This window comes from Triturus cristatus, chromosome 11 (genome assembly GCF_964204655.1).
Source record: "Triturus cristatus chromosome 11, aTriCri1.1, whole genome shotgun sequence".
Classification (NCBI taxonomy): Eukaryota; Metazoa; Chordata; class Amphibia; order Caudata; family Salamandridae; genus Triturus; species Triturus cristatus.
The window spans coordinates 99,383,078-99,671,435 of NC_140594.1; the positions used below are offsets into that span (position 1 = coordinate 99,383,078).

The 288,358-nt window shown below is 46.7% G+C and overlaps 2 protein-coding genes across 2 annotated transcripts; one reads left to right on the top strand and one right to left on the bottom strand.

The window, feature by feature from the left end:
- Positions 1-72,362: 72,362 nt before the first annotated feature.
- Positions 72,363-194,842, top strand: C11H22orf15 (chromosome 11 C22orf15 homolog). The gene is made up of 5 exons (XM_085634001.1): positions 72,363-72,793; positions 123,778-123,864; positions 124,298-124,420; positions 155,464-155,538; positions 193,113-194,842. Exons 1-5 carry the CDS (start codon positions 72,769-72,771, stop codon positions 193,268-193,270), a joined length of 468 nt encoding a protein of 155 aa, XP_085490127.1. The 5' UTR covers positions 72,363-72,768; the 3' UTR covers positions 193,271-194,842.
- An 873-nt stretch (positions 194,843-195,715) lies between these two features.
- Positions 195,716-211,603, bottom strand: CHCHD10 (coiled-coil-helix-coiled-coil-helix domain containing 10). Its single transcript, XM_085633483.1, has 4 exons — positions 211,439-211,603; positions 206,953-207,175; positions 197,189-197,342; positions 195,716-196,159 (listed from the first exon to the last, which is right to left on the bottom strand). The coding sequence occupies exons 1-4, from the start codon at positions 211,480-211,482 to the stop codon at positions 196,140-196,142; spliced, it is 441 nt and encodes a 146-aa protein (XP_085489609.1). The 5' UTR covers positions 211,483-211,603; the 3' UTR covers positions 195,716-196,139.
- Between the last annotated feature and the right edge of the window lie 76,755 nt (positions 211,604-288,358).

Genomic DNA, 288,358 nt, shown 5'->3' on the forward strand with positions numbered 1-288,358 from the left:
ACCATGTTGTATCCTTCCCAGTTTGGTTTGTCCCAGTTCCCCCCATCCTCCCTCCACGAGTGGTACCTTGTTAGAATGTTGGGAAGAAGGCTCTGATGGAATGTTGGCAGAGAGAGCCTGAGGAGGTTAACACCAGCGGCAAGCTGGAGATGCAGCTGTAATGACATAGAAATAAAGAAGAAGAAGTACTTACATTGGTGTTGGATATTACTTCATTTACTGGCGACGAGGACGGGATGCTGTGAAGGGACAGCGCTGCATCTTCCCCTGTGATCTTCGTCTTGCAAGCTGGCTGTTGAGTAATCGCAGAAGTCGGGAAGTACTCACTGGTGAAGAAGAAATAGCAGTGAGGAAAAGTCCCGGCGAGTCTGCTGCAAATTGATGAGGTTAAGAAAAGATGAAGAAGCAGTGAAGTTAATTAAGGGGCAGAAATTGATTGTCAAAGCATCTCCGACGTTGTACCAGCTCTGGAAGGCTCCACGCCCTGGTGTACGGTGTAGAGGACAAAGGAGTGTGGACAGCTGAGTAAACGAGCGCCCCGTAGGGTCTTTAATGGTGTGGAATAGTAAGGCAAAGCAGAGGAGTTCTTCTCAGGTTATGCGGCGTAAGATGAAGGTTACACTCAACTCTTGTCCTGCTGGCAGACACCGTGAGGGGCCAAGAGGATTACGTGGTTGAGTGACTGGGACGTGTCTCCACAGCTGACAGATTGGGAGCGGAAAAAAAAAAATAGAAGAAATTGGCAAAGTATCGCATGAGGAGAAGCGCTGAGGCAAAAGCATTGCGGTGAGAGAAGTTTGTGAGGAGATTCATCCACACGAACAGCGGAAGAAACTGGGTATGTACGGTCATTTGAGGTGGAGCGCTGAAGCTCAGTCATCGCGATGAGAGAACTACGTGAGGAGAGCTTTCCACACGAAAAGAAGACTTCCGGAGTAAGTTGCCGAGCAGGTAAAAGTGACGGTGATTCCTCGTAGCAGATTCCACAAACAGTACTTGCACATGAAGACGGGGACTTTGAAGCGGTGCAAAGGGAAACAGCGGTTGAGAATATTATCGACATTTGCTTCCCAAGTAAAGAATCTTTGGCTCGGAGTGGCAGAGTCTACGGAGGGAACAAAGTAAACAGTGATTTAGGTCACCAAAGGTGTTTTGGGGGACAACTACAGTGATATTTGCAGTAGGAGGCGGAAGCGAGGTGCATAAGGGTAAAGGGGGATGCAATTAACCTTTTCCTTTTCAGAGGGACAGTGTGAAGTAATTAGTGGTATGTAGTTGCATATTTAAGGCAGTGTACGTTTTTAATAGCATATTCCTGAACATAGAAGTTAAAGCTTAACCTACACAAGGAGTTGGTATATATAGGCCTTTCTTAAAAGTGTGTTTTTCGTAATAATTATCCCTTCGCTACCAGGAAATGGCAGGAGCAGGCATGAGTCAGCCACCCGCGTTCTTGAATGAAGTAGGAGAACCGGACATACCATGGCACAGATGGGAGGGTATTTTTAAGTCATACCTTATTGCCATTGGGGGTGGAAATTTTTCGAATGTGAGAAAGCAGCACATTTTATTGCACAATCTTGGAGTTCAGGGAAGGAAGGTGTTTGAGGACATCACAGGGAGATTAGTCGAGGATGAAACAGATGATGAGGAGGTAGGTGGAGATGTGTATGAATACACCTTGAGGAAGTTGGAAGAACATTTCAGACATAGAATAAATGTTGTACTAGAAAGGCATACATTTTTTAAAAGAAGCCAGAAGAGGGAGGAGAAAGTTTCATCGTATGTAGCAGTCCTAAGGGGGCTATCAGCAACTTGTGAATTTGGAGTTTTAACGGATTCCCTTATCAGGGACCAGTTGGTGCGGTGTACCAATGATACGAAGGTTCAGGAAGAATTGTTGACAAGGAATCCAGACTTAGAGGAGGCGATAAACATCGCAAAGGGTTTAGAACACACTGCGATATGCATGAAGGAGATAAGAGCATCCTCAAGTGAGAGTAGAGACAAAGGAGAAGCTAAAACAGGAACAACAGAAGAGGCAGTATGTAAGGTTGGTGATAAAGTAAAAGAAGCTCCCAGGAAACAGATGGAGAGCTGGTTGTGTTTCAGGTGTGGTAGTCCAAATCACTTGGCAAATAACTGGAGGTGCCCAGCAAGGAACACGGTATGCAGGAAATGCGATAGGAAGGGACATTTGGCGAAGGTGTGTAAAGCATTTATACCCAGAGTACATGAAGTGGGGTGTGCAGAGGCAGAGTTGAGGGATGGAAAAACGTATATTTTCCAGGTTGGTCATGGGAGCATAGAAGAGAAGGTACAATATCCCTCTTGTGAGGTTATCTTGGATGGTGAAAAATGTCAAATGTATGCAGATTCATGCTCACCATTTACGCTCATTGAGGAGAAGGGATTTAAAGAAAAAATCACAGAGAGGAAAATAGAAATAGAGAATGCAGACATCAATCCTTTAGGGTACAACAAGGAACCCATTCCATTAGTGGGGATGGCGAGAATGAGAATAACTTTTAAGGATAGGCACACTGTAGGTAAAGTATACATCACCAAGCAAGGGTCGAATCTTCTAGGGTGGAAGCACCAGAAGGATTTGGGCATAACATTGGACCCAAACAATGTGGAACAGGTCATGTTGGTTGAACCTCAGGGAGTGAGCAATGATCTCATTAAGGAATATCCTGAAGTGTTTTCGGATAAACTGGGCAAATTGAAGAATTACATGCACAAAATTGTATTGAAGGAGGGAGCAAAACTAGTGGTGCACAAGACCAGGTCTATTCCATTGCTCATGAGGGAACCGTTACAGGAGGAACTTAGGAAGTTGGTAGAGCAAGGGGTGATAGAGGAAATAGAGAGTTCGGAGTGGTTGGCACCCATTGTTATTACAACCAAGGACAAAGGGGGCAGCATCAGATTATGTGTGGACTTGAGAGGTTTGAATGTGAACATTCTGGTGGATAGACATCCTCTACCAAGGATAAATGAAATGATGAGCACAATTCAGGGGGCAACATTTTTCAGTGTGCTGGACTTATCATCGGCATACCACCAGGTGGACCTACACCCTGAGTCACAACTTTTGACGGCCTTCACCACCCCATTTGGCAATTTTAAATTCGTGAGGATGCCATTTGGATTGGCGTCGGCCGCCGCTGCATTTCAAAGAATAATGCAACATATCCTGAAAGATTGTAGGAAAACATTGTGTTTTCAAGACGACATTTTGGTGTACGGTTCAAGTGAACAAGAACATGAAAAAAATGTAAAAATGACACTCTACAAATTGAAGGAGGCAGGATTTACTACAAAGGAAAGTAAGTGCAAATTGGCTGTGACATCAGTGGACTATTTGGGGCACACCATATCGGAGGAAGGAATAAAACCCAAAATCGATTTGGTGGACGCAGTCAGGAAGGCTGGCACTCCCGCATGTAGGGAAGAGGTCTTGTCATTCCTGGGCTTGGCAGAATTTATGGCAAAGTATATAAGGAACTTCTCAATGCTATCTCAGCCCTTAAGGGATCTAATAAAGAAAGACTCAACATTCAATTGGGGAAAAGAGCAAGAAGAATCCTTCAAGCTGATAAAGGATGCCATAATTTCAGCCCCATTCATAGGAAACTTTGAGGTAACAAGGGATACCTTGATAACAACGGATGCCAGTTGCAAGGGAATAGGGGCTACCTTGGCTCAGAGAGTGGAAAATAAAGTGCGTGTGGTAGCATTTGCATCAAGAACTTTAACAAGTGCAGAAGCAAATTACTCGACGGTAGAGAAAGAGGCATTAGCAGTGTACTGGGCAATAAGACATTTCAAGTTTTTTGTGTGGGGTACACCATTTGAACTGTGCACGGATCACAAACCCCTACTGGCCATTTTCACAAGAAAGGAAATGGAGAATATGACGCCTCGCATAGCAAAATGGGTGCTGGGGCTACAAGGGTACAACTACAAGATGGTGTATGTACCAGGACCACAGAACAAGGTGGCAGATTTCCTATCAAGGTCTCCCATGGATTCTGAAGAAGTGAGTCAAGGGGAGAAGGAGGAAGTTCTGGAGATGTCAGTAAAAGCAGTGGACAAAGACCAATGGAACTTCCATATGGGACAAGATGATATCATTAAGTCTGTGAAGAACTATGTAATCAAAGGATGGCCAACCAAGTGCAAGGCACTTCCTGAAGAAGTACATCCCTTTTGGAACGTGAGAGATGAGTTGTCAGTGGAAGGGGATTTTCTTCTAAAGTCTAGAAAGTTAGTTTCCCCGGGGGGCCTCAGAAACCGCATTATTGACCTTTCGCATGAGGGACACCTGGGAAAGAGTCTGTGCAAAGCTAGATTAAGAGCTGACTTTTGGTTTCCATGCATGGATCAATTGATGGAGGAGAAAGTGAATGAATGTGAGGCTTGCAGCTTAAGTGACAAAAGCAAGGTGACCAGGCGGATTCCTCTGAGACCAGTAGAGGTACCTGAGGATCCATGGAGCAAGCTGGGTCTGGACATAGCGGGCCCCCTGCATGGGTTAGGTACACAGGAAATGTATATGTTGGTCCTGATTGATTACTATTCAAACTGGATCACACATAAATTTGTGAGTAAAATCAATACAAGGTCGCTTATTGAGTTTATGACAGAAGTGTTTTCTACAGAGGGCATCCCAAACAGTATCATCACAGATAATGGGGTACAATTTGCATCAGAAGAAATGAAGGAATTTCTAGCAGATATGTCTATTACACACATACGTACACCTTTGTATTGTCCAAAGGCCAACGGGAAGGTGGAGAGAGCAAACAGACTGTTAAAGGGTTGCATTCAATTGGCAGTAACATCACACAAGCCAATAGAATCGGCCGTAAGAGACATGTTGTGGTCATACCATACCTCTCCCAATCTAGCCACGGGGTATTCACCGTTTGAGCTTTTGAGGGGGAGGAAGGCGGGCACAAAGTTGTCGCCATATTGGATGCCTCGAGGAAAAACAGGGGTAGTCGACCCGGGTGATTTCAAAGAGAAAGTTTCGGACAAACAGCGAAAATACAAACAGTGGTACGACAGGAAATGGGGGGCTAGACACAAGTCACTGGTCCCGGGACAAAGAGTGTGGATAAGAAAACCGTTTGGCTTGGGTAGCAAAGGGGACAAATTCTTTCCTCCAGAAAAGATAAGGGAGGTAAGGAGCAATGTGGTCATACTAGAGAATGGGAAAATGTGGAGTATGGATAGGGTGGCCACGGATCAGGGCGAAACTAGGTCCAGAGGAGTAGACAAGATCCTGGGGCAGGGTAGCAGACAGGAAGAGGAGCAGGAGAGCAGGGGGCAGAGATACAGAAATGCTCCCACATGGCACAAGGATTACATGATGTGTTGAAGGGCTATCATGCACCTGCCTTAACAGGTTCACTGCAGGCACCACGTGTTGGGTTTCCTTTGGGAAGGGAGATGTGTTGTATCCTTCCCAGTTTGGTTTGTCCCAGTTCCCCCCATCCTCCCTCCACGAGTGGTACCTTCTTAGAATGTTGGGAAGAAGGCTCTGATGGAATGTTGGCAGAGAGAGCCTGAGGAGGTTAACACCAGCGGCAAGCTGGAGATGCAGCTGGAATGACATAGAAATAAAGAAGAAGAAGTACTTACATTGGTGTCGGTCATTACTTCACACCAGAAAGCTGTGTGTCATACAGGACAATATCTCTGCTGAATGCAGAAGTTAAGATCTTAGCAAAAATCCTAGCAATGCGCCTGGCTCCATTGCTGCACTGGTTAGTCCACCCTGATCAATCAGGATTTATGCCAGGAAGAAATACCGCACTCAACCTCCGAGGCCTTCATGGAGTGTTGGGAATATAACACTATTGGGGAAGAAGCAAACATAATGTCTCTAGACACTAAAATGGTATTTGATGTGATAGAATGACCTTTTCTATTTGCTGTTTTAGAGGAATTTGGTTTTGGGAAAAATGTTCTGGCATGGGTTAGACGTGCTTATTAGGGGACTTAAATGGACGGAGGATTGGGAGGATAGAATCTCCCTCCTACTGATGACATTCTCCTTTATCTGGCAAGTCCCTATTCCTCTCTAAATAGGGTGCTGCATATTTTTACTGTATTTGAGAAATACTCAGGGTATACTATAAACTGGGACAAGTCTGTGCTGTACGTTCTCTGGGGATCACACCCTCTGCTTCCCAGATCCTGTACAGTGCAAATTACTATGAAGGGATTTCGATACTTGGGGGTCTATGTTACCAAAGACCTAGCGGTCTATGACCACAATCTGGACCCTCTTTTGTGGCGGTTGTGGGAGGATGTGCAGCACTGGAGTGCCCTGCCCTTGTCGCTGTTGGGTAAAGCTTCCGTTTTGTATATTCTACAAAATATGCCCTATTTGGTGCCCACCGAGATCCTTTCGCGCTGTTGAGGCTGAGATATGGATGCTTCTCTGGGACAGAGGAACTCCGCGAATAGGACAAAATAGGCTGATCAAGGGCTAGTATGACGGCGGGATCGCCCTCCAAACGTACTATTAGGCAGCACAATTAACAGTTGTCAACCAATGGGTGCATCTAGAGCAGGCTGAACCAGCGTGTAGACTGGATAGGCACAACATGAGACTGGGAGGTTACCTCAGGGCCCTCTATGGCGGGAGTTAAAATTCACCGGCATGCACCTCAAAATAGACAACGATTAAAATCTGGCATATGGCGTAAGCGTCTTTGGGATGGAAAGATGGGATTGCTCTCGGCACACCGTTGTGGGACTCAACACATTTGGGACTTCTGGTGCATCAACCAGGCATTGATAAATGAGATTGCATATGACTCTCCAGGGTGGGAGACCTATGGGCAGGAGGGAAGCTTAGGCCCTTTGCAGACCTCCATGGGGTATTTGAGTTATCCTCAACGGAAACCTTCCGTTACCTTCAGATACGACATGCACTATCACAAGCCATCCCAATTGGAACAGTTCTCCAGGACTCCTCCCCGTTGGAAGATCGGCTCTTTGATGACTACCTTCAGGATAAGGCAATATCATTGACGTACCGTAAATTACTTTACAATTCACCTGATACCTTGAAAAAGTTCTGTGCAAAGTGGCTAGAGAACTTGGGAACCCTCACTGATGAAGAGTGGCATAGACACTTGCACTCCTCCGAGAGGTAGCTGTACGCTCCCGAATCAAATTAGTCCAAATAAAAATCTTGCACCAAACATACTACACTAGCACTACACTGGTTAAAATGGGTAAAATTGAATCATCACAATGTCCCAGGAATTGTGGACAGACAGGTACGTTCCTACACTTATGGTGGGACTGCCCGAAGATACTAGAATATTGGAAAAAGATTACTACATGCATGCTTACATTGTGTGGAGGACAGATGAAGATGTCGCCCCAGTAGTGTTTATTAAACACTTGGGAGAAAACAGACCTAACAGCGGGAGTAAAAACCTGAGTCACATTAGGCTTTATAGTGGCTAACCGCAAGATTGCTAGGAAATGGACGGCAGATTCTGGGCCTGCATTTGGGGATTGGAAAACCGACATGGATTGGTGTATGCAGGCTGAAAGGGTGGTATATGAAGGTAGAGGCTGCCTGCAAAAATGGAGAAAAATATGGGGGAAATGGAATACAACCAGAAGGTCTCTCGCTCTGCCTGTTAATACCAACTCCCCGCTTGAAGAGGACTAAGAGCACAACACAATGATAATACATTGTGTAATCTCTAGTAGTTAGTGGGAAGGGAAGTGAAGAATATGATGTACTGCCAATTATGACGATAGTCCTGTTGTATAAATGACAAGCTACCTATGAACATGAATGTGAGAAATTGGCCTGGTATATGATGCTCACTAGTTAAAGTGATCACCTTGTACCATGCCAGGCAACCCTTATGGTGTGGTTGTAAGTCAACCTTTTCGGACTAGCTGCCCTAGTGGTAGCGTAGGCTAAGCAGTCTTTGAGGCTAAACTCGTGAAGCGTGTTAAGCCAGCTGTTTTACCAAATGCAACCCCCTTTTATACCAATGAAAGGACACCACACAGATATATATTCAAAATATATATGTATTTATTTCTCAAAGTAACCCCTAGTCTCTTTATGAGCACAGGAGCACAAATCGTCAAACAAGATTACAGTAGAATACACAGAAGTTGCACTTTATATGGATAGGCCCTGGTGGCCGCTCAAACCATATACTAAAATAGTGGTATAAGTACCACAAACAGAAAAGGGAAAAGGCCTAGGGCCTCTAGAATCGCTGGGCCTACAAGGAGCTAACATCAGTTAGTGACCAGGAGGTCCACGGGTGGCGTGTGCAGAGCAAATAGTCACACGCGTGCTCCCATAGGTTTCAATGGGTGCGTAAAAAGTACAAAGTTACTGCAAAGAGGATCTTCCGGATGGACTAGGAACTCAAGATTTGGAACACAGGCACTAGAGATGTAATACTACACTTGGGCACAGGTGTGCCAGCTTTACCTCACCCACAGGAAGCGGGTGCATAGGCCTCGAAGTGCGTCGGGTTTCTTCTATCTGTTCCGTGGAGCCTGAAGACAAAGATGCTGCAGGCGGTCGGTCCGGGAGAGATGCAGTGGATCCAAGAGTGGATCGGAGATGTTGAAGACCTGTAAGCAGAGGGGACAGTGTTCACAGTCACTGGCCAGTGACCAGCGTGGCACCAGGTGGGTACCAGGCAATGTCGGGTGCAAACAGGAAGAAAGGTGTAGCTTGTCTCTGCAGCCACGTGGTCCCTGGAGGTCGACGACGTCCAGGAGTCGGTTCACGAGCTGTCCCACGCAGGCTCTCGCTGTCGGCGGTGTCGGCAACTTGATCGAAGCAAACAAGCCTTGGCAAAAGCAATTGTTGTAGGAGATGAAATAAGCTGATGGTTCTGACCAGCAAGGTCAGAAGGACTGCTCCTTTGGAGGGGAGCAAGGGCCAGTCTGGGGCAACCAGACCAGCGGTGTATTTTGTAGAGTTCGTCGCCAAGATGGCTACTAGCCAGCGGGCCAGCAACCGGTTAGGCGCGTCGAGTGGCAAAATGCAGAAGGGCCCCACGCAGATCGTGGAGATGCTGGAGGGCTCACCTTTGGTGCAGATGCTGCTCGGGTGTTGGGCTTCTCAGATCCCAAAGCACAACTTGGAGGGAGCCTCGGTTGTTGCACTTGTCAGCTTGTCGTGGTCGTTTCAAGATGGCTGGCTCCACGTGTCTCAGTGCCTCCACGGGTCTCCTCTTTTCAGGGACTGTGGATCGGGCGGTGAGAGGTCTGGAGGTCCAGGTCTTGTCAGTCTCTGGGCTCGGGCTCTGGCGGGAGGCGGCGGCAAAGCAGACGTTGATTCGCTGGATGGTGCCTGCGTTAGCAAGGTGGTCACTCCCTGACCACAGGGGAGATTGGCTTCAGTCCTCTGTGCAGCAGAGCGTCGAAGTTCCCGTCTTCTTCTTAGTGTTAAGTTGATTCCAGGATGTCTGAAGTCTTAGGACACAGCTCCTACCTTTAAGCGGATTCTAGGGGCCGGACTACCTGCTAGGTCCCTCCCTAAGGGTGGGACCAGGAAGGGGGGTGGTTACACCCCCAATCCTTTGTCCAGCTCGCCCCAGGCCCGGGACTGGTGTGCCCCAGGACCGGTTTGAACTGGCATATGCACCGAGGCTCCTTGTGAGCCACAGGCATGTCTGGTTTCTTTCAAGCCCTACCTGACCAATACACAAAATCCTGTCTGGGGTGGTGCACGCACCTCCCCTGGCAGGAACCCTTTGTCCACACCTCCCAAGCTGGAAGGACTCCCAGCAGCAGGAGGGCAGACTTGTGTCTGTGGTGGCAGCATCCATTTTGTGGAGCTGAGGCTATGTCTGATTTTACCCGGGTTTCAGGTACTGTACATGTCGTGTCCCTCTAGAAGGGTGGAATGCTAACCCCGTCGCCAGAATTGGCGAGGGGTTAGTATTCCAATTCGTATGACACCTTACTCGACATGTTTTGATAAAGCTAAACCAAAGATAGCATTTAACCGCGAGGTTCATAATGCACTTAAGAGTATATGGTATGACGATATCTGGAAACAGTAGAAGGAAGTTGTTCCGACCACTGCAGACAGGCTCAGCTCATGCCAGAGCACCATCTCACATGGAACCAAGCACTCTGCCTTCAGGATTGTTAAGGCCTGCCATAGGAGTGACTTATAGGTTACCAGGTGTCCCATTTAAGGTTAGGTATAGGTATACTACACCTAAGTAAGAGGTGATTACACCAACTTACCCCAGCTGAGTGATCAGCCAGTTGTGTCAAATTGTTAGGCCAAGCCTGGGGTGGCATAATACATGCTTCAGCCCCTGGCAGGCCTTGGGTACACCCATGCCCTGGGTACCTAGTGTACACTGGTACAGGGGCTGACAGGGTGATCCACTTCCAATTGGTTATGCACCTAGGGTGCATAGTTTTAATTTAGTAGAGAGAACAGCAGGCTGGGGGTCTGATTGGCAGGCCCACAGCCTCAATATGTCAAAAACCAGTGAAGCAAAAAGCAAAAATTTGGGGTGACCATAGGATAGCAGACCCTACTCTCCTACACAACCCCCCCCCCAAACGCTGGGACATTAAACTAGCCTTGACCAGTCTCGTCTTCATGTCCTAAGTGGAAGTACCTGGAGAGACCATCTGCATTCCCATGGTCAGTACCTGGCCGGTGCTCCACTGTAAAGTCCATCCCCTGTAGGGAAATGGACCACCTAAGCAGTTTGGGGTTTTCACCCTTCATCTGATTTAGCCACAAGAGGGGCTTATGGTCGGTCTGAATCTTGAAGTGAGTGCCAAACAAGTATGGCCTCAGCTTCTTCAGGGCCCGCACCACAGCAAAGGCCTCCCTCTCAATAGCTGACCAATTCTTCTCTCTGGGGGTCAACCTTCTGCTAATAAAAGCAATGGGTTGGTCTTGACCATCTACATTAAGTTGTGACAGCACAGCTCCCACACCCATCTCAGAAGCATCTGTTTGGACAATAAACTCTTTGGAGTAGTCAGGACTTTTCAGGATAGGTGCAGAGCACATGGCCTCCTTCAGGTCATCAAATGCCTTTTGACAGCTTACTGTCCACTGAACCTTTTTGGGCATCTTCTTGGATGTCAGATCATTAAGAGGAGTCACAATGGACCCATAGTTCTTAACAAACTTCCTGTAGTACCCAGTCAAGCCCAAGAAAGCTCGAACTTGGGTCTGGGTGGTTGGAGGGGACCAGTCCTTGATGGATTGTATCTTACTCTCCAGTGGTTGAACTTGGCCTCCACCTACAAGGTGGCCCAAATATACAACCTTACTCTGCCCTATCTGGCACTTAGTAGCCTTGATAGTGAGGCCTGCCCTTTGCAGGGCCTCAAGAGCCTTCTTCAGGTGGATCAGGTGATCCTCCCAGGTGGAGCTAAAGACAGCAATGTCATCCAGATATGCTGCGCAAAAGTCATCCAACCCAGTAAGGACTTGGTTCACCAGCCTTTGGAAGGTGGCAGGTGCATTCTTCAGACCAAAGGGCATCACCACAAACTGGTAGTGCCCACCTGGGGTTGAGAATGCTGTTTTGGCCTTAGACTCCTCAGCTAATCTGATTTGCCAGTAGCCAGCTGTTAAGTCAAATGTGCTCAAAAACTTTGCAGAAGCTAGTTTGTCTATGAGCTCATCTGCCCTTGGAATAGGGTGTGCATCTGTCCTGGTGACAGCATTGAGACCCCTGTAGTCCACACAGAACCTCATCTCTCTCTTGCCATCTTTGGTGTGAGGTTTGGGGACCAGAACCACTGGGCTAGCCCAGGGGCTCTCTGAGGGTTCAATGACACCTAATTCCAGCATTTTATGTACCTCAGCCTTTATACAGTCCCTGACGTGGTCAGGTTGTCTGTAAAGCTTGTTCTTTACAGGCAGACTGTCACCAGTGTCCACCACATGGGTACACCAGTCAGTTTGACTAGGTATCAAGGAAAACATATGTGAAAATGATTGTAGAACCTGTCTACATTCAGTCTGCTGATGGGCAGTGAGGTTGCCTCCAAGGGTCACTCCTTCAACTGAGCCATCTTCAGGGTTCTGAGACAACAGGTCTGGGAGAGGATCACTCTCTTCCTCCTGTCCCTCATCTGTAGCCATGAGCAAGCCCATGTCTGCCCTGTCAACATATGCTTTAAGCCTGTTAACATGGAGTACCCTGTGGGGAATCCGGGGAGTTCCTAGGTCGACCAAGTAGGTGACCTCTCCCTTCTTTTCCAGGATTGTATGGGGTCCAGACCATTTGTCTTGGAGTGCTGCTGGGGCCACTGGCTCCAACACCCATACCTTCTGTCCTGGCTGAAACTCAACCAAGACAGCCTTTTGGTCATGCCAAGCTTTCTGTAAGGCCTGGCTTGCCTCAAGGTTTTTGGATGCCTTCTCCATATACTCAGCCATCCTGGAGCGGAGACCAAGTACATAGTCCACTATGTCTAGCTTAGGCTTTTTGAGAGGTAACTCCCATCCTTCCTTCACCAAACACAGTGGGCCTCTTACAGGGTGCCCAAACAACAATTCAAAGGGGCTGTAGCCAACTCCTTTTTGTGGGACCTCTCTGTAAGCAAACAGAAGGCAGGGTAGAAGGATGTCCCATCTTCGCCTGAGCTTTTCAGGTAATCCTTTGATCATACCCTTTAGGGTCTTGTTGAATCTCTCAACAAGCCCATTGCATTGTGGGTGATAAGGGGTGGTGAACTTGTAGTTGACACCACATTCCTTCCACATAGCTGTCAAGTATCCTGACATAAAGTTGGTACCTCTGTCAGATACTACCTCCTTAGGAAACCCCACTCTGGAGAATACTCCCAGCAGGGCCCTGGCCACAACAGGAGCTGTAGTGGTCCTAAGGGGAATTGCCTCTGGATACCTGGTGTCATGATCCACTACCACCAGTATAAATCTGTGCCCAGATGCAGTGGGAGGATCCATGGGACCCACTATATCTATTCCCACTCTTTCAAAGGGGACCCCCACCACAGGTAGTGGTATTAGGGGGGCCTTTGTTGTGCCACCTGATTTGCCACTGGCTTGGCAGGTCACACAGGAGCGACAAAACTCCTTTGTATCTTCATTCATATGAGGCCAGTGAAAGTGAGGGACAAGCCTGTCCCAAGTCTTGTTCTGGCCTAAGTGTCCTGCTAAAGGAATATCATGGGCCAAGGTAAGAAGGAAGCCCCTAAATTGCAGAGGTATAACCAACCTCCTGGTAGCACCAGGCTTGGGGTCTCTAGCCTCTGAATAAAGGAGCCCTTCATCCCAATACACTTTATGGGTACCTTGAGCATTCCCAGCAGCCTCAGCAGCAGCCAGCTGTCTGAGGGGTTCAAGAGAGGGACAGGATAACTGAGCCTGCCTCAAGTCAGCCCTTGAAGGTCCCCCTGTCCCCAGAAACTCAACCTGATCAGGTTCAAGCTCTTCAGGGACAGTTCCTTCCGGGTCCTCTAGATCAGCTTCCTGGGAAGGCTGATCATCACTCTGAGGCAGGGGGGAAGGCACAGCCTTGACCCTCCTGTTCTTCTTCTTGGTAGGTGCTTGGTCCATTGTTCCAGGATCCAAGACCTGAGGCTCAGTGAGGCACTTTTTGGCCTGTGACCTGGTCACAGCAAGGACATGTGATGATATACCTAACATCTCTGCATGAGTCCTGTACTCCACTTCTGACCATAGAGAACTCTCTAGGTCATTGCCCAACAAACATTCTACTGGGAGGTCTGCACTAACCACAACCCTTTTGAGGCCAGTTACCCCTCCCCATGAGAAGTTAACAACTGCCACACTATGTGAAGTAGTGGCATTGCTGGCATTGGTCACCAGGTAGTTCTCACCTGGTATGTACTGTCCAGGGTCCACAAAGCCTGGTGTCACCATAGTGACACTGGCACATGTGTCCCTGTAGGCCTGAGCCACTTTGTCATTAATTAAAGGAGTCCGTCTGTACTTGCCCAGGTTACTGGGGCTCACAGTCAGGGACAAATCAATGTCCCCATCACAGATCAAGACTGCCTTGTCAGGGTTCTGTCTAAGTCAGAATCTCCTTCAGTTCCCATAGTGATTCCCACTACACCCTTTGTCTGGGGACCAACACTGCTAACAGTAGTACTGGGAGCAGGTGCCTTAGGGGCAACAGTGTTGGAGGCTCCACCCTTTTTGCAATCACTAGTCCAGTGAGTTGTATTTTTGCAATGATTGCACCAGGGTTTCTTTTGACCTTCTTTCTTCTTTTTGGACTGTTGTTGGGACCCACCCTCCTTAGCAGTAGTTTGGGGCCCTGTTGAAGACTTCTGGTCTTTAGGTTTCTGATCTCCACCCTTTTGGTCTGTTTTCTTCTGATCACCCCCTTGGCCCTGGTTCTGGTTCTTTTGCTTAACCCTGGTTCTGACCCATTTGTCTGCCTTCTTTCCCAATTCTTGGGGAGAGGTCAGATCAGAGTCAACCAAGTGTTGATGCAGTTGCTGGTTTTGACAGTTATTTAAAATCTGTTCTCTCATCATCAAATTATACAATCCTGTAAAATCAGATACCTTACTTCCCAGCAACCAACCCTCCAAAGCCTTAGTGGCACATTCAACATATTCAGACCAGTCCTGAGTCTGTGTCTTTTGGGTGTCTCTGAACATTAACCTGTACTGTTCAGTGGTTAAGCCTAACCCATCTACCAGAACACTCTTCAGGACTCTGTAATTTCTGACATCCTCTTCTCTAACAGTGAGGAGTCTGTCTCTGCCTCTTCCTTCAAAGGAGAGCCAGAGGATTGCTGCCCACTGGTCTTCAGGAACCTGCTGTACTTTGCAGGCTCTCTCAAGAGCAGTTATCCATTTGTGGATGTCATCCCCACTCTTGTAGGGGGGCACAACCTTAGACAGGTTCCTATTATCAAAGACCCTATCTTTGTCCTTAGGGACAATGCTGCCACCAGTGGGTATAGACCCACTCTCTCTAGGTTGCCTAGCCTTGTTCAGTTTCTCTTCCATCAGGGCTACTTCTAGCTCCTGCTTCCTGATCCTCAGCTGGGCTTCCTGCATTCTGGCCTCATGTTCCCTCCTCTGAGGGGTGGTCATCCTTTTCCTGGAGTGACCTTGAGAGCCTCTAGAGCCATGGGAAGCATTGGAGTCACCTGAGCGATTCCTCTGCCTCCCAAGCCCTGTGTTAAGTCCACTGGGGAGATCCAATGGGGTAAACCCACTGTCAATCCCCAATAGCCTTAGTTTAGCTGGGCCAAGTATAACACTTGGCACTGGGCTAGTTCTCCCTTCATCATCACTACTTTCTGTATCCTCACCACTTTCCTCCCCTGTAGTATGATTCTCATCTAAGGGATGGCTATTGGAACTGGGTACCTCTGTAGCATCTTCAGAAGGGGGGCCTCCTGTTCCTGACCCTAAGGGGGCTAACTGGGAAGCTTTCCTGAGTTCTCTCTGATTCTCATCATTTTGTAAGAGTTCTCTGAGCTCAGCAGAGGTAGGGTTCTTGGGCTGTTTAAGGCCTCTAAGAGTTGCCAAATGCCTGAGCTCATTCTGGTTAAGGGTAGCAAAGCTGGATAGTGCCCTCTGGGGGTCACTCTCAACAGAGATGGGTACAGTGGACCCCTCTGCCCCGGCCATTGCTCTTAAGTGTGGGTGGATGTGTTGCAATCTACCTACACTTGGGTTTACCTACTAAACCTATCTAGTAGTTGTAGTCAGGGTGTGCTGCTCCCTTTGCTCTACAACAACTAAGTTCAGTAGAACTTATGTATATCTAATCTTGTTTTATATGTACCTACAGGTACCTATGTGATCTTTCAATTGGTAACCAAGAGATTACAATGGTAAAACACAGCAAGCTCAAATCCAACCGCTGCTCACCAATGTGAGAAGTTGGCCTGGTATATGATGCTCACTAGTTAAAGTGATCACCTTGTACCATGCCAGGCAACCCTTATGGTGTGGTTGTAAGTCAACCTTTTCGGACTAGCTGCCCTAGTGGTAGCGTAGGCTAAGCAGTCTTTGAGGCTAAACTCGTGAAGCGTGTTAAGCCAGCTGTTTTACCAAATGCAACCCCCTTTTATACCAATGAAAGGACACCACACAGATATATATTCAAAATATATATGTATTTATTTCTCAAAGTAACCCCTAGTCTCTTTATGAGCACAGGAGCACAAATCGTCAAACAAGATTACAGTAGAATACACAGAAGTTGCACTTTATATGGATAGGCCCTGGTGGCCGCTCAAACCATATACTAAAATAGTGGTATAAGTACCACGAACAGAAAAGGGAAAAGGCCTAGGGCCTCTAGAATCGCTGGGCCTACAAGGAGCTAACGTCAGTTAGTGACCAGGAGGTCCACGGGTGGCGTGTGCAGAGCAAATAGTCACACGCGTGCTCCCATAGGTTTCAATGGGTGCGTAAAAAGTACAAAGTTACTGCAAAGAGGATCTTCCGGATGGACTAGGAACTCAAGATTTGGAACACAGGCACTAGAGATGTAATACTACACTTGGGCACAGGTGTGCCAGCTTTACCTCACCCACAGGAAGCGGGTGCATAGGCCTCGAAGTGCGTCGGGTTTCTTCTATCTGTTCCGTGGAGCCTGAAGACAAAGATGCTGCAGGCGGTCGGTCCGGGAGAGATGCAGTGGATCCAAGAGTGGATCGGAGATGTTGAAGACCTGTAAGCAGAGGGGACAGTGTTCACAGTCACTAGCCAGTGACCAGCGTGGCACCAGGTGGGTACCAGGCAATGTCGGGTGCAAACAGGAAGAAAGGTGTAGCTTGTCTCTGCAGCCACGTGGTCTCTGGAGGTCGACGACGTCCAGGAGTCGGTTCACGAGCTGTCCCACGCAGGCTCTCGCTGTCGGCGGTGTCGGCGACTTGATCGAAGCAAACAAGCCTTGGCAAAAGCAATTGTTGTAGGAGATGAAATAAGCTGATGGTTCTGACCAGCAAGGTCAGAAGGACTGCTCCTTTGGAGGGGAGCAAGGGCCAGTCTGGGGCAACCAGACCAGCGGTGTATTTTGTAGAGTTCATCGCCAAGATGGCTACTAGCCAGCGGGCCAGCAACCGGTTAGGCGCGTCGAGTGGCAAAATGCAGAAGGGCCCCACGCAGATCGTGGAGATGCTGGAGGGCTCACCTTTGGTGCAGATGCTGCTCCGGTGTTGGGCTTCTCAGATCCCAAAGCACAACTTGGAGGGAGCCTCGGTTGTTGCACTTGTCAGCTTGTCGTGGTCGTTTCAAGATGGCTGGCTCCACGTGTCTCGGTGCCTCCACGGGTCTCCTCTTTTCAGGGACTGTGGATCGGGCGGTGAGAGGTCTGGAGGTCCAGGTCTTGTCAGTCTCTGGGCTCGGGCTCCGGCGGGAGGCGGCGGCAAAGCAGACGTTGATTCGCTGGATGGTGCCTGCGTTAGCAAGGTGGTCACTCCCTGACCACAGGGGAGATTGGCTTCAGTCCTCTGTGCAGCAGAGCGTCGAAGTTCCCGTCTTCTTCTTAGTGTTAAGTTGATTCCAGGATGTCTGAAGTCTTAGGACACAGCTCCTACCTTTAAGCGGATTCTAGGGGCCGGACTACCTGCTAGGTCCCTCCCTAAGGGTGGGACCAGGAAGGGGGGTGGTTACACCCCCAATCCTTTGTCCAGCTCGCCCCAGGCCCGGGACTGGTGTGCCCCAGGACCGGTTTGAACTGGCATATGCACCGAGGCTCCTTGTGAGCCACAGGCATGTCTGGTTTCTTTCAAGCCCTACCTGACCAATACACAAAATCCTGTCTGGGGTGGTGCACGCACCTCCCCTGGCAGGAACCCTTTGTCCACACCTCCCAAGCTGGAAGGACTCCCAGCAGCAGGAGGGCAGACTTGTGTCTGTGGTGGCAGCATCCATTTTGTGGAGCTGAGGCTATGTCTGATTTTACCCGGGTTTCAGGTACTGTACATGTCGTGTCCCTCTAGAAGGGTGGAATGCTAACCCCGTCGCCAGAATTGGCGAGGGGTTAGTATTCCAATTCGTATGACACCTTACTCGACATGTTTTGATAAAGCCAAACCAAAGATAGCAGTTAACCGCAAGGTTCATAATGCACTTAAGAGTATATGGTATGACGATATCTGGAAACAGTAGAAGGAAGTTGTTCCGACCACTGCAGACAGGCTCAGCTCATGCCAGAGCACCATCTCACATGGAACCAAGCACTCTGCCTTCAGGATTGTTAAGGCCTGCCATAGGAGTGACTTATAGGTTACCAGGTGTCCCATTTAAGGTTAGGTATAGGTATACTACACCTAAGTAAGAGGTGATTACACCAACTTACTCCAGCTGAGTGATCAGCCAGTTGTGTCAAATTGTTAGGCCAAGCCTGGGGTGGCATAATACATGCTTCAGCCCCTGGCAGGCCTTGGGTACACCCATGCCCTGGGTACCTAGTGTACACTGGTACAGGGGCTGACAGGGTGATCCACTTCCAATTGGTTATGCACCTAGGGTGCATAGTTTTAATTTAGTAGAGAGAACAGCAGGCTGGGGGTCTGATTGGCAGGCCCACAGCCTCAATATGTCAAAAACCAGTGAAGCAAAAAGCAAAAATTTGGGGTGACCATAGGATAGCAGACCCTACTCTCCTACAATGAACATTTACCAACTGATTACTTGATGTTGTATTCTGTATATGGCCTGATTTGTATCAAAATAAAATAAACATTTAAAACAACCTAAAAAAAAGTGGAAGTCTTTTTTTATTACATTTTTCCAGCAGTTCATTTTTGTGTGCAGTGATTTGCCAACTGTCAGCCAGTTAGGTGAAGTGGTGAATACATCGCACGTTTTCTGCTTCACTAAACAAAGATGTGGCTAGTGACCAGGTTGTGGGCAGGAGAAACAGAAGACCTAGACTCTAATGTCATCTTCCTTATGTGATCAAGCCGTTTGATCCTAAGCAAATCACAGAGTGCCTAGAAACTGTTTTTTTTGTCAGTCTGAAAGTGCCCAGAGTGATTCAGCTTGCAGTGTACGAGTCACCTCACACAACGGCTTAGCCAGAAGCGCACATCTGGTGCAATCCCAGCCCTCAGTGCCCATCATGAAATCACATAGAGAGAGCCTGACTCTCAGTGCCTGGTGCGATTATCCAAATCTGAGAGTCGGCGACCTGCAGCAGCACTCTGCTTTGTGCCACTGCCCCCAGCATTGGGCAAGCCCTCGCTCCTAGATGCCTTCTTGAGCCACAGTGCCGGAAATGACCTGCCTGAGGCAAGCAGCCAGCAGCAATCACGTTATCACAGCAGCAGCAGGAGAGAGAAGATGCAATGCTCCAATTACACTGCATTAGGCATGCAGAAAACACAAACAGTACCAGGGCAGCACATTTGGACGTGACACGCAGTCAAGCCTCCACCCAGCAGGCTCCATACCCCTCACCTTCTTAGAGGCTCCCTTTCAGCTTCTGTGTGCCGACAGCCCAGGGGTAGGGGGCTGGGTGCCACTTCGAAGCAGGGAGCATGAGGAAGTGCTAGGTTCCCTTACCATACATCATCTCCTTGGCTCCGGCCGCCTGCTGTTCCTACCTGGTGCTCTCTGCACCACCTGCAGATGCCTCTGCCTTTATGTTGGCTGCTACTGACAAATGTTGGGTTGCAGGATGTCTTGGGTTGCTCCCTGCCTGTCAAATAACTAGATCTGTTTAGCGGGGCTTAGAGCATTTCAGTGCTATTACACCAGCACCTAGTAGTCAAAATGGAGGGAAAAAGTGGGGGTAAACCTGCAAAAAGCCTGTTTCCATACATTTAATACAAACCTGACTTTACTATTAGGTTGCAATTTCATAAGGTATTAAAAACAATCAGGCTTCAAATTGGGTCTGTAGATGGTCCAAGTCAAAAGTTATAGATTAAAGTGTATAATCTAGACTTTTCCTATGTACCAGTAGCAGCATGACCAGTGGCAATGACGTTTCAGGCCTCGTCACTGCGGAAACATGCCATTTGTTATGCCACACATGTTCCATTCTTTAATATTATGCACCCTGCCATCTGTGAGAGAAAGGCGTGCTAAGTGGTAACCTATTTAATATTTAAAATCAGTCTGTGCAACAGATTTCAGGCTAGTGCTGTCAGTCTACACAGGTTAGGCCTGAAGCCATGTTTCCATGGTCAGTGTAGTGGATGGCACAATGGGTGTTGCAGTCCACAAGTCCCATTTAACTTTCCATGCCATGGATATATTCTTGCACCATGTACTGTCACCTTATATGACAGCTAAATATGGCACCAATAGGTTTTAAGCTAAATGTGTCTTAGGGGTCTGAGCACATATGCTGCTATCCACTGCCCAGTGTCGAGCTCAAGACTAACCGCAGACTAGTCCCAAAATAACACTGGCGGTGACCACCCCAACAAGCATTGGCATAGCCAATAGGTCTTGCCTTTGGGACCTTATGAGTATTTAGACATGCTACAGTTAATGTTGTTGCAGTAAGGATATTGTGCTGCATAACTAAATACTTATAAGGTCCCAAAGGCAAGACCTATTGTTATCCGGTAGGAGTAAAGTATTTTCTTTTTATTAAAGTAGTGTGCTAAAAAAATATAAGGACCAATCCCTCCTTCTCATGCTTCAAGAGTAAGTTTAAGGTTCTCCTCTGATATCTCAACTAGTGGATCATCCTTCACCCAACAGGACAGCATCTTCACCCTCTGCTCTCCTTGGACCCCCTCTGCTATTTCTCCTCCACTATGCGCGACCACTGTTTGGACTATCTGACTTTCTTCATTTGATTGCACTCATTATCTTGATGTAGACATACACAAATGTAAAGGGATATGAGGCCCTCGGGTCTTGCCAGCGCTATATAAAACTCACATAAATAAAAAAGAAGTGTGAGGCAAGTGACCATATCATAGTGTGACTAGTGCTTTAGGGATCTTCCAGGCATGATGTTAGTTCAGAGCGCTAGTTCTTAAACCCTCCGAGACCTCCATCGAAGCTTGAAGCTAGTGTGGGCTGTACAGCAGGATATTGACTGGTACTGGATCTCTTTGTAGGAAACCGGTCTTAAGGAAAGGTGGTAGGGGGTCTAAGCCTCTATGGGAAGGCTCTTAATTTTATACATTTCTCCCGTCCAACACACGGTTTGGATTTAGGCACCAAAGTCAATCTATATTCATTTAAATATTCTTGGAGCTGGTTTTGGAAGGTTTCTGTGAAGCCACCGTGATGTGCACACTTCAAGGTATGGAAACCACGCCAGCGTGATCACAGTTGAGGGACTGCATGGCTCCTGCTGCAGTGTTTTACTTCTATGCTTTCCTGTTTCTTTAGCTTCTAAAGTCACTTTGAGGTACATTATATGAACTCGTTTGTAGTGAAACTGAGGCACTTTGATCACAGAATGTGTCACAGGTGGCTCAGTATGTTCAGGAGAAACATGTTTTAAATCCCCATGCTTCATCCCATGACTGTGTCCCAAAGCAGGGGGGGGGGCCTTTGGTTATCCTCACAGGATAAAATGGTTCAGTCTGTCACTGACAGTGTAGAAAGACTGCTTCCGGGCCTCATGACTAAACTGTGAGATTACATGTTTTATATTCAAATTTGGATGCCTTTAAGAAAACAAGCTCTGAATGCTAATAAGTCTATTTTGCATTTTGAGTACTGACAACATTTTTACAAAAGACTGGTGCACTAAAAGAAAAACCCGTTTTAATTACAACGCTTCTATGAGATAAAGCATTTAAAGGGTACTGAGTCAATGTACTGTTGAAGTCACTCCATAGGAGGTGGGGTGATACAACAATAAAACAAGCACGTGATGAGAGAAAAATACCCTGGGCGGAGCCAACGCTTACTGTATATATGTTGTAACAAATTAATAACAGTAGATCAGGCAGACTCCTGCGCTGCCCAAACCAGACCTAAAACAACACCATAGTAATGCTCAATGCAATCCGTCAGACGGTCAGGAGTGACTATGACCAGAGCATTTTCTTAAAGATAGCTTAGTATCGTAGAGTCCAAAACTAAATACATTAATATGTCAAAGCTGCAGGCGCAGAGGCGTCTGAAAAGGTGGAGTAATTAATAAAGCCCTGTCCGTGTGTGATTGAGATTACAGATAACGTGAAAACTGTGCCAAGTAGCACAGATCACCCTTCCAGAGTGTCTGCGTCCTTCACAGTTGTAGCCAGTGCTTTAAATGGGTCGGTACCGGCACTTTCTCATTTTGAGAGTGAGAGGGCCAGCCCTTCTCAAGAGAGACATAATCAGTGCTTAATTTGTAGAATATTAAGTGCCAGGGCTCTGACCAGGAGGCCACTGCAGCTTGCACCACCCATCGCCCCTGTCATCGCTGCCAAAACAACTACTAACCTGCTCTCTTGCATGTAAATACGACAGTAAAGATTATTCCAGGTCCCCAAAGCTACAGGAATGCCTGGGAAGGCAGGTATTAGTAATTTTTTTTATGTATATTGTTCCCCTAAACAGCTGTAATACTGCTCCTCTCTAAATTACATGAGCAGCGCCACCTTGTGGCAGATTGCCCTAAGTTTAGTGTTGACAATTAGGTGCCGGTGCCGAGCACCGGAAACCAATTAAGTGCCGGTGCTCAACACCGGAAAGCTCCGGCTCAAATTAAGCACTGGACGTAATACTTTAATCGGCATACCGGCTCTCCTCAGAAACAAGCAGGTACTCTGATACAGAGTACCTTCAATTCTAGGTTTCCATTTCAAGCACTGGTTGTAGCAGCATAGATGGAACTGGCATACAGGGGTTGTGTGGGGGGTGGGACAGGAACTGGGCCTCTGATCTGCGGGCTGCACGTGTTCCTGCTAAAGATGGACGCAGTAACCCACTGGCTAGCTTACCGGCTACATGCATGAATGCGCGTCTTGCCAGCCCAGCACGGAAGCGGCAGAGGGGTAAAACAGAAAAGTCGTGAATCCTTACGTTACTGAAATAATCCCTTTCCTTGTCGCTCAGCCCCGCGGCTTTACTGTGCTGTTGGTCACAGGGGTGCTTCCCACATCACTCGGTGGTTCCGGTTCTGGCAGCCTTTGACCTCGAGACTTGCTGCAGAAGCTTTTTGATTGGATGTGCTCCAGCTCATAAGAAACACCTTAGTGCTTTAGAGGGGCATATTGCGACCTGTGCTCTCTGCTTCAGTAGAATCTCTCTTGAGGCTGGGGTGGGGGTGGGGGTGTGGCATCTTCTGTTCTTCGGTGACGGGGATTCATTTTAAAGCCAGCCTGCCCAGACTTATAGGAATGTCAGAGTGAGATGCAGGACAGAGGGGCAGGGGACGGACCTGCCGGTCCTCCGTGTGATTAGGAAGCTGCTATTATATTTCAGTTTGGGACCTGGACCTTGAAGCTGAACATGTTTGAGGTCGCAGGAGAGAGAGGGACAGGCAGGGGACGCCAACAACTGCCAGCACTACAGGAGACTTCCCACTTATAGTGCCAATATCGGCAACAGTTGTCACAAAACACATAAGTACATAAATAAACCACACGACACTGTATTGTAAGTGGAGAAATATTGCTGCAGGTTTATTAGCATAACCAATATGCAAACCATGGTGGGTTATCTTACGGGCGATCCCAGCCCCTATGCCGCCTGCCCGTCTGATAAGCCTAAAGTCACCATGGCAACGCCAAATGGTGTATACCAAATATTGGGAGGGGCCACCCCTCTCATCCGTGGACCCCCAGTCCACTTGCTTAGTCACGCTCCCCCCCCGTGAGGGGTGGCCGGAGCACACATGGCAGCCCCCGGTTGCTCAGACCCACAACCACCTGTCGGCTAACGGGGCGCCGTCGTTCTTCCAGGGGACAACGCTAAAACATCCCTGGGCATCCTGGCTTAGCACCCCGCGGTGCTGCTGCATGATGTACCCCTTGGTATGTGCAGACTCTGGATCGCCCTGTAACTCCTCCACAGCCTTGGGAGTGGCCACCGTCACTACCAGGGCCCCCCACCAAGGTAGGCCTTTTTACTTACAACATGCTGATTACCGGGCTTCCCCCAGGTCCAGCCAAAACAAGTCTTAGCCCATACAGGACCGGAGGCCAGCATGCCCCTTCAGGACAGGTGCCCCCATCCTTTCTAAACTCCCCGTGGATTTTTGACTGATATGACCTGAAACCTATAAATAGGTGACCTATAAATAGGCGTTGGTTCAATGTTACCTTTGCATGGCTGAAGAACAATACCTTTGACAAGCCACTCCTGCCAGGAAGTGCCAATGCGGGAGGAGGTAAGAGTTGACAAGCCCACCTTACTTCCTCTTTCACTCAGTTGTCTGAGTCTAGCACTAGTCGGAGTATGTCCATCGCATTCCGTCAGTCACCACCCAATGTGAAGACTTGCCCTCCCAAACTTCTGCTAGTATACCAGGGAGCAGACAGGACAGAGTGACCCCGAGGGGAACCAACGTGTCAAATATCTCTCTATTTTGAATACTGGGAATGCCAATTGTTCTCCTGCTACTTTGTAGCCTAAATGTATTTCCCAGGGGTTTCCCCCAATCATATGGACCAACTCGCCCCCGTTGGAAGGCAACTTCCACAACCTGCATAGCTGCCAGCCAGAGCTGGAGGGTGGGAGAAATTACCCGTTGCCGTTACTCAAATCAATGGCACCTGATTCATCGAACTCAAGGACGGGATACTAAGTGAACCTACCAGGATCTGCATCTTGCGTTTCCCCCCAAACCTATGTACCATGTCGCCCAGGTTGGAAGGCAACTTCCACCACCTGCCAGCTGCCAGCCAAGGCTGGAGGGCGGGAGAATATACACATTATCGTCACTCAAATCAAAGGTGCCTGTGTCATCGAACTCAAGGACGGGGTACTAAGTGAACCTACCAGGATCTGCACCTGTACCAGAGGTCGGACCCAATGCCCTCTAAGTTCTGCCGCTCCACCTGCCTGTGAACATGAATCCCAGGGCAGACCTCAGACATCTAACCCATGCGTGGCCATGCCTGCGCCTAAACACCTCTGAAAAGGCATGACAACCGGCAAACCACCAACGTTGCAGTCCGACTGTTTGCTGACGACTCCCACGGTAACTTGGCATAACTGAAGCAACTGGTAACATGCCAACAATAAATTAATATAACCTTCCCTATGGCTGCCAAATGTGCTCTGGAATTGTCCGTATGGTGCTCCATCCCCTCCAACTCAGCACTAACAAGGCAACCCGCACTCTCTTGGGAATGGCACCCACCCGCACCCGCTGACAGAAAGTGCCTATTCGTGTGTCGCCCACGGCCTCACGTTAATCACTGACGGTACACCTGGAATATGTTGAGACTAGCTGGTTCTACAGTTTTGTGCCCGTTGCCCCGTCCCAGGTACGACTTGTCCTTGTCAGTTTCTGGCTGCAAAGCTTTGTGAAATTGCCAGCTCCCATCCCGGCGAAATAAAAGAAGCTTTGCTGCTACCCTTGTGAGCCGCTGCTGTTGCTAATGAGGTACAAGTAGCACCGCTAAACTAGACCGGGAGTGATCCTGAGAATAAAAAGGTATGACCACCACCATACCCCACATGTGAATTACCTGCCATCTGCAGTAGTGCAGCCATAAACCGCCGGCATCTAATCTGGGCAGTATCCAGTTCTGTGCAGTCCCCCACATGCTCCCACTGGGCATCTCTGCCTGATGTAAGTGACCTAGGTACAATGTCTCCCTGCCTGGCGGCCTGCCAGTGCAAAATACATCACATACCCCATAAGTACCCTACCTGCCTTTGCGATTTTGCTAAATTCTTGCCTGGCCTTCCTACCTTGCCAGATGTACCCAGCAAAATTGGCTGTACTCGGTCGATTGACCTGACCAAACATCAAACCCACCAGTTAGGGCCACATAACCTGCCCCCAACTCTGCTGAAACAACCAATAAGCAGGATATGACACAAGGGAAGGGGCTCCCTGGTTGTACTTTAAAATTTCCTACTGCCCAACCAGATGTGCCCCTCGGAAAGCTACCACAATCACTTTGGATTTGAGCTTCCTCAGCACAAGCCTTTCAAGCTGGACCTACCTCCAACATGACGTGTAATTGAGCGCGCTGAAACCTTATGGGTCTGCTGGCTCTGACAGAGCAGTGGCAAGGTGATGCATGCTACCCTGCCCCCAAACTCGCAGAACCCCCATGGGTGCGAGCTAACCCCCAATGTTCTGCAAAAGTTTGCCTACCCATATGTTTACTTCCCCTAGAACGAGATGAGGCAGTCCTGTCCCAAGGAGCGTATATTGAACCATATGCGTCCTGTAATTACCTATGACTTGGGTACAACTGAATAATTCATAGTACCTGGGTTTTATAACTAATAGCCAGTATGACAGCAACAACAGGCATCCTCAGCTCACATTAGGAATGTTAGATTAGGGGGATCCAATGACAAGGAAAATATGACAGCATCCCATCTAACCAACAGTGGTGGGAACCACTCCTGTCTATTCTAGTACTCATCGTCCCTGTTAACCAGGCACTGCCTGATGTGTGACCTAGGTACATGGTCCCCTTGCATGGTGGCCTGCCAGTGAGACAAACATCCCATACACTATGCGTACCACTACCTGCCTTCGCTAGAATCCTGCCTGGCATTTCTACCTGCCCAGATATACCACGCGATAATAGTTCTCCTCAGTCAATTGACCCGACCATAGAGCTTGTTGACAACCCCCCGCATAAACCAAGTGTGACAAACAGGGAGATTACCGTCTACCGTCAGGCTAACCCCAATCTGCAGAAGAAAAGACCCACCACAAAGCTGTGCCGAATAACAACCATCCCGCATCAAACCGTCACGATGGAAAGACAACAGGAGTCTCACACTCTACACCCGCGGAACACACCGCAAGTAACTAATCGTTTACGATCGAATGAATAACAGACATCTTTTCAGCATCTGACGCCAAAGCCGTTTCAGAAGTGAACTGGGACCCCAAGGCCTTTAGCGTCGTGCAGACCTTGGCACCTATGTGTGTGTGATCTTTGCCCACTTTAGTGTGAGCCTGGCCCCGCGATGCATACTTTCTTTATCGTCAATAAAGCACACGTAAACCACCCTAGCTGCGCCTTGCCGCTGGGTCATCCTACCCTATGGAGCCCCTGTAAATGACCCGGGAACATTCACTCACCCTAAACACCCAAGCTTAAATCTTTGCTTACCATGGTGCTGAATGCGATGAGTACACCTTCCTCCTGATCCCGGACACAGCGGTGGAGAAACTCCCCAGAGAACCCAGCTAGTATAAAAACACCAACAGAGCCATGCGCAGGCTTCAAGTATTGTTTAAGAGTTAAAACTAATCTGCAGGGCTCCCCAGCTAGCTCAGGCAATGACTATGGCATGCAGGCCGGCCACTAGCCACCGCACATTTATTAGGAGTCCCGCTCGAGTCCCGCTCATCGAAAACCTGACAGATCACCACTCATAGCGTTAATCTATGCGCATTGAGAAATACATTTCATTATACAAATGTAAGATTATGTGAACGCAAAGGTGTTGAAACGTTAAACAAGAGCTCCAGATACATGACATACTGAGCACATGTCATCGCATCCCTAAATTTACTACCCAGGGGGCACTACCTACAGCAAGCCCATCTAATGGCTAATCAGTGCTGCTAATTGCATATAGTAACTTGGCCCTGAATGACATGGCTGTTATTACCATTCACTGATACTTGATATGAGACTTCTAAAGGGTGAGGTGAGAAACACTGCCCCCAAGTGGCCATCCCCTTTTTTGGTACCCTGGCCGTGCAAATTGGTGTAACACACCAAAATCAACCCCAAACTGATGTACTGTATTGCCCCACCCAGGGCACCCTGTCCGTTACGCCAGGCAGACTCACCCCAACACCAGCTGAAGGCAGGGAAGATCCCAGGATAACCTAAAGCTGTTCACTGCTGCACATACATCGAGACGCCCAATGTTTGCGCAAACTTAGAATCGGCATACGCCCGCGCTCAGACTGCAAAGAGTTCCACGGAAAAACCTGACACTTGTGCTACTATATGCCAAGGCACCCGTCAGGCGGCCACTTACTTGCGCCCCACACTTTGCTCCTGCCATGCTGCCCCCTTAGTAACACCACAACTACTAACCCTGACACATGGGCAAGCATGACCCTTGCGCCTAATCCAAGCCACTGTTTAGTAGTCCACGCAAGAAGGAAACGCTCAGAGGCCTGCTCAGGGTTTGACTCCTGTACTGACACCTCTCATTCCTGCATGTAGGCAGCACCTGCCTCCCTAGCAGTAGGTATGATTCTTAAAACAATCAATTCCATGCAGTGCCCTTGGCTCAAGGCAGGTTCCCCCAGCGCATTCAAGTAGGACCAGCTCCATACGTGCTATGCTACCAGCCCCACCCCTCGACCAGCACCTACACCTCCATGCAGGGATGCCCTAGCGCTCCGTCACGATGTATCCAAAGATGCAGCACACACGTGTGTCGGACAGTACAGACTTTAATTGCAGCATCAGGAGACAACAAAGCCCTCGCCATAGCGCCCCCGGTGTCAGCGCCGCCCCAGGCTACCCGCGCTGTGTGGAACAACGGGACCCAGGGTGCCCTGTGATTTTAAACCCTTGTAACCCGCCCTGGGCCACAATGCAGTTTCGCGGCACGTCCAACCACAGGGAGGACCTGTGCTCTCTGCTTCAGTAGAATCTCTCTTGAGGCTGGGGTGGGGGTGGGGGTGTGGCATCTTCTGTTCTTCGGTGACGGGGATTCATTTTAAAGCCAGCCTGCCCAGACTTATAGGAATTTCAGATTGAGATGCAGGACAGAGGGGCAGGGGACGGACCTGCCGGTCCTCCGTGTAATTAGGAAGCTGCTATTATATTTCAGTTTGGGACCTGGCCCTTGAAGCTGAACATGTTTGGGGTTGCAGGAGAGAGAGGGACAGGCAGGGGACGCCAACAACTGCCAGCACCACAGGAGACTTCCCACTTAGTGCATTCTCTAGACTGAGGTGCGTGTTGTCCTCCTATTTTGTAACCACAACATCGAGCTGTGTGTTGGGTGTGTGTGGGTGTTCAACTAGACGAACGACTGCACTGACAGACTGCACTGCTGCTGTGAGGTTTTAGGTTGATGTAAATGATATAATTACCTTTGAACTTCATTACACTACCACGCTGTATTAAGTTATTACATGCAGCACTGCCAGGACGTGCATTCAGATGGTGTGTGTTACGAACTTCAAGGAATGCAGCGTTCCGCGAAGCACGCAAGTGGTGCGCGCGCACCACAGCGAGACATCTGTTTTGCAATATCGCACACGCATCTGTGCACGATAATTCAAAACAGATGTGGCCCGTGCGGGTAACCGCTTGCAATAGGTCGTGGGCAGAGCTAAGGCGGTACATGCACCAGCCTTTGCCCAATTGCGTGCTGTCTTTCTCAGAAAGACGCACGCAAAGGCGAATACCCTCTGAACGAAAACAAACCACATGCATGAGCACGTGGTGAGTTTTCCAAGCCCTTTAACTGTTTACATAAAGTCTCGCCAGAGCAGCGCATGAGCGCTGCTACAGGTTCGACCTAAAAGGGGTCACTCTACAACATAATTCAAAATTACATTGCTGTAAAGCAAAAACAACTTGAAGCTAAGCTCACGGTCCCTTTTTAGGTCTCGCTGGCTATCGCGTAAGCGATCTCTCAGCGAGACTCTTGTAAAGGGGCTCCCAAAAGTGCTCCCAAAAGTGGATTGCATGGTGAGCACGCGCACAATCACGTGCATCGTGCCGCCATGCAATCCGCTTTTGTGAAGCACTTCAGCCCACTGGCGACGGGCGTGCGGTTACGCGCACAATGACGAGCAGAGGCGCCATATGGCTTTCCTCTCTCGTCATGGTGCGCGCACATCGCACACCACTCGCCAGCCAGCCTGCTTTGACTTTTGCGCCTCAATGCTCCTCCCTCTCCCCCACCACAGAGCGCGTCTCGCGGCCCCTTCCTGTATGCGAGGCTCGCCGAGGCCGCACTTGTTTTAACTTGTTTTGTTTGTTTTGTCAAAGTTCTAAACCTGCAATGGACTTGGGTTATGGTTTCTGGAGACTTTATTACTTCCCTTATAGCAGCCCGTGATAAGAGAATCAAACTCATTCCCTTTGCTGTTTATGTTTCTACATTAAGGCCGTAGGATATGTTGGCAGCTGTTATGACCCCTTATCGCAGTGCGTTTGTGCGTGCTCTGCTAGGTTTTTCTTTCACAGTTGTCCCATTGTACGTAGTCTGTTTTTAATCTGCTTCATGGCTAAGGACACCTCGAGGGAGTTGTGCGAGTCTCATTTGTCTGGTCTGGAATCCAAACAGCATTTACTTTAGGTTTCTCTGACTGCAGTGTGTCACCGTGTTGGTAAGTTGTGTAATCTATACTGTGTTTCTTTGCTGAAGAGTGAGAGTACACAAGCCAGGGATCTTTGGAAACTCTGGTTTTCATGCGGAAAATGTGCTCTTAAGCAAAATATTGTTTGTCTTGTAGCAAAACATGAACAGGAGGACTGTGTGGGGCCATTCAAAAAATTTCAAGGATTCCAACTTTTTGATCTTGAAACTGCAGGCCTGCCACTGTAAACCAAAAGGTGCCCCAAAACGTATGTGCATCCACAGGTGAGCTTCTTCACTGAGATGGGCTTGGCAGTAGATTTCAATTGGTTTTAGGAATCAACATATGCTAGAACTTCCTTCAATATTAACGACTCCTCGGTGGGAGAAACTTTTGCAATAAATGCAGGCGATGTTTTGAGAATTTTAGGCAGGAAGCTTTAGGACCACTATCTGCCAGAAGGGTGTGCCCCTAGGTGATCCATGTAGTTGACCCCCATATATATATTTACTTAATTTTCTTAATTATTTTTTTAACTTTATATTTTTGCCTTTCGAACTAGATTATGCAACTAACTTGGTTCTCTAGGTGACCACCGAGTTCACCTACATGGACACCCACCTCCAGCAATATATTGGTTTATAATTTTCATCACAACCTTATTTATAGTAGTTAGAAAAATCTCGTCATTTGTGATTGAGCCAAATGTGTTGCTTGCATATTTTGATTTGAGATATTTATATACATAATGCAAAGCATCTCCTATTTCTTTTTCCTATAAACAGGAAGCAGGTGTATGGACACGTGGCTCCGGTAAATGACAGCTACTCTGCTTTGTCTGCTGTTGGGCAGTTTTCTGTTTATTTTTATTATCTTGCTGATGAGTTCCACGGTTCAGTACAGTAACAAAGACTCTACCAATATGCATACTTGGGCCTGTAAAACAATACCAAGCACTGCTTCAGCATAGTGTCTATCCTAACGAGCATTTGCAATGCAATAGGTCTCGCATTTATACGAGTTTGAGCTATTGGCATTGTAAAATTACAATGCCTTTTTATTTATGTTATGGTTTTAAAACAAATAAAAGGAATTGTCATTTACAATGTCAGTAGCATAAACTCGCATAAAAGCAGTGTGTGGAGTGCAGCAGTGTGCGGTGTGCAGCAGTGTGCGGTGTGCAGCAGTGTGCGGCGTGCAGCAGTGTACGGCGGGCAGCAGTGTGTGGCGTGCAGCAGTGTGCGGCGTGCAGCAGTGTGTGGCGTGCAGCAGTGTTTCGTGTAGCAGTGTGAGGCGTGCAGCAGTGTGCGGCGTGCAGCAGTGTGCGGCGTGCAGCAGTGTGTGGTGTGCAGCAGTGTGCGGCGTGCAGCAGTGTCGTGCAGCATGCAGCAGGGAGTAATGCAGCAGTGTGCAGCAGTGTGTGGCGTGCAGCAGTATGTGGCGTGCAGCAGTGTGTGGCATGCAGCAGTGTTTCGTGTAGCAGTGTGCGGCATGCAGCAGTGTGTGGCGGGCAGCAGTGTGTGGCGTGCCGCAGTGTGTGGCGTGCAGCAGTGTTTCGTGTAGCAGTGTGCGGCATGCAGCAGTGTGCGGCGTGCAGCAGTGTGCTGCCTGCAGCAGTGTGTGGCATGCAGCAGTGTGTGGCGTGCAGAAGCATGCAGCAGTGTGTGGCGTGCAGCAGTGTGTGGCGTGCAGCAGTGTGTGGCGTGCAGCAGTGTGTGGCGTGCAGCAGTGTGTGGCGTGTAGCAGTGTGCGGCGTGCAGCAGTGTGCGGCGTGCAGCAGTGTGAGGCGTGCAGCAGTGTGCAGCGTGCAGCAGTGTGCGGCGTGCAGCAGTGTGAGGCGTGCAGCAGTGTGAGGCGTGCAGCAGTGTGTTGCGTGCAGCAGTGTGTGGCGTGCAGCAGTGTGAGGCATGCAGCAGTGTTTCGTGTAGCAGTGTGAGGCGTGCAGCAGTGTGCGCAGCAGTGTGTGGCATGCGGTAGTGTGCGGCGTGCAGCAGTGTGCGGCGTGCAGCTGTGTGTGGCGTGCATCAGTGTGTGGCGTGGTTTGTAAACAACAAGAAAAGCGGACATCAAAGGAAGGGTGGGAGGGAACGAGCATATGGGGTGTGAGTTATAACGAAAGTTAATTGTTGTAAGAGGGGATGCAGGAAGTGAGGCCGAGCGCGCGCTGGCGAAAGCTGTCTGCTGCTTTCAAGTCCGATGCCAGATGCCAGCTTTGCGCTTAAATGCCTCACTTTCACTGGCCATTAACCGCATTCCTAAGGTCTTGTGCCCCTTACTAAATCTCTCTGAATGCGTGAGGCGGCGCACGCGCAGGAAGTAGCTGGTGGCAAATGGAATGCGCATGGTTGTGCGCATAACTGCCACCCGATCCGCCTGGGAAGCTTTTGGGAGCATTTTCTGAAGCCCCTACATAAGTCTCGCTGAGCGAACGCTTACGCGATAGCCAGGTGAGACCTAAAAACAATTGTTTCAGTAATCTGAATAATCTAATACAGCTAATATATATTAAAGCATGAAATCTACTGACATGCTTATGTTAATCATTTACTCCCATTTACAGGTCTAGTAACTTCGTGTGTCGCATTGTGGGAGATATCGTTAATTCTCTTTCCCATGTGTGTTAAAGTATCTGGGAATGTGCTGTCAGGGGCTGGAGTGCGTGGGATACAGAGTCGGAGTGTGTATGACATTTGACTTTATTAATTTTGATAAAATGTAGGAAAACCTTTAAATACTGGGGTCATATACAGGACATGCTATACATTACGTATGCCTAAACCTAGGCTAAGCATATGAATACCATATCTGGCATGTTAGTATGTTTTCTGCCCATGATATTACGGGCAAGATTTAAAAACGTAACATAGCCGTGATTGGGCTGTGCAAATATCTACTTGGGGTACATGGTTGTAACATACGATTGTGGAGTTTGTGGCATGTGGGTAAAGTGGGATCAAAGATAGACTGAGAATGGTTGTATGATTTATTTTAGAACACTCAATTTAGAGATGTTACTGGTATACATACAATTTTTTTAACTATAAACAATTTAGTAACTGTTTAGTAATAAAGTGTAACCACTGTATGTTTGTGTGAGTATGTACATTTTAATACATTTGCATTCATGTACTCATACGAAGCGTGGGGGGTTGTTAAATTGTGTTACGACAGAATGTTATATGGGTAAGTAAAATTAGGTATGTGGTCGGACAGGAAGACAGGGTACATTAATGTTAGATTTGATTTGGTACATGTAAGGTTAATGCTATTGATAGCCAACATAATGCATTGTGCTACTATTTATTTGCCACTGCTGGATAGTGTCTCATGGCTTGTAGTAGCAGGGACAGGTTGACTATTTTTTTGGGTGGTTGTGGGAAGGGTTTGGCTACTTGTCCCCATTCTCATTCAACCGCCATGTTTCCATCAATGGAAATTATACCATAAACATGGCAGATAAAGTATTGACATTCTGTTTTCCCTCTGTCGTATTTAGGGTATACTGTATCGACAGAGTATGAAAAAATGCAGCGGAGGTGACGGATGAATAAAGGACTTTCCATCCGTCACATCGCTAGATCTCTGTCTAAACAGGACAGACAGACCTCCATAGCGAAAGATGGGCAAACAGACAGTTTTAAAAGGCCCGTCCACCTCTGTCAGACTCTAAATCAGGCCCTTAAAGATTTCAGTGGTAATATTAGGAGCAATTTAGGATGTATTGATACTAAAGTCTCATGGCTGCCCCCCCCCACCCCCGCGCCCCCAACAATTGCATCTCCTAAATCCATAAAGCTGACCTGATATTCCACACACCAACCAGCAAGAGAGCACGTTAAACAGAAGACCATGCACTGACCCAACATAGCCCATACAGACCATAGGTTTCTCAACATTTCTATTAACCCCATTTAACACACTCATATAGAAACATGCAGGGCAATAGAGAAGCCAAATAATCCAGGCAGCACCAAACGCTTTGGCAAAGCATCCAACCAAACTCCTAAACCCAAGACATAGCAATTATTAAAACACGCCTACTGAAAACACGGCAAATATACTACTGATTTTACAGTTTATGAAGCCATTCAGACTCTGCCCTACCTCGGAATCCTTGAATTTATGGAAACAATAGTGGATGAAAAGGGACTATGCCACCTGCTTGTTCTGTAATCGATAGGTTTTGTTTTCCCTGTTGATGCTTGTCCCTACTATTGGTGCAGCAGGTGTTGTTGAACAGGTCAGTGAGGCACCCATGGAATTAGGGTATTCAGGCGCGCAACACCCATTGGACTCACAGGGCTTCAGCCCCCCCCCCCGTCGTGTGTGGCAGCCCGGGATGAGACACCTTCCCGGGCAAAAAAGCAGCCGCGCCCGAGCACTTCACAGGTCTTTAAAAGACCATTTGCATGTTAATGAGGCCTCGCTGTTGTTTCACCCCTTCTAAGAGCCCCTGCAGCTCCACTCTGCCTATTGCTTAAAGTTCAGCCCCCCCCGAAATTTTTGCTCAGCCCCCCCCCCCCGAAATTTGGCTCTAGTTGCGCCTCTGAGGGTATTCGTGTATTTTACTTCCCCAACAGCAGTGAAAGTGGCCTTTTTCCTTGCGTGCACTGGTGCCCATTACGTTCTTGCTACGCTACCGTGCCCCACGTGTGAAATGAACCATGGAACCCCGCAGACCTCAATGATGGGGAAGGGCACATCCAGGAACCTACCTCGGCCATTTTGTTATAGAAGCTCTCCCCCGCAGAAGCCCCATCATCAGTATATCAAAAGGTGCTGGCGGGGCAGAAGCCGTCCCATCTCAATGGGGAAAAAAACACCTGTGTACAGAAAACTTCCGGTCTCTCTTTGTGTTTTTGCTTACATTATCCTTTGAAAAGAACAAAGCTTATCCTGCAGTAAAAACAGCAACATTCCCATACATGCCAACCCTCCCGATTCAGGCGGGAGACTACCGATGTCAAGGCTAGTCTCCCGCCTCCCGATTCCTGCAAGCAAAACCCGATCCCTCGGGGTTTCAGCTGACAGGGCTTGATATTGTGTAACGTGCTAATTCTTCCAGCAATAGTCAGAGTGGAGATGCAGGGGCTCTAGAAGGGGTGAAAAACCAACAAAGCCCCATTAAGAAGTGAATGGTCTTTTAAAGACCTGTGAAGTACTCGGGGGCGGCTGTGTGTGTGCCTGGGCTGCCACACAGGTGGGGGGTGGGTGGTTTGGTGTACTGTATGCACTGCCAGCAACCTGCCAGGCCAGTGAGTGCAGAACACTTGCATAACCCTCTCTCTGCCTGCCATTGCGCTCTATGCTTCAGAAAGGTAAGAAAAAAACGTGCATTTGCGTTTCAAATGTCCGATCCTGCAGCAGCACACTTCCAAGGCCCATACATGACAGAAACCCGCTTGAAGGCCCCATTCTCCCGATTTAAAAAAAAAAAATCTCCCACTTTGTTCTTCTGAAATGTTGGCATGTATGCATTCCCTGTGTGTGGTGGTGGTGGGGGAGTCGCCCGCCTGCTCCCTGAAAACTTTAGTTTCTACTTTTTCACGCCTCACTTTTCAAGACCACCTCCTGGGTCGCTTCTGTTTTAAAACGTCCATATATGCAGGTTCAGTGCTGAGGACGGTTCTTTGTCACGTTCTTTGTCTATGTGTCGCCCGAGGTGTTTGGCCGTTTATTTGATTTAATCTGGAAGATGGTTGCAAGTATACCCTTATAATAAGAGTACTCCTGCGGGAGTCCATGAGAGGCAGAAGAGAGTCCTAGTAGCCCTGCTAGGAGAGACGTGTGGTACCGTCTTGAGCTGTCTTTTCAGCCCCTGGCTGCCTGCTGGGTATGCAGATTACTGAATTACCAAAACATCCCGTGCCGATCACGTGTGACCCAAGCCTCCCCGTCTGTGTTTTTAGGTCTCGGCTGCGAAAGGCTGCGCTTGCGCAGTCTCGCTCCGAGATTTAATGAGTTGGAGTGACTTTGAGAAGAGGGGCTTGCACCCGCCCCTCTTCTCTCCTGTTCTCCATTGGCTGGCCTCTTAAATGCTGGCCAGCCACTGGAGAAGAGGTCCAGTCACTCCGTTGAAGCCCCGTCCTTTTCGGATCGGGGGGCGTGTTTTTTGCGAGAAGTCTCAGGGAGGAGACAACAGCAAAACACGCCCCCCAATCCGAAAAGGACACTCCCTTTCTCCGAGGCATTTTCTGCTGTGCCTCGGAGAAAGGCGGTGGTGCCCCGGCGTTGCTCCCGCGCACACACGTATAACGTCGTTTTTCTCAGGTGAATGCCTCGCTATGTATTAACTAAATAACATAGCGGAACACTACCTTATTAGTCATGCCAACGAAGAAGTATCATATTGTAACGCACATCATGCATGAGAGAACCAGATGTGCGCTAGTGACAGCTGCAGCTAGCTTCCCCTATACAAGGACATAAACTCTCACTAACGAATCATCTAAAAATGTTAATTAACGGCGCTTGGCAGGCCTCCTGGGTGCGCGCGGTCGGGGCCGCCGCGTGGTGGCGCCGGTGTCTGTGGCGCGCATGCGCATCTTCCTGCAGGACAGGGTCGCTGGTGACGGGCGCCTGCCCTACATGTAACCCGGCGGTGCGAGGCTCCGATTGAAGCGGCCGCTACGTCCCAGCCCCCAGGCCCGCGCCTCGGTTCCCCGTTCCGGCCTCAACATGAGCGGCACGTCCTATCAGCTCTGTGGGCTCTTGGAGAAGATGGGCTCCAGCGACAAGGACTTCAGGTACGGGGCAGGGGTCTGGGGGAGGCCGTGCCGCTGAGAGTGAGGGCAGTACCGAGGGTGGGGGCCCCCTGAACGTCACCAGCAGAGCGGCCAAGTCTGCTGTTGGCATGTGTGTGACAGGTCTCAGTGTGCAGTCTGCCTGCATGTGACGCCTGATACTCACGTGTGACTCTTAGTGACAGTTTGTCCAAGCAAAACCGTGGTGCAGAGGCTGAGTCTTGTTTATCATTTAAATTCGGGGACATGTAGGTTTGAATTTAAAATGGAATTATAGGAGCAAGCGCTAAATAAACACAATTTACAACTACAAGCACCAGAATGCTTTCAAACTGATAATATTAAGCTGACAATGGTAACTCCTGCCTCTACCATGTACTGCTGGGATCTCCCATATGTTAGGATTTATGTCATATCAAATAACATAATCGATGACATTTCGAGTAACATTATGACATCACAGATGAGATCAGATACATCGCAGTACCGAAACTTTGAATGCATGGAGGCAGGGTGCCGCGTGGCTAAAGAGCCCTGCCCTCCATACCCATTCACTAACCCTGTCCCTATTCCACACTTTGCATTGATTAGAAACATATGCAGTTGGTTGCGTGGACTCACATTTTAGGATGTTAATGAAAAATAAGCATCATCCATGCTAGTAGGTGTGGCTTTTAAATGAAAGTGCCTCTTTGGTAACTGGTGAGAATAGGCATTCAAAAATCTTAACCCTGGTTAGCAGGGGTAAAGTGCACAGAGTCCTTTGGGCAACATAACATGGTTTCAGTAGCAGAAGGCAACAAGCATTTACAATGCAACGGTCTCGGCATTGTTAAAGTTAGAGCTATTGCCATTGCTCATGACAATGCCGTTTCTTTAAATGTTTTAAAAACAAAAAACATAAACAAAAATAATGTCATGAGCAATGCCAATAGCTCTAACTTTACCAATGCCGAGACCATTGCATTGTAAATGCTTGTTAAATGCAGATGGCGGCTTCGGCCCGAGTCCCTTTGAACTCTGGGGAGTCGATTGCCTTAAAGCTGGCTTTTACACGAAGTAATTGGAGCAAATAGTCAGAGAAAAGAGCAGCAATTTAACAAAAATACAGACATTCCCGCCTTTGGAAGGTGAAGATCTGCGGTTGAGAAGGGGAGGGGGGTATGGCATTAGAGGCGAAGGGAGAAATTAAAGTGATTCATATTCAAATAGCTTGGACAAAGGGAGACGGCACCAGTAAATATGAATCGTTGGCATATATGCCTGGTTAGGCAGTTAAAAACACCAGTGCATTCATTCTGCAACTACATCACGCAAAAAAGGAATTAACATTCACGTGCCCCGTGAATGACGCTTCCAAACATTTCCGCCACCCCATTTTTTTCGCCAACTAATTGCCATTGGTTTCTACTAGATGTAAGTAACTTTCTGCATATAACATTGGGGGCATCTAGTAATTTACTGTAGCGAAAATTAAAATTGATTCAGGTAACATTTTTGATTTTTCATTAGTGACTAACAGCGTAATTTCTTAAATTTTATTTACCAGTAGTTTTCACCGTAAAAACTCCGCTACACGTAGGTTCCACATGCACCATAAAAAAAACACGTGAAATGGGTGCAGTGAAAACAATCTAGCGAGCTGGAACTGTAGCCAAGACCAACTCGGTTTCATACAATGTCGCACATAAGCGCACAAGCAGTCTAGGGAATTTTGAACCCGTACGATGCAGGAGGTGGAAGGCGATTTACAGAGCCGTTGTCGCAATCTGCCCCTGCGATCTACGACCCTGGAATGCCATATTTACAGACTGTAGCGCAGGCGCATCACGACAAAGCACTGTTGTGTGTATGAGAGCAATGTCAGCCAGTTAGGTGAAGTGGTGAATACATCGCACGTTTTCTGCTTCACTAAACAAAGATGTGGCTAGTGACCAGGTTGTGGGCAGGAGAAACAGAAGACCTAGACTCTAATGTCATCTTCCTTATGTGATCAAGCCGTTTGATCCTAAGCAAATCACAGAGTGCCTAGAAACTGTTTTTTTTGTCAGTCTGAAAGTGCCCAGAGTGATTCAGCTTGCAGTGTACGAGTCACCTCACACAACGGCTTAGCCAGAAGTGCACATCTGGTGCAATCCCAGCCCTCAGTGCCCATCATGAAATCACATAGAGAGAGCCTGACTCTCAGTGCCTGGTGCGATTATCCAAATCTGAGAGTCGGCGACCTGCAGCAGCACTCTGCTTTGTGCCACTGCCCCCAGCATTGGGCAAGCCCTCGCTCCTAGATGCCTTCTTGAGCCACAGTGCCGGAAATGACCTGCCTGAGGCAAGCAGCCAGCAGCAATCACGTTATCACAGCAGCAGCAGGAGAGAGAAGATGCAATTCTCCAATTACACTGCATTAGGCATGCAGAAAACACAAACAGTACCAGGGCAGCACATCTGGACGTGACACACAGTCACGCCTCCACCCAGCAGGCTCCATACCCCTCACCTTCTTAGAGGCTCCCTTTCAGCTTCTGTGTGCCGACAGCCCAGGGGTAGGGGGCTGGGTGCCACTTCGAAGCAGGGAGCATGAGGAAGTGCTAGGTTCCCTTACCATACATCATCTCCTTGGCTCCGGCCGCCTGCTGTTCCTACCTGGTGCTCTCTGCACCACCTGCAGATGCCTCTGCCTTTATGTTGGCTGCTACTGACAAATGTTGGGTTGCAGGATGTCTTGGGTTGCTCCCTGCCTGTCAAATAACTAGATCTGTTTAGCGGGGCTTAGAGCATTTCAGTGCTATTACACCAGCACCTAGTAGTCAAAATGGAGGGAAAAAGTGGGGGTAAACCTGCAAAAAGCCTGTTTCCATACATTTAATACAAACCTGACTTTACTATTAGGTTGCAATTTCATAAGGTATTAAAAACAATCAGGCTTCAAATTGGGTCTGTACATGGTACAAGTCAAAAGTTATAGATTAAAGTGTATAATCTAGACTTTTCCTATGTACCAGTAGCAGCATGACCAGTGGCAATGACGTTTCAGGCCTCGTCACTGCGGAAACATGCCATTTGTTATGCCACACATGTTCCATTCTTAAATATTATGCACCCTGCCATCTGTGAGAGAAAGGCGTGCTAAGTGGTAACCTATTTAATATTTAAAATCAGTCTGTGCAACAGAGTTCAGGCTAGTGCTGTCAGTCTACACAGGTTAGGCCTGAAGCCATGTTTCCATGGTCAGTGTAGTGGATGGCACAATGGGTGTTGCAGTCCACAAGTCCCATTTAACTTTCCATGCCATGGATATATTCTTGCACCATGTACTGTCACCTTATATGACAGCTAAATATGGCACCAATAGGTTTTAAGCTAAATGTGTCTTAGGGGTCTGAGCACATATGCTGCTATCCACTGCCCAGTGTCGAGCTCAAGACTAACCGCAGACTAGTCCCAAAATAACACTGGCGGTGACCACCCCAACAAGCATTGGCATAGCCAATAGGTCTTGCCTTTGGGACCTTATGAGTATTTAGACATGCTACAGTTAATGTTGTTGCAGTAAGGATATTGTGCTGCATAACTAAATACTTATAAGGTCCCAAAGGCAAGACCTATTGTTATCCGGTAGGAGTAAAGTATTTTCTTTTTATAAAAGTAGTGTGCTAAAAAAATATAAGGACCAATCCCTCCTTCTCATGCTTCAAGAGTAAGTTTAAGGTTCTCCTCTGATATCTCAACTAGTGGATCATCCTTCACCCAACAGGACAGCATCTTCACCCTCTGCTCTCCTTGGCCCCCCTCTGCTATTTCTCCTCCACTATGCGCGACCACTGTTTGGACTATCTGACTTTCTTCATTTGATTGCACTCATTATCTTGATGTAGACATACACAAATGTAAAGGGATATGAGGCCCTCGGGTCTTGCCAGCGCTATATAAAACTCACATAAATAAAAAAGAAGTGTGAGGCAAGTGACCATATCATAGTGTGACTAGTGCTTTAGGGATCTTCCAGGCATGATGTTAGTTCAGAGCGCTAGTTCTTAAACCCTCCGAGACCTCCATCGAAGCTGGAAGCTAGTGTGGGCTGTACAGCAGGATATTGACTGGTACTGGATCTCTTTGTAGGAAACCGGTCTTAAGGAAAGGTGGTAGGGGGTCTAAGCCTCTATGGGAAGGCTCTTAATTTTATACATTTCTCCCGTCCAACACACGGTTTGGATTTAGGCACCAAAGTCAATCTATATTCATTTAAATATTCTTGGAGCTGGTTTTGGAAGGTTTCTGTGAAGCCACCGTGATGTGCACACTTCAAGGTATGGAAACCACGCCAGCGTGATCACAGTTGAGGGACTGCATGGCTCCTGCTGCAGTGTTTTACTTCTATGCTTTCCTGTTTCTTTAGCTTCTAAAGTCACTTTGAGGTACATTATATGAACTCGTTTGTAGTGAAACTGAGGCACTTCGATCACAGAATGTGTCACGGGTGGCTCAGTATGTTCAGGAGAAACATGTTTTAAATCCCCATGCTTCATCCCATGACTGTGTCCCAAAGCAGGGGGGGGGGCCTTTGGTTATCCTCACAGGATAAAATGGTTCAGTCTGTCACTGACAGTGTAGAAAGACTGCTTCCGGGCCTCATGACTAAACTGTGAGATTACATGTTTTATATTCAAATTTGGATGCCTTTAAGAAAACAAGCTCTGAATGCTAATAAGTCTGTTTTGCATTTTGAGTACTGACAACATTTTTACAAAAGACTGGTGCACTAAAAGAAAAACCCGTTTTAATTACAACGCTTCTATGAGATAAAGCATTTAAAGGGTACTGAGTCAATGTACTGTTGAAGTCACTCCATAGGAGGTGGGGTGATACAACAATAAAACAAGCACGTGATGAGAGAAAAATACCCTGGGCGGAGCCAACGCTTACTGTATATATGTTGTAACAAATTAATAACAGTAGATCAGACAGACTCCTGCGCTGCCCAAACCAGACCTAAAACAACACCATAGTGATGCTCAATGCAATCCGTCAGACGGTCAGGAGTGACTATGACCAGAGCATTTTCTTAAAGATAGCTACTTAGTATCGTAGAGTCCAAAACTAAATACATTAATATGTCAAAGCTGCAGGCGCAGAGTCGTCTGAAAAGGTGGAGTAATTAATAAAGCCCTGTCCGTGTGTGATTGAGATTACAGATAGAGTAAAAATTGTGCCAAGTAGCACAGATCACCCTTCCAGAGTGTCTGCGTCCTTCACAGTTGTAGCCAGTGCTTTAAATGGGTCGGTACCGGTACCCTCTCATTTTGAGAGTGAGAGTGCTAGCCCTTCTCAAGAGAGACATAATACTTTAATCGGCATACCGGCTCTCCTCAGAAACAAGCAGGTACTCTGATACGGAGTACCTTCAATTCTATGTTTCCATTTCAAGCACTGGTTGTAGCAGCATAGATGGAACTGGCATACAGGGGATGTGTGGGGGGTGGGACAGGAACTGGACCTCTGATCTGCGGGCTGCACGTGTTCCTGCTAAAGATGGACGCAGTAACCCGCTGGCTATCTTACCTGCATGCATGCATGCGCGTCTTGCCAGCCCTGCACGGAAGCGGCAGAGGGGTAAAACAGAAAAGTCGTGAATCCTTACGTTACTGAAATAATGCCTTTCCTTGTCGCTCAGCCCCGCGGCTCTACTGTGCTGTGGGTCACAGGGGTGCTTCCCACATCACTCGGTGGTTCCGGTTCTGGCAGCCTTTGACCTCGAGACTTGCTGCAGAAGCTTTTTGATTGGATGTGCTCCAGCTCATAAGAAACACCTCAGTGCTTTAGAGGGGCATATTGTGACCTGTGCTCTCTGCTTCACTAGAATCTCTCTTGAGGCTGGGGTGGGGGTGGGGGTGGGGCATCTTCTGTTCTTCGGTGACGGGGATTCATTTTAAAGCCAGCCTGCCCACACTTATAGGAATGTCAGAGTGAGATGCAGGACGGAGGGGCAGGGGACGGACCTGCCGGTCCTCCGCCTGATTAGGAAGCTGCTATTATATTTCAGTTTGGGACCTGGCTCTTGAAGCTGAACATGTTTGGGGTCGCAGGAGAGAGAGGGACAGGCAGGGGACGCCAACAACTGCCAGCACCACAGGAAACTTCCCACTTAGTGCATTCTCTAGACTAAGGCGCGTGTTGTCCTCCTATTTTGTAACTACAACATCGAGCTGTGCGTTGGGTGTGTGTGGGTGTTCAACTAGACGAACGACTGCACTGACAGACTGCACTGCTGCTGTGAGGTTTTATGTTGATGTAAATGATATAATTACCTTTGAACTTCATTACACTACCACGCTGTATTAAGTTATTACATGCAGCACTGCCAGGACGTGCATTCAGATGGTGTGTGTTACGAACTTCAAGGAATGCAGCATCCCACGAAGCACGCGAGTGGTGCGCGCGCACCACAGCGAGACATCTGTTTTGCAATATCGCACACGCATCTGTGCACGATAATTCAAAACAGATGTGGCCCGTGCGGGTAACCGCAAGCAATAGGTCGTGCGCGGAGCTAAGGCGGTGTACTGCTCGATTTTTCCGGCCTTATTGTGTTGTAGGGCGATTAATGTGACTTCAGTCTCTTTCCATTCAAGTCTAAGGGTTAGAGTAGTGTATAGAGCCTATTTATTAGGCACTTCGACATGATCCTGTGTTATGTATAATAGACTGAAGTCAAGGGTGAAATGTACTGCTATTAATGTGACTTCAGTCTCTTTCCATTCAAGTCTAAGGGTTAGAGTAGTGTATAGAGCCTATTTATTAGGCACTTCGACATGATCCTGTGTTCTTCCCCATAGATCAGGGTTTGCATACATATCCTAGGGGATAGATTCGTTAGCATTAGGGGTAATCTGTTCTGTAGTGAGGGTATTTCATGGAGCCGTGCTGAATTCAGGCCTGGTAGGCCTTAAACGGGAGAGACTCCATCTTTCCTCCTGCTCTGGCAGCTTGGGATGCTTCTAGGTCAAAGGCAGTGTTTTAGTTAGGAGGTGTTATTCGCTTGGAGAGAACCGGTTCAGGCCGGCCCTTATCGAAGGACTGTATTTTTCTTCATGCCGAAGACACTACATCAGGCCGGCCGGCTGGGAACGTGTCCTTGGCACGGGGAGGTACAAGAATTTGGTGGGCGGCAGGTTACGGGCTGGAATTTTCCATGAGGAAATGCACATCTATATTAGTGAAAGTCTGAGGCAGATACTGGCACTTGCTTCTAGTCCATGGGCGGCACCTGGCCGTTAGTAGTAAAGCTGCTACTTATTCCAGGGAAGACAGATGACAAACTTGGAGGTGGAGAAAAACCGAGAAATAGATATTCCAAAGAGAAGAGAGTAGCCGATGAGGAAGAGGTCCCAGTGACTCGGAGAGGGAGACGGGAGTAAACCCGTGATTGCGGAGGTGTGACTTCCAGGCGAAGCCGAGGCGCAGACGAGAAGGGAACCTAGATGACCATTGAGTGCAGGCTACATACGACCAAGGTGATGTCAACCCCTTACTATTAGAGTGTACAACTCAATCTTTCACTTTTCTTTGCAGGATATGTGATATGCATTATGTTCCGTGAGTGTGTATGTAATAACTAAATAAAGTAGTAAAGCAATATGTGCTACGTGTTCTTGTGTAAGAGGATAACCTATTCTTCTAGTCAGCTGTGACTTGACATGGACAGATGTTAATCCTGATCAGGTAGGTGGTAACTGAATAAGGGAGAAAGGAGCCCTTCGAACTGGGGAACAAGTTGTGCTCAACTAGCTGTCTTTGTGTGGTCTGATATATAGTAGCACTGATTAAAGATGTGGTAATTATAGGATGAACTCGTGTTAAGGCTGCCGTCTGGGCAGGAAGTCCTGGGTCCGTTTGGGACCGCGAGGCTGTGACTGCCGTCTGGGCAGGAAGTCTGTGGCTGCCGTCTGGGCAGGAAGTCCTGGGTCCGTTTGGGACCGCGAGGCTGTGACTTGTCTAAGGCTGCCGTCTGGGCAGGAAGTCCTGGGTCCGTTTGGGACCGCGAGGCTGTGGCTGCCGTCTGGGCAGGAAGTCCTGGGTCCATTTGGGACCGCGAGGCTGTGGCTGCCGTCTGGGCAGGAAGTCCTGGGTCCGTTTGGGACCGCGAGGCTGTGGCTGCCGTCTGGGCAGGAAGTCCTGGGTCCATTCGGGACCGCGAGGCTGTGACTGCCGTCTGGGCAGGAAGTCTGTGGCTGCCGTCTGGGCAGGAAGTCCTGGGTCCGTTTGGGACCGCGAGGCTGTGACTTGTAGGTCTTGGTATATATAGTAGGAATTCCCTGTCCTTAGGTGGTACATATATGTGGTTATTTAGGTGTGAATAGGCCCTAGGGAGGGGGTAACGTTCTGGTTTGGGTTAGAGAGGCTCTGCTGAGCGGGTTCTATCTGATCCGAAAACCCAAGCAGAACATTTGGCGTCACGAACCGTTTACGAAACCTGTGTGCGTTGTGGTTGTCTTGTGTTTGCTTTCGGCGCGTGCATGGTTTTGTTTGCATTTTATTTTTGTATATTTGTGTGTATAGTTTTTATTTTTCTTCCTTCTTTTCTTTCTCTTCTTTTCTTCTTTTTCCTTTTTCACGATGTTTTCTAGAAGGTCTAAATCTACTTTTAAGTTGCCCGTTGATATTCCCGGATGGGATTCAACGCCTTATGAAGCCTTGGCCCGTGAGTGGGCTGATTCTACTGGTTTGAGTGAGAATTGGAATTCTTCTTTGGAGCTGGCAGAGCCGGCTGATGTGATTGCTTGTTTGCAGAAGGCACCCGTATCGAAGGGTGAGGAGATTCCCATTTTGGGGCGCAGAGGTTGGATTCTTTTGTCTGCATACAGGATTCTGCATGAGAGACTGTTGAAGCTATAGATATCTCTTAAAGATGTGGAAGCGCACTTTGTTGAGATTCAGAATTCTCATACTTTGTTGCGGTGTCAAAATAAGTTGCTTGCTGATAAACTTGAGACTTACCAAACTATTGCCGAACGGGCGGCTGTGCGAATTGCTCGTTATAAATACAAGAACAGGCGCGGTCGGGTTTCGACGCGAAAGGTGCGTCTGGTCGTGGCGACAGCCGGGCTGGATTGGAATCCTGATGAATGGGATGGTAATATCTGGAACTCTACTGATTCTTGTTCCTCGGGTGAGGAGTCTGCCAAGCGCGAGTCTTCTCGCTCCCGCCATGATTGTAAGTCTGCTTCTCGCACCTTTGATGGTGCACCCCGTGATTACGCTCGTTCTTCGAGTGGGATCAATGCTTCTTACACTGATTGTCCCTCTACGAGTACTGATCAGGCTCCTTGTGATGCTCGTCCCGCGGTTTCTGCGCATCCAGTTTTCCGTCGGAAGTTGCAGCAGTCTCCCAATGCTCCGCAGGGTATTTCTTTGGACTGTTTAGAAGACTTTACTCAGCAGGAAATTAGTGATATTTTGCAGCGATTTCGGCAGCGAGCTGGTGAGTCCTTGCTCACATGGATGGTGCGCCTTTATGAACTGGGCGCTGCTGGTATTATGTTGGATACTGGCGATTGTTTAAAGTTCTGTTCCTTGAGTTTGGATTCTACTGTGCAGGATCATTTTCGTAACTATAATGGTGTTGGTCAGATTTCTTTACTCCAATTGGCGACTGAGGGTTGTAATCTAAAATATCCTACTGAATCTGACTGGCCTGTGAATGACAAGCCGTGGTATACTTTGCGTGATGCTGCTCAACGTCTCAAAGAGGAGGTGATGAAAACGGCAATTTTTCTGGGTACTGCTGACAGGTTGCTTGATGGTTCATTGACATCTTCTGTGCGGAACCGTATCATTCGATCTTCCCCTGTTGCCTATAAGCAGGTCATGATGACTTTATTGATTAATCAGACTGGTAACGTATTATCTACGGTTTTGGAATCGGTGCGCCAACTCGGTGAGTTGGGTGAGTGGTTTAAACCTGAACGTCAGTCCCGGCCTGACACTCGTACTCCTGGTGAAAATAAACTTACTAGACGTGATATTTTTTTCTGGTCTTCTGGCTGATGGTGTGCGGAGGGAGGACATTGATGGTGAGACTACCGCTCGTTTGTGGGAGTTGTTTCGCAAACGTGGCTTGGATCGAAAGGAGGGTGCCCGGCGTGTTCGGACCACTGAGTGTGATCGTGGTGGTTCTGACGGTAGCGGTGATGACGACCGCCGTGGGCGCTCTGTTCGTCGTGATGATCGACGTTCTGCACGTGATGTGTCCCCCCGTCGAGAGAGAGACAGGGAGAGAGAGGGGGAAAGAGAAAGGGGGAGAACCGACTATGTTTACAGCAGACGTAGAGATGATAGGGATCAATCCCCTGAGTTGAGGAGGAGAGAGGATCGTCACAGTTTGGTCGATCGTAACCCGCAGTACAATGCAGAAGATACGAATCCGTTCCGTACTGGGAATGGATATGAACAGGAGGTACCGATACCTAAGAAGCGTGGTTTGCTGTCGGCGTGTGCGTGGTTTTGTTTGTATATTCTTTGTGATCCTTTCTTCTTCTTTCTTTTTCACGATGTTTTCTAGAAAATCTACATCTACTTTTAAGTTGCCCGTTGATATTCCCGAATGGGATTCAACGCCTTATGAAGCCTTAGCCCGTGAGTGGGCTGAGAAATTGAAAGCAGACTCTTAGATATCAATTGATTTATTTGCATGGGGGTAGACCATATGATGTGCTGGCTCGTGAAGTGAGCTAATTGTGCTGAGTTAGAATTGGTGTGTGTGTGTGTTTAAGCGTGTTTTGTAAAACATGCTTATAAATAGCTTGCTACGTGAGGCAGAAAGGGCTGGATCCCTTTCAAGTGTTGGTTAAGGAATGCATATCTAATGTTTTCAGTTGCAAAGTGAATGTAAGATATCAGAGCACGACTCTGAAACGTGGGACTCCCTTGAGATTCCAGTCTCCGAAGTTGCAATGAAGGGTGTTATTCAGCAGGAGATTGATGACATTTTAGAGAGAGACAGCGGTGTTATTTTAAATGTGTTGGTTAATATGCATCACACATATGGGCATTTGCAATAAGAACGTAGTGAGTTGAAAACAGAGCTAGTTGATGCCCGGTTTGAAAATATATCTTTGAAGACAGAATTGAACGTGTACCAGGCTGTGAAGTTGTTTACTTTGCCATGCCAGAATGATTCAGATGTGATAAATGTAACAGAGAATGCAGTCTGGCTACGAGCTACACAGACGGTTTTAATTAATTCTTCTGAGGAGCTTTCTCAGCCAGACAGGAATGTGCATGTAAGTAAACAGACTAATGTTTTAGGCTTCACGATCACCGGTTGCGGACATAAATTAGACATGACAGTGAATGATACATTTTGCTTTGAAAGAGAATTGCAACAATGTGATTTTGAATGTGAACAGCGGATTGCGTACGATAAGTCTGATATGTGGCCACTTCATTAACATGAACATTTATTTGGTGAGTTACTTCTAGAGCAATGTGCCCTTTTTAGTTACAGGAAAGTGCAGGGAAATAATAGGTCACTTTTACATTCAGATGCTGGACACATGTTGTGCTTTTGCGCACCAACAAATACTGGACAGAACAGAGTTAGAGTCAGTGTGGTTTCCCTCTGGGAGATTGCACTGGTTATTAAGTGGCATGTACAGACAGAAATATAGTTTGCATAGGATTTGATCGACAGTCCTGAAGTGGAGTTTGAAACACAAGATTTCCCAATGAAGGTGCCCTATGTTACAAAGGAAATTAATTTGAAACAGTACAGAATGCCTGATGGGCGTGAAGGGATCAGTGAGATCATGAAGGGCTTGACAGACTGAAGTGGTGACCCTAATTGTGTAGCCTGTGTGCAAATATACCTTCTTTGACTGATGCTGTCCCAGATATTGTTACAGAAGTAGCATGGGACTTGATATGTGACTTTTGATATTGCCAATGTTTTTTTCTTTTTGATATGTCAAGAGCAGTTTAGTTTTTTTTCTCATGAGGTGATAGACTAATGTCAGTTAAGAATTTGCTAGAATTAGTTGGACAGAATGGGAGAGCATTTTCAGATTACAGAATGTGATGTCTTGCTGGAGGTAAGGAGTGGTTACAGCTGTTTTTCCTCTCAGACATGTAAAGAGTTGTTCTGGAAGTGGGTCATTTGAAAGCGTCTTTCAGATTGATGTTTGGGAGGCTTGCAGTGAGATCATCCAGCAACGCTGAGCAGAGCTCGGGCTTTCTGTGAAGTCCAAGAAGGAATTCCTACGGGAGGGGTCATCCCATCTCAGCTCCTCTCCTCCGTAGGCAGGGACAGCTTCATGGAGATAGATGTCTGGGAGGCTTGCACAGGCGCAGGCCCCCCCCCCCATGAGGAGAGTCGCAGATAGTCCAAGAAAGTTGGCAGGAGTGCAGTTCACTCCGACCTTGAAGGAGATAAGGTGTGAGCTACAGACAGCCGGAGAAGTCTCTGCTTGTTATGTTTGGCAAGGGGCCATTTAGTGTCCGCGGAGATTTGTGAAGGGGGGCAGCACCTGTGAGGGGTGCAGTGAGAGAAGTGAGAGAAGGAGACTGCCCCAGCCCTTCTTGCTGTGTATAGAAACAGAGGGATTTTATCAAGACTTCAGAGGCTAAAGCGTTAGTAGTATTCTTACACGATTCCCCAGAGCTGGAGGAGACCTATGTAGACAGAAATTAAAATATTGTATTTTTAGAAATGCAAGACGAAAGAAGTGTACTTTTGAAAAATGTTCTTTGCAAGAAGAGTGATGCTTGTTTCTTTTTCAGATTCGCCCAGTTCTCCGCGTGTGAGTGGGACTCCCTTCTCCCGTGTGAGTGGGGCCCTCCCTCTCCCCCCCCTCCCCCCCTTCCCTTCCATCCCCCCCCCAAGCCTGGAGTGATCACCAGACGAGACGGTGGCGGCTGATGCCTGTGGCTATCCAGACTGGATGGGGTCCTCCCTTATCAAGGAGATACAGCTGCTGATATATACCGGAGAGCATGATGGACTGCTTCTTTCCAAGCAAAATGGGATCAGCAAAGTGTGGAACTGTTTCCTTCACGTGAGGCCAACTTTATATGCATGAAGGCTGTGTGCCTTTCACACAAGTGACTGCTTGTGTGACGGTGAAAACAAACGACAAAAGAGGGAATTACAGGATGTGCTTTGCCAGAACTGTTTTCTCAACGTGGAGTTCGGATGCGATGGAAGGCGGCTGTGTGTTTTTTCACACTGAAGGACTGTTTTTTTTTTTTTAGGGATGGAGACCAATAGAGACGCTTTGCAGCGATCAGAGTAGATATTTTCTAAGTTAGTGAACAGTAATAACTTGTAGCTGTTGCTACAATATATGACTTTGACAGTGGAGTTAACAGTTTAACCATTAGAAGCATTAGGAGCATTCAAAAGCTTGATTGATTTATTTTCTGTATCCATTCAACATGTATCCGGATATCTATGAGCTATTTCTAGATGCACCTGAGTTGTGGCTACTACATGTGTTTAGAGAATGCAGACTTTATTTGCTCTAAAGTGATTATCATATACCTTTGATGAGTTTTTGCTTTTTAGTCATGATTTGTTTTGAATTATGTATTTTTGTGTAGCCACTTCAACACATGAGTTGCTGTTTCAACATGTGCTTTTTAGTAGTTGTGACTTTTAATTTAGACATGTGGTTTTAAATGGTTTTGCTTTCAATTGAGATATGCAGTACTTTAATGATAGTTTTGCTTTTCAGTTATGTAATACAGTTGCTATTTGCTAGATTTTGTTTTTGACATATGTGAATGGTGATGATCAAGGGTCATGGGGTGCAATGTAGTGAATCAGCCACTTGTGGTCTGACACCCTATGGTGGCCCTCAACCACCACCATTCTGTACTGACTTAAGTGTGTTCTGCCTTTTAGTGGAATAGTCTTTCCAAGAATAGAAGGTATGGTATGTTGAGGTGCAGTCTTGTGGGTGGTGGTGCACACATGTGCTCAATGTTGTATACTGAGGGATTTAGCGTATAATGTTATTTGGGTTAGGTGAATTATGATTTTGACCTATTGGCTTTGACGTGGTCTAATGTGATTCTGCCTTTTGACTCTACCTTGCTTCAAACTTTCCTGTGTGCACAGTGGTGCTTGTAAGTTGTGTGGATGAGAATTATTGGTGTTCCTGCTTTGGCAGTCTATAATGCCAAATCTATTGGGAAAATGGCCTGCTGGATGGTGAAATCCATTAATAATACTTCTACAGTCCTGTCTAACATGCTATTGGACGCCCAGGGTGAACGTAGGACCATTTTGCAAAATCGAGCGGCCATTGATTATCTTTTGCTTAAACATGGACACGATTGTTAGGTATTCTGATTATTATCGGCATTTTGATTTCTATCTGTTGCTTTATTCAGTGTATTCCTTCACTACTTCAATTCTGCACACTTGGTACTAGACATAGATTAGTTAGTTTTGTTTCATATTATTCTTCCACCGATGTTAGTTCTGTTTAATGAATGTATAATAGACTGAAGTCAAGGGTGAAATGTACTGCTCGATTTTTCCGGCCTTATTGTGTTGTAGGGCGATTAATGTGACTTCAGTCTCTTTCCATTCAAGTCTAAGGGTTAGAGTAGTGTATAGAGCCTATTTATTAGGCACTTCGACATGATCCTGTGTTATGTATAATAGACTGAAGTCAAGGGTGAAATGTACTGCTATTAATGTGACTTCAGTCTCTTTCCATTCAAGTCTAAGGGTTAGAGTAGTGTATAGAGCCTATTTATTAGGCACTTCGACATGATCCTGTGTTCTTCCCCATAGATCAGGGTTTGCATACATATCCTAGGGGATAGATTCGTTAGCATTAGGGGTAATCTGTTCTGTAGTGAGGGTATTTCATGGAGCCGTGCTGAATTCAGGCCTGGTAGGCCTTAAACGGGAGAGACTCCATCTTTCCTCCTGCTCTGGCAGCTTGGGATGCTTCTAGGTCAAAGGCAGTGTTTTAGTTAGGAGGTGTTATTCGCTTGGAGAGAACCGGTTCAGGCCGGCCCTTATCGAAGGACTGTATTTTTCTTCATGCCGAAGACACTACATCAGGCCGGCCGGCTGGGAACGTGTCCTTGGCACGGGGAGGTACAAGAATTTGGTGGGCGGCAGGTTACGGGCTGGAATTTTCCATGAGGAAATGCACATCTATATTAGTGAAAGTCTGAGGCAGATACTGGCACTTGCTTCTAGTCCATGGGCGGCACCTGGCCGTTAGTAGTAAAGCTGCTACTTATTCCAGGGAAGACAGATGACAAACTTGGAGGTGGAGAAAAACCGAGAAATAGATATTCCAAAGAGAAGAGAGTAGCCGATGAGGAAGAGGTCCCAGTGACTCGGAGAGGGAGACGGGAGTAAACCCGTGATTGCGGAGGTGTGACTTCCAGGCGAAGCCGAGGCGCAGACGAGAAGGGAACCTAGATGACCATTGAGTGCAGGCTACATACGACCAAGGTGATGTCAACCCCTTACTATTAGAGTGTACAACTCAATCTTTCACTTTTCTTTGCAGGATATGTGATATGCATTATGTTCCGTGAGTGTGTATGTAATAACTAAATAAAGTAGTAAAGCAATATGTGCTACGTGTTCTTGTGTAAGAGGATAACCTATTCTTCTAGTCAGCTGTGACTTGACATGGACAGATGTTAATCCTGATCAGGTAGGTGGTAACTGAATAAGGGAGAAAGGAGCCCTTCGAACTGGGGAACAAGTTGTGCTCAACTAGCTGTCTTTGTGTGGTCTGATATATAGTAGCACTGATTAAAGATGTGGTAATTATAGGATGAACTCGTGTTAAGGCTGCCGTCTGGGCAGGAAGTCCTGGGTCCGTTTGGGACCGCGAGGCTGTGACTGCCGTCTGGACAGGAAGTCTGTGGCTGCCGTCTGGGCAGGAAGTCCTGGGTCCGTTTGGGACCGCGAGGCTGTGACTGCCGTCTGGGCAGGAAGTCTGTGGCTGCCGTCTGGGCAGGAAGTCCTGGGTCCGTTTGGGACCGCGAGGCTGTGACTTGTCTAAGGCTGCCATCTGGGCAGGAAGTCCTGGGTCCGTTTGGGACCGCGAGGCTGTGGCTGCCGTCTGGGCAGGAAGTCCTGGGTCCATTTGGGACCGCGAGGCTGTGGCTGCCGTCTGGGCAGGAAGTCCTGGGTCCGTTTGGGACCGCGAGGCTGTGGCTGCCGTCTGGGCAGGAAGTCCTGGGTCCATTCGGGACCGCGAGGCTGTGACTGCCGTCTGGGCAGGAAGTCTGTGGCTGCCGTCTGGGCAGGAAGTCCTGGGTCCGTTTGGGACCGCGAGGCTGTGACTTGTAGGTCTTGGTATATATAGTAGGAATTCCCTGTCCTTAGGTGGTACATATATGTGGTTATTTAGGTGTGAATAGGCCCTAGGGAGGGGGTAACGTTCTGGTTTGGGTTAGAGAGGCTCTGCTGAGCGGGTTCTATCTGATCCGAAAACCCAAGCAGAACAGGCGGTACATGCACCAGCCTTTGCCCAATTGCGTGCTGTCTTTCTCAGAAAGACGCACGCAAAGGCGAATAGCCTCTGAACGAAAACAAACCACATGCATGAGCACGTGGTGAGTTTTCCAAGCCCTTTTAATGTTTACATAAAGTCTCGCCAGAGCAGCGCATGAGCGCTGCTACAGGTTCGGCCTAAAAAGGGTCACTCTACAACATAATTCAAAATTACATAGCTGTAAAGCAAAAACAACTTGAAGCTAAGCTTACAGTCCCTTTTTAAGAATGGAAATGAAGCCCGACAGGCAGCATTTTCACAGACCTGAACTGTAACACTGCACCTTTATGGCAGATGCTGCCTGCTCCAAAACACCATCATGGTTCGTGTTGTCAGTTGTTTCAGTTCTTGCTGGCTCCTTTGTGAAGGATCCTAGACCACTGGTTTTGACCTTTTTACCCCTTTGACAATAAATCGTGTTGTCAGTCTGACTTTTTTCACATTCACTATGCATTCTTTGTCAACTACCCCTCCCGTGCCAAGAGACAGGAAGGAGTACATGCCAAGGTGGTCTCTTGTTCAGATTCCCACAGTGTGGAAGATTGAAGTTGTCAACGAATGCTCAGGATGATGTTCACAGGTAGGGAAGGATTAGGTAATGGACAGGGGAGCAGCTTCGTGGGGGGGGGGTTGTGTTTGAGGTGTTACACCCCCATAATTAATTGGGTACAAGAGCTTTCAGTCGGGTATGGTAAGGTGTCTGTTCGATTTCACAAGGGATTTTTAAATACTCAGACAAACACACACCCACTGTTTTGAAGGTCTTAAAACATGGTTATTTACATAAAATACATGTGCATAAAATGAAATATTACATCAGTTTTATTTTACAAAATACTGTGGGCCTTATTTATGATGGACTGCATCACATTTACGCCGCCGTTGCGTCACTTTTTGTGACCATGCAGCGGGATAAATAATGCAGATGCATCACATCATAAACTCCTGCGCTTCATTATACCTGCGTCAGGTATAATGGATGCGGGGTGGGCATTCCCACCGCAAAAAAGGGTGGTAGGAGTGGGGCAGAGGAATCTGTAAGATTTTACTGCGCCACCTCTAGGACGCCAATACATCAAAACCTTACGCCAGCCTTCTGACAGGCATAAGGGTGACGCAGGCCATTTCACATGGGGCTTGCCCCACGTGAAAGGATGCATTGCTGGAGTTGTCTGTTTTCTGACACATCCAAGCAAAGCGCCACTTTTGCGTTGACAGTTACGTCCGTAATACAGACGTATCTGTCAGTCCTTCCGACATGATGCATCATACTGTAAATATGACGGATCCATCATGTCGCAAGGAGGGCATTGCTGCTTTCACTCAATGATGCAACACTTCTCAAAACTTAGGCCCTGTGTTTTAAGTACCCCCTCACAATCCAAACTCCTGTTCCTTTCCACTGGCCCTTAAACTCCCCCATGCCCTGCTTCACATACAATGATTAACATGATAAGCCTGGGTTATTGTCCGAAAATCTGAAGGTCACCCCCCTCCTCCCCCCACAAGCCCCCCAGTCTTACTCACCAAGCTAGGCCCCTGACAATAAAATGCAATACAAATCAAGCAGTCATGAGCGCGCAGGAAAGGCCCGATTTGGGTCTCTCGCCTACTGTTTATGACTATCCATTTGCTAAGGTCTCCCACAAAGATGAACCCAAGGCAAGGCGGTGAAAGGGGGTTTACCTGCTGTTTCCGGTTGATGTGGGATACACATTCTGGAAAGTCACCAGGAACATGCTCAAAACCCTCAAGAACCTACCAGGCATCAAGAAGACTTCTTTGGGAGTTTTTTAAAACACAGGAGTCACCAAGGTCACCCACATACACCTAGACATGAAAACATGGAAAATTGAAACAATATACATCACACATGAAGAGGTCGAGGTTATTAACATTAACACAACCTCCAAGCCCAAACATAGTTCATACAGCTGTGTGTCTGCACTGTTCTACAAAAGCTTTTGGAATTTTGGTGACAAGAATGGGAGTTTGAAATCATATTGTTTTGCCTTATTTTACATCATTTTATGAATATCACTTGAACTCGGGTGGAATACACTTAAAGGTATCTCACATGAACACTGAACACGAGATCTTACTTCACATCCAAACATCAGGCATCATACCAAGAGGACGCCGAATTGAACATAAGTTGTCTCTGCTAGCGTCATGTAGGATAAAGTTCTGCTAATTATTGCAAGGGTCGTGGTATTTCGCTTGATTCATGTAATGTGAAACAAACTATTTTGGGGAGATTTCATGGTCATAACACTGTTAGGGATTCTCGTCAAAAAAATCAAACTTTCCTCTTGTTGATGACGGTTCTTTGAATTTTATTCGAGAACAGGAGCGCCACCTATCGCATTGTCCCAGGATTGCATCCGTCCAGCTGGCGGATTCAGAGCCTTCAGAAACATGCCAAAAGCCCAGTCATGAAAAGGGCAGCAGGGTACCGTCTGGTGATGACAGCCAGTCACACCGGAAGTTGTGTAGAAAGAACTATGTACAAAAGGAGTGATGTCTTGAAAGTCCTTTCTGACAAATGACAGAGTGAAAGTGTCTGAGAAGCCCTCAACATTATTTCATTTGAGGGCTTCTGACGTGCTATATATACACTGCGGTTTCCAAGTGTGGTGAAAGGGTAGGTGTGGGGAAATTACATTTTCCAAAAACTCTCCATTGTATTGGCTTGCTCACCCACACCTCTCTCGCCAGGAACAATCAGTCTTATAGGAAGTGGTCTCACTCAGTCGCCTCGAGAGTCGCTGGTCCTGACCAAGTCAAAAGAATTCATCACATCAGTTCTGCTTTAAACCTATTGTTTTTATTGACATTCATTAGGGTAGATTAATATATTATGTAAGCTATTTTTATGAACATGTTTCTTAGCATTTTATTGAACCATTCACCAATAAAAGGTTGTTGATTATTAATTAATTTCCATTAAGTGCGAACAGTTGCCCAGCGGGTGTCCGGGCGCTAAATTAGTGCCCTTGTCCCCAGAAGGGCGCACCACTGACAGCTATCACTAAGAAAAAAGCTGTTTTTAGATCTTGCCTAGGCAGCGCGCATGGAGGGCCTTTAGCAATCGGTCTGCTCCTTTTCAAGCACACTCGTGCTTGTGCTTGCATCCACCTTGCGGGAGCGAACAGCGGCGCGCATTGTAATTGAAAACATATGGCTTTGGCGCCACCGCTGCTCGCTCCCGCAAGGCGGAGGCCAGCACAAGCATGAGTGCACTTTAAAACAGCTGCTGCTTGTTTGCGTTCCAGCATTAGTCATTCACAGTGATTAAACACAGCGCAGGCCGCGCTTTTGGTTTTTTCATTCCCCGCCTCACTCTCTTTCTCTTTCGCTCGCACTATCTCTTTCCCTCTCTCTCTTTATTGTCACAGGTCGCATGTCGCACAGAGACAGCAATTTGTCTTACAATGTTCTTTGTAATAACAATTAACAATAGCCTCAATATAAGGCAGACACTACTGAGCCCTAAAATATCACATTATAAATTTTCCCTCATGCACAGCTCTCTCTCCAAAGTGTCCCATCATATTCCATTTTACTGCATTGCAATATGTTTGCATGTCACTTGTAGGGGAGTAGGATCTGCTTCTTATGGTAACCCCCACTTTTTGCTGATGTTTCACTGTTTTTTTACTTTAGTCTGGCTGGGCCATGCTATCCAGGACCCCAGTCTAGCTGCTTCCGCTCTAAATTGATTCCATGTACCTTAGGTACACTCCAGATTGGATTCTGGGGTACCCTTATAAGTACCTAGTATATGGTATACTATGTACCCAGGGCATAGGTACGCCAGAGGCCTACCAGGGGTTGCAGCATGTATTATGCCACCCCTGGGAAGCCTTCCAAAACGGCACCACAGGACTGCTACTGCAGCCTGAGTGAGGTGGTGCATGCACCCCTGACTGAGATATAGGTTCACTATATCTCACCCTATCACTGCACATATAAACCTATCAGTCACCCCTATGGCAGGCCTTATCAATCCTGAAGGCAGGGTGCATGGTTTTATGTGAGAGTGTGCCTGCCATGTGCAGAGCCCCTCTGCAACCTTCAGAATCTATTCTCCGGGGTTGTCTGTGATGCAGCCTGACCATATACTCTTAAGTGTATTATAACCTTGCGGTAAATGATAACTTTAGGATGGCTGCACAGAAACATGTTGTGTTTGGTGTCAAACACCTTGGAATCATACCCCCAGTATGATCCCACCCTTCTAGACGGAGAGACATGACAGCACCGGTATACCCGGTACCAGCTAACAGAGCCCTGGCATCACAAAACGGATGCTGCCAGCCACAGACACAAGTCTGGACTCCTGCTGCTGACCGAAACTCCAGCAGGGGAGGCCTGGACAATAGGTTTCCTGTCACAGGGAGGTGTTACCACCTCCCAGAAAGGCTTTAGTGGATTAGGGCTGGGTGGGTGCACTCCAGGAGTGCTTTGAAGTCTGCACTGGGGACACATTTGGTGTCCCTGTGCATAGTCCAGCTCAAACCGGTTGCAGGGGCTACAAGCCCCTGCTCTGACACAAAACTGGACAAAGGAAATGGGTGTAGCCACCCCTCTTTCCTGACCCTCAAATAGGTGGGTCACCAGAGTAGGTCCAACCCCTTCCTTGGCTATAAGAAAGGAACCCCTGGCTACAGGACTTTGGATTACACCTGGACGAAACTGATACAAAAATCCCGGAACTTCGATGATCTACATGACTAGATGACTGAAGAATCTCCCTTGGAGTAAAGGCGTTACTCCCCTGCAAGGCAGGCACCAAAGACGCATCCGACCGGTTTGCACCTCCGAAGCTCCCGCCGAACTCCGAAGTATTTGCAACACAGGAGGTGGGTTTCCAGACTTCCCAGAGGCTGACCCGAATCCCCAGCAAAGCTGAGACCCGTAGCGTTCGTGGGTACCGTGGAACTGGAACCCCTGGAGACCGTGCACATTTGCAAGTGCTTTAGCTTCTCGACGTCTCTTGAGGCTGTGCATTGGGTTAAATGTAGCCCAGACCCGAGCACCTTTTCCACCGAAGATTGCTGGCCTACACTCCACAAGTGTTCCGTGAGCCAGCCCTTTGTGTTTCTGCTCGAGATACCTTCACGATCCCTGGTCCATCAACTGGTGGGTCCCTGTGAAGGAAACTTTAACATTAGTTGGGCTTTACTGGTTGCTCCAGATGTGCCCTAACTCTCCATCGCTTGGGGAGTCCCCAGGACCTTGCTGGTCCGCACCGAAGCATCTTTCCTCTTCCTGCGTGGGTTGCTGTTGCCAAGGCTTGTTGTGTCCAATCCGTGCACCGACACTGCAGCACTCGACATCCTTTGTGGGACAGGTCGAATCCAGCTCCTGGTTGTCGTTGACATCTCCTTGGCCTCGTGGTTGAAGAGTCAATCTTCCCCTCTTCGCACCTGAAGCACCCGACATCGGTGGGCATTCGTCTATTGTGCCCCTGGTCACTGGCTAGTGACCCAGACTCTGTCCCCTCTGCTTTCAGGTTCTTCACATCTTCTATCCAGGCTTGGATCTCTTCGGACACTTCTCTTCCCGGCAGCAGCACTTTTCTGCATCTTGCCATTGAAATCGACGAAGACGCCCGACACCGTTTAATGCCTATGCACCCGGCTTCCCTGGGTCAGATAACACGAGTACTCCGGTGCTCCCGTGGGTGTTGGCCCTAGAACCATCTAAGTCCAAAAGAGTTTGTTCCTAGTCCACCTCTAAGTGTCCTTTAACTTTAAAATTCCAATTGCGACTTTTCCCAGAAGAGCTAACGGAGCTCGCGGCTGTGTTCTCACACTGCACACGTCCCCCGTGGGTCCCTTGTGTCACTACCTTGGGTGGTTCCTTGGGGTCCCAGCGATTCTACATGCTCTAGGCCTTGTGTCTAGTCAAGTTTTGGTTCTTAAATCACTTTCTTAATATATGGTTTGATTTGCCCCTAGGGCCTATCGTATATTGTGCTAATTTACTGTGATATATTAAGTGGAACATATGTGCTTTGACCTCTAGCCTCATAAAGAGACTAGCAGGGTGTGTTTAGTAATAAATACATATATTTTACATATATACCTGGTGTGGTTCTCCTTTCATTTGGTCATTCAAGAGATTATAGACTGGTAAAACAAGTTGCTTTACATTCCTCCAAGACTTAGTCTGAAGGCTGCTCTCCATAGCTACCACTAGGATAGCTTTCAAATAAGGTTGTCTTTAACCTATCATCTCTAAGAAGTTGTTTGGACTGGTGCAAGGTGCCCACTATAAGTAGTGGACAGCATATACCAGGCCAACTTCTCACATCACTTTCGTACTACCGGCTGCGGGCCTAAAATGCTTGAATACCTCAAGTAGTGGCAGTACTTTATCTGCTATGACTTCAAAATAACAATCAACAATTGCTTCCATTTATGGAGGAAAGATACCATGGAGCTAACCACAGAGAAATTACCAGGGCTCGTCCACCACCACCACCACATCCACCATGTCCACCACCACGGCCACCACCACATCCACCACCACCACTATGTCCACCACCACCACCACCATGTCCACCGCCATGTCCACCACCATGTCCACCACCACTACGTCCACCACGTCCACCACCATGCCCACCACCACCATGTCCACCACCACCATGTCCACCACCACCACATCCACCACCACATCCACCACCACATCCACCACCACCACGTCCACCACCACCACATCCACCACCAGCACCACCACCACATCCACCACGTCCACCACCACCACATCCACCACCACCATATCCACCACCACCCCGTCCACCCTACATCCACCACCACCACATCCATCACCACTTCCACCACCACCACGTCCACCACCACATCCACCACCACATCCACCACTACTATGTCCTCCACCACCACCATGTCCTCCACCACCACCACGTGCACCACCACCACGTCCACCACCACCATGTCCACCACATCCACCACCACCACGTCCACCACCACCACGTCCACCACCACCACCACGTCCACCACCACCACATCCACCACCACCACCACGTCCACCACCACCACGTCCACCACCACCACATCCACCACCACCACCATGTCCACCACCACATCCACCACCATGTCCACCACCACATCCATCACCACGTCCACCACTACCACATCCACCACCACCACCACCACATCCACCACCACCACATCCACCACCACCACATCCACCACCACCACGTCCACCACCACCACATCCACCACCACCACATCCACCACCACGTCCACCATGTCCACCACCACCACCGGGTCCATGACCACCAAGTCTACCAACACCATGTCCACCACCACATCCACCACATCCACCACCACCACCACGTCCACCACCACCATCACATCCACCACCACCATGTCCACCACCAACACGTCCACCACCACGTCCACCACATCCACCACCACCACGTCTACCACCACGTCTACCACCACATCCACCACCACCACATCCACCAGCACCACCATGTCCACCACCACCACCAAGTCCACCACCACCATATCCACCACCACATCTACCACCACCACGTCCACCACCACATCCACCACCACATCCACCACCACATCCACCACCACCACATCCACCACCACCATGTCCACCACCACGTCCACCACCATGTCCACCACCACATCCACCACCACATCCACCACCACATCCACATCCACATCCACCACCACCACGTCCACCAGCACCACATCCACCACCACCACGTCCACCACCACCACATCCACCACCACCATGTCCACCATGTCCACCACCATGTCCACCACCACCACCTCCACCACCAGGTCCATGACCACCAAGTCCACCAACACCACGTCCACCACCACATCCAACACCACCACCACATCCACCACCACCACCATGTCCACCACCACCATCACATCCACCACCACCACCATGTCTACCACCAACACGTCCACCACCACGTCCACCACCACCACCACATCCACCACCACCACATCCACCACCAGCACCATGTCCACCACGTCCACCACCACATCCACACCACATCCACCACCACATCCACCACCATGTCCACCACCATGTCCACCACCACCACGTCCACCACCAGCATGTCCACCACCACCACCACGTCCACCACCGTGCCCACCACCACCACCACATCCACCACCACGTCCACCACCACCACCACCCGTGACAGGTAAAGTGTCACTGGAGGGCAGGGGTAATAGGAGTGACAATCCCGGCTGTACATGGGACATTTAAGGATGCATTGGGTGCGAGAAGACGGGAATAGGGGCTAGAAGATTTACACCAGACCCAAGATACATTTTGAAGAGGCGCAATGTCACAGGGGCTCCTGTAAAAGCACTCGCAGCATCTCTACCTCACAGTGGCATACCTGCACAAGCTTTGGCATAGCCAATAGGTCTCACCTTTGGGAACTTATAAGTGTTTAGCCATGCAACACTTGATGTTGTTGCACCAAGGATATTGTGCTGGATAACTAAACACTTATAAAGTTCCAAAGACGAGGCCTATTGGCTATGCCAATGCTTGTTTTAGGTACTTACCAGGCTCTATAAAATTGTCTTTAAACCCAATGGGAGGTCCCTCCAGAGCCTGTGTCCTAGGCATGGAACAGACCTGCTGCCCCACGTGCCATCTCCCGGCCTGGCTGACCTTGCTTATCGAGCATCTTTAGACCGGAATAGGTGGCTCGAGTTGTAATGAACAAACTTATTCTAAATGTGCATTTGTTGTACACCCAATGACACATATATGTTAAAATGGATCTTTTGCTGAACTGGGGTTCTCAAGTACCCTGAGGTCAGGCTGCGCTGCGGGGCTCCAGGAGGACCCTATCTGCGGCATTCAGAAGTTGCTGTAACCCTTGGATAGTTCCCTTTGGGAGTCCTGGGTAAAGACAGTGCATGGCAATAACCAATCTGGGAACATATTACTCTTTTCTGTGACTCACTGGTAGCAGCAGTAGAATGTTCTGAAGCATCGACAAATAACAAAAACTTAAGGATTTCATGGCATTAACCTTGATTGGTCATCAATGCCTCATCCACACTGGCCCCGAGGTGTTCGCAAACGCAATGCCAATAAACTGAGATTTTGGTAATAGTAGAAAACACTGAGCGATGGCAAAATAACCTATGGCCCAGGACCACGGGAGAAGCTGAGTCCCTAGCAGCGACACTTAAATCCTTAGGAGTCTTATGCATGCACATTTTTATCCTAAATTCCAGGTTAATGCAGCCTCTTCTGCATGCTTTCAGTCACGAAGACTTCTGGGAAAAGTCCTTCTATATTTCTCAATATTCATGCTCAGTGATTTTAGAATGCGTTCCCTTGAGAACTGATTATTGTAACATTCTCTATGTTCCATAGCGCCAAGACTCCTTTGCTGGTGAACGAAAACTCCATAAAGATAAATAAAATCAAGCCTCTGCTCCTATTACCAAAAATAACGGATACAAACTGATACTTTTTAGGTCGAGCCTGGGCAGCGCATGTGCTGCTCTGCAAGGCATGCTGTATTGAGTTAGGGATTTTAAGGTTCGCCCACTCTCCGCCCATATTTTTCATTGGCTTGTGTCATTGTCCTTTGTAATGCTGGCTCTGATTCCTTAATCGCCTTGTTAGTCCCTCCTTAGTTGCGCCTTGTCTCCATTTGAAACCTCCCCTGAGGACAGGCCCTTTTACTTCTGTTGCTGCACAGTGTGTTTTAATTCCTCTGTAAGCACTATTTTCTTTAATGGGTTTTGTCCTACTGCAGGCATGTCATGCATTCCTTACATTCAGCGTGCACAGCGCGCGTTCACCTTCCAAGCAGCAGCCGCTGCAGAAAAGAGCGGTGGGGCGGTGGGGGGATTTTGAGAGATGACCACAAGGGAAAATTAAATAAATAATTAATTTTCTCTTGTGGTCGTCTTTTGAAATCCCCCCCAGCCCGCCCCACCGCCTTTACCTGCAGCGGCTGCCAAGGGGACAATGGCGGCCTCTTCTTTGCAATGCCATAGCTCTCCAATTTAGGAGAGTTTGAGCTAAATGCCAATAGCTTAAACTCTCGCAATTGGGAGACCTATTGCATGGCAATTCTTTTTTTTTGTCAAAGCCCCCATGCCGCACTTTCACGTGCATGAAGGCAGCGCCCCTCTCTTTATAAGAGCCATGTCTAAGGAAAAGTGCGCGGCTGCTATTAAAGTGAAACCACGGCATGGGGGCTTTTACAGAAATAAGCATTTGTTTAGGAAACAAATGCTTTTTATTTGTTTGTAAATGTGAGACCGATTGCTTTGCCAATGCTTGTCATCTACATATGTGTCCCTCGGATTTTATAATTGTACTCTGATTGTCGGCAGTCCATGTTATATCCCTCTACGCATGTATTTATCCCGTTTCACCTACATTCTGTGCCCTAGTATTAATCCTCCTGAATAGCATTCCTGAGCTGACCTTTGATCTTTGCAAGGCTGCCCGGGGGGGTTGCGCAGCAGCCACCCTAAAAGGGCGGCCACCTTAGTGCCACAGGAAGGCACTGGGGTCGCCGGTCTAGTCCCTGGGCCACGGCCAGGGAAGATGTCCGGTCAACCCATTTCCGGGGAGGGGGGAGGGGACAGGGGTATTTAGCTGTCCCCTCCCATCCTTCCTCCTCTTTGTCCCTCCCCGTCTCGCCTTGGGTCCCTCGCCGTCTCGCCGTGACTGTCGTCGGGAGGGTCGTTGGTCGGGATATGCCGTCGTTTGTTTGATCGAGCTGAAAGTGAGGGTGAGTCGGCTGCCCCCCCGCCTCTTCGGGTAGGCGCTGCCCACCCATAGCTGGACTTTTGAGGCCTGGGGGCCGGGCGGGGCGAGGGGGGGGGGATGAGGAGCTCCTCCGGGAATGTCTCTCTCCCTCCGTTTTGCGGAGCTGAGGTTTGACCTAGGGGTTGGGTCTATGGGAGCCTCTGCTCAGGTCCTGCTACGGTAATTAATTTTGTTGTTAGGGGGCTATAGATTGTTACGATGTCCTCAGGTTCCGTGCCACACTCTGGAGGTTCACTCACGCTTCATCACAGGCCGTTACATATTAGTGGATCATACTCGCGTAGGCTCATTTATTTACTCAGAGTATTTCTCGATCCCAGTGTGTCACCCTGGGCAGGCTCGCGTCTGGAGCCACGAGGCTTAATTCATTGACTGCCAGCCCCCTCCTGTGGATATCACGAGAAATGAATTTCTGTTTTACATTTTCGGGAATGTTAAGCTCCCGGAATTCAGTGTTTGTCGCTAAATCGATTGATTCCCTTTGTTCCCTCGGGGCATGCGGTGGGGCGCCTGAGCTGGCACCGGTTCAGTTGTGTGCACTGTTGACCCCTGCATTTCTTTGCGTTGGTTTTTGGTGTGTGGCGATCGCGTGGGCTTTGAGCGTTGTGGGAGTTGTTTCATTTCCCCTTGCGGGGTGGATGCTCGGTGTGGCGGTGCTGTGCGGGGGTGGCGTGCGGAACAGCGGCTGCAGGTTACCTCTCCGAGTTTCGGAGGTAGGAATCCAGGGTTCGAGCCGGGGGGTCGCGACCACATCCTGTAATCTCGGCCTGAGTGCCAGTCCCATCGCCGATGATTCAGGCCCCAGTTGCGCCGTCCGCAACACCCTGTTATCCTGGCAGGTCACGTGGTCCCCCAGCCTGGCATGGAGTTGGTGCCACTGAAGGGGCGGACAGGTTGGCGCATGCATGCCCGTCCTGGCTATGGTTCTTTTGCAGTGCGAACCGTTTGGGGCCCGCCAAGCGGACCTCCATACCAGACTGTGCAGCGGGGTTGCTGCTGTCTGAGTCCGTCAAGGAGGTGCGCCCAAAGTTTGGGTACTCATGTTGTTACCTTTGAGAGTGAGCTGTGCTGCGGGGGTTGGTTTTGGGTCCTCTTGTGGAGCGGGGATGCTCAATTCGGACCTCGGCCTGTCCCGTTCTTACACCTGGGAGTGGCATCGTTGGCAGCGAGTTGTGCTGAGCAGTGGGATGGCGTACAGAGGGCGCCGAGTGTTGGTGCGAGGCCGGGAGGGGCCATTGGCAGGGCAGCCATACCTGCGTAGTTGGGCGATGAGAGGCAGAGTGTGCGGGGTCCCTGGTGTTTCATGTGGTCTGGCGGGACACGCGTGTCCACGTCACTTCCGAGCTCGAGTGGCAGTTATCATTCAGGTTGAGTAGTATGGCGGGCTGGTTGCGGGTCCGCGCCTCTGAGTCCGAGACCATCAATGCTTTGGACATGCCGGGGCCTGGCGCCCGGACTGCATGCGATGCCTGTCAGACCAATCGGGCTGGGCTTTGAGTGGCACTAGTGGGTCTGGAAGAGTTGGTGGACCTGTCCCACAGCGGAAATAATTTGTTTACGTCGCCTTATTTGTTGCCAACACATTTCGATAATTGGCCTTGAGATTTATTGCGTAAGAATAATTCTTCATTAACTCCTGTTGGGACCTGCTGTGCCGGGGGGCGCGGGTGCTCCTGTAGCTGGCACACTTGGATGAGGCAACACTGGATTGGGCCCCATTCCTCGCGGGAAGTAACTTACGCTAATGGGGCTTTATATGGTGGATGTTGTGCGCTATAAGTGTTGTGCGGCGGGAATGCAGACTTTAAATTGCCGAATGGCGGCATATGACGATGTGGTTATTAGTGAGATACGACTTATGTTGTGAGAGTAACCGAGGACAGTGGGTTTCGTGGTGTCCACCTCACTTGTGCATTGGTTGGGTCTTCATGGCCACGTGGGGACAGCCGGCATTCAAGGTGCGTCGTTGACCAGCTCACATCGACTTTCAGCGATGATGGGGATTCGGCCCCCTGCTGGCATTAGGTGAGGTCTTTTGAGGTGCTGGGGGGGCGCATGTTGGCCCATCGTGTGTGCCGCGCATCTGTCTCTAGTGGGGTGCCGGTGGTTATTTGAGACTCATGGGGGCAGGTTCCGCCCTCTTGCACCTACAATGCAGCCATATAGAGGCGAATGTACAGGAGTGTCTATGAATGTGTTCACCCTCAGCGGACAGCGCCACCGACTGGCGGGCAGTGAATATCTGCATTCCAGGCGCTATCGCAGCAGAGGGCTTAGTGGAGCATCGTGACTTCCAGAAGCGGGAAAGCATTGTTGCTGCACCGGAGTGGTGGTCAGCAAGGGCAGATCACAGGCGAGTGGCGGCGCAATTTCCCACTGCTGCCTGCACTGCTTAGCTGGACTGGGCTGGCAGAGTGCATAAGTCCCGTTAATTACATTTATACCTTGTATCCCATTACCAGTTCGATGTTAAGGCCTGTAGGAGGGTGCTTTTCAGATAGTTGTATTAGGGCTAATAATCTTGCGCTTCATTTAAGGGAAAAGCAACAGTTGTAATATAATAACCGTTATACCTTGTAACCACCACAGTGGTGACAAAGGATGTGTTCAGCAGAGATTATTATATTTGTCTACAGAAACGTACTCCTACGATGCAATGTTGTGCTTGTTTTACTTCCTCCCCTTGCATGAATTGAAGCAATGAGCCTCGCCGTTGTTGTGTTCACCGACCTCATTGGATGAGCTTATTGGCGGGGCACTATGTTCGGTAGCCGAGCATGTAGGCGCGAATCATGTGGCCGGGGCGACGCAGGTTCAGGGCCAGCGGACTAGTTGATATCGGGTTAGGTTTATCGCTTCCATGGGCGCCCAACCCAGGCAATATGGATACCTCCAACTTCTGCGCATCCTGGTGTTGCTGAGGTTCTCGTCAGAGGGGGCGAGTTAGGCCTGCCTGCGCTCTTGTTATTTGGGTTTAATTAGCAGTTACTTAGCACAAACTTTCTGCATTGAACTGTCATTAATTTCTGCATCTTTTCACTTAAATCCACAAATGTGCGAAAGTCAACCTTGAACTTTTAGAAGTGCGGCTCCGTCACTTAATTTTCATCAGTTGCAAAGTCTGATAGTAAAGAGAGGAGTGAGTTGATCGTACTATGGAGTACTTTCAGAGATCGATTGTACAGATGTAGCAGTGGTTGATGCATTTTACAAATGGCACATTCACCCCATCACAGGACACTACCAGGCCAGTTGTAGCCATCCACCTGGTAAGGGTATGGCAGCAGTTGCAGGATACTCGGGTAGAGGCTCTCTTGCCCTGCTCGGTCCCCTCCAGGAAACAAGATGCCACTGTTCCTCGGACCTTTCGGTCCACTTTGCGTCTGAAGAGGTTTGCATTAGTAGTGTTCTTGGTCTACTCTCCTTCGTTGGGAATGTTGTCGGGAGCCGGTTTGTAGTTGCAATGAGCCGTTTGGCTTTGGCGCCTCGATGCCCTTTTGGGCGAATGTGCCCGTTGTGGGGAAATCAGCTAGTCGCTCTGGCCGTCACACGAGCCTTCGGAGCATGGGGAGTTTTTGGCATTTGAATATTGAGAACCCTGGTCTGCAGATACAGTGGATGTCTTGCGAGGACACAATATACACAGAGTTTCTTAGGACACAAGCCGTTGTCATCGCAGGTTGCTTATCGCGGTGAATGGAAATGGATAGCCAGACGCCTAGAGGGCATCTCTGGCTTGGAATGTCATACGGCCTTGCGGAGACTGTCCCTGCACGTTTTCGTTCTGCATCTAGGCCGGGACCCCTAACCTTGAGTCAGAGGGGCTTTGTTACACAGTGTGCTCTGTTTCCAGTGGGGACACACCCTGCCTGCTTTGGGACCATACACAATTTTAAGAGAAATGATTGCGAGGCGCTTGGTGACGGGAACAGAGGGGGTGTGCATCCAGTGCCTGTTTTGGGTGCTTGACAACAGTGCTTAAAAGATGGTCACTGTGACGGCCTGCCGCGCTGTGGCCCTGTCTGCCAGGTTTGGGACGTGAGCGCGACAACAGCTGTTGATTGGTTTGATATACCTGGAGCACCACTAGCGCAGGCCACCCAGGCCAATTTTAGGCTTTGATGTCTGGTATGGTATGAATTGTCACGCTTGTAGGAGTGCGATGGTTAGTAGTTATGTTGTTGCTGTCATTGGCGGCGCTCGCGGGGGGCATTGTATGGAGCATGTTCAGTCACTAAGTATGATCAGGGGTAGTGCACTACTCAACCTCGCTCGCAGGTCGGGTATGGTTTCTCATACCCCTACTTGGCTGTGCGACGGAGCATATCTTGCTGAAGCGGTGGAATACCCAGTCAATTCTTGATAGCATTATTACCTGGGGCTCAATTCTATCAGTCAGTAATGTGCACAAGGCATACAGCTCAGGGGGACCAGGGTACCATCTTGATTGCAGGGACCTGCTTTTCTGCAGTGTGCTTTCTAACGCTGATTGTGCAAATAGGGAAGTCTGCTTGTCACCCTTCGATTGGTTTGCGTGCATTCCACAGTTTATGTACGACTTAGGCCACATCCCACGAGTGAAGGCTATTTACACAGATTAGTCGGGCATACTGACCCTGTACGGGGTCCTGGTAGCAGGCCCAGAACCTGGTAGGTTCACTCAGCAACTCATCCTTCAGAAGTCGCCTATTAAAGTGCCATTCAGTTGGGTGGCCTCGTTACCCTGCGCCAAGTTATCCAGCTAGGTAACATATTTACATTCAGTCTGGGAGGAAAGTTAAAGGAACTTTGCAAAGAGCTGCGGGGCTGGTGGCATGCCCTTATTTCTATGAAGCAATAATTGGGGGTGGAGGGTATGCGAGCCAGTAGGCCAGTGCGAGCCACCCCCTGCTGTTCTCGGTGTAGGCTGAACCCAGTTTCGCGCTTCACTGGCCATCTCTATGTATGAGTCGCCGCGAACAGTTACAGGTCTGAGCTGTTTTCTCTTCCTTCAGTTGGTCTTGCGGTGCGTCTGCCGGGGCGGTACCCGGACAGGGTACCCAGGGTGGGGGTAAAACAGTATATCAGTCTGGGGTTGACGACTGGGCGTTATTTCAATTTGTACTGCCTGGGTGCCTTAAAGTGGGAAGGCCACTTGGGGGGGGGGGCAGAATTTCTGTCCTTGGGAGCATGAATGATTGTCTTCATGTACTCACACCGACTATGGGCATGGCTCCACCTTCTCAGCGAAGAAGTCATACGTCGGAGGGAGGCTGCTGAATTTCCCTAGCATGGTTTTTCTCGCTTCAGGGCCAGTTGGGGTTACGGTTCAGGGTAAGGTTAGACTTCTTGGTTGCGGCTGGATACTTTGATAGGTTGTCCTTGCGCATGCAACCCGGCGATAGGTGGTAGTTTTGTGGGGTGAACTTGGTGTCCTTCAAAAAACTCATTAGATCTGGCAGTTCCGCCATTGTTGATCATAAGATTGGTGTACATTCTTCAAGGAAACCATTATTAGCAGGAAGGTATCGAACCAGGGAGAGCCATGGGTTGTGGGTCATGCACAACAGTAGTAAGGGATTTTCACTCAGTTAACAGGCTATGTGCACCTTCAACAGCACCAGCAGCTGTATAGCTTCTTTTTTGCCAAGGTTTGTGGCTGGAAATGCCATCTAACTTGCAGCCAGACACGGAATAGGCAAAGACATACCTGTCATGGTGCAACGTGCACTCAGCAGTAGAGTTAGCTGGGTGTCAGCATACCCTGGTATACCGTCAGTGATTGTAAGGTTAGGGGCTACACTCATACAGGCACCTGCTGTCTGCGGGGGCGGGAGTGTGCCACTGCCAAGAGGGTGTGGGTTGCCTGGTTAGGGCTGACATGGTGGGAGGGAGCACTAACACGGACAACCACAAGAGCACTTTTTGCAGTCATAGAAGGTTAAATTAATAACTGGATGGCATAGAAGCAATTTTCTCAGTTATGCGCAATTTCCTTGGCATTTGTCAGCGAACATTCAGAATACAATGTTGGTGGTTAGCCTGCTGTCATGCATTTCAGATGTGTTTTAAGTCAGGCATGGGTTAGATTCCCGAGGTATGCCCCGGGATACATGTTCACAGGCAGGTGGAGCGGCAGAACTTAGAGGGGCCTGGATCCGACCTCTGGTTCAAATGCAGATCTTGGCAGGTCCACTTAGTATCCCGTCCTCGAGTTCGTTGATACAGGATCCTTTGATTTGAGTGACGATATTGTGTGCTGGCAGGTGGTTGAAGTTGCCTTCCAACCAGGGCGACATGGTACATAGGTTTATGGGGGGAAACGCAAGATGCAGACCCTGGTAGGTTCTCTTGGTTTCTCGTCCTGGAGTTCGATGATAACAGGTACCATTGATTTGAGTAACGGTAACGGTTTTTTTCTCCCTCCCTCCAGCACTGGCTGGCAGCTATGCAGGTTGTGGAAGTGGCCTTCCAACGGGGGCGATTTGGTCCATTGATTAGGGGCAACCCCTGGGAAACTCATCTGGGCTACAAAGTATCAGGAGAACAATTGGCATTCCCAGTATTCAAAATTTAGAGGTAATTTATACGTTGGTTCCCCTCTGGGTCTCACTGTCCTGCCTGCTCCCTGGGATACTAGCAGAAGTTTGGGAGGGCAAGGTTTCACATTGGGGTGGTGACTGACGGAATGCGATGGACATACGCCGACTAGTGCTAGACTCAGACGCCTGAGTGAAAGAGGAAGTAAGGCGGGCTTGTCAACTCTTACCTCCTCCCGCACTGGCACTTCCTGGCAAGAGTCGCTTGTCTAGGTATTGTTCTTCAGCCATGCAAAGGTACCATTGGACCTACGCCTATTTATAGGTCAGGTCATCTCAGTCATAAATCCACGGGGACTTTTGTAAGGATGGGGGGCACTTGTCCTAAAGGGGCATGCTGGCCTCCGGTCCAGTATGAGCTAAGTCTTATTTTGGCTGGACCTGGGAGAAGCCCGGTATGCAGCATGTTGTGAGTAAAAAGGCCTACCTTGGTGGGGGGCCCTGGTAGTGACGGTGGCCACTCCCAGGGCTGTGGAGGAGTTACAGGGCGATCCAGAGTCTGCAGATACCAAGGGGTACTTCATGCAGCAGCACAGCGCGGTGCTAAGCCAGGATACCCAGGGATGTCTTAGCGTTGTCCCCTGGAAGTACTACGGCGCCCCGTTAGTCCTACGGGCGGTTGTGGGTCTGAGCAACCGGGGGCTGCCAGAAGAAGCTCCGCCCACCTCTTTCGGGGGGGCGTGAGTAAGCAAGTGGACTGGTGGTCCACGGATGGGAGGGGTGGCCCCTCCCAAGATTTGGTATGCACCAATTGGCGACTGCCGCGGTGTAATTTAGGCTTATCAGACGGGCAGGCGGCATAGGGGTTGGCCTGCCCTGGAATCACCCGTAAGATAACCCACCATGTTTGCATATTGGTTATGCTAATAAACCTGCAGCAATATTTCTCCACTTACAAAAGTGTTGTGTGGTTTATTAATGTATTATGTGTGTTATGTGACTACAGTTGCCAATATTGGCACTATGCTCTATGCCCACCAGTCCAGTGCACAGTTGACTCCCTTGCAAGCTTTTTGTACTGCATTCCTCCGTAAATCTCTTTAACAAACGCCCAGTACACTAAATCTTGTTTGCTTTCCTTTGCTATTCACAGAACTCAACCCATGGTTCCCTCCCACCCGATGTTTACACACCCTTCTTCCATACAGCGAAATGAGGCCCTGCAGGATTTAGTCTAAACTCTATAAAATAAATAAATAAATGTATAACCCTGTCCATCCGTTGAAACCGAGGTCCCTCCCACCCCCTGCCGAGCTGTCGTGGGTAGAAGAAGCACAAGCCAACACCAGACACGCAGACACTTTCCAACCCGATCCCTAGGCTGCCTGCGCCCCCATCACCCTCCATGGCTGCCGCAGTGAGGGTCTAGCCCCTTCCATGGTGTCCCCGCGCATTCTTCACAATCCGTTCCCCGTTGCTGGGAAATGAGCGTGTTAAACACGGGCCGACTCGGACAGCGCCCTCCCCTGCCTCCCGGGGCCTAATTACAGCCCTTTCTGAGCTCCGGCTCTCTGCGGAGGTAAAACTTGTCTGGTGAGAACGAGAGCAGGCGGCAGGCTGTTGGTGTGGAAACGGGTGCCGGGGAACGGCGTCCGCCCTGCGGCCTGCTGCTGATGGGAGACAGGGGAGGTCTGGGCCGTGCATCGCCGAGGAGCGCAGTGCACCTCCAAGGCTGAAACTCATCCAGGCCCCGCTCGAGAACAAGGCTGGACCCGGGAGGAGGCAGGATGTTTCTAACGGTGAAGTTTGGAGGTAAGTTGGGGAGGGAGGGTGGGTGAAACTGGGACAGGGCAATGAATCTCCCTCGACATCACTTCTAAAACCGTGGCAAGCCTGGTACCACCATCCTCCATGCTGCAAGCGGCGCAGTGCAGCATATCCTCGCAGTTTCTATTCAGCATGCGCACTTAAGATAGACCTGGAGGCAATGCACCGGTTGCCGGGACCTGTGTGGAATCGGGGGTTACAAATTTGAATGCATCCGCTGTCGAGTCAACTTTTTATCCGTCAGCAGTGGATTAAAAAAGCAGCCCCTTTTAATTGAGTGATAACATCTACATCCAGCGTTGTGTAGGGACTCGCAGCGCTGTATGTGTGTCTGAACATGCCAGCCTCGGTGTGCTGAACGCCTGTGAGTGTACCTGCATCAGTTGTCTATGCTCCGATGCGCCTGCCCGGTGCTCTAACGAGACGCCCGCAGGCCCAGGCACATCCACGTACCTACTTTATGACTGTAAGTAACAAGGAGAGGGGCCCCACGTGGCATCATCTCGGTCCCACGAGTGCCTGCAGGCGCTCTGCTGAGCACGGAGCAGAGACACTCTTACTCAGTACACAGACGTCAGGCACTCTCACAGACTCGCTCACAGCACAGGAATTCACAACATACCTCAAAACGGGGAACGGGTTCGAGTCCCGGCAGGGACGCTCAACGTCCTGTGATTTTCGGCAAATCAGTTAATCTCCCTCTGCCTAGAGAAATGAATGTATGTGCCCGTCTGTAATTCAACTGGTGCTCATGTAACGCGCTTTGATACCTTCGGGACGAGTTCGCGCTCTATAAAACTAAAAAGGGGAAAAAAAGAACACAAAGTGTGTGGGGGTGCGGGGGGGAGGGGGGTAGTGGGTGGAAGCATTTAGTTGGACGGAAAGCAGCGCATTTGGTAACGAATTATAAATTACTTTCCCATGCATGCGGCTGTAAACAGCAGGGGTGAACAAAATATGTCAGCATAAAATAACCTTAAGCTAGTTTCCCGTATACGTCTAGGTATGTTTTAAAAAGTAGATGCCCCGCTAAAATAACCAAGACATCTTGTATGTAGTAGGTCTTACATTGCGTCATAGATTGTTACTTTCATAAGGCTTGAACAAATCAAAGGTTTTAGCCTTGTTATGTTAGGCTTGATAGCACAGTTCTCGGCAAAACCTATTTTTAGTAATTCTTTAAAATGTGCAAACTGTTCTTTGACGCCACCTTGAGGACTATTTCTCGCTCACCTCAGAGATCCTCTCCCACTCCTCCCCCTCCCCCACACAATTGGCAGAGACAATAGGTCTAGCTTTGACATGCCTAAACAGTATTTCTGCATGCAAACATCGTTTGTCTGTGTTTATATGCGGGAGCACATTAAAGCAAGACCAGGTGGCTTTGCCAATGTTTGTTATAATTCCTGTGCTGCCTGAATGTTAGGTAGTTGCCAGGCTCGGAGCACGTGGACATGCTTGTTTCCTGAGAGGTGAAAGCAGAAAGAGGCAGACGTCACTGCCTGTTGCTCTACCGCAGTGCTCCAAGTCAGAACCAGAGCTGCTCTACACAGCAGCAATCTCTGCTTCTCCTAGGCACTGAAAGGAAGCACACCCTTCATCTAACAGGCTGAGCTCTGCTTCCAAAGGGGCGGTACTGGCACCTCACCTCAGGGTTACTATAGCTGTGTTAGCCAGTGCTAGCGCTTCTCTGTATCTCTACAATCATTTCAAATGGAGGGCTGCCTGCCACCCCCACCGGATAGGGAAGTCTCTGCGCTTTCCGACAAGGAAGCTATAACTTTTACTGAGGGGGTGAGTGATGTCATTGGGTGCGAACCAACCACATTCTGGTTCTAGCAGATGGTTCTTGAGCCGGAAGCGGGTTCCATGCCGGTCCCAGTGCAGTGCTTTAAGTGGGCTGGGTCCCCCCGGATCTCAGACTCAGTAGTAATTAAAAAGGGACAGTGAAACGATTCCCCAATCGGGCCCTATATTCATGCCCCTAACTTTACTAGCAAAAGCACTGATCAATTTCCTAACAGTTAATGCAACAATCAATAATGAAATCCATGGCAGGGATTTAGTTCTCACTACATTTCACATGTTTAACACTCTTAGGGAATGCAAGATTAAATATTATTATTATAGTGTATACTTTGAACTGAGTCGCCTCCAGGGGCCCTATTATACATAGGGCGCACTTACCCCGTTTGTGCCACAGAGCTCCCTAAAACATGCGCCAGGAGAAAACAGGGAAAGTGCACCCTATTACATTGAATGCGCTACCCCCAGGTCAGCCGCTAACTCGTGCTGGCTCCAGGGCAATGCATGCAAGTGAAATACAGAGTCGTTTTGAAAGTGTCACTGGGCAGATGGCAACCCGCTTGCACTTTTAAGAGGGGTGAGAGTCCCTTTGCAGGCGGGTGCAGTGAGTGACTGCATCTGCCTGTAAGGGGATGTCTGGGTGGTCCATAGGGCACCTTCTCCCCCCTCAGACGGCTGCCATCAGGGGGCGCACTGATAGTGCAATGCGCCTCCTGACAGCTTCTTTGCCTCTGCAGAGGCAAAGGGATTGCCTCATTTGCATGGTGACACGCCCCTATGCAAATGAGGGAACACCCTCTGGTGATAGCGCTAGCGCTATATGTTAACCAACGCTATCTGTATTACAGAAAGGCCTGCAGCCCTTTCTGTAATATTAAAGTGCACTGGGGGCATGCACAGTGGGCGCACATGCCCGTTGCACCCTGGGGCACTTTCCATAATATGTCCTTGGCCTCTCTGCAGAGCGCAAAGAGCAACTGTCACAAATTCCTATTGCAATTCTGATTGTGTACAAATGTGTGTGAAGGAGGCACACAGTTGTTAAAATATTGACAAGGCAAAAGTAAAAGAAGAGGCAGTGCTTACAGGTGAATTGGTGCCCTTATTCTTTTATCCCAAGAACAAGTGAAGGACCTCTTATTAAGTACCAAATCGGGTTCCCAAAGTACTACATCCTGTAACAGAGGTCATTTCCAACACTGTACACTTATTTTTAATGAAGTCATTAACACTGGCATTTTTCTGAAATTATGTAAGAGAGCAGCAATTCTTACACTTGTGAAAAAGCCCATCCTTCCAGTATCCGACCGTACAAATGATCAACCCATATCACGTCTGCCAGCCAAAATCCTAGATAAAGCACGCAATCTGCAACTCTCTGACTTCATAAATGAAACCAGCTTGATAAATGATTCACAGTTCGGGTTTCGGAGCCAGCACAGCACCGAGTCAGCCCTCATAATAGCCGTACAGAGCATATGATCCATCGTACACAAAGGAGACAGTGCGGCTGTGATACTTCTCGATCTCTCTGCGGCGTTCGATACTATCAATCACGTCATTCCGATTGATCGCTCGCATGAGCTAGGAATTAGAGGCAAAACTCTCGCCTTATTAACATCCTTTTTGGCAGACAGGTAACAATTTACCACCCTAAAAAAATGTGTTTCTAAAACATGGAATCTCCCCTGTGGCGTCCCCCAGGGGGCCTCATTAAGTCCCACTCTATTCAATTTGTACATTAGTCCCCTGGTTAAACATATCAGCACATTTGGCTTCTCAGTGGCCTCCTATGCAGACAACACACACATTGTGGTGTCTGCCTCAGGAAATCCAGTCCACACAGCCTCCAAATTCTGTCTTTGGATGGAACTCATCAGTATTTGGATGGCAGAAATTTGCCTAAGCCTGAACTCGGGTAAGACTGAAGTTTGCTCTTCAGAAATAATACCAATTCTTGGACACCAGACTGGTGGCCACCAGATAAGGGACCTTCCCCGCCACCAGCAGAGAAGGTTAGAAACCTGGGGGTCATGTTTGACAGAACGCTCTCCCTTTAGAACCAGATCAACCAAATAGCCTCCTCAGTTTTCCTTCGCTTGAAGCCTTTGAGAAAAATTCCACCTTTCATCCCCTCCCACCTCCAAAACTTGATCATGTCAGCATTGATTCTGTCCAAACTGGACCATTGCAATGGATTGTATATCGGCCTAAAGCAAAAAAATATTTTAAAACTTCAGACACTACAAAATGCAGCAGCCCTTTTAGTTCCTAATCTCCCCAAATTTCATTCAGCTTCTATGGCATTGAATCAATTGCATTGGATACCTGTGCAAAAAGAGATTTGCTTTCAAGGCCTTGAGCACCACCTTTAAGGCACTACAGAATATTGGCCCAGTTACTCTTAAGCAATGCTTTAACTGGAATGCACCTCCTAGACTCCTCCCTTCCTCGGACTCGAAAGATATGGTGGTGACTCGCCCGCTGGGGTGGTAAATGCTTTGTGGCCATAACCACTACATTAAAACATTCTCAAACACTTACTCAGTTCAGAAAAGCATTAAAGACGTGGCTCTTCCCAAACCCAAGTCCTTAGGGACTCATCCTGCCTCAGCTCACTGATCGCCCACATGCAGCACAGCGCCACGCCACCTTCAGGTATACAAGCGCTATACAAAACCTTATAACATAGTATAACATAACAGCAGAGATTTCACACAGATCTCTCCAGCAACTGCGATAACCACCTGAGTTATCTTACCAATATTATACGCAGAAACATGGCCCTCTGCAGCAGGTGACTTAAACCCATAAATAATTTCAAAGCGAAGTCTGTCTGTGAACAGTGAGGTAGCCAGACAGACTTACTACTCGATTGTCCCATTATGTCATTTTTTTAATTTTAGAGGTTATACAGGTGCCTGTCACTGACGCCACTTCTCATGGTTCTGCCCCTCATGACTCCACCTTGCATGACCCCACCCGTCCTTCTTAGTACCAACACAAGAAGGATGCCAAGGGCCCTGGGGTAAGAAAGGAACATTGCCCTGTTGACTGCTGTTAGTAAAAAACAGCAATTTGACATGGGTCATTTGGCTCCTCAGGGCTCTGGGCCCCTGTGCAACTGCACCTGCTGCACCAATGGTAGCGACGCCCGTCGTTCAGCTCCAAGTTGTGGCTTCTCCGAGTTCCTCTTTGCTGTTTCCAGCACTCAGGACAAAACTGTCGCAGCACTTCTCTGGAGATGGGCAATCGCGCGCGACGGGTGCACACATTTAAATGGACAAGATCAGCTCTACCCGCAGCACTTTGACACTTTCAGGGGGACGACATATCTCGGCACTTCTTTGCAGAACTGTTACACTATGAAACACCAGCATATCACTGTATATTTATAGTACTACGAGGTCGAAGTAGTATTTTGTATTGTTATTACTATAAAAGCTTGTATTTCCTAACTTAGTACAGTGGGTTTCATGTCGTAAGTAGTGTTGGCTGATATTACACCCAGGGATGAGACAGAATCAGCTCATTGAAATCTTGGTTAATTTGCTATCATGCTCTGCAATTGCAGCTGCATTAAGGATATCCAGAGTCCAGGCGGGGATCAAATGCATGTGCACTGCCCCAGCTTGGGGGAAGGTACACGTAATACGATGCAGTGAACTTTGCACTCCTGGATGTGCATGAATCTTTGTTTGTGCTTCTGTTTGTTTTGTTGTGTTTTTGCAGTCCCCCTTGGACACTGTGCACTGTTTTTGCGTGTGGACTTTGAGCGTTAGGCAATCGGTTTCAACATCAAGTGACAGCGTTCCACTGAAAAACAAGCATTTGCAATGCAATAGGTCTCGCATTTACGCGAGTTTGAGCTATTGACATTGCAAATGACAATGCCTTTTATTTTTGTTTTTGTTTTTTAAACATAAATAAAAGGCATTGTCATTTACAATGCCAATAGCTTAAAATCCCCTGAATACAGAAGGGGCACTTGATGGAGTAGTTAGGAGTGAAGACCCGAAATGTTCTTGTAGATGTAGGTTAAGGTTGAGAATATCTAAACTCAGTAGTTTAAATGGGATGAAAAATCTGGGAGGTTCCTCAAAGGGGCGTGGTCGATGTAATTAAGGGCGTAGCTTAAAACATTTAAGCAAAAATTATGTGCTTAGCATAGTGTGCTGGCCCACTAGTATTTTGCCTCTTCTGCCATTGAGTCCAGATATATAATACAACATGTAACATTACACCTACAAGAAGCCAGGACTATTGGCTCTGTCAAGGGTTGTTAGTTGCATAAGATAAATAAGCAAGAACTATGGCTTTGTTGTACAGCATATTGAATATGCTTCCGTTCTGAAATGATGAGACTGAAACAACTATAACGAGTCTCTTTGAAGTTACATCAAAGGCAGTGAAGGGGGGCACTGCTGTAGATTTGAGATACTTTAAATGAAGACCCTAATTTAGACCAATCTCAGCACCTGCTTTTTAGTGCTGCCGGTGCTGAGCACTGGCAGGACCCGTCCCACTTGCAGCCCTGCCTAATCTAAAACTACTTCCTGGTGGACTCGTTGGATGTTGTATTCATGTCCCAAAGGTATAGAATAAAACTGAAAAAGGCGAGTGATATTTCAACCCAATTAAGGTAGCGGGGTCAACATGTTTCAACCTATCTAAAGCCCCTCCAATGCAGTGTCGGGCATTAATCAGGACCATTTTGTAGTTACTCTGCAATATAAGGGAATGAAATGTCCAAAAAGCGTATATAAAAACGGAGTACAACCAATGTTCCTCAATCAATGTGGCTGAATCCATTGTTGACGCGTGTTGTTTAAATAGAAATTCAAGAGACAGACATGGAAACAGAACTCATTCTTGGCATCCAAGTACTCCAAACGGAAGTCAGTGGTGTGTGCCATTCACGGGCATTGTGGTCACAGCAAAACCACGCATACGGTAACGGTGCAAAGCATGTACCATCATGTATGTACTCAGTTCATGCTAAGGCTTGCCCATAGTTAAGTGCCTATGCCTCAACTCGAAATCTCTCCGACCGGCCAGTGGGGGGCTGAGTTTAGGACGAGATCCACTGGGTAACGCACACATTGACAGAGAACAAGACTAGGGACTGTATGGTGAACTGTGATCTCCTTCTGTGATGTGTGTTATCATGAGCAGATGACCTACACCCGCCAACCTGCCTGTCCTTATGATAGCTCCCAAAATGAGAGATGGTGCGGGGCAGACGCGCCCTGTGATAATGGCGCGGTGTAGTGCGTGGCAGTGTCACTGCTCATGCCACTATGTTCATCGGGGGATCAAGGAAAAACATGAGGGGGGGGAAACACCATTGTGCCTGTCCGTGTGTCGCTATGCCAGGCCCAGTGTCTGCAGCAACGCACCTGTGTTGTGGGACCATCTTGCCACAGGCTTCGGCTAGGTGCATGGAAATGACACCAGCAGTTGAATGGGGTTTAGTCGATGTGTGCATGCTTTGTGTGGTGTATGATTGCGTCAGCTCCCACTCTCCCCCCATAACCCCCATTCCCCCCGAAAAGCTTTTATTTCTACTGCGCCCAAGGACTTAAACTAACTTAGCTTAGCGCCTACCCTGGGCCATTGAGGGTCTCAGTACCGCCTGGGTTAGCTCAGTGTCTCCTCAGTGCTCATGGCATGCTGCTGAGCAGTTGCTAGATATGACCAGAGCTGTTGTGACATGCCGACAGTGGCCGCAGTTCAGCGCCGTCTTCCAACAGCATGACATGCCCAGTAATGTCTTAAATGTGCCTCCCCTGTGCCCGTGATATGGCCGGGGAGCCAGGCTATGACCTGAGCCCACAGTCCACAAAAAAATGATTCTGACCTTGTGTAACGTAATCTGATGCTCAAGTATAGCGCTCCGGTGCCCTCGGGCCGAGTTTGCGCTATAAAAAAACTGAAAAAGTAAAAAAATAAATCTCCTGACAGAAGACCCAAAGCTGAGATGGAGTCAGGCCCCCACCTCCCCCAAGCCCTGGGACTGGGTCCCCTTCGAAGCAAGGCGTCTGACACAGAGGATTCCGCATCGTGTACGAATAGTGCATTAAAACACTTTAGCACTGGGCCCCTAGACAGACATGGAAACAGAACTCATTCTTGGCACCCAAGAATAAAGGAGGGCAAAAAGCCTGCGCCTTTCAGCAAACAAGCATTGCCCGCTGTAAGCAGACCCCGGCTTCTCACCTCCCATGTGGCGCTTCCCAACACACTCAAAAGTCACACTTGCAAACGGTCGACTGCAAACGGGGAGATCTTACTGCCATAATGGGAATTAAAAAAAAGCGCGATAGCACAGCGTACTCGCCCTGAACACGATGCATTTGGAAACACTTTCAATGGAATAGTATTTGCTAATTCCAGAATTGTTTCAGATATTTGGAGTGGGTTTCCGGGTGGAAGAGTGATGACGAAGCTGTGCAGTGCGAGCGGTCCCTGGGAAGCGGCCCGGGCTACTGGTGACCCTACTTTCCTCGCTTGTGGGCTGTTAGAATCCAGATTCCCTGGTTGGCACAGGTAGGTACTTATACCAAGCAGGGGACCTTTCCTCCAGTCAGGGTGAGGGGTTACACTCTATCAATAACCCCTGCTCACCCTCTAGGTAGCTTGGCGCGAGCAGACAAGGCGTTATCTCAGGCGTAATGGTTAAGCATTTGTGACTACATACAACACTTCAATGATACCCTCCACAAATGGACTCCACACTGGTTTTTCAAAAATATACTTCTTTATGTAAGCAGACTTATCACAAGACCCAATAACGTGTAAAATGGGCCCACAATACTATTTAGTTCAAGCGTTCTTGGTTAAAGCTTAGTTCAGGAGGTCTGTGAGCTTCGTGCGCGTCGGCCGGTTCGTGCGGTGATAAGAGGCTGCGAGCGGGGCTCTCAAGCGTCGGCAGACACTCCGGGTGACGCGTGCACCTTACGGTGTGTAGGGGGCACAGTACCTTGGTCTTTGTAGAAGTTCGTCAGGGACGGCGCAGTAAATCCTCAGCACGCGTGTACAGCGCGATGTCCTTTCAATCGCGGTGCAAGCTGCGGCTCGAAGGGGGCCTCAGTCGCGGTGCTCAGGGGGACGGTGCAGATGTACGGTGCGCTGGCTCTTAGATGCGGCGTTCGAGCCGTACCTCTGAGGACCGTGCCTTTGTTCTCGGCGTGATGCAAAGCCGGTAACACACTCCGGTGGGGAGCCCCGAACCAACTACTCTAGGAGCCACAGCCTGCCCTCAGCAAGGGTAGGGGGGCACGCAAAGTGGCACGATGCAGAGAGGCAAATCAGGTGTCACACAGTCCTTCCTTTGCGTTGCGAGCTACGGCTTGGGGGCCTTAGTCACGGTGCTTGAGCCGGGCAGTTCGGCACAGGCTTGCGAAAGTACGCGCCGGATTGGGAAGCGCACACTTCTCTCGGCGTCAGCTTCACGGGGAGAACGGCGGTTCTCAAAGGCGGTGAAGTCCACTGGTCCTGGGACTTTGTTCAGAGGGCAAGCTCAGCACAAGCCCTTGGAGACCTTAAACAGCACAAGTTGAAGCAAAGTTTATCAGCAATCTTTCTCCTCTCCTTCAGCAGCAAGGCAACCACTGCAGGCCAATCCCCCAGGTCAGGGACAGTACTCCTCCTACAGCTTTCCCGGTTCCTTCTCCTCAGGCAGAGGTTCGTCTTGTATCAGGATCTGATTTCTTAGGAGCAGGGCTCCTACATTTATACTACATTTCTTTTGTTCTCTCAGGCCAGGGGGGCCCTTGCCTAGTTCAGTCCAGTTCTGGAGCACTTTGTTTACGCGATGCAGGCTTCTTCATTCAGGGTGCGGGCAGAGTCATCAGATGCTCCACAGGGGGTGGAGCCAGCATTGTTGTGGCAGAGCACAGTCCTATTCAGAGCCCAGGTGCGCACCTCCCACCCATCTACCTGCCAATCGTCCTATTCTCCACCAGGCTACCTAGCCCTGCCCATCGGGGTTTCCCCAGCCCTGTCACTCACGCAAGCCAGACAGCAGATACACATCGCGCAGAGGCGGGCTGAAATGGTTAGGCAAGCAAAGGCCAGCTTTCTAAAAGCGGCATTTTCAAACGCGGAATATTAAAATAAACCTTACTAAAAGGTGTACCTTATTATTCTGAGTTCAGGCATACTAAACTCGATCTTCTACCATGTTCCCTGGGCTTGTTAGGATCATAGGATGTAACAATCTTAACAGCCCATTCTGGCCTATGAGAATAGGGTAGCCTTACAATAGTGAAAAACGAAAATGGCTGTAATTCACTATTAGGACATGCCACACACATCAGGGCTTGTCCTACCTTATGCTTACAATGCACCCTGCCCTGGGGCCTACCATAGGGGTGACTAATATGAAGTTAAGGGAAGGTTTTAGGGACTGGCAAGTGTGGGCACTTGTCCAGTCAGCATGTCAGTACCAGACTGCACGCAGGTTCTGCAATGGCAGACCTTAGATACATTTTACCAGGCCGCTTCTGTGGGTGGCACAACCAGTGCTGCGAGCCCACCAGCGGTATTTGTATTTACACACCCTTGCACTCCTGGTGCACTTGACTGGGTTCTGATAGTAAACCAAATAAGCCAATCATGGAATCCAACCAACATATACATTTTACATAGGGAGTACTTGCACTGTGGCACTGGTTGGCAGTGGCACAGTGCTCTGAGCGGCCAACACCATAAAAACACATGAGGCACAGCGACAAAAAGTGGAAGGGAGACTCACGCCAAGGTGCCAGGTCTAACACTTGTCCCCTCCTGCTGAAGAGTGGGGAGAACTACCCTACCCCAGGGAGTTCCTCATCACTAAGGCGGAAAAATCTGGACAGACCGTCAGCATTGGCATGATCTGTACCAGGGCGATGTTCCACTGTGAAATCCATACCCTGAAGGGAAATGGACCACCTCAACAGCTTTGGATTCTCACCCCTCATATGCATCAACCATCTGAGGGGCCTGTGGTCTGTCTGAACCCGGAAGTGAGACGAAAACAGGTATGGTCTTAGCTTCTTCAGTGCCCAGACCACAGCAAATGCCTCATGCTCAATAGAACTCCATTTCTGTTCCCGTGGAAGTAACCTCCTGCTAAGAAAGGCTACAGGTTGATCTAGGCCCTCTTCATTATTCTGTGAAAGAACAGCCCCTACACCATGCTCTGAGGCATCTGTCTGAACGATAAACTCTTTGGAGAAGTTGGGAGCCAAGAGCACGGGCGCCATGCACATAGCAGCTTTCAGGGCCTCAAAAGCTTTCTGACAGGTGTCAGTCCAAATCACTTTCATTGGCTGCTTCCTAGAAATCAGCGCTGTCAAGGGCAGCCGCGGCCCGTGGAGGGAGTTCCGTGGGGCGGTAAGGCGGGGCGGGGGAGGGGCAGGGTGGGGGGTTCTAAAAACCGGAATATGGATAATTGCAGGTAAGTAAACAATTAAATAAATAAAACGAATTTCGTAGCGCGCGTTGCATCGCATTTTGCGATGACTGACGTATGTAAGCAGGCTTTCTTCTGAGCATGTTCGTTGTTGTAATTACATTTATGTAGTGTTTCCTACCCCTAACAAAGTGCTGAGAAGTTTTAGGAAAGAAACAATTCTAAGTGTCAGGAATTTACTCTACTGTAATTCTAACAAGGGAGGTCGGCCGGGCTGGTGCGCAGTGCACGCGCGCGTGCGCATGGCGGCGTGCTTTCACTTTAAACTGCTTTTAAAGTGAAAGCACACCGTGAAAGCACACGTGTTTATCAAGATGGCGGAAGGCTGTCCACTGTCTTTACATGCACGCGCATGCTGTTAGGTTTGGACAAATGGCGAGAGCAGCCATCTTTGTCCATCCCTGCGCGTGCATGTATGGCTTTGGGAGAATCGATTCCAAAAGGTCCTCTCTGGCGAGGGTAGCGCATGCGCTGCTTTCACCAGGCAAGACCTAAAAAGGCAACGGGCACAGTTCTTCAGTATAAATGAGAAGAACAGAGCCTGCTGTCTCGAGGTGTCAGCCTGTATGTATGTTTATGTATGTATGCATGTATATGGTACTTCTATAGTGCAAGTCTAGCCAAAAGTCAGAGAAGCTGTACAGGGTCAAAAAACAAGTATACCGTCAATGAGTGGTAAAAGTGGGAGCTGGGTTGTGGAAAGTTAATGCATTGTCACAGGGGTCTCTAACCTTTTCTGTAGTGGGAGGAACTTCTGATCAGTGAAAAACATTGTGAGCTACTGAAGGCTATGTAACTCGCGCATTGTTACAAAACACCCCATGCCCAGCTTAATTGACTTTAACCCTTATGTCCATAGAGCCAGATACTACGGTTAGAACAAAAAACATTGACTAGGAACACTATGACAGGGCTGACATGTGTGTTACTGAGAGCGCGAACCAAAAAGAAAAAAAAAGGGGAGTGAAGAGGTTCTGCTCACAGGAGCAACGGAGGTGCTTTTAATAATACCAGCTCAAAGGAATATTAAAGTTTTTTTAGTCCAAAGAGCCAGGTTTTTTTTAATTCACTCTTGCATTCACTCCTGACCCTTCCACTCACACTCCTACACGACACATAGTCTTGTTTTTCCAAACAGTGCTCCCACGTAGTCGTAGGTCGCAGCACGCCCTGTCCCGCAGCGGGGCGGGAAGACCCCTATGATGAAGCATGATACCAAGGACCCTTTTAGTGTGTGACGGGTATTTTAACAAAACTGTGTGTTTTCCACCACTGTAGGAAACACGCATAGTTTGGGAGGACACGGCTCTACATCTATCTGAGGGTGGATCTCTATGTTTTGTATTTACTGAGAGCACGGTCTTTGCGGATGTTTAAAACAAGTGTGCATCTGAAAGGGATATATGTGTATGTGTGACTGAGACTGTGTCATATATACTTGTGGCACAAGACACACCTTTCACACTATGTGGCACTGTTATATGTATAACACAAATGGGAGCACTTTAAAGTACAGAAAAATGTTCTTAAAAAAAAATTCTGAATATGGACCATTTTTCTGCACTTTAAATTCCTCCCACTTAAAATAATGGCTGTATTTTACACTATGTTGAGTTAACTTTGTTTATACGGATTCCATAAACCAAATTATTTCAATTATCTTCCATTTCCAGGTGTCACATTTATAAACACCAGGCATCTTGCTCCTAGTAGCCTGTAGACATGGTGTCATATTAATAACAGAAATATACATTTGTTTAAACAGGGAGGAAATTTAAGTAAAGAAACATGCTTCACAAAACATTAAGCCATAATCGACTTAATTGAAAGTGGGGAAAGACATTAATACTTAATTTTTCAAAGAAAAAGTTTTCTTCTCTTTAAATTTCCCCCATTTAAAAAAATGACTATTTTTCAGTTATACATATGGCACAGTGTCAGCTAGCAAGTAGGAGCAAAATGTCAGTTGCTTGAAATGGGAGGAAATTAAAATGAAGAGTTAATCATTAAGGTAACTTTTCATTTTAATTTCCTCCCATTTAAAGTTATTATTAAACATAATTTTGTTCTCCAGCTCCACTACTGAGTCAACAAGTACTTTTATTTAAGAGTTAAATACTCCAGTGCTTCAGTTTTTCACCTCTGTGCCCCAACCTGGCTCTTTAATCTGACTGAGCACTGATCATTGTCAGGCTCTGCTATCTGCAACTTGCTGAAAATGTAAAGTAAACACAGCCTTCCATTAACCTTAAAATAAAAATGTGGGGGGTCCTAGTGCCCTGCCACTTTCCACCACTGTGACATCTTCCCTCTTTTTAGACAAAGAAACATGTTCTTCCAGATGAAGGAGCAAGGACAGGTAGAGAGATAGAGAAAGAGACGTGGACAGATGGAGACAGAGAGATTGAGATGGAGAGAGAACAAGTAAAACAAACAGAAGATAAATAGCAATGGAGATGGTGAGACTATGCTTGTAGTCTTTTGTCACATCTCTGCAGTCAGTCGCGTGGGCTTCCGAATCACTCGCAATGGTTGCTGCCTCTCTCAAACTGGGTGTGAGCTGCTGCCTGACTCCAGCTCTGCTTCCTTGCCCTGGAGGTCAGCAGCGTTGAGGGGAGCTGACGCATCGGACCTTGCTTGCATTGACCTATTTTTGCTTCCATCTTCATCATTGTCTTCGGACATTGGGAACTCTTTAAAGTGCAAGCTATTCCTGGCAATAGAGTATGGCCCTGCCGCTGCCATGATTGTTGTGCCTTTGATGTTCGTTACTGTTAGCTGCTTGCGTGAGAACAAACTATCCGACTTCCATGTCTGTCACTGGCACACTAAAACTAGGTCCCCGAGTTTTAGTCAGAATGTGGTCACGTGATGCCGTGTGTCCGCTTGCCTGGTCCCATGTGAATATGGCACTGTGCCCTGGCGAGGCCTTGTCTTTCAACAGAGGAAATAGGGTCTGGCACTTTTTCCCCAGTACAAGCTCTGACAGACATCGCCCTGTGGAACTGTGTGGGGTGTTGTGATAATCCTGAAGAACTTGGCATAGGGCTTGACCAAATGATATTTGTGTCACCTTGGCTCTCTGGACTGCCTTCTTGATGTTGCCCATGAATCGCTCAGCTCGTATGGCTTGTGACCATAGTAGCGTTATCTTCGGATGATGTATTCCTAGGTAGGCCATGAATTTGAAAAAATTCTTCCCCTGCAAAGGGGGGACCATTGTCTTTTGAGCATCAGTGAGGCAACTCACACTAAGAAGATCTCATCTAGGGTGGGTAATGTGGCTGCTACTGAGGTGGACGCCACTTGGCATACCAAGGAAGAAATGAGAGTATTCACCATTGATGACCAGCAAGTATCCACCTGTGTCCAATGGCCCATAAAAGTCAGAGGCCAGTGTTTACCACACGCCATCTGAGAGTTTCAACATCCGTAGGTGCTCTGCCTGGGAGGCCTCCCAGTGGTCTGACAGAGGTGGCATGTAAGGATCATCTCTTCCACCAGGTGGTCTGGCCCCAGGAACCATACCCTTTCTCTCAACCTATTTTTGTTACTACCATCCCCCTTTGACTCTCATTGGCAAGACTGACTGCGCACTGGCGGATGGCCTGTGGTATTACTATTCTGGTGACTCGAAGGAGTATCCCCTGCTATGTTTCGGACAGTTCTTCCTGCACGTTTGAACGCAAGTATTTTTTTTATCTCCAGTGATCCCTTAGTTGAATCGGCTACTGTTATTCGTATCCCTCCACCTTTGCTGCCTCATAATGCTTTTCACTGTTTCCAACGTGGGGTCATTAGTTGATTCCAGTATAAGTTCTTCCACCATGATCTGTGTTCGAGTGTTTTGTCGCAGCACAAAGTTGACATATTCCTCTGCTGTAGAGGGTGCCGGTGTTGCACTTGGTAGAGGGTGTCTCAACATGTAATCAACAGGGTTCTATTCCTTCCCTGGTGTGTGAATTATTTTGAAGTCAGTCCATTAAACGGATACCCTACCTCTCAATGCGAGGCAGAATTTGGAGTTTGGATTGCCATAGCTGGTTACTAGTGCTTGGTGGTCTGTTGCAATTGTAAACAGCTTCCCATATAGAAACATTTGATAGTTCTCACACACCCGTCCAACCACTAGGTTCTCTTTCTCTTTCTCTGGTTGTAAATAAGCATTATTCACTTCTGTTAAGTTTCTGCTGGCATATGCAACAATTCGCCTCTGAGAGTCACACCCAGGCTTGTGTTGAGCTAGGGTGGCCCCTAGTCCCACCGGGCTGGCATCTTCATTGAGTTGAGTGCACAGAGATGCGTCAAAGTAGGCGAGGTGATCCACTGATGCGACTGTGTTTCTCATGTCTACAAACGCCTTTTTCACACTCTGCGGACCATTTGAACAGCTGCCCCTGTTTGATGAGCTCCCAGAGTGGAGCGCTTACAGTGGCAAAATCTTTAGTGTACAAGGAACAGTAACTTGCAATTCCCAGGAACCACTTCACCTCTGCAATGTCAGTCAGACCTGTGTTTGTTGAGTGTTTCGACTTTGCTTGTGTCTGGCTGCACACCTTTCCGTAAGAATATATGCCCAATGAAAATGAGTTCTTCCTTCTCCAACTCACATTTGTCTTCTTTGAGTGTTAGTCCTGCGTTTATCATCTGACTGCACACTTCCCTCAGTGCTTTGTTGTGCTCTTCTTTCGTGTGGCTGAACAGTAGAATGTTGTAATTGTAGCTCCGATAGTTTTTTATGGGTTGTATTACACTCCTGACCATTTCTTGAAATATTCCTGCTGCTGAAAACACACCAAACCGTAGGTGTTTGTAGCGGAACAGTCCCAGGTGTGTGGAAAACGTTGTGATGTATATCGTGACTGAGGGTCGAGTTCTAGCTGGTGGTAGCCTTTGAAATGGTCCAGCTTAGAAACAAGCAAGCTCCAATTAGACAGCTGAGTGTGTCATTCAGGTGTGGACCTGTGTGTGTCTCTTTTTCTATGGGCGTGTTTGGTAGAGGCATGTCAACACAGATGCATATCTTGTGTGTGTTCTTCTTTGGCACTGCAACGATGGGAGACACCCACGGAGTTTGCCCATCTGCCTGTTCATTGATATCTTGTTCAAGCAGGCTCTTCATTTTTTCCTCGACCTGAGGTTGAAGGTACACTGAAAATCATCTGTGATTTTGAACGACAAGTTTGACCGCTTCATTGAGGTGAATGGTGACTTGTGTGTCCGTTAGCTTCCCCAGTCCCTTGAAGAGCTCTGGGTAGGCTTCAAGACATTGTGATGCGCTGAACCGTGGTATGTCATGGCCAAGAGTCCCATTAGTTGTGCCCTGATTTTACTGAGGAGACATGGTGCTGGGATGTCTCCTCTCAGGATGTGTATCTTTTCTTGCCTAGGTTTGTTACTTTGCACCCCATGTGAAAACATCAATGTTCGTTGGTGATAATTGTGGTTTTGGTTAGATTTTGGTATATTCTGACGAGCATATGATGTTGCACGTGGCTGCGCTGTCCAGCACGAATCTCGCTAGGTGTCATCTTCTGTGGCTGGTGTTTAAATCTTTTTTTTATCTAGTAGTTGTATGTGCTCCAATCGTTTTTCTTGTGTCACTGTTTCTATCATGACATACAGACGTTCAACAGACTCTCGAACCAAGGCAAAATCAGAGTTTGCAGACGGCCTGCAAGTGTATGCTTCTATGTTCCTTACATGCAGACTCAAGCTTGTCCTTGACTTTTTAGGACGACCTCTATCTGTTATTAGGTGCCTCCCTTTGCCAATATTCGCAAAATCGTTGTCTTTGTTGCACTTGCGACACCTCTGTCCCCTGGCGGGGCAGGTGCCATAGTTTGGACATGTCAGTGTAAATGCAATTTTAACAATACTTAACCTTGCGAAATTTGAAACTGGAGAATTATATTGTTGCGTGAAAGGTGTCCTCAAGATTTGGAGTAACATATAACCCTGGCCATAGTGATCGTAGCGGGGCTACGCGGAGGTCCATGGAGTTGCAAACAAACTCCGTGGAACTCCGCTCTGCCACCCGCCTCCAACCCCCTCTATTAACAAGTAACTCTACATTACTTAAAAGTAAATTAAAGCCACTTACCTGTACTGCGGCATCCCCGGGCTGCCATCCTCCTCTTCCTTGCCATCTGGGTAATCCTTGAGAAAACTGCGCATGCGTGCGTGCGCGCCTGTGCATTTCTTGCAAGAAATGCGCGGGTGCGCACAAATGCGCAGTTTTCTCAAGGATTACCCAGATGGCGAGGAAGAGGAGGAGGGATGCCGCAGTACAGGTAAGTGGTTTTAATTTACTTTTAAGTAATGTAGAATTACTTGATAAAAGAGGGGAGGCGGGGGCTGGCCAACTCTGCTCCGCTAGGGAGTGTGCGGAGATTTGACTTCTCCACATTCTCCACGGAACGCGGAGGAGGCAAATCTCTGCACACTCCGCGGGCAAACCGAGGTCTCCGCCCGGGCTCAGTAACATACTTGTCATGTACAGATGTAACTTGCATAACTCATAAATTTTTCATGAGTTGGAAGAAATAAACATGAATTGACATAGGGGTGTACGTTACACACATACACACACATTGTGTTTGTGCCGCATCATTGTTTTTTTTTTTTTTTTGAAACCGTTTATTACAAAATTAAAAAAATATACAAAGATGGGCCTACAACCTTCAGGCCGGCCGCTAGCAAACAAAAGGAGCATATGATACAAACAATAGCGCGCATGCTGCGGCAAAGGGAAATGCACAGGAGTTAGCAGCGTTGGTAGCCACACCATCCGGACCCCACATAACGGTTTCTTTTGATATAAATAACAACAGGAAACAAATCCACAAGGCAACCCACAATCGGAAACAGCAGCATGTGCTCCCCTAGAAGGGGGACCCTACCAATCCATAGGAGTATCAAGGGGGGGAAAAGGTCAGGACAGGGACTAGGTGGACTCAGTGCCCGGTACCGGGGCGGTAAACCGGCTAAGGGGACGGGGCCGGAGACGGATCGGGCAATAACGGCGGGGCACAGATTCCCCCGCGGTAGGCGTTCCAGGGGCCCCATACTTTCACCCATGTCCCAGGCTTACCTCTCGCAACATACACCACCTTTTCCCGAAACATGCACCAGTCCATGTTGTCCTTCCAGGCCGAGACAGTCGGCGACCTCTGGGAACCCCACAGTTGGGCAATGTCGCGTTTGGCCACCATATATCCCAGAGTCACCCACCACGTCTGTGGCGCCGAGTAGTCGGTTGGTTCCCACACATTCAGAAGGCATCTCCTCGCTTCAGGCAGCAGCGACACACGCGTAACCACCCGCAGGACCTCATGCACACCACGCCAGAATCGCTCCACCTCCGGGCATTCCCACAAAATATGAAGAAAGGTCCCCAAAGAACCACACCCGCGCTTACACAGCCCGTCCACAGCATAGCCCATACGCAATAGCCTTGGCCCCGTGACGTAGACCCTATGGAGTATCTTGAGCTGGACGAAGCGAAGGCGGGCCGGTATGGCCACCTCTTTCGGGGAGGCCACCGCAGAGACCCAGTCCTCGTCGTCCAGCTCCAATCCATCGGCAACCCATGCCTCACGAAGGCTAGTTAGCAATCCCGCGCGGTCATTGATAAGTTTTTTGTAGATTAGTGAAATCGTGCTTTCCGGTACATGTCCATCTAGCACTCTGTCCTCCAGAGGGGAATACTCCGGGATGGAGGCAACGTCCGGGAAGACGGAGCATAGCACATGACGGATCTGCATATACCAAAAGTACTCCCTGTCCTGCAACTGGAATTCCGTATGCAGCATCTCGAACGTTTTGAATCCCCCCCCTAGTCCAGAGATCCCCCACCCTGCTGATGCCTATCATGTCCCACTTCTCGAAGCCCTTCGAGGTCCACAGGGCGCCCAACTGCTCAGATGCGTATAGTGGCGACGCACGGGTCAAACGATCTTTCCACCCCATCGCTACCTTAGCCGCGTGCCACACTCGTACCATGACACGCGTGGGGCCCGTCAGGCGTGCGTCAAGCGAGCTGGAGTAAAGCGCTCGGTTATAATCACCACCCGGCAGTAACATCTTATCCATTTCAAAGGCCGGGTTGAGAGCGGGCCCGTACAGGCCGTGATTAATCGCAGCCAGCTGGGAGGCCCAATAATACCGTTTGATATCCGGGAGGGCAATCCCCCCGTCATACCACGGGAGCATCAGCTTCGCCAGGGCGATACGCGGTCTCCCTTCCCAGAACAGGCGGCGTTGCAAACTCTCCACTTCGCGGAAGTAGCGCGCCGGGACGACGTCCATTGTGTTCTGCAAAGCGTACAGGAAACGCGGCAGCGACATCATCTTAAACAATGCCGCCCGGCCGAGCGGCGAGAGCGGCAAGCGCCTCCAACACGCGACATCCTCCTTCAGGCGCTGGAGGGGGGGAAGCAAGTTCTGACTATATCGGGCCTCCGCGTCCAGGATAATGAAGACACCCAGGTACCTAAATCCCCGCGGGGCGATCTGGATAGGACAGCCCCGCGGAAGGATAGGAGCCTCCCCGGAGAGAACATACACGCACGATTTAGCCCAGTTGATGACTAGGCCGGAGTTATGGCCAAATGAATGCAGTACATCAACCAGTACTATCAGTGATTTACGTGGGGAAGCCAGGTACAGGAGAATGTCATCAGCGTATAGGGATACCCGGTCCTCATACTCGGGGGTCCAGCGGAGACCACGGATAGAAGGATGCCACCGCAGCCACTCCACCAGGGGCTCCAAGGCGAGCGCGAAAAGGAGCGGCGATAACGGGCAGCCCTGCCGCGTGCCTCTGCCCAGCTCGAACGGAGCCGACACTCTACCGTTCACGACCACCTGTGCCAGCGGGCCAGAGTACAACAATTTAACCCAACTGATAAATCCTGGGCCAAACCCAAATTTCGCGAGCGTCGCCCAAATATATGGCCATTCAAGTGTGTCAAACGCCATAGTGGCGTCCAAGGACGCCAAGATGGCCGGCTCCCGTATGAACGGGACACGTGCGAGCACCCCATGCAAACGCCGCAGGTTAAGCGCTGTGTTGCGATGGGGGATGAAGCCGGACTGATCCTGGTGAATCAAGTCACCCACTACGCCGACCAGCCGATTGGCCAACACTTTGGCAAGAATTTTGGGCTCCGCATTCAATAGCGAAATGGGCCGATAGGATGTGACTCGGTCCCGCGGCCTCCCCTCCTTGTGGATAACCACAATTGTAGCCAGACGCTGGTCTAGCGGGAGGGAACCCATCGAGTGGGCCGCAAGGAACATAGCACGGAGATGTGGTGCCAGCGTATCCAGTCGCAGTTTATACAACTCGATGGGAAGACCATTAGGACCCATGGCCTTGCCGGAAGCGACCGAGCGTATGGCGAGGGCAATTTCTTCAGAAGTTGGAGCGGCGTCCAACGACACTCTGTCCTCTTCCGAAAGGGAAGGCAGCGCGATATCTCTGAGCAGGGCATGGGAATCCTCTTCAGAGCGGGAGGACACCGGGGAATACACCCCACGGAAATAGTCTGCGAAGCAGGAAACAATTTCTTCCGGTTCAGTGACACACACACCATTCTGTTTCTCAATCAAAGGGACAACTCGACTCGCTCTCTCCTTTTTGTCCAACCACGCAATCAATTTTCCAGCCTTATCACCCACATCATACAGTCTCCCCTGTTGCTCTCTACTGAGGCCCCTGGCCGCCTCCGTGACGAGGGCCTTATAGGCCGCTTGCTTGAGTCGGAGAACGTGTAATTTATCATCCGTCACCCCACATTCTAGATCACCCTCCAACTCGGTTATCTCGGCTTCAACATGGGTCACCTCCTCCTGCTCGCGCCTCCGGGAGTGGGAAATAAGGGATAGGGCCTCTCCCCGGAGTACCGTCTTGAACGCCTCCCACAGTGAGACCGCCGATGACACAGACCCCACATTCTCGTCAAAGTAGTGCTTAAGGGATTTAACCAGCTCCACGCGAATGGTGGGGTCACGCAGGTACCAGGGATTAATCGGGACCACCCTACCCTCTCCCCTCGGAAGAATATCAAAGCGCAACAAGAGCGGGGAGTGGTCCGAGATACCCCGTGCCAAATGGCTCACCTCCCCCACCCTCCCCACATGACCGCATCATTGTTTTGCTGATCTTAGTTAATCAATCCCTATGTGTTTTCTTACCTGTGTCTCCATCGCCTGGCTAGATCGGCTCTATATGTGCTGGTTGGAGTATCTTATATTTCATAAAGTATAGGCATATGCGATTTATGTAGGCACATGTACATGAACACTGGATTTGTGCTTGACATCTAGGTGTGTGTGTGACACCTGGATATGTGCATGATGCCTAGATTTGTGACTGACTCATATGTGCGTGCCTGAAGACCTTGGTGTGTGCCTGACACAAGCCTGTTTGTCTCAAGAACTTGATATGCCCCTTATACTTCAGGGTGTGCCTACATACATTCTTGGGTATTTTCCTGAAAACCTAGGTGCACGCGCCTGACACCTTGGTGGTATCTGAACAATCTGAGGTGAGCTCAACATGTGTGTGTGTGTGTATGCCACCTGAACATGACTGAGGAAAAAGTATATTATGGCCCAGAGGAAAACAGTCTGGAATGTCTGTGCTTTTGTAGCAAATGTATGTGAAAACCATGCTACTAAATACCCTACTTGACGCTACTTTCCCAAACTTTTCTCGGGGAGAACCCCCACCGAATCCTCCTTTCCTAGTTTAGCTCACTTGCTTTACTCGTTCAATGAAATTTAAATGAAAAGGCGTTGCACCCAACCACTTTCAAAGACCACCAGCCACCACTGTAAAGTAGAAATCTGTTACTATAGAAACCTCCCCTGAAACAGTCGGAACCTGGCTAAGTCCGGTGATGAGCTTTAAACAAGGTACTCAGGCTTTGCGAGCTCAACTTCACCAATCTGACAGAACATTAGAATCAGAGCCGCTCCCATGCATGAAGGGTGTTAGCCGCAACAGACTCTCCAGCCACTGTGCCCACTAGCACTACATGTATGTAGCTTTCTTTGGCCGCAAACTGCCTGCAGTTTGCAACCAAAAAATAAAAGCATTTTCCTTTGTACAAAAACCCTGTTTTGCAATTCGGTAACCTATTACCGAATTGCAAAATGGGTTAGTGGGGCCAGATGTACGAAGCATTTTACCGGTCGCAAGCAGAAGGTAAAATGTGACTCAGTAACTTGCACCCGAATCGTATTTTGCTTTTGAGATTTTGCATCAGGAAGGGGAGTGTTTAGGGTGCCCCTTCCTAATATTAAATAGCACTGTTATGTATGAATGTTTTGCGACTGGGAATGCGGTCGCAAAACATTTGCACTTACCAACAACTTAAAGTTGGTGTTAACCCCCTTCCCCTTTGTGAATGTCCCACGGGCCACTGACTACTCTTAAACAAGCATTGGTATAGCCAATAGGTCTCGCTTTTGGGACCTTATAAGTATTTAGTTATGCAGCACAATATCGTTGGTGCAACAACCTCAACTGTTGCATGGCTAAACACTTATAAGGACCCAAAGGCGAGACTTATGGCTACGCCAATGCTTGTTCCAGCTGGGGACAGACCCTAACACAGACCAGGGTTTAGTGTTAGGCCAAGGAACAATTAGAGGGATCTCAAGAAGCCACCAATGATGATAGCATGAGGTTCCACAGACACCGTGCCGTGACAGGCTAAAGGATCGCTAATTCCACACCCGACACCAAAGCAGTAGCAGTACTGAGTAAGCCGTCGCCCGTCATCACACCGTCATCCTTGTGTCTCCAAGAGAATGTGCGGTACAGTGCGAGTGCAGCTAAGTACAATTCAGGCGAAAGCCATCTGTGCAAATTTCATGAATTTTATACAATTATTAAAATACGTTTTCTAAATGGCATTCAACAATTCTAAAAACTGTATAATGACCCCTTCTACTAACTCCCTTGCTCAGTGCGGTTTAATGCGTATTGTTCGTGTAGGGCCAAGTATGACTATAACTTGATATGAATGTGTTGTTGAAGCGCCAACCCTCAGCCAGCTGTGTGACTTGGAACTGTGCTGTGCACATGCAGATATTGGGCTCTGTGCCTGTTGCGTACTGTTGAAGAAGGGAAAGCATTGGCTATAACTTGATATGAACGTGCCATTGAGGGGACACATTCTAAGCCTAATTCATGACATGGAGCTGCAGTGGGGTTGTGAAGTTGTCAGGGGTTTGTTTAAAGTGTAGTATTGAGGTATGTCTAGCCCAGCCTGCATATAACCATTAGATCTAATACTCTCCTTTCTGCTAGACCGTATAAGCATGTTCAAAAGAAACATATGTTGCAAAGCAAAGACATAGATCACTGTCCTATTGAGGCAACTCATAGGAAGGAAATGGACTACAGGCAAAAACTGAGCAAGCTCTAAAGAACTGGGCAGATATTTGATAGGATGCTTCTCTCCCCTAAACACTAGCGTTTGCTCATATTGGACTCTTATTGGTTAACAAGATTACAACTTGTGAGAGAAATTTACATAGTATACATTCTGAAAAATGCCAGAAGCTTGACGGGGTTGCTGGTTAACAAATGGTGGCTGTGACTAGCACTTGAAATGCTGCTGTATCTGGACATGTGAACATTGTGTGTCCTTACCAACAACACGTTTTTCATTATTGAGAGGAACTTTGCCTGGTCTGAATTTTCGGCTCTTGCACTAGCCTCTGTAGAACACAAGCATTTGCAATGCAATAGGTCTCGCATTATAAACGTGTGAGCAGTTGGCATTGCTAATAATAATGCAACACTAGCTATTGGCATTGTAAATGATGCCATTTAGTTATGTGTTTGTTTTATAAAATAGATTTAAAAAAGGCATTGTCATGAACAATGACAATAGCTGAAACTTTTGCAAATGCGAGACCTATTGCATTGCAAATGCTTGTTTCAGTACTGCAGGCTTTTTAAAAGTTTTAGTCACTACTCAAAATGAAATCCATTTTATCAGCGTTGCCAGTGCTCTTTTATGTTTAATGCCCTAAATGAAACACGATGTTTTAAGCAGATTGCTAAACAGCATCTCCAGCCCCGATCACAATGTCTCACTTCATGCTGGACAGTGGGCACCCTGTTTTTATGCAGCGCCAAGACGGGATGAACTAATGCACAGACTGAGGTTTGTCAGCCTCCGAGGCTCAAAGCATTCCTTGCAACAGTCCGCTGTGTCAAGGTATTGCCATGTGTACAGCACACACTCTGCAACAGCAAGTGGTTTCAAAGTTGGGGCTGACTTCCCAAACTTTCCCGAGGTGGTCATCATGTTTGGTGACAGCGTATTTATGCTGACAGCCCAAAAAACTGTTTGTGGTTGTGTGTGTGTGTTGTGTGTGTGTGGTTGTGTGTGGGTGGTTGTGTGTGTGGTAGTGCGTGTGTGGTTGTGTGTGTGTGGTTGTGGTTGTGTGTTTGTGTTATTGTGTTTGTGTGTGTGTGTATGGTTGTGTGTGTGTGGTTGTGTGTGTGAGTGGTTGTGGTTGTTTGTTTGTGGTTTTGTATGTGTGTGAGTGGTTGTGTGTGTGGTTGTGTGTGTGGTTGTGGTTGTGTTGTGGTTGTTTGTTGTGGTTGTGTGTCTTGTTGTGGTTGTGTGTGGTGGTGTGTGTGGTTGTGTGTTTGTGTTATTGTGTGTGTGGTGGTGGTTGTGTGTGTGTGGTTGTGGTTGTGGTTGGGGGGATTGGGGAGGGCAGAGGTAGAGAAGGAGAATGGAAGGAGGAAAGAAGAGGAAAGGGGATGTAAAATTAGTGAAAAGTGTGCCAGGAAGGGAAAGAGAGAGATAAAGAGAATAGGAGGTTCAGTGGGGATAGAATGTGAGAGAAGAGAAAGTGAAGGGGAAGTGAAGTGAGGACAGCAGTAGGAAGGTGTCGGATTTAGGAGGGGACTAGATAGGGGGAAGGAGAGTGGGGGCATACTAGAGGAGATGAAATGGGATCTAAAGATGATAGAAGGGTGGGGGGAGACAAGTGAACATTGATGGAAGAAGAGGAAGATGGAGGGTGGAGACCTAAAAAGTGGTAAGATGAGGCAGGATCGGGAGGGGCGAGTACAGAAAGTGCAGAAGCTGTGGAAGGAGAGAAAAGAAAATAGAAATGGAGAAGCATGTGGAGGGGGCTGGAAAGAGATGGGAGGTGAGAGAATAAAGAGTGGGAGAGAAGGACCAGGAGAAAAGGATGGAAGGTGGAGAGAAGAGGGGGGAGTGTCTGAGATACGGGTGAGGATGTAGGTGGAAGAAAGAAACTAAAAAGAGATGGGTGTGGAATGAGACTAGAGGAGAGGGAGGCTGGAGAAGAGAGGGGCAAGAAATAGATAAGGAGGGTGGGGGAAAGCGAGGCCAGAGGAGAGGGAGGCTGGAGAGGGGGCAAGAAAGAGATGAGGAGGGTGGGGGGGTAGCGAGGCCAGAGGAGAGGGAGACTGGAGAGAAGGGAGGCAAGAAAGAGATGTGGAGAGAAGCAAGGCCAGAGGAGAGGGAGGCTGTAGAGGGGGCAAGAAAGAGATGGGGAGGGGGGGGCCAGAGTGGAGGGAGGCTGGAGAGGAGAGGGGCAAGAAAGAGAGATGGGGGGAAGCGAGGCCAGAGGAGAGGGAGGTTGGAGAGGGGGCAAGAAAGAGATGAGGAGGGTGGGGGGGCAGCGAGGCCAGAGGGGAGGGAAACTGGAGAGGAGAGGGGCAAGAAAGAGATGGTGAGGGGGGGCGAGGCCAGAGGGAAGAGAGGCTGGAGAGGAGGGAGGCAAGTAAGAGATGTGGAGGGCAGGGAGGGAAGTGAGGCCAGAGGAGAGGGAGGCTGGAGAGGGGGCAAGAAAGAGATGAGGAGGTTGGGGGGGGTTAGCGAAGCCAGATGAGCTGTGAAGATAAGATAAGATCGGCCAGCTTGATCCATCTCAGCATGGTTTCAGAAAGGAGCACAGTACTGAGTCAGCTCTCACAGTAGTGGTCAATAACATCCGTGCTAAGGTCGACAGGGGTCAGACTACGCTTCTGATCCTGCTTGACCTCACAGCCGCATTTGACACCCTGTCTCCCACCATCTTGGCCTCCCGACTAGGTGAGATGGGGGTGGAGGGGATGGCCCTCAGTCTCCTTACCTCCTTTCTTAATAATAGGGAGCAAAAGGTAAAGTTGGGTGACTTCCTCTCCACTGCCAAGCCATTGCACTGTGGGGTCCCCCAGGGCTCTTCTTTGAGCCCTACCCTCTTCAACGTTTATGTGGCCCCTCTTGCCAGGCTTGTTAGATCTTTTGGACTGGAAGTTCTTTCCTATGCCGACGATACCCAAATCATGGTCTCCCTGTCACAATCGGTCGACTCTACGGCCCTCAACTATAGGAACTGTATGGGAGCCGTGGCAGGTTGGATGACATCAAATTTTCTAAAGTTGAACGAGGAGAAGACCGAAATTCTGGTCTTTGGGGGAAACAAAGAGGTCTGGTCATCCGACTGGTGGCCGTCGGCTCTGGGAATCTGTCCACAACCCTCTTCTGTTGCCCGTAATTTGGGAGTCCTATTTGACACCTCTCTGGCCTTTGACAAGCAAGTGAATAGGACGGTTTCCACTTGCTGCGGGGTGCTGAGGGTGTTGAGAAAGCTTACTCATTACCTTTCCCCCGATGCCCGGACACAAGTCTCGGTTGCTCTTTTGTCCTCGTGCCTGGACTATTGCAATGCCCTCTATCTTGGGATGAGCAACAACCTGGTTCATCGGCTGCAAGTTGTCCAGAACGCGGCAGCAAGGTTTGTTGTCAACGCCCCCAGACGCTCCTCTGGGACTGCCATTAGGAAACATCTTCACTGGCTCCCTGTTCATGCCAGGATAAAATTTAAAACCCTGATTATCATCTATCGGGCTCTTCATGACGCAGGTGCAGATGGCATTAGGTCTCTGGTGTCGTATTACACCCCAGGTAGAGCTCTTCGATCCTCCAGTATGAAGTTGCTCACGGTCCCCCGTTTTGCCACGGCAAGGTGGGGAGGTAGGGCCTTTTTTGCCCTCGCCCCCAGACTCTGGAACGAGCTCCCTCCTGATCTAAGGAATCAGGATTCCTTTTCTCTGTTTCGTCGAGCTCTCAAAACCTTCCTTTTCTCTGAGTCCTATCTCTAATGCTCTCTCTTCCCTTTAGATTTGGCTGATTGTTGTTTCCATCATTTGCGCCTTGACGCCTCTGGGCAAAGTTGCGCATTACAAATCTCTGTTCAATCAATCAATCAATCAAGCATCCAGACTATCCTGAAGGAAATAAGGTGCCGGGTCTGGGTGAGGACAGAAAGAGTTGAAAAGGGAGGATGGAGAGGGGGGTGAGTAGATGAATATGTGGCGGTGGGAACGGAAAACGTGCTAGAAGTGAGCAGGGAGAGAATAAAAGAGGTGCGGAGAAGAGAAGGGTTTTAAGCAGGTAGAGGGGTAGAAGGACGCTGCAAGGCGAGAAAAGAACATCGGAAGATGAGAAAAAGGGGGGGATGGAGAATAGAAGGAAATGAGGACGGATAAGCAGAGGGAGAGAAAATAAGGACAATGAGGCGAGAGTGGAGAAGATAACGAGATTCAGATGAGACGATAGCTGTGGAGACGAAAACAATGAGTTACGGATGAGAGGATGAGACGGAGGCTGGAGAAGTGAAGGGCGTGGAGGTCGGGAGAAGGGTGGGGGAGAGAGCATAGGACAAGGGAGAGAAAAGGCTTCTGAGAGAATAGTGGAGAGGAGAAGAGGAAGGCCGTGATGCGCAGAGGGAAGAAGTGAAAGAATGAAATGTGGAAGCGTAATAAGGGAAGAAAAGAAAGTGAGGGAGGGGGCTCAAGGGTGGGATATTGTAAGAAATGGGTGGCAAAGAGAAGTGATGGGAAGGAAGAAAGTGGAGGAGAGAACATTAAAAGAGAGTGCTGTTCTAGAGGGGACACGAGGAAAGGGAGTACAGGGCATGAAAAGAGTGTGTGCACACTTAACAGTGTGCACCTGAAGATGCGTAAAGGTGGTGAGAGGGAGGAAAGGGAGGGCTGGGGAAGTAATGATGTGGAAGAAGTGAGACGTAGGCTGAGATGGGGGGGTAGAGGAGTAGGTGCAATGGCATGGTATAATGAGGGGGAGTGATGTAGGAGAGAAGGAGCGTGAGAGAGAGGTTAAGAGAGGGACGTGTGGTGGTGTGCATCAGGAGGTACTGGGACAAAGGCAGTCAGAGAACGAGGGAAATGAGACAGACCACATGTAGACAGCAAAGTGGGGAGAATGGTTAAAGGATTAGAGGCGGCACAGGTAGAAATGTGGGGAAAGAGGTGAGACGCAGAAGGACTGCATGGTGCACGCGGGAAGGAGGGGAGGAACAAGGGAGGGGAAGGAAGCACACTAGGTGGAAAGGGGGCAGGAGATATAACGAAAAAGGAAGAACAAAAACGGAGGTTGGATCGGCAAAGGAAGAAAGAGGCGACACGCGAACTGGAATAAATAAAACTAAAAAGGAGGAAACTGGAGGAAACAAGCATTGGCCACGAAAGTCATCGCGATCACGATCGCTGTGAAAGCGAAAGTGATCGCGATGACGCGCTAAAACACGCAAGAGATGCGTGCGCAAGCGCGCGTGCTTGTTGCGTGTTCTAGCAAGCTGGCTAAAAAGCTGGGGGGGAAAATGCTACCGCCGGCCACAGCTTGCGCGCGCCCGTGCACATGCACTGCAAGCTGTAGCCGGCGGTAGCATTTTTTATTAAAATCTTTTTATTAACCAAGTAACAAAAGACAGTGGCATACAGGCATACATAGTCTTCCTGCAGGGTACAGTGTTGGTCACAAGTTATAGCAGTTGTATGACAGCGTATTAACACTATTGTGCTGTCTCAATTCTGGGACTGCAAAAAATTTACTTGTTCGTCTAGGGAGGGGGCCAGTGGGGGCTCACATATGTTCCCACGGTATACATTCCATTTAGTCCATATCTGTATCCATTTTCGAGGACATCCGCGGGCCACGTACACCGTTTTTTCCCTTGCCATACACCAGTCCATGTCCTGTTTCCAGGCATTGATCCTTGGTGGCTCTGTCGCTCCCCAATGCCTGGCAATATTCCTTTTTGTGACCATCTGCCCCAGCGTCCCCCAGGTCCTACCCCTTGTGTTTAAGTCCGTGGGCTCCCAAATATTTAGAAGACATCTTTTAGCCTCAGGCCGCAGCTGCACCCCCCAAATCTCCTTCATGCAGTCATGTATTTTCATCCCATAAGTTTGGATCAGTGGACATTCCCAAATCGTGTGGAGAAAAGTCCCCTCTTGGCCACATTTTCTCCTGCACCTACCGTCTGCACTCCTCCCCATATGTAGTAATTGGCGTTCGGAAAAATAAACCCGGTGGAGAATTTTCAATTGCACCAGTCGCAGTCGTGCCGATATGGCCACCTCCTTAGGGGAGGACAGGGCCCCCTGCCATTCCTTGTCATCTGTTTCAAGTCCGTCCCTACCCCATTTCTCCCGCAGTGTCAACAGGGGGTCTGGGATGTGGTGTATTAATTTTTTGTATGTAAGCGAGATACTCCTCTCGGGAAGGTGTCCGTCTAAGAGCCTGTCCTCAAGTGGGGAGGACTCTGGCAAAGTCGAACCCTTTGGAATATTGGCCTGCAGGGAGTGCCTAACTTGTGCGTACCTGAAGTGCTCCGAGGCTGCCATGTCGTACGTCTGCTGTAGCGACGCAAATGATACCATTCCATTCTTCCCCAAGAGATCCCCTATACGCGAGATCCCGATAAGATTCCATTTATCGAACCCTTTTGTCCGTCCCAGCGTTCCCAATATCTCCGAGTCCCAGAGTGGTGTCACCAGCGTAAGCTTATTCGCCCACCCCAGGCTGCGGTTAGCCGCATGCCAAAGATGCACTGTATGCCGCGTCGGCCCTGTAAGGGGGTATCTCCTCTGTTTTGAGTATAGCGCCCCAGCAAAATCTCCCCCCGGGAGAAGCCACCTGTCCATACTGTATGCCGGGTCGCCCTCGTCGCTATACCTACACTGGTTAATGGCTGAGAGGTGTGCTGCCCAATACTACTTCCTGATGTCAGGGAGGGCAATGCCTCCATCGTACCATCCCAAGGTTAACTTTCTAAAAGCTATACGCGGTGTCCCATCCCACAGCAAGTCCCGATGAGCGGTTTCGACGGCCGCAAAGTACGCATCCGGAACCGGGTCAGGATAATTCTGTAGGGCATAGAGGAACCTGGGCAACGCCATCATTTTAAAGAGCGTGGCTCTTCCCAGTAAAGATATAGAAAGTGTCTTCCACGCGTCAGCATCATGCCGGAGTCTTTGCAGGGGTGGAATAAGGTTCCGCTCATAGCGAGTCCTAGTGTCGGTGGTGACGAACACCCCCAAGTACTTGAACCCCTCCTTTGCCACCTAGATAGGTCAGTCAGCTGGTAGAGCAGGGGGGTCCCCATGTATGACATATATTACCGATTTACTCCAGTTGATTTTGTAGCCTGAGTTCTTCCCAAAACTGGTGAAGATGTCCAACACCACTCTTAAGGACTTTCGGGGGGAGGCCAGATAGAGGAGGATGTCATCTGCATAGAGGAAGATCCGGTCCTCCCACCCCTTGGCCCCTTTCAGTCCCCTAATCGATGCGTCGCCCCGTATCCAAGCCGCCAGCGGCTCCAGGGAGAGCGCGAAAAGCAACGGCGAAAGCGGACACCCCTGCCTTGTTCCCCTCTCAAGTGTGAATGCTTCCGACAACTTGTTGTTAACTACCACTTGCGCCAGGGGCTCTGCATATAGCAATTGCACCCAACCGATAAAGTTAGGGCCGAAACCCATCCGTTTAAGTACCGCCGTGAGGTACGCCCATTCCAACGTGTCGAAAGCCATGGTGGCGTCCAAAGAGACCACCATTGCGTCTTCCTGTATTGTGTGGCTGCGTCACAGTACTCCATTCAGGCGTCTCAGATTGAGGGCGGTATTACGATGTGGCATAAAGCCCGATCGATCTGGGTGCACCAGCTTGGTCAATATTGGGCGAAGCCTATTAGCCAGAAGCTTTGCTAGTATTTTGGGTTCGGCATTGAGAAGGGAGATAGGTCTGTAAGAAGCACAATTGTCTCTAGGTTTCCCTTCCTTAGGAATGGCCACTAGTGTTGCCATACGTTGGTCCCTTGGCATCCGCCCTACTCTTTTACTGTCTTCGTACATATTCTTTAGATAAGGTGCCAGTTTATCAGGTTTGAGTTTGTACAACTCAATAGGTAGACCGTTTGGTCCCGACGCTTTACCTGGGCGGAGGTCGCGTATCGCCCTAGCCACTTCGTAGTTCGTGAGCGCCATTTCTAACGTTTCCCTGTCTAAGTCCGAGAGGGTCGACAGCTGTATATTTGCTAGTAGGTCGGCGGAGTCTTCCTCCATTCGCTCCGACCCCTTCCTGTACACCTCCCGGAAGTGCACCGCGAATTCTCTGGCAATATCATGGGGCTCAGTAAGAACCGTCCCCGAACTGGTTTTAAGCTCTGGCACCACTCTGTGTGCCCTCTCTTTCTTGTCTAACCAGGCTATCATTTTGCCTGCTTTGTCTCCTTGATCGTAAAGCCGTCCATTCCTGTCCTGGCTAGGGTCTTCGCGGCGTCAGCGGCCAAGGCCTTATATTCGGCTACCTTTATCTGCAATCGATGGATGGCGTCTTGGCCTGCACCCTCTCCCGCCTCTTCTTCAAGACGGGTAAGGTCTCGTTCAATATTGACCATTTGTTTCCTGTTTTCTTTACGCGTCCCCACTATTGCCGACAGGGCTTGTCCCCTTATTACCGTTTTGCAGGCTTCCCAGAGTGAGGTTGAGGAGTCGACCATCCCCTCATTCTCTGTAAAGTACTGGTCTATGACCCGCGTGATAGTTGCCTGAATGTCTTGGTTTTTAAGGTACCAGGGATTTATTGATGGTACATGTCCCACCCTCTTTTCCCCAAACGTGAGGTGGACCCACAGGGGGGAGTGATCCGAGATGCCACGTGCCAAGTGTCTAATTTCTTGAGTGCTCACGCCCTGGTGCGGATGCTTAAGGATGTAATCTATTCTAGAGAGGGTGTTGTGTGCCCCCGACAGGAACGTATATTCCCGTAGGGTGGGGTGCCGCTGTCTCCAGAGATCTACAAGGCCAAAGGCCTCTAGGAAGTTCGGGAGCCAGTTATGGCTAGCGCTAACATCTCGCGGTGGAAGTCGGTCCGTCGCTCCTGAAATGACCGAGTTAAAGTCACCTCCGGCTATAAGTACCCCCTCTGGTAGGGAAAGCAAAAGGGTACCCAGGTCCTTGTAAGATTGGGCTTGAAGGCCCGGGGGGATGTAGACTGCTAAAAAAACAGTGTTTGTCCCTCCCATTGCCCCGATACCGCTATGAAGCGCCCCAGCGGATCCGCCCATGAGTGCTGAACATGGAACGGGAAGGTGCGTTTGAACATTATGCCCACTCCCCTGGATCCGGACGTGAACCCGGCGTGTGACACCATTGTGTATCCCCATCTATTTAGTGCTTTGCAGGTGTTACCGATAAGGTGTGTCTCCTGGAGCAGCACAACATCTGGGAGATGCCGCTTGAGGTACTGCAACACTATACTACGCTTCACCTTGTCCCCCAGCCCATTCACGTTCCAACTCAAAAGTTTCAGACTTTTATCCCACTGCATCCCAGAATTGAAATTGGTTGTCTGTGTCAAACATACGTCCCCTGCGGTCATCATGGTTTGTTGCGTCTGGTATCTTGCCTGGCCACTGAAAAACTACCCCATATCCTCCCCTCCCGAAACACACCTCCCCAACTCCCCCCCCTCCCTGCCACCCTGCCTCGTAGGTCTACAACTACCCACATCCCCAACTAGCAGAGCGCCTATCGCCCAACAAAGTGGTTGACTGTGCTGCGAGGAGGCGGGCGAGAACCAACCCCAGCCGCCCGGAGCCCCCCCCCCCCCCCAAATCATCAATTTTAACCAGGCAGACAAGTTCACGGTGACGCCGACCCCCCGTCGTCTATCTTTAGTGTCCCTTGTTGCATTGTCCAGGAGGCCTCTGCCCCATCCCAGCCGAGCACTGGCGGTCTCCCCACCCAAATCAACTCCCCCCACACCGCCCGCGAACAGCGCAGGCACGGGGCGGACCCCCCCTCATGAAGACAGGACGCTCAATTCAACAGCCCCCACATTTGTAATCAAAAACAGTGTGTACATTACGGTTTGTAGGTATTGTTTTTCGGAGTCCGGGTAAAGACCCAGGGGTCCATCAGTCTCTCTGCGCTGCACGTGTCCCAGGGCTGCTCGATCTCGACCTCCAGGAGCGGGCACCACCTCCATCCGTCCCCGACCTCCCGCCTGCCGTTTCCAACCCGTGGGGCCTGGGGCTTCCTCGACCGCCCCTCGCCCCCGCGGTATGTTGCTGCGTCGGTTGCCCATCCAACCAGTCCTGCGCCTCCGTGGGTGTGGAGAAGAAGAGCGTCTTCCCATCCGCTATGACTCTGAGTTTTGCAGGGAAGAACATCATATACTTCAGTCCTCGCTGCCGCAGACCTGCTTTCACCCCTTCAAAGGAGCGCCGCTCCTGCTGTACTTTAAGGGTGAAGTCCGGGAAGAAGCGAATGGTGGAGTTTTCGTAACGCAGATCTCCCTGGGTCAGGGCTGCTTGAAGAATGGCGTCCCGGTCTCTGTAATTGAGGATCTTGGCGATGATAGTCCTGGGGGGCGCCCCCGGCTTGCGTCTGGGAACCGGTGCCCGGTGCGCCCTCTCGATTGTAAAGAACGAGGAGAGCCGTTTTGGTTTTAGGTGATTGAGGATGAGGTCTTCCAGGAAGAGGTCTACGCTCTGCCCTTCCAGGCCCTCCTGGACCCCCACCACTCTTACGTTACTCCGACGGGCCCGTCCTTCCTGATCCTCGAGTGGTAGGGCCATCTGGCGGTGCTGGTGAGTAAGAGTATTAATGCGCTCCTCTAGGGTTTTCGTGGAGGTCTTAAGTTCGGACATGCTGGCCTCGTTCATTCTGACTTTTTCGGCCGTCTTGGTCATAGCCGCCTCATCAGGTTCATTTCAATTGACATTTTGTCCATCTTGGTTTCGAGGGTAGTTCCCAGCCCTTTGATGGCTGCCATTATTGAGTGCAGAGACGGTTCTCCCTCTGTAACCTGCTCTCCCTGCGGCTCACTGTCCTGTGTAGCTGGCTTAGTGACTGCGTATTTATCCAATTTGTTTGATTGCACCGGTGCCGCATGTTTGGGCTTCATTGCGTTACGCCACCCCTAGGGCTCCGCCACGACAGGTCACTCACTGTGTGGGCCGACTGTGCTGTACTCACTGGATGGGATATTCAGTCTGCCGGGTGGTCCAGGACTCCCGAACACGCGCTTTTCCTCGTCACCTGTTTAACCCGGTCAGCCTTCGAGGGCCCACTGTCTCCGGGACCGCCGCTCCCCCGGATCCCACCGGGCCCAACACCGCCGGCGCGCTCCTGTATCTGCCTCCGTCCATTCGCTCGGCGTGCAGCGCCTCAGTGGTCCGACGGCGTTCTGTCAGGCCCCGCTTCCTATGGGGAACGGGCCCCCCCAGCCCTCCGCCTGACCAAGTGCGGTCCTCCACTCTGTGTCCGCCCTCCGGCGGCGCAATCAGGTCCCGCGCGTTCAATCAGGGCTCCAAGGCGCGGGCCGACGATGAAGGAAGCGGGTACTCCATCCGGGCTTCATGTGCTTACTGTTCTGCCACCCCTCCTGTACTCCTTCAGGTCTCACTCTTTCAACTCCGCTTCTCTCCTTATCTTTCTATCAGTCGTGATGCTTGTCCTTCCTTTCCTCCTTGCTATACATGCGTGTGCTCCCAGATCTGTCAGAGGCGCTGCAACTCTTAGGTGAAGTTTTTGCACACTTCGTGCCTGTGTCCTCTTTCCCCAATATTGATATTTAGGTGGGCTCAGAACTCAGGCGCCATCACAGACGACCGAGGGGTCCCGGCACTCGAACCCAACAGTTCATGTGTTGAATAACTTTGAGCCGTCGGAGTCCCAGAGGGGGGAAGACCAACCCCAGCAGTCCCCTCTTACATTGGCATCCCCTGCGGGTCTCCCAGCTCTCACGCGGCCCCCAGGGCTGTGTGGACCTCACCGTAAGTCCGCCGCCGCCTCCTCGGTGCGCCATCGGCGGCGCGCGCGCCCCAGCCGCAGACCTCCGTGATGCCGCCAAGATCGCGCGGGCCGCGCCCAGGCACCCGCGCCGTCCTCCCAATGTGGCACGCTTCCCCCGGTGTCCGGGTCACTGCCTCAGCACAGCCACCAACGCGAGCCCCGCCTCTTCTGTAGACCGCAATCGGGGGCCCGCGACTTGCGGTAGCATTTTTTGAAGCCCTCACTTAAGGTCTCGCCAGCCCAGCGCCCAAGCGCTGGGTCAGGCGAGACCTAAAAATGAAAAGGTAGCTTTTCATTTTTATTCTTTTGATGCATCAGCTTCAAGGAAAATGGGCTGCATTACAAATACATATTGCTTGATTTAACAAGCATTGGCATAGCCAATAGGTCTCGCTTTTGGGACCTTATAAGTATTTAGTTATGCAACTGTTGCATGGCTAAATACTTATAAGGTCCCAAAGGCGACACCTATTGGTTATGCCAATGCTTGTTTTCTTTCTAATCGCGGCACCGGTGCTTTACTTTTAACATTAAAAGTAAAGTGCGGGTGCCGTGATTATAGCAAAAGTAAAGAAATAGATGTGTGTTTCTATTTCTTTACTTTTGCTATAATCACGGCACCGGCGCTTTAATTTTAACATTAAAAGTAAAGCGCGGGTGCTGCAATTATAGCAAAAGTAAAGAAATAGATGTTTGTTTCTATTTCTTTACTTTTGCTATAATCGCGGCACCGGCGCTTTACTTTTAAAGTTAAAAGTAAAGCACCGGTGCCGCAATTAGAAAGCTAAAAATGCTACCGCAGGCCACAGCTTGCAGTGCATGTGCGCGAGTGGTGCGCGCACATGCATTGCAAGCTGTAGCCGGCGGTAGCAGTTTTTTATAGCCCTTACTAAAGTCTCTCCGGGCAGCGCATGCGCGCTGACTCAGCGAGACCTAAAAAGCAATCACAGACTTGGTGGTCTGCTGACCCCAGCAGGCCACCATGCCTGTGATTGTAGCCAATCACAATGGGTCGCAAATTGCCACCTGCCTCATCAATATTGATGAGGCAGGTCCATTTGCAACTCACTGCGAATCACTAACAGTGTCAAACACACTGTTGTACATCGCAGTTTGCGATTTTCTAATAGCAAATCGCTAATATTTGATATTAGCCAATCGCAAACACGCAATTTCGTATATCTGGCCCACGCTTCGGTATTAGGAAGGGGCATGTTAAGGGTGTCCCTTCCTAATAGCAACTTGCAGGGGAATCCCTGAATGTTTTGCGACTGAAATGCAATCACAAAATATTTGCATTATACCACCATTTAAAAAAACGGTGGTAACCCATTCGTAAATGGGAAAGGATCTTCAAGGGACCCCTTCCGCTTTGTGAATGGTTGTAAAAACGTTTTTAAGAGCAGGCGGTGGTGTCATGGACCACTGCCTACCCTTAAAAAAATGAAAAGAAAACTTTAAAAAATATTTTTTAATGCATTCTGTTTTGCTTTAAGGAAAAGGCTACATTTTAAAAAGAAAAGTTGTTTTTATTTAAAAGCAATCATAGACGTTGTGGTCTACTGTCCCCAGCAGACCACCATCCCTGTGTTCTTTAGTGATTCCCAATGGGTCGCAAATTGCGACCTACCTCATGAATAATAATGAGGTAGGTCAATTGCGCCCCACTAGGAATCGCAAACAGTTTTAAACACACTGTAGTACATAGCTGTGGAGAAGTGTGGCTCAATGGTTAGAGCGGCAGACCCTGATGCAGAAGTCTGGCCCGGGACCAGGGTTCAATTCCCGCCTCGGTGGGTCTTGGGCTCAATTTCCTCAGACCTGTTAATTCTCTCCTCGGTGCCTATCCTAATCATGGGTCCCACTCTGCAACTCTGGGCAATAGCTTGCTTAATCTCCACAACAGCCCCAACAATGCTAGGATGCCTGGCCTCACCTTGGGGGTGCCCAGGAGTGGACACTTCACAGGGAAAGGCCAGGAAGGCTTCCCCAGCGGTATTCGTACAAGTGCCGAGATGCCTCCGGGTAGTCGTGCGCTATACAAGTACCTCTACATTTACATAGCTGTTTGCGATCTCCTAATAGCGAATTGCAAAGATTCACTATTAGGAAATTCCAAATCCAAGCTACGTACATATGGCTCTAAGTCTTCTAGACAGCCTGACTCTGCTACAGATGAATCACATTTTATGCTTTTGGGTGGACAAATACCTGCAACTGTTGCATGCACTTGGCGGCTGCAGAAAAAAAAGGATATGTTGCTGAGGTAGTACTTGACATAGTGAAAGCTAAGCAAACCATTTATGGTCAGAGACACAGCAGTAAGCTCATCTGTTTAAAGAAGGAGATAGGGTGTGTGCCAAGTTGGGTACAACTGTGAGAAAAGCTGAATCCAAGTTTTGCAATGTCAAAAGAATTAGCATGCTCCTGGGAAACACTGTAAGGTTGTGAAAAATGTAATGCAAGGAGATTAGTCTATTGTCCAACCATGAAAGAATGCAATAAAGATAATAAAGATGAGTGGAGTACCAATCCGAAACCTCCAAGAGCTGAGGGTAGATCCTCAAATGGGGAATACAGGAGAACATATCTTGACAGAAAACGAGTGTGTCCCACATGGTTAAATGACTATATTAAATGACGTGTTTTTTTTATCCTATATTGCAGTTATGATACTAATTGTATTAGGTGCATATATGTACATCAGTTTATGCATGTAAAAAACGAAATGCATGTATTTGTTGTAAATATTGTAGGGGTGAGATGTGTGTATCATGTTATGCTTTTGATACATGTTGCTTTAAACAGAGAATATTCAGGATGAGTTCTGAAAAGGAATGTTATCTTAAGAAAAAGAAGGAGAGCTTGTAGGGGTGGCACTGTCAGTATCCCAATACTTAAAAAAAAAAGATTTTTATTGATTTTGACAAAGTAACATCATTAGCATCTGCATGAGGATGTAATCTAACATTGACATTGCAAAATGACAATAATTTGAATGGCGTAGACGGGAGTCGTTATCCTGATACTTAGCAGCTTCTCTAGAATAAATATACTTTTCAACTCTTATGGAGTGGCTTCTTCAGTGCTTAAGGCAATGACAGTAGTAGGCTCATGCTGAATCCCTGCCCACAGATCTGGTACAAAAGATCATGTTCTTGAAACTTTGAAAAAGATATAATAAACTATCAGAAGTAATACTTTGATCTGGACGTAATTCAGAGTTAATGCATCACCATCGTTTAATGATGGGATGAAAGTCAACAATGATTAGTGCAAAATGATTGTCTGCAAATTAACTTTGGTTTCATATGAATGAAGCCTGAATCCACAAATATTTCCCATAAAAAAAGAATGCTTCACTTTGTCGATGGTTTGGGGAGTAATGTTTATATTATGTTGATTTATAAAGCATGTTAATCACCCGTGAGAGTATCCAGACACTTAAGCAGGCATGTAGAAGTTGTTGTCCCAGCATGGTTTTTCTAATAGCCAAGTCCTCAGCTTCTTGTAGAACTCAAGAACTGAGGAGGAGGAACTGATGTGCTGTGGGAGTTTGTTCCAGGTTTTTGGTGCAATGCAGGAGAATGAATGCCCTCCTGCTCTGCTTTTGTGAATGCGCGGTGTGTGTGCGGGTTAGAGTGAGGTTGAGCGCAGGATTCTGTCTGGCTGCTGGAAGTGCATTTGGCTGTTAAGGTATGTTAGTCCAGTGTTGTGCAAGGATTTGTACATGTGCTTGAGGAGTTTGATTTGGCTGTATTTGTGAATGGGGAATCAGTGGAACTCAGTGAGTTGTGGGTGTGCTGAAGGAGGTTGAGGAAGAGTCTAGTGGTGGCGTTCTAAATGGTCTGGAGTCTGTGTGTGTGCGGCTTGGAGATTCTGGCATAGAGTGCATTGCCATCGTCAAGTCTGCTTGTGAAAAGTGCCTGTGTGATGATTTGTCTGGTGTTCTGTGGCAGCCATTTGAAGATCCTTTGGGTTATGCATAGGATGTGAAACAGACAGCGCTCATTGCATTAACTTGTGCCATCATGTTTAGCTTGTCCTCCATGGTGATGCCCACGTTTCTAGCATAGTTGGTGGGTATTGGTCCTAGCTCGGTCAGCCACCAGGCGGCATCCCATGGGGAGGTCTTGTTTCGAAAGACTAGAACTTCTGTCTTGTCAGAGTTAAGCTTCAGTCAGTTGGTTCTCATCCATTCTGCTACCATGGTCAAGCATTGGTGAAGTTGGTTCTGGTGGTGTCAGTGTTGTCCGTCAGGAAGAGGATGAGCTGGGTGTCATCAGCATAGGAAATTATATTGATGCCTTGGGATCACTTGTTCTTGGTGAGTGGTGTCATGTAGACATTGAACAGGGTAGGGCTTAGTTACAATTCCTAGAGGACTCCGCAGATCATGTTATTAGGCTCCAGTGTGAAGAGTGGCAGTCTGACACTTCGGGTTCTTCCCATAAGGAAGGAGCAGATTCATTTGAGTACAGGTTCTTGGATCCCAATCATAGGGAGTCTTCTGATGAGTGTGTTGTGGGAGACTGTATCAAATGCTTCGGAGAGGTCGAACATGAAGAGGACCACTGTCACTTCTCGGTCTAGGATGGTCTGGATGTCGTCAGTGGCTGCGATGAGGGCTGTTTCTGTGCTGTGGTTCTTTCTGAATCCTAACTGAGTGCTGTCCAGCAAGTGGTGTATTTCGAGGTAGGTTGTGAGTTGTCTGTTGATGGCCCTTTCTATCACAGAGTAGGGAAGCAGAGAGATTAGACGAAAGTTACTCAGCTGGCTCGTGTTGGCTGATAGTTTCTTGAGGAGGGAGTTGACCGCTGCAAGCTTCCAATCTTCCAATCTTCAGGAAATGTGGTGGGTGTGATGGAGGTGTGATTTGTTTGGGTGAGGGTAGTGCTGATTAGTGCTGCTCCCAGGTTTCAGTTGTGGTGGAGAATCTGTAGAGGGCCTTGAGTGGATGGACTTCATGTTCATCCTGTGTCTTCTCTGGTGAGAGTTTCCAATTTGGTTATATAGTCGACTTGGTTGGTAATGGACAGGCTTGCATCGATAGGACTTGGTGAGTGTGCGATTTTTTTGTGTGCAAGAAGTTTGATAGGTTGTGCATAGTTATTGGGTTGGGGTTGTGCTGTTGATGGAGGTGAGGGGTGTGATGAAGTCCTTGATGATCGATAAGATCTCCTGGCAGATGTTGGCACTCCCTTTGATACGTTCAGCTAGTGTTCCTTTCCTGGTGTCTCTTAGTTGTTTGTGGTAGTGCCTGAGTGCAGCCTGGTAGGTTGTTCTGATGGTGGTTTGTCGCGGGCTCTCTATTTTCTTTCTAACTGATGTATCATTTGGAGTCTCGAAGATCCTCTGTGTACTAGCTGGCTTTTCTGTTGGTTCTTATTTGCTTGTTGTATTTGATGGGTGTGAGGGAGTCTACACGGTTTGTGATCCAGTTGTTGAAGTTGGTGATGTCTGTTGAGGTTGTCTGTGGGGTTAAGTTGATCTGTGCTGAGGATGTTGAGGGTTTGTTCTTGGCCTCTGCCATATTATTCATATCTCTGGAGGACACTACACTGTGGCTGTGTTCCCCCCCCAATTCCACAACATGCTTCTTAACTCTTGCTTCAAATCTAGATTATTCTTGGTGACTAATTGCAAGCAATCCGCTAACACTCGATTAAACCTTTCAACCAATTTGTTTTGCCTTGGATGATATAACACAGTCTTATGATGTATGTTGTAGAACTTGAAAACATTTGATATTTTCTCTGAAACAAACTGGGGACCATTATCTGTAACGAGCTCCTGGGGAATCCCCTCTCTCACAAATATATCCCAACAAAAACGTATCTAATTATCAGATTTCACTTCATTTACTATGCAAACATCTAGCCACTTGGAAAAGTAGTCAGCCACTACCAAAGCAAATTTACCCTTTAGTCCACCATGACCAAATGGACCACAGATGTCCATACCAAAATTCTTCCAGGGACTCCTTGAATACTCAATCGGCACTATGGGAGACTAACTATATAGGCCTTGAAATAGTTTCACAGTAATCACCATTCCTTACACATTTTGTTTCATGGCTGACATTACTCCGTGACTTTCATGCAACAATTCCATAAGTCTTCCACATATAGACTCTGGCACTACCAATCTCTCACCTCTTTACATAACCTCATTCACAACTGACAATTTTGGCCAAATGGTCTTTAGCTATGTGTAAGAAGTGCTCCTTGTTTGCATGGTTACCCCCCACCTTTTGCATGACATCTGATGCAATTACCAAAGTAGAGAGGGAGGAAGAGGTAGAGGCTAGGTTTATCCTTCTGACAGTGACGTAGTGAGACAAAAATCGAGTATTTCGAAGAAAACCTGCCATTAGCGAATGAGATAGGATACAACAAGAATTTGTTGTAATCACTTGTCTGAAAAAAGTCTTTTTTTCTAGAGACCCCTCACCCACTAGGATTGCCCCTAGGTGGCATGCTTCATCATTGGGGTTCCTCTCAATCCTCTATGGATTGAGGCATGATGCGACTTGCGAATTACGTAGGAGCACTTTTTATTGTAGACTAAAATGTCCTCGCATTACATGGAACAGAAACACACACCCAATGACTTGAAGTAGGTTGTCCTTGAACATCTGTGCTATAGTGACAATCGAGAACACTAACTTCTGGAGAAAGAGCAGCGGTGGGTGTACAAACTTCACACTGACACCGTGGGACTTCATGACAATATCCCATGGGGCCTCTTTCGTTGAAAATGTACTACATTAAGATTAGTTGTAGACATTTTTAGGAGTCCTTCTAACCTAGAATAATAACACATGAAGATAACGCACTCTATATATAAGAATTCAGGTCACTAATCCCAATTGAGTTGGACACCACATGCACATTGAAAAGGGGCACCAGAGACAACGAGCACCTTTGAAATATCCATTGGTTTTAGTATTCACCGAGTTTATAGTGTACACGATCACAAAAGGACACAACAGATCAATACCTCATCCTCATATAATAACCATAAGAATGTACCACAATAAAATACTGTGTTGCAAAGACTAGATACTTATAAATATTGACCCCCTGCTTGCACATGATTATTAATACGGGATAAGAGTGCATTACTATTCACCTGGGATGTATCATTGAGAGATTCTTCAGATAAACATCTGTCTTAAAATAGTACATCTTAGTGTATAAAAAGAACCCACAGGTCAGCCATTATTTAGACAGTGTGTAGAAATAAATTGACCGTGAGCTGTGTCCACTGGTACATAAATGCAGAAACAGGAAGGATAAGACTTGTATACATTGGAAGCCCTCTCTCCATACTATACTCAGGCTCTTTGGTTTAAGGAATATTACACTTGACAAGTAGCCATTACATCTAACCACTGTTGAGTAAGACTTGTGCGTTGGCAAGGAGTTGGAGAAATACTGTCAGTGTATTTCCCAGAGTATTTCCTTGTGCCCTTGCAAATCGCTTGATTCAATTCAGCATAAACGTGGAAAATATTTCACACGTCGCAATTTCTCATACAGTATTAGTAACTATATATTTTCAGGATGAGAATTCTCCCAGCATGGCGCTGCCGCTACGCCGGCAGCAAAACCAAAGGAAATGATGGACGGAGTGTTGAACATTGCAAGCACTCACCCCCAGTCAACTGATCTGGGTTTAATCCATCACCGTTCTTTAGCCCACTCTGCCACCCCAGTTCAGACATGGCCATATGCAAATCAGTCTGACCCTGTGCCTCATGGGAACAGTCCAGCCCGAACTGCCAAGCCATGTCTTCCCTGGACCGGAAACAAGCTTCCTAGGACCGGTTTCTGGCATTTCAGCCATCTTCAGCCAGGCTTGCTTGAATCCAGTGGCAAAGTGAGCAAGGGACTCACGTCTGAGCATACCCTGCCAACTTATGGCGAACAAAGCAAAACCAAAGGAAATGATGGACGGAGTGTTGAACATTGCAAGCACTCACCCCCAGTCAACTGATCTGGGTTTAATCCATCACCGTTCTTTAGCCCACTCTGCCACCCCAGTTCAGACATGGCCATATGCAAATCAGTCTGACCCTGTGCCTCCTGGGAACAGTCCAGCCCGAACTGCCAAGCCATGTCTTCCCTGGACCGGAAACAAGCTTCCTAGGACCGGTTTCTGGCATTTCAGCCGTCTTCAGCCAGGCTTGCTTGAATCCAGTGGCAAAGTGAGCAAGGGACTCACGTCTGAGCATAACCTGGCAACTTATGGAAAACAAAGCAAAACCAAAGGAAATGATGGACGGAGTGTTGAACATTGCAAGCACTCACCCCCAGTCAACTGATCTGGGTTTAATCCATCACCGTTCTTTAGCCCACTCTGCCACCCCAGTTCAGACATGGCCATATTCAAATCAGTCTGACCCTGTGCCTCATGGGAACAGTCCAGCCCGAACTGCCAAGCCATGTCTTCCCTGGACCGGAAACAAGCTTCCTGGGACCGGTTTCTGGCATTTCAGCCGACTGTTCCCATGAGGCACAGGGTCAGACTGATTTGCATATGGCCATGTCTGAACTGGGGTGGCAGAGTGGGCTAAAGAATGGTGATGGATCAAACCCAGATCTGCTGACTGGGTGTGAGTGTTTGATTGGTTCTGATGCTCCGTCCATCACCACTCCCTTTTGTACCGCTTTGTTCGCCATAAGTTGGCAGGGTATGCTCAGACGTGAGTCCCTTGCTCACTTTGCCACTGGATTCAAGCAAGCCTGGCTGAAGACAGCTGAAATGCCAGAAACCGGTCCTAGGAAGCTTGTTTCCGGTCCAGGGAAGGCATGGCTTGGCAGTTCGGGCTGGACTGTTCCCATGAGGCACAGGGTCAGACTAATTTGCATATGGCCATGTCTGAACTGGGGTGGCAGAGTGGGCTAAAGAATGGTGATGGATCAAACCCAGATCTGCTGACTGGGTGTGAGTGTTTGATTGGTTCTGATGCTCCGTCCATCACCACTCCCTTTTGTACCGCTTTGTTCGCCAAAAGTTGGCAGGGTATGCTCAGACGTGAGTCCCTTGCTCACTTTGCCACTGGATTCAAGCAAGCCTGGCTGAAGACGGCTGAAATGCCAGAAACCGGTCCTAGGAAGCTTGTTTCCGGTCCAGGGAAGGCATGGCTTGGCAGTTCGGGCTGGACTGTTCCCATGAGGCACAGGGTCAGACTGATTTGCATATGGCCATGTCTGAACTGGGGTGGCAGAGTGGGCTAAAGAATGGTGATGGATCAAACCCAGATCTGCTGACTGGGTGTGAGTGTTTGATTGGTTCTGATGCTCTGCCATCACCACTCCCTTTTGTACCGCTTTGTTCGCCATAAGTTGGCAGGGTATGCTCAGATGTGAGTCCCTTGCTCACTTTGCCACTGGATTCAAGCAAGCCTGGCTGAAGACGGCTGAAATGCCAGAAACCGGTCCTAGGAAGCTTGTCTCCGGTCCAGGGAAGGCATGGCTTGGCAGTTTGGGCTGGACTGTTCCCATGAGGCACAGGTTCAGACTGATTTGCATATGGCCATGTCTGAACTGGGGTGGCAGAGTGGGCTAAAGAATGGTGATGGATCAAACCCAGATCTGCTGACTGGGTGTGAGTGTTTGATTGGTTCTGATGCTCCGTCCATCACCACTCCCTTTTGTACCGCTACGCCGGCAGCGGCATCCATTTTGATCATACTGCACGGTCCAGTGCCTCGGAGCAGCATGACTAGACTGTTTTTCTCCCAACGCATGGTTACGAACGGGCTTTATATATGTAAGTGGGCTATGCACCCGTAAGTCTGCGGTCTCCAGGGAGAGATTAGGTTACCGAACCAGAGGCGACTTTGACAAAGTAAGTGGTGGGGGGCCCTTTTTCCCTTCAGATGGAGTACGCTACCCACCTGTTAAGTAACATCAGGAGCATCTGATAAATAGATCCTTTTTTGCCTATTTTTAGAGTTTGACTACACGCCCCTCTTCCCCTCGCTTCGACCATGGTGCAATAATATAGCATTAACAGAAGTACGTCACATGGATTACTTCTTCTATGTTTTATGTTGTACTGTCACGCGGTGTCTTGTCTCACAAGTGTTATTTTCCAAGTGTTTTCACCTATTTACAGTGTGTGATATGTTCATGACACACTATGCGAGCACACAGGATAGACCATATGAGCACCCACAATATACGGGTGCGATATATTAATATATTCTAAAGTTGCATGCTTAATTAAGCTAATGTAGCCTGCCAGCCCGGCTGACAGGTCATTGTTTTTAATGTATCTTTTTACTTTTTAATTACAGATACAGATGAATCACTAGAACCGTGTGTATACAGTGCATGTGCATTAGGTGTGCATGTTTTGTCTCTTTATGATAGGATTCACTAGGAGTGGTAAATGCAGGGCTGGACCCCGTGGAATCCTAATGAAGAGCTATTAGGGGTACAGCTCAAAAAATGTTGACAAAACACATTACTGAGACAACCAGACTCGTTAAGGTCAGGTTTTTTCTCAGTAACGACCCCTGATTTTTAACCATACCAACTAGGGGCGGGAATAAAAGAGTGGCCAACTAGTTAGGTATTTTTACATTTTCTTTCCCTTTCCACTCCACATCACTGCACATAGTCTACAATGAAAAATGCTCCTACGTAATTTGAAAGTTGCAGCACGCCTCAATCCGTAGAGGATTGAGAGGAAGCTCAATGATGAAGCGTGCCACCTAGGGGCAACGCTGGTGGGTGAGGGGTCCCTAGAAAAAAAGTATTTTTTCTAGACAAGTGATTACAACGAACTCTTGTTGTAGCCTATCTAATTCCCTAAGGGCAGGTTTTCTTTGAAATCTGATGCAACCTGACTTGATGTGCCCTGGGTCCCTGCCAATCATGTTTCCAGGGCCTGTTTTCTTTCCCAAACTGTACCTTTGTACCCACAATTGGCACAACTCTGGCCATAGGTATGCCCCTTGCAAAAGGTACCATGGGTACCAAGGGCACTGTGACCAGGGAAGGCCTCTAAGGACTGCAGCACCTATTGTGCCACCCTAGGAATCCCTGTACCTTAAACACCCACACACTGCCAATGCAGGCTTCATGTTTTGGTGCAGAGAAAAGTGAAGAGTCGACATGGCACACATCCATGCCTACAACCCACTGCCTGAGGCCTAGGTAAGTCACCCTCTAGCATGGTGCACTAGCTTTCAGGTGAGGGTACAGTGGCATGAGCCCTGTACACCTACAGTGTCTAAGTCCATTGTTAGACATTGTAAGTGTAGTAAAGCCATAAAGAGTATATGGGCTGGGAGTTGGTCATTACAAACTCTACAGTTCCATAATGGCTTTACTAAAACCTGGGAAGTTTGGTGGCAAACTTCTCAGCACAATAAACCCACACTGATGCCAGTGTGGGATTTAATGTAAAATGAACTCAGAGGGCATCTTAGAGACGCCCCATGAAAAACTACCAGCTCTGGTGGTCGCCACCATTTGCCACCACCAGACAGGTTTCTGGACCCTGGGTAGAGAGCCTCTACTCTCTGGGTCCAGAAACAAAGACCATCCTGGGCAGAGGTGTCACCCCTCCTCCTCCAGGATTATCTGGGTCCACGAAGGGGAAGTTTCAAAGGCCTGCTGCCTCTGTTAGCTGTCCCTGCCTTTTACTTCCACCAGCAACTGGCTCCCACTGGTTCTACCTCCCACTTTGGGTGGGGGAATCGGTGGGAAAGCCAAGCTAGGAGAGGTGTGCCCACCTTTGCCAACCTCACCCCTCAGGTGGGGGAGGCGAGGTGAGGCACACATCTCAGTCTCCTCCATCTTGAAGATGAGGGGAGTCAGCCAATCAGGAAGAGGCTCCTGCCCCCCTCCCACTGGAGGGCAGCATACTAGGGGGTGTTCCACCCCAAGGAAGGGACCCATTGGTCCCAACCTGCACACCCCTTTTAATGCCCCTAAACTTAGTATTTAGGGGCACCCCTGAACCATCCCTCCTCAGATTCGAGAAAGAAGAAAGACCGAAGAGCTGTGCTGACCCAGGAAGAAGAGGACACCTACTGCTTTGGCCCCAGCCCTATTGGCCTGTCCTGCCTCCGACCTGCCTACAGCGAAGAACCCGGTGTGTCCAGCAGGCTCCTGGAGCCCAGGCGACCTGCCCTACATTCACCTTACAGACTCTGTCTCCCATGATCACCGGATTTGCTCAACACAGACTCCAAGACCCGAATCGGGATTCCGGTGACTCTGCGATTTGGCACCACTCTGCACCCGATGCACACGGCCTGATTTTGAGTGGCCCAACACCAGTGATTCTAACCTGGGATCTGGTGATCCCTGACCACCCTCAAGCTCCAAGACAACGCCTGCAGCCTCAGCCTGAAGGGTCCCCCCGACCGGGGCTGGTAAGAAAACCTTACGCTAGAAGATATCCTTGCACCTGATACCACACAGCCTTGCATGGCCCAACTGACTATGTGCAGGCATCCCCCAAAAACCCAACTTACCTCTCCAGCTGGTGGTCACATTCAGGAAGCCTCCCTGCCCGAGCCTGCAGCAACGTTGCCAAACCAGAGGTCTCCATCAAGAAGCACAGGGTCCCCGATGTCTCCTTGGTGCCCTGCACGCAGCTGGCCCAGAGCCTCTGGTGGTGCAGCTCCTGTGCTGACTGTTGGCCCCTGTAATGCTGACCTTAACCCCATTGTAAGCAGTCCCTAACTGAAGGCCCCCTTAGCCCCAATGGGTACAGTGGGCCCCTACACTCTGCACCTGGCTGCCCCAGTGACGCTCGTGGTGCAACTAGAGTGCCAACCTTGACCTTAGGGAACCTTGATCGTAACCCCCAAAACTCTCACTTATAAGACGTTTAATTACCTGTGAAACTGATAACCATTTTTTTCCCATAGAATCCCATGTTATAAGATTTGGGGCCTAAAATTTTCTGTGATGAACTGTTGTTTTGTATAGGAAAAACAGTAACTTTAACTCAAGCCAAGAAAAGTCTTACTTATCTCGTACTTTGAGATCCTTATGTGTGGTATCTAGGCATACCACCCCCTGTACTCAAAAGTAATCTAAAAGTAACTGAAAAGTATTCTAAAAGTAATTATTATGTAATATAAACTTCTTTCTGAATCAATACCAACCTGTCAATAACTATTGCAAATTCAACACAACTGTATTATCTTTGAAGTCCTGCATTTGAGAGTATATTGTATTTAACTGTACTAAGTCCTGCTTGGTTCTAAAAATAAAACATACCTTTTTTATACTTACCCAATTGGTCTGGATTCAGTCTCTGAGTGGGTGCCTTCAGTCTTGATTGAGAGAATACAATACATGCTTAAAATACCCTCTGGATATGCCCACACTACCACAAAGAGAGCTGTTACATCTGGGGACTCCCTTGACTCTGTGCACTCTATACCTTACTTTGGTATAGTATATAGAGAGCCAGCTTCCTACAGTATACACAAGAGAACTACACAGGCAATCCATTAAATAAGAACTCAAACTACATATGTTGTTGGTGCCATGTTGTATGGCTTCTACTTCCTTAGAAGGAACTGTGTGTTTGTTGGACAACATACAAATTGGGATGGTGCCAGACTGATTCCATACACCCCCTCAGGATATGTTGGCCTATAGCCCTGCTAGGTCATAGTGTCACCATAAGTACCCCTAAACCTGTAAACGTAACAAATAGATCGGGCAACCTCAGAACATGACAACCCTGACTCCCCACAAACCTAGAACCTTTTTGCTCAGTCACTCCTGCATATCCAGAGAGATACACAAGAAATACACAAACAGGCATTTCATTTTATTTATTAAACCATTGTATTTCTTATGTTAAATATATGCGCTGCAATGATTAATAGACAGAAGCAAACGAAAATGATCAGCAATAGGAGGACAGTGAAAAGGATAAACAATTCCACCGTTGTGCTAAAGCAAAATATATATGCTAATGTATGAGTACTGAGTAGAGTGTACTCCTACTATGCGTTCCCTGACCTAGTTGCCTAGGGCAGTTGATCTGCAAAAATCTCCTGCAAGATGATCTAACTCGCCATTACCTGAAGGTGAATGTATGCAGGTTCCCCGTCTTGGTCACAAGTTGAACATCCCTCCTCGCAGAGGGTAAACAGGAATCAGCTGTGCTGAGACTTCGACAATCAGTGACCTAGCAGTGGCAGCATAGTGCTCCTCTGATGTGAACACAGAAGTGCTCTAGTTTATATAATAAAACAGATCCACGCAACCATGCGGAGACCTCAGCCAGGCTGTCATTGTTTATCCTCTTATGATAGCTATGTCGCCTTACAGACGATAAACTAACAACAACATTTGCTCCGCAAACTTTATCCCTTGTACTGAATGTCAAAGGTGTCATGATAATGTCTCGATGTAGTAGAAATGTAAGCAAATGGGGTTTCTAGGAACCATATCCTGCACAGTCATGCAAGCAAATGTGTGTCAAAAGTCAACGTGTAGAAAAGAAGGCAAATTAAGTGACATGTATATGTAAAATGGCAGTGTTTCTCCCCTGGCCTAACCCAGCCAAGTGACAATCCAAGCAGAGAAATATCATTATTCACACTCTACATCATATCTGATATGATCAATGTACCATGTACAGCAGTGGATAGGGTCCTATTGGATAATCTCAGCGCAAGTGAAGAAGCCATTACAGAAAAATGTAAATGTATATTTATTCTTGATAAGCTGCAAAGTATCAGGACCCCAACAGTACCAACCCTACCAGTCTCCTTCCTTTTCTTACGATAACATTCCTCTTCAGAACTCATGGTGAGCATTCTACCTTTGAAGCAACATATATTATTTGCTTAGAATACAACAGGCACCACTGCATTATTTCAGATGCGTCTTAAGACTGACTTCCTAGTCATCCCGTGGCAAGAAACAACAGATACCTTCCACATGCGTATGTTCTTCTTTCTTTCTGCAGTTGGACTATCCTGTAACTCCTAAAGCCTTTTGATTGCTTTCAACCACCTTTGTGTCCTCACTTCTCAGCTGCACCAATAGATTCATGAATATTTTGGATAAGTAACAAAGATCTAGTATTTTATTAAGGCCTAATCTGATCAAGACAATTCTGCTCTTCTCTATGTACCTTGCAATACCGAAAGTAAGCCTACCCTTCCAGATCGTGCCTGTTATTAGCCATGTGTCTATCAGCCAGTGTGCCCCAGAATTATTTCCCTGCAGATGTTCTTAGTGTCTTCCAAAATGCACCCAATAATACATACAAAGGACTTCATTGTCCTATGTTGGGATGTGAACGATCAAGACATTGGGCATGTCCTTCATTGCCAATTGCTTCTTGCTCACTCTCATTGCCCCTCAAAAAAGAGATGCTGTGAAGAGATTGGATGTCACAATACGTGCTTTTTTTATGTTACCAAAAGTTGTGTATTAAGGGCTGAATTGCTATGATGCAGCTTCAGCCGGCATCCTGCCCCCACATTGAAAATCTATTACATGTATATATCTACTCCTTTAACAAGTTTGGTCTTTCCCACAGCCAATGAACAGGTGCTACTGAACCTGAATTGCAAAATCATCAACCTTTCCAAGTGCCTGAAAGAGAAGAGCAACTGTGGTTCGGATGGTGAGTACTGGTGTAGAAAAGGAAAATAAGGACATAGGGATCGCGGGTTAGAGTTGTCATTGGAAGGTTGAAGTTAAGGAGGAAGGTTCAACTGCAGGGTCTGAAGGGAAGGCTTTAAAGCTTGGCAGGTTAGAAAGGATATTGACAAATGTGGGAAAGGTTGCAAAGAGTGCATCATAGGAAATAAATATTATCAGAGGTAGGAGAGATCTAGAAAGAGTGGTGGAAAGTGTTGGATTTTATGTGGACACTTACCTTTAATGAAAAAGCAATGAAGAATTGTGGGGGAAGTAGGTCAGTTCATAGTGCTCACTAACATTTCTGTCAGCCTTATGAAACACACATCAGTAATGAACACACATATGCCATGTACTAGCACCCACTGTCTCCCCGAAACATTCAAAGACTTTTCAACACCTTTCTCTTATTCCAGCTTCCATCGACTTGTTAGATGAAAATGGAATCCTGGCAAACTTGAGTGAGATGGAAAACTCCTCCGAATACGCTAGCAACTATCTTCATGAAAGAGGCCGGTATGTCCTTGTCAAGATCACACGTAAGTCACCATCTCTCAAAAATTAAAAGCAAATAGTGTTAGACGTCGGTTCTGAAAAACAGAATCAGCTGCAGAAGCTCAAAGTCTATGACAAGAAAATAAATGACAATGTAGATTGTGCACAACTTGAGTAACAAATCACACTGCCTAGAAACAGGGGCTTGCAGCAGGATATCCCTGTTAGCCATTTACTCTGAGTTTTTGGCCCAGAAAAGGGAAACAAAAGAAAGAGTTGGAAGTAGATGCCCATATACCGGGAAATACAGAGACAGACAATTCCTAATGTTGATACCCATATTCAAAAAGGTATGATTAGAAGAAAGAGAGTTCATTGTGCAGGTTGTGAAGACCTAGAATGCCCTACTACAGGTCTAAGGTGGGCATTCTTGATTTGAAAAATAAAACACTGAGCCCCCACCATTTTCCCAAAGTAGATTAATGCTAGTTCCAGTAACTGCATAAAACCTGTGGTAATGATATCAGCCGCAGGAGGCATCAAGTTGACAGCATTACAACGGGCACTTCAGTCGAAAACAAATTGGGTACCTGATGTGTTAGTCACAAAGGGGCAAGAAAAACATTTGGTGTGCTCAGAGGTTCAAACCCATGAACGAGGTAATGTAATCCATTACAACGAAGCACAAAACTGCCATCATTGTCCATGCACAATGATTACAATGCATAGGTATGGGACATTTAATACACAGGCAAAGGGGATATATTAGCCCTGGCTCAAGGAAATCCAAGGCAGCTGTAAAAGGAAGTTACTAGTAGATTGTGAAGCAAAGATACTCACTGGTATACAAATGACCTCCAAGAATCTAAATGCTACTGCAAGCAGTTAGATGGAGAACCAGCCTCGATGCCAAATGCTGGACCACAACCACCTACAAGGCTGCACTCAGACTCTACCAACGATTTCTGAGAGACACAAAAAAAAGGCACCAACCGAACACAAAGAGGCAAGCTCCAACAGCTGAAAGGAGACCTCAATTGTCAAACAATTCACCAACCCTGAGGCTGCAGCCAACACCATCAACCTTTCACAGAAACCCGGCAGCAACTTATCAAACTTCTTCCACAGCAAAATAGCAAGGATCTACAGCAACTTCGCACAGCAACCAGACCCCAAAGATCTCATCACTAACCTGACCACCACCAACCAAGACAGACACCTTTCTAGATGGAAAACACTCGCTGAAGCCAACATCATCGGATCCCAAGGCATCACCATCATATCCTATGCCAATGACACCCAACTCATCCTTTCTATGGCGAACATGTCCATCACCACTTAACCCAACTTCTCCTACACAAGATGAGCATTGCAAACTGGATGAGTTCTAATTGCCTGAAACTCCAGTCTGAAAAGACAAAAGTGCTGATCTTCTGAAACAAACACTCTCCATGGGATTCTACCTGGTGGCCATCAGAGCTTGGACCTACACCCACACCAACCGACTACACCATAAAACCTAGGTATAATCCTGGATGACAAGCTCGACATGACAGCGCAAGTCAACGCGGTCAGCTCTTCCTGCTTCCACATTTATTGCATGATCCACAAGATATTCAAATGGCTACCTTTGAACACCAGACGCACCGTCACACAAGCCTACACCACAAGCAGACTAGACTACAGCAATGTACTCTAAGCTGGGATCTCCAACCAACTCCTACACCGACTGAGTTATTGACTAGCTTTTTATACGTCAGGGAAATGGCTTTCGTTGGCAAGTAGCCATCTAAAATCCTCTCCTCCAGGGGCGAGGATTCAGGAGGGTCATCGCCCTTGTGAAGGCATGACTGAGGGCGTGTCGAATCTGTAGGTATCTAAAGTGTTCTGTTGCGGCCAGGTTGTGCTCCTGCTGTAGGGTGGGAAATGATTTAACCTCTCCCTTCACCCAGAGGTCACCAATCCTAGAGATGCCAATAAGGTCCCACTTGTCAAAGCCCTAGTTTTCCACAAATTCCCAAGTATGTCAGAATCCCACAGGGGGGTGGCTAATGTTGGTTTGCCCTCCCACCCCAAACTTCTTGTAGCTGCTTGCCAGATTATTGCAGAGTGTTTGGTCTGCCCCGTTAGATGGAGTTTCCCTCTGCGTGTGTATAGAGCCCTGTTATATGTCCACATCGGCAGCATCCATCTGTCCACTGCGTAACACGGATCGTCTGCCCGTCTATACGTCCCATGATTGATGGCTGCCAGGTGGGCTGCCCAGTAGTATCTTCTAAGGTCGGGGAGGCCAATGCCCCCGTCGTACCAGGCGAGATTCAGCTTGGTGAGTGCTATACGCGGCCAGCCATTCCACAGCAGGCTTCTCTGCAGGCTTTCAGTTTGCTTGAAACAGCTAGAAGGGACAAGGTCCTGTAGTGTAGTTCATATATGCCTGATAGGCTCTGCACATTGGAATAACATACACTATAGATTTGACATAGGACTGATGTCAGTATGTCTCTATCGAGTACATTAAACTTAATTACTTGTGTGTGCCAGCTAACTCAGAGGTCACTAGAAACTTCTCGAATACACAGAAGGGATTAGTTTCTGACAACCGCATAAACATGACAATTTTATTTCCCTTTAGAGTCAGAACAATCTCAGAACCATGGAAACAATAGATAACAGTTTCACTCTGTCAATCGCGCATGCTTTGTTTCTACAGAGTTGCACAGGATTAGAGAGACGGGCGTTTCAATAAAAAGGGTTTATTGAAGAGTCTTATTTCTCATGCAAGAGATATGAACTGCTACAATTGTAAGACAGGCTGCGAAGTACAATATGTACAGAGTTAGCAGTAAGATAAAATAATACTGGTATAGCATGGTTTGTAGCTATGACATATATTCATAAAATACATACATAAATAATACAGGCTAAAATGTGGATACTCATCTGATGCTTCTAATTAGTTCTACCCTAGTGTACCTAACCTAAGTGCAGGACGAGGTAAGAAGGTGCTGTTTTGTAAAGTATAGCGAACTATAACTATAGTTTTATTTTTGCCAAGAGTTGCCAAAAGTTTCTCTAAGTTCTAGTCTGCTCCATACCGTAGAATGTGCGAGGTTGGAATCTCTTTTCCGGGATTCGATATCTAACACCCCGCAAGGGGAGTCAGAAACACTGGAGCTGGATTCTCTGCGAAGAGGATGACAGAGTCTGGTCAGTGCGTCAGGCTGGAACTCGATTTCCTTCCAAACTTGCTGTGGCGAACCGCAAGTAGGCAGTCAAGCTAGATTGTGCCGGAACCGTGGTTTGCCAGGGCAAGTGCAGGTTTATTTATACCTTGAAGGTGTTTAGGAATGCCTGTATAGACGTAAAAGTCGGGCATCGGAAACGTCATGAATGAACCCCTAAGGAATAGATGTTCATGCATACTAAATGAGTTCTTGGAGAAATCAATATCCAAGCGAGGGAAATTCCTAAAGGCTTAAGAGTCTGGTTTTTCAAGAACTCGTTGTGACGTGGATGGACGGATGTAGGAGACCATGCCTGTATTTGGACAATGCCTAAATAAGGGCTGGATTTTCTATGCCTAAATAAGGGCTATATGAATTTTACCTATATAAGGGCATGAATCAGGAAACCTATATACGGAATCTAAATCTACACACAACAGTCCAATGAGTTCTGCAACACGTACAGGAAGCGAGTCAAGGACATAATTTTAAATAAGGACGCCCTGCCCAACAAAGAGAGTGGAAGTGCTTTCCAGCGTTCCGAGTCCCTCCGTAGTCGTTGTAGAGGTGGGAGGAGATTATGAGAATATCTACAAGCGGGGTCAGTGGTAATTTAGATGCCAAGGTACTTAAAGCCTGCCGTGGTAATCTGCATCGGACACCCCCTGGGGAGTTCAGGCTGGGGCTCGTGGAGGACATATAGTATTGATTTACTCCAGATAATTGAATATCCAGAGTACCTGCCAAAGATAGCGAATATGTCTAGTACAGCTATAATGGATGACTTTGGGGAAGCCAGAAACAGGAGGACGTCATCAGCGTACAGAGAGATACGGTCTTCCCACGTGTCCGCCCATCTGAGTCCACGTATCACCTGATCCTTCCGAATCTAGGGCGCCTGGGGTTCTAGTGCCAGGGCAAATAAAAGCGTGGAGAGAGGGCAGCCCTGATGAGTCCCCCTACTCAGGGTGAAGACTACCGACCTTTTGTTGTTAACGACCACTTGAGCTAGAAGCTTTGCGTATAGGAGCTGCACCCACTGTATAAACCGCAGGCCAAACCCCATTTTTCCCAGGACGGCAAAAAGATACGGCCACTCAATTGTATCAAATGCCTTCGTGGCATCTAGTGACAAAATTACCGCCGCTTCCTGAATGGTGGCCACCATCCCCAGTACTCCGTGTACCCTACCAATATTCAAGGCAGTGTTGTGGTGTGGTATAAAGCCTGATTGGTCCGGATGAACCAGGTCTCTGATCACTTTGACCAGTCGAATGGCAAGGAGTTTGGCCAGAATCTTAGGTTCGGCATTAAGTAAAGAAATTGGCCTGTACGAGGCACAATCTGTCCTAGGCTTGCCCTCTTTGTGTATCGTCACCAGAGTCGCTATTCATTGGTCCCAAGGCAATTCTCCCTTTTTCCTGCTTTCTTCGAACACGGCCCGTAGATGTGGGTCGATTATATCGGGTCTGAGTTTGTAGAGTTCAATCGGAAAGCCATTGGAACCTGATGCCTTCCCTGATTTCAGGCTTCTGGCAATCTCATCCACTGTAAGAGCACTCTCCAAGTAATCTCTGTCTGTAGCCGACAGTATGGGCAGAGTGATATCTATAAGAAGTTCTTGGGAGTTGTGTATTGTATATGGCGCCTGTGAGCTATACGTTTCCTCGTAGTGCGCAGTAAATGCATTGGCGATCTCTTGACGGTCAATAATCCGGTGCCCTGTTCCATCAAGTAGTTCTGGCAATAATCTACTGGCCAATTCAGTTTTGTCCAACCCTGCAATTCGTTTCCCCACCTTGTCCCCTTGGTCATATATTCTGCCCTGCATCTCTCTACCCATGATTTTGGCTCTGTCAGTCACTAATGCTTTGTAGCTATCTCTCTATAGCTGGAGAATGTGGAGTTTATCTGGGTCGGACCCCCTTCGGCCTCCTCCTCCTCCAAGTAGGATATTTTGCCCTCTAGCGCTACTTCCTCCTTCACTTTCTCCTTTTGTACCCCTGCAATGTGAGAGAGTGCCTGTCCCCTTACCACTGTTTTTAACGCTTCCCACAATGTCTGGTGGGAATATACTGAGCCCTCATTTTCTAGAAAGTACTGTTCAATTGAGGTGTGCAATGCTTTGCGGACGACCAGGTTACGGAGATGCCAGGGGTTGAGAGGTGCCATTCGACCCACTCTATGCTAGCCTATAACCAGGTGGGCCCACAAGGGGGAGTGATCCAAAATTCTCCTCGCCATGTGTCTGATCTCCTTAATTTGCATCAGATGGTATGGAGGGGCCAGCAAGTAATCGATTCACGATTCGCAATTGTGAGCACCAGAGTGAAAGGTGTACTGGGTGGTGTAAGGGTGGTATGCTCGCCAAGCGTCAAGGAGCCCTAGAGTCTCAAGAAAGTCTGGGAGCCACCGATTTGAAAGCGGAGCCCTCGCGGAGGGCATCTGTCAAGCGTGCCAGAGACCACAGAGTTGAAGTCTCCTCCAACCACTAGAAAACCATCCGTTACCGCCAGCAGGATAGAACCCAGGTCTTTAAATGTAAGTGCCTGAAGGGCCAGCGGCGCATACACTGACATACGGGTCAATGTGGATCCCTCCCACTGACCCGTGAAACCTGCATACCTCCCCCATTCAACCACCCATGAGGATTGCACTGTCACTGGGAAGGATTTCCTCAATAGTATGCCTGTCCCTCGCGAGCCCGTGGTGAAGCCCACATGCACCACTAGTTTGTATCCCCACCGGTCTAGGGCTCTACATGTGTTTCCCACAAGGTGCATTTCTTGGAGCAATACCACATCTGGGGCATGTCGTTGGATATATTGTGACACTACACTATGCTTCACTTTATCCCCCAGACCATTCACGTTCCAACACATTAATTTAAAACTCTTATCCCATTGCATTGTCATGTGCACTTATGTAATACCAATCGACCCTCGTAGCGGATCTTCGTGCCCTGTCGATTCAAAACAAACAAAACCACAACCCCTCCCAACTACCCCCCTCCCTGCTCCCCTGCACTCTGGGCTCGGAACTATTGATAATTCATCAGCAACTTTCTAGTAGGTCATGCTGTAACGTCTTAAAATTGGGCCAGCGATATGAGACACATTTCTTAACCGCTTTAGTGTTACAATCGTCCTCTAGTGCACTCTTCCATTCTTGTCCAGGCGGAGGTCCTTTCATGAAAATACCCACTAAGCTAGTCACACATACCATCTCCAGATCATCAACATACAAACTGGAAATTCTTTTCACATAAGGTTAACCTAGACAAACAGTCTATGGCAAAATTATTTATGCCTGCAACATACACAAGGGTATAATGACATTTCTGAAGCATGTACTGCCTCTTATGGTGAGTGGCCCTGCCTCCTTAGTGGTGCTGAACAGATCAACCAATGGCTTATGATCCATTCTTAGAATAAACTGACTTCCCCAAAGTTCCTGAAATATTGCATGCCCTACAATGCAAGAGCCTCTTTTTCTATGTTGGAGTAAGTGGATTCCGCTCCACGCAAAGCTCTTAAAGCAAATTCCCACTACTCCTTCTACGCATCAACCCAGCCCTTAAGCCATGGTTGCTGGCATCTGGAGTAATAATGATTACATTTTTCATGTCAAATAATTCTAGTGGTTGGTCAGTAACTATTTCAATTTTTATAAATTCAAAACCCTTGTCACATTTATCATCCGACTTGTACTGTAAATTCTTCTTAAGAAGTTAACCAAAAGCTGAGGTTTTAATGCAAAAATTTGAACATACTTCGCATAATATTCTATGAGGCCTAAAACTTTATTCATATGTGTAGATGTTTTTTTTATTGCTTCTAAAATCTTGATTTTGGCTCCGTACCTTTACCTGATACAAAATGACCAAGATAGTTAGCTTGATGGAGAAATTTGCACTTGTGTTTCCTGAGAGCTAGACCACTATCGCCATTCACTTTCTTCACTCTCACAAGTCCACTCATTTCATTTCTGTAAACTAAAATGTCCTCCTGAAAATAAATATCCTCAGAAACATAGTGCTTGGGAATACTAAACGTAGAATTAGAACATGTTTTCTGTCCCAATGAGGATTTGTATGCACGTGCGAAAGGCCCTTTCCTGACGCATTTTAAAGACTCTTGGTTGAGGGCAGCACAGTTTGCCATCGCCAAGATGGGATTTGTGGAAACATGTCAATTCTTCTTTCTCTCGCACACTTTTGCTGATGGAAAATTCACCTTTTAGTTGCGCATTTTCTTTTTCAGACTTCATAATACGTTTCTCAGATTGCTTAGTTATTATCTTTACTTCTCTCGCCTTTGAACTCGTGTTCATTTCCGCCATGCACATTTCAGAATGCTCAATGCTCGTTGCCAAAGTTCGTGCAGTTCCAATATCCGGATCTTCAGTAGACGAACGTTCTTGGATTTTCATTCCCGTAATCAATTGACCGTGAATTATTTCATCTTTAAACGAATGAAAGTTGCATTGTGAAGCGAGTGTTCTCAAAGCTGCCACAAAATTATTAGTAGATTCTCCAGGTACTTGTAGGCTTTGAATAAACTTAAGCCAGTCCAGTACAGTGTTCTTCCTAGGATTACATCTTTTGTACAGAGTTCTTATTATGGATGCATACTAATCCTGAATCTCAGCAACATCCCCATCTACCCCACCATTAGTGCTTATATTTATGACCTATAGAGGTAAAGTTTGCAATATACTCCTACCCCTTGACTCCAATGTATACATTAACAGTGCCTTTTCCTTTTTCAAAGTGAACGGGTCACCACCAAAGGCCTCGAGAGAAGATTCAAATGCCATTGTTCCCAGTTAAGAGCAGTACCTGGGCATGCAGAACTGGAGGTGGTGGTGCAGCAAGTTTCTCCATACCCTAATGGACAATGCACTATTACTGAGTGGGGGGGGGGTTGCTGCCAATGTCCCTTTATGGTTTATAATGCTGCCAGTGCAGACACTAGACACGCAGCCCTTGGCTATTACCTACACACTTTCCGTTAGCCGTGAGGGGAACGGCTTGGTGGGGACAACAGCGGACCTGGCATTTTCGGTGCTCCTTAGAGCAAACATCGCCGTGAGGGGGACGGCCTACATTTCCCAGTAGTGGTAGCGACCGCGCACACCAGTGACGCCACGCGGCCGCACCGGACTTCCTCAAAGCCTGCCACGGGCCCCCGCAGCGCGGGACGCGCAGCCCTTGGCTATTACCTACACACTTTCCGTTAGCCGTGAGGGGAACGGCTTGGTGGGGACAACAGCGGACCTGGCATTTTCGGTGCTCCTTAGAGCAAACATCGCCGTGAGGGGAACGGCCTACATTTCCCAGTAGTGGTAGCGGCCGCGCACACCAGTGACGCCACGCGGCCGCGCCGGACTTCCTCAAAGCCTGCCACGGGCCACCGCAGCGCGGGACGCGCAGCCCTTGGCTATTACCTACACACTTTCCGTTAGCCGTGAGGGGAACGGCTTGGTGGGGACAAAAGCGGACCTGGCATTTTCGGTGCTCCTTAGAGCAAACATCGCCGTGAGGGGAACGGCCTACATTTCCCAGTAGTGGTAGCGGCCGCGCACACCAGTGACGCCACGCGGCCGCGCCGGACTTCCTCAAAGCCTGCCACGGGCCCCCGCAGCGCGGAACGCGCAGCCCTTGGCTATTACCTACACACTTTCCGTTAGCCGTGAGGGGAACAGCTTGGTGGGGACAACAGCGGACCTGGCATTTTCGGTGCTCCTTAGAGCAAACATCGCCGTGAGGGGAACGGCCTACATTTCCCAGTAGTGGTAGCGGCCGCGCACACCAGTGACGCCACGAGGCCGCGCTGGACTTCCTCAAAGCCTGCCACGGGCCCCCGCAGCGCGGGACGCGCAGCCCTTGGCTATTACCTACACACTTTCCGTTAGCCGTGAGGGGAACGGCTTGGTGGGGACAACAGCGGACCTGGCATTTTCGGTGCTCCTTAGAGCAAACATCGCCGTGAGGGGAACGGCCTACATTTCCCAGTAGTGGTAGCGGCCACGCACACCAGTGACGCCACACGGCCACGCCGGACTTCCTCAAAGCCTGCCACGGGCCCCCGCAGCGCCCGGGCGAAGCCCGGGCCAAGGGCAGGCCCGTCCTTGCCCGTCCCAGACCGGACCAGGCTGGGCTGGGCCACTCCTCTAATATCGGCATAAGGACTTCGGCGCATAAGTGTGGATCCGTGACACGCTATCCACACTGGACACGGAGGCTGTGGCCTGAGGCAGGTCTCCAAAGAAACTTGTTTCCCAGAAGCGACAACAACCCTTGATGTGTGAGAGCGCCTCGTAGGCGCATAAAGCATTCATCACCTTTTTGCAGTGGACTCGCTCAAACCCGCCAAAGTTCGGGTAAGACTGGTTCGGACTCTCTCCCTTGAACTTTGCCCTGGAAGTAACCATCCTTGCAACTGTTGCCCTTTTTATCGTCATTCTTTATTTAGTGACTAGTTTTCCCTTTTTCTCAGTTAGATTTGTGCCAGTCCATATAAATGAAGTAGCACAATGATGACGAGGGGTAGCAAAAATGGTTTAACACATGTGTCAGGCCCAATTGATCAATATATCACCAGGGTGAACGAGGCAATTAACCAAGGCATATCACTCTGAGAACGTAGGGTATCTCAAGATTTGGCCTTAGCGAGACGTTCTTCTATAGGTACATTAGCGCTATCTAAATCGCCCCTAAACCCAAGGGAGTCCAGGCCTTTAATTATAGTACAGGCCGAGACACATGGAGTACCTAATATTGTCGACCTTTCGGCATCCATGGCCTCATCGGATATACAATCTAGTGTGACCCTCGAGAGGACGCCAGCCCTCCTTAGGAGCCCAAGGCAGGTGTCCCCCACCACTGACGTATTAAGGGGCAAGAGGGAAGGTGCTATCCCTAAAACCAAGAAGGCTAGGGAAGCGAACAAATGTAAACGCAAACTCGCTAAAAAAGGCCCCACCAGTCGCCCACAAAGCAAAAGCACTCTCACACAGGGAGGGACTATGGATACCCCAGCCTCTTTCTTGAATCCAATCATGCCTAGGGTATCTACTAGTTTGAGGGGGGATGCAAGACCTGCGAGGCTAACAACCTTCTTTTGTCTAGAATTGATGAACTTATTAAATCCCATATAAAACCCTTAGAAGTATCTCTTCTAAACATTGAAAAATTGTTAGCATCTAGGAATATATCTCTCTCGACTGTTCCTTCCAATGTAGGGACGGGCGTTGAACCGATTATTCCTAGGGAGCCCAACAACGTAACTACAAGGTCGGAACTATTACCACTCAACAATTTGAACAAAAAACCTAAGCCATCTGTAGGTGACCGCAAGAAGGCTGCGGAGCCTGCCAAATCCCAATCCCCAGTTGCAAATTTGAATCCCATACCATCTAAATCCCCTGGGGTAATGAAAAAGTTTGATAATGACAGGGATGGGAATGGCCAACACATACATCTACCATCCAAAGCTGGCCCATACGTTGTTATTATGACAGGTGTCCCGGGCCTAAGGCCCAATATAGAGGAGCCTCTAGGGTCCCTAAAAAACAAGGTACAGCACTCGCTCACCATTAACAGACCGCTCCCACCCTTTTGTGCAAGTAAGATTCTAATGGTACGCAGGGTGTCCTGGGTAGGTAGTGAAAAGAAACGGACTCGGGGGATTGTGTTATTGTTAACTTTGACAATCCATACACGGCGGATTATATCTGCCGCCGTGGCACAATAGTCAAGCAAGGTGGAATTGAGACGAGAAGGCTTTCCTTCTTCTATTCCTCCCCTAACTGCTGTCGTGATCCAGGAAGGGGTGGATCCCAAGATGCCAATTGGGTTGATAGAAGGGTGCGGGATGGTTGGCAGGACTATGGGAGTAGGGTTACACCTTTTACTGTAGACTGGAGCGATATACCTCTGACTAACAGATATAGTTGCCTGGACTCGGTAGATTGACCATCATTATGTATAAGGCATGATATGGAGGTTGCAGACCATATTTTTTTCAACCAATCTCAATCCCCCGACAGCCCTCCAAAAACTACCATTGGCACTAATCCTACTCCTCTAACTCAGAAGCCTGTTGTTCATGAAACCCCGCAGGTTTCACTTTCATGTCTATGCCCAACTCCTAGACTAGCTGCTTCCATATCCCTCAAAGATTGCGTTAGTTCCCCCAAAATTCACGCTTGTCATTCTTTGGATACGATAAAGATTCTAAGCTGGAATCTAGCGGGTCTCCAAAGGAAACTGTGCTTACCCGAGTGGAGCGCCCTTGTGGAGGCTCATATGATCTGTCTTTTTCAGGAGACATGGACTCTAGAACCGACTCATCGGGTTGGATATGTCACGTACTTTGTTCCAGCCAATCTCCCCAGAAATGGCAAAGGTCGTCCATCTGGAGGCTTGCTTATATGGGTAAATATTGCCCTGAATTGCCGAATAGACCGGAAAAAAATAAATTCACCTGATATTCTAGGTATTTCTCTAAGAGGTCCCCACATGGGTCCTACCCTCGACCTGTTTAATGTTTACGCAAGAGGCATTAAACATGGCTCATTGTCCTCGGCAGTGTCTTCCCTTGAATGGGAACTCAGGAATAATTCAGCTGTAGCCCAAGTCCTGGTTGCGGGAGACTTCAATTGTACTTACGAGCCTCTCACAACGGACGATATTTCTGACCCAGGTGAGGATGATGCTAGATGGGGCATTCCCACCCTAACCATCCCCCCGATCAAAAAATGGTCACAAGCAGCAATCCAGTTGAATGCTCTAACGTTGGAGTTTGGCTTAAGAGCTGCCAATGGCCGCACAAATTCTGACCCTATGGGTGCGGCCACATACAATAGAGACAAGCATACTTCAAGGATTGACTATATTATGCTTGACTTTTTTCTTTGGGGCTTGGTTCAGGATATGATAGTTTTGCCTACTATTGAAAGCGATCATAATTCGCTTTCCCTTTCCCTTAAGAATCCCTGGCCGAATGAAGTGATTAAATCATCTTCTAGGTCATCAGAAACTATCTCTGTCTCCTCGTGTGGGAGACGTTTGAAGTGGAAAATGGTCGCAGGGGACGAAGCCAAGCTTAACACTATTAATACAATTCTTATGGCTTCCCAAATCGAATTGGATAACATCGACTTAACCCCTCCCCTTATAGAAAGGATAACATCCATCTTTGAGGGAACTCTTGAGACCATCGGAAACGTTTTCACCAAAAAGAACCATGTGGGGAAAAAAACTGTAGCCCGAAATCTTAGGGGTAAGCAGGAATGGTTTACACCTGCCTGCAGACATGCCAAAACTACCCTGATCCAGGCTATTAAAAGCAAAATTCAAGCAGAGGTCCAGGGAGCCAGGAAAAATTACAAGGAAACCCTGGCAAATGCTAGAAAAGAGTGGGACCTAGAGTATTGGTCTACGCTAAAAGAGGCCAGCTCTGGAAAGGATCCTAGACGCTTCTGGGAAATAATCAGAACCAGAAGTAGACCGGATAATGAGCTTATAACATGCAGCATTACTAACCAGGCGTGGGTTACTCATTTCTCCAAACTATATTCTAATCAAGCTAGTAACATTCTTTCAACTCCCTTTAATGAAGAACAAGTCCGGTTGACTGAGTGTACTAACTTTGCTGTCCCTCTCATGAGAACAGAGCATCCCGCTGGCAACTTATGTCCAATTACACCTTCTATTGGCTGCGGGTCAGAGCTGGTCAACCTAGTTTTTTCTATCAAAGAAATCGAATATGCAATCAGTACCAGTAGGCCTCAAAAAGTGGCTGGTCCTGATGGCATCCCTGGGGACCTGTTGCGCTCTGACATCTTGAAATGGGGAAAACTGATTCACACTCTCCTTAATGCTATTAGCAGAGGTGCACCCATCCCCGCATCATGGAAAGGCGCGGAGGTTGTGCCTATTTTTAAGAAAGGGGCTAGGGACGATCCATCCAATTATAGACCCATAAGCTTGCTTGATGTAACCCAAAAGGTCGTTGGTAAGGTGCTGTTGGTCAGATTACTCCAATGGATCGACGAAAACAGCATCCTCTCCGACCTCCAGGCAGGCTTTAGAGTAGGCACTGGCACAATCGAACAAGCCTTTAGGTTGTTGCTAGTCTACTGGAAGGTGGTGGTCCTGGCCAAGGGCAGTCTTTATCTCGCATTTATAGACCTGAAGACTGCCTTTGACCTAGTACCGAGAGCGACCCTTTGGAGAGTGCTCACTGATCTGGGGGTTCCGTATTATCTACTATCCCTAATCGTTAAGATGCATGAAAACACCTATGCGCAGATCAGATGGGGCAGTGAGGGAGAAAAAACCGATAGAATTCCGGTGGAGAGAGGGGTCCGCCAGGGCTGTGTGTTGGCTCCCACCCTGTTCTCTCTTTATGTGAATGGTGTGGTTGAGCACCTGCTGAAAGATCCTGCAGACGAACCATCCCTGGCCGGGGAACGTATTCCGACCCTCCTCTTCGCGGATGATACACTCTTACTCTCAAAATCCCCAATGGGCCTCCAAAAATTATTAAATAACTTCCAGTCTTTCTGTGGAGAAAGGGGTCTAGTAATTAACACGGACAAGACGAAATTCCTTGTGATGAATCCACCCAAGAAACCTGTGCGTCTTCCAAGGTTGAATGCTGTACCCCTAGAGAGGGTGGAGGTGTTTGATTATCTTGGCATTCGCCTTACACACAATATGCTCTGGGCCCCCCACTTATGCAAAATGCTGCTGGCGCATAAAAGGGTGACAGGGGCACTCCTAAAGGAGCAGCGCTCTTGCGCAATTAGACCCATAGCCCCTGTCATGGAAATTTATACAGCAAGGGGAGTCAGCTCTGCTCTTTATGGGGCCGAGCTGTGGGGCTCATGTAACTCTAGCGAGTTGGCAAGATCTGAGAGAAAGTTTTGTAGGGCCATTATGTCACTTCCCCAGGGTACCCCTACGACCCCACTGTTGCTTGACTTGGGTTGCCGTCCAATTGATGAGTTGGCGAAATTTCGCCCACTATTGTTAAGGTGCCCGGCTGTGGCGTGTTCCGGAACTAGCAAAATACGCCAATGGTCTCTCTGAAGTTATGTCACTACCCGGGTGGTACAAGATTAAATGGTTGAAAGATATGAAAACCCTCCTTTGCAATCTAGGTCTAAGCTCTGCATGGGAAAGCAGGTCTTCCCCGCCGAAAGCCACACTTAAAATCTTATATTGGAACTGGATTGCATCCCAGCAAAACGCTAATTGTATGTTGGGTAGACTTACGGAGGACTTCCTGACCTTTAAAGACCTGCCCCTCTGGGAATTATATCTAGATATCATAGAGAGACCTTTTGATAGAACCCTTTATTTTAAATTTAGGTCCGGGACTCTTCCACTCCATGCTTTCACATCTGGCTGGAATTTCCCTGCACAGACAACAGAATTCTGTCCCTTCTGTATATCTAGAACTGAGACTGTAGCACATTTCCTATTCGAATGTCAAGTGTACGCACTCCCAAGAAGCAGATGGCTCAAACACTTGTGCCGCTCATTAGGTACCAGACAGCATGCTGAGGCATTACGCATTTTAAGGTCTGATTGTCGGCCATTATACGCCTGTGCCCTCTCTAAATTTTTATCTTGGGCATGGCGTATTAGAACTAATAGGCTTAAAATAACTGTTTAATACGTTCTTATAACTTATTTATGATATTCTTCACTATTTAATGTAAAAAAATGATGATTTTTAAGCTGAGATGAATAGTTTTTTATTGTAATGCTTTTATGATATTCTTTTATCGAAATAAATAAAGCCTTGATGACACTAGACACACAATAAAAGATGAGTTTTCTTGTGTAATATCCTTTTTTTGTAATAGGTGCCAACATTATCAACTGCCACAGTATCCTTTAAACTTGATAAGGATATAGTTATTTAATAATGTTTTTAAGTATCCTTGGCAATTGGTGTGCTGTCACAGATAGTGCAGGCGAAACTTGCATGTCAAATTTAATTTGCTGTATGCTCAATGTCTAATAATACAAAATCTCCTAACTACACAAAGTGGCCACCAAAAACATCACACAGCGAAGGCCAGCATGGCTTTTATTTGCTTGTAATCTGTTTATTAAAGGATTACCACAAAACAATACAAGACGTGTAGGAAAGTAGGATCTGCTTTCATGGTCACCCCCACTTTTTGCTGGTGTCATTATGTTTTAATGACTAGTCTGACTGAGATCCTGCTAATCAGGACTCCAGTCTCTGTGCTTCTCCCCTAAATTGGCCATGGTGAGTACTCGGGTACCCCCAGATTGGCTACTGATGTACCCTTTTAAGTCCTAGTATAGGCATAGGTACACCAGGGTTCCCCCATGGGCTGAAACATGTATTATGCCACTCATGGGAGACCACTCAAATTGGGACTACAGGCCTGCCATTGCAGCCTGCGTAAGCTGGTGCTAGCATCCCTTATGACAGATATGTTTCCTTATATCTGAGGCCACTGGACTTAAAACCTATGTCACCCCTAAGGCAGGCCTTTCAATCCTGAAGGCAGGGTGAACGGTTATAAGTGTGAAGGTGACCCTGCATCAGCAGGGCTCACCTACAACCCCAGAAGTCCATTCTCCCGGGTTGTAAGTGCATCAGCCGTTATGAGCACTTAGAGTGGCCATGCGTCATAACGCGATGGCTATCTCTAAACTGGCTTTAACAAACCCTGTTGTGTTTGGTATCAAACATGTTGGAACCATACCCCAACACCGTAAACAGTGTTGGGGGTGTGATTCCATGCACTGTAAAGCTCCTCCGGGAGGCCCTCAGTGCTCCCAGAACTAGTCTTCTAGACCCGGACAGAAAATTCTGACCATAGCAAATTATGGCCAGAGACACAATTCTGCCCACCTGCTGCTGAGTCAATCTCGAGCAGGGGAAGGCAGGACAATAGGTTTCCTGTCACAGGAAGGTGTGACCACCTCCCAGACAGGGTTTAGTGTATTGGGACAGGGTGGGGGCACTTGCCTGCACCACTTGACTGCTTTGAAGGGAACATTTGGTGCCCTCCTTGCATACTTCAGTTGAAACCAGTTCAGGGAGCTGTTGGCTCCCTCTCTGGCGCAAAACTAGACAAAGAACATGAGAGTATCCCAGTGGCATAGCTAGGCACGTTAGTCCCTTCCTTTGCCGCCTCGTGGCCATCATGCTGAAGAGCGGGGGAGTGCTGGTGATGATGCCTGCGTTTTCCGCCCCTGCGGCAAACTCATGAAAGAGCGGAGGGTGTGAAGCCACTGCTACCCCAAAACTCGTGCCGCCTGGAGTGACCACCCCCTACCCTTGCTACGCCACTGAAGTATTCTCCCCACTGTCCAGCCCCTACTCTGGGAGGGACCCCTGAATGGTCCCAACCCTTTCCTTAGAGTACTTAAGGGCAGACTTGTGGGTGGGTCAATAGATTCGTCGTGGGACAAGATTGAGATCCGTAACCACTTCATCTTCGTCCATCTGGACTTCGCTTTGGGAAACAAGACTGCAACTGGGAAGACTCCTGTAGCTCCTGGTCTCCTCGTCCTGCCAGTCTTCTGCGTTGTCTGTGCCTGTTCTCCATGCAGTTTCTTCTACAGGCCTATGGACATGCAAGACACTCAAACTCCCTTGCACTGCAACAAAGCTGACAGGTCTGCTTTTTCTGAGCTCCTACGGACTCCCAAAGGTTCAGCAACACAGGTGATGGTTCTGCAACTTCCTAGATGCCTGCACTGTCTTCACAGCAAGTTTGAAGCCAGTATCCCTCGTTGGAATTGCTGGAGCAGCACCCCTGTGCAACGCATCGGCTTGACATTGCCAAGGCTTGTTGACTGTCTTCACCAGAGATCTTCGGGCTCCAAGAAGCTCCAGCCTCAAGCATCTCCTTCAACCAAGATTTTCACCTGCACTGCTTCCTCTGCACCGTGGGCCTTCATCCTTTAGTGAACTGCTCGAGGTCCTCTTGCGACTCCTGGGCCATTCGGCCCGTAGGCTCTTCTTTGGCTCCTGTGGGCTGCCCTGCTTGCTACGGCCTGCTCTGACTTATCTGCTTGCGGTGAATAACTTTGATCTTGCTGGTCCCGACATCGCACCTTTTTCACATACAACGTTAGTTGACGTTGCCAAGGCTTGTTGGTGCTCCCGAACGACACCGACCCCCTAGCTCTTGACATCCGACATGGGAAAGCTTGTAAATGGCTCCTAGTCTTCCACAGCATCGCTTGATGCACACAGCTGCAGCTTCAAGGGCACCGTCAACTCTCCTGCATCTCTGACATTGGTGGGCATTAGTCTTCCGTGACTCCTGGTCACTCCTGAGTGGCATAGACTCTGTCCCCTCTGCTTGCAGGTACCTCTCATTTTGAATCCACTTTTAGGTTCCACAAGGACTCTTTCACCATCTTCGGCAGAGGCATCTTAACTGAAGTCCGCTATTGTGATTTACAGCAGTTTCTGACGTCACTTCACACCTATGCACCCTGCTTCCCTGGTGTAGGTATCCTGGTTCCTGGGGTATTCATGGGTGGGGTGACTCTCCAAACTTCCAACTTCCACGGGGTTTCTTCAACGCCCTCTGGAAAGGGTCCTTCTTCTTAAAAACTTCGACCGCGGCTTTCCCATTGACTTGTATTGAGCACAAGATCATGTTCCCACTCTGCACATGGCCTAACTGGGGTTCCTGGGTACTTATCTTGGGTGGTTCCTTGGGTCCCTGTCTCTTCTATGTCTTCTGGGTCCAGTCTCAACTTAAGTCGGGGTTTGCATTCCACTATTTTAATATATGGTTTGGTCTCCCCCTGGAGACCACTATGTATTTGTACTACTAACGTGTTCTATTATCCAAGCATTGTGTGTATTGTGGTTATATCTCCAGGTAGGAGATATTGCAATGTGTTAGTGAGTGCTTATAATAAATACATATTTTTTTAACTACACTGTGTGGTTCTTTTTCATTTAACCTACACCATAGGATTAAGTACTGGTAAAACAAGCTGTTTTACACTCCTTCTGGACAAAGCCTGAAGGTTGCTCTCCACAGCTACCACTTGGAGAGATTTCTACAATTGTCTAAGAACCCTAAAATCACCATAAGGGTTGTCTGGATTAGTGCATGGTGCTACAGTTACATAAGTGTACACCATATACTACGCCAGCCTCCTACAACATTCTCAAAATAATACCCCATTATGCATAGATAGCACAACATATTAATCCCTTCGATGCGTGTGACGGAGGGGTTCCGTCATGCGCGTCGGTCGCGCTGTGCGGATGACGGAACCGCTCTGTCACGGCCCCGCCTGCGCACGAACCCTTCAGCACAGCGCGGTAATCCGCGCCGCGCTGAAGGGGTTAATACTGCAGCAGGCAATAATATGCAGACGTCACAGTGCATTAATAGTCAGTGCAGTGCACCCCGTGCGGGGAGCCCCAGGCAAGAAGACATGTCAGAAATCAGGGAACAAGTAAACAAACGTTTCAATCACATTTAGGTCAGGCTGTGCCCCAAAGGACCCAATATTTTTCATGCCGCCTCAGAGTATTGATTGAGGGAGTCCCTTCAGTGATGGGGGGAGCAGAGGAAGGGAGCAGTCAGACATGGGTTGAGCATGGCTTTCGCTGCCTTGGCAGCTGATGGAGTCAAAGAGCCACAGTACTTTAAGTTTTGGTGGGTTGAAGCAAGTGTATTAGAGGTGAAAGAGATAGTCAAGTAGCGGCTGACAAATACGTGTGAATTTAGCATCAGTATAGGCCAATTTGTGAGACAGCTGCTCCATTGCCATAAAATGCCAGAGGTGCTAGAACCATGAGGCAATGGGGGTGGGGGGTTCATAGGCTTTTTCCAGGCACGCGCTATCAGCTGCTTTGCAGCGCCCAACATATGACTAATGAGTCTCCAATCATTGAGCGTCATCGCTTCCAATGTGAGGAGTCAGATGCTCAGTATAACAGTGGTGTAAAAGGCAGGGAGTGTGACCCACACAGTGGCCTTAATATGTTCCAAAATCTGCTTCCAGTAAGTAATTCCAATAGCTGCTTTATTACAATTGCACCACCAACAGACCAAAGATGTTGCCTCTTCAAGTACGCCCAACCAACTGCCTACCCCCCCGCATTCTTTAAGCCCCGCAAACATTCGTAGCGCGCATCTGTTCCAACATGGAACAAACAGGCACGAGAGCATGCACGAGATTATAACATAGTGATAAGAATATAACACGACCAGCACATGTAACAGAAGTATCCAGGCTCCTTTCCAGGACATCAGCAGAGAGCAGTGGCTGTTGGGTAAATGGCGTTCAGGCTTGTTAGGTTATAATACCACTGAGCCATGAGCTTATAGGCTGTCTCTGTTTGGGGTATACTTCTATATATCTGCGGTATGTCATGGCAAAGAGATTCCCACTATTTTTGTGTGATGCCCTGACTAGCTTCTCAAAGGGGGTGTAAGCCTGTGTGGCCCCCTGAACATAGAGAAGGTAGAGTGCCCAGTGGCGCAACTGACAGTATTGCTATTGTGTTGATTCAGGGAGTTGGGAGTCCAATTTGCATTGGGCAATGGTTTAATAGTGCCTCCCACGAAGATGTCGCATAGGGTCCTACACTCTGCAGCCTCCCAGCTAGGGAATGTGTGGGGGGGTCAAGGGCCAGGGTGAAGCCTGGGTTGCGGGCAATTGGGGTATTGGGAGAAGGAAAGGTGGTGAGACCTCTCTTAAGTGCCAGTTTGTCCCATATCTGAAGGACTATCTTAGTGGGAGTAGCTATATAGGCATATCTTGGCCTGGTGTTTTTGGGGATCCCAGCCAAGTCCTATGGCGGCGACACGCTACAGCTTGGTCCATATGGAACCAATGCGTGTTGCTCTCACAGACAATCCACTCAGAGATATAGCATAAATGGGCCACCCAGTAATATTAAAGGTGGTTAGGACAAGCTAGTCCTCCCCTGTCTCTGGGTAGCATTAAAAAGGAGTTAGAGAGTCTGGGTTGTTTACCACCCGAGATGAAGGAGCGTATGTGTTGGACTTGGCCCTTTTCCCTGAATTTTTCCGTTTTTTATTTCTCCCAAGATGGCTGCCACAGGCCCCTGCTACTGCAGAGTGGTCTTTCTAGTAGCACCCTAGCTGCCAGGAACTGGCTGGAACCCCACAACAATGTTGCGACACCAGCCCGCCTTTTTTGTCCCATAGGTAGAATGGGGAAGCTCCTGGAATGTGCTGGAACCTTCTAGAAGGGAGGTGGGGTTTTTACTTTTGCCGCCTTGGATAGAGGTCACCTGACCTAGGGATACATAACAGAGGGAGGGAACTTTTTCTAGTCAGTTGGCCAGTGGGGTAGAGCAGAGCTGGAGAATCCACGCAGGAGTTTTAGGTGGTAGGGCCTAGCCAGGGACTTATGCCTCTGAGAGTGACAGGATTTAGGTGCTGCCTCTTAAGTGAGTGAGGGATCCTGTAAAGCCCACTGATCTTGCTCAGCAGTAGGAGGACCCAGGGACCCTCTGGGTGCCTGACTAGGAAGGACCTAGTCGCCAACTCAATCCCTACCCCCCAGGAACAGAACCCCCCAAGGGCGCCGGAAATATCTGCGCCATCAGGACTTCAGGTCACCCCTGAATGCTGAAACTGAATGCTGAGACCTCGTGTCACGACTGCATGCTGAACCTGAATGCTGACACTGAATGCTGAGACCTCATGTCACGACTGCATGCTGAACCTGAATGCTGAGACTTCATGTCAAACCTGAACACTGAAACTTTACGCTAAAGCTGATTGCGGAACGGCTGGGGATCAACCAGGTACTAGCGCTGAGACCCCTGCACTCCCTGACCTGGCCTGGGATCCCCTGCATCAATCCCCGTTGAGCGCGGAGCTCTCCCGCCTAATTTGACCCCCCCCCCCTTTGTGTGCCGGGACCAGAGCGCGCTCACCGCTGCGGCCCGGAAGCCTGAAGTGTGCATCATCACCCCAGCGTTGCCCGCGGAGAAGCCCGGGGCCCCGTCGCTGCCGTGGCAGTTGCATGCGGAGGTGTGTAAGGCCGTGGCCTGCCCCGTCGCGGAAGGATCTACTGCGGAGTCCGGAGCTGGGTCGGACGCCTCCAGACGTCGAGATCAAGGTAAGCCGGGAGGCTTGGGACGGACCCGGTGTGCCCCCTACAGACTGGGAGCGGCACCGCACCCTAACACCCAGATTCCCCCTCCAAGGGAGTTCCCCCCATTCACCCAAGACTTTGACACCCCGCCGAGGGATTGCCCCTCGCCTCCGAGACTGTTGAGCAGCGTTGTGCCCCACGAACTGCACAGAAGTACTTGAAGCTTCATTAGTACGAGTAGCGCTATGTTCGCAGGCTTTGCTCTGAAGTGTTCAATGCTCAATTATTACGAGTATCGCTGTGTTGGTAGGCTTTGCTCTGAAGTGTTCAATGCTCAATTATTACGAGTAACGCTGTGTTGGTAGGCTTTGTGCTGAAGTGTTCGATGCTTAATTATTACGAGTAACGCTATGTTCGCAGGCTCTGCTCACAAGGATTCACGGCGCAATTATTGCGAGTAGCGCAGTAACCCCCCACTGAGGTGCTAAGGGTACCAGAGGGGCGGGAAGCCCGCGAAGGCGGCCCTGAGCCCCCACTAGACCCCAGGTGTGGCGCTACGATTCCCAGTCCGTACAACGGATGTTAAGGTAGACGAGTGTGGCCTAGGGCCTCAGAGGGAATTGTTGGTGAATATAGCGCTGAGGTCACCAGGTACTGCCTACAGCACCGTTATGTATGAGTGGTGCAACAGATGCTAACCTATGTAGTCAACTGCATTTACCTCTAGTGAACTGCATTTACCTCTAGTGAACTGCATTTACACCTAATGAACTGCATTTACATCTAATGAGCTGCATTTACATCTAATGAATTGCATTTACATATAATGAACTGCATTTACGTATAACTGCTTAGATAAACTTGAGTTGTTTGCATAAACCCTACAGTGTGGCGTCCCTTATTGTGTGCGTTCCCTGCTTCAGAGGATGTATGTGTTGTATGGTCGCTTTACACAAAAGCCTTTGGGTGCCCAGCCGCTCGAGTCACGTTACCCCCTTAGGGCTTGGTGACCCCAGGTCTTACAGTATGTCACACTGTAGGCGCAGGATATTGTCGGGGATAGGTGTGGGTAAGAATTGAAAGAGAGAGAATCCTTGGGAGGATATTCATTTTTATAACATTGACTCGGCCCGGCCATGAGATGTATGGTGGTTTTCACCGACAGAGGTCATCCAATGTGGATTGGCGATATTTTGGCCAGTTAGCTTGTGTCCAGGAGGACAGATCGGAGGTTAAGACCCAGCTATCTAATTGTACGGGCCCTTTGAAATGGGGCTATCATTCGAAGAGCAGGAATATCTTGCCGGGGTATGGTTAAATTTAAGACGAATGATTTGGTCATGTTGACCCTGAGGCCCAAAAGGCCTTCAAAAGGAGAGAGGATGTTTAAAACCTCTGGCAGGGAGGTAGCGCATTGTGCAGGAGTAAGCAGAAAGTCATCGACAAAAACACTTGTTTTGTGGGCTCTGCCTCCAAAAGGAATGCCCGCCACATCTGCCGTCTTCCGGATAGTGATGGCTAAGAGTTTGACTGCCAGAGCATAGCGCAGGGGTGATAATGGGCACCTCTGATGGGTGCCCCGAGAAAGAAAGATGAAACTAGTACTGTGTCCATTAACATGGTTGGATGCAGTGGGGTCTACATATGATGCCATGATCTTGGTGATCATGCCTGGCCGTAGACCTATCTTGTTCAGAACCACCTGGAGGAAGGCCCACCGCACTGTCAAAAGCCTTCTCTGTGTGGAGCGAGTGAAGACTAGCTGAGATATTGAGAATGTGCTATTTTTCAACCAGATGCGCAATCCAGCGTATATTGTCCGCTCCCTGTCTTTTGCGAATAAAACCAACCAGGTAGGTTCAATGAGGCCGGGGAGGTATCATTTTAGCCTCTTGGCCAAGATCTTTGTAAAAATCTCAGTGTTTAGGAAGGCTATGGGGAGGTAGGAGGAGAACAGCGTGTGGTCTTTCCTCAGCTTGGGAATGAGGGTGATCTTGGCTGCCGACACAGTAGGCTTGAGGCCTGTGTCATAGTTAAAAGAAATTGAACAGTGTTGACAGCCAATCTGGTAAGATAGGGAGGAATATTCTGTAGAAGTTGATAGACATTTCATATGGGCCTCGCTTTTTCCCAGATGGGAGCTCCAGGAGGGCCTGATGAAGCTCCATGGGTGTAACAGGGGCGACAAGAAGCTCAGCATGACGAGGGTCTATTGAACCCCGTCACAGTCCCATTGATAAGCATCTATGATGTCCTGAGGGATTACATCTTGTGTGTGCAGGGCTTGGTAGAAGTCATGAAATACTTGTTGCTTGGATCTTTCAGTGGTAGTAATGTGAGCCTTCGCTAGCTGATGGCATAATTTATGGGCTAGTAAAGAGCCAACCTTGTTCCCCCCTCATAGCACTTCTGTTTTAAAGCTAGAAGAGAGTGCTCAGCTTTGTTGGTCCTAACTGCTTTCAATTGTCCTCACAAGATCACGAGCTGTCGTTTGTTGCGTCTTGAGGGAGATGTTTGGTCAAGTTTCTCAAGGGCCTTAATCTCCGCTGATAGACCCGTCTCCACCAACCTGGCCTCTGTTACTCTGGTGATAACAATGGTCAACACCACCCCCCTGACTTTTTAATTTTTTTTATTATGCATATATCTAAACGTACAACAAGCTGCTCATCGGTTAAAACTGACAGTAACATGTTTCCAACACAAACTGATTCTCTGGGAGGTACAAAAAAATCAATTACATTGAATACACATTGTGGTGTGTAACATCTCATCGTATTTTAATCGCTAATGTCCATTTCCAACTCTTCCAGAGGTGGCGCACAGATATTGCCCCTTAACCCGTTCCACTTTCCCCACACCCACTTCCATTTTTTCAGCCACCCCCTATGAATATACACTGCCTTCTCCACCACCATTGCGCCATACATATTATTGCGCCATTCATGATGTGTGGGAGTCGCGTGTGTTCCCCAGTGTTCCGCGATATTGCGTTTTGCAAACATCATACCCAATGTTGCCCAGTCTTGAGCTGTGTGGCTGAGATCCATAGTTTCCCAGATATTAAGGATACACCTCTTGGGCTCTGGCGTGACCCTGACCCCGCTAACTTGGGAAATGGTATGGGCATTACCATAGCGTATGAAGAAAAGTGCCAATTCTCCCGCACCGTCTGAGACAAAGTGGGTGAGTGGCTTTCCCCATCTTATGCATCGTTAACCTCGTGTAGTATATTCGATGAAGTATTTTTAACTGCACCAGCTTCAATTTGGAGGGTATTGCTACCTCTCGTGGGGATGCGAGTGCTTCCTACCACTCTGTCTCATCCAGTTCACCTATATCGGCTTGCCATTTCTCTCTAAGAGTTTGTGTAGGGTCTGGTTGGTTATTAATAATTTTCTGATAGGTTAGGGAAATGGCCTTCTTGTCTATGTATTTTGTGAGAAGCCTGTCCTCTAACGGGGAGGCCTCTGGAAGTACAGTACCTGGGGAGACGGCCCCCTTAAGGGCATGCTTGATCTGAGTGTAACGGAAAATTGCGGTGGGTGCCATCTCATATTTATCTTGGAGCTGGGTAAATGTAATTACCTCTCCCTTGCACCAGATATCTCCTACTCTTGAGATTCCTATTAGGTCCCGTTGTTTGAAGCCCTTACTACCGCTAAGCCTACCCAATTTTTTGGTTTCCCATGGCGGAGTCAGTTGTGTTATGGTGCCATCCCAGCCCAGTTTTTTTTGGGTCGTATACCATATTTGCACTGTGTGTGCCGTGGACCCTGTGAAGGTGTGGCTCTGGGACTTAGTATAGATCGCCCTCATGACCCCCCTCACCCAGAACATGTCTATCCATACAGAACGCAGGCTCCGTTTGGGGTGTGTGCAGCCAATGGTTAATCACGATCAATTGGGAGGCCCAATAGTATGCTTGTATATTGGGAAGGACGATCTCACCATCATACCACCCCATGACCAATTTATGCATTGCTATATGGGCTACCTTTCCGTCCCAGAGGATGTTAGTTACTTCCGCTTCAATCACCCTAAAGTAGGAGGGGGGAACCGGGAACGGGTTGTTCTGCAGAGCGTAGAGAAATCTAGGGAGCGCCGTGATCTTAAAAAGTGCCGCCCCTACCAATAGTGTCAGGGGTAGGGATTGCCAAAGTTTGGTGTTTCAGCGGAGCCTTTTTAAGCGTTCCACGAGGTGGATATGGAGTCCCAAGTATTTGAAACTCCCCTCCATGATCTTTATTTTGCAGGCTGCCAGGAGCCACGGTGGGGCTCCGCTCAGTACATATAGAAGAGATTTGTCCCAATTAATGGTATAGCCGTAGAATCTACCATACACCTCACATATATCCAGGAGTCAGGAGAGAGAGCGCCTGGGAGATGCCATGTATAGCAGAATATCATTTGCATAGAGGGAGATGCGGTCTTCCCAGCCTGCTGCCCAGCAAAACCCACGTATGACCGGGTCCCTTCTGATCCAGGCCACCAGCGGCTCCAATACTAGGGTGAATAGGAGCGGCGACAAAGGGCAGCCTTGTCGTGTGCCCCGTTCAAGAGGAAAATCTGCCGAAAGTTGGGCATTGGCAATTATGCATGCCAGAGGCTTAGTATATAATAGCTGGACCCAGGCACAAAACTTGGGGCCAAAGCCCATATGCCAAAGAACGGCGAAGAGGAAAGGCCACTCGACCATATCAAAGGCCATACGAGCATCCAGAGATAGAATGACAGCGTCCTCCTGGATTGTGGGTATAGGGGCCATTACGCCATGTAGGCGTCTCAAATTGAGAGATGTGTTTCGGCTGTGCATGAAACCGTATTGGTCTGGGGGCACCAACTTTGTGAGGTTGGGTTGTAATCTATCGGCTAACGTTTTATATTTTGGCCTCTGCATTGAGCAGTGATATTGGCCAGTAGGATGACCACTGTCGCCAGCCGTTGGTCTCTGGGGAGTTCTCCCGCTTCTAGGCTGGTCTCATACATGCTAAGCATATGCGGTGTGAGTTTGTCTGCTGCTTTTTTGTACAATTCAATAGGAATACCGTTGGGCCCCCGCGCCTTCCCCGATTGGATGTTGCCTATGGGCAATGCCAGTTCATCCACCGTTAAATCTGCCTCCAGTGTCTGAGTGTCGTCTGGGGTAAGCTTGGACATTTGGATATCTTTGAGGAATGCTAAAGCCTCTGTAGCTGCAGGGGTGTATACCTGTTTATAGTGGAGGGCCGGTGTATTAGCTATCTGCTGGGGGTCTGTCACAGTGTCTCCAGTAGGTAATCGTAGTTGTGTCACCCAGCGACTAGCCTTTTCTCGCTTATCCAGCCAAGCCAGAAGCTTGCCGGCTTTGTCCCCAGTTTCATACACTCTATGCTGGGTGGCTACGAGTTTGGCTTTTGCGTCTTCCCACATGTACTCTTTATATTCCTGTCTTTTCAGGTGCATGTTGTGTGTATTTGTGCCACTGGGGTCCTGGGAGTGCATAGCCTCGGCCTGTTTCACTTCCTGCTCAAGGGTCTCTACCTGTTTTTGTTTTTCTTTTTTGTGGCCCACAATTAGGAAAATTGCATGGCCCCGTAGTACTGTCTTGTACGCTTCCCAGAATGTTGTCGGAGAGGCCACCGAGCATTCGTTTTCTTGGACGTACAGCTGTGTGGTCTTGGTTAATCCCTTCCAAGAAAACCAAGGTATATTGGGAATATTCGACGTTGGCCTGGGACACGTGACATGCATTGGACAAAGACCGGGAAGTAATCTGAAATACCTCTAGGTAGGTGCGTTATCCTCTCTAGACCCCCGCCCCGTCCACCGATGTGAGTATGTAGTCTATTCTCGAGAGGCAATTATTCGCCCTGGAATAGGTGTATTGCTGTTCCTGTGGAAATTGTGTGCGCCAAACATCTGAGGCCAAGTGCGTCCAGGAAGTCCGCAAACCTGGAGTGTGTGTTGTGTTGGGTTCTAGGGGGCTTACGGTTAAGCGCGTCATCTAACGTTGTGTTGAAATCACCCCCAATTAAAAGTATCCCCTGGGGAAGTGCAAGTAAGAAAGCGCTGAGGGCTGGAAGTGCCACCAAGTGCAGTGCCGGCGGGATGTATACTGAGACTATATTGTATGCGCTACCTTCCCATTGACAGGAGATAGCCGCGAATCATCCCTGGTCGTCTGCCCATGTTATGTCGATGATCATAGGGAATTGTTTCCAAACCAGGATGCCCACCCCTCGTGACCCTGTAGAGAATTCAGAATGTGCCACCATCCGGTAACCCCACCGATCTAGGGCCTTACACGCCGAACCCACTAGGTGCGATTCTCGTCTCAGGGCCACCGCAGGTGCCCAACGTTTAAGATTTTGCAGAACCAACCCTCTCTTTATTTTGTCACAGAGGCCGTTAACATTCCACAATAGAATGGTTAGAGGAGGGCTGTCAGTAGTGTGAGTCAGTGGTGTTGCGGTTTCTGTCACAGTTGACGTTAAATCATGTGCCATACAATGAGATTCGAAATAAACAGCAAGCAGGATGCCATGACTGGGATGTTGTGTGGAAGCAGTAATTCACAGTTTTAAACATGCAAAACAAATAAATTGCAAAACTTCTAACATTAATTTGTTAATTTGTGCAAGTATCGGCCTGGGTGGGGCCCCCGGCTTGGGTCTGCCACCCGGAACTCAGTAGGCCCTCTCTACTGAGAAGTAGCTGGACAATCCTCGTGGTTGCAATTGGTTCTTGATGAGGTCTTCAGTAAACAGATCTAAAGCTGGAAACCCCGTTCCTTCAGGCAATCCAATAATCCTTACATTGTTTCACCGCAACTGGCCTTCTTGGTCGTCGAGTTTAGCGGTCATGAGCTTGTTATCCGCTTCTAGTTGACGTACCCGGCGCTTAAGATCCGCCGCATCTTTGTAGAGGGTTGCCGTTGTAGCTTTGACTTCCGTTACTCTTGCAGTCATTTTCTTAAAATCAACACGGATTAGGGCGAGCTCCACGGAGACTGAGCCTATGCGGGAGTCTAAGGAGGTAGAAACGTTGTTCAATGTGGTCATAATGTCCAGCAGTGTAACCTCCGATGTCTCTGAGGCAGTAGGGTTCGTCCCTCTAGTAATATTGCGGTCCAACTGTTCCGGCTGACCTTTGGCGCAGGCATACTTGACTAACTTCGTCTGATGTGTACCTCGCTGGCCCCTCTCCCCATCGCTGCAGTTCACCTAGTAGGGCGGGGGTAGGAGGTGGTACTCACCGCTGCCTCTCCGTGGGGTGATCAGCCACACACAGCCTTTTGGGTTCCACACCTCCACCCGTTCGTGCCATCACCACTACTACTGGGGGAGGGCAGGCGGGGACGTTGCACTCGGTGTCACCATGCGTCCTGATTCCCTGCTCAGAGAGTTCGGTATTCAGCTGTTTTTAAGGGAACCGGTGAACCTAGACCGTGGTGCTGCGAAGCCCCCTCAGGATTGCCTGTGCTCTCCACCTTTGTTGATGGGTCTCCGCTGCTGACGACAGGCGAAGTCTTTCCCGGGCCTGAAATTTGATGCCTCAACTCTGCTGGGCTGAGGCCGAACTCGAGGCTCCGGCTGCCGGGCAGGGCACCGGCCCCATTTCTCAGTTGCGACGTAGACTCGGCGGAGCAAACTTTAGAGTGACCACGGGAGCCGCGTCCGATCGCAGGTCACTTCTGATGCGGTACTCAGTATTTTTCAGGCGGTGCGCCAACGGATTAGTAGACGGATCTGCGGGGATGTCGGACGGGTCACGGAGCCTCTCTAGGCAGTGGGCATTTCCCACGGTTGCTAGCCACGCCCATCCCTGACGTTAAATTTGAACCCATTCCAAAGCATATCAGGTATCATGTTCGGGAAGGTGTTACGGTCTAAAAAATCTCCAATCCCCTTTTGGATCTCCACTGTCCCTACAGGGTCTCTACGGAGGTGCGGGGGGAAGCGCCATTGTGGGGAACACCCACCGAGGCTTGAGCCAACAGAACATACCAGCTCCACATGTGCATGGTCTGAGATGGAGATGTCTGAGATGGCTACCGTATCAAAATCGTGGAGTAGGGAGTGTGTAAGAAAGACATAATCAATGCGAGAATAGGAGGCGTGAACGTGAGAGTAGAACGAGTAATCTTGTATGTCTGGGTGCCTATAGCCGTGCTCGAGTTGAGCAGACATGGCACCCGTGCCCTGACAGGATTCAGTGCTTCGATTTAACTCTTGATCCCATACCAGGTTGAAGTCACCTCCCATTATAACGTCACCAACCACATCTGTCAGTTGGTCCCAAAAAGGGCCTTGAATGTTGGTTCCGGTACTCGGTGGGAGGCATACAGGTTAAGGAGGGTGAGAGGGAGTGTGCCCCTCATGATACTCAATTTTAAAAAGCATTCTTCCTTGTCTGAATGTTTTTAAGGCTGTGGAGAAAAATCCCACCTTGCACAGGATGGCCACACCCAGTGTTTTGGTAGGGGCATGGGCCCAGAAGCGATGGGGATATTTTGAGTAGGATATGCAATGTCCGTCTTCCCTCAGGAGGTGGGTCTCCTGGAGAAGAATGACATCTGGGTCTTGTTGAAGGAAGTATTACCAAACCTGCTTTGGTTTGTTCGGCGAATTTAGGCCTCAAACGTTTAGAGAGAGCAAATTAGGGTGCTGGGCTGTTTCCATGGCAAGGGTAAGTGGGGGCAGCTGTTAGGGCATGGGGTGGGCCTGGTATAGGACCTGGCAGGGTGACCAGCGTGACTTTTAAAAGTGTTTCCTTAAGTATTAAGATGGCCACAAAATGTGTTAAATAGTGTTAGGCGATAGGGCTTGTTTTTGAGCCAACAAGCAGTTTTCGCTGGATGGTTGGACACATCAGCGTTACATATGGCAGAAGCTTTAACACTCAGAAAAACACTCAGAGTTAATCAGGATAGCGCACTTAAGACATCACAATGAGGTACCTTCACTACACTCCAGTAGCACCCCACATTGATGGAGAGGTGGCTATTCCGGAGGCGAAGCCAAGTCGAAATTGGCGATTACTTGGGCAGCAATGTCAGGAACAAAAAGATGACCAGCGACTAGTGGGAACTCATCGCCACTGAAAAGAAGACCATACATGAGGAGGGTCAGCAAGTTTTTCTCTCCCACCAGTCACAGAGTCCAGGCAGCCACTGCCACTGTAGAAAGCCCACACTCGCGCCACCCTGCTGTGCTCTAATTCAACATTCCAATTCCCCAAGCACGGCCCAACACATATATTGCACAGTCCCATTCCTAGTGGTAGACACCAGCAACGAAAAGCTTTATATATATGGCATTGACAGATGGCAATTTCAAATAGCCTAAAATAAATTGTTTAAAAGATGAACTTGCTATGGGTTGGTGAAGAGGGTTCATAACTGCTGAAGAGGGCAGTGGTAGGTGTACAGAGTTGGGACCAAACAGTAGTGTAGCATCTGGAGGCAGAATACCGACTCAGAGTCTCGGTAAGCCAAGTGGTAGCTAACAGAGGCTCATTGTTCCCTTTCTGAGGCTTTCTACGTCACAGATTCGTATTTTAAAGAGAAATGTGTTCATTGGGGGGAGGGGGAGGGGGGGGGAAGCAGCCAGAGTATCATCAATGTGTTACTCTGAAGACCCTTGTTTCAGGTCCTAGTGTGAGTGGCCTGGGGGAAGTTGGGTACCTTGTTGTGTAATATTCTATGCATATGATTGAAAGGCTGGAATTACTGCCGCACGCTTATGCAATCAACATTTGTTTGCAGGAGGAGAAGGACAGGAACCACCCCGCTACGAGTCCCTCCTTGACAACCTGGGAAGGCGCCACCCAGAACTGGCAGGTAAATCAAATCCGAACAAGAACATTGACAGACCCTTCACACAGGGTCCGAGAACAGTTTTAGTGTTGTGTGGATTGAAGTTCTTAAAACAAATTAAGATATTTCTCGTCATGGTCAGTGTCCGCATCCCAGCAGCCATCGCCTTTACAGGCTGGAGCGGCCCTTGCAGCTCAGAGCAGCACAAGGAGGAGGCTGCCGCTGCTTTATTTAGGGCAAGAAATGGATCATTCATTCTCGCAGGTGGGCATCTTTTGAAGGATTTTAAAACAGCCTCATTTGCAGCCACAATTTGACAAACTCATGTTAGGGCAAAAGTTAAAATTGTAGAGTATGTAAGAGGCTCAGCGAATCGTCGCCAGTGTTATAATGAAGACCAAAAGAAGGTAAGGAGGTAACTCTTCTTTATTCGTCTAAACACCACCACAGGTTCCAGCAGACTCACTGGAGGGCACAGTGGAATGTTCGTGACAGGGAAGGGGTGGAACCAAGAGGGGTGAGAGGGAGGGGGGGAACGGAACGTACCAAGTGACTCAGATTACAACACAATTGTAGAGTATGTAAGAGGCTCAGTTTATTGTGAAACAGTTCCTTACCCCCATTCCAGTCTCTGGTAACACTTGATAACCATAGCTATCTGTTTGTTGTATACTGGACATTTTCTTACCTCCCAAGTCCCTTTCCTTGTCACTATTGGTGTGTTCTTGGAATTGACAGGATGTTGATGTCAAGCACTTAGTGTGTGACTGATTATAATAACCATGTTTTCAAGTTCTTACCGAAATGGTAAGTGATGGACAGCTTCTCAAGGACTTGTGGAGGGTGTTCCATAGTTTGGGGCTCAGGTAAGAAAAGGAATGTCCCACCTTCCCCCCGCTCCCCATCCATGCACGTTTGACTCTGGGAACACTGTAGAGGGATCGGTTGCTCGAGAGGAGCACGCGGGAAGGCTGGCAAGGAGCCACCAGCTTTTGAAGGTACCATGGACCACTGAACGAGCTGACTTTATGCATGAAGCACAGTGCCTTAAATTTGATTCACGTATCCACTGTGAGTCAGTGGAAGTTACGAAGGAGCCCGGACATCAAGCATGCTACAGAAGTCGGAACAAAAGCCTGGCAGCAGAATTCTAGACTACTTGGAGGCGTCTTATAGCAGCCTTATCTCCCCCCAGATACCAAATGTTGCCATAGTCCAGCCTGAATGACTGTCCATTGGGCCGAGAGAGCGAGCATCCACATATTTTTTAGCCATTTCATGATGGCGAAGCATGTCAAGGTTGCTTTGGCCACCTGCGGTTTTTGACAGATTAGAGTTGAGCCAGAAACCTAGGTTCTTTACCTTATGGACTGATTCAGGAAGCACACCTGGAGTTGCAGGTCAGTACTAAGGTCCCCAGAGCAGGGGGTTCTTGCCCAGCACCATTACCTCAGTCTTATCACCATTTAATTTTAGAGAAATGGTGTTTATCCATGTGGAGACAAGACAGAGGCAGGAGTTCAGATCCCCAGAGTTGCTTTCCTGGTCAGACGAGAGAGAAGATGATATGGGTTTCGACTATGTAGGAGTACAAGGTGAGACCGCAACTTTCCCCTAAAGGGCAGATATATATGAGATTGGGATTTATGACTCAATCCACAACTTACACAGACTCTCAACTGTTGCGCAATGAAACTGCCCATTGTTGGGAACCAAGTTTTTGTCCCAGCTTTATTTCTGGTTAGGGGGCCTTAGCAAGTTAAGTTTGCTATTCTTCCCCGCATTCTTTTGGGAGGTAGAATTATACCAGCCCTCATAACCTGTCCTCCAAACAAACTCAGTTTGTTCCTTACCTCTCAAAGCCTGACTTCCTCAGGCAGATCACTACAACGCAATTGCAGAGGTCCTGTCTCGGTCCACAGAGAAAAAGTGGTACTAAATCAATTAAGTTGTTTTTTTTAAAGGGATATTACATAAGGTATGATATCAATTTCTTTGAGGAGGACACAAAATGGAATGTGTGAGAGTGGGTAGTGATTAAAAAAAACACTAATCCTTTGGAAATTGGAAGAGTGTAGTCACCTAACACATGAAAAAACTCCAATCGCACATCGGTGTGTTCTTGAAGATGAACACCTGAATCATAGACAAATTAGCAAAATGTCTTGGTGTATCTGTCAGGAATGAGCACCATGCTGTGCAAGCAGGACCCCTTTGTGGACGATCTCACTACAATGCAAAAGTGTCCAGGAACAGATACTAAGCTAGCTGGCACAAGGACTATGATATGGAATAATCCAACTAAGGGCATTTTCAGTGATCTACTCTATTGTAAGCATAATTGTTTATTATTACCTGTTATTCAATTTTCTTAGTATTTTTGGTAAGCAAGATGTTTCTGGATTTCTTCACTCCATTTTGGCGCTTGTACCTTTAGCTGACTTTGCTTTAATAATTACATTATTGATGAGACGGAGTGTAAGAAAAATGCTTCCTTGTGATCCTAGTTGTGCATTATAGAAATCTCCATTAAAGCCACAAAAGTAAATAAGTATAATGTGCCCTTCTTTTTGAAGGGGTTAAGAACACTTTAAGACCATCTAAACCAAAACTAAATAACATATATTTATCATTTTAAATACCAAAACATGAATATAGAAGACAAAGGCTAAACTTTCTGAACCCTTAAATATTTAGTAACCAATCAAAACAGAACTGGTTGCTAAAACAGACTCCATATGCAGTCAGGCAAACTGAAAGAAATAATTTGGAAAGCAGTCTTCTATTATTCAATCTCCTGATTTTATCATCCTCTGTCTTAAAGCTGTGGTTGGTCTAGTGTCTTGTGAGTTGGAGATGACGGGACCCTGTTGGTTCGTGACGGACTCCCTAGAATAGTAACTTAAGAGTGTGGGGAATTGAATTGTGATATGGAATGTTCCATTCTCAGTTACATGCTGATAAATAAAGACAAGCAATATCAATCTCTGAGTGTGGCGTGATCATTTACAAGTACCTGGGCTGGGGTAGGACGCTACAACTGGAGACGAGATGGGAGAGTATGTACACCCTGCAATCAGAAGAACCATGAGGGCTCCACGAAGAGTTTTCTGTGGTCCTTCTAACTGCTTGTGCGTGCCAAGCTGGACAGCCTTCACCACCGAAGACACACTAAACACAATGAACTTAATCCACTCCGGGCCCCCACGGACCCCTGCTCCACCACATCTTCAACAGAGCTGCAGACACCATCACACCCATGCTTCGCCACAGGATGTATGACGTTACAACGCACACTTTTACAACGCATGCACTTACAACGCATTTTTTACAACGCATAATCCATTACAACGCACTACACTTACAACGCATGACACTACAACGCATTTTTAAAAACTACCTTTACAACGCATACCATTACAACGCATAATATTACATTGCATTTAAGGTAAGTATTAGATATCTAACTCCAGGGGGTGCAACAGTAGGGTAAGTGTTGGATAGTATAGGGGTAAAAATTACTATTCTAACTCCAGGGGGTGCAACAGTAGGGTAAGTGTTGGATAGTATAGGGGTAAAAATTACTATTCTAACTCCAGGGGGTGCAACAGTGGGGTAAGTGTTGGATAGTATAGGGGTAAAAATTACTATTCTAACTCCAGGGGGTGCAACAGTAGGGTAAGTGTTGGATAGTATAGGGGCAAAAATTACTATTCTAACTCCAGGGGGTGCAACAGTAGGGTAAGTGTTGGATAGTATAGGGGTAAAAATTGCTATTCTAACTCCAGGGGGTGCAACAGTAGGGTAAGTGTTGGATAGTATAGGGGTAAAAATTACTATTCTAACTCCAGGGGGTGCAACAGTAGGGTAAGTGTTGGATAGTATAGGGGTAAAAATTGCTATTCTAGCTCCAGGGGGTGCAACAGTAGGGTAAGTGTTGGATAGTATAGGGGTAGAAATTACTATTCTAACTCCAGGGGGTGCAACAGTAGGGTAAGTGTTGGATAGTATAGGGGTAAAAATTACTATTCTAACTCCAGGGGGTGCAACAGTAGGGTAAGTGTTGGATAGTATAGGGGTAAAAATTACTATTCTAACTCCAGGGGGTGCAACAGTAGGGTAAGTGTTGGATAGTATAGGGGTAAAAATTACTATTCTAACTCCAGGGGGTACAACAGTAGGGTAAGTGTTGGATAGTATAGGGGTAAAAATTACTATTCTAACTCCAGGGGGTGCAACAGTAGGGTAAGTGTTGGATAGTGTAGTGTAATATTATGCGTTGTAATGGTAGGCGTTGTAATGGAATGCGTTGTAAAGGTAGTTTTTAAAAATGCGTTGTAGTGTCATGCGTTGTAAGTGTAGTGCGTTGTAATGGATTATGCGTTGTAAAAAATGCGTTGTAAGTGTAGTGCGTTGTAACAGTTGCGTTGTAAAGGTTGTTCCCCTTCGCCACACCATCAACCGCTCCCTGGTGAACGCCTCCTTCCCCGACACCTGGAAGCATGCCGAGATTAACCCCCTCCTGAAGAAGCCCTCAGCCCGACCTCAAAAACTACAGACCCATCTACCTGCTCCAGTTCCCAGCAAAAGTAATCGAGAAAGCCATCAACAGCCAACCCGCCACTGTGAGAAGTTGGCCTGGTATATGCTGACCACTAATTAAAGTGGGCACCTTGTACCAGTCCAAACAACCCTTATTGATGATTAGGTTTAAGACAACCTTTATAGAAAGCTATCCTAGTGGTAGCTGTGGAGAGCAGCCTTCAGGCTAAGTCTCGAAGGAATGTAAAGCAGCTTGTTTTACCAGAACAGAACCTCCTGAATGACCAAATGAAAGGAGAACCACACAAGTGTTATTATAAAAATAAGTATTTATTACTAAACACTCTCTACTAGTCTCTTTATGAGATTAGAGCACAAAGCACACAATATTAAATCAATAGAACAATAGTAAATAGCACAATACACAGTGGGCTCAAGGGGGAGACCGAACCATATACTAAGAAAGTGGTATTAGAACCAGGACTTCACTAGACACAATGCCTAGAGCACGTAGAATTGCTGGGACCCCAAGGAACCACCCAAAGTAGTGACACAGGGGACCCACGGAGGACGGGTGCAGTGTGAGAACACAGACGCGAGATCCGTACAAATCTATGGGAAAGTCACGGTTGAAAAATTACAGTTTAAGGACACTTCGGAGAGGACTTCAAGCAAACCCTTTGGAACATAGAAGGTTCCAAGGCCAGCACCCTTCTGAGTACCTAGGTACCCGTGTTACCTATCCCAGAGGAGACGGGTGCATAGGGGTAAAGTGGTGTCAGAAACCCTTGTCGTTTTCAATGGTGTGATGCAAAGAAGTGCTGCTGCCGTGAAGATGAAAAGTGTACGATGGGATCCAAACCTGGATCTGATATGAGAAGAATATGAAAACTGAGAGGACAGAGTCTGGGTCACTTCAGGGTGACCAGGGGCGATGATAGATAAATGCCCACTGATATCTGGTGCTTTAAGTGTGAAGATGGGATGCTTGACTTTGCAGCCATGGGTGCCAAGAGATGTCGACGACAGCCAAAGTCCAGAGGTCAGCTGTCCCATGAAGGATGTCAAGTGCTGGGGGGTCAGTGTCCAGATCGAACACCAACAAGCCTTGGCAACTGCAACCCACGTGGGCAGAGGAAACAAGTTACAGTGAGGACCTGCAATGTCCTAGGGACTCTCCAAGCAATGGAGAGTCAGGGCACATCTGGAGCAACCAGGGAAGCCCAAGGAAAGTCAAAGTTACCTTCACAGGGACCCACAGGCCAATGGACCAGGGATCGCGAAGGGACCTCGAGCTGAATCACGAATTACCAGCCCACGGAACACTTGTGGAGTGTAAGCCGGAAATCTTCAGTGGAAATACTGCTCGGGGTCAGGACTACACGTAGCCCAAAGCACAGCCTCAGGGATCGCCAAAAAGCATATGCTGCTGCAAAAGTACACGGTACACAGGGGTTCAGGTTGCACGGTCCCCACGAGGGATACTGGTCTCAGAATTGCTGAGAGGTAAGATCAACCTCAGGGACGCTCGGGAACCCACCTCCTGTGTTGCAGAAATCTTCGGCGTCCTCAGGAGCTCAGGAGATGCAAACCGGTCAGATGCGTTAAGGTGCCTGCTGCTGCAGGGGAGTAACTCCTTTACTCCAAGAAAGATTCTTCTGTCGTCCAGCGAAGTGTAGACCGTTGAAGTACTTGGTTTCTGTGGCAGAGTTTAGTCCAGGTAAAATCTAAAGTCCTGTAGTCAGGATTCCTACTTTATACCCAAGAAAGGGGTGGGACAAACTCTGGGGACCCACCTATGGGAGGGTCTGGACAGAGGGGTGGCTACACCCATGTCCTTTGTCCAGTTTCGCACCAGAGAAGGAGCAAATGGCTCCTGTGACCGGTTTGAGCTGGACTATGCACAGGGACACCAAATGTGCCCCCAGTGCAGACTTTCTGGCACTCTCAGAGTGCACCCACCCAGCCCCAATACACTAAAGCCTGTCTGGGAGGTGGTACACCTCCCTGTGACAGGAAACCTATTGTCAGGCCTTCCCCTGCTTGAGCTCGGCTCAGCAGCAAGAGGGCAGACTCGTGTCTGTGGCTGGCAGCATCCATTTTGTGATGCCCAGGTCGAGAAAGCTGGTACCCAATGTACCAGTGTTTCACATAAGTCCCTATAGAAGGGTGGAATCATACCTCCTCCACCAGTTACTGGTGGGGAGGTATGATTCCAAGGTGTTTGACACCAAACACGACATGTTTCTAAGCAGCCGTTTTAAAGTTAGCATTTACCGCGAGGTTATAATGCACTTAAATATATATGGTTGGCTGCATCACAGACAGCCCTGGAAAATAGGTTCTGAAGGCTGCAGAGGGGCTCTGCTCATGCAGGGGCACCCTCTCACATAAAACCCAGCACCCTGCCTTCAGGATTGATAAGGCCTGCCGTAGGGGTGACTGATAGGTTTACATGTGTAGTGATTTAGAATATATATAGGTAACCTATATCTAAGTAAGGGGTGCATGCACCACCTTACACAGGCTGCAGTAGCAGACCTGTGGTGCCATTTTGAATGGTCACTCAGGGGTGGCACAATACATGCTGCAACCCCTGGGAGACCTCTGGGGTACCTATGCCCTGGGTATATGGTGTACCATAAACTAGGGACTGATAAGGGTACCCCAGTATCCAATCTGCAGTGTGCCTAAAGTACATGCAATCAATTTAGAAAGAAAGCAGATAAACTGGGATCCTGATTAGCAGGATCCCAGTCTGACTAAGTCGAAAACCAGCAAAACGCCAGGGAAAAAAGTGGGGGTAACCATGCAGTCAGAATCCACCTTCATCCTCCTTGACCTCTCAGCGGCCTTCGACACAGTATCTCACCACACCCTCACACGCAGACTCTATGACTCAGGGATCTGGGACAAGGCCCTCGACTGGATCCACTCTTTCCTCTCTGGCAGAACGCAGTGGGTTAGACTCCCTTCTTTCTTCTCAGACCCCACACCAACCTCCTGCATAGTTCCCCAGGGATCCTCCCTTAGCCCCACGCTCTTCAACGTCTACATGGCTCTGCTCGCCCTAATCGTCAGAACCCACAGACGCAACATTTTTTCTTGCGCAGACGACACCCAACTCATCCTCTCTCTATCCAATAAACTCAACCCAGCCAAACACAACTTTCAAGAAGGCATGGAAGCTGTAGCCAAATGGATGAAAAGCAGCTGCCTACAACTCAACACTCAACCAGTTAGAATGGTATCAGTTCCTAAATGAGAAAGGAAGAAAGCGCTCAGCGGTCCAGATAGGTACTGCGAGTCGGGGTAGGTGTCTCCAAGGTAAGGTATGAGTGTGCAGGGTGGGGGAGTGGTACTCCTGCGCGTGTTGTTGCTGTGCCCTCTCACACCCTTGCGGGAGCCAAGTATCATCATTTGGCACTGCTCCTCGTGGGGGTGGTGCTGCAGTCTCTCACGGGCCCTACTGGAGGGCACTCTGTTCGAGATGTTTTAGGAGTTGCCGCATTTGTGCATGTGGGTGTGTGGGCCAAGTGAAGGTAGTGAGTGAAGATAAAATGACCCGTTGGTACCCTTGTACGTTTATTCGGGGGTCCTCTGGGTCAGGTTAAAATAGGACGGGGATGGAGGCACAGTTTATGCACGAATGAGAGGGGAAAGGAATAGATGCTCTCCCGCTGCTCTCAACCCGTATGTAGGTGTGAGATGAAGTGTTATAAGTGGTGGATGGTCGACATGTTTCGTGCTGTCTGTTGGTCCCTAATGGATCCCTTAGCGCTTCATCAGGACCATGAGATTAAGAAATCAAAAGGGGAATCAGGGAAAAAGGCACTCTATATTCCCACTAAACCTACAGTCAGGTAAGTTTAACAAGTACTGTTAATGGGCACGTCTTATTCGTGTCCTTTAATTCAGACCTAATGGAGACAAGAGGGGAGGGAAAACCATAAAAAATGTCATGTCAAGGTGACATAAAAGTGCTCATCAATACAAGTCTAACTTCATGTGTTGCGTCCAAAGCATGCAGTGAAATTGAAGTTAAGATTCAGGACATGGCAAAACCCACACTTCAATGGTGTCGTAGTTAAAATAAATCTCTTTGTAGGGATAGCCAGACCGTGCCTTGACTACTAATCCAATCCAATCCCAGCATTTGTATAGCGCACTACTCACCCGGTAGGGTCTCAAGGCACTGGGGGGAGGGGTCTGCTACTGCTCGAATAGCCAGGTCTTGAGTTGCTTCCTGAAGGAGAGATGGTCCTGGGTCAGCCGAAGGCGGATGGGGAGGGAGTTCCATGTCTTGGCCGCCAGGTAGGAGAAGGATCTTCCTCCGGCGGTGGCTCTGCGAATGCGTGGTACGGCGGCGAGGCTGGTCGATCGTAGCTGGCGGGTGGGCGTGTAGAAAGTCAGGTGGTTGTTGAGGTACTTGGGGCCCAGGTCGTGGAGAGCCTTGTGTGCATGGGTGAGGAGTCTGAACGTGATCCTCTTGCTGACGGGGAGCCAGTGCAGGTCTCTCAGGTGGCCGGAGATGTGGTTGTGTCGGGGGATGTCCAGGACGAGTCGTGCGGAGGCGTTCTGTATGCGCTGGAGTCTTTTCTGTAGTTTGGCTGTGGTTCAGGCGTAGAGGGTGTTTCCGTAGTCCAGTCGGCTGGTGACGAGTGCCTGGGTGACCGTCTTCCTGGTTTCGGTGGGGATCCATCGGAAGATCTTACGTAGAATGCGCAGGGTGTTGAAGCACGATGATGAGACGGCGTTGACTTGTCTGGTCATCGAGAGGGAGGAGTCCAGGATGAAGCCCAGGTTGTGTGCGTAGTCCGTTGGCTTGGGAGTGGTGCCCAGAGCAGGGGGCCACCAGGAGTCGTCCCAGGCGGAGGGGGCTGATCCCAGGATGAGGACTTCCGTCTTGTCTGAGTTCAGTTTCAGGCGTCTGTTCTACTACTAGATAGTGAGAAGTAACCGTAGGGCTATGGGCAATGTATGAGTAGATAAGATTCACAAGGGGCTGAATCCTCCACCTGGACGCCCTATCGAATCAGGCATTGACTCCTTGCTCGAACCTTTGAGTACATGTTGTGACTTTTTCCTAGGTCCTCTAGTCACCAGCACTCCGACATACCAGAGAGACACCACAGAGGTTCTGAACCTCATAAAACATTTTGAGGCACCAGAATCGATCAACCTACTGGTCACTTTAGACGTCGAAGCTCTGTATACTAATATACCTCAAGACGCTACCATAGCAGTCCTAGAGCAGGCTCTCCAAGACCTTGATCCTTGGCCTTACATCACCCCGATAACTTGCACAACCATCGCCCTTAAAGAGAACTTCTTTGCCTTTGACAACAAACTATACTACCAAGTACAGGGTACCAGCATGGGGAGCACCTTTGCGCCGAGTCTGGCTTGTCTCTACATGGCTAACTTCGAAAAAGAACATATCATGAAGACAACCAACCCGTTTGAGAACAACATCCTACTGTGGCGACGCAACATCGATGACATCATTATTTTTTTGAAAAGGGGATGAAGAGGACTGCCTTTCTTTTTTTGTTTGGATCAATACCATTGACCCGTTCTTGAGATTCACAGGCACCATGTCACAGCAGTCCATTCCTTTTTTGTATCTCCTGATTTCCCTACACGAGGGCACTCTGATGACAACAAATTATAAAAAACCCACGGACAGAAATTGTCTCCATTTATATCAGAGTCACCACCCAAAAGCCCTGAGGGATAACCTCCCAATGGGACCATTTTTACGCCTGCGCAGAAATTGTAATAAACTCAGTGAATTTGAAATTCAAGCCAGTGCGCTCACAGAGAACCTCACGGCGAGACGATATCCTACAAGCATCATTAAACAGGCACGGAAGAGAGCCAGGAACAATCACAAAGATGACCTCCTGGAAACCAAAGAAAAGACCAAAACTAACACTCTTACCTGCGTGACCTCATTCACACCTAACTCCAACAAAATTCAGAAGATTCTGGAGACGGGCTCCTTCAATCCTGGTCTGACACCCCTGTTTGCGTTCAAACGCACACAGAACTTGAGGATATTTTGGTCTACACACGTCCTAAGACCACCATCCGACCACAGCCCACACTATGGACATTATCTCCAGTAGTGGGCCACTATCCATGCGGCTCTTGTACAGTCTGTCCGGAAACAAAACCATAAAAAGAGCTAGACTTAGGACTTACAAAACCATGGCAGCAGAGACGCCATACCAACTGCAACTCAAAAAATTGTGTTTATTTGATCACATGCCCTTGTGGATCTAAATATGTAGGCATGACAGCAAGACCAGTCAAAATCCACATTGGGGAACACAAAAGCACAATGCGTTGTAGGAGAACAGCAACCCGATTGCAAAGTCACTTCCTGGAAAAGAATTATCCTCCAGAAAGTCTGCAATGGACCTTTGCAGAGCAGAATCCGTACTGGACAGCATCAGCCCTATTCAGACAAGAACAACGTTGGGTGTACAGACTGAAAAGTAACGTGGGTGGACTCAATGATGACATACCTTGGAGTGACCTGACATCATGAACACTAGAACACTACCAGAGCACCCTGTATAGACTGTACATATCTGAACATGACATCCATGTCTCACATGACCTTCTGCACATAGTAGAGCTAGGCATGGTCTTCGAGTATTCCAAGCACCCTTGTTATACTCTACACTTACACCTCTCTCTACTTCTATTTTCAGATATGTATTGATTCCCAATGAGTATCATGCATTTTATATAACATAGCGCACGCAACTGAGACGCCACCGAGCTAACCTCACATGAGGTATACATCATAATTCTATATCCAGTCCCCGTGCGAGGACACACACATTCAAGACCTTTTGGGTTTGTTTTATTTTTAGCGTACCTTCCTCCGGTGTACTATGACATAGTGCCTAATTTCAATCCATCCCTTTGACATTAGCGATCCTACTAGTAACACCTTCCAAGATGGCCACGACTTGAGTTGCCAACGAGCCAACTTCACATGAGGTATACATCATAATTCTAAATCTAGTCCTCGTGCGAGGACACACACATTCAAAACTTTTCGGTTTTGTTTTATTTTGAGTGTACCATCCTCTGGTATGCTATGACATAGTGCCTCAATTTCAATTCATCCCTCTGGCACTAACGACCCTAGAAACACCTTCCAAGATGGCCGCAACTTCTGGTGGTACCATTAACACCATCCACCTCCGCTTTCTTCTCAACGGCCACGTCATGACGCTTGATCGCACTGATTGGGTAAGGTATATTTTGCAGAACTTCCACACGCTGGATGTTATCCCGCCTGTACTGATGCTGGCGTCCTCCCGTTGTTGTCTCTATATTTTTAGTTTCCCCTTCTAACCCGAAGGCTTCCGCCGAAGCAGCCCGACTCCATACTGGGGAGGGTATGATTTATTTTATTCTAGTTTCTGATTTTTATAGTCTTCCAGCCTGTTGTCACAGCCTTGCATCGATTTATACGTAGTTTCACACGGCAATTGAGCATGCAACGATAACACGCAAACTGATGACGAGCACATTGCATGCTTAGACACGTTTATTGTCAACGGCACTTGCACTATCGATCTCTACTTCTTGTGTGCAAGCGCCAATATCGAGCTGTGCTCAGATCGAGCTGGATCGTCACAGACACAATCTAGTGGAGCACTTGTATTGATGAGCACTTTTAGGTCACCTTGACATGAAATTTTTTATGGTTTCCCCTCCCCTCTTGTCTCCATTAGGTCTGAATTAAAGGACACGAATAAGACGTGCCCATTAACAGTACTTGTTAAACTTACCCGACTGTAGGTTTAGTGGGAATATAGGGTGCCTTTTTTCCTGATTCCCCTTTTGATTTCTTAATCTCACGGTCCTGATGAAGCGCTAAGGGATCCATTAGGGACCAATGGACAGCGCAAAACATGTTGACCATCCACCACTTATAATACTTTATCTCACACCCACATACGGGTTGAGAGCAGCGGGAGAGCATCTATTCCTTTCCCCTCTCATTCTTGCATAAACTGCGCCTCCATCCCCGTCCTATTTTAACCTGACCCAGAGGACCCCCGAATACAACGTACAAGGGTACCGACGGGTCATTTTATCTTCACTCACTACCTTCACTTGGCCCACACACCCACATGCACAAATGCGGCAACTCCTAAAAGATCTCCAACAGAGTGCCCTCCAGTAGGGCCCGTGAGGGACTGCAGCGCCACCCCCACGAGGAGCAGTGCCCAATGATGATGCTTTGCACCCGCAAGGGTGTGTGAGGGCACAACAACAACACGCACAGGAGTACCACTCCCCCACCCTGCACACTCATACCTTACCTTGAAGACACCTACCCCGACTCGCAGTATCTATCTGGACTGCTGAGCGCTTTCTTCCTTTCCCGTTTAGGAACTGATACCATTCTAACTGTTTGCGCATTGTCTTTAGGAGCATTGGTACAGGACCTATTTCCAAACAGCTCCTTGTCCCCCATCTTATATTGCGGCTATACAACTCAACACTGACAAAACAGAAGTACTCACCATGGGCCCACACCCCGATGACTGGAACAACACCTGGTGCCCCCCTGCCCTCGGAAGCCCACCCACCCCCACGGACCATGCACGCAACCTTGGAAGGATTCCAAGATCAAAACGGACCGCCAGATCAACTCCGTCGCATCATCCTGCTTCCACACCCTCCGCCTCCTACGTAAGACCTTCAAATGGATCCCCCTCGAGCACAGAAAGACCGTCACTCACGCCTTCATCACCAGCAGACTTGTCTACGGCAACACACTCTACGCGAGAATAAACAAAAACCTCACCCGCAAGCTACAAAACATCCAGAACGCCGCCACAAGACTGGTCCTCAACCTGCCAAGACACTGCCATATCTCCCAGCACCTGCGCACACTCCACTGTCTCTCCATCGAGGCTAGAATCACCATCAAGATTCCCACCCACACACACAAAGCCCTCCACAACACCAGACCAGTATACCTGGACAGCTGACTCGAATTCCACGCACCCCAAGGACCCTACGATAAGCCCAGCTCTCCTATGCCGTGGTCCCCCGCGCCAGAAAGACCAGATCGGGAGGTCGCTCATTCTCCTTCCTCGCGTCCAGAGCCTGGAACGCCTTACGCTCCACCTCAGACAGACAACATCACTCCCCCTTCATGAGAAACCTCAAAACTTGGCTCTTCAATAGACCTCCTCCTTGATGGACTGGAACCTGCACCTCCCCTCCTCCCCAGCGCCTTGAGACCCTTACGGGTGAGTAGTCGCGCTTAATAAACACATGATTGATTGATGTGTGCCTCGTTGAAGAGGAAAATGGATGGTTTGCATATGTGGAGCCAAAGCGACACTCCAGCCACTGCCAGGGCTGAGAAGTAAGTGAAGGCCTTACAGAAAGTTTATTTGTCGTTGGCTAGAAATTTACAGATAAAGTCGAGACAAGAGGTACTGCACCACAACGCGACACCGAATAATCATTCATACAGTACAATAACACTAAAAGTAGCGACAACCAGGTACAGAGAAGTGGAACAGGCTGTGCTTGCCCAGTGCAAGGAAGCGCTAAAAACAGAGATATTTCTGACAAAAAGAAACGCTAAAGGCAGTGACAACCAGGTACAGAAAGTGCAGCAAGTGGCGACAACCAAACATAAAGAGAATACATTCACGCTTACCAGAACTTGAATAAAAAGAGTCATTATACCACGGCTTTTTACTAGGGGTTGTGAATACAGAGATTGTGATCCCCAAAGCAGACACCACAGAGGGTGTCCGGTGCATTCCGCACAACTCTCAAGTCCTTCAGAAATTGAACGGCTCCAATGGCAACGTGAAAGGAAGCCACACAAGTTCAGACTGGCCATAACTATCCTGCAGCAAGGACTTTCAGATGGTATAAATGGTGCAGGTCCAGGTGAACAGCACATGCTCCCGTCAATAAGGTCCATAACTGGTTATAATGCTGTTTTTTTAGGTCTCGGCTGGCATGGGCTGCGCACATGCGCCGTCTCGCTGGTGAGATTTAATGTTTTGGGGTATTTTCTGTAAAGGGCTTTAAGCCCCGCCCCTCTTTTCCATTGGCTGGCGTCACAGTTTATGCTAAACGGTGGCCAGCCATTGGAAAAGAGCTGTTTGTGACGTTCACTTTTGGCTTTTTGAGCCGTCCCATTTGGATGGGCTCGTCTGCCTTCCATGCGTCGTGAAAGGTTTCTTATCTTTATGGGGCCATGTGTTTCAAACAAATGGCTCCATAAAGACAAGAGATCACCGCCGGGAGCTTCATCTGCTGTGGGCTCCTACGTCACCGCGAGCCGCGCTGGGATTGGCTCAGCGTCGCAGGTTGCCTAGCAGCGGAGGGGGGTGCTCATCTCTTGTTATTACTTTCATTTGGAGCGCGGTGCCCGCTTCAGGGACACCGCGCTCCATTTATTTACTTATTTTTGGTTGTTCAGGGCTTCGGCGTGCACAGCTCTGGTGTACATCTTGCGTGCGTCTCTCTTGTTTCGGCTCCGTCTCCCTCGTTACATTTTTTGTTAAATGTTCTTCCTTGGCTGTGTAGTCCAAAGAGAGGGACAAGGGGCTTTATTTAAAGAGGTCCAACGTACATGCCCCAGAAGCCTATTTTCAAAACGGGGTACGGAGTTCCTCAGGTACAGGAAGAAGAGAGATGCGAACCAGGAGGAGACCCAGTTAGTCACCCATTGGTTGTAAGAAAAGGTATAGGGGGAGGGACAGGGGAGTGCCCTTTGCGGAACTAGAGCTCTCACACACCCAGCAAGCTAGGTGTCATGCTTCATCATATGAGCACTGCCCCTCGTCAAGTCGGCGCTGCAATCCTTGACGGGCTCCCGGAACCGGGGCTCTTTAACGGGGATCTTTTGTTCCTGCCGATATGTGCTTGGGGGTGAGGGGCCTAGTGGAATGGATGTAGCAGAAAATGGAGATGTTTAAAAAGGGTTAGTCAGTCCTAATCATGTATTTATTCTGAAGGTAGACTTCCCTATTAAAATAAGTGTAGAGTGGCTAAGTCGTAGAATTAAGGTGTCTAGACGTGTAGCTCTACTCTAAAAGATCGACATGTTTCTTGCCATAAATTGTCTGGAGGATCAAGGCAATTCTTCAGGATCATAAAACTGTCTACATAAAAGTGGTAATGTGGACTCTACATACCACGTCCTAGGTTGCTGCCCTGTGGAGATAAAGTGACAACATGAAGAAGAAAAATAATTTTATAAACATCATCTCTTTATCTAGTACATTATTGGTCAAGGGTGGTGTTGTACAAATCACCATGCAAAAACGTGTGCAATACAACATGATAATAGGTGTATATGATTAAAAACCAGTGAAAGGGGTGGTGGTGTAGATCTCTAACTACTAATGTTTAAGCTAGTGGAACTCTCAAGGACAAGCAGGGGTACACTCACCTAGTGAATTGACTAGATGTGCTAGCAACGGTGCTGGCGGTTGTAGAGGACACCAATTGGGTCCTACAATAAGAAAAGGTACATAAGGAAAATAAAAAATTTAAGAAAAGGTAAAATCACTTTGTCAAAGTCACGTGATCTGTCATGATGCCACGGGACAGATTGAGGCGTTTTCGTGTGGTAATTAAACATGCTGTCCATCATGACAACAGAAATGGTAACGGACTCAGTTAGCCCGGAGACCAAAATCTAAGGTCTGTTTCGGTTCGTCGTTCCCAGCGTGGTAGAGAACGAGGGAGAATGGTATAACGTAGCGCACAGAATGTTGTACTCACCAACGTCCATAGACGGAAATCCAGTCGACCTACCCAAAACCGCCAGGGACCGGGGTGGTGAAGTGCTTCTGCCGCTACGAGTAATTATAGTATTACTGAAATTGATGGTGACGAGTCAGTCGTGCGCCGTATTGTGGCGCGATGACGTCAGCCGTTGCTAGGTGATGGCCTAAGACGCTCTGGTAGAGGAAGCGTAGCGGTATGACGTAGTGTTACAAAACCGTCATTCGAGACGCGATGCGTTGCTAAGCAACAGGAACGTGTATGTCGCGCTGCCAAAAGGTAGAGGGAGGAGACAGTCTCTGGGACGTGGATGATATCAGGGGGAGAGACGCGCAAAAGAAAGCGCCAATTTACACATGGTTATTACAAGGTCTCACTTAATGCAGTATAAGTAGTGGGGACACCTGTACATCAAAAATATGTGTATCGGGTCTGCCGTGGGCGTGAAACTGATGTATAGTCACGGGACAATTGGCTATTTCCAATCCACATACCTAGAATGATGGTTAAGTCAGGTATAGTAGTTCCATTTTATCATAGAGGCGGAACAATTAGGATGAGCCTGTAGAATCATATTCAGTGATGGTTAAAGGCCTGTGTGTCATGGTGTTGAGATAACTCCACCCCATGGGCGTAAACATTTAATCATGGTATGGAGCTCCAAGGGATGTCATCATTAAGGCCTAGGGTGTCACATGAGAGTCTATGCACCCACCTCTGTTCAATCCTGAATGAAGAAGCTTGGGAAATCTGTGTGTGGGATTCTAGTATTATCCAATGTAATGACTCAGGGGAATGATGTGACTCTAAGAAATGTCTGTAAAGTTTGGTCGTGGTGCGTTGACAACGTATGCTGCTTCTGTGCTCTATTATGCGGGTTTTGACTGGTCGCATTGTCATGCCAATGTATTGTAACCCACAAGGGCACGTGATCAGATAAACACATTGTTTGGTGTTACAGTTAGTGTGTTTTTTGATAGTCCATTTAAAATTGGCATGTAGAGTGACTTCTTTGGTAGTGGTGGTGAAGTCGCAGACAGTACAGGTACCACAGGGGAAATGACCTCTAACAGGTGGAAGGCCCCAAAGTGTAGTCTGTGACGGGGTAACTTTTCTCTTGGGCCTAGTGTGAACCAACATATCCCGTAGGTTACAGGTCCTCTTGTAGGCAAATCTCGGTCTTGGTATCTGTAATTCTCCTGTATTGAGGATATCCCAATGTTTCAAGATGATTTTCTTGATCAGGGTTGAGTTGGGTGTAAAGGAGGTTACACATGTCAAGGTCTCTCCAGGTGGTTTAAGGTGTATCTCTAGAAGAGATTCTCTAGGGTTATTGAGGGCCCTTTTCATGGAGTCATTAATCACCTTGTGTGGGTATCCCCTTGTCATAAGGTTGGTAGCTAGGGACTTGGCTTCCATTTTGTAATCTTTGGTTGAGGTGCAGTTACGTCTTATACGTAAGAATTGGCCCACTGGAAGGTTGTCTCGAAGGGCTCGCGGGTGGTAGCTTTGGTATAGTAGAAGGCTATTGCGATCTGTTGGCTTTTTGAATAAGCTAGTCGAAAGTAGACCCCCCGATAGCTTAATATTTAGATCCAGAAATGCAACAGTTGTATCTGAAATCGTGTGGGAGAATTTAAGAAAAGGGTTCTGTAGGTTGATCCACTGCACAAAGGTGTTGCAAATGTCAGTAGGCCCCTGCCAAAAGATGAGAATATCATCAATAAATCGTTTCCAAAGAACTAGATGTTGATGAAAAGGATTGTGGTCAGTATTGATGATTTGTTCCTCAAAAGATGCCATATAGAGAGGCAGGCCAGACTGGGAGCAAATGTACTCCCCATCGAAGTTCCTTGGCACTGATGGTATAGTTGCCCCTGATATTCAAAGAAATTCTCAGTCAGTGCTATGGAGGCTAAGTCCATTATAAACGTGATAGGAGTGGGAGAAGACCATTCCAATGAGTTTAAGGCCGTCTTTACTACTGTCAGGGTGTCACCCTGAGGGATGTTAGTGTAGAGGGCCTCTACGTCAAGGGTTATGAGTAAATCAATGCAAGTGGTGTCTTCTATTGAGTCGATTGTTTTGAGGATATCTGTGGTGTCTCTGATGAAGGACGGGATGTTCCTCACCAGTGGTTGGAGGAAATGATCGACAAACTGGGATAAGGGCTCAAGGATAGAGCCGATCCCTGAGACTATGGGTCTCCCTGGTACCGGGTTGATACCTTTATGGATTTTTGGCAAGGTATAAAAGTATGGGGTTCTTGGTTCTGTGGCATTTAAGAAAGCTGCTTCTTTCTTGTTAATCCATCCATTGGTGAGACCCTCGTGTACCAATATTGAAATGGTGTTAGCGAGGCGTGGAGTGGGATCAACGGAGATGGGAGCGTAGTACCTGTCATTGTTAAGTTGTCGTTTGCATTCTACGTCGTAGTCATCTCTAGATTGGATCACTGTTGCCCCACCCTTATCCGCCTGTTTGATGATGATGGATTCGTCATTGGCGAGTGTTTGGGCCGTAAGTATCTCATTCTTGGATAAATTATAGAATGGAGTAGGGGAAGGACTTAGGGCTAAATCCTTTAGCACAGCCTTCTCAAAAGTTAGGACCTCAATGGGGGTCATGGCATTATGTGGCTGTGCCAATGCTTGTTGGCATTGAGTCTGACCCTGAAGGCTTGGCCAATAGCAGTGGCCACTGTAAAGAGTCACTTGAACGCGAGGCTTTGGAGCAAACACCCCCAGGTTAGAGATTAAGTGGTGTTGGGACGTTAAGCTGAAGGAATCAATTTAGATTAGAATCATGTTGTGGGCGAGGAAAGATTTCCAGGCACCTCATTGCATTGAATCTGGGGGGGCAGGGGGTCATGCAAACCGGACCCGAAGGTATTGGAGCACTTTAAATGCGCACTAGTTACATTACACAAGGACACATTCATTTTTGGTCAGCACGGGGGAGATTAAGTAATTCGCACAGGATGTTGAGCCGGCGCCGAGACTCTCGAACCTGCTCCTCAGCTCTAAAGTCGGCAACTCTGGCCGTTACGCTGGTTTTGGTGATGAAGGTGAGCTCATGGAGGGGACAGCTTCCACAGGTGGTGGGTGGACATAGAGTTTGGAGTAGGCGTGTGCGGAAAGCAACAGACACACCGGGCTCAAGTCACCGGGTGTGCTCTGACTTCCTCTTGTGGTGCCCTGAATGCCAACTTCACTGCTGCAGTCTCACCCAGGAACGCCCCACAGTCTCAACAGCGCGAGTGACTTCAGTGGGGTCTCGGGCCTGGAAGGCATGGCTGAGGGGTCAGTGTGGGGGAGGGGTGAAGTGGCACCTTTAAAGGTGCACCCGTGACTTCAGTCGGGTCTGTGGCCTGGAAGGCATGGCTGAGGGGTCAGCGCGGGAGGGGTGTAGTGGCAGCTTTCAGGGCGCACCCATGACTTCAGTGGGGTCTCGGACCTGGACGGCATGGCTGAGGGGTCAGTGTGGTGGAGGGGTGATGAGGCGGATTTCAGGGTGCACCCGTGACTTCAGTGGGGTCTCGGACCTGGAAGGAATGGCCGAGGGGTCAGTGTGGGGGAGGGGTAAAGTGGCAGCTTTCATGGTGCACCTGTGACTTCAGTGGACTGGGCCTGGAAGGCATGGCTGAGGCGTCTGCGAGGCAGGGGTGATGAGTATTTCAGGGTGCACCCGTGGCTTCAGTGGGGTCTCGGACCTGGAAGGCATGGCTGAGGGGTCAGTGTGGGGGAAGGGTGAAGTGAGAGCTTTCAGGGTGCACCCGTGACTTCAGTGGACTGGCCTGGAAGTCATGGTTGATGGGTCAGTGTGTGTGTGTGTGTGGGGGGGGTGATGCGGCAGATTTCAGGGTGCACCCATGACTTCAGTGGGGTCTCAGGCCTGGAAGGCATGGCCGAGGGGTCAGCGAGGGAGGGGTGATGCGGCGGCTTTCAGGGTGCACCCGTGACTTCAGTGGGGTCTTGTACCTGGAAGGCATGGCTGAGTGGTGCTCTGGGTGCACCTGTGACTTCAGTGGGGTCTCAGGCCTGGAAGGCATGGCTAATAGGGTTGTAGTGGCAGCTTTCTCGGTGGATCTTCTGGACCCCAGAGTCAGACTAGCATTCAGAAGCATTAACAGGCTGGAGTGGCTGGGTCAGGATCACTCCCCAGAGTCACTTGTATGTGAATGACTGTGCCCAGCGCTACCGTCCTTCTAGATTCAAGAGCCTGTTAGAGATGCTCTTAGCTTCTGCATAGACCAGACCACTTGTGCAAAGGGCCCCACCAATGGCACCTCTCACACCTTGGCAGAGCGTCGCCAGGGTAACATGTGTTGGAGTCATAAAATAATGTGCACCATTGCACGCATGAGCCCGAATCACAAGCCATGCTCCCAGAAGCCCTGTGCCTTTTTGAATGGTTTACGTTTCTAGTTTCAAGTATGCACTCATACACTCCCCACCCCCTCCAATAAATATTCCACGATGAGGATGTTATGGTCTCCAGAGTACCACGCCGTTTATTCGGGTTACGACCTTGTGTGCTGTGTTTTCATGTTTCCTAGTGGCTATCCATAGTTAAAAGAAGGAGCCAGAGTAATTAAAGAAGCAATAGGAATGTCTGGTGTAAGTGCAAAAATAACATTTTATTGAGTTATTTCATTACCTATTTACATACTGTTTAGGCAAAACTGTGCCTACAAATAACTTACGTCAGTCACTTGTTAAGCGAACAGCATTGGGAATAGTGACAACACAGTGCAGATGCCAAACAAACATTACACAAAATACATCATTACATACATTAATGTGGAGCGCGGTGCCCGCTTCAGGGACACCGCGCTACGTTTATTTACTTATTTTTATTACTTTAATTTGGAGCGCGGTGCCCGCTGACACGGACTGACTGACACTGACTGACTGACATGACTGACTGGACTGACATTAGGTCTCGCCTTTCATTAAGTTAAAGCCATTTTCTTTGCTATACAATACCATTAGCAAAACAAATGGCTTTAACTAAATCAAAGGCGAGACCTATTGCATTTTCAATGCTTTTTTTAAAACCACTGCCTCCATTTGATACTGCCAAAAATCAAAATATTGGTGATAGATAGACTGCCTGGATCGAAATTTTCGATGATTTCATTAATGTGCTGGACGAAGCAAATGACACAAAGATCATTAAATATCTAAAGACATTAGCAGGAAAAGGAGTAAAAGTAGTGCTAAAGAAAATACCACACGGTGATGAAGTGACATTCCGTGACGTAAATCAAAGAAGCATTAAACAAAAAGTTCAGTCCAATGCTGAATGTCTACTATGAAAGGTACATTTTCAGTCAGGAAAGGCAGAGAGCTGGTGAAACGATGGATGGGTTTGCTGAAAGACTTGATTCCTCCTTAGATGTCTCTCCCCTGAGGCGGAAGCCGGGGGTTCTGTTGTGCTGCATTTTTAATCTGTATTTGTGCCGCTTTTAACTTGTATTTTTTAAATTACATACTGTATTGCATCTTGGGCATTGCTGGTAGCAGGGAAACCTACCTGCACGCCTCCTCGCTCCCGAGCCCGATTCCCAGCGCGCGCTCACAGTTCCTGGCGCTTGGGGAGAAGGGGTTCGGCCATCTTGGGTGAGGGAGGGGTAGCGCTGCAGATGCTGGCCGCCTCCCGCCCTCCCAGACTACTTAAACTCGCACAAAACGCCTCGTGGTGACCTCCTTAGATGTCTCTCCCCTGAGGCGGAAGCCGGGGGTTCTGTTGTGCTGCATTTTTAATCTGTATTTGTGCCGCTTTTAACTTGTATTTTTTAAATTACATACTGTATTGCATCTTGGGCATTGCTGGTAGCAGGGAAACCTACCTGCACGCCTCCTCGCTCCCGAGCCCGATTCCCAGCGCGCGCTCACAGTTCCTGGCGCTTGGGGAGAAGGGGTTCGGCCATCTTGGGTGAGGGAGGGGTAGCGCTGCAGATGCTGGCCGCCTCCCGCCCTCCCAGACTACTTAAACTCGCACAAAACGCCTCGTGCTGACCTCCTTAGATGTCTCTCCCCTGAGGCGGAAGCCGGGGGTTCTGTTGTGCTGCATTTTTAATCTGTATTTGTGCCGCTTTTAACTTGTATTTTTTAAATTACATACTGTATTGCATCTTGGGCATTGCTGGTAGCAGGGAAACCTACCTGCACGCCTCCTCGCTCCCGAGCCCGATTCCCAGCGCGCGCTCACAGTTCCTGGCGCTTGGGGAGAAGGGGTTCGGCCATCTTGGGTGAGGGAGGGATAGCGCTGCAGATGCTGGCCGCCTCCCACCCTCCTCTCACCGGATATAAGGACATGCATATCCGTCCGCGCAGCGGGCGCGCCGAAGGCGCGCCAAAGGCAAGCCCGTCTGCGCCTGGCCCGTGCCCAGGGCCAAGAATCCTGCCTCACTCGCCGCAGACTCTAAGTTAGTCTACACACCCACGGCTCTGAGGAAGCTCCAACCTACCTCCTCATTTCGATGCATCAAACATGACTTGTCACAAACACCGATGGTCACTAAAATTAGCTGCCCCTACTGTAAAAGCGTGATTGCTATTGACAATACGAACTTGAGGCCCAAAAGGCAAACTGATGCCACGGAGGTGGTTATTCTTATGGCCCTCATTAACGCTCGTTCACTAGGGAAGCACAGGCAAGAAATAGCGGACCTTATCATTGATAACAATCTAGACGCTCTCTTCATTACTGAAACGTGGACTGATGACGCTTCAGCACCTGATCTAGTGGTAGCATTGCCTCCTGGCTATAAAGCCTATCGACAGGATAGAGTCGGGAAAAAGGGAGGAGGTTTAGCTATTATCACGAGAGACCACTTCGAAGTCCGCACATCCCTAATTCCAGGTGCTTTTTGTGAAGCTATGCACTTTGACATTAAGTTTTCCGCTCTGTTTAATTTTAAGGGAGTTCTCCTTTACCGCCCTCCTGGGTCGAGAGCAGCCTTCTTGACTAATTTACATGTAATAACTGAAGAAATAGCCACTGAAGTCTCCACAACTATACTGGGCGACATGAATTTCCATCTGGATCTAGGAAACGATAACGATACTGCCGCCCTGATATCGGACCTAAAAACAATGGGCCTTAGACAATTGGTCACCTCCCCCACCCATCAGGCAGGTCATACATTGGACGGTATATTCTCAAATGTAGAGGACCTACACATAACCAGCATTCTTCCCATGCCATGGACTGATCACTTCGTTATTTTCAGTAGCCTGTCTATAAAGGAACAAAAGAGGAAGAAGCCCACGGCCATAGCTCCAGGTCCCTTTAAAATATGGAAGAGTCTTAACCACACCGAATTAAAATCACTACTGGACAATACTTGCCCAGAGATATCCAATGACCCCATTACTGCCACCAGGCAATTTCACGAATGGATAGGTGCCGCTACTAATCAATTAGTACCCACGAAATTCCATTCTAGAAACAGAAGCTCACCTACTGCTCCGTGGTACACAGAGGAATTGCGTATCCAAAAACAACTGTGTCGGAACAGGGAAAGGCTTTGGCGCAGAAATTACAATAACGAAAGCAAGATCACCTATAAACAATCCTTATCCACTTACAAAATTATGATCACTGCTGCCAAAAAGACCTTTTTTGCAGATCAAATTGAAATAGCCAAAAATTCGAGTAAACAACTATTTGATATCACCAAAACCTTGTCCGGCAACGCACCTGAGTTATATCCGGTGCCCTCTCAATCTCTTTGCGACGCATTGTCTGAATTCTTTTTCTCCAAAGTTAACAACATTTATCAAACGTTCATTTCCACCACCATCACTCCGAGATCTCCCACCGCTCACACCACCTCAGAAAACATCCTGTCTAGTTTTCTGCCTCTTACCACGGAACACATAAAAACCATTATCAGATCCATCAAATCCGGATCGGCCTTGGACCCATGCCCTTCGTCAGTGCTTTCCAACGTAATAGACGTTACCGCGCCTATTATCTCTCTGGTCTGTAATACCATCTTCAGTTCCGGGTTCTATCCAGACTCCTTAAAAAATACACTCATTAAGCCCTTGCTTAAGAAATCCAACCTAGATAAGGAGGAACTAAAAAATTACAGACCTATAGCAAGCCTCCCCTTCTTAGCTAAGGTGACGGAGAAAGCCATGAACCAGCAGCTCTCAGAATACGTCGAGAAACATCAGCTGCTGGATGACACACAATTTGGCTTCCGAAAATACCACGGAACCGAAACCGCCCTTCTTAAGGCAGCGGACGACATTAGAATTGTCCGTGACCAAGGAGGGACAGCACTTCTTGTTCTGCTTGACCTCTCGGCGGCCTTCGACACGGCCGACCATAAGATCTTAGTAGACCGTGTCGGACGGATGGGAATTCTCCATACAGCGAGAGATCTGCTCTCCTCCTTCCTGTCCAACAGATCACAAGTGGTCACTCTGGGGCCACATCAATCGGCCAAGCGTTCACTTCCTTGTGGGGTTCCTCAAGGCTCCTCCCTTAGTCCGACACTTTTTAACATCTATGTGTCGGACCTTGCGGGTGTGATCAAAGCATTCGGGATGAGCCTAACCTCATATGCGGATGATACGCAACTAGTGTTGGCCATCAAAGGTGACGGGCATGAGGTAGCAGAACGTTTTAAAAACGGTATGGTAGCAGTCGGAGAGTGGATGACAGATAACTGTCTGAAACTTAATTCCGATAAGACGGAGGTGCTCATCTTTGGCTCTCTCTCCCCGAGATGGCCCACTTCCTGGTGGCCGTCGGCCTTCGGTACTCCCCCTAGTCCGACCCACAAAGTCAGGAATTTGGGAGTTACCTTTGACAACCAGCTCAACTTCATGGCTCATGCAAATAAGGTCGCAGCCACTGCTCATTACAAACTCCGAATGATAAGGAAAATCATTCCTTTCCTGCCAGATACTGCTGCTAAAACTTTGGTCAGCCCTTTAGTGCTTTCATCACTAGACTATTGTAACTCTCTTTTTCTTAATGCCCAAGTTAGGGTAATAAAAAAACTGCAGACAATACAAAATGCATCAGCGCGTCTTCTGTCCCGATCACCAAAGTTTGCTCCTATCACTGACACCATAAGAACTTTTCACTGGCTGACCATCCAAAACAGGATTAAGTTCAAGTCACTTTGTATAATTTACAAAGCACTTCATGATCAGGGGCCTCGCCTCCTCAAGGACAAGCTTACTCCTTACATACCATCCAGACAGCTTCGCTCTTCCAATCTGAACCAACTAGTGGTTCCACGCTCCAAAACAGTGTCCTGGGGTGACCGCCGGTTTCTAGTCGCCGCCCCGAAGATATGGAACTCTCTGCCTCATCACATTAGAACTTGCCCATCACTATTACAGTTCCGTAGGAAGCTGAAAACTTGGCTGTTTAATCAGTGACAGTATACCTTTCTCCTTTTGTTTCCCATGCCTCGTTAAGAGACACCTGCTAAGGTCTAGCGCCGAGACGCCTACGGGTATTCGTTCGCGCTTAACAAATGTCAAAAATAAATAAATAAATAAATAAATAAATAAAGCACTGCAAGTTCAATGAGCTTAACGATGAAGAGGTGATGCATCTCATTAGATGGTTGCCTCTCTTATTTCTTCAGACAATGAATGCTGAAAGAGAAATTCAGCTTAGAGCAAGTACTCATGGCTGCCAGAGCAGAGGAAAGAGCTGACAGACAGTCAGCTAACATGGAGGCCAGAACGGCCCAGAATGAGTCAGCGCTGAATGTGAAAAATAAGTCGAAACAATGCAAAAGGCCATAAAGTAATGTCTCCAAAGACAAAGAAGTTGTTTACAATGTGGATTTTCCTTTCCACTGGAGGGTAATGTCCAACCATTGGACAGGTATGAAATGGATGCGGGAAAGAGAACCATTTTGTAACAGTCAGAAAAGATCAAGTGTGTCAGGTCGAGAAAACAAAATGGAGGCAAGATCAAGTGCATCATGTCAGGGAAACCAAATGGATGCCAGAAAGTTCCAGACATGTCATTCTGCACACACACACACACCAGGCCAAGCGGCAACATCAGTTGAGGCAAGTAGAAATTGAACAATGTCGATTGTCGTCAAATTGGTCAGCTAAAAGTTTGTCATTATCATTGCCGAGTGACAGTGGGGAAGATGGGTGTGCTATTGCCAATGTTAACTGCTGGACAATGTGCAAATGTAGCATTAGCTTTGTGAAAGGTAGAATGCCGGTCAAAGCTAGGCCGACAAGTGAAAGTTCAAAATTCGTTTGGGCACTGTCCCAAGATCAGACTGAAAGTGAATGGGCACTGCATACATATTATCATATGCTGTGGTGCATCAATAAACATTATGCAGTTGGAGAAGTACAATGAACGTTCTCCAGTGCCCCCTTTTATGCGCCTACTCATGTCTTATCAGACACTTCATCGAGCATTCATTTTTACTTAGTTTCAGTACTGCTGTTGACATGGGGCTGAATTCTGTGAACTACAATGTCAATGCCTATCATGAGATAGTGAATCAGTTTCCGTTTATGTTTAATGGATTAGAAAGGCTTAAGACCATCATAGTGCAACTTCACATAAATGAGGACATTCATCCTGTTGCTCAGCGACATCATCAAATTGTATTCCATTTACAAAAGGCTGTTGAGAAAGAACTTGATATCTCATTAAAGCATGACATAATTGAGCGAGCCACTGTTCCAATGCCATGGGTATTAACCATATTGGTGGAGCCGAAAAAGGATAGTTGAGGAGCTGTGCGCATCTGCGTTGATATGCACCAAGCAAACAAGGCGATTTAAAGAGAATAACATCCAGGTCTGCACATTGCCAACATAATTACGTAGCTGAATGGAGCTAAAGACTTTTCCCGCCTTGATTTGAACAAAGGGTATCACCAACTTGAACTGGAAGAGAATTGCAGGTACATTACTACCTTTTTGACTCATGTTGGTTTGCTTCGATATAAAAGGCTAAGTTTCTGCATGTCTTCAGCTGCCAAACGTTTTCAGGTTGTCATTTATCGCATAATACAGCCAGTCAAAAATGCTTTCAATTACCATGAGGAAATACTAGTTTTGGGGCCACATGAAAGGAACATTATAAAGCTCTGACACAAGTGTGTCATATACTTGCTGATGCTGGTCTCACTTCAGACGTGGAAAATGTGAGTTTCATCAAACCAAACTCAAGTTCTTTGCCATGTGTTTTCTGATGGGGAATGGCTCCAACCTGAACAAAGTACAAGCCTTGTCATCCACTTCTCCCCCACAAGATGTAACTATACTGAGATCCTTCCTTGGTGAGGCTGGTTACTGTTCAAGGTATACACAGGACTTTGCCACTGTAAGTGCCCCACTGAGAGACTTAACAAAATGTCCCATTCAAATGGTCCAGTGAATGTGAAAGAAGCTTTAAGAAGATCAAGCATGCAATAGAGAACGCAACTGAAATGACATACTTGGATCTGAAATTATAGATGGGGGAGGCTGTTGATGCGAGCCCAGTGGGGTTAGGTGCCATCCTTACCTAGCACACAGGACATCCAAATGCCTCAAGACATGTAATGGTTTATGCTAGCAGAGGATTGTCAACGACAGAGCCAGCTTATTCACAGTTCAAAAAAGAAAAAATAGGTTTAGTGTGGCCTTGTATACATTTTCATATGTTTCACCTCTTCAGGATGACCTTGAATAACAGAAATGTACAAATGTGCAAGAACAACTTTCAGTTACTCCGGAAGGCATAATTTTAAGAGCATCGAGAATTGTCATACCCAGGAGTCCGAGACAACAGGTATTTAGACTGGCCCATGAGGGACACCGTGGGGTTGATGCTATGAAACTATACGAGACAGAACTTTGTTTTCCAGTCTTGATGAAAGGGTTGAAAAAGAGTTAAAGGCCTGCCATTTGTGAAACAGTTTATCCTCTAAAACAACCCCATATCCAATAAACATGTCTGATTTCCCAAAGCATGCCTTGGAGAAGATTGCAATCAACTTCTTTGGACCCCTTGACAATGGACATAATCTCCTAATGATCGTTGATGAATATTCCCGTTTTCCTCTGGTGGATGACCTGTTGTCAGCTACTCATGACAGGCATTGAGAGACTAGAGGATATTTTTGCAACTTTAAGGAATTCTGTCAATTTGAAATAGGGACAATGACCCGACCTTCAATAGTTAGGAGTTTAAAGACTTTCTCACTCATTTAAATATCAAACATCAGAAAAGCACACCTCTCTGGCCACAGGCGAATGGCATGGTCCAGCGATTTAAGAGTACCTCAGGAAGACTATTCAGCATGCTGCGTTGGAAAAGCTTGATCTCAAATCAGTTCTTCAGTCTATGCTTCATGCATACAGATAAACTCCGCATTCTACCACAGGTGAAAGCCCGACCAACTTAATGTTTGGGAGAGCCATGGGCACCAAAGTCCTACAATGGACCAATGAGAGATCTATTGACCTTAATAAACTTAAAACCATTGATTTGTCTCACAAGCGCAAAATGAGAACCTATGCAGACCGATGCGATGTGCTCGGAACACGGTATACCACAGTAGACCAAGTGATTGTGAGGCAGAAATGGAAACACAAGTCTGATGCTCTTTTTGATGCTGACCCACTGAGAGTTGTGAACAGTAAAGGAGACATGGTGACTGCTCACCATCCTGGATAGACTAACACAAGATTTTTTCCATTTCAAGCACCTGCCTCAACTTTCACCAACTCCATATGACAGGAGTGAGCCTTATTCAGAGTTCAGAAAGCCCAATGACTGTATTGATGTCTGTCTCCAATGCTTGTCATAGACCCTTCTTTGGTACGTCCGCAGCCTCATTGGACCAGATCTGGGCAATTAGTTTGGGCGCCAAAACAACTTAGTGAGGAGTTGTAATGTGCATATGTATTATTGGTACTTTTTAGTTTAACAAAGGGGGGAGATGTAGTGACTTGTGAGTTAGAGATGACGGGCCCCTTTGGTTCCTGACAGACTCTATTGGCCAGTGACGAAAGAGTGTGGGTAATTGAATTTATGATACAGAATGTTCATTTCACAGTTACGCGATGATGATTAAAGGCGTGCAATACCAAACTCTGTGTGTGGCGTGATCATTTACAAATACCCGAGCTGGGATAGGACGCTACAGTTGGTAACAAGCTTGCTATTCTGTTATGCTGTTTGGCAATATCAATGAAGTTCCTAGGACGCAGAATTAACCTTCATAGGAATCATCATTGAAGCGATGAACACTCTGCCTACCTGGTTTCAAACATTGGATGCCAAAATAATTAGTAGTATAGAACTATACAAGCGTGTCAAAAAGAACTTGGACTACGCAGTAAGTGCCACAACATGTCACGATTATTATTTTATTAATATTATTGAGTCTTATATAGCGCGTGGTTACCCTTAGGCATCCCAGCGCTCTGCCAGAGCAACAAAACACACTATCAGCGCGACTAAGCGGGGAACAAGTGAGTCTTTAAGAGTTTGCGGAATCGCAAAGTACAAGTTTCAGCACGAAGGGCATACGGAAGAGAATTCCATAGTGCTGCCACGTTGACGGAAAATCTTCTTCCGCCAGTCTTGGCTTTTTTTACTTTCGCCTTTTGAAGAAGATGTTGGTGGTCTGATCGGAGAGCACGAGAAGCCTTGTAGGGTTGAACCAGATTCCGCAAAATCGGAGGCCCTTTTCCCTGGAGAAGTTTATGGGCCATACAAAGTGCCTTGAACTTCACCCTCTCTTTAACTGGGAGCCAGTGAAGCGCCTTCAGCGCCGGTCGAGCTGACTGCCACCTAGGAAGGTCCGTCAGAAGCCTGGCGGCAGCATTTTGCACTTGTTGCAATTTATTAAAAGTTGACTCAGGGGCCCCCAGAAACAACGCATTACTATAATCCAGCCGGGAGATAATAAGGCCCTGAATAAGTAACCTCCTGGAGGCCATCGGGAGGAGGGGTAAGATCTTCCGGGCTGACCGAAGCAGGCCAAAGCACACGCCGGCGGTCTTCTTTGCGTGTGTCTTGAAGGATAAATCCTGCTCAAGCCACACCCCCAAACTCTTGATCTCCTGTTTTGGGGTAGGAGGCATTCCCAGACAGCTGGGCCAGCTACCAAGAGGCAGAGAAGGGGAAGAATTCCCCAGCATCATTAGTTCGGTTTTAGAACCGTTAAGTTTGAGTGCTGAATTACACATCCAGGTAAAAATCCTGGTTAAACATGTATGCAGCACGTCGGGTTGATTCACCGGCTGGGGAAGGCCAACCACCAACTGGGTATCATCAGCATAACTAATGATCCTGATACCCAGTGGGAGTACTACGCTCTCCAGTGGGGCCATATAGATATTAAATAGTGTGGGGCTCAATGATGAGCCCTGTGGCACACCACACTGGAGGGGAGTCGAGGTTGATTTCTCGGGTCCTTCCCAAACCTCAAACGTCCGATCCTCCAAAAAGGACGTGAGCCATTTCAGGGCCAGTCCGGAAATCCCCGCTCCCGACAGTTTCTGGAGTAACACCTGATGGTCTACGGTGTCAAACGCCGCACTAAGGTCCAGGAGGATCACTGCCACCGATCCCCCTGAATCCAAAATGCTCCTGGCACTCTCCACGACTGCCAATAGGGCAGTATCCGTCCCCTGACTCGGGCGGAATCCCGTCTGGGAGTCACCTAGGAGGGAATTGGATTCCAAGAAGCCCGAAAGGCGCCTATTCACCAATTTCTCTGCCATCTTGCTAAGGCCCGGGAGCAAGGAGATGGGCCTGAAATTAGCAAGGTCAGCAGGGTCCAGGCTGGGCTTCTTCAGGAGGGCCTTAACTACCGCTCCTTTCCAACTGGGAGGCACAATTCCTTGGGAAAAGGATAAATTCAAAAGATCCGTCACTGGGCCGCTGATGACAGAGGCTACTTGCTTCAAATATTTCACCGGTACCGGGTCTCTTGGGGACCCACTCTTCAAAGTTATCAAGACCTCAAGAGCCTCGTCCACAGTGACTGGGCCAAAAGAATCTAATCCAACTGTCCTCTCACTAGTCTGAGGCCCAAGATTACAATCAACCGATGCGTCTTGTACTAACCGAGGGAGGGACACCAAGATGTTCTCTATTTTAGATTTAAAAAACGTAGCTAGTTCTAAACATTTTTCACGCGGGTTATCATGCGTGACCGGAGGTTCAGGGACATACAGCAGTTCACTTATGACCTTAAAAGACTCTTTCGATGACATAGAAGAGAGACTTATTCTCTCCTCGTAGAACTTGCATTTTGCTGCCCTAATGGCAGTTTTATAGGAGTTAAGTAAGGTCCGGTATTCTCTCCGGCTAGCTTCATCCCAGTCCCTCCTCCAAATCCGTTCCTGTCTCTTACAGCCCTTCCTCAAGGCTCTCAGCTCTGGCGTATACCAAGGTGCTGAGCCCACCCTCTTACCCCTAGTGAGTAATCTTTTCTTAGGGAGGACAACATCGAGCGAGTTGATCAGCCAGGTGTTTAGAATCGCGTCGGCGACTAACGTGTCACACACGGGAGGGGGACGAGTCGCCTCCAAGTGTGCTGCCCATGTGTCCACTGGGAGCCTAGACCAGGCTCTTGCCACCATATGGGTTCTGGGTGTGGGTGCTGCTGGGACATCAAACTGCCATAGGGCCGGGACCATAAAATGATCTGTCCAGGGCAAGGGCAGCGCAGGCAGAGCTATAAGGTGGTCCGAGTTCGAAAAAATCGGGTCAAGTAAGTGGCCCTTCTCGTGCGTTGCACCTGGATTGATCAAATTAATCTCAAATGCTTTCGAATCACATAGAAAGTCCACTGCCAAAGAGTCCAAGGGGTCATCAAAACGGATGTTAAAATCCCCCAATGCCACAAAGTTAATTGTGGAAGAGGGAAGAAGCGCAACCGTTTCAAAGAAGGAACTGCAAAAGTTGCCCATAGTCCCTGGTGGACGATAGATAAGAAGACCTGCCAAAGAAGCGGTGTGCGAAAGCCGTATAGAAAATTGGCAGCTCTCACAATCGCTTATCCCTCCCTCCTGGACCTTACAGGTTAACGTATCCCTATACAGAATGGCCACTCCACCTCCCCGCCCTGTTGGTCTATCTAGGTGAGATATGAGGAAACCTGGTGGAAATGCTCTAACCATATCTGGCCCAGAACTGGACGAAATCCAAGTTTCTGTTAGAAACAAGATGTCCAGTTTATGGTCGAGTATGAGAGTATGAATTTCTATGGCATGACTGGGGAGGGATCGACAATTCAACAAAGCTATTCCCAGCGCACAATAGTCGTTGATTGGTACCCGACCCATATTACATACCCCACAGGGCCGGACCACTTGCCCTCCCTTATGCACGTACCTACATGTAGCATGTTTCGGTGGCCGCCTGAGCATGAGCTCATCCCTCGAGTACCTCAGGTGAGCCGGAGATAACCGTGAATGGGGCAGCAAGACCGGCCCTGGGCCCGGACGGGCACAGACGGGCTGAACTCTGGCGTAACTCCGGCGTCAGTCCGGCGTGACCGCTACGCGCCGACATGACTACCTATAAGCGTGCGAGGCGAAAGAGAAACGGGACTACAGCACGAGAAGGATCACCCACCCCAATATGGCCGCCACGAGTCGGGGGCAAAGGACCCGCCAAGCGCGGTGATTTAAACAATTATAATGCGAGTAAGGTGTCAGATGTGCGTGTATGCAAGGCCAGAATTAAAAACAAGGCAAAAGTGACCCAACATAAATCGAAGTAAAAAGTGCAAAACGGGACATTAAAATCACACACTTCCACACACAGGCGCTGCAGGTGTAATGAAACTGCTGGAATAACGATGGCATAAGGAGGCTGTTAGATCCATAAAGGGACAGTGTAGGCTTTCAACGTCTCTGGGATTGTGGCCTATACAGCTGCATTTCCTCCACATGTTCTCCTTTTCCTTTGGTGGCAATGCTGCAGTGTAGCTCGATCTTATCTTTTATTTTTATCTGTAAAGAAAACATTAACCATTTTGGAAAATATTAGCTCAAATTTACTGCTTTTTTAATATTTCCATAATTAAAATGCCACGGTTACACGATTTGGGGGATTTGGCTTATATGTTCCACAAGCTTTTTTGAAATCCCTGCACACAGGCAGAATTTTTACTATGTGTATCTATCAATGAGGATCCAAGAGCAGAGATGCATTTGACCCAGTATGTGTTAAAAGTTATTTTAAAAAAAAGAATGATGATCCTATAATCCAGAATTAATGACGCATCAGAACCAGCATGTGGAAGGGACATCATTGAGCTGAAGAAAGTGATTTCGGATTGGCCAGAAGAGCGGAAGTAAAAAAAAATTAAAAAAAATAGGTGACATGATATTAATGAGAAAACTCTGAAAAACAATTACACGTGCAAATAAAAAAAAAGAAAAGACCAAATGAAAAGTGTGCCAGCTATACAGACCAAGGAAAGAGCCCAGTGATACACCATATTGTATTGTAATTGCATTTATATAGCACTTACTACCCCATACAAGGCGCTGAAGTGCTTTTTCTGCAAGTAGCATGTTACTCTTGAACCCAAAATAATTAGTGGTGAATTATTATAGTGACATATGAAATTAACTTGAGCGGTGGACGTGTTAGTCTGTTATTTGGATTGAAGAATACAGTGGAGGGACAGATGAGGGAAGGTCGTGCATATATATATAGCGCTTGCTAACCTTGATGAGGTGCTGAAGCGCTTTTCGCAGAGTAGCACCCTACTTCGGAACCCAAAAAGGATTAGTGGTGAATTCGTACAGGAAAATATGAAATTGATGTGAGTCGTGGACATGTTAATCTGTTATTTGGATTGAAAAAAGGATAGTGGAGGGATAAAAGAGGGAAGGGTTTGCATTTATATAGCGCTTGCTACATCTGATGAGATGTTGAAGCGCTTTTCGGCAGGTAGCACGCTACTCCAGAACCCAAGCAGAATTAGTGGGGAATTAGTATGGGGAAATATCCCTATACCATAGGTCTGGCTTATTTATTGTGAAAATCGTATGTTAAAAATCGATATGCATTATTAGGTGAATTGTTATTATACTGTGCTATAGCCCGTAGGCAGGTAATGGGAAATGTCACAGACTGTATTAGTAGGCAAGGGTTTTGGTGTTGGTTACCCCTCCCCCCTCACAAACCGCGGGGATATATTTGAACGGTGATATTTTTTCTTGGGCCCTCTTAGGAACTAAAGTATTTAACCATGCCAACTGCAATTTTGTTGATATTTCAAATTTTATAACTAAAGGATTTATGGTTACCTTGTGAGAAAGTTTACACGCACTACAGTAGGAGCAGGGCCACTGGAATTAGGCGATTGCGTGGCCGCGGTGTATTTTGCATAATTATGGATCTGTCACATTATCCATCAACTGCTGCATAGTGCAAGCAAAAAAAAATAGTTTGTAGCTCAAACAGTTCAAAAGTTACTCAAAATGCAGTGATGTGTTGCAGCAAAGTATCAAGCCCTTTGCGAAGGTTGACTGGTCACCGTTCTGTTTATTGCTGTTTGGGTGTTAAACTGTACTAATGAGGTGCAACTTTTGCCCGTGTTAACAGGTGTAAACATGACAAAATATTGAACTAATCCGATCAGAAAATATTCTGCGTTATGCCACATAATTTAGTCAACCCTGCTGCATTCTCCCTTGCCTGATAATTCCAGCAGCCCCGTGCGCCAATTATGGTCGCAGACCTCGGATAAGGCCATAGACCTGATCGGTTTATTATGAAAAGCTAGGATAAAGGCAGCAGGCCGGACATAGCAGATGTTAAACTACAGGGTGACCTGTTAATACTGTGCATTTAGAACCTCAGAAAGGCATTTCATTACATGGAAATCCCACATATTCTCGTAGTAGGTAGGGGACATGGAGTACATTATCCCCTCCGTGGGGATAGAAACATTGGACAGTAAATTGGACAGTGAGAACCCTTGCCAGGCCCACTTACAAAAGCCAGTATTTTAATTTGTGAATTTGAATTGTGTATACATTTGTAATTGTATTACTGTGTGCCCAGTGGCTGCCATGTGGAAAAGCTGAAGCTCAGTACATTAGGTTTGGGTTGGTTACCATGCCAAGCCCGTGATTAAGGCTGTGGGACTGATTGATTCAATGGGGAAAGTTATGTCTGCCACCATAGCTACGATTATGAAACGTTATGACAAAGGCCTGATTTATTTATTGGGGAAAAGCGTTAATGCCAATAGGCCTTTAGTGGTGGATTGTTTTCACGCCTGGTGGCTCCGACAGATTTTGGTCCATAAAGCCTCACAGGTGGCTTTGGTGGTGGTCATCCCTCTGAGAAATCCTGCTGGCGGAAGAGGTTTACTGCGAAAGTCCTTATTGAAGAGGATGTGTACATTGTTTTACAACTATAGATTTGTACATAGCTGCAATTTTATAGCGGTGTGCTCGATGCTTGTCCCTTCAGGCAGCTCGTGCCGATGATGGTGGCAATCCAATGGTAAAGGATACAGTCCTTAGTGGGTTATTGGGAAACGTTACAGCAAACGCCAGGGTTTGATCAATTTAATATGAAACGTTGTGACAAAGCCAGTAGGCCTGGCCTGACTTCTTGTGAAAAGCATGTGCTAAAGCCAATAGGCGCTAAGGGGGGGGATTATTACATTGTGTTGAAACGTGTCAGTAGGGATGTTGTTAGGGAGAGGGTGTGGCGTAACGACCAGAAATGCCGATTTCGGAGCTGGAGATTGGGGTCCAAGTCTCGTGGCGGCTCGACATATTAAAATTCTGGGCAAATCACAATCTCCCCGTGCCTATGGACAGCGCCTAGCGACCCTCACGGGTGATAAGCCGCACTAAACAAATCCAAGTATTATTATTGTTGAATGGATTCTCAGAGAGCCCCATGGTAGGGTTTTGGAATGGTGGCCCACATAAACAAACCCGGTGGAGAGAAGATTTGAATTCTGATAATCCTCTTTAGGGATTTTATATTGTTTCAACTGTAATGTGCATATTTGTAAGGTTATAAATGCATGCCTGATGGTTGCCGTACGGGTTACCTTACTGGAAAACTTGTCCTCAATACAGGATGTCTGAGTTGTTTATGGAGACAAGCCAATGATTAAAGCTAGAGACATGATTGGTTCATTAGGAAAAGTTATTTCAGATGCCCGATGACCTGGTTATTAAGAAAAGTTCAGATAAAAACAGTAAAGGTGTTTTATTCACTATGAAACGCACATGGTAAAGCCAATAGGTGAGCATCATGCAGTGGTACTGTGCAAAGTGCATCACTGATGGGGAACACATCGGCTCTAAATGTGGCGGCTGTGCCGGAACTTTAAAACACAGATCCACTCTGCACAAATACCACTGCACGGCAGCCGCTCCACGCTTCGCCCACTGTTGCAAGCAGACGCGGATCAGGTTTAGGAGACGTCATGTGCTCTTTTAATGCATCTTCTTCCCGCGATAGGGCCTTGGCCCACGCTATAGTAAAGCCGAGAAACAACAAACGAGTGCTCTGTAGATACATGAATGACGAGGCAAGACTTTACTGACCAGCACGGACTTCAGGTTTTTATTGAAGGTTGGGTAAACATGGGAAGCGGTAGTTGTGGGTCCAATGTATTTGAAATTAAACCACTTTCTAAATGAGGAACTTGCCTGTGTGCGTTTGCAGCGAGCCTGGCACACTGGACAGTTCTGGCAGTGCTGGACTCGAGCAGCTGTCAGGGGGTGGGAAGGAGCGACGAGGGGTCAGTTTCAAAAGCTACCCTGGCCCAGCGACCTGCCTGGTTTTAACCCGAGACAGTGGACCTTGAATGCAACTATCTGACACACTGGCAGCAGAGAGAAGTCTCAGTGTGCGTAATGCAAGCTTTAGAATGAAGCAGAGATTGACAGCTTGGTTTAGGATTTTGTGCAACCTTTGAATTTATTGTTAGCCTCAGACACAACTGAATTAGCCCAGGTGTGGTAGCACTAGTGAACATCAGATACTGTTCATAACAAGGCCATTTTGTGAGGCAGAGGACTGCGAGGAATATACTCACCAAGATGATAGAACCTTTCTAGGCATAGGTCTCATGCCTCTCCCTGCCTGTGATGCGGTCCCGGGCAAATCTCACGCCTAAAGCATCTCAGAGTCTGACTCGCTCAAGTAGAGGGGACTTAAACCAGCAGTATTTCAGAAGAAGAAAAAAACGACATTTAAAACTGCTATTAAAATAAACATGTTCTTCTTCTTCACAGAACGGCTCCAGAAGTTGTCCAACCCGCAGCTAAAAGAGAAGAGTCCTGTGCACAGAAGGCCTAGGCCATCCAAGGAAACGCCAGTTGCCTCGCCCAGCAAAGCGAAAAGCGTGGCCCACAGCAAAAGAAGCTCTTCCCTCTCCAACAGGTCAACCTGAGAGTGCTTTCCAACCTCCCGTCAAGAGAGAACACCAGCACCTCCACGAGAGGGCGCTCCGAACACATACTCTTGTGCCCAGACACTCAATCTCCCACTACTGGTCTATGAAGTGTACTTTAATCTTCCCACTAGAAGTATGAAGGCAGACAGTACGAGTGTTCACACCCAAGACCTATACTACAGAAGAACCACTTCTGCCCTGGAAAACACGTACCTTGGACCACGAAAGTCTGCATCCGGATGAATTAAACTGAAAAAAATGCTTCAAGAAAAAAAACAAAATCATCGTTTCCATTCTGTGCCACCAAGATCAGATCACCAACCATCAATCCACCAGCACAATGAACATTGGAACTGCGGCAACAAGGAAGTGCACACGACTGGATACGTCTCGTGGGTTTTCATACAGTTAGCAGGTGGGATCTCTAACTGTGCCCAAATGATAGGTGGAGAAAAAGCTGGGGAGCATCCTGTTACTGCTCAATGTCCAGGAGGGCGCCTGATGTCAGGTGTTACATCAATAGTAGAGTCTCAATTGCCCCTCACCACCAATAAGCCAGACAGCTCATCTATATCACCCCACTAGGGAAGAGCTCCAATATACAATATTATAGGAAGACACAGGAGGACTTTGAACAGGTCTTAACAACAAAATAAAACAGTGCCAAGTGCACAGTGAGACACCTCGTGTAACACAGTAAGCCAAGTTGTCGTACCCCACTGCGATAAGGAACTGCAAATGCCAAACTATCGGCAATAACACACAAATACTCACTAAAAGACACTGAGGATCACATGTAGGAAGCAAAAACTGTCCAAAACAGGCTGCCAGTGGCACAAGCGGAGAGAAGCGGAGTGAGAATCACTTCCTGGTGTACTGTCTCACATACCAAGATTTTCCAGATATTTAGTTCCATGCAAGGACATAGGAACATCAGATAGTAAAAGTAAAGGAAAACTGCATCATACTAAAAGACGTGTTAAATAAAAAAAATGTAAGTGTGAAGGGAGCTGCACATGGTCTCAACACATGGCACCCAATAGTCAGATCAAAATAACACACTTAAAAAAACCTGCAAAGCAATCTACTTGGCGTGCTGACAAAGTACCCTGTGAGGTATTTTTATGTATTGCTATCAACCCTTACCAATTATATCCCAATATACAAGCCTAAAAGAAGTTTACTCTAATCCAGCTGTTCTAAACATGTGGTCTGGGGACCACTAGAGAGGGGTGTCACCAACGCCTACTCAGGGGGCATGCAATTGCTTAGAAAATTATATCATATCAACAGATTACTAAAGTGCATATAAATATAAAAGCAAAATTTAAAATGTACATTTTTAAAACGTTTTGTAAATGTGGAGGAATGTGAAATTGGAGGCTAAAATTAAGTTGGTATCCTCAGATTGATTCTTTTGACAGTGCAAGTGCATCAAGCAGATTATAATACGGAAAATGGGTTGCCTTGATTGAATTTAGAAGAAGAAAAAATATCCTTACTTCTCGTAAAATTGTAATTTTGTTTTTGTATATTTGTGTGGATTAAATAAAATGTTATAAATTGTGATTTTTTTGTGGTTCAAGTGATCAAAACTGCATAGGTCGAAGTCCTTGGCTTCCAGTACAGATTAAGGGGGGGTCCACATAAATCAAAGGGTTAAAAACCACAGTTCTAATCTATCACCACAAGCATACACCAACCCTCAGAGCCAAATAAAGACCACCACATTCTGGTCCTCTCCACTCCCAAAGAAGTATGCTTTAATAACCTCTCCACCAAGGTGTATGCACTATCCCTTCATTACGCCCCCTTGGAGTATAGTGCAAGTTCACCTACCCCATGGAGGGTAGCCTCTATCATCTACCCCAGCACCACGAGTATACTCCGACTACCCAGACAAGAATAATCAATTTACTCCCACCCAATGTAATCTATGACCAGGCCCCATGGAAGATCATACTAAAACTACTACATCTTTCCTCCCATTGCCCCCCAATTAGTCTACACCATCCTCCCTCACACTCCTAATAGCCCCCCCAACACCTCTTTGGACAGGAATATTTTCAAACTTTACCCATTAGAGTTTACTACAGCCTTGCATAGTTCATCATCACCAACCACAACAAATATACTCCAAATATATTTCAATATTCCACTAAGGCTATTTTGAGACCTGCCGGGAAACAGTCTTCCTCTCCATGTGCACTTGCCTGGAACAGAAGATGAAATAGGACGATTTAAGAGTTTATCATTTTGACATAAGAGTGGAACAGAACGGGAGACTCCCAATGTACGCCTTCAAAACAACCAACCTTTGTACAAGTTCAGTAATGTGTACACACACACACGTACACGCACACGTACACACACACACACACACACCCCACACACACAAACCACCACCACCACCCCCCCCCCCCACGAAGAAAGTTAGAAAGATGCCTTAAAATAAATTTTAATATATTAGATTTTCCTTCGTTTTACATCAGGCGCAAGTGACAAGTCTCACAACACCCGCTCTAAGATGGGTGATGGCAGTTCTTAACTTCTGTAGTTTTAAAATTAAGAGAGAAGAGGCGGGAGAGGCTTGTGCGTGGAATTCAGTCCTGCGGGACTTGTAAAGTGCTTGGCTGTTGGTGCGGTGACCGGCCAATGCTTGTTGGAATACACAGTGGCAGATCAAGACTCGTCCAGGCGCAGGCCTCAATGTGCCCCGAGTTAAACCTCAGTCATGAGCCTGTGGCAGATGGGTGGCACTGGGGGGTCCTGCAGGGTGCTCTTTGGGTGTCCTAGTGCTGGCTGCCATCGGTCACTCGCTGCTCTCAAGATCATTTAAATCTGGTTCCTCAGCTCCTGATCCGATTCATATCAACGCTGTGATACCTGCGAGTAAAAAAAATATATATATACATGAATGAGCATTATCTGGTGGCAAGAATTAACTTTTACAATCACAATGTGACTGAGGCATACCAGGTGGTGAGGCGAGGTAGTGTGTGGGCATGGGCCCCCGCGGGGTTGATGGGAGAGTGGAAGGAAATGTCTGGACAAAGCACAATCCCCAGGGAGATTTGAAAAGGGGAATGGACGGGGTGCTCAGTACACCTCTCTCTGGCAGGAACACATTCTTTACCAAGCACTATATATAACCCATCCACTCTGGGATGGGAAGCGCCGCATTTCGACCTGTCCAGCATGTCCGTAAAACCCACGAGTTGAAATGTTTTAATAGACACCCAGAACCGGCATGCACTGCACATTCTTCCTAGCCCAGCAGCCTTGCAGGCCGACTGGAGGAGGAGTTAAGAACAGCACCTCTTCTTCAAACAGTCACCATTCCATCAGGTCAAGATGGAGGGCGTGAGAGTGTGTGCGTGCACCAGCAACAGAGAACATCTGCCCACGGTAACAACTCCCAAGATGAATACTTCTAAAGCTCGGACTGAAAGTCCTCTGAGAAATGTTCTCAGTCTCGTTATACCCAATGACTGGAGCAAACCTGGGAGTGAGCAGCACAAAGGTCCCTTTAGTCCAAAAAGCCCAGCTCCGAGAAGCCAAATGACCTTAGTATGCAAGCAGCGGCCAAGAGCCAATAAGAATACACCAAGTGAAGCAACATAGCATCGCCACTGGATCAAAGAGAACTGAAAGGGCTGGGGATAGGGCCAATGGGAGGGTATCCATCAAACAGAAACAGAAAAAACCCCAACCCGCACCAGCAACGGTGCCATGCCACACTCCTGGACTACTGTCAATTCCCATCCTAGGTTATCCAGGACAGTAACTGCACATGCAGGAATGGCGTAGGCAATGCCAGGCTAGCATGGTCTGCGCAGACGCACAAGGTTTGACTGCAGTCTTCCAACCACCTCTTGTGAGACAACCAGGTGCACGACGGGCTCGGATACTCACCGTTGCTGCCCTTGCACTGTTTCAGCACCTCGCTGAACCCTTCGCACAGTGTCAGATCGCTCTGGGTGGTGGCGCAGTTCAGAAACTCTCTCATCTCATAGTGGCACGGTCCATATTGAGACTGGTTCTGGTAAGTCTGCTGCTTTGGGGGCTCCTATAAACCCAAGGAAAGAAAAGGGCACAGAACTGTATTTATAAGTTAAAAAACAATCAGAACCCAACAGTTGCTGAAAGAAGTCACTAAAAAATGTCCCACACACATCTTTTACTATAGCCAGGGACACTAGAGTTATCACATCCTGAGGCAGCTTCTTTCTTCTGCATAATTAAGGAATTGCCGCACTTGCCACATAATCGGTCATCTGCTGAATAATCACCAGATTTTAACTGGAATTTTGGTTTCTAGCTCTAACGGATCAAAAGTTACAAACAAGCATTCGCATAGCCAATAGGTCAGGCCTTTTGTGTGTAGCCATGCAGCACATTATCCTGTGTGGTGTGCCACCAGAGATCGAAGAGAGCGCTAGTGTCTGTCCGTCTCCTATGCCTGACTGCACTAAAAGTGCCCTATGAACAATGCATGGTTTACATTCTGTGCTTGGCTGCACTGAGCTCACGATACTCTATTTACAGGGTGCGTTTTGTGTATGTGGTAAGCCTATTATACCGGTTGTGCATGAGTAATTATCTCTGCGGCTGCACCAAACTCAAAATGCATATTATCATCATGAAAAGAGAGATACCGATTGGCTTTGTCGGTGCCCAGGCTCTGAGTGTAAACGTGTCTCTTGGTGTAAGGTGAATGGGGTAACAGAGGAGTGGATGGTAAACGAGTGGGGGGGCGAAAGGGGAAGCACCACATGTGGCAGAAAGCAACACTGGGAGTAGCGAAGAAGCAGCATGAACTGACATGACAAGATCAAGGACAGTGCCCCCGGACAGTAGAAGTGTACTGCCTGCACTCCTGTAGCTGGAGGTTCAGACACGGAGGTGAGGGAGCTCCCTCCAACAAGCATTTACAATGCAATGGTCTCGCCTTTTGCATAAGTTGGAGCTACTGGTATTGTAAATGACAAACTTTTATTTATGGGTTGGTTTTGAAAACAGATAAATAAATGACATAGTCATTTACAATGCCAATAGCTTTAGCTCTCGCAAAGGCGAGACCTATTGCATTTATATACACACACACACACACGCACACACACACACACACACACGCACACACACACACACACACACACAGAGCCCCACACACACAATCCTTTGGTGAATATGTAGTGTTGGACGGGGTCCACAGGGGGCACAGCGGCGGGGAAACGAGTGGGACAGAGGGCAAAAGGGGCACAAAAGGGAAAAAAACGAGTGGCGCAGAAGGGCACAGAAAAACGAGAGGAACAGAGGGCAGAAAGGCACAAAAAACGAGGGAAACGAGTGGAACAGAGGACAAAGGCACAAAAAAAGTGGAAAACGAGTGGCACAGAGGGCAGAAAGGCACAAAAACGAGTGGCACAGAGGGCAGAAGGGCGCAAAAGACGAGAGGAGCAGAGGGCAGAAAGGCACAAAAACGAGAGGAGCAGAAAGGAACAAAAAAAGAGGGAAAACGAGTGGAACAGAGGACAGAAAGGCACAAACAAAGAGGGAAAAACAAGTGGCACAGAGGGCAGAAGGGCACAAAAACGAGAGGAGCAGAGGGCAGAAAGGAACAAAAAAAAGAGGGAAAACGAGTGGAACAGAGGACAGAAAGGCACAAAAAAAGAGGGAAAAACGAGTGGCACAGAGGGCAGAAAGGCACAAAAACGAGTGGCACAGAGGGCAGAAGGGCACACAAGAGCCACACACCGAGCCCCACACACACAATCCTTTGGTGAATATGTAGTGTTGGAAGGGGTCCACAGCGGCAGGGAAACGAGTGGGACAGAGGGCAAAAGGGGCACAAAAGGGAAAAAAAACGAGGGGCACAAAAAAAACGAGAGGAACAGAGGGCAGAAAGGCACAAAACACGAGGGAAGGACGAGTGGCGCAGAGGGCAGAAAGGAACAAAAAAAGAGGGGAAACGAGTGGAACAGGGAACAGAAAGGCACAAAAAAAAGGGGAAAACGAGTGGCACAGAGGGCAGAAAGGCACATAAACGAGTGGCGCAGAAGGGCACAAAAGAGCCACACACCGAGCCACACACACACAATCCTTTGGTGAATATGTAGTGTTGGAAGGGGTTCACAGCGGCGGGGAAACGAGTGGGACAGAGGGCAAAAAAGGGGAAAAAAACGAGGGGCACAAAAAAAACGAGAGGAACAGAGGGCAGAAAGGCACAAAACACGAGGGAAGAACGAGTGGCACAGAGGGCAGAAGGGCATACAAAAACGAGTGGAACAGAGGGGACAAAAAAACTAGAGGAGCAGAGGGCAGAAAGGCACAAAACATGAGGGAAGAACGAGTGGAACAGAGGACAGAAAGGCACAAAAAAAAAAAAAGAGGGAAAAACGAGTGGAACAGAGGGCAGAAAGGCACAAAAACAAGTGGCGCAGAAGGGCACAAAAGACGAGAGGAGCAGAGGGCAGAAAGGCACAAATAACCTGCCTCGGTGATAATCTAGCTGGGCGTGCGGGCGATGGTGCTCTCGTTGTCCGGATGAAGCTGAAGCGCCAGTTACAGGACTTGCAGCCGGACCCCTACTCTGCGGCCCTGTAGAAAACAGCGCGTGCAAGAGATGCCATGAGCGAAAGACTCGCCACGGCGTGCGCGCAGCCGAAGGGATGGAGAGTGGGAAAGGGGGGCGCGCCGACGGTCCCCGGGGACGGGCTGACAACACGGCGTGCGCGCAATAGTCACCCAGTCTGTGCGCGTGCACCCGCCCTGTCTCCCTAATGAACACACTTGGAAGGCAAGGCATGACAGTCAGAGCTCTGGCAGCATGTACGGCAAAGGCAAGAGTCCCAGCAGCGGCGTGCCGACCAACAGCCAGGCCCGCGAAAAGTGAGTGTAGAATGGGAGGGCGGCTCTCTGTGTGCTGACATTGTTAATACTGTGTCCAGGGAATGCGGCGAATGTGCGGCGCACCACGGCTAGGAGACCAGTAGCACACCTCCGCACCTTACTGCAACCCCGGCCGCGTACAGCCACTGTCCCAACATTAACCCTGCTGCTCCGCTTCAGCCTGCCCCTGCTTAAACATTTTTACCAGAACCTTGACCCTGTATCAGCCTTGTCACTACTCCATTACTGTTCTGACCAAGCTCCTGAGTCCTGTCAATGCGCCAGCTCTGAGTCTGACCCTGCTTGAACCATGGCCATTTCATGACCCTGCTCTGCCTCCAGCCATAACCATTAGTCTGTGTTGTTGATTACCAGCGCCTACGACGCCACACTGCTTGCGCGTTCCATGGTGTTGGCAAGCTACCGGTGACGAGCCTGCGTCTGTCTGGCAGGGGAGAGCAATAACGTGTGTGAACATGTGACCTCTGAGCTCCTCGGGCAGAGGAAGGGAGGGAGGAGAGGCAGAGATGGCGTCAGAGGGTACGTCTGCTGTTTACCAAGGCTGCCGCTCAGCCTGCTCCCTGGCACAGCGGAGAAACGTCGTAAAAAATGGGATTGCTGTCCAGAGGTTCTTGGTTGCGTGTTGGAAGTGGGTCTTCTGATCTTGGCAGACGCTTCGAGGCTTTTAGATGGTGGTTAAATAGGCTGGTTTTGCTAACAAACATACAGGTGAGGCGGCTGCATGTGTGCTGGCTGGCTGAGTCAGTGGAGTTACAAAAGGGTTGATGTCCGAGGGAGGCAAGTGTGCAGATGCACTTCCAAACTGTCAACATCATTGTGAGGCTAAACGCTTCTTCGGATCGTCATCTGCGGGTTCAGTAGTATAATTTAATTAATGAATCGGCGGAACGTGTAGTCAAATACAACTTTTAAGTGCAACTTGGCATTTAACAAGCGCGCGCCTTGCGCTGAAAGTAAAAAAAAAAAATGCTGTTCATGTGAAGCGCGTTCACAGACAGCAATCACAACACTCTGCGCGTGCCTCAGTCTGTCTCCCTTGAGAGGCATCTCGGCAACAATAGGTCTCGAGAGCGAGACCTAAAAATCAAATGCAGACCTTGATCTTAAAAGTCTGCTGATTAGTTTTCCTGAAGTACTGCCCTTGAGGACAGTGACTGAACTGGAGATTGTGTCATGCAAGGTGAAGGGGATGCTTAAGGGGAGGCCAAGTCTGGTCCTTGATCAACCTTTCTGATTGACAGGTAAGGGCAGAAACCTCACGCCTCCTGTGCCCCTGTTGTGGGTAAGGGCAGAAACCTCACACCTCCTGTGCCTCTGTTGTGGGTAAGGGCAGAAACCTCACGCCTCCTGTGCCCCTGTTGTGGGTAAGGGCAGAAACCTCACACCTGCTGTGCCTCTGTTGTGGGTAAGGGCAGAAACCTCACACCTCCTGTGCCTCTGTTGTGGGTAAGGGCAGAAACCTCACACCTGCTGTGCCTCTGTTGTGGCACACCTCCTGTGCCTCTGTTGTGGGTAAGGGCAGAAACCTCACGCCTCCTGTGCCCCTGTTGTGGGTAAGGGCAGAAACCTCACGCCTCCTGTGCCTCTGTTGTGTGTAAGGGCAGAAAGCTCACGCCTCCTGTGCCTCTGTTGTGGGTAAGGGCAGAAAGCTCACGCCTCCTGTGCCCCTGTTGTGGGTAAGGGCAGAAAGCTCACACCTCCTGTGCCTCTGTTGTGGGTAAGGTCAGAAACCTCACGCCTCCTGTGCCTCTGTTGTGGGTAAGGGCAGAAACCTCACACCTCCTGTGCCTCTGTTGTGGGTAAGGGCAGAAACCTCACACCTGCTGTGCCTCTGTTGTGGCACACCTCCTGTGCCTCTGTTGTGGGTAAGGGCAGAAACCTCACACCTCCTGTGCCTCTGTTGTGGGTAAGGGCAGAAACCTCACACCTGCTGTGCCTCTGTTGTGGCACACCTCCTGTGCCTCTGTTGTGGGTAAGGGCAGAAACCTCACGCCTCCTGTGCCCCTGTTGTGGGTAAGGGCAGAAACCTCACGCCTCCTGTGCCTCTGTTGTGTGTAAGGGCAGAAAGCTCACGCCTCCTGTGCCTCTGTTGTGGGTAAGGGCAGAAAGCTCGCGCCTCCTGTGCCCCTGTTGTGGGTAAGGGCAGAAAGCTCACGCCTCCTGTGCCCCTGTTGTGGGTAAGGGCAGAAAGCTCACGCCTCCTGTGCCCCTGTTGTGGGTAAGGGCAGAAACCTCACACCTCCTGTGCCTCGGTTGTGGGGAAAACCAGATTGCTTCCTACGTTTTTTGGAATGAGTAAAATGGATTGAATAATTAAGAAGAAAAAAAGATATGGAGTAAAATTATCGACATATATACAAGTTGAAAAGCAACAAGTTTTGATTGATTGGATTCATTCTTGAACGGCTGTGCATCTTGAAGTGGCATCGAATGAGGTGTCAATGTGTTTTGTTTAAGTTGTCACACGCGACTGGACGGAGGGCGAATCATGTTTGCACGCCAAAGTCAGTTTGAAGGAGGACATGTGTTTAAAGTTCTGAGTACATCGGTGTGCATCTCACTACATAATGTTATAGTCTCACTAGATACTGTCCGCCTGTGAGATTGCACCCCTGAGGAAATGGGTATGAGGATACAGAGATTAAAAGAAGCGGCAACGGAACCGAATAATAAGACTTTGGACGGAGGAGCTGGTTTTCGTCGACCACATCGGACACGCATTTGACATCCATTACAAGATTAGCGCTCGACATCAATTATCTGTTTATTTGTCATCGCTGTATATTTTCATGAGGTGTTCGAAATTATGCCAGTTAGTAACACGTATATTTATTTACGATCATGCCAGTTTAATATTCGGGCGGGTAAAGTTAGAGAAGACCCGGGTTGCGAGGTTCTGGGAATTGGAGTCTTTATGTTACACTGGAATACAAAGGTTCATTTTAAGGCGGCGCTTAGTGTGGGGTGGGCTTGTCAATTAGCATTCACGTGTTCATCCACCTGGAGAGAACCAGGGGCGTTGGTTATATAGTGCATCAGTTTCAAGCAGCTGATTCAGTTAAATCTATTCAAACTGGGGCCGCGGAGTGCAGAGGAATAAAGCTCAGGAATGGGGCTCACTAGCGAACTCGGTTCATCTTTGAACAACGTACTGATACATGTGCCACGGTAAGCGTTGTTGATGCGCCCAACCTTATGTACCTCAGGTTGCTAGTATACGTTTTGAACTAAAGATCACGCTATGTAGGTTTCAAGGCTCAAGGACCATGTTTAAGTTGGTGAATGTAGTGTCAGGCAGCAAGATTACACATCGCTATGATGTAATTCAGCAGGATTACCCTTGCATGTGCTGTTACATTGTTAATATCAACAGATACAGTTATAAACTCTAAAGCTATTGTACTAGGAGGGCTTAATAATGTTAAATGTTTTTTTAAATATTAATTTTTGTGTTTCAGATACCCCTGACGAAGGGATTTTATCCCGAAATGCATTGGGTTATTTTTAATAAAAAAAGTGGCACGTGAAAACCAGATTGCTTCCTACGTTTTTTGGAATGAGTAAAATGGATTGAATAATTAAGAAGAAAAAAAGATATGGAGTAAAATTATCGACATATATACAAGTTGAAAAGCAACAAGTTTTGATTGATTGGATTCATTCTTGAACGGCTGTGCATCTTGAAGTGGCACCGAATGAGGTGTCAATGTGTTTTGTTTAAGGGCAGAAACCTCACGCCTCCTGTGCCTCTGTTGTGTGTAAGGGCAGAAAGCTCACGCCTCCTGTGCCTCTGTTGTGGGTAAGGGCAGAAAGCTCACGCCTCCTGTGCCTCTGTTGTGGGTAAGGGCAGAAACCTCATGCCTCCTGTGCCCCTGTTGTGGGTAAGGGCAGAAACCTCACGCCTCCTGTGCCTCTGTTGTGTGTAAGGGCAGAAAGCTCATGCCTCCTGTGCCCCTGTTGTGGGTAAGGGCAGAAACCTCACGCCTCCTGTGCCTCTGTTGTGGGTAAGGGCAGAAACCTCACGCCTCCTGTGCCTCTGTTGTGGGTAAGGGCAGAATGCTCATGCCTCCTGTGCCCCTGTTGTGGGTAAGGGCAGAAACCTCATGCCTCCTGTGCCTCTGTTGTGGGTAAGGGCAGAAACCTCACGCCTCCTGTGCCCCTGTTGTGGGTAAGGGCAGAAACCTCACGCCTCCTGTGCCCCTGTTGTGGGTAAGGGCAGAAACCTCACGCCTCCTGTGCCCCTGTTGTGGGTAAGGGCAGAAACCTCACGCCTCCTGTGCCTCTGTTGTGGGTGTTCCAGGCCGGAGACTGCCCTGCTGTGAGTGGCCTCATTACACAAAGGTCGAGTCTGGAGGGAAGCCTGGTAAGGACATTTGGAATAACAAATGTTTTTATTTTCAATTTGCGACAGGTCATGTGTAATGTTTATATTTTAAACACACCTGAAGCAGCACCAATCTAGTTTATATGAGGCCTAACAGCACGAGAGCAGTGCCTACCGGCCCTGGCCAGTGCAGGAGAATGTGAGGAAATGTTTAAAAGATACCGCCTAAACGCAACTAAAATTCTCAGAGCCTTTAAATTATAAACATACTGGTATTTGTCAATCCTTACAGGCGAAATTTCAAACAAGGAAATCACGCAGGGATGTCGCAGGCCACTACTGGGTTACTTTCAGCTCAGTGAAAAGCCTAGAAAACGACGGCAGCTTTAAGTGACAACTGAACTTAAGTTTATTTCACTGATAATATATGGCCTTTCAAATCGCCATGTTGTAACTTCCAGATTTTCCTCAGAATTATGTCTGCAGCCGAGCCATCTGGTTGTGCACATCTGAAATACTGATGCCTGTGGATAAGAGGGGTAACTTGATGCCAGATAGTTCCTTAGATAACCATGTCCTGGAGCAGACAGGGTAACATCAAATGCCTCTGGGTTGCGGGGTGTGTGGGAACAACTCAACAAGTAGCTAAATTAACATGATGTCACACGGTCACTGGTGCAAACATTACTTGCACAATTATTTAGGCATCAAACAGGCATTGGTGGCATTTAAGGAAACCCTTTTTTGTTGAGGGGTGTGTTGAGTGAGAAGTCATCTGTAACCTAGTCTCACCTTCAGCGTTGAAGTGCCGTACTTCGGAATCTGCCTGTTTGTTAACCCAAGCTACTGCACGGCTGCAGGAGCCAGTATCCGGCACTTCAGGACACTCCAGCAACACACCCTCCAAAACCCCTAGCTACCCCACCCACTCACTACTATTGCTGCTGCTGGCGCGGGCGCAGCAGTGGAGTCGCGAATGTACAAGGGATGGGTGGAAACAGCGAGGCCATTTTAAAGAGCCATATTACGTTACCGCAGAACTTTACATATTCATAAGACTAAACCCCCAAAATTGTTTTATTAAATGTTACTCACAAAAATAATGAACAATGTTTGTACTAAAGAAAGTAGATTATTGTTTTAAAAAAGAAAATCCTTTCCTACATGAGATATTCATGCCATTCAAACTGACAATCCACCCTAGGTGGTCTGTGTATTTACATCAAGCCACACAGCTGTAAATAAATAAACAGTGGAGAACCTATGACGTCGATGACTAATAACCCAATCCCCTCCAACAGTTAGTCTAGCCCATGGCGAAGTTATTGGAACCAGGCACCTCAGTTCCCCACATCACCCCACAATGGCGATTGGCGAGCTATGTCAAAATGGATTTTCTCATATGTTGCAAGATGACACAGGGACGATTGGTAAACATGTGAGAGTTAATTTGTGCTGGCCGGACCATGACCATATTGTAGACTGATTTCAGAAAAACCCCATGGCTGTGCGATTGTGTCTAGTATTGCGACACCCCTCTCTCTCTCCCTTGTGTTTTCTCAGACCCTTGTTGGCGATTTCTGAAACTTGTGCTCCTAGCAGTTTGTTGTCTGCACTGTGCCTGGCTCGTGCCCTATGCTTCGCTCTACGGTGATAGCCCCATCCACACAGCCCCAGAAGGAAGGAACACGAGAAACCCGGGGAGGATAAGCACTCGAGGAGCAAGTGACTCAAAGTGAGTGTTGCGGGGGATGAGAAGGCGCGGTAGCGGTTTTAAACAGGAACTTTCCAAAAACATACGCTGAGCTCAGGCTGAGATGAAAGCAACAAAAAAATGAAGTGCGCCTACAGAAAGAGAAAAGCAACCTCAAAAGAAGAGACACGAGCGATCATATTAATCCCTATACAAACAAACATAAAAGTTCCACAAACACCAGTGGAAGGACACCGTACTTGGTTGATGCTCTAGAGGAGGGATAAACACTAAAGGAGGCATGGCATAAACAAATAGAAGGCAAGATTACAAGAGTGACAATGGAACCAGCTAATTACAAGCCTATGGCCGGGCTTGAATCTCAATTATTGAATAGAGCATGTCACAAAGACAGTGCATGCGCGCTGCCTAGGCTCGACCTAAAAACATTGCAACATGTTTTTACACGCATTAGAAAGCCCTTGACAGATTTTAACTGCCCATCTTTCAGTTGCCTATTTCTGTATTTGATAGTTAAACTACTACTAACTAGGTGAAATCTTTGCCATATATAATAATTGTAAAATAATTAATACGATCAAAAAATGTGCCACATAATTTCCCTTTTCTTCCCACATAATTTGGTGCTTCACGGTCTCATAATTCCAGTGGCCCTAGCTATAGTTTGAGCAGGTGCCCAAGGTATGGAAGCAAAGAAAATCAGCTACCGGAATCAAGGAGAGGACGTACCTGTGCCGTCACTGCTGGCTTGGCTTGTTCAGAGCTACTTCCTCCACTAAAAGCACCAGTCAGAGCTCCACCGAGTACATGCCCCACTGCTGATCCCACTGCCACCCCTGCAGCAGTGGTGGCCATCTGAGCCATCAACCCTGGTTGCTGTGGTGCAGCTGGGGCTGCGGCGACTGCTGCGGGTGGAGGATGGGCCACAGATGGGGCCGAGGGTGATGCATGGCTGGAAAAGAAACACAATAATGAGTCGATAAACCACAACAAGATACATTTTATGACATACGGAGAAGTGCTCTGGATTAAATACTACTATATACACACCCACCAATAATTTCACAAAGGAAACACTTCAGATAGCAGTCCTGCGCAAGGCCTTCTTTGTTCACCGTTATGAAAGAGGCCAAAGATTTTGCTGGTCTAAAAACTTTTGGGCACTGATGGGTAACGTTGACAGATCAAGACCTGTGATTAGAGGACGCGATTAAACCTCTGCATCTTAACTCCTCTGAAAGTCCTTACCACACTCCATACAAGAAAGCCGAGTTCAGCCTCACCCAAAAACTATGCGATCACTGCACCTCATCTGTGACCAGATATCCCAGAACCCCCCCTCTCGCCCTCCTCAATTTACAGGTGAAATCCTATGCAGCTGCACAGTGCTTGGTACTAGTTATTGGACGCTAGTATGGCAACACCACACTGACCAACAACTACCATTACCAGCACTACGCTATCACTATCATTACATCTGACAGAGGACGCTTTAGCTCATCAAGAGGTGGAAGGACTGCAATATCAATGCCTCTAACATACCATGCAGCTACACATGCAGCTACATTAAAACCATAGCTTAAGTGAATGGGGCTAGTAAAACATATTGTTTATTTTCATCCTAGTAGTCAAAAGAATACGACTACCTTTTGCGGTGGCACTGAGCGCTGAACATAAGCTACTGTGGACCAGAGCAGATTAGCTTGCGATTACATAAAGATAATTAGAACATGGAAGGTCTTAAGCTAATCCGATTTATAGTGTACTATTCTTGGCCAGCCGAATGGTACACCCTAAAGTGACCAGAACTTTGGGCCTCATTTAGGAGTTTGGCAGACAGGGTGCTCTATCAAAAACACAGTGGACGTCCGGTCCACTGTATTACAAGTGCAGTACAGCTCATGACTCTTGCAATACGGCGGACAGAATATTAGTCATGTTGATGATGGAGTAGCCCGTCCACCAAACTCTAAATCAGGCCCTGTGCTTCGCCCTTCAGTTTATGTGTACTTTAAAGGCAACTGTAAGTCAGGGTCCGACTGTAACAGAGTGTGGACATTTTAACATTATGCAATTTAAACGCGTATGTAATCATAGAAATTGATAGACTGGGTAAGGAATTCACAGCGAGAACCTTTAACATGATGCCTTCCTACACATCTGCCAATGTGATCAGCTTTAACTTTCAGGATGTGCGCTTGTCCTCAAGATCTTCCAAAGTAGCAAAATTGTGTAAATAAGGGGATTTTTTAAAATCTTTCTAGTCATATTTTAAATTTCATATACTGCATTTTAAGAGCAGAAACATTTCAAATGAAACCGAAATGTACAGGCTCTGCTTGGCAGCTTAGAATACTGTGTGTGCTAAAGGACGAAGATCAGAGGTGTGCACCGACTGAAACAAGGTTACATGAGACATCAGTAGATTTTAGAAATAAAATAGTCAAGGAATTAATCAAGCTGTAGATGAAAGATATCTTGCTTTCAACATTGGTATTTGTTATCTCATAATCCAGCCACAAAGAGTTGGTATACGAGATCTCACTACACATAGATAGCTGGGCTGAAACGCTATACCTGCCACCAAGGTATGGGGTCTGTCACCAGACACAAGAGCTCCTACAATGCCCTAAGAGGGAGCGCTGTCAAAGAATGTTTTACTAGTCAACAATTACACACGTAATTTAACTAGTCATCCATTACTGGTATACACTGCAAAATATGTAAAAGACAAGCAAAATGCAGGTGTACATTGATGTATTAGCCACCCTAGCCTGCAGCCACCCTGCCCTGAAAGCCCTTGATCTTGTCTGGTCTTACAAATTAAGCAGGGTCAGGCCGGTTAGTGTCTTACTTTACTCTTGATATGTGCAATAAAGGTTATAACAACGGTATAGAAGACAGGTTCTTTAATAGGGACTCTCAATTTGAAAAAAAGTGCATTCTAGTCCCAGTCTTGCACAGTACCATAATTGAAATCCAACTCAATTGCACCAAGTTCGGAGCAGAACACAGTTCAAATGCCTTTGCCTTCTAAACAGAGCCTCTCACACTAATGAGCCCCTAATTCTGGGGAAATGTTTGAGATAAATATTTGTTGCGCATCTATCCTTGTATACTAACAAACAGAAGACAATTACTTAATGTCTGGTGAAGAAACCAAATCTACTCCCTTGACAAATATGGTTATTATGGTCCAATTACTTCCAGAATGTTACTTAAGAACTCAACAGTGTCTTGGGATCACATGCAGGGCTAAAGTGCACTTTAGGAAAGACCATTACATTATTCTTAAACATAGGGTCCTGCATAGATCCAGAAGGGTACGATCACCTCAGGATGATCAGAATACCCAATTAAGGTATGTTTATAAAACAACATGGAACTCAATTACGCAGTCAGCTGTTAGCTTGAAAACACGACATGGATTCGGCCATTCTGGAGTTATACTGCAAACCAATATTCTACAGGATCATATAGCTGACAGTGCATTTTTCACAGTACAAGTCAACACTGTCTTCACATAGACTGTGTCCCTTATAAATTGCACTGCAGTGCAAACCTCCATTTCCACTTTTTAAAAAAACGTACAGCCTGCGTTTCCAGACACACAAAATGGTCACTTACTCACACTAAGCAACATACTTCATAATGAAAAACACTTTGGAAAGCAAATGGCATGCCCTAAATTGCTCCCTCTCAGGTTACTAAACCTAAATTTGTATACCTCAACAGGCTCCTTCAAATGTAATCCGTCAGAAAAGATGCAATGCAAGTTTCCAGTTATGTGGCCAAGTTAGTTATCAAGGTGGCGCTTTTACACTGAGGAGCCACCCCGACGTAAACTAGACATTGCCAGATGAGTTGAGAGACAGCTTGAACAAAAAATATGCACCATATCTGGTTTGTTACAAGGCCAATTCTTTCAAGTTTTAGATCAACATTTTCGTCCCTTATTAAGTGTGGATTAACCTTTTCAATCAAGCAGAAACATATTTTTTAACTTGCAAAAAAACCTACTTTTTTAAAATTTGTAAAGAGTAATATTATTGTATAAATATTAGTAAAGATTTTCATTAGAAGGACCAAGCGATCATTAAATGTGTGATAGCTTTTAATCACCAAATATGCATTGATTTCTGATGCTCTATGGGCACTGATGTACAGTTTGAGAGTTAAAATCTGCCGAGCTGATTTTGGACCGATACTCAGAAAGCAGCTCATGGTACATATGATTTAATTGTGCAACTAAAAAGACATAACAGTACAATCATTCTGCTTAAATACTTAATTAAATCTGGGGGGAGGGGGGAGAAGAAAGATCACCAGAAGAAACATGCAATGAGATAAAATACAGTGCATAAGAAAATTCCCTTAATAAACAATAGATCAATCATGGGTGACTACGGTAATATTATTTCACTTTTGGAGAATTACCTAAGAAATGGTAAATGCTACATGGGCACGGGTCACTTATTCTAGAAGTCCTTGTCTGCTATAGGGGCACAGAGCTACTGAACACACACAATCTGCAACGAACATCTGTGAGGAGGCAACACATTTTCAGAGTTTTGCTCTTTTCATGACTTTGTCAGTTTGGCTTTAAAGTCTAAGATTGGCAAATGCTTGGACGATACTATACTAAGCGCGGACATAAACTGCAACCGGGTTAACCCGTGACTAGTTTTCCCACTGATAATGCACTAATCTCGGATGGGAGGGCTCATAACCAGTTTACTTTTGTATTTTATTTATAAACGCACACTAGAACTTCGGTATGAAATAAAAAAAATCTGGCAGCCAGATTTCAGACTATCGGCCTATATCTAATTTGCCAAGTCGTTGAGTATTTGGTCAGAAAGTACCTGTTTACCTAGGCTCACAAAGACAATAGTTTTTTAAAGTACATTCTGGGTTTTTTAGCCCCGAGTTTCTAACGAGATTAAGAAAACTAAATGTCACAGAACGCAGAGGTAAACCCTGGAATGGCTGAGCTAGTTACCCACGGAATTGAGAAATGCAAGACCTCTGCACTCAAGAAAGAGAGAGAGGTTACCCCTCCATAAAATGACGTTTTTCATGTCCTAACTAATAATGCCATGTGTCCTCTACCTAAACATGAAAGGGCATCATACTCCCCCACCTCCTTCTTTCCCAGGTACAAGCTAACTTAGAAGTACAGTGAAGCTTCGTCCCAGACACTCCCTTCCCGTACCTGTGGGCAGGCCGGGAGGACACACTGCGGCTTCCCAGGGGCATGGCTGCTTCCAGGTCCTGGGCGTCTCGCGGCTTTGAACGAGTGTCCTGACCTGTCCTCGCTCTAGAAGGACGCGAGGGCGGCGCAGCGATTATGACGTCACGCCTGTCAAAGGCTCTTTTAGCCCTGGTTTACACGGATGGGTACAAATGCGCATGCGTCCTTTCCTCCGGCGCACATTTATCTCATTACGTATGTGTTGGCAGTCCCGTAAAATCCTGTCCTTCAGGAATAATCTGGCAATTCTGTCATCCTGGAATGATCTGGCGAGTGAAAGAAACAAACATTGGCAATGCACTAGATCTCGCATTTGCGAGAGTTTGAGCTATTGGCGTTTGCAAATGTTTTTTTTTTTACTTATGTGATTTGGAGTAGAGTGGATGTTTGTGGTGTGTAGTGGAATTATGTGGTATATGTGTAGTGGAATTATGTGGATGGTAATTATGTGGTATTTAGTGTATTGGAATTATGTGTAGTGGGCTTGTGTGTTATGAAGAGTAATTATGTGGTATGGTATTTTGTGTTGTGGAGGGTTCTGTAATGGATCTTAATTATGTGCTGTGCTGTTTAATTTTGTGGTGATGTGAAATTGTGTGGCGTGGATTGTATGTATGTGGTGTGTTATGCAATTGTGTTGTTAATTTGTATTAAGTGGTTTTCTGTTGACTTTTATAGTGTGGAATGGAAACATGTTGATTTGTGTGGCACTGAATGAAATTATGCTGTTTAGAATTATGTGGCATGGTGTGGAATGTATTCATGTGGATTGTTGCTATGTGGTATAGTTTGGTTTTATGTGGGGGTGCATTTATGTGGTAGTGAGTAGAGTGTTATGTGGAGTTGAATTAAGTTGTGCTGTGTGTTATTATGTGTAGTGTAATTATGCTGGGTGGTTTTGAATTGTGTAAAGGTGGATTGTGTGGTGTGGAATTGCGTGGTGCTGTGTGTCACAGTAAGTATCAAGTTATAATGAAGGAAGGGTGGGTTTGAAGGAAGGTTAGTGGGAAGGAAGGGTGGAAGAGAGAGTAAAAGAAGGTTAGGGTGGGTTGGAGGGAGGGTGGAAGAGATAGTGTAAGAGCCAAAAGGGATGAAAGAAGAGAGGAGGTTTAAGGTAGGAAGAAAATGAAAGGACTGTGAGAGAAAACAAGGAAATAGTCAACGAGAAAGAGAGTGAGCATAAGAGGAAGAGAGTGGGGTAGAGGTGATGTAAGTATTGAAGAGAAGGGAAGGAGGTAAGGAAAAGTGAAAGGAATGAAGGAAGGGAAGGAGAGAGGAATGAAGCAACTGTAAGGAAGGAGTACCGGTTGGAAGGAAGGACATAAGGTGGGAAAGTGTGCATCAGTGGAAAACAATTAAAGAGAAAAGAGGACTAGAGGATTGAATCAAAGAAAGGCAGGAAGGGAGTAGAGTCAGAAGAAGGCCAGTAATGCTGTGCAAAGTATGTGCTTGTCCCTGCGTTTGCCTCCCTGCAAGAGCCGTATATAGGAGCGGGGGTGCTGGCGATTCCTGTGGTTACTGCCCTGCAATGGCCGCAGGTAAAAGTGGGGGAAAGTCTGCCGCCTCCAAAACCCGTGCTGCTCGGGGCAGACCGCCCCCCCCCCTTTGATACCCCACTGAGCAGGGAATAGGCTGACATTATAACTGTTCCCCAGAGGTGACATAGGGTTGGTGTTGGGAGCTGGATATGTCCTCGGTGCAAGCCCAGAGTTGTGGAGATAGGAGTGAAACAGAAAGAAATACTACCCGTGAAAGAAGCAAGTTATGGTACTTGTGGTACCTGGACCCAGACCCAGAGATGCTGCGCCCCAGACGCACTAGAGGGGGCAGAGCTGCGGCCTACAAACTCTTAAAACCCTCTCACCCTGATTGGAAGCAGATGGTGGCCTGGCTTTCGGTACTGAGCTACCCGCAGTTTGTGATTATTTTCGGCCTTGAGAGTAAATGTCAGGGGATTAGAATGACAGTAAAATTTAACAGCCATCAATATCCTAAGTGGCAAGTTGCGAGCATTGAATGTTTTGGATATAGAAAAGTAACTTACACATGATTTTAAAATGAGCAATTTTCTACTTACAAGAACAACCCGATTTGTTTCTAGTCTTGCTTCACCCAATTCTAGATGTTGGACAAACCTCTGAGAAGGGGAATGAAGCTGGGGGGGGGGGGGGCACAGTCAGTTTTTTAAACCAAACTCACTCCACCACTTATCACTCCTATGTGTTTTAGCAGAAGGGTTGCTCTCTGAAACAGCAAGGCAATGTTATCTGTAAGCATAGCACTGTTAGCCAGCTGCTGGGTAAGTAGTAGAGTGCCAGGGTCCTCAACCATGCTTTATCAGTGTCACCAATCATGATGGATAGCAGGGCAGTGGCGGATGACTCCCTCATCTACTCTGATTCTGATATGTGTGCACTGTCAGGACACACAATCAGGTTTGAAGAGGAGGCACAGTTGATGAGAGAGTGCTTGCTAGCTACTGCACAGCTCTAGAAAGCAGCACTTTAAAACAATGCTGCTGTGTCAGACAAAGAAAAGACATTGTTTTAAAGTAGTGGTAATGTATATACAGCATATCGAATACAGTGCTAGTGGTGCAGTGCTAATCTAGGCAGACCAAATCACAAACCAGCGGTAGTACATATGTGCATACCCCTCCACCACAATCATGCATAATTTCCAAGATAGGGCTATGGCAGATGACTCACTTATCCACTCTGCATTAACTTTGACGTCTGTGCACTGTCAGTGTACAAACCTTGGACTAAGTATGTATGAGTGAGCACCGATCTGGCTGTGGTTATTATGTCAGTACACATGATTACTAATGAGTGACGTGATTACTAATGAGTGACTGTTCAAATCCAATTAGTCCAGAGTCTCAGCTGATGATGTAAATATAAGCATACACTAATGATTACTGCACAATGGGGCAAACCTGAAGACACGCTGCTGATACTGAATGATAGTGCTAATCTAAACATGTGCAAAGAATTAACAAGCAAGGTGCAAATATGGCCATGCAGGCAAGACCTCTAAGGGGTGGTGCAGATATAATCGGACTACAAATCAGATTATGCAATGGTGGTAGTTCTATTTTTAATGTGTATTAGGTTTTATGCATAGGGTGAAACAGCTGCTACATTCATTGCAGCAGGCAGAGAATTGCTGCAACATGCAGCACATGCCAAAGCCATTTATTGATCAATATAACCAATGGCACAAATGTGCCTGTTTTGAGAATGACATTAATAAACACTGTTATACCCCAAAAAAAGTCAGAACAAAGCAAACAAGATCATGAGACTGCACAGAAGTAAGGAGTCAAGTCAAATGTCACGAGGGAGGAAAACAGCGCAGAAGGGCGCTTAGTAAGTGTGAAAAGCAAATAGTACGTTTTGTCACGTCTCAAGGGCAGGGGCCAATGGTGGTAGTTCTTGACGTTATATTTTGGGAAAAATGGTGCTCATTAATGTGCGATGCTTTAACAAGCATAATGGTGAACATTCTTTGTATGGTAGGACATCATCAGTGCTTCTGTCTGAAGCCCCATCATTGTGTAGACATGTAGAATCGGGTTTACATCAAAGAATGCTCTAACAATGTCTGTGTTGTAACGGTGGAGCACAGAGACCACCAGGCAGACAGAGGCATAGAACTGGTGTTCATTACCAGCTGACACAGATGAGACACAGATTTCGAGTGTGGAGGAAAGGAGCTGTTGAGGAAAGAATGTGCCCCTGCCTGTGCAAATTCATCCATACCTCTACCAGTGAAAGCCCTTGTGCAATATTTAGATTACATATGTGCATGACAGATGTAAAATGCACCCCTTGTCTGCCTTATCAACAAGGGATTGTCTGTTTTTCTTTATCCTAACATTTAAGAGAAGCAACTCCGATATTCTCCAGGATCCATGGAAGAATCTTTAGCTGTGACCAGAAATAAAAGTGTAACCTGACTCCAGCAATATCTTACTGACATAGTATGTCAATAAAAAAGCCCAAGTAGTGATACGGTGATGCCATTGTGCATTGCCTACTCATGGGTCCTAATTGTCCACGGTTCAGTTTCTGTAAAGGATATTGTCTGAGTTTATAGCTTACTTTTGTGGTGTATGCAAGTTTGCATATGGCTGGGTTCAAACTGGAAGGGCACGGGGAGCAAATAAACAATGGATTTAGGCCCAGATCTCTGTACTGGGGTGAATGTATGACATTGTTCTGCATTCTGTCTATCATTTGTTGTTTTTGCATTTGTCACCCCGAGTGGGACGGGTATACCCAGACGTGGGTCCCGTGCTCTCCATGCCACTGGAGTCAAGCTATCCTGGCTGATGAGGGGTGAAACCCCGAAACCGGTCCTAGGATGCTTGTATCCAGTCCAGGGGGGATCCGGCCTGGAAGTTCGGGCTGAACTGTTCCCATTGGGTGCAGGGTCAAGACGGATTTGCAAATGGCTGAGTTCCAACTGGAATGGCATGGAGAGCAAAAACGCGATGGATTTAGGCCCAGATCTCTGTACTGGGGTGAATGTATGACATTGCTCTGCATTCTGTCCATCAATTGTTGTTTTTACTTTTGTGGTGAGCACAGACGGTCAGTTGACACTTGTATGTGTAAATGTTTTGTTTTCTGTGATGAACAATAACACAAATAGTGGAGTGCTTCTCTCACTGTTCCCTGCATCCACTTTGTTTTCATTGAGACTTGTGTGCGCTGTAGAGTGGCCTCTGACCGCAATATCGCCATGAAAATCGCAAATAAGTTAAAGCTGTCACCATATACCTCAGGCTGAACAAATACTATAAATACAGATGTAGAACAAAGGTATCTCAAAAGATTTCAAATGGTTTTCTTTTTCTGACTATTAAATAAAATTAATTTTCTGATCAGTCGGAAAAGTATTGCACAATACATAAGCATTAGTGTTATGTTTCATAGGGTATACCAATATAGGCTTGAGTAGTCCCCTAACCCTTCACCTACATTTACCGTACCATTACACTACATAACGGGATTTGGTATTGACCTTTTACCTAGTTAAGCGCTGCATAAATGTCTTGTGGTTTTCCCCAAAAACTTGCCTAATTAATTATGCATGAAGATTCTCAGAATCACAGCACGATTACCATCTTCTGCATAATAACTATGTATAAGGGTCATCCCTTCCGTCATCCTCGGCCGACATGGTACAGCAAGGTAGAGTCCCTAGAGGGTGCGTTTTGGGTATACATAAACCATATCTTTGTCAGGGCAGGCAGAGGAGAAAGGTTTCCATGCTGACACACTGATGCGAGAAATCGAGGTCCCTGCACGCAGACACTCCAGCTCGCAGTTGTTTGAAATCCCTCGCGGGGTGTCCATCTCGAGACCAAGATGGGGTCCCACAGTCTCTCACTTCAGGTAATGGGGTAGGCTTCAGCCTAGGGGGATTCTTGGCTCTATACCTACATACATGCTAGGTACACAGAGGTACAGTTAATTAGGGTTGCGTCATAGGAGTACGGATTATTACTGTCATGTATTTATATGCTTGCATATATTCATGGTTTTAGCACTATGGTAGAAATCTACCATCCATTCACTCTGTTGGTGCTTATAATCGTTTTTTGCTGTTTCTGTCTTATGGTTGTTTCAGCACGCCTATTTTACACTAGAATGACGCTGGTTCAATAAATGCTTTTTGAAAATGTCCCCACCATTTATTCTGTGTATCTCTCGGAGACAAACTGAGCCCGAGTGACTGAGCGAAAAGTACTGTACTGTTTACACGATCCCTGATGGGACAGAGTTGTCATGTTCGATAGTTGCCAAGAACTATACTCTCCTTGGTAAGAGGAGCTTATAGTGGCACTGTGAGCTAGCTGGTATAAAGGCGAACATACCCGGTGGGGGTGTCTGGAATCGGTCTGGACAATAGTTCCTTCGTCTGGGTTGGAATTTCCTAGACAAACAGCAGTAGTTTTTGCAATTCAGACACTACATGGGTATCCCTCTCTCCTGTTTTGCATTAAAGGTTAATTGCTTTGCATTTAATTCTTGGCACATGAAGTCAGAGTGATAGTGTGCAAGCTTATGACAAGTACTCAACTGATCTTGCAGAGGAAAGGAGAGTGCATACAAGGAAAGAGGATAGGCGCATCATAAGAGGAAATGGAATGCATACTAAAGGTGGAACAGTGGAGGAAAGAGGCTGAAAACTAGGGTGGAGGATAGGAGCTGCATTCATTGGTCAAAGGGTAAAGGGGCTGCATACAGCGGTAGAAGAAAGTGACTATATAAGAGGATGGAGGGCAGACAATGATTGCACGTGGACCGTGACGAAAAGAGAAAGCACACAGGGGCGAAGGTTAGGCACTGCATACAAGGCTGGCGGGCAGCGAAATGCATACCAGGGCGGAAGACAACGGAATGCACACGAGGGCAGAGGACAGTGGAATGTATACGAGGGTGGAGGACAGGAGAAAACATGCGATTCTATGTGATATATATATATATATAAATATATATATATCACTTTGACTCGTGGCACATCCAATTTGAAAAGACGAGTGCTGACCTTCAAATGTGCAAATTATTTATTATTCAGTCTTCTGCCATTACGCTTTTCGGCCGTACAAGCAGCCTGGATCAAATGACAGCGCTCAACACAGTGTCCCACTTTTTAAAGTGCAAGTGCTAAAATAAATTCATGAAAATAGACAAAATACTCGGCTACCACTCTATATAATACATGCCTAAATGCTTGTTATCAGTTTGAATATTCTCATTGATCATATTAGCTTGGAACAATAAATATGTTAACCAATATACAAATATAAATATATTATTTTTTCCATATGATTCAATGTCATCATCCAAAGCAAAATACCGGCTTAAATGCTGCGTTGAGCAGTGTGTTACATGGATGGAGTTCAGGTCCAATAAATTTAAAATGGATTTATTTTTAACAGCACAGCAACCCAAGGTGACTGATCAGCATCATCCAGACAGAGATAACTGCCCAGAGCATCACAGTCCCTTAAGGTTCCAAATGGAACAAGAACTGTTTCTCATAAGATGCTACTATGCCATAACATAACCATGTTGAACAACAACCATTGAAAATGCAAATGTAACATATCTCCCTTTTTTTTTTAACAAACAAAAATACTCCACCAGAAACTAATACATTACTTATTAAGTACAAACATTACTCATCATCAAACCTTCTTGGAGCTGTTCTTATGCGATCAGAAACTTTAACTCTAGAAGCTACATTATCATTATCACTCACTGATGGAGAGCACACAGCTTGACTGGGTATATTGTGACATTTAGCAACACGTTTAACATTCCATAATCTTCCATCTTGGGTTATGACACTGTTATCAAAAACCCTCACAATCTTCATGGGTTTACCAAAACTTCCTGAACCCTTCATAGTTAAACCAGGTTTTTTAACCCTGACCCAATCACCCCTGTTGAAATTGTGAGCTTTAGTTTTCCACTTGTTGTCATACCACACTTTTGTTTTCATTTGTTTGGAACAAACTCTTTCTTTAACTCCAGTAACCATGGAATCAGAAAAAGACTTATGCTTGCATTTCTCCTTGAACCACCATGGACAAATCTTGGAAGCAGGATCTCTCCCTTTTAAAAGACGGAAAGGACTGACTTCCGTAGTGGAATGGGGTGTGATGCGGTACAACCATAATTTTTCCCTTACAAAATTTTTCCAATTATCCTTCACTTTTACTGCATCTGCAACATAGCCTTTTAACACCCTATTAAACCGTTCAACAAGACCATTCTCATGTGGTTCATAAACTGAAACAGTATGGTGTTTGATGTTATGACATTTCAAAAAGTTTTCCATATCATTGGATGTGAGTTGTACACCATTGTCTGTAACAAGTTCAGCTGGACATCCTTCTCTAGAAAAAATCTCTTTGAAAAATTCCATGACTAAATTGGTCGAGGCACCTGAGGAAAATTTAACTTCTGGCCATTTGGAGTGATAATCCACTAAGACAAATGCATACTGGGAATCACGCGGTAAACACAAGAAAGGACCAGAAATGTCAAATGCCACTTTCTTCCAAGGCTCAGTTGGCCATTCAGTATTCTTTAAAGGAGGAGTGTTAAGTTTTAACATATTCTCACTTGCCATGCACACATCACATTCTCTTACAATGCGATCTACCATGCGATCCAAACCAGGCCACCAGAAATAATTCCTAACCAAACGCTTCATCGCTGATATTCCTGGATGTGACTTGTGTGCCAAGTCTATAATGACCTTTTGAATTCCACAAGGAGGCACACACTTACCATCTTTAAACATCAAATCACCTTCTAATACCAGAGAATCTGCAACTCTATGCATTGGCATAAACTCTTCTGGTAACATTTTCCTTTCTGGCCAACCCTTCAAAATATACTCTTTGACAGTTTGCCATATGATATCCTCCTTCTCACAACATCTCCAGCTATTTTCAGAAATATCCTCAAAAGTTCCATTCACAACATCCTGAATTGTGGTAATCACCTCAGAATCTTCACAGTCACTGTTATCAGAAACCTGACATGGAAGTCTAGACATGAAGTCTGCCATGACATTTTTTTTTCCAGGAACAAACACTGGTATGAAGCAATATTCTTGTAATCTAGAGGTAAGTCTTGCTATTCGGGCGGTAGAGTTCCAGCCACCCCCCGGAGAAAGTATGTTAACTAAGGGTTTATGATCAGTCCTCAAGATAAACTTACTACCCCAAATGTAGTTCCTGTAATGTTCAATGGCCCACACGCATGCTAAAAGTTCTTTTCCTATTACTGCATATCTACGCTCAGTGTCATTTAACGTGCGGGATGCAAAACAAACATTCCATTCATCCTTACCACATCTTTGGGATAAAACACCTCCAATTCCATATAAGCTTGCATCCACAGTAATGATGCATTCTTTGTTCATGCAATAAGGTTTAAGGGTAGGAGCCTTCAGAATTTCAGCTTTAATAAGTTCAAAAGCTTTTTGTTGTTCTGAACCCCATTCAAAAACAACTTTCATTCTTAACAATTTCCTCAAGGGCTCCATCTTGTGAGCGAAGTTTTCAACAAACTTACTGTAGTATTCACACATTCCTGTGAATGATAACAACTGTTCCTTGTTCGATGGAGGAGGAGCCTTCACTATTCCTTCAACATTAGATTTCTTAGGTGCTACCCCATCCTTAGATAAAGTGTGACCTAAATATTCAACTGAATCTTTAAACATTTTGCATTTATCTGCTTTAAGGGTTAATCCACAGCGTCTTAACCTTCCACACACCTCAGTTAAATGCTTGAAATGTTCTTCCTCATCTTTTGAAAAAATTAGGATGTCGTCTTGAAAACACTTGACGAATTTGTCCACATCCCTAAATATGTTAAACATCACTTTTTGAAACACCGAAGCCGCTGAGGCTAACCCAAACGGCATTCTAGTGAATTGATATAAACCCTGGGGAGTGATGAATGCCGTAAGTGGTTTGGAGTCTTCAGTGAGGCAGATTTGATGGTAGGCGGACCTGAGGTCCAAAGTGGAAAATACTTTCGCACCCTCTAACATTGAAACCACTTCATTTATGTTGGGAAGGGGATGGCAATTAATTATGATGCCAGCATTGAGTGCTCTTAGATCAACACACATTCTCAATTTTTTATCTGGTTTTCTTACCAAAACAATGGGAGAAACCCACTCAGCCGAATCAATAGGTTCAATAATTTTTTCTGCTACTAAATCATTTAACATGCTCTTAAGCTCTTCCCTGACGTTGATCGGTACATTTCTTAGTTTTTGTTTTACCGGATCAACATCTCTTTTAAGTTTTATCCTGTGGGTATAATCTTTAAGCTTACCTAACGTGTCTGAAAATACATCACTGAAATTACCCTTTATGACATTTCCTTTCACTTGTGAAGAAACATGTGAAATGTTGTTTAAATGCACTTCCTCATCCAATAATACAGGTTCACTAGAACGGGGATTAAGGATAACGCCTATTTTCCACTGGTCCCACCATCCCAAAACATTTATGCCTTTGACCGCAATGTATAACTTGACATCTATTTCCCTTGTTTTGAACCGTAAATTTACCTCGAAATACCCCATCATATCAATTTTTGTACCATCATAACCATGTGCAATTATGTCGGACGGTAACAATTGTGAAGGTAGCAATACAGAACTAAGTTTTTGCTGGAAATAGTCATTTGAAATAATAGTCCATGGTGAACCAGAATCCGCCATCAGGTCTATTAATACGCCAGAGATTTCCACCACACACATGGGAGGTTTCTTATATTCATTGGAGACTGTATTGTTTATGCTAGAAATTTCCTCATAGATAGAAACTACAAAACCTTTGTTATGTTCTTTGCAACTACAAGTTTCACATTTATGAACAGTATTATCCAACTCAGCCATTGAAGATACTCTGCCTTGAGTAGAAAAATTGTTTTTCCTAACATCCCTGCATGCAGAGGCAAAATGACCAATCCTACCACATTTCTTACATTCTTTGTTAATTGCTGGACAACCCCCATAATTAGCTAAGTGTAGCTTGCTACCACACCTGTAACAGGATCCAGGTCTATCATTCCTTTCGAATTTCTTATGAAAAGGATGTGTACCACCACGAAAGGAATTATATCCTGAAGGGTTCTGCTCGCCTTTATGATCACTTTGTTGTGTCTCAGTACGTTTGACCACACATATATCGTCTGATACCTCAGACTTATTAATGGTGGTACTTTTTACAGTTAACATCCACTTCTCAGATTGCTCTAGTGCTTTTGCAGTTGAAATCGCTTCTGCTAACTTAGGATCACCAATTTCCCATAAACGCTCTTGAGTTTTTTTGTTCTTTACATGTACGATGATTTGGTCTCTAATCATCTCATCGCAAATTGCCCCAAAGTTGCAGCGAATACTTAAAGCTCTCAACGCTGTTAAAAAATCGTCAAATGTTTCATTTTAATGTTGAATCCTGGTGTAAAATTTGTATCTGTTTAATGCGATATTAGTAACAGGTTTAAATCGGAGTTCCATACGTTGTAAAGCTTCTTTGTATACATTAAAACCCTCTCCTTCTCCTTCCAACGGTGGTACTTGAGGTAGAGCTCTAAAAACCATTTGACCCTCCGAGCCCAAACAATGTAAAAAAATGCTTTTTTTTCTTTCTGCTCCCATGCGTTCCCCATCTATTGCCTTCATATAATTTAAAAATTCTTCTTTCCATCTTGTCCAAGGCATTGGAGGATCACCTTTGTTTTGTAAAAACTTGTCGGGCGGGTCGAATTGCATTTTGTTGTTTTGAATCAGTAAAGCACACAGACTTGCAATCCAAAATAAAATATATATATATATATATATATATATATATGGTTATATATTTATACAAGGAATTAGTTCACATTCATGTGTATATAATTGCAAACCACCTTTTTTTTTTTTTATTTGTTGCTCTTGAAACCAGAACGAAGAAACAGCACAAAAAAAAATAGAGTAAAAACTGTTTATAATAATGACTAGTAGTATTAACTGGTGGCAACAAAACTTTCCTTTATATTTGATGAACTCCCAATTTTGTTGAAAGTGCTGTTCTGAACTTAGTGCTTTTTTTTTATTCCGGTGACTTCCTTCGTTACCAACAGTTGTCATGTAAACAAGTCAAGCCTTTCAAACCATAGAAGACACACGCGTAGTTAAAAGCTTCTATTTTTAACCATGGAGATCGTAATCTGCCAGAATGTCTCCAGAGACAATCACGCTAATTGAGCCTGAAATGCATGCGCAGAGCTGACAACCTTCCGATCAGAACACTTGGCATTGTTCAGCCTGCGTGAGTTATCTCCCTTGAAGATTCCAGGAAGGCCGAAGGGCAAGGTATTTACTTTTAAAGTACACGCTAGTTTCCTCGCGCTTAACACTTGGTAAAATAAATATGTCAAAATGCTCAAAATAGATTAACTCACGTTGCCAAGCACATGGAAAAGTCCGGTTTTCACCACAAGTAACAATCTTGAAGTGTTGTTTTTAACAGCAGGGTCCGTTTCAGAAGGTCAATAAAATCGGAATTTAAAGAACACACAACACCTGTGCTGTAGTAGTCTGGTTGGTCAGGTGTTCCTCTCCTTCATAACTCGTCGCCATTGTTACATGGATGGAGTTCAGGTCCAATAAATTTAAAATGGATTTATTTTTAACAGCACAGCAACCCAAGGTGACTGATCAGCATCATCCAGACAGAGATAACTGCCCAGAGCATCACAGTCCCTTAAGGTTCCAAATGGAACAAGAACTGTTTCTCATAAGATGCTACTATGCCATAACATAACCATGTTGAACAACAACCATTGAAAATGCAAATGTAACACAGTGCTATAGGTCAATTTCATGAATAATTATACATGAAAATCTAAAAAGAGCTCACCTAAACGTGGAAATAAAGATGTAACTATATATATTAAAAACATCAAATATGTAAAGAATATAGAGTATAGTAGCAGCATCTTAGTAACCAGTACATTGTGGTCACATCCTATTAGCATATTAGCTTTTCAAAAATAGACACAAATAATACTATTGCTCATTTAGGGCGATCCACTCTCATGCATTTTCATTAATCGCATAATGCATATTACGCATTAAAGTGGACCCGCATTTTATCCATCATCACTAATGTTAATGAGTAAAGTGCCCTAGTGCTACAGTACCTCAGATAAAAGTGCCAAATGCCAAAAAGTGCAAAATAGAGAGAACTGGGATTCAAATAACAAGGTTGTGCAAAAACAGCAATAATGATACTGAAATCATTTTTCTTTTCGATGTAACATATCAGGATATTTCTTTCAAAAATTTCATAAGGTAACGAAGAAGGTTAGGGGGACAGTAGATATAAAATACACTATTGGAATCATACAAACTATAAAAACCCTGTAAAAATGACTGGAAAAAAAACACAATGATAAAATTACCCTGTGTCTAATACCAATCATTAAAAACCAGGTTAATACAGAAATAGTACAAAATTGGTTACAAAACAACAATGTGTAGACCCATCCTAAAAGAAGCATAAAAACCATCCTGATACCTCAAATTCATCTTATTTATTGTTGGCCGTTGTCTCGCTATATTTTTCTCTAAGAGGACCCCAATATTACTCATAAAAAAGTATGGAGATCTTCCGTGATATTGAGCCCGCCCGGGTGCTTGGAATCGAACTCTAGAATATAACTAGTCTCCAGGCGTCTCAATTTGGCTTCTCTATCACCCTCTCTTTTTGTAGTGGGGATGGCTTCAATAGTGAAATATTTCAAATGCTGTGGATTACTACTGTGAACAGATTGGAAATGCCTAGCAACAGGGTAATTTTGGTCTTTGTTGATTATTGCCCTGATATGTTGCAGGATTCGTTTATGGACGGCCAATTTGGTACTCCCTATGTATTTCAGATGACAATCACATTCTAATACATAAACAGAATATTCTGTCTTGCATGTTAAATGTTGCTTAATTTCTCTAGCTGTATCAGAAAAAGCAGTTGTAAAAGTTTTTACATTAGTACCAAACTGGCAGGCCTTACATGACAAACATTTTAAAAAACCTTTTCTTATCGTCAACCACATATCTTTGCAGCAACTCTCCTGACTGTTATTGACTAACATGTTCCCCATACTCATAGATCTTCTAAACGTAATAGCAGGATTAGAGGGCATCTGGTTACCTATCACCGGATCCCCTTGGATAAAGTGCCAATTACGTCTTATGATGCTCCTCAGCTGTTTCTCCTGTTTTGATTATGTTAAAATAAGTCTCACAAGTTGTGTATTCTCCCCAGAGACTTTTTCAGATGACTTTGACTTATAGGCTAGGAGATCCTCCCTAGCCCTCGCTTGAGATCTTCTCATAGCGGCATCCACTGTTCCTGTACTGTAACCCCTAGCTAGGAACCTATTGCGGCTTTCAGTTTGCTTGATCCTTGCATCCTCTGTATTGCTACAGATGCGTCGGATGCGGAGCATCTCCCCATACGGAATGCTCCTAATCAAATGTGGAGGATGAGCACTAGACGCATGTAAAACTGTATTACCTGCCGTTGGTTTTCTAAAAAGGGTAGTAGTTAAGACATTATTTTCTAATAAAATTTGAACATCTAAAAAGGTCAAGTGCCTACTAATGTTAAAAGTGAATTCGAGATTAAAATCATTTTGATTGATTTCATCCATAAATTTTATGGCATTTTCTTCACTTCCTCGCCACACAATGAAAAGATCGTCAATAAACGCAACCAAGAAACAATGTTAGTGGTATATATTTGTTCATACTTACGCATGAGGACCAGTTCCTCCCACCAGCCCATAAAAAGACAGGCATAGCTCGGGGAGAAGCTGGCCCCCATTGCGACTCTGTGGATCTGTTGATATAACTGGTCGTTAAAAAGGAATAGATTGTTTTCTAGGCTGAAAAGCAACATATCTAACAACATTCGTGTATGTTGTGCATACATCATCGGTCTTGTACTGAGAAAGTACTCCACAGCTCTTAGTCCATCCCTGTTTCTAATACAAGTATATAAAGAGCAAACATCCAGTGTTACAAGTAACAAATCTGAATCCCAAGACAAATCTTTGATTTTGTTTAAAAAGTCACTTGTATCCTGGACATATGACTTTAATTGCCTCATGTGTACCTGTAAGAAAAAATCAATATACCGGGAAAGATTTTCTAGCGGCCCACCACACGCTGCACTGATGGGCCTGCCTGGCAGGTTCTCAAAGTTCTTATGAATTTTTGGTATAAAATAGATGGTAGGCACCAACGGATGTTCCTTTTTGATAAATCCATACTCGTCCCCACTTAGAAGCCCCAATCCTTTCCAGGCTAGTAAGTTCTTAAACAAGGAGTCCTGGGTGTTTTTATACTTGAGTGGTGTACTTTTTCTGTAACAATGAAGATCATTTAACTGACTGTATGCCTCCTTTATATAGTCTTCCTTAGGCCAAAGGACAATGATTCCGCCCTTATCAGAGGTTCTTATAACCACATTTTCTTTATGAAATTTTGCAATTAGTTGGTTGTATTTTCTTTCTCTGTTAGTATATATTTTTTTTGATCTATTGATGGCAACGTTCAATTTCTTGATCTGACTGACTACATGGTCGCTAAAAGTATCAAGTCCATCACGGGCCATTAGTGGAACAAATTTTGATTTTATTTTGCATGGTGTTTCTGGTCTGGCCTGTCCCCCCAGTGAGAGGATATCCCGGCTGTTCAGTTAATCTCCACTTTCCAATTGGCACATGTCCCGATATAAGCCTATATCTAAGACTGGTAGCCCTGGACAGTCTTTATTGGGTATGGCTATAGTATTAGAGGTCATTGGGTCAACTGAAGACCTCTGTTGGAATTTTTTAAGTTGAAGTTTTCTGATGAATTGATAAACATCAGCTCTTGTTCTAGTGTACTGGAAGTTGGATTTTGGGCAAAATGACAATCCTAAAGATAGTAATTGAGTTTCCGCTACCGACAGGTTGATGTTAGCTAAGTTTACAATGGTGTTTTCCTCCTGCTTATCTGTTACACTGTTAGTGCATAGTGAACCATCAGTTGATTTTCCTAATTCTGCATCACACGACCCCGGCCCCGCTTCCTGGGCTCTCCTTTTCCTGCGGGTTTGGCGTCTCTCCCTTCTCCTTTGGGATTTTGTTTTGTGGTTAATCCATTGTTGCGAGGTCGGAAGGTGTCCCTTCTGCCCTGTTTTAAAATGTCCAATTCTTCCCCAATGTGAGCTTGATTCCTCCATGCTCCGCATTTCTTCTGATGTTCTTGATGGAGCAGGTAGTGCAAATTTTTGTATACCTCCTCTATTCTGCATGAAAGTATTAATTGAATAACCTACTCATTATAATACTAATTGTGTGCTGTGATATATTAATATTAACCAAACTACCTACACGTGGGAACTTGCTATTTGCATGGCAAAATAACTTTAATAACTAAAATACGTACGCATATTAACAGTAGTATATGTGATAATTAGATATTGCATGCTTTATGTTGCTTTTGTGACATTTGCACCTTCGTGGAGGACCGTAAAGGTGAATATACTGCTTTAAATGTCGCTATAGGCTAGGAAAATACTAATACAAAAAGGGATTAGTGAGGGTATAACATTAGAAGCATCATTTCTTTGTATCATTTACTTTTTGTGTTTGCTTCGCTTAAGTTGACATTTAGGAAACATGGCGGCAGAGACCAAGTTCAGAAGTGGCCACTGTCTCATGAAGCGCGAAGGCAACTGCGCAAAATCGGATGGCTCTGTGAACTTCCTAACGACCTTGGTACACGCCGTTCCTGTCAAGGGTAGGTTATTGGTGGACTGCCAACGACCCCAAAAGATAGAAAATGGTATAAATGAACAATGGTCTTATTAAACTAGAAGTCGAAATATTGCAACAATCGGGATTTGGTCACGACCGTAAATATATCAGCAAAATCCATGTGAACCTGAACTCTACAGATCGGATGTTTTTCCCCTGACCAATCACAGACTCTCTCCGCCCAAAAATGTTTCATGTTATCCCGAAAATTTATTATAAAAGAGTAGTAGAATAGGAAGGGGTTTAAGATGAGAGGGAAATGATCATTACGCTATTCGAGACCTTTTCGATGACGGATGCTGGCACGATTTCTGGTCCTTTGATGATATTTGGGACCGTAGTGTGCTGAGCAAAGGAGTTTCGGACTCTGAGATCTGGCCTGATCCTTGGACAATTTAACGACAAAATTCGGTTATGCTGAGCCAATGAATTAGAGAAAAACACAGATAGCCAGAATAGGTAAATATGGTGTTCTGTGTTTTAAATATATTGATCTAGAAATTCTAAAATTTGAAGAGACAAATGCTAATTTAATGATAATTTAGATAAACAAATATTGATTAACAGAAATTATGAGTTTGTGGTTCTTTGCAAAGAGAATAGAGGATTCCGAGTCTTAAATGTGTTTTAGCTGGTTCTAAATCACCATCAACCAATCCAACTATTTGGTCCGATCGACCAAGTGGGCGGAGTGCTTTGATGTTTACGATTAGGAATCTATAGGTGGCGAATATTAATGTATATGATGTAAGATAACTTTTCTTTCCCTATAGATTATAAGGTACTCCCACCCACATGTCCAGTGCATTATTCCCACTCCTGTGTGCAGACCTGTGAGAGAGAAACATGCAAGTGTTGGTGTTATGGGCCCCACCAATGAATGCATGTGTGAATGAATTAGTATGACGGCGGGTCTGCGATTCAGGGAGGATAGTTGTTTTCTCACTAATTCCCCGAATTGTTATTTGCGCTGTATCAGTTTTTCTGGTAGCAGTATGATGGTTTTATTGCATTGGTTTGCTGATTATTGGTTGTAAATTGCTTATTGATTATTGACTGTGGATAAGTATTGTTTTATGTATTAACACTCTATGTTGAGTCGCGTTGTGTTCCATGTTGTTTGACGACTTCTGGGATGTAGGAAGTCGGAAGTTTGTAATGATTCCGTAGTAGAGCAGAGGTAAGCGCTGTTCTCGGAAAAGACGGAATTGTTGTTGTTGCCATGCAGGTACACGGGGAAAACGTGTGACAATTGAAGTTGCACGACGCATTGTCTGGGTTCGATTCGGTAACATCGTCGTGTGTTGCCATTAGGGACATTTTCAGTATGAGAGAAATGTATGGTAGCGAAGGTCATCTGTGAAATTTTGGTCTTAAGTACCAGGAGTCCAACAGGAACTCTGATTACGCTTATCACTGGAAAGGTAACAGGTGTTCCCTAAGCTTGTTAGAAGGATAAAGTAGAGGGAAGTGCTACTTTATTAACAAATGAAATAATTCTGTCGTAGGGCAGAGGTAAGCGCTGCTCTCTGGAAAGACAGGATTCTGTGTGAATGAACTACATTTTCCGTATGAATGTGCGTAAATGAAATGGCATTCAGGTTAATTGTGAAACTCTGGTTTTAATTCTCAGGAGCATTGGGTCTCCAACAGGTGTTTTATTTCTAGAGAAACAGTTAGCTAATGCTTGCTAGGAGGGTGAAGTAGAGGGAAGTGCTACTTTATCAACGGAAGTAACAATTCCATAGTAGGGCAGAGGTAAGCGCTGCTCTCGGGAAAGACGGAATTCTTGTGAGAAAGGTCAGGAATATCCTTTGTTAGCGAAACAGATAATGGTGGCGTTTGTATGTCGTTACTAACAGAATTTTAGTAAAAAGTGAATGTAAAAGTTTACCGATAAATTTTGTAAAGGAGGGGTCAGCAGGAGCAGGAGCAGCGAGAAAAGCTGACGTCAGAAAGACCGCGCTGGGATTGGACAGTCAGTAAGAGACGTAGACGCCCAGGATTGGTGCGTTAGTGTGAGTCGCGCTCGGATTGGAAGATTTCAAAAGTGACATAGACGCTCAGGATTGGTGCGTTAGTGTGAGTCGCACTACGATTGGATAGAACAAACAAAAACAGTCGTAGGAGAAATCTAGTGATATAGCAAAGAGAAAATGATGTATTACGATCCACCAGAAAAGGAGAAAAGGTCCTGGTTCGGTAAAATCAAGAACATATTTAAAAGGACAAACCGATTGTGACTAGGTTGGGACAGTTGCTCCCTCCAGCGAAATCACCTGCATCTTTTATGATTACGAAATATGGTTATCATACATGTATTTGGTTAGACAATTGGGCGAAGTATACAAAAGATGATGGAGTTTTGGCATTTCCGGAACATGGTTCATTTAATTTAGCGGTTTTGAGAAATCTGAGAGAAAGAATGATGAAATTAGAACCGAGACCTAGACCTACACAGTTTGAAGCATTGACAGAATGGGAAGATGAGATGTATGGCAGGGAACGACAGCGAAGTGGCGGAAGGTATAGATAAATGTTTGGTAGATCGTATGGACAAAAGAATCGTGATGATAGAATGAAGAGATGGCGAAGTGCGAATATGACGGATGGGTTGTTTCCTATAAGAAATGTGGAAGAAACTACTAGTAGAAAATGTACGAAAAAGAGAAATAATACAGGATCAGAAAGTTATAAATATGGTGTGCATGAGTCGGAGGATGATGTGCTTGAGGACATGTTTTATAAAAATCCACCCCCATATCAACCAAATTCCACATTGACACCGAGTGCCCCCGTAAAAGAATCACCACAGAATATAAAATTTGAAACAGTACCACCTGAGACAGGAAGAAATAATCCTTTTAGAGAAACAGAAAATACTCAAGTTAGTAAAATGGCTAATGAAAATTCATCTGAATTGGCTAGAACTACTTTAGAATTGACTGAGAAGATTAGAGAACTAACTAAAAAAATGGAAGCAGTAACTGTTTCGGTAACAATAGGACCTGTAATGCCGATTTTTGATAAACAGAAGGATAGTGAGCATTGTCTGACGATTCCTTATAATGGAAACAGACAAAATGAAATACAGAGACGAGATACAAGAGAAAAATTAAAGAGTTATCAGGATGAAGAATTAATGTTTCTATGCAAAAGCATAACTTGGAGAGCTAGAAATTTACATGAAAGATTGGAAGAAGTGGCAAATGAAATGGGTATTGATTTTGAAAAGGTAAAGTCATTACAAAAACCATATAGAGTAGATTTTTCTGAAAAAGACATTGAAAACCTAAACACGACAGGACGGATGATTCAGATTAAAGAATTAATCATATTACTGCGAAAATGGGGTGATGTAGACAAATGGAAGAGTAGATGGTTTTGAAAACGAGACGATGCAACGGATAAGACGTTTACAGTTTACCCAGTAAGAGAAAAGGAAAACGTAGTAACAGAATGTCCAATGAGAGAAATTCCAGGTGGAGGATATGTACATGTCCCCTGGACTAGTCAAGATATTTTGTCATTTACCAATGATTTTCCTCGACTGCGTGAAAAGCCAGTTGAGTGGTACAGGCAGGTAGACAGGTTTGTGAAATTATCAAAAGTCCTATGGATTGATTTGAATAGACTTTTCGACATAATAGTACCTGCAGATTTATTGACAGAGTGCAAGGTAATGATCAGTTGGCCTACACAAGAATACCCTAGAGATCCAAAAACAGGTGCCCCAGATCCAGAAGTGAAGAGAAAATATGAACAAGTAATTACTTTTCTGAAAAATAAAGTACCTCCTAAAGAAATTGATTGGGTAAAAATTGATAGAACACATCAAGAAGCGAAAGAGTCGGTACATGCATACTATGAAAGGTTGATCCTAACCTTAATACAGTATAGTGGTGATGAAAACTTGAGTGAAAAGGATTTGAGTCATTTTGTATATCGATTTATGTATGGATTGCTACCTGAAGTAAGCGAAATGATTAAACAACATACAGTAGATTGGCAAAATAAAAAGATAGATGAAGTACTAAGACATGCAAAATATTTTAGTGATGAAATTGAGGTAAAGCAGCGTAAATTAAAAGAAAAAGCCATGTGGGCTCAAGTCAAAGCTAGCAGAAAGACAGGAAGCACAATTGATTGAACAAGCAGCTGGTACAGGTATGAAACAAAAATTTAATATTGGAAAAGGGAAAGGACAATTTAATATAGAGGAAGCAAAAAAGAAATGGCCATGTCATAATTGCGGAAGAATGGGGCATTGGAAATCCGAATGTAAATTTCCCCCGAGTGCTAGTGGTGATAATGCATCATTGAATTCACAGGTGCAGAAAGAGGTGAGTTGTCAGCCGCAGCAACAGCAGCAGGTTGTTCCCCAACAGAATCAGGCGCCAAAACCGCCTTTTCCACAGAGCATAAATCATCAGAAATACAGTAATGAGACAGGTTTCTACAACGAAGAACAGGTAACTAAACTGCCGCGCGCAAGTGCTGTATCGCAGTATTGGCTACCATGCGATGAGAGTGAGTCAGAAGTAGGTTATTGACGGTGCCGAGGGGAGGAAGAGGAGTGCGTACTTGGCGCAACTCTAGAAGTAGACCAGACAGGCCCATTTGTGGATGGAAAGGTAAATGACGAAAACATGACTTTCCTAGTTGATACTGGTGCTACTCGCTCAACTGTTAGGTCAGCTGATGTTAAAAATCTTCCTCTCTCGGACGAAACAATCCAAGTAGTTGGAGTATCCAACAGACAGATAAAAACATATCTCACTGATCCAGTAAAAGTTAACATAGGGAAACTTTCTGAAATGCACCGCTTTGTCGTGTGCGATTCAAGCCCTGTAGATTTGTTAGGGAGAGATTTACTGTGCAAGATGAATTGCACTATATTTTGTACTCCAGATGGTATAGCATTTGAAACTCCAGATGAAGATGTACTGTATAAAATGACTATGGCTAATATGGAACCTGAGATTACTGAGGCATTTGCTGTATTTGACCCTGAAGAGCTGCCTCAAGAGTTGAAAGAGAAAGTAAAGATGGAGGTATGGGATTTCAGAGGAGAAGATGTGGGATTAATGAAAAATGTAGACACTGTAAAAGTTGCTCTAAAAGAAGGAGTAAGTTACCCAAATATTCCACAGTACAAATTGACACCTGAGATAATTGCAGGAGTTACTCCGATAATAGACAGAATGATTAAACAAGGTATTCTGAGAGAAATGATGAGCAGGCCATGTAATTCACCAATTATGGGTCTGAAGAAGCCTAATGGAATATTTAGAATAGTACAGGACCTGAGAAGAATAAACAAAATCGTTGTGTCGTGTTTTCCCATTGTACCAAATCCATCTGTGATTTTGTTTCAGATTCCTCATGATGCAGAATGGTATACAGTAATTGATCTGTGTCATGCGTTCTTTAGCATCCATTGCATCCTGATAGTCAACAAACCTTTGCGTTCCGGTTTGGCGAACGTATCTTGGCATGGTGCCGACTTTCACAGGGGTACACAGAGAGTCTCTCAATATTCAATCAGATATTGAAAAAGTCTCTAGAAGATTTAAAAATGCCTGAAAGTTCAGTTCTAGTACAATATATAGATGATTTTCTTGTAGCGTCAAGAACTTGAGAAGCTTGTGTAGTGGATACCATTGCACTGCTGAACCATTTGGCAGATGGAAGACTTAAAGTATCCCCATTAAAATTACAATTCTGTCAGAAAGAAGTACAATATTTAGGCCATAAAATTGAAAAAGGACTGAGAAAAGTAACTGCAGATAGAATCAAGATAATAAAAGGAGTGAGAGCCCCAATGACACAAAGAGAAGTGAGAATGTTTCTTGGAATGGTTGGATACTGTCGTCAGTGGATAAGTAACTTTTCCCTGATTGCAAAACCTTTGGTACGATTAACCAGAAGTGATGTAAAAGATCCCATTGAATTAAATAAAGAAGAATTGACGGCTTTTAAACAATTGAGAGACAGTTTGTGTGAAGCACCAACACTTGGTATGCCTGATTATGAAAAGGAATTTGAACCCTATTGCAGCGAAAGAAATGGATGTGCACTTTCTGTATTAATACAGAAACATGGAAAACTGAGGAGACCAATTGCATATTTCTCAGCTATATTAGATCCTGTAGCTGTAGCATTGCCAGATTGTCTGAAAGCTGTAGCAGCCACTTACAAGGGCTTGGAACAAAGTGAAGGAATCGTGATGGGATATCCTGTGAGAGTGTTTGTACCTCATGATGTGGCAATCCTTTTAACAAGGAGCCGCACTCAATTTATGACACATACTCGTCTGACTAAATATGAGAAAGTTATCCTAGGTGCAACAAATGTGAGCCTGGTGAGATGTTTGAATGTGAACCCTTCAACGTTACTGCCTGATGCTAAGAATGTGGAAGTCAGAGATGATGCGGATCATGACTGTTTGGAAGTGCTTGACTTCTGTACTAAACCCGGACCTGACATAAAAGATGTACCTTTGACAGAAAGTGACTATGTGATGTTTGTGGACGGGTCATGCTTGAGAACAGATGAAGGAATTCTGAGTGCAGCATATGCAGTATGCACAGTAGCAGCTGTTTTGGAAGCATCGTGTCTGAAAGGAGTAAAATCAGCCCCAGTTGCTGAACTATTTGCCTTAACAAGAGCATGTAAGTTGGGAAAGAATGTGAGAGTGACTGTGATAACCGATAGTCAATATGGCTTCGGTGTAGTGCATGATTTTGGTCAGATCTAATCACAAAGAGGATTTTTGACATCAAGTGGAACTCCTATAAGAAATGCTGAAGTGGTTGGAAAATTGCTTGAGGTGATACAGCTGCCTAAGCAATTAGCTGTTGTAAAGTGTGCAGCCCACACAAGGTCCAATGACTATGTGTCGTCTGGTAACCAATTCGCCAACGATATGGCTCAATATTGTGCACAAAACCAGAATTCTATTAACAGGGGAAGAGAAAGGGAAATAATTCATGCCCTTTGTTGTTTACTAACACTGTGAATACATGGGAGGAAGTAAGGCAGTTGCAGGAAGAAGTAGGAGATGAGGAAATGAGACAGTGGGTAAAAGCAGGATGTCCACCACGGGAAACAGATCATGTGTGGTTTTATCGGGTTGGAAGACCAGTTATGCCTCATAGCATGATGTCTGCCATGGCACGGATGTATCATGGACAAGCATCTGTAGGAAGAGATGCAATGATTAGACTATTTAAACAGACATGGTACAATGCTAAATTTAGACTTGTAGCTGAAAGTCTTTGTCAGAGATGTCTTATATGTCAGCAGTTCAATCCTGGAAGAAAAACAGTGGTAAGTCTTGGAACAATTGGTCGAGAAGGAGGGCCTTTCACCAGAATGCAGATTGACTTCATTGAAATGCCCCCCTGTAACAGGTTGAGGTATGTTTTGGTGATGGTTTGTCTGTTCTCATGGTGGGTGGAAGCATACCCAACGAGGAGAAGTGATGGAATTACCGTAGCCAAGCTATTACTAAGAGAGTTCATTCCTAGGTTTGGTTTCCCAGTCACAATTGAGTCAGATAGAGGAAAACATTTTCATAACGAAATCATGAAGTTGATTTGTGAAGCATTGAATGTACAACAGAAACTACATTGTGCCTATCGCCCAGAGGCTTCTGGTGTGGTGGAACAAGTAAATGGCACCATTAAAAACAGACTGGGAAAGATCTGTTTAGCCACAGGTTTGAAATGGCCTGATGTCTTGCCTCTGGTACTCATGAATATTAGATCAATTCCAGATAGGAATACAGGTCTGAGTCCCCATGAAATTGTCATGGGAAGAGCAATGCGACATGTTTTCATACCAGTCAACAAGCTATTGCCTATATCTGATGACTTGGTGTTGGATTATTGCAAAGGGTTGGCTGATTCCGTTCATTCTGTGTTCCATCAGGTTGGATCGGATGCCACCACTCTTGAAAAGAAGCCAGCTCATGATTTGAGCCCAGGGGACTGGGTGAGAATAAAAGTGCACAGAAGACGAAACTGTTTGGTCCCACGTTGGGGAAAACCACGTCAGGTGATCTTGACCACGACAACAGCAGTAAAATGTGCAGGAGTGAAGAACTGGATTCATGCTAGTCACACCTTGCGAATTCCTAACCCCGTGGATAATAAGGAGGGTGAATACTTTGAAGAATCAGATACGAGCTCTGAATCAGATACTGAAGAAATAAGAACAAGAAAAACTCCGGAAAAGGGGGAACCAGAACAAAGCCCGGCTATTGCACCAGAAGATCTTCCTTTAAGAAGAAAGTTACAGATTTCTGACACCAGCTCAGAATCAGACACCGAATCTGTTCAAGTACAAAAAAGAGGGAGTAAAAACAGTGAAGAGACTGTGAAAGAAATGTTTGATAAGACAGTCCCGAATGAAAGTTCAAGAGAAATTCCACCTGAAGTAATAAAATTAGATAGTAAGGTACCAGATACAGAGAGTGAGGGAAAGATTTCTGCGGAAGAACCCCGAGGAGTTGTAGGGAATTCACACATTCAGTTAGAGGAAGGGACAGTTAGTCAGCAGGAAGATTGTGTGGAAGAACCACGAGGAGGGACAGAAGTAGGGAATAAAAGAGAAGTGGTGGAAAGAAGAACAGTTGAAAGTAAAAGTCAAGTTGGAACTGAATCAGAGGACAGTGATGAAGAAGTACCAGAAGGTCGAGTCCTGAGAAAGAGAGCATGGAGAACTGAGAAAAATGAAAAGGGAAGTAAATTGAAAAGGCCAGCAAGAGATTAAATTTGGCCCAACAAGATAAAAAGGTTAAGATACAGATTGACAGGAGTGAATTCATCTAGGGCTGAACAGGTAAATCAAGTGTCTAGCCAAGAGAAACTGAAAGATGTGGAACAAACAACGGTAGAAGAAGATAAAAGAACGAGAAAACCTAACCAGAAGTATAAGTCGCCGGAATGGTCATATGTGGCATTGCCTGAAATAAAAGAAGAGGCAGATAGCCAAGGGGATCCAGAGGTGACTGTACCAGGAGTGGTTGAGGAAGACAGAGAATCAGAAATCCTGAGAGTTATCTTGTCCGACATCGGAGAAGAGACGGATATTCAGGAAATCCTACAACAAGACTACGAAAGAAAAGTGAAAGACGATCAAATGCCAAATTGAAAAGATAAAGGTGTTCAAAATGAAGAAACAATAAATTACCGGAAAAGACATAAAACTGAAAGAACCAAGTAGGTGCTTAGAGCCGTGGGTTAGACAAAACTAGTTGTGAAGTAGAAGAGGCTAAGTCAAAAGACACTGATCATTTTTCGAAATGGCAAACACAGAAAATAGAAAATCTAAATGTGTGTTTCTTAGAAGATGGTTCAAAATGTGTTGTTCTTGTACAGGATTACTAATGCTTCTGTGGAGTGCTTTAGCTCTAATGGTTTCATTTAAGGTTACACTAGAAACAATAGAAGGACATAGCGAAAATAAAACTAATGTAGAAAAGGTTCAGAAAATATAGCCGACTAAAATAGATAGAAATTATTTACATAAAGATAGGCCTATAACTGATTTTTCTAACAATGTATTTTCAAAATTACTATATGAATATGTGAAGACGATGGACGTAAGGGATTGCTATGTCGGTATGCAATTGCCAGCGTCTGTATCTGAGGGAGTGACTTATCATCACCTCCCAGTAACATATGGAATAACATGTAGTGTAATAGCAAGTTTGTTTTACAAAATAAGGAAATTAGAATATTATTTTTCAGATGTAGATAATGTATTTTCACACAAGTACCTGTAATTAACAAGTTGAATAAAGTAAACCTGCAAAAGTGTTAGGTGATTTTTTCTTAGAAACTAAAGAATTAACATTTGAATCAATATTTAGAAATAATCTAACTTGCAGTTTAAAGAAGGAGGAGAAGGTTTTCTTGGATATGGTTGAAGAAAGGAGATTGAAAATGCAAAGGAAAGTACCTGAGGGAAAAGAAGAAAAGACAGTTTGGGATGTTGAAAGAGAAAAACATTTGAAAGGAGAAGCTAGTCCAACAATGGCTTTAGATTGGCCTCAGAAAGGAAAGTTGTGTATTAGAAGGAATCAAACTGCATATGATAATTATTTTGTAGGCACTAGTGATTGCCATGATACTTATAGAATCATGGGTGGATGGGGATTTAAAGGAGGATATGATCCAGTTTTTCCTGGACTATATTTTATCTGCGGGAATAAAGCATATTATCGATTACCAGATCATTGGTATGGCACATGTTATCTAGGCCTGGTTTTCCCAAAAATATTCCATGTGGGAAGAGGAAAAGATGGTGCACATGAGTTAGGTAGTCAACTAACACGTAGGAAAAGAGAATCTTGGTCAGAAATTGTAGGAGACATTTTCGGAGCGTTGATACCAGCAGTGGGAATATCTCTGAATGCACACAAAATCAGAAAACTATCAACAGTAGTGGATTGCTTGTCAACAAGCACCGCTGGAGGATTTTTATTAGTAAATACTGAAATGGTTGCCATGCGTGCCATGGTAATGCAAAATCGACTTGCCCTTGATATAATTTTGGCAAAAGAGGGTGGAGTCTGTGGAATGCTGAAAATTCAACATTGCTGTACTTACATTCCTGACGAAAGTCAAGATTTAAAGACTTACATTAAGAATATAACTGATTTGCATGAGGAAATTGTTCCACTGGAGGTTGAAGGTATTTGGGGAAAGATTGGAAAAAAGTTTTCTACTATTAAGAACTTCTTACTTAAGCTAGGTAGTACCTTTATTGGTAAAATATTAATTCCAGTAACATGTGTGATTATTTTAGTATTAATTATAACACTAGGATGTTTATGTAGCAAGAAAAGGAAATTACAAAAAGACATAAAAAGAGAAACTGTAAGAAACAATGAGAGAGAAAGAAAAGAAAGAGAATTTTAAGAGATAGAATTAGAAGAGTAGAAAGACAAGATGTATAGAAAAACAAGAGAAGAAGAGACAGGGGAAACAGTAATGTAATCTAACAAAAGATTAAGAGTTTTGAATTCATTTATTTTACTAAATATTTTCCAAAATTTTAGGGTAGTGTGGTGATGTTAAAAATCACCAAAGGGGGGATTGATGGAGCAGGTAGTGCACAATTTTGTATACCTCCTCTATTCTAAATGAAAGTATTAATTGAATAACCTACTCATTAGAATACTAATTGTGTGCTGTGATATATTAATATTAACCAACCTACCTACACGTGGGAACTTGCTATTTGCATGGCAAAATAACTTTAATAACTAAAATACGTACGCATATTAACAGTAGTATATGTGATAATTAGATATTGCATGCTTTATGTTGCTTTTGTGACGTTTGCACTTTCGTGGAGGACCGTAAAGGTGAATATACTGCTTTCAATGTCGCTATAGGCTAGGAAAATACTAATACAAAAAGGGATTAGTGAGGGTATAACATTAGAAGCGTAATTTCTTTGTATTAATTACTTTTTGTGTTTGTTTCGCTTAAGTTGACATTTCGGCCTGTCGAAAACATGGCGGCAGAGACCAAGTTCAGAAGTGGCCACCGTCTCATGAAGCGCGAAGGCAACTGTGCAAAATCGGATGGCTCCGTGAACTTCCTAACGACCTCTGTACACGCCGTTCCTGTCAAGGATAGGTTATTGGTGGACTGCCAACGACCCCAGAAGATAGAAAATGGTATAAATGAACAATGGTCTTATTAAATTAGTAGTCGAAATATTGCAACAATCGGGATTTGGTCACAAACATGAAATATATCAGCAAAATCCATGTGAACCTGGGCTCTACAGATCGGACGTTTTTCCCCTGACCAATCACAGACTCTCTCCGCCCAAAAATGTTTCATGTTATCCCGAAAATGTATTATAAAAGAGTAGTAGAATAGGGAGGGGTTTAAGATAAGAGGTAGATGATCGCTACGCTATTCGAGACCTTTTCGATGACGGATGCTGGCACGATTTCTGGTTCTTTGATGATCTTTGGGACTGTAGCGTGCTGAGCAAAGGACTTTCGGGCTCTGAGATCTGGCCTGATCCTCGGACAATTTAACGACAAAATTCGGTTATGCTGAGCCAATGAATTAGAGAAAAACCCAGATAGCCAGAATAGGTAAATATGGTGTTTTGTGATTTAAATAAATTTAGCTAGAAATTCAAAAATTTGAAGAGACAAATGCTAATTTAATGATAATTTAGATAAACAAATATTGATTAACAGAAATTATGAGTTTGTGGTTCTTTGAAAAGAGAATAGAGGATTCTGAGTCTTAAATGTGTTTTAGCTGGTTCTAAATCACCATCAACCAATCCAACTATTTGGTCCGATCGACCAAGTGGGCGGAGTGCCTTGATGTTTAGGATTAGGAATCTATAGGTGGCGACTATTAATGTATATGATGTAAGATAACTTTTCTTTCCCTATAGGTTATAAGGTACTCCCACCCACATGTCCAGCGCATCATTCCCCCTCCTGTGTGCAGACCTGTGAGAGAGAAACATGCGAGTGTTGGTGTTATGGGCCCCACCAATGAATGCATGTGTGAATGAATTAGCATGACGGCGGGTCTGCGACTCAGGGAGGATAGTTGTATTCTCACTTATTCCCCAAATTGTTATTTGCGCTGTATCAGTTTTTCTGGTAGCAGTATGATGGTTGTATTGCATTGGATTGGTGATTATTGCTTGTAAATTGCTTATTGATTATTGACTGTGGATAAGTATTGGTTTATGTATTAACACTCTATGTTGAGTCGCGTTGTGTTCCATGTTGTTTGACGACTTCTGGGATGTAGGAAGTCGGAAGTTTGTAACGATTCCATAGTAGAGCAGAGGTAAGCGCTGTTCTCGGGAAAGACAGAATTGTTGTTGTTGCCCTGTAGGTACATGGGGAAAACGTGTGACGATTGAAGTTGCACGACGCATGTCTGGGTTCGATTCGGTAACATCGTCGTGTGTTGCCATTAGGGACATTTTCGGTATAAGAGAAATGTATGGTAGCGAAGGTCATCTGTGAAAGTTTGGTCTTAAGTACCAGGAGTCCAAAAGGAGCTCTGATTACGCTTATCACTGGAAAGGTAATAGGTGTTTCCTAAGCTTGTTAGAAGGATAAAGTAGAGGGAAGTGCTACTTTATTAACTAATTAAACAATTCTGTAGTAGGGCAGAGGTAAGCGCTGCCCTCGGGAAAGACAGGATTCTGTGTGAATGAACTACATTTTCCATATGAATGTGCGTAAATGAAATGGCATTCAGGTTAATTGTGAAACTCTGGTTTTAATTCTCAGGAGCATTGGGTCTCCAACAGATGTTTTATTTCTAGAGAAACGGTTAGCTAATGCTTTTTAGAAGGGTGAAGTAGAGGGAAGTGTTACTTTATCAACGGAAGTAACAATTCCGTAGTAGGGCAGAGGTAAGCGCTGCTCTCGGGAAAGACGGAATTCTTGTGAGAAAGGTCAGGACTATCCTTTGTTAGCGAAACAGATAATGGTGGCGTTTTAATGTCGTTACTTACAGAATTTTAGTAAAAAGTGAATGTAAAAGTTTACTGATAAATTTTGTAAAGGAGGGGTCAGCAGGAGCAGCGAGAAAAGCTGACATCAGAAAGACCGCGCTGGGATTGGACAGTCAGTAAGAGACGTAGACGCCCAGGATTGGTACGTTATTGTGCGGCGCGCTAGGAGTGGAGGATTACAGGGTGGCATAGGCGCCCCGGAATGGTGCGTTAGTGTGAGTCGCGCTGGGATTGGAAGATTGCAAAAGTGATATAGACACTCAGGATTGGTGCGTTAGTGTGAGTCGCACTACGATTGGATAGAACGAACAAAAACAGTCGTAGGAGAAATCTAGCGATATATAAAAGAGAAAATGGTGTATTACGATCCACCAGAATAGGAGAAAAAGTCCTGGTTCGGTAAAATCAAGAAAATATTTAAAAAAGAAAAACCGATTGTGACTAGAGAGGGACAGTTGCTCCCTCCAGCGAAATCACCTGCATCTTTTATGATTACGAAATGTGGTTATCATACATGTATTTGGTTAGACAATTGGGCGAAGTATACAAAAGATGATGGAGTTTTGGCATTTACGGAACATGGTTCATTTAATTTAGCGGTTTTGAGAAATCTGAGAGAAAGAATGATGAAATTGGAACCGAGACCTAGACCTACACAGTTTGAAGCATTGACAGAATGGGAAGATGAGATGTATGACAGGGAACGACAGCGAAGTGGCGGAAGGTATAGATATATGTTTGGTAGATCGTATGGACAAGAGAATCATAATGATAGAATGAGGAGATGGCGAAGTGCGAATATGACGAATGGGTTGTTTCCTATAAGAAATGTGGAAGAAACTACTTGTAGAAAATGTACGGAAAAGAGAAATAATACAGGATCAGAAAGTTATAAATATGGTGTGCATGAGTCGGAGGATGATGTGCTTGAGGACATGTTTTATAAAAATCCACCCCCATATCAACCAAATTCCACATTGACACCGAGTGCCCCCGTAAAAGAATCACCACAGAATATAAAATGTGAAACAGTACAACATGAGACAGGAAGAAATAATCCTTTTAGAGAAACAGAAAATACTCAAGTTAGTAAAATGGCTAATGAAAATTCAGCTGAATTGGATAGAACTACCTTAGAATTGACTGAGAAAATTAAGGAATTAACTAAAAATATGGAAGCAGTAATTGTTCCGGTAACAATAGGACCTGTAATGCCAATCTTTGATAAACAGAAGGATAGTGAGCATTGTCTGACGATACCTTATAATGGAAACAGAGAAAATTAAATACAGAGACGAGATACAAGCGAAAATTTGTGGGGACAAACGGTAGGAATTTCTAAACAAATTACTCCCAAAAATTTGAAAGTAAATCAGAGTTTAATAAATAGAGCAATAATGACGACACAGTCAGTACCAGGATCACCAAAAGTATTAGAACAGACACGAAATGAAATGATCCTGTAGGTCCTACTTCCGATGAATTAAGTGAATGGCTGAGAAGTTTGCAACAAAAAGATGCTGAGCCTAAACCTTTAGATGTGTCCAAATTAAAAATAGCATTAGAGGAATTAATAGTAGGGACTATTCCTACAGAAAAATTAAAGAGTTATCCGGATGAAGAATTAATGTTTCTATGCAAAAGCATAACATGGAGAGCTAGAAATTTACATGAAAGATTGGAAGAAGTGGCAAATGAAATGGGTATTGATTTTGAAAAAGACATTGAAAAACTAAACATGACAGGACGGATGATTCAGATGAAAGATTTAATCATATTACTGCGAAAATGGGGTGATGTAGACAAATGGAAGTGTAGATGGTTTTGAAAACGAGACGATGCAACGGATAAGACGTTTGCAGCTTACCCAGTAAGAGAAAAGGAAAAGGTAGTAACAGAATGTCCCATGAGAGAAATTCCAGGTGGAAGATATGTACATGTCCCCTGGACTAGACAAGATATTTTGTCATTTACCAATGATTTTCCTCGACTGCGCGAAAAGCCAGTTGAGTGGTACAGGCAGGTAGATAGGTTTGTGAAATTATCAAAAGTCCTATGGATTGATTTGAATAGTCTTTTCGACATAATAGTACCTGCAGATTTATGGACAGAGTGCAAGGTAATGATCAGTTGGCCTACACAAGAATACCCTAGAGATCCAAAAACAGGTGCCCCAGATCCAGAAGTGATGAGAAAATATGAACAAGTAATTACTTTTCTGAAAAATAAAGTACCTCCTAAAGAAACTGATTGGGTAAAAATTGATAGAACACATCAAGAAGCGAAAGAGTCGGTACATGCATACTATGAAAGATTGATCCTAGCCTTTAAACAATATAGTGGTGATGAAAACTTGAGTGAAAAGGATTTGAGTCATTTTGTATATCGATTTGTGTATGGATTGCGACCTGAAGTAAGCGAAATGATTAAACAACATACAGTAGATTGGCAAAATAAACGGATAGATGAAGTACTAAGACATACAAAATATTTTAGTGATGAAATTGAGGTAAAGCAGCGTAAATTAAAAGAAAAAGCCATGTGGGCTCAAGTCAAAGCTAGCAGAAAGACAGGAAGCACAATTGATTGAACAAGCAGCTGGTACAGGTATGAAACAAAAATGTAATATTGGAAAAGGGAAAGGACAATTTAATATAGAGGAAGCAAAAAAGAAATGGCCATGTCATAATTGCGGAAGAATGGGGCATTGGAAATCCGAGTGTAAATTTCCCCCGAGTGCTAATGGTGATAATGCATCATTAAATTCACAGTTGCAGAAAGAGGTGAGTTGTCAACCGCAGCAACAGCAGCAGGTTGTTCCCCAACAGAATCAGGCACCAAAACCGCCTTTTCCACAGAGCGTAAATCATCAGAAATACAGAAATGAGACAGGATTCTACAACGAAGAACAGGTAACTAAACTGCCGCACGCTAGTGCTGTATCGCAGTATTGGCTACGACGCGATGAGAGTGAGTCAGAAGAAGGTTATTGACGGTGCCAAGGGGAGGAAGAAGAGTGCGTACTTGGCGCAACTCTAGAAGTAGACCAGACAGGCCCATTTGTGGATGGAAAGGTAAATGACGAAAACATTACTTTCCAAGTTGATACTGGTGCTACTCGCTCAACTGTTAGGTCAGCTGCTATTAAAAATCTTCCTCTCTCGGACGAAACAATCCAAGTAGTTGGAGTATCCAACAGACAGATAAAAACATATCTCACTGATCCAGTAAAAGTTAACATAGGGAAATTTTCTGAAATGCACCGCTTTGTCGGATGCGATTCAAGCCCTGTAAATTTGTTAGGGAATGATTTACTGTGCAAGATGAATTGCACTATATTTTGTACTCCAGACGGTATAGCATTTGAAACTCCAGATGAAGATGTACTGTATAAAATGACTATGGCTAATATGAAACCTGAGATTACCGAGGCATTTGCTGTATTTGACCCTGAAGAGCTGCCTCAAGAGTTGAAAGAGAAAGTAAAGGCGGAGGTATGGGATTTAACAGGAGAAGATGTGGGATTAATGAAAAATGTAGATCCTGTAAAAGTTGCTCTAAAAGAAGGAGTAAGTTACCCAAATATTCCCCAGTACAAATTGACACCCGAGATAATTGCAGGAGTTACTCCGATAATAGACAGAATGATTAAACAAGGTATTCTGAGAGAAATAATGAGCAGTCCATGTAATTCACCAATTATGGGTCTGAAGAAGCCTAATGGAACATTTAGAATAGTACAGGACCTGAGAAGAATAAACAAAATCGTTGTGACATGTTGTTCCATTGTACCAAATCCATCTGTGATTTTGTATCAGATTCCTCATGATGCAGAATGGTATACAGTAATTGATCTGTGTCATGCATTCTTTTCCATCCCATTGCATCCTGGTAGTCAACAAATCTTTGCATTCCGGTTTGGCGAACGTATCTTGGCATGGTGCCGAATTCCACAGGGGTACACAGAGAGTCCCTCAATATTCAATCAGATATTGAAAAAGTCTCTAGAATATTTAAAAATGCCTGAAAGTTCAGTTCTAGTACAATATATAGATGATTTGCTTGTAGCGTCAAGAACTTGAGAAGCTTGTGTAGTGGATACCATTGCACTGCTGAACCATTTGGCAGATGGAGGACTTAAGGTATCCCCATCGAAATTACAATTCTGTCAGAAAGAAGTACAATATTTAGGCCATAAAATTGAAAAAGGACTGAGAAAAGTAACTGCAGATGGAATCAAGATAATAAAAGGAATGAGAGTCCCAATGACACAAAGAGAAGTGAGTATGTTTCTTGGAATGGTTGGATACTGTCGTCAGTGGATAAGTAACTTTTGCCTGATTGCAAAACTTTTGGTACGCTTAACCAGAAGTGATGTAAAAGATCCCATTGAATTAAATAAAGAAGAATTGACGGCTTTTAAACAATTGAGAGACAGTTTGTGTGAAGCACCAGCACTTGGTATGCCTGATTGTGAAAAGGAATTTGAACCCTATTGCAGCGAAAGAAATGGATGTGCTCTTTCTGTATTAATACAGAAACATGGAAAACTGAGGAGACCAATTGCATATTTCTCAGCTATATTAGATACTGTAGCTGTAGCATTTCCAGGTTGTCTGAAAGCTGTAGCAGCCACTTGCAAGAGCTTGGAACAAAGTGAAGGAATCGTGATGGGATATCCTGTGAGAGTGTTTGTACCTCATGATGTGGCAATCCTTTTAACAAGGAGGACTATGTGTCAATTCATGACACATAGTCGTCTGACTAAATATGAGAAAGTTATCCTAGGTGCAACAAATGTGAGCCTGGTGAGATGTTTGAATGTGAATCCTTCAACGTTACTGCCTGATGCTGAGAATGTGGAAGTCAGAGATGATGTGGATCATGACTGTTTGGAAGTGCTTGACTTTTGTACTAAACCCCGACCTGACATAAAAGATGTACCTTTGACAGAAAGTGACTATGTGATGTTTGTGGACGGGTCATGCTTGAGAACAGATGAAGGAATTCTGAGTGCAGCATATGCAGTATGCACAGTAGCAGCTGTTTTGGAAGCATCGTGTCTGAAAGGAGTACAATCAGCCCAAGTTGCTGAACTATTTGCCTTAACAAGAGCATGTAAGTTGGGAAAGAATGTGAGAGTGACTGTGATAACCGATAGTCAATATGGCTTCGGTGTAGTGCATGATTTTGGTCAGATCTAATCACAAAGAGGATTTTTGACATCAAGTGGAACTCCTATAAGAAATGCTGAAGTGGTTGGAAAATTGCTTGAGGTGATACAGCTGCCTAAGCAATTAGCTGTTGTAAAGTGTGCAGCCCACACAAGGTCCAATGACTATGTGTCGTCTGGTAACCAATTCGCCAACGATATGGCTCAATATTGCGCACAAAACCAGAATTCTATTAACAGGGGAAGAGAAAGGGAAATAATTCATGCCCTTTGTTGTTTACTAACACTGTGAATACATGGGAGGAAGTAAGGCAGTTGCAGGAAGAAGTAGGAGATGAGGAAATGAGACAGTGGGTAAAAGCAGGATGTGCACCACGGGAAACAGATCATGTGTGGGTTTATCGGGATGGAAGACCAGTTATGCCTGATAGCATGGTGTCTGCCATGGCACGGATGTATCATGGACAAGCACATGTAGGAAGAGATGCAATGATTAGACTATTTAAACAGACATGGTACAATGCTAAATTTTGACTTGTAGCTGAAAGTCTTTGTCAGAGATGTCTTATATGTCAGCAGTTCAATCCTGGAAGAAAAACAGTGGTACGTCTTGGAACAACTGGTCGAGAAGGAGGGCCCTTCACCAGAATGCTGATTGACTTCATTGAAATGCCCCCCTGTAACAGGTTGAGGTATGTTTTGGTGATGGTTTCTCTGTTCTCACGGTGGGTGGAAGCATACCCAACGAGAAGAAGTGATGGAATTACCGTAGCCAATCTATTAATAAGAGAGTTCATTCCTAGGTTTGGTTTCCCAGTCACAATTGAGTCAGATAGAGGAAAACATTTTCATAACGAAATCATGAAGTTGATTTGTGAAGCATTGAATGTACAACAAAAACTACATTTTGCCTATCGACCAGAGGCTTCTGGTGTGGTGGAACAAGTAAATGGCACCATTAAAAACAGACTGGGAAAGATGTGTTTAGCTACAGGTTTGAAATGGCCTGATGTCTTGCCTCTGGTACTCATGACTATTAGATCAATTCCAGATAGGAATACAGGTCTGAGTCCCCATGAAATTGTCATGGGAAGAGCAATGCAACATGTTTTCATACCAGTCAACAAACTATTGCCTATATCTGATGACTTGGTGTTGGATTATTGCAAGGGGTTGGCTGATTCCATTCATTCTGTGTTCCATCAGGTTGGATCGGATGCCACCACTCTTGAAAAGAAGCCAGCTCATGATTTGAGCCCAGGGGACTGGGTGAGAATAAAAGTGCACAGAAGACGAAACTGTTTGGTCCCACGTTGGGGAAAACCACGTCAGGTGATCTTGACCACGACAACAGCAGTAAAATGTGCAGGATGGAAGAACTGGATTCATGGTAGTCACACCTTGCGAATTCCTAACCCCGTGGATAATAAGGAGGGAGAATACTTTGAAGAATCAGATACGAGCTCTGAATCAGATACTGAAGAAATAAGAACAAGAAAAACTCCTGAAAAGGGGAAATCAGAACAAAGCCCGGCTATTGCACCAGAATCTCTTCCTTTAAGAAGAAAGTTACAGATTTCTGACACCAGCTCAGAATCAGACACCAAATCTGTTCAAGTACAAAAAAGAGGGAGTAAAAACAGTGAAGAGACTGTGAAAGAAATTTTTAATAAGACAGTCCCGAATGAAAGTTCAAGAGAAATTCCACCTGAAGTAATAAAATTAGATAGTAAGGTACCAGATACAGAGAGTGAGGGAAAGATTTCTGCGGAAGACCCCCGAAGATTTGTAGGGAATTCACACATTCAGTTAGAGGAAGGGACAGTTAGTCAGCAGGAAGAGTGTGTGGAAGAACCACGAGGAGGGACAGAAGTAGGGAATAAAACAGAAGTGGTGGAAAGAAGAACAGTTGAAAGTAAAAGTCAAGTTGGAACTGAATCAGAGGACAGTGATGAAGAAGTACCAGAAGGTCGAGTCCTGAGAAAGAGAGCATGGAGAACTGCGAAAAATGAAAAGGGAAGTAAGTTGAAAAGGCCAGCAAGAGATTCAATTTGGCCCAACAAGATAAAAAGGTTAAGATACAGATTGACACAAGTGAATTCATCTAGGGCTGAACAGGTAAATGAAGTGTCTAGCCAAGAGAAACTGAAAGATGTGGAACAAACGACGGTAGAAGAAAATAAAAGAACGAGAAAACCTAACCAGAAGTATAAGTCGCCGGAATGGTCATATGTGGCATTGCCTGAAATAAAAGAAGAGGCAGATAGCCAAGGGGATCCAGAGGTGACTGTACCAGGAGTGGTTGAGGAAGACGAAGAATCGGAAATCCTGAGAGTTATCTTGTCCGACATCGGAGAAGAGACGGATATTCAGGAAATCCTACAACAAGACTACGAAAGAAAAGTGAAAGACGATCAAATGCCAAATTGAAAAGATAAAGGTGTTCAAAATGAAGTAACAATAAATTACCGGAAAAGACATAAAACTGAAAGAACCAAGTAGGTGCTTAGAGCCTTGGGTTAGACAAAACTAGTTGTGAAGTAGAAGAGGCTAAGTCAAAAGACACTGATCATTTTTCGAAATGGCAAACACAGAAAATAGAAAATCTAAATGTGTGTTTCTTAGAAGATGGTTCAAAATGTGTTGTTCTTGTACAGGATTACTAATGCTTCTGTGGAGTGCTTTAGCTCTAATGGTTTCATTTAAGGTTACACTAGAAACAATAGAAGGACATAGCGAGAATAAAACTAATGTAGAAAAGATTCAGAAAATATATCCGACTAAAATAGATAGAAATTATTTACATAAAGATAGGTCTATAACTGATTTTTCTAACAATGTATTTTCAAAATTACTATATGAATATGTGAAGACGATGGACGTAAGGGATTGCTACGTCTGTATGCAGTTGCCAGCGTCTGTATCTGAGGGAGTGACTTATCATCACCTCCCAGTAACATATGGAATAACATGTAGTGTAATAGCAAGTTTGTTTTACAAAATAGGGAAATTAGAATATTATTTTTCAGATGTAGATAATGTATTTTCACAAGTACATGTAATTAACAAGTTGAATAAAGTAAAACCTGCAAAAGTGTTAGGTGATTTTTTCTTAGAAACTAAAGAATTAACATTAGAATCAATATTTAGAAATAATCTAACTTGCAGTTTAAAGAAGGAGGAGAAGGTTTTCTTGGATATGGTTGAAGAAAGGAGATTGAAAATGCAAAGGAAGGTACCTGAGGGAAAAGAAGAAAAGACAGTTTGGGATGTTGAAAGAGAAAAACATTTGAAAGGAGAAGCTAGTCCAACAATGGCTTTAGATGGGCCTCAGAAAGGAAAGTTGTGTATTAGAAGGAATCAAACTGCATATGATAATTATTTTGTAGGCACTAGTGATTGCCATGATACTTATATAATCATGGGTGGATGGGGATTTAAAGGAGGAAATGATTCAGGTTTTCCTGGACTATATTTTATCTGCGGGAATAAAGCATATTATCGATTACCAGATCATTGGTATGGCACATGTTATCTAGGCCTGGTTTTCCCAAAAATATTCCTTGTGGGAAGAGGAAAAGATGGTGCACATGAGTTAGGTAGTCAACTAACACGTAGGAAAAGAGAATCTTGGTCGGAAATTGTAGGAGACATTTTAGGAGCGTTGATACCAGCAGTGGGAATATCTTTGAATGCACACAAAATTAGAAAACTATCAACAGTAGTGGATCGCTTGTCAACAAGCACCGCTGGAGGATTTTTATTAGTAAATACTGAAATGGGTGCCATGCGTGCCATGGTAATGCAAAATCGACTTGCCCTTGATATAATTTTGGCAAAAGAGGGTGGAGTCTGTGGAATGCTTAAAGTTCAACATTGTTGTACTTACATTCCTGACGAAAGTCAAGATTTAAAGACTTACATTAAGAATATAACTGATTTGCATGAGGAAATTGTTTCACTGGAGGTTGAAGGTATTTGGGAAAAGATTGGGAAAAACTTTTCTACTATTAAGAACTTCTTACTTAAGCTAGATAGTACCTTTATTGGTAAAATATTAATTCCAGTAACATGTGTGATTATTTTAGTATTAATTCTAAGACTAGGATGTTTATGTAGCAAGAAAAGGAAATTACAAAAACACATAAAAAGAGAAACTGTAAGAAACAAAGAGAGAGAAAGAAAAGAAAGAGAATTTTAAGAGATGAATTAGAAGAGTGGAAAGACAATGTGTATAGAAAAACAAGAGAAGAAGAGACAGGGGAAACTGTAATGTAATCTAACAAAAGATTAAGAGTATTGAATTCATTTCTTTTACAAATTCTTTTCCAAAATTTTAGGGTAGTGTGGTGATGTTAAAAATCACCAAAGGGGGGATTGATGGAGCAGGTAGTGCAAACTTTTGTATACCTCCTCTATTCTGCATGAAAGTATTAATTGAATAACCTACTCATTGGAATACTAATTGTGTGCTGTGATATATTAATACTAACCAACCTACCTACACGTGGAACCTTGCTATTTGCATGGCAAAATAACTTTAATAACTAAAATATGTACGTATATTAACAGAAGTATATGTGATAATTAGATAGCGCATGCTTTATGTTGCTTTTGTGGCGTTTGCACCTTCGTGGAGGACCGTAAAGGTGAATATACTGCTTTAAATGTCGCTATAGGCTAGGAAAATACTAATACAAAAAGGGATTAGTGAGGGTATAACATTAGAAGCATCATTTCTTTGTATTAATTACTTTTTGTGTTTGTTTCGCTTAAGTTGACATTTTGGCCTTTTGAAAACATAGCGACAGAGACCAAGTTCAGAAGTGGCCACCGTCTCATGAAGCGTCAAGGCAACTGCGCAAAATCAGATGGCTCCGTGAACTTCCTAACGACCTCTGTACACGCCGTTCCTGTCAAGGATAGGTTATTGGTGGACTGCCAACAACCCCAGAAGATAGAAAATGGTATAAATGAACAATGGTCTTATTAAACTAGAAGTCGAAATATTGCAACAATCGGGATTTGGTCACGAACGGGAAATATATCAGCAAAATCCATGTGAACCTAGACTCTACAGATCGGACGTTTTTCCCCTGACCAATCACAGACTCTCTCCGCCCAAAAATGTTTCATGTTATCCTGAAAATTTATTATAAAAGAGTATTAGAATAGGGAGGGGTTTAAGATGAGAGGGAGATGATCGCTACGCTATTCAAGACCTTTTCGATGACGGATGCTGGCACGATTTCTGGTACTTTGATGATCTTTGAGACTGTAGCGTGCTGAGCAAAGGACTTTCGGACTCTGAGATCTCGCCTGATCCTCGGACAATTTAACAACAAAATTCGGTTATGCTGAGCCAATGAATTAGAGAAAAACCCAGATAGCCAGAATAGGTAAATATGGTGTTCTGTGATTTAAATAAATTGAGCTAGAAATTCTAAAATTTGAAGAGACAAATGCTAATTTAATGATAATTTAGATAAAAAAATATTGATTAACAGAAATTATGAGTTTGTTGTTCTTTGAAAAGAGAATAGAGGATTCTGAGTCTTAAATGTGTTTTAGCTGGTTCTAAATCACCATCAACCAATCCAACTATTAGGTCCGATCGACCAAGTGGGCGGACGGCCTTGATGTTTAGGATTAGGAATCTATAGGTGGCGAATATTAATGTATATGATGTAAGATAACTTTTATTTCCCTATAGGTTATAAGGTACACCCACCCACATGTGCAGCGAATCATTCCCCCTCCTGTGTGCAGTCCTGTGAGAGAGAAACATGCGAGTGTTGGTGTTATGGGCCCCGCCAATGAATGCATGTGTGAATGAATTAGTATGACGGCGGGTCTGAGACTCAGGGAGGATAGTTGTATTCTCACTTATTCCCCGAAATGTTATTTGCGCTCTATCATTCTCATTATCAGATTCCCTATCTGGCACCAAGCTTGTGTCCGAAGGTGAAGACAATTCAGGGCATTGTTTGTTTACTTCATTAACCCCCTGCTTACATTTGTTAGCTGTTGCTGCCCTTAACGAATCATAGCGCCGTGCAAAAGTGAAAATTTGGCCATTTGCGTAATCATCGCGGTCCCTTTTGAATCTATATGCTTTGCGCACCTTTATTTTTTCCTCCTCTTTTACCAATCTGATGGACATTTCCTTCCTCATTTTGTGTCCCAGACGGGATTCACCTTCCTGCTTCTTGATGCTTTCCTCGAGGGCTTCTATCTTGGTTTGTAGATCAGCCCTATCTATTTCAGCGTACTTTACTGTTAGAAGGTGGTTCTGACACTATGGGCCACCCGGATTGTTGAGCTTTTACTGTGGGGGAGCCTCATAAGGTGGGACTCACCCAGATTGAACTCAGGATGTAAGAGACTCCATGGGGATTTTACTGGTGTCCCCCTGGCTTGACCAGGCCGCTGTGCCGCAGCTGGAGTATGGGGCACTGGGCTGGTTACATGCAGACACATGTGTACATGCGTGTGCACACGTGTACTGTTTACGCAGGGGAGATTCCTAGCGTGCGCAGTCCAGGAGCAGCTGCAAAGTAAATGGTGTGGCAGGACTTATGTAGTATTGGGTGGTGACATGGAATAGGCTTTATACACTGGAAAGAAACATGACAGGGAAAGTCAGTGTGTCTTACTGTTTTTTCACTTCATTATTCCCCTATGGGAATGTGGAGCCTATGGGCTTGGCTAACTTCCATTAGGCATACAGATTCCAGACACGCGCTTAAGTCCACTGTAGCGGATGTGAAAATAAGTATTCTGCAGAGTCCAAAGTCATATTTGTACTGCTTTTGGGTCATCCAGAACTGTCATATTTCTCTGAGCCAGCCATGACCAGACCCAGGCTGAGGGCTGGCCTCAGCTGGATTGATTGATAACCTTTCTTCCACAAGCGAGGGCCGCCTCTCCATGAAGAGATGATGGGTGGGGCTACAGGCTCATTCATCACTAGGTGCCAGGCACCAGGCTGCACCAAGGAGGGAAGGAGTTGGGTTTCAGAGGCCCTGTGGCCAGAGACACTGGACAACGCCATTTTGAACAAACCCAGAGGCTGGACAAGAAGGAGGGAGCAGGGGCAGGGAAGTGATGTGTCGCTGTTTGATAGGACCAACAGAGACTTCCTGCCAGCCCCCTACTCAACTTTTAAAAAGTGCTTGCACTGGAAGAGAAGCTCTCTCTGGGGTGTGGTCGGATGCGGCTGAAGGTGCTGGAGCCTGGCGCAATGGGCAGTTGGAAGGAGAGACCCCCTGACTGCCCCCAGGACCCTATCAGAACCAGAAGAAGAGCCCAGGACCGGTGCGCAGAAGCAGTGGCCTCTGCGCAGGGAGAAGAGAGGCCAAGGAGGAAAGCCAGGCGAAAAGCTGGCGCAGGGAGCCAGTGAAGACAGCTCCCTGCTGAATCCACCCTCTTGGAGACCGGAGGGCAAAGGAGAGTGCTCTCAGTGGCTGGGGGACGCCACCAGGAGCAAGAAGACGCAGAAATGGGGCAGATCGGACCCCCACGGGCTGAGATATGGCCCCCGGAAGGTAGGCGACCTTTGACCCCTAAGAAGGCCGACGACGAAGCGCGTAGGGCTCCGCCGCCGGTCTCAGAGATGGCCCCGGGATGGGTCAGGTCCCGGAGGCTGCCCCCAAGAAGAAGTAAAGCTGGGGAGCGCCGTGGCGTTCCCCGTGAAGGTGCCCAGCATGGGCGCCAGGAGCCCACCATGGCCCCCACCAAAGATGGAGGCGGGGGGGCGCCGTCACGCCCCCGTGAAGATGTGAGCTGGAGAGGACCGTCGCGCTCCCCATGAATGTGCCCCCGTGGGGTGCCAGGAGCCTACCCTGGCCCACGCCGAAAAGTGAAGACGGGGAGTGCTGTCGCGCTCCCCTTGAAGGTTTGCAGGGGGGTCCCCGGTACCCCATCCCCGGACACCGAAGCTGGAGGGAGGCGGGGGGAGTGCCGTCGCACTCCCCCGAGGTCTGCAGGCACCAGCGGGCAGACCAGAATGAAGGTGCCAGCTCCCGCGGCCGGACACAGAGGTGCGGGCCGCGCGGGGAGCTGGTCGGAGTAGCCGAGGGTGGGCTCCCCGAGCTGCCATGAATCCCCTGGGGGTCCGGGTGGGACTGGGCCCCCCAGCGAGAACAGGAGACGCGGCGAAGCCACAGTGAGATCGCGGCTCCCTCCGAAGCAGCGGGGGAGCCGCTACTATAATATGCGGCAACACCCATAATGCCTTGCAGGCCTGGACCGGCCTGCAAGGAAAAAACAGCTTTTTCTCAGCTCGTGGTGGCCCCAGGAGGACGGGGTCACCACCATATGAGTGCAAAGGTGCTGGGGGAACTGCTGGAGGATCGCAGTCTCCCCCAGCAAGAAGAAAAGTCCCACCCTAAGTTTCCTGGGGGATTTGAAAGGAATAACCTCTCAAGGGCTCAGTCTGCATTAAACATCTACTGGGCTGGAACTTAAGTTGGCGGAAGGTGACTTAAAAAGTGCATCCAGGAGTGAAAGGCTGAGTTGGGGATGTCTTGAGAAGGGCATCCTCTAGAGGTGAAGAGGTGTAATTGCACCAGAAATGCATTAACTAATGGTTATTTCTTTTAGAGGGACTGAAGTTCACGTGTTCAATGTGAGGTTATGTGGCCAGACTTTCCTGCTAGGGTGTCTGGCTGTATTTGTAATCCTGTGAATTCATCTGTGATGCCTTTAGGGCTGCAATTGCAATACATTCTAAAGATCCACAAATGTGCTGAGTACTGTCATTCTAAAGTGTGCATAAACATGTATTCTTGCTGCTGCGCTTAGGTGAAGACCCCAGACTGCTAGCCCTTAAGATATAGAGGCGCACACTTTATGGTCAGTAGGAGATGCTCAGTTAGGGTCATGTGTCACCAAGGCAGGTGTACCACTTTTTAATGCTTGTTGAGGTAGTGGGGTGGGTCACCACTGGGAAGGTGCCAGTCCGCAGGGCCCTCGCTCCAGGTTATGTTCAACTAACTGCATTGGGGGCAAGATGATGTGCATACATGGGAGTGGTGGTACTGGACCCCACCCCCCCTGCGGGAGGGGTGGAGAGGTTATGCAATGTCACAAAGTAATTCCAACAGCTTATGCATATTTGTAAATTGGTGCATAGTATTGCATAGTGTGTGTGTTTAATAAATGTACTCTTACTTTTATAAAGCAAAGTACAGACTGGACAATCAATTATTGAGTGTTATTTCTACGCACCTGCAAATGGCGATTACTAGCCCACACCACCTCCCTTGAGTAAGCCTCAGACTGCTCTGCAACGCTACCCTCTGAGAGTCAGGCGCTACAATTGGGTGTTTGGTTCCCAGTGAAGGACAAATGTAGTCATGTTATTTGTGCAGGCCTCACAGATGCTGCCTCGTTTTCCAACGTTTACCAATATCTGTACTAATCTACGCGATGATTAGAGGTTGCATTCTCCCCATTCTACCATCATCTGAGGGTTTGGCGCCTCATAACTGGGGACAATCATAATGCGTAGCCCCCTGGGGATTCTCCCCACATCCAGATACCTTTTCAATGAGCGCGCCTCCCACCACTTAGATTGTTCTTGGCGTTTGTATTTCTCCAGCAGTTTAAAGTTATCTTTGAGTCCATTAGCTCTGGCACTGGAATCCTCCGTTCCCTCTATATTGGCATTGGCTTGATTCTCTACAGTATCCGAAAACATTTCATCTGCGGCAAGCTCGCGGTTTCTGAGCGCGTCGGCAGACATTCCGACTTATATTTAAAAATAGTAACTCCTACAATCAATCTCTATGACAATGTCCCAAGTTGAGAGGAGAGAAGCACACCATGCAGCACTACAACGTACAATGAGTACCTTCGAGGCTTGTAACGATGAGTGTCCGGCAACACAACCCGTCTTCTACCTGCTCAGCCGAGCGATGTCTGCGACGTGCGGTCGCTGCCTGGCTCAACACTCCCTCGTACCTCCGTTATTTCATCAGCCGATTCAGAATTCAGGATGGTTTGTGCTGCGCATGGGGGGGCTCCGTCCTTTTCACTCCCAACTCCGTTTGGTGCCCCAGGAGTCCTCGACAAAGCAGCGCCACAAGCCCGCGACACTGCAAGCAAGAACCTAACCGGGGCAGACAGACTATCTGCTACGGAGCCTTCTTCCCGGGAGGGGGGTCTGCTCACCGGCGACAGTCCAATGCCGGTAAAATAGAACTTTGACTCGTGATGCATCCAATTTGAAAAGACGAGTGCAGACCTTCAAATGTGCAAATTATTAATTATTCAGCCTTCTGCCATTACGCGTTTCGGCCGTACAAGCGGCCTTGATCACATGACAGCGCTCAACACAGTGTCCCGCTTTTTAAAGTGCAAGTGCTAAAATAAATTCATGAAAATAGACAAAATACTCGGCTACCACTCTATATAATACATTCCTAAATGCTTGTTGTCATTTTGAATATTCTCATTGATCATATTAGCTTGGAACAATAAATATGTTAACCAATATACAAATATAAATATTATTTATTCCATATGATTCAATGTCATCATCCAAAGCAAAATACATATATATATGTATATATAATGCATAGAATCATATATATGTGTTTTAAAAGGGGCCATCAGTACTTGGGAGGGTGGATTAGAGAGCATTAGGTATTCCCCTTGACCCCAATAGTGGAGACCAAGTAATGCTAGTTAGCGAACCAGTGGTGCATATGGAAGAGGAGATTAAGAAACAATTTCCAGTTGTATTTTGCAGTATGGTAAAGAAATTGTGTGGGTTTGTCTACAAAATTGTATCGAAGGACGGAGTGATACCAGTATGTCATAAGGTCAGCAATATACCCATGGGTGTCAGGGAAAGCGTTATGAAAGAGTAAGATGGCTTGGAGAGCAAAGGTATTATAGAACCAGTAGAGACCGCAGAATGGTTGGCTCCCCTAGTTACGGCTCAAAAGCCGGATTGCCAGATACGGCTATGCATTGACCTCAGGAACCTGAATAAGAATATTGTTATTGACAAATTTCCCTTACCAAGGATTGATGAGCTCTTGACACAATCCAAGGATATAAAATGGTTTTCTACGATCGATTTAACTTTGGCCTATCACCAGCTTCAACTGCACCCTTCTAGAAGGAATCTTACACCGTTCGTCACTCCTTTCAGGTATTCATAAACATGGTGTTTGGCCTTGCGTTAGTGGCTGCGGTGTTTCAGCGCCTGATGCACAAACTGTTTAAAGGCATTGAAGGAGTGGCGTACTTCCAGGATGATAAACTGGTAATGGGCCAAGACAAGCAGAAGCACAATTCTAGGTTGAAGCTGGTATTAGGGAAATTACCTGACAAGGGACTTACTGCTACTGGGTAATTGCTTTGAGATGGTGGGTTGTTAATTTTTTGCTCTCTTCCCTCTTCTTTTGTTATTATATTAAAGAGGGGATATGGGGTTGTTGCTCATGGAATGGAAAGTACTATGTAGAGTTATAGGTACACTTATACTGCTACTACTATTGAGTCTGTATCATTGAAATTGGCTTTTTGATTCTAGTATTTATTAAATATATTGTATTAATGATTAAGAAGGGGAGATGTGGTATCCAGGTTACCTGTGCCTAGGTAACAGGATGCCACAGGTTCTGGAATGTGGTGATGGAAGGGAGCAGGGAGTGACAGTTGGAAGGTAGACTAGTAGTGTGAGGATGCTATTGACTGGCTCTCCAATAAAGTACAACTAATCTTCAAGACTGTGGATCATTTCTACATAGTGGGTGACAGAAAAATTTGAATGACACAAAGACATACCAATGGACGTAGATCGCTGGTTGAAAACCCCTGTAAGTATTTTGTACATTTAATTTTAGCAAAATCAACAGGTATTGGCTAATGCCAGACCTAATCAATCACAGTGCATTGGCAAAAAGGGGCAATCTAGTGTAGCAGGCTATCTCTGTAATACCAAAGTAAGGTATAGTGTGCACAGAGTCCAGTGGATCCCTAGAAGCTTACAGAGGCGTAAATAGATAATACTAAAAGCTCTATTTGTGGCATTGTGGTCGAGCAGTTAGGCTTATCAGAGAACTGTGTTAGGCATGTGCTGTACACACTCAGGCAGGAAATGATTACACACACTCAAAGACTGAATCCAAAACCAATTGTTTTGTATAAAAATTTATTGCTTTGTTATTTAATTTTTAGAGCCAAGAGGAACTCAGTTGCAGGTAAGTAACAATTTTAAGAATAGGAATACTTTTCAAATGCAATAGATATAGTTTGTAAAGGCAGTGAAATACTTTGCAGTAGTATAAAAATAGTTTGTAAATGTAACTCAAGCAGTAGCACACTTAGCAAATGCAATAGATAGACATATACATTTGGGGAGAGGATGTAGCCTTATGGCTAGAGCGGTCGACCTCGAAAATCGGGTTCGAGTCTCGGCAACGACGCTCAACATCCTGTGATTCTCGGCAAATCACTTAATCTCCCCGTGCCTAACAAAAAAATGAATGTGTCCATCTGTAACAAAACTGGTGCTTGGGTAAAGCGCTCTGATACCTAATGTCTCGGGTCTAGTTTGCGCTATATAAAACTCTAAAAAAGAAAAAAAAACTTTTGTGCAACAGGCAGAAATGCAATGCAATCCTATGGAAGGAAAACAGTTATATGCAGTTACAGGTAAGTACTCGACTTGCACATCCAGTATTCGGGGGTTTGGCCCAACACTGGGCAAGGGTCAGATCAAGGCAGCACCAGCGGCACTGGGGCGGCTGGGCGCAGAGGTCACTCGGCCCAATGATAGTCAACGGAGACTGGGGGCACCCTCAAGATGTGCAGTTTGCAGATAAGTACCCGCGGTTTACAGTCACATTCCGTGGGGGTTAAAGCAAGTACAGGGAGGACCACAAGGCAGCACCAACCTTACACCACTAGCGGCACATGGAGGACTGGGTGTATATCAGCAGCGGGCACCCTATGCTTTTTAACAGGGAATCTCTGTTGCACAAAGAGGCTGCCGGCCCGGACCAGAAGTCTGGATGAAGGTGACCACCAGCAGGACAAGTAAGTTGAGATGTTGGGTGAGGGTTGAGCACTGTCGGCTGGGCTCCCCAAAGTCGGGGGCAGAGGATGCAGGTGGGAGTCCAGTAGAGGTCAGCCAACGCTGGATTCGGGGTCAGGATTACTGGGGAGGATTCACGGGGCAGGTGAGCTACTCAGACTCAGGCGGTGGGTGTCGGGTGCAGAGTGGGCAGGAATCGCGGTTCCAGCTGGTTCCAGAGTCCTTGTAGTTGGTTCTTCTGGAAAGGACTGCTGTCCTCTGGAGATCTGGTCTTTGTTGACGCGTGGGCAGCCTTACTCTGCTTTTGGAAGACGCTGGCCACAGGACAGGTGTCGTCTTCTTCGCAGGGTCTTAAAGCAGGAGACAGGCTAGTAGGGCAGGGGTCAAATCAGTAGTCGTCATCAGCCTCGGCTGCACTGCATCTTCTTTGTCCTTTTCTTCTTAGGTTGTAGGAATATGAGGATCAAGGTTCAGGGATGCCGCTAAATATTGAATATAGGGGTGTTACAGGTACTTGCAGATGGTAGCCAATGGCCTTCTTGCCTTGTAGGGTAACTACACCCTCAGTATGTCCTCTCTCGTTGGGAAGGGGGCATCCTCTAACCTGATTGACTAAAATTCTTCCATTCAAGATTTAGGATTTTCCAACGAGGGGGTCACCTCTGTTCAGGGCACCTTAGGGGTAGGCGTGGCAAAGAGGGGACACACCTCTCCTGAATACTAATTTTCCTGCCGACCTTGGAGCCAAAAGTGGGGCTTGGTCAGGGGGGCGGCCATCTCCACTAGCTGGAGAAGTCCTGGCTAGCATATCAAAGGGCAGGAAGCGTTTGAGGCTCACCAGCCTGAATGCTTTTCCTACTTGGGGGTAGGTGTGAATCACCTCCACCCCAAGCAGCCTTTGTCCCTGACCCACAAGAGCACAAGGGCTCCCACCTCAGGGCATCAGAAACATGTCTGTGTGTGGCAGGCTGGTGCAGTCAAGTCATCTGGACACGAGGGAGTTGGCCTTTTTTCAGAGGGCATCTCTAAGATTCCCTCTGAATGCATTTTGTAATAAATCCAGCACTGGCATCAGTGTGGGTTTATTATGCTGAGAAGTTTGATGACAAATGTCTTAGCATTCAATAAAGGCTACATGGAGCTGTGGAGTTCGTAATGACATCTCCAAGACCATGTACTCATTATGGCTTAACTGCATTTACAATGTCTAAGAATGGACTTAGACACTGCAGGGTCATATTGCTCATGCAGCTATGCCCTCACCTTTGGTATAGTGCACCTGGCCTTAAGGTTGTGGGACATACTAGAAGGGTGATTTACCTATGCCATAGGCAGTGTTCTGTGGGCATGGCACACAGGCATGTGTGCCACGTCGACTACTAAGTTTTGTCTGCACCAGTCCCTCTCTGGTCACAAGGCCCTTGGTACCAGGGGTATCTTCAGCAAGGGGGTTATACGTAGGCCACATGTGTGCCAATTGTGAAAACAAAGGTACAGGTTTGGGAGAGAACACAGGCACTGGGAACCTGATTAGCAGGGACCAAGTGCACATTCAGTCAAAGTGCATCAGAAGTCTGGCAAAAAATGTGGGGGTGGGGGGTTGCTGCATCAGAAATTCCCTTTCCTACATCTAGTGAAGAGAAAACCACAGTCTCTTTCCCCAGGTCTCCATCCCTAATAGTTACCATCAGTAGGTATTCTAGAATGTTTCTATGTTTGATGATGTCTGCTGGGATTTTGACACATACTGTGACAGCATTCTTCAGATGGCCCCTTTAAAGACTTGTGTGGGAAGTGTCATCTGATGCATGTCTGTCCTCTGAGCTACAATTAGTACAAAGCTTCTTTGGAACTCCCTAGGCTGCATTCAGATTATGGATGCTGCCTTTTTAAAGGAAACTTTGCATTTTGCCAGCAGACAAAATAATCAATCAATCAATCAATCAGTTTTTTTTAAAGCACGTTACTCACCTGTGAGGGTCTCAAGGCGCTGGGGGGGATGCAGCTCCGGATCAGTTGAAGAGCCAGGTCTTGAGGCTCTTCCTGAAGGTGTGCAGAGTGGGGAGTGTCTGATGTTGACTGGGAGCTTGTTCCAGGCCTTTGCTGTGATGTAGGAGAAGGCTCTTCCACCTGCTCCGGTTCTGCGGATGTGTGGGGTCTCTGCCAGGGCGAGGTCGGCAGAGCAAAGATTCCTTTTGGGTACTTGGAAGAAGACTCTTACGTTGAGGTATTTCGGACCGAAGTTGTGGAGGGATTTGTAGGCGTGGGTGAGTGGCTTGAAGGTTACTCTCTTCTCGATGGGGAACAAGTGGAGGTCTTGTAGGTGCTGGGTCATGTGCTCATGTCGTGGGGTTCTGAGGATGAGTCTGGCTGCGGTGTTCTGGATGGTTTGGAGCTTGTATATCAGGGTTTTGTTGATTCCGGCACAGAGGGCATTATCATAGTCCAGTCTCCTGGTTATGAGTGCGTGGGTGACGGTCTTTCTGCATTCGGGAGGGATCCACTTGAAGGTCTTGCGGAGGATGCGGAGGGAGTTGAAGCAGGTGGAGGTGACGGCGTTGATCTGGCGGGTAATGGTGAGGGAGGAGTCTAGAATGATGCTGAGGTTTCAGGCGTGCCATTAAAGATAATGGGGTAACCCAGTAGCCCTCAGAACCTGGGCACTATAGTGAAAGCAAAAACATTGGTTCTGTCGGGAAACAAGCAAACTTATTTGGATATGTACTTAATACACTGGAGAACCGCAAGAAACACACACATAGTCAAAGAAACAGAAATGAATTCGTTTTACTGGATGGAATTATATCAATTATCATATAGAAACACCGAAGTGTTTACAGGGTGACCCAACCAGAAAACACATACAAAGTTAAACACTTAGTGAAAACATTGTGTACTTGAACAAACATCACATGTCACAATTATATACAATAGACAGTACAAAAATAGACAGTCAGATCCATTTTGAAGTACATAAACCACTGTAGGCTGTAATTTCCTAATTCTGTATGTGGATTTGCACGGAAGCATAGGACAAGTAACGTCGACGTTTCGACCCTATATGGCGGTGCCAATTAGTATGCATCAAAAGTGGGTCTTCATCAGGACAGAAGATAGGTTGGGAACCTGTAAGCGCAAAGATTTTGGTGTCAGGGCAATGTGTGTGTCACACGTCAAGGAAAAGATGTAAATTCCTTTGTGCGGCAAGCTAGCTCACCTGGGAAAACCAATTTAGGGTATTGGAAATAGATTCCTCATGCCTCGTGCGCAGTCAGCCGGCATCTACTTTGATAATGAATTCTGCAACAATTAAGGAAGAGGGGCTGTAGCGAAGTTATAACGGACTGCGTATCAAAGTTATTAGTGTATAACTGATTTTAAAAAAAGGCACGTACCTGAAGGACGGTAATTTCATTTAGAAAAGGGGGAGTGGTGCTGTCATAACAATCGCCACATACTGCGAACAAAAAGGCACCATGGGGGAGGAGCCAAGATGGCGACCGGAGCAGACGCTTGAGCGCCCGGCTCCGTCGGCCCTTGGCCTCGGACTATCATCCTGATTCCTATCCTCGCCGATTTTCGAGGTGCAACGTGTGCGACGACGCGCTGACCGCGCCGCCGCTTTCCCGGAGTCTTAGCCCGCCCGGATGCCGGAGTTCTTGGTGCCTTTGTTCTCCGCACTGGACCCCTGCTTTATTATGGCCTCGGCCGGCCCCCTGGAGGCTCCGCAGTCACCGGACCCGCTGGTACACATCTGAGCCCCGCGGTCCCGGTCCCGCCTCACACCACGGACTGTCGCCAGAAGAGCCGGGGGAGAGACGCCCGGACGCCTCCTGCACCCTGCACCTGATGAGCTGGAGCTAGAGGGTAGGCCCCGGTGTGACGGGTCTCCTGCCCCGCTCTGTGGACTGCGCTGTGGATGGCTGCAGCCCCCTTCTTCTATCGCCTAGTCGGCTGCAAAGAGAGCCCGAGGGAGGGAAAGCGACTGTTGGCTTTCACCTGTTGCGGCGCAGACCTGAGGGAAATTGCCTCCTGGTCACGACCCCCCCCTGGCCACGGTATCGTTCAGCGGTAAAACATGGCGTTGAGTGCCTGCTCGCTGCTGGGGGGTGATGCTCCGGTCTCGCCCGCTGCCCGCTTCGCCCTCCCTCTACCAGACTCCAGCTCCCCAGTGCCGTCCCGGATTGCCGCCGATGTGGGGGCGCAGCTTCCGCTGACATACGGCTCCGTTCTGGCTGCCCTGCGGGACCTTCGTCTGCAATTGTGTGTTGGCTTGCAAACGCTGAGTGAGCGGTTCGACTCCATACTGTCTGCTGTGGAGCGTCCCGTTTGTGATCAACAAGACGTGAGTCTGCCAGTGCTTTGGTCCTCTTGGGGGGACGCAACGACTGTGAATAACTGTGCTACACTGGTGTCTGCATCTGGCTTTCCCGGCACCCAGGATCAATCGCTCTCCTGCTCAATGGCGGATACTTTGTTTCCCCGTTCATTGCTGCCTGCTTTGTTGTTGCCTGCTTCACCGCGTCCGCAAGAGTATCCAGCTGAGCTACACCTGACGTCCTCGAGGAACCGTTCACGGTGGCCTACGGCGTCTTTTATGTGGAACTCCTGTACTTTACGGGCCAGGTCTGGATTTTATATGGTGTGCAAGGGGACCTCAATAGATGATCGGCGGCCATTTTGTGACTCTACTTCTCCATCTTCTTCCAAGCGGCCATATTGTCTTTGTCTGCACGGGATGCGGGGCCTCCATGAGGGGGCTGGTCTAATCTTAAGCCCGCGATCGGGCCAGGGCTAGATTGCTTTATATCACCATGGTTTCACGGACGGGCTGGACTGGGACTGGAACTGTTTGCATATGTTGTGCGCACTCGTCGCAATCTGTCTGCCTTCATTTAATTGTTGTGACATACTATCTTCACACGACCGCCTTTGGGTGTAGTGGGGTTTCAGTGTGTGGAGGTGTGGCTGGCCGGTGGTTTCGGGCGCTCCAAGGTTACGTGGGCTCCTCCCCGCCTTCTTTCTTCTTTGTTTTCTTAATTTCTTTACTCTATTCCTACTTTCTCTCTCGTCTATATTTCGGGTTCATTGGGCGACAGGCACTATGCTGGGGGGGGGGCAGGCCGTAGCCTCCGCATTGGTGTAGGGTGGGGGGGTAATTTACTGTTTCTTTTTAGTTCTATGGGCCTCTTTCTTCCATGTCTCTGCGCTATACTTGTTTCGATTCGGGGTCCGGGTGTGGGGTGGATTGAGTGGGGGCGGCTTTGAAGGGGTGCGTATTTACTCATGTGATTATCCTGTTCTCGAACTGCATCGCCTCGCTATATGAGATTTTCTATGGCTGTTTTAACGATGCTGCTGCTCTCCCGTGTAGTGAAGCCATCTTGCGGACTCGAATCTCCTTGGTTCTATCCTCTACTGACTTTTTTCTCGATAAAATTATTTTGAAAACCTTAAAATTAACCTTCACTTCTCCTTCCCCTGGTGTCACGGATCCCTCCAGTGTATGAATCCTGAATCGTTGCTAATCTTGACCATTGATGCACAGGGGATGTAATGTTTGTCTCTGTGCTCAACCGTATTGTGGCCGGCCTGATGGTTGTAGGCCCGTATTTGTTTTTTACTATGCACAAATAAAGGTTTTAAAAAAAAAAAAAAAAAGGCACCATGATTAGGGTCACCAGAGGAAGTTAAAAAATTAATTAACAAGAGTGTAATTACCGCTCATGAGATATCGAAGGACATATGTATAGAGTTATACATGGAAAACGACAAAAGCAAGCCAAAAATGCACTGTTTCTAGTACATATAGGTAACTATTAAAGAACCAATACGACGAATGAAAAAAGCACCGCATGGCGGTTAGACAACTGTAGCAAAATCTTTTTTCAATAAACCAAATCAAAGGGAAACTAACTAAGAAATGCCAGTGACGGTAATGATACACCTTGCATGGCAATTGCGGCACGACCGTTTCACAAAATCGAAGTGAAACTAAGTGAAAAATCATGACGTTAGTGCAACAACTTACATGGTGTCCGTGAACTGGACGTCTTTATCCGTCAAGGTCTCAGCTGCTACTGACAGCGAGCGCAAGGTGAGGCTGACTATATGACGTAGTCAATGAGGCCGTGTACGTGCGGGAACCTCGCTCGTAGGGTGATCTGACAGTGTGGGTGGGTTTCTGAAGGCGGAGGGGCACCAAGTGTTGTCCCAGGTGGTGGAGGAGGGTCCAAGGACGAGAACCTCTGTCTTCTCTGAGTTGAGCTTTAGGCAGCTGTTGCTCATCCAGGCTGCAATGTCTTTCATTACTTTCTGGAAGCTGAGTCTGGTGTCTGTGTAGGATACTATGTTGAACCCATGCTGTTTAACGATGACGGCGATGGGGGCCATGTAGATGATGAAGAACGTGGTCTGAGCGAGGATCCTTGGGGTACTCCGCAGTTAATCTCTGTGGGTTCAGAGGGTGGGAGTCTGATCCTTTGGGTTCTGCCGGCAAGAAAAAAGCGGATCCAGTCGAGGGCGGTTTTCCGTATGCCGGCGTTGTGGGGTCTGGCGGCGAGAGTGCGGTGGGAGATGGTGTCGAAGGCTGCGGAGAGGTCCAGTAGGATGAGGGCTGCGGTGTGTCCCTGGTCAAGTAGCATGCGGATGTCTTTGGTAGTGGCAAGGAGGGCGGTCTTGGTGCTGTGGTTGCTGCGGAATCCAGACTGGGAGGAGTCAAGGATGGCAATCTCCTTGATGAAGGTGGTCAGCTGGGCGTTGACAAATCTCTCGGTGACTTTGGCTGCGAAGGGAAGGGGAGAGAGGGTCGGTGGTTTTTCAGGTCCGTCGGGTGCGCCAAGGGTTTCTTGAGGAGAGGGTTGGCCTCTGCCTGCTTCCAGTCATCGGGGAAGATGCCGGATTCGAAGGAGGCGTTGATAGTCCTCATAGTTTGGGTGCTATGGCAGCAGTGGCTCTGTGGTAGATGTGCAGCGGGCGGGAGTGGATGTTCATCATGGTCGTTGCAGTATCTTCGGTGGTAGCCGGTTTCCAGGTGGTGATGGTGGGCTGGTTGTCGATGGCGGTGAAGAGGGTGGTGTCTGGAGTCTGTTCGCTGCAGTTGTCATAGAGGGCCTTGATTTTCAGGTGAAAGTAGGAGCTGAGTTTGTTGCAGAGGTCCTGGGATGGTGTGACGTCCGTGGTTTCACTGGGGGGTTTGGTGAACTGCTGTATGACCTTGAAGAGTTCCTTTGCGTTAGTGGCGTTGGTGTGGACTTTGTTCCAGATAATTGTCCTCTTGGTGGCTCTTTTGCACTGGTGGTATTCAGTCATGGCGTTCCTGTAGGTGTTCTGGTCTTCGGTGGTTTTCCTGTTTCTCCAGAGTTTCTTGAGGCGTCTGCAGGAGTGCCTGGCTTCTTGGAGGTCGGTGGTGAACCAGGCGGCCTTCAGGGGGCGTTGTCTGACAGGGTGGCGGAGGGGTGCAAACTTGTCTGCGCAGCTGGTGATCCAGCGGTGTAGTTCGTTGGTTGCGGATTTGGGGTCGGTCGTGGCGGAGGGGGGGGTCGTGGCAGAGGGTGGTGTTGAGGTGTTCCTCTGTGACCTGGCTCCAGTTCCTTCGTGGCGGGCGCAGGCGGACTTGGGTGCGATGGTAGTGTTGAGGGTGAAGTGTACCCAGTGGTGGTCTGTCCAGAGGGACTGCGAGGTGTGGCTGAAGTGGATGTTTGTCCCTCCTGCGAAAATGGGATTGAGGATGTGTTCGGCTTTGTGGGTGGGGGTTGATCTCTGCCACCTGTCTCAGTCCCAAGAATCCTCCTTGCCAATGAGCTATCGAAGCACCCTGCGGAGGGACCTTTCACCAGTTATATTGCATTCAATGGACTTCTGCATGTCAAGCAAATAACCCATAAAAGATTAATCTGCCGAATTGTGATACAATTGTTTCCCCTGATAACACACAGCCTGTTACATTGGAATCTGTTACATAAAGTCCAGAAAGTACTCAATAAAGTTGTTCACTGTGTCTGTGAAACAAATCCCCAAAAAAGGGCAAACAAATTAGCTGGGTGCTGTTCAGGGAAAACACCTTTCTTAGCGTTGGAGACTAATTTGCACTGTTGGGTCAAGACTCTTTTTTTTCTGGGAGTGTAGATACCAATTGTCCCACAACAAGGTCAAGAAATGGAGGAATTATCTACCATCCACGGTACCTCTCCACAATATAAATCTATCAACAAGTAACCAGATGGTATGTCCACTATACCTACATATAAGTGCAAATATAAGGGTGTGTAAATGATCCAAATGATACAGAAAACATTTATTTATAAAGACGAGAACCCTCACTCACCAAGGTGACATGCTTCATCATTGGGTTACCTCTTGCACACTGTGTCTGCAAGGTACACAGTGTGGGCTACAACTCTCCCACAGGAAAGGAACGTGAGGTGTTTTTATCCTCCAATTTGCATATGAGTGAGGGGCAGAGTGCAAAAATAATATAAAGGGGTGAGTTAAAACTATGTCTACAAGGGACAAATTAGTTTATTCTGCTGGCCCAAGTGGATAGAGTTAAAAAACAGTATGAGGAATAGGGATATGGATGTTCCCTACTTGACTAGGGCAACATGTTTCTGCCTCACGTGCATTGAATTCATAGGCATTCATCAGGACCACAATCATGTCACTCTGCTGTTAATATGAACCAATTATAAATGCCATACTTAATTTATATGGAGCATCATAGGACCAGATGCAATCTGATCTGTAATCTGTAAATGTGAACAGAATACATTTAGTATCATGAAAAGATATTTTATATGTAAACCACCAACACCCATATCCAATTGAGCCACTTGTTGTGTAAACGGACACACAGAACAGGAGCCACACAGAAAATGTCCTGTCACAGGGGAGAGGCCCCAGAGTGTGCTTTGTCTGGCAGCTGGCTGTATCAATCTGGGTCTAGTATGGACTAAAAGATCTCTAAGGTTACCACTCCTTTTTATGGCAAATAATGGTCTCTCCAAAGTCAGCGACCCTGAGTTCGAAATATGCCAAGATTTACAAATGGCTTTTTTGATGTTATCAGTCAAATCGCTAAAGGTGATCACACAAACCATTCTTTTACTGACTGGTTTCTCAACAGGCTCTAAGAACGCTTCTCTGTGGTTATTGCGTGCTCTCTTAGCCGCTCAATATATTAAATGGGACGGATAATTCCGTGCTAGTAATTCTTCACTCAGATTCTTGGCATGTTGTTTATATCTGGTGAGTTCAATACAATTACGCCGTAATCTCAGAAATTGACCTATCAGCAGATTGGTCAGTAACGCACGAGGATGAAAACTATGGTAACTGAGTAGTGAATTCCTCGCCATAGGCTTTTGGTACAATTCTGTGTATATCTTCCCATATTTAAGAATCGCCGGATGGTGCATGTGGGTGTGTGAAATGGCCTTTGATCCATGATTCCTGGGCGTAATGTACCTTCAGGGTCAATTTTTTAGCAGTTTATTTCTGCTTAGGGTACATCTATATGATTCGCTGCATGATGACCCTCCATATTTTCACAAACTTGCACGCACCCCTTTTTGACCCTCTACACCGAACCCACTTTTTCACACACCCACATGCACCATCCGGCGATTCTTAAAAGATCTCCGCTAAAGTGACCCTTCGGGGGCCCGTGGGGAATTGCAGCGCCGGCCCCACGAGGAGCAACCGCCCGATGATGAAGCATGACACCTTTCGGGGTGTGTGAGGGCAACAGAGGACATAGAGTGGTCTTCCATTGACCTGGGTGGGTTTTTAACTAGGAACTCTTTCACTCTCTTTTTGCCTCTTTTAGGGCTTGGGTGACTTTTTGCACCCGCCCGTAGGAACTTTGTCCTCCTGGTGATATACACCTTCCCAGATGTCCAGAATATCGTCTATGTAGCGTCTTCAAAGTTCCGGGTTCCGCACATAGAACCATCATGGTGATAAATGCGGTGACGTTGTGCCTTCTCGTCCCCTTTTTTGTGGCCTGTATACCATTGGGAATTGCAAACAGGAAAGTAGGTAAGAGCGGTAACTTTTGAAACCCACACATAAGAGACGTTACCTATCGCTACTGCATCAGGCGGTCTTGCGTGTCGGAATGAGCCAGTGGCGATGTTTTCTCTTACATTTGTCTCGCCTCTCCGACATACTTGCTCTATTTACTATTAATAGACAATACAGTTCATGGGACATTTTGTTACATTTGTGCTTATATATGTCTCGTGTTTGCATAGCTGTGAGGGTTATAGATGGTGATTGGTGCTGAGAGTGATATTTTGCTAGTGTGTTTACGATCATGGACACACTAATTACAACATATTAGGGCGCCACTTGTCATGGCCCAATGGTTGTTTTATTTAAATATTACAGATGAATTGCCTCGTAACCGTCAACGATAATGTGTTTAAGAATGAAGATCAATATACATCCTAGATATTGATTAAGTTGTGTTTTTAACTATCTTTGAAATCCTTACAATTAGATTCCTGTGATGCGCACATACATGGCCACCTAAGGATGTGGTAGACGATCGTTTTGAGACTGGTGAGAGTGAATAATTTTGGTATACTCTCACGGATGCAGGTGGATGACACATTGGTTTACACATGCACTGGGTGTTGGTGGTTTACATATGTAATATCTTTTCATGATACTAAATGTATTCTGTTCACATTTACAGATTACAGACCAGATTGCAGCTGGTCCTATGATGCTCCATATAAATTAAGTATTGCATTTATAATTTGTGCATTTTAACAGCAGAGTGACATGATTGTGGTCCTTATGAATGCCTATGAATTCAATTCACGTCAGGCAGAAACATGTTGACCTAGTCAAGTAGGGAACATCCATATCCCTATTCCTCATATTGTTTTTTAACTCTATCCGCTTGGGCCAGCAGAATAAACTAATTTCTCCCTTGTAGAGATAGTTTTAACTCACCCCTATTTATTATTTTTGCACTCTGCCCCTCACTCATATGCACATTGGAGGATAAAAACACCTCACGCTCCTCACCTGTGGGAGAGTTGTAGCCCACACTGTGTATCTTGCGGACACAGTGGGCAAGAGGGAACCCAATGATGAAGCATGTCACCTTGGTGAGTGAGGGTTCTCGTCTTTATAAATAAATATTTTCTGTATCATTTGGATCATTTACACACGCTTATCTTTGCACTTACATTTAGGTATAGTGGACATACCATCCGGTTACTTGTTGGGAGTGTAGATACCAAGTCATTGATGCACTGTGGGATGGTGCAGGTCTTTTTTAAGTGTGACTGTTGCATTCTAAGCTCCCTTTAATTTATTCTTTGTATTTAATGCCTGTCTTATATTGTTCTGTTGTGTGTCTATGCAATCCTGGCATTTCAGGATTCCACTGTTGTCCAGTAGCATTCTCGCCTGAGCTGCTTGCTGACTGGCAGTTCACCCTGAGCGCCTCGTCCTGCTCTTCTCGTGAGCTCTGAGGAAACTACTGGATTTTGGAAGAGAGGTTCAACAGCTATACACCTTTGTCTTTGTTTGCTCCTTAGAATACCTCAGTGGCATAGAATGCCAATTGCACTATAAGAGCTCAAGTAAGCCTTTCTCGTTGGGCACTGATTTGGGGACCAAGTCCCAACTCTGGGGAGTGGAGTCCAGTTCTTCATTTGGGTAGTCAATATCACAGTCCCTGCCTGACTGGACAAGTCTTCCACCTGACTCCTCCTCTGCCCCAGTGGCTGAGCCTTGTTTTTACAAGTTGTAGAAATTTATAAGAGAGACACAATCTAATACAATCTGTCTCAAGGAACAGAGAAGAGATTCTGCTTCTCCCAGTGTTCCCAAAGGGGATGATGGACGGAGCGTTTCAGCAAATCAAACACTCAGACACACTCTCAAGTGCCACCTGAAAAATGAGTGTCATATAAAATGGTGAAAGTACTGAGAGTCAACAGGCTTGTGGCTTAGACTGTTGAAGATTGCGAAAACCATTTTGTATTTGGCAGCCTTTTTAGTTAGCTATGTGCTGGACATTTGCTGCTTCCCTCTCCCAGAGTTTTGCACATGCTCAGATGGGCCTAGCTAGTAGAATGCACCTGTTCCTAATATAGAACTGTCAGGCTGTTCTAACTGATGTCAACAACTTATTACTCCTCCTACTTGTTGACTGTGCAGTTTCTGTATGACCATCTATGTGCATAACTCTTCTCATGTGTACTTGTGCTGCCTTTTTTCAGCCCCTGTGTGGGTATATAATGCCCCTGTGTCTCCTACAGTGATTTGAGAATTCTGTATGACGCATTTTTTTCTCTTTAGAGGTTAAATGAATATAAAGATGTCTTTTATATTACAGCTTCTGTGCCAATCTCTTTGTTGGTTTAAAAGGACCAGGTGTATCAGTGAAGCCCCAGATTAGGTTTTGATTTCTACAAGACCTATCTCCCTAGGAGCATATCGCTACTGGATTTTCACTTGGTTGCTAGTTACTCCTTATGGAAGATGGACTCCCAGGCCGAATGAAGAAGTCGGACATCTATAGCATCAACAGTGAGAAAATAAAAATATGTATTTCTTCAAGTTGATACATGATATGAGCTCACAACTGTGAAATCTCCTGACAGCTCTGCAGTGTCCAGCATTGGTAAAGCCCCAAAGGACTGAACACTCCAGAACTCCCATGAAATTCCAGGCTTGAACCATTACAACAGCTAAATAAAGGTGAATACTTCGAAATATAGTATATATGCTACAGACATTCCTTTTCCTTTACAAAATGTACAAACGTTTAAGCAATATAAATATATAAGAATATGAAATAATAAACCTTCTAAAGGAAATATAAATAAAACAAAATATTACTTAATCTGCAAACGTACTCGCCAATTACAACAAGATGCTGACTACCAGAAACATTTGTCCCAGTTTCAATTTTGTCCTCTGTCACTGCGACGCAAAATTTGAAGAATGTGTAGTTGTTTCAACCTGACAATTCAGAAGAAGACGGAATCTCAAAAGTCATGTTTGAATTGGAACTCGCTTCATCCTTTAAAATAGGTTCAACAACTTCACTCAAAACACTAGGGGCCTCATGTAGGTAAATAAATTTTACCGGTTCGTAAATACCGAGCCGTACCGAATCGGTAAATTAGAATCGGTAAGTTATATGTAGGTAAAAATTCGGTAACAGTTACCGATTCGGTAACATTCGGTAAATACGAACCGGAATTCACCGATTCGGTAAATACCGAGGTGGTATTTACCGAATCGGTAAATACCGAGGTGGTACTTACCGAATCGGTAAATACCGAGGTGGTATTTAGCGAATCGGAAAATACCGAGGATACTACCACCTTCCCTTAACTAAGTAGCCAATATCATAATCATGTTATTAGAGAAGGCCTCTCAGGCTTGAATAGAGGACCCCATACCTCAAAAATCAGCTCAGTGAAATCACATCACAGGAGCATCAGGAGCCGTCTCGCAGGAAGGCTCGTCTTCGGTCTGAACAATAAACATGATGTCTGTGATATGAAAAGCACCAACTGTCAGGTATGTGCAGCTGCGCGTGTGCCATGGCTAAATCGTGGGTCGAACAACCTAGAGTGGAAAACATGCACAGACCAAGGTCGCTGCGCAGAGCTTGGGATGGGAACAACAGAATGCACTCGTCTGAAGGAAGTCTCGAGACAGCAGTTTAATCAAGAAAGAACATGTACACGCAGTGTCGTGTGCAAAGACAAAAATATGGCTACATAACATTCAACGTGGTCATGCTAACTGAACAATGTATGTACGTATTCAGGGAGAACTCACTACACGCCCCCTTGAGCGAAGCAATATGTAATAGGCAAGAAAAGAGAGAACGCAGAGTTCAGTTTAGTCAGAGCAGAACAAGGCGTAACCAATGCAGCGCCAAAGTCCTAAAGTCAAATTAATTGCAGCATAAAATTCCAAAAAACACAATGCAAGTATAGTGAAAAACTCAAGCCGACCATCAGGAAGAGAAAAACGAGAAATAAAAGAAATAAATGTTGCGCAAGGGTGCTGTCCAGTAGCACAGGCGCAATGGACGACAATCCAGTTAATCCATGAATGTATAGGCAGCATATGTGGCCACGGCTTCCAACAAGAAATCATTTTCAGGGCCACTAAAAGTCTCAGCCATCCAATTGAGTAAAGAAAAGGAACATACGTGTTCTCCAACCAACAGAGCCTCTAGCACAATCAGAGGGCACCCGGAATGTTCCTCCAAATAGCTCATGGACAAGAAGTCGTAGGCTGCCGCTGAGATGTCCCAATTACCCAGGATACCATGCGCCGCACCACACGCCATGATCCGGACACCAGAACAGGCCAACTCGTGAGACACTAAGGGCCGCATCAGTCGATCGAAATCCGGCACCGGAGACACCATGTTGGTCAAGCACAAATCCAGAGGCCATTCAAAGGGACAATCCAGGCAGTGTAATACAGGTTGTACGCAGGTGAAGTAGGAATACCTGAAGGATAATCCATAAGCCAGGCTCAAAGTCGCCAATGGCAAAGTCCCATAGAAGTCAAGCATCCTATCACGAAGAAGATGCATACGGGACAGGTGCTCGTGTGGCACAGAAGGAGCAGCCATTCCGGAGTATGAAAAGGAAAAGCTGCACACCTGCCACTAGCGCCAGAAGCAGCGGAACACCTCCAAAGATGCTCTAGAAAAGTGAATGAACAAATGCCGGAATTACACCAAAAATAGTTTGGAAAGAGGTCACGAGACCCGAGCCCACATTTTTAAAAAAATTGAGCCAGGCCGGTCGTGGACGAGGCATTGATAATACTTTGGATCAAAGAGCCGAAATGCTGGGGGAGGTCAGTATTCAGAGGCGCCTGTACCTCAGTGCGCGTAGTAGCAACGTGAAGGACAAATATTTCACGAGAGGAAGTCATAGGCACCTCTTTGTGGGACAATGGCGCTCTATTCTGCTCAACTTGTTGAACTCTGCTTTCAAGGTTGGAATCGAAGGCCAGATGGAAACATCCCGCCGCCCATGCGGGGGTGGGAAAAGAACAGTATTGCAGCAGACAACTTTATGCGAGACAGTTATGTACGGGATTCCCACTCACATCCCGCAGCAAGCTTCATTAATCATAATTAAATGAATACCGTTTGCAAGCAGAGTGAAAGAAGGTGTAATCACAGGCACTGGGATACCTCGTAGGACGCACGCCGAAATCGGGGCTTGTACATTGCATGCGCCGTGTACTTGCATGTGCCTATTGTCTCATGTATGAATCCTAGAAGTGAGAGTGCTAGAGCTATTATATATAACGGCTAAGGCCTTCTCCATGTTTGCTTGGTCAATAGCTCTCAATCTGGAAGCCGCCTCACTGTGCGACAACTTGCAGACTTCGTTGTCAATAGCATACGCCCACCTTTTGGTTCAGCCACCCACAGGACCATTCCCAAAATCATTCAATTCGGTATGCACATTGATGGAGTGGGTGGACTTCCTGATCCTGTTGATGTGCTCTGTGTCAGCTGGTGGACAGATTGGGATGTGTGTACCATCAATGCAGCCAATGAAATGGGGGAACTGTGCCATGTGAGAAATGTCTGTTTTTGTTTCCTGCAGTGCAGCCTGTGTGTTGTGGAAGCTGATGTAGTGGTGCATTCTCTGCATCATGGCATCCAGGAAATTCCTGAAGGAACGGGACGGGCAACTCTGGGATACACCACCCACCGCAGCTGTCACCACCTGCTAACTGCCGGATGCCAACAGAAGTGGGCTGCAGAGCACCTGCACATGTGGGGGTATGGCGTGCGCCCTTCTTATTGGCTGGTCCAGGAGTGGGTGCAGGTCCCTGATTTAGTCCATGATGGTTTCGGGGTGTAGCCTGTACCTGTCATGTATCTCTGCATCAGTCAGCTGGAATAGTGTGATGCGCTGTCTGTAGATGCGTTCCTCCCGTCGCCAAACCCTCAGTCCTGCTGCCTGTAGATGTAGGCGCCTTGCAATGACGTACATAGCGAGCATGTTGTCCACGCTGTTGCATTTTGGGATTGCTTATCTGCACTGTTGATGGTTACCACCTGCTTTCAATCCGTGTTAATTACCGACTCTAATTTACCGATTTTCTTGGATTTCTTAATTACCGAGTGCTCCTACATGTCATTTTAAATTTTACCACTTCATATTTACCACTTCATGTTTACCGAATCGTTAATTATGTATTCGGTAAATCTGAATCGGTATTTTGGAATTCGGTAAATATGAATCGGTATTTACCGCCTCATATTTACCGAAAAGTGGTTTTTGGACTCCTACATCTCACTTGTCTGAATACCGGTCGGTAACGGCATATTTACCGAAAATCGGCCGTTACCGACCGGTATTTGGCTACCTACATGAGGCCCTAGGTATCGAACCAGCATAATTTCACAAAACTGAATCAGCTAGTCCTCCATCTGATAATTCTGGCACAACATCTGTTGTTAACCTAGAATTTGAATGTATCACATTTCGTTTGTCATAACTAACTCAGATTTTTTTATAATGTCTGCCTGTTGAACATTATTGGGAACTATACTGTGCCTTTTTCCTTCAAGTAAAACAGAAGATTTAGTCACTCTTAAAACTTAAGTTAGCACTGAAAACTTAGAATCACCTTTGACGAGTATTAACGGTTTCTTGATATGTACCAACAATGAACAAATATTAACATTTACTTCTTTTGCCACTCTTTTAAGAACTGAGTATGCTTTTCCCTTCATTTCTTTTGTTAATATATTATCTTGCAAATCTATATCAAAAATAACATTCTTGTCACCTCTAAACGATTTACATAACCAAGAAGGTAATAATTTAGTCCTTGGATCTCTTTCCCTCAAACAGTGTCAATGTGGAGAAGTCAGATAAGACCAAACCTTACCGGCCAAAACCTTTTCAGCATCTTACCCAGTGGATATTGCCATCTAAATACCTTTTTTAAGGAAACCATTTGTTCATTTCATTAGACCATTTGAAAATGGGTTGTCCAAAGCTACTCTGAGATAATTAATATCATGTCAAAGACTTTTCTATATGTGCAATTTTCGGTGATAAATTACTTGTGCAAATTAATCATTATAATGGTGCATATAATGGTTCCAATAAATTAGTAATGTTCCGCTTGAAATGATTTCATTCTTTTGTTAAGAAGTGTAGTTAAAAATGAAGTATATTTATGGCACATGTTTGTGTCACATGCTGTTTAAAATGGATGCTGTTCCTGATGTTTAGCTCATCTTGCTCCTGTCATTCTCCTTTTCCAATCAGCGACCCTCTGCAAGTGATCTCTTGCCGCAATTTCTGCAGAGCCCAGAATGTTATGACGTAAGAGGGGCGATTGTATTAAAAAGAATGTATTGTGAATGAAGCTTTCTATCGTGTACCTAATGTATCATTTTGAAAGGTTTCCAATGGAAGTTCTGATGCAGGTTTGCAAAAAGTACATAATTCTATGAGCTATTGTTTGAGGAATGTTTCATATTATTTTGTACATCTCCAGAGTGCAGTTACGAAGGAAGCAAGAGGAAGATTTCTCTTACCTTAAGAAATGTTGCTTTTTAAAATAATATTTTATTTATTTTATTCAGAAATTGTCATACAAAAAGTAAAAATCTATTTAAATCACTAGACTAAGCATATTAAAACTGATACGGTCCATCAGTAGATATATCTCAAATACATTAATATGTAAAGAGAGATAAAAATATATAGCTACAGGTAGATACCAACATCACGAAGAGCATACAAAAAAGCCTATTACACAAATCTGACCCACTTTCTAGAGACTGTGCTAAGATCAGAAATCTGAACTCATCGCTAAACCTTAGATTTGAACAGATTAGGTTACATTCCTTGAGTTTGTATTAACATGAGGGACCCAACTAAATCTCGCCCAAATGCAATTTTTAATTGATGGAAGCCCCGTAGATTTGCCAAAGCAAGCTCTAAATCATAAGTCTGCCGGAGGCTAACCCACCATTCTGTTACCCTGGGAGGTGCTGGAGAGATCCAGGCTCTTGCTACACATAGCCTGGCTGTGATGATAATTATAGATAAAGTTGCTTCTGCCTGAAGTCATCATTCATCCTATAGCATAACCTAATTTCTTATGTGTGAGCTGTATCGCATTACTGATACCAAAGCTAGAAAGCTGTGTCACACCTGCTCAAAATTCTTGGAGCATAAGGAGGACAACAAACATATGTAAGATATCAGCCGCTATAAGACCATACTTGGGACATTTGGTTTTGTCCACCAGGCGGTTGCGGGCCCATTTTGTGATCCTGTTAGGCGTATAATATAAGAAACATCATTTTAAATTGTTGCAATTTAAAATTAATTGACTGTATAGATTGATCAATAGTATTTAAAGCTACACTCATTTCAGATGGTGAAAACTTCATCAGAGAGAGCCTGAGTCCACTTAGTGGCAAGGCGTGTAATATCACAGGCTTACGTCGGGTAAGGACCTGGTATACAGTACTGATGAGAGACTTCTGAGGTGCTTTAAGTAAGCAATTCATTTCATCTGAACAGACCGCCAAAGTTGTAAGTTTACAGCCAATCATCAAATAATCCCTGGTCTGTAAATACTTAAAAAAAAAAAACGGTGTGGGAGATTGAAGGTTGCCTGGAGGCCAGTGAATGTACGAAAGTCATTAAGATCATAGATATGGCCTAGACGATTAATGCCCTACTGAGACCAGGCTCTACCCACCTGATGACTGAATATCATAGTAAACCTAGTTATCCCAGAGAGGTTTATCAGGATGCATAAGCGTGAAAGCATAGTGAATGGAAATCTCTCGCCATATACCACTATATCCCGAATGAACTCAAATCTTACAGGTTTATAATAGTTGGGATCCCCTAATCTATACAGAATCTAAAATCGAATCTTAGCGCAAAACGGAATCAGTTGGTTCAGGGTTACCGGAGATTACAGGGCTACAAAGATGTCTAGCAAATGCTGCCCAAAAATAGAGCTTAAAGTCAGGGAGTAAATATCCCCCTTGATTATACTGTTGTTTAATTAGCCTAATTGCATGCCTAGCCGGTCGATAGCCCCAGACAAAGCTCCAATAATTCCGTCAAGCCTTTGAAGAAGACGTTTGGGACCCATAGTGGAATTGCCCAAAACAAGTATACAAATTTAGGCAGGACATTGATGCGTCTCAAAATTTAGATTGACAATCTGTGCCTCCTGTGAGGTCAGATGGATGCCAAGATAGTAGCTGACGGTATCGCATCTTTTTATAGCCAGAAAATTCTCAAAATGTTCCTTCTTCATTAATGAATCTGATCTAATTTATTCAGGAACACCCCACCACCAATCAGATTAGACAAGGAACTGCTACAAGGGAAAATAGGGTGGGGGGGACACAAATATTAACAGTCAGGGAACACAGAGAAAGATGTTGCTGTGCATGAAGATGAGATAGAGTCATAGTTAGACCAAAGACATTCATAAAGAGAAGGCAGCTGTAAGAGAGGTGGAGATGCCAGGAGAGACTGAACATCTTTGACGGCAAATGATACAGGAGGAGAGAAACCTCCAGGAAATAAGAGTGGTCAAAGAGCGAGAGACAGTAGGTCATAATGGATGATTAAGAGGAATGAGAGTCTGAAAGAGGATGCAAGATGATACAGTCAAGTAAAGAGAACGAAAAAGAGTGCGAGAAGGAAAGTCCATAACAAACAGTGGGTAGAGAGAGAGTCAGTGAGAAATGGAGGTGCACTCTTCAAGAATGTGTTTGAGAGAGTGTAAGTGAAAGAGTTAGGGGTAAAAAGAGAGAAACAGTATTGAGAAAGTCAGGACAGTTTCCAAAGCAATAAAGGAAGACGGTGCGAGAAACAGGTCAGAGAGGTAAAGGCAGAATGGGGGGACATATATGGGAAACAGAAGAAAACAAGAAAGGGGAAAAAACAGAGAAAAACAACAAAAGAGAGATAGAATGAGAATGATGGTATGGAAAGTCAAGGGTGAGCACCCCTGGGCAGATACTGTCTAGATAGCAAAGTTGCCAGAAATGAGGGACAATCCCAGTGCGTGACGGACACTATATGGAGGAATGAGTAAGAGGCACAGACGAACAATACATCCTAGTAGCAGCCATAGAGAGGGGAGGGAAGATAGCAGGATGGCAAACACATGTTGAGAGATAATGGAGACGCAGTAACCTGCAGACTGAAAAGTGGGACAAACAATAGAGAAAAAGAGGGATGCTGTGTTGGAAGTAGTGATTTACAAGGTGATGGGAAGACACTAGGGATAAGTACATTGGTGCAGTGTGACTATGGCATGTTCAATGTATGATTTATTTTGAATAGCAGAACTCTGAGAACTTTTAGATGAGTTTTCAGTGCTTTCCCTCAAGATGAAAAGCATAAATGTTAAAGAAGTGCAGTTCTCTCGTATTCAGAACAGTTTGAACAATGGTAAAGATGTCCAATCTTTCTCACCCAGCTTTAATTAATTATGGAGGAAAAACCTTGCGTTTAAAAGTAGCAATGTCCACTATTCAGAAGATTATTGGGATAGGGCTGCAGGCCAGGGCTCTGTGCCATAGGGTACCCTGCTACTGTACCCAGGCACTGACAGTCTGAGCCGACTGCGCCACTGCCAGAGTCACAGGGTCTGACCCTGGCATGGTTCTCCTCTCCATCCTCAGATCAGGGCAACAAGTGCAATCCACATCTGCGCTAAATGTGATTCTGCTTGAGGTAGGACATTCTTAACTGCACTGTGTGCTGGTGGTAATGCAGGTGCATTTACTAGCTCAGATCTCACTTTTAGGGGGGTGCAAAACCTACGTCTAATAAGCCAGGTCAAGCAATGCAAGGAGCCACTCTTACCCCGATTCCATCCGCTGTCAGGCATTGTTAATACATTTACCTTTGTTCAGTACTTGCAGAGGCCCCAGTGAACAACATCCTGTGGGGGCTTCTGGGGTATTTGTTAAGTTAAACCTGGTGTGGCCAGGTGGTGAGGCATAATACATGGATCTCTGGCATGTGCCCAATACCCCTAGGGCCTGCCAGTTACTTCATGCCTCCCTTCATTACATCAAGGTAGAGAAAAAGGGCTGTTGGCGGACTCACCTGTTTGGGGGACACCAGCTGGTCCAGCACTAGCCTCTCTACTTCTTTAGTCCCCAGGAATCACGGCCCTTCAGCAGCTGAACTATGCCAACAGGGCCTGGGAGAAGGTTGCTGCAGGGCCAGGACGCATGAAACCCAAATGCAGCCCTTTTGCTCTTTGCTGCTTGCAACCTCTGTCATCTGACTCAGATACTGGACTCTTACTGAGGGTACAGGCTGGATGTGGTAGGGTCCTCAGTCAAACACTGAATCCTGCCTCAGTCATCCATCCAGGCCTTCTGCAAGAGCCCTTCACCCACTCCTGCAATTAAAATTAACCCTGGACGGGCTTCCTGTAGCAATGCCGGCTCTAGGGCAGTGCGATCGGTGCCACCCTCCTGGCGCTGACTTGGGGTGGGGGCCCCATGTCCATCGTAAAAGCATCAGATGCCGCGTACATTGTTCCAGCAATTTTCAGTCATTGATAAAAATGACAACTCCAATGATTAATGTTCTTCCTGGACAGAGACTTGGAGCTTTATCTAGTGAAAATTTTGACTCATCATAGTGCAGAGGGTTAATAGACCTGCTGGAAAGAACGTGTCCCATTCACATCACAAAGTGCATATAATACAAATAGATCAATGGGTTACCGCTTTTGTCAGAGATCCTTTTGTTACTTGCAGTTTATAAATTAAAATCCAAATATAGGGGGGCGTGGCTTGCAGCCGACAGCAATGGCCGCAGCCTAGGAGAGCTCCGCGCTCGCTAGTCTCTTTCCCCCAAAATATTGACATTTATCCGCGTCCACGGTGACAAGGACCAGCTGCTCTGACTACCGGGAGGCTCCGGTGCTGATCGAGTGCCGTCTGGGAGCTGGGGGTGCAGCCGCAGGGTCGGCATCGACGAGGCCGGCGGTGCGGCCTACTATCTGGGATCGCGACTGGGGCCTGGAGTACGAGGGCGCGGCCGAGGAAGTGGCGCGCAGAGTGGGCTCGCTCCGAGGACTGGGACGCCGCGTAGGGCGAAACAAAGCGGCAGCGGAGCACGACACGTGGGGGCGCCGACTGGCGTGGACCGAGGCCCCGTGGCGTTCAGGACCCTGCGGTGCGGGGTCGAACTGCGGGACGGAGCACACACAAAGGAATAGAGACGCGGGCCCAGACACGAGTCACAGAGGTGTCCTGGCCACCCCCACCCCGGCACCAGCGGATAAAGGGCCCTGCTGCCTACCGGTCTGGAAGTGCCCCGAGATGATCGAGACGCACAGCAGAGAGGGTTGATGAGCCTGAACTCCCTCGAAGCGTGGCGGGGACAACACTGGTGAGCGTATCAAGCGCCTAAACCCCCCCCCCCGGCACAGAGTGGACGCGACGCACCGGGGGATGCATATGGTGCTCCCTGTCGAGACCTGAGGAGAGTGTGCGAGTTCTGGACGGCGACCTCCTGCACGAGCGGAGGCGAGGAGGGAAGGGAAAACCGAAAGGCCAAGCGCTGACCTGTAAGGCGCAGTCTGGCAGCGGCGACTACCGACCTTCCCGCTACACCGCGAGGCGAAGCAAGCACCATGGGGGGTAAAGGCCAACGGGGGCCGCAGACTGGCAAATTGGATAAATATGCCTACCGCAGAGAGACCTCGCAAACTCCAGAGGCTCCCAGGCAGAATGAAGACGCGACGCAGGCCGGTCAGCCAGGGGAGATTACCCTGCAGGATATAATGCGCACACTGACACAAATGCAAACGGCGATAGGCACGATCTCCACGGACATTACACTGTTACGAGCAGACGTGTCAAAAATCAACGACAGGCTGAGGGAGGTAGAAGACACGACGGCCACTCTGTCCACGGAGACAACGCAGCTCACAAACAAAGTAAGGGCACTGGAACTGGCGCAGAAACAACTGGAGGCGAAATTGGACGACCAAGAAGGGCGCGCCCGCCGCAACAATATCCGCTTAGTGGGAGTGCCGGAGACCGTGCGCGGTCCGGCGCTGGACTTGTACGTGGAAGACCTCGTCAAGAATAAACTCCAGCCTAGAGGCTTGTCGGAGTTTTTCTCGGTGGAAAGGGCGCACAGGGTGCCAGGTGGGCCGCCCAAGCCGGGAGCCCCACCACGACCGATACTAGCAAGAATCTTCAACTTCCGCGACGCCATTTTGCAGACAGCGCGAGTCGCTCCCCCACTTCGAGTGGAGAATAGCAAAATCGAGATATACCCGGACTACACAGCGCTGGTAACGAGGCAACGCAGAGACTTCCTGGACGTGAAGAAAGAGCTACGAAAGAGAGAACTGAAGTATGCAATGCTCTTCCCCGCGAAGCTCCGGGTGGAGGCGGAGGGAAAAACCTGGTTCTTCATGTCCCCGACGGCAGCCACGGCGTGGCTGGAGGGCTGGCGGAAGCCAACGGGACGCACGGGAGCGGCGCAGAGACATGGACAGTCCGCGGGCAGGGCGGAGGTATCGGACCCATTGCAAGAGGAGGCGGACGTACGACTATGACACCGGGCCAAGTACGATATGAACGTGGTGCTCGCCAGGCAACGAGAATGGAATGACGACCTCGGCTGCTCCTGGAGGAAGGCCGTGGGGGCTGGCCCTGGCTGTCACCCCGGGGACTCTCGCCGGTGATGGCTCAGAAGGCCTACGAAGTCTAGAGACGGCGCCATACTGTAGAAGGCTGAGGAGGAGGCTTACACGGCTGGAGCCTGAGCCCTCTTCGCAGCCGTGGACATGATGAAGCTCTGAGGGGGAGACTAAGACTGGGTGCAACGGGCATCTCCCCCCCTGGCACGCAAGTACACAGTTATGGGGATAAAGCACTCTGCTCAGTTGGGGGTGGTGGGTAGTTTGAAATCCGCCGGGCAGGGCAGCAGGGAGGGGGGGGGGGCTGAGGGGTTTACAGGGGGTTTTGGTTCACAAGGTTTTATCTGCATACCGCAAGCTCGGTCAGCACCTGCATAGACTCGCCATACACCGACCATTATACACCACGCATACCACATACGATAACACATGGGGCTGGACGCGGAACAGACCTTAGGGACGACCGACAATCCGCACACCACTGACCACACCACTACTGGCAAACACCTAGTGGTTCTGTCCTGGAATGTCAACGGGTTGGGGGACAAGATTAAGCGGGGACTGGTGCTTCAATACATTAAACGAAAAGGGCCGACGGTAGCACTGCTGCAGGAAACGCACTTGGTGGGCACTGCATGTCAAGCCTTAGACAGGTGGGGGTATAAAATGGGGGTACACTCGGAGTTCACCTCTGGATCCCGGGGGGTAGGTATACTACTTCATAAGCGCTGCCCCCTGATAGTACAACAGACGTGGACCGATGCGCAGGGCAGATTCGCTGCTTTGACGGGCCAATGGGAAGGGAAACGCTACAACTTCGTATCAGTATATATCCCACCAGCATTGCATGGCACCGCGCTCCCGGACCTGGGCGCATTCCTGTTGTCGCTCCCACAAGGTGCAACGATTATAGGGGGGGATTTCAACGCCGTAGTTAACCCCGACATGGATAGGCGACCCCCCAGAGGCCCCTGTAGCGCCAGTTCGAAACTTAAAGATTTTGTAGATACGGTCGGCCTCACAGATACCTGGAGAGCGAAATTCCCACACGACAGGCAGTATACCTTTCACTCAGGGGTGCACAACAGTGAGTCGCGGATAGATCACATGCTTACCCAGATGCTGGGATTGGAACAGGTAGCAGAGGTGACGCACTTGCCCAGGGGAATCTCGGACCACTCCCCAATCATGCTCACATACTCATCAGACATCCCGGGAAGGCGCAGACTCTACCCAATCTACCCACATTATTTAGCGATTAAAGAGATCAAGAAAACGTTGGTCACCACCACAAAACAATACTTTAGTGAGAATGAGCGCTCGGTGGAGTCGCCAACGGCACTCTGGGAAGCCTATAAGGCGGTCCTGCAAGGCCAGGCCATTTCCTCAATATCGCACCACAAGAAGCGCCAGCGCCAACAACTCCACGCGCTGGAGGAGAACATGCAACGGGCAGAGGCGGACTATGCCGCCGATGCTACCGAGGCGGCAGCGCATGGGCTACAGCTGGCGCAACAAGAGTACAAGACATTTGTATGGGAGGAGGTGAAAGCTAGACTACAGACCACAAGACACACAATCTACGAGCAGGGGGACAAAGCGGGAAAGCTGCTGGCCTGGTTAGATAAGAAAGACAAAGCTGGTAGGTGGATAGCAGAGCTGGCCGCACCAAATGGCGCGCCAATCACAGACCCCCAAGACATTGTGGAGGAGCTCGCGGCACATTATGAACGCATCTACACACCAACTGCAACGGCCACTATGGTAGAAAACATAGCTTTCCTGCACGACATTCAAATGCCAAAGTTGGCTCCCACGGCAGTGCAGGCGCTTGAGGCGGACATCACGCTGGAAGAAACGACTCAGGCCATACTCGCACTCCACACGGGCAAGGCTCTGGGGCCTAATGGTATCCCGGTGGAGCTCTTCCGACACCTGCTTACGGTCTTAACGCCCCACCTCTTGAACATGTATAATGACAGCTTGGAACGGGGGGAGCTTCCCAGAGACCAGCGCTTGGCCACGATAGTAGCAATACACAAGCCCGGGAAACCGCCAACCAGTTGCATGTCCTACCGGCCCATATCCCTGATCAACGCAGAGGCGAAGATACTAGCAAAAGTGCTAGCGAGGCGGCTCCAGCCTTGTCTGGGGTCGGTGGTTCACCCGGACCAATCGGGGTTTCTGCCGCAGCGGAACACGGCGCTGAACCTGAGGCGAGTGAATAGTGTCATGGCGCGCAAACCCCTCATCCAAGAGGACGCCATAATTCTCTCCTTGGACGCGCAAATGGCGTTCGACATGGTGGAAGGGCCGTTTTTATTCGCGGTACTTCACCACTTAGGTTTCGGTCCCAAATTCATAAAATGGGTGGAGCTGCTCTATACAAAACCCATGGCGCAGGTTGTGGCTAATGGGAGGATCTCGGGCACCTTCCCTCTGGCTAAGGGGACCCGGCAGGGCTGTCCTTTATCCCCTCTTCTATTCGCATTAGTGTTAGAACCCTTGGCGGCGTGGATACGACAAGACCAGGCAATCCGTGGGCTTAAATGGGCGCTGGGGTGGGAAGACAGAATATCACTCTACGCGGACGACATACTCCTTTATTTGGCCTCACCGGTCCGATCACTCAATTGCCTCATGGATATTTGTGTAGCGTTCGGCCGGGTCTCAGGGTATACCATAAACTGGGGAAAATCACATATTTATATACTCTCAGGCGATAGGCCCCGACTCCCACGTAACTGTGCTGCTAAAATAGTGACTGAGGGATTCATGTATTTGGGCATCTACATCACGGCGCAGGAACCCCGCTTCATAGCTGAAAACCTTAAAAAACCACTGGAGCGTCTACGCAGGGATGTGCAGTGCTGGCGGTCCCTACCGCTCACCCTATTGGGCAGGGCAGCCCTCTTTAAAATGATGGCGCTCCCGAGCTTTCTGTACGCCCTACAAAATACACCATTCCCGGTCGCCCCAGCATATTTTCGGGAAGTGAATAGTGAACTCAGTAAGCTGCTGTGGGATGGCAAGGCGACACGTATAGCGATGCACAAACTAGTGAAAGGTTGGTATGATGGAGGGATAGCACTCCCGTACATTAAGCTGTACTACTGGGCCTCCCACCTGATGGTAATCAACCAATGGCTCCATGCTGATCAGGGAGACCCGGCCTACCGTATGGACAGACACCTACTGGGGGAGGATAACCTTATGGGAATACTGTACAATAGGACTCAACACAAGCATCTTATAGGCCCTACAGCACATACAATTAAGATCTGGCACGCAGTACAGAAGGAGATGAGATGGGAAGGAGTCATCACGCAGGCGACGCCACTCTGGGACACCAATAAACTGGGCAGGCTACGGAACACGAAGGGGTTCAAACAGTGGGATTTGATCGGTATCTCAAAGGTAGGGGATGTGTGGAAAAAGGGAAGCCCCGTCCCGTTTGAGCAGTTGCAGCGTAGCTATGGGATGGCAGACACTGAGGCGTTTCGCTACTTACAGATAAGGCATGCCCTTACGGCGCTTATACCACAAGGCACTAGGCTCCCAGAGTCCACACCCCTTGAAGATAGGCTCCTTACTGATCATATGACGAAGAAGGCTATCTCACTCACATATAAAAAACTAGTAAACAACCAACCAGACCTGACACAAGCCCTCAAAACTAAATGGGAGGCCGACGTGGGGGAGCTGGATGAGACGGATTGGCAGGACGCGCTGGCATCGCCACGAGAAGTGGCGATCTCATTCAGATTTAAATTAATACAACTTAAGATACTACACCGTACCTATTATACCAGGACACTACTACATAAACTGCATAGAGCCGACACACCACTTTGCGTCAGACAGTGCGGAGAGCCAGGCACGTTCTGGCACATAATATGGCAGTGTGTACACATCCAGAAATATTGGAAAGCAGTCATGCGTACAGTGGCGCAGGTCACGGGGGCAACATTAGTCCCTGAACCCAGGGGGTGCATTTTGAATATTTGGGACGAAGCGGATATCACGCAGACAGTGCAAACATGGGTAGCGTTGGGGATGGCGTTGGCGAAAAGAGACATTGCGCAACAATGGGGAGCCAGGCAGGCTCCGACCCTCCAAAAATGGTGCAATGGTATGGACGACCTAATGGTGATGGAGAAATCGGTCTATGTGCACAGAAGATGCCCCAAAAAATGGACTAAGATATGGGGGAAGTGGAATGACTATCGAGGGAACATCTGTGAACCCCCGCAGGATGAATCCCTAACGGATGACGCAGACTAACTTGGGGTGTCTGGGGTGGCATGACACGAGATGTTTGACACTGTGGGGGAAGAGGGTGTTGGGGTCCTGAGGAGACAGGATGGAACCTTTGAAGCGCGGCAGCGGCTGACACGAGCAAACTGTGATGTACTTGATAATACACGATATGGTATTGCAGTATTGGTTACAAATGAAAATGTTAATAAAAAGAGTTTAAAAAAAAAAAATCCAAATATAGAACAGTGAGTTATGTTATGTTATGTTATGTTATGTTATGTTACAGGGAATTTGTTAAGCACACGTTCACCAACGGTTTCTTGGCGCTGAGAGAAACATGAGGCAGCAGATGAGAAGAGAGCTAGTTGTCGTAGGCCTGAGAGAACAGCCAAGTCTTCAGCAGTTTTCTGAATGAGACACAGGAGGTGGTTGTCCTGAACTAGAGCAGGAGCGAGTTCCAGAACTGCGGGGCCAATACTCCAAAGTGAGCACCGCCCAGTTTTTTGCGTTTAAATGTGGGGGTGACTAGCAGATTCAGGTGGGCGGATCGGAGGTAGCGATTGGGGACGTAACATATAATTTTAGATGAGATGAAGGCTGGACTGTTCCCGTTGAAGTACTGGGTATTTTAGACCCAGCGGTGCAGGGGCACACACCCTATGACTTCTGGGTTCACCCTGTTCCGGACCTACAGAAACACAGAGTCTTCTGGGTGAAGTCAAAGATTCGTTTATTGGCTGCAGACCAATTAC

Bases quoted from the DNA above. Each gene is read 5' to 3' on its own strand.
- C11H22orf15 (XM_085634001.1), top strand. From the start codon at position 72,769: ATGTTTCTAACGGTGAAGTTTGGAG. The intron at 72,794-123,777 runs GTAAGTTGGGGA...TCTTTCCCACAG, and splicing joins TCTAACGGTGAAGTTTGGAG to CCAATGAACAGGTGCTACTG. The intron at 124,421-155,463 runs GTAAGTCACCAT...ATTTGTTTGCAG, and splicing joins TGTCCTTGTCAAGATCACAC to GAGGAGAAGGACAGGAACCA.
- CHCHD10 (XM_085633483.1), bottom strand. From the start codon at position 211,482: ATGCCCCTGGGAAGCCGCAGTGTGTCCTCCCGGCCTGCCCACAG. The intron at 197,343-206,952 runs GTACGTCCTCTC...TTGGGTTTATAG, and splicing joins AGCCAGCAGTGACGGCACAG to GAGCCCCCAAAGCAGCAGAC. The intron at 196,160-197,188 runs GTGAGTATCCGA...TTTTACTCGCAG, and splicing joins ACAGTGCAAGGGCAGCAACG to GTATCACAGCGTTGATATGA.